At 37.4% G+C, this 288,358-nt stretch overlaps 2 protein-coding genes, 1 long non-coding RNA gene and 1 other non-coding gene across 6 annotated transcripts in view; 2 read left to right on the top strand and 2 right to left on the bottom strand.

Moving 5' to 3' along the window:
- The window catches only part of LOC110841351 (uncharacterized), a 157,450-nt gene extending 62,740 nt beyond the window's left edge, over positions 1 to 94,710 (bottom strand). The window contains exons 1-2 of the long non-coding RNA XR_002547177.2: positions 94,185 to 94,710; positions 73,463 to 73,508 (exon numbers count right to left, since the gene is read on the bottom strand). This is a non-coding gene — a long non-coding RNA (uncharacterized LOC110841351). The remainder of the gene's footprint in view (positions 1 to 73,462; positions 73,509 to 94,184) is intronic.
- Positions 94,711 to 124,522: 29,812 nt separating this feature from the next.
- On the top strand, positions 124,523 to 286,458 carry BTBD9 (BTB (POZ) domain containing 9). Of its 3 annotated transcripts, XM_022086805.2 has the most exons (12): positions 124,523 to 124,729; positions 201,226 to 201,290; positions 219,052 to 219,148; positions 275,646 to 275,869; positions 276,180 to 276,309; positions 277,378 to 277,608; positions 277,821 to 278,085; positions 279,048 to 279,267; positions 279,402 to 279,631; positions 280,402 to 280,591; positions 281,180 to 281,366; positions 281,888 to 286,458. In XM_022086805.2, exons 4-12 carry the CDS (start codon positions 275,685 to 275,687, stop codon positions 282,155 to 282,157), a joined length of 1,908 nt encoding a protein of 635 aa, XP_021942497.1. In that variant the 5' UTR covers positions 124,523 to 124,729; positions 201,226 to 201,290; positions 219,052 to 219,148; positions 275,646 to 275,684; the 3' UTR covers positions 282,158 to 286,458. The 3 variants fall into 3 exon arrangements, with proteins under 3 accessions (XP_021942497.1, XP_087215726.1, XP_021942496.1); XM_087359600.1 differs by lacking the exons at positions 124,523 to 124,729; positions 201,226 to 201,290; positions 219,052 to 219,148 and adding an exon at positions 275,372 to 275,525 and having other exon boundaries at positions 282,018 to 286,458; XM_022086804.2 differs by lacking the exons at positions 124,523 to 124,729; positions 201,226 to 201,290; positions 219,052 to 219,148 and adding an exon at positions 275,372 to 275,525.
- LOC110841343 (sarcotoxin-2A) lies at positions 129,121 to 132,372 on the bottom strand. The gene is made up of 3 exons (XM_022086806.2): positions 132,190 to 132,372; positions 131,653 to 131,908; positions 129,121 to 130,350 (listed from the first exon to the last, which is right to left on the bottom strand). The coding sequence occupies exons 2-3, from the start codon at positions 131,872 to 131,874 to the stop codon at positions 129,946 to 129,948; spliced, it is 627 nt and encodes a 208-aa protein (XP_021942498.2). The 5' UTR covers positions 131,875 to 131,908; positions 132,190 to 132,372; the 3' UTR covers positions 129,121 to 129,945.
- On the top strand, positions 134,700 to 134,771 carry TRNAT-UGU (transfer RNA threonine (anticodon UGU)). The gene has a single exon. It is a non-coding gene; the product is annotated as a tRNA-Thr (tRNA).
- Positions 286,459 to 288,358: the final 1,900 nt, after the last annotated feature.

Genomic DNA, 288,358 nt, shown 5'->3' with positions numbered 1-288,358 from the left:
AACAGGTAAATATTATGGATAATTTTAACAGAAAAATCGGTTGTAATAAAACAAGTAAAATACGATAGTTGAAGCCAGAAAACTACGTCTAATATTGTAAAGTTCGTTATTATATATTTTTTTTCTTGAGATGATATATTATTTGCACTATGCAATTTCAGTCTTATCAGACCTAGTTAAAGAAGAATTTTTCCCCTTCCGATGGAGTAATTATAAGACATACAAGTTATGACGTCTAATATACGAAGAAACAAAAAGACGAACCACTAATAAAGGAAAAGATAATTATCTTTATTCACGACACTTAACAAAGAGAAAATTAAGATCACTGAATGAAACTCTTACTTATTCTATCCAAACAAGAAATGGAGAACAGGATACAGTGACGAATATTTCTGACAAAGAGGAAAGGGGAAGAAGAAAACTTGAACAAAGAGGAACTTAATAAATTGAATCATTCAGAAAAAAATTATTAGTTCGATCGAAGAAAAGTTGGCGAGGTTGACGGGACAGAACTTTGGCAGGAAAACTAGAATGAAAGAGATTGGCATAAATATAATATTAAAACGGATTTAACAAAAAATACGAAGTGAGCGCTCTCTTTAAATAAATTACCACATCACAGGGCCCGGTTTGTAGGTTCTTGTAAAGTCGATAATAAACCTTCGAGTTTTGTAAAAAGTTTGGGAGTTCCTTGATTAATGAAACGAATTAAGACTATTCTCAACGCTTCAGAGAAAGAATTCTAATTCATGGGATCATTATATAATTATTACAAAACATAACCAACTAATTATAATAAATTAGAACCAACGTGAGAAATTAAAGTCTCAAAGTCAAACTAAAAAAAAAGAAAGATTCATTACCGAATAAATCATAATAGATCGTCTTCTACTAACAGTTACTAAAAGTTTATTAACTGTACAGAGTGTCCTACAGCCTTATTACCGTCTTCTAATTGTGGGTTGGATCACGCAGAGCAGCTAATTTCTGCTAAGGCATCGTTTTGTCCTTTCTCTTATTTCATGTCTTCCGGCCATATTGTGTATTTGTTTTTTTTATGGTGTAGTATAACTAGTATGATAATATAAAAGAATGGCCACTGAGACCTTGCATGGCTACCCCAGAGTGGAGGTCAAACTGGGGGGTCACATCACAGTAAAATTCACAACAGGCGGTGCATTCGAACGTCCAGCGGTTTAGACTTTCCAAATCACTAAATCGGCCGTCTAATAGATTTATGTGAACTGTCCCCTGAGGTGTGTACCGCGGGTTTTACACGAGGAATCCATCCAGTTGCCAAGTGGAGTCGGCGGTTTAGTCAGGAATGTTGCTTTACAGTCAAGTCAACACGCTTCGTCATTGACTGGACACCTTCATTTATATATATTAACACTACATTCCATCTACATAACTGCTTATTATCAGGTGTATTACGTTGCTACGTGTTTCGACACGCGTGAGTTATATTTTCAGGTCACCATACTTGTCTGCTTCGGTTGTTAATTTCGCCACTGCAATGTGCATAAAATTATACAGTCATATTATAATTACCATAAGTGGATCTATTATAAAGTGATTCATTATTCTAATTAACCCTTTAACACCTACTGGTAATTTCATGTATGGTAACAATTGCTTTAACAATCATTAACTCTTCATTTTGTATTTATGTGTTCCGTATTATTATCGCTGTAAACAGTATTATTATTTCCTTAAACAGCGTTAACCAATTGATCTAAGTAATGGTGAAGTGTAGTGTTTTCTTCGCGGTACGAGCTGAATTCTTAAGTATAATTTAGCTATGTTTAGTCTTCGAAGGGTTGATTTTATAATCTTACGCTATTCTTTTTAGAAGAATTATGTAAGGGTAAGATCGACATAGTTCTGTGACATCCTCAAAGAATTGTAGCGTTGCAATATTTGTAATTTTAATACAAAAAAAAGTTGTTTAAAACAAAGGTTCTTTATTACATTTATCATGTACCTCTTTTCTAAATTTCAGTATGAATTATATCAAATGCTAAACACAGATTTCGAAGGATCGTCATTCTTTGCCATACAATTAGGTCTACTGTCGGTATCTTATGGGTTCGCACGGTGCCATGTTGGTGTTACTGACAGCATGGAGTTAATAAATTCTAAGTCGTAGTGACCTCCAGTGTCACAAAATTCATACTAAAATTCTCATGATAACTGGTTAACGGATTCTAACGTTATTATGAAGGACAAATACACACACGTGTGAATATAATGATAAATAGGTACAGACCTCATACCCTCCTCGTTATGACGTCCAGACCGGTTCTGGGCCCCATCCAAACTCGTAATACAATGGACATCGGCTTTCTTTCCTGGGGATTAAAGCGACAGTGAATGAAGCTCACAATTCACCTCCACTTGGTGACGATGGTTAAAATGCATGGAACTGTACCTCTACGTCTCCATGGCGCGGTGTTAAATTAAGCATCAATATTACGTGTTTTACCGTCAAACATTACGTACGCACGAAATAGGCGAGTTTTTCATGATATGACATGTAAGAATTTATACATGTCTGACTACTAAATTTCACGTTTCTTCTGTACAATGAAAAGTCAGAGAAATTGACATAAAGAATATCAATGGATAATAACATGTTTTTCTAACTACAATATTATTAACATTTGCAGCACTTCCTACCTAAAGCAACCAACTACGCACCATTTATTACAGCGCTCTGTAAAGATGGGCATATCTGGAAATGTTTTAATTTTGTCAATTAATTTTCCAAATAATACCAAACAAGCCAAGATCTGTTTTTTTGGTTGGCTTAGAAATAATCTTTGGTAATCCTGGGGTCTCGGGTTCGATTCCCGGCGGTGCCCGAATTTATAACTTGTGTTGGGCAAGGCCGTGGTCTAGGCAACACGGAGTTTTCCTCCGGGTCTTCTTCCCCGGTTTCTCCGTGGCATCCCAACAATTACTCCATTCACACACAGAAGAAGGCAACGGCAAACCACTTCTGGATCATCTGCCAAGAACGTATATGAACAGGTCCCAGTCCGAGAAAAGGATGGAAGGATCCTGTTCATATGGACCTGTCGTCACACAGAACACTAAATAAATAATAAATAATCCACTAACAAATAATTTATTGACCAAGTGAAAATGTTTTGAGATCCCTGTTTTAAACGATTCAGAGGTCGAGTTATTTAAACATTTTGTGTTGTACTTTGAAGACTATTCCGCCATGTGTAACATTGCCTATGAAGTCCCATGTACAAACGTGTGCACCTCCCATGATCACTACATAAATGTTGTAATGGCTCGTATATAATAAAACCACTGAGGGGAAAAAATTAATAAATATAGTCTTACTAAAAATAATTTGATTGATGAAACAAAACGTCGCATGTTTTATATTCTATGCGGTGTGTCATGTACGTATGGGTTACGTAGGACTTTGATGAGTTCTTTGTTCTATGTCAAGCAGGAGATCAACCGAAGACTGCATCTATTTTGAACTACAGAGTGTTGCAAAAATTGCTATCAATTTCGTAGTTATTCTACAATCTACTATTAGGTGTCTGGGCAGGCTTTCTGACAAATTTAGGTATCCATCCACTACATTTCCGTCCATCGTTAAGTAAACTCTGCAGGTTAAACATCGTCGTTAAATGATCAAAGAATCAATCAATAAATAGGTCTATCATAGAGTAATTCAAACACGCAAAGTGATTTTCTAAAATATGCGTGACCCAATGTAACATCTCCCCATCCTTGTTAGGCGAAGCAAACCCAAAGTCCATTTCCCTGTTAGGTAGGATTTGAGGTTTTAATGGCGGTGGGTCCCAAGATGTCCGTCTTCTGGGTCGCAGCGCAGTGTAGTCAGGTAGAGGGTGATATTGCCCTGATGATGGAGGCAGCAACGCCCTCCGAAACGTCGGTAAACTTCTACCATACTAACGGCGCTATAACCCAGAAGACAACCATCTTCATTTCATAGTTGTTAAACATGCAACAACCGGAAATAAAAAAAACAAAGGATCAAAGTGCGTAGATTACTTTAATCGCCGCAGTGATTGTCGCCATGGCAACACACAACAAAAGACAGACCAAGGAACGGCGTTGCATAGTGATGTATTCCCGCTTCACCGTAAATTCATGCTGCCTAATATCAATGCGATAAAGAACTTTGCGAACTTCCTCCGTAAGAGCAGATGGGATCTTTCTGGAATTTGATAATTCATGAAAATTTAAAAAAAAACTTCCAAAAAAATTGTCTAGATTTTTATTAAAGTACTTGTTTCAAAGTGACATTAAATCACTAAATTGCGAGATTTCAGTTCCTCACGGCGACGAATAAAGATGTCTTCTGATTTGTTGCGCCGTGTAATCTGGTATAAATTTAAGGAATTTTAGAGGACTCACTACTTCCATCATCAGGGCGAATATGGGCGCAGTAAACACCTCTAAAACGTCGGTCATTTTCACGAGATGACACGGCGCAACGTCTTAGAAGACAGTCATCTTTTAAATAAAGATGTTAGTAAAAAAAAAATCAGGATTATTTCGTAATTTTTATTAATCTTGTTATTATCATTTAAATCTCTGTATTAAGGAAATCACACCTTCACGAAACTTAACAAGCCAACGGTGAAATTTGCATCTTAGGCAGCTAGCGTGAACCAACTTGATATGTGTGTTTTTGAGTGTTCAGAGAGACACAATTACAGGGTCCTGACTGAATCCATACAAGGCGCGGCCCATGCCAGTCGGTCAAGTCTATTGTTATTTGATGCCAAGTGTCTTGTAATTAGCGACCAATCAGAGCGGGTTTCAGGAATGTTCTTGTCTCTGCTATTGTACTCTTAACGGAGTGGTCTTTGGCCTGACCCGTGAACACAATATGGGAGTTGCCACCCATCGACATGATTTACATCACCGTGATATAACTGGTGGCCCGCGGGCCATATTCGGCTCGAGACTACTTGTAAAAATGCAGCAAAATTATTTGTTATCATTTGCTACCGGATCATCTGTCCTCCTTATTCTGAAGGATTTAAAAATCGTGGTTTTATCTCGTCTGCTGCATTACGTATAAGTGCCACACATGTTTTCGTTGATTTAAAATCCCTGTCTTAAAATATAAGTTTTCCAGGTAAGAAAAAATGTATCAGATTCAAACAGTTGCTGGTATATGTAATAAAATAAATGCGAATGGTTATGTGCTGATAACAGAAGCTGGCGACCTCCAAATGTTTATTTTTTAGTTGGAAACCAACAGCTGGAGAATGTGGAGCATTTCAAGTACTTGGGAAGCAAAATCACGACGGACGCCCTATGCACCAAGGAGGTAAAAGCAAGGATAGCCATGGCCAAGGCAGCTTTCGTCAAGAAGAGGATACTTCTCACTAGCAAGTTGGGCTTGGAGATGAAGACGAAACTAGTGAAGTGTTACGTATGGAGTGTCGCGCTGTATGGAGCAGAGACTTGGACACTCAGGAAGAAGGAACAGAAATACCTGGAGAGTTTTGAAATGTGGTGTTGGAGAAGAATAGAGAAGATCAGGTGGACGGATCGAGTGACCAACGAAGAAGTATTGAGGAGAGTCAACGAGCAAAGAAGCATTCTGCAGGCGATTACACGAAGGAAAGCTAACTGGCTGGGACATATTATGAGAAGGAATGGGTTAATGAGTGATATCATCGAAGGCCAGGTTGAAGGAAAGAGAGGACTGGGAAGAAGACTGATACAGCTAACCGACGACCTTAAACAAGGAAAGAAGATGACGTTCCAGGAATTAAAACGAGAAGCCGAGAATAGGGACAACTGGAGAGCTCTTTTTGGGCAGAGCAATGGACCTGTCATAAGACAGAACACTTAATAATAATAATAATAACACAGACATTAGCTGTCTCAGCCTTTGTCGTAATATACCTAAAAGTCCGCAATGCGTTACTACCCGGAAGATCAACACCGACGCCACCTAGAGCCATCTACCAGTCTTGCGTCACGAGGAAACGCGTACATCATCGGCACATGGGCAGAAGGCAGATGTGCCGTGTGGCCAATTGTTTCGCCCACAGCACACGCGCACACACACGTCAACAACACGTGACGCACGTCTGTGTGTTCAGCAGTTGAGCATCTGTGTTGCGCACTTGTTTGTCTCATTGTCTATTTTTGTTTTAACATTTCTGTGTAATAACAGGTAAGAGGCCGGTCTTTATTGACTGATAACCTCCGCACGTCACGCGATTCGATGAACACACTTGTGCACAATTATACCTCCAGCCTCTTGCTTTCATTTTACGTCCAGGTCACATTCTTCACCGTCCACATCACTTGGCATCGCCTATTACATTTTTATTTTAAGACAACATACATAGGCACATTTAAAATTCATTCGGATATCTGAAAATTCCTGCCTTAGATCTCTTAAGAAAATCTTAAAATGCAGGAATTTCAAGTTATCGAAGCGGTTTGTCTAAAGATGGCTTCTGGGTTGATGCACCGTGTAATCTGTTAAACGCTTACCAACATTTCAGAGGTTCCTGCTGCCTCCTTCACCAGTGCCTCAGAGTCAGCAAACATCGCCCTGATGATGGAGGCAGCAAGCAAGCACTTCTGAAACGTCGATAAACTTCTACACGGCGCAACAACTCAGAAGACAGTCATTTTATTATACATCTGTTATTCGAATTCATGGAGCAGTGTCCGTTTTGAGAAGCTGATAGTCGTTTAAATGGTCAAGAGGTTCTTTGTCTCCTATGGAACCCAAAGGTTCTTCACCGTGTTCATAGGAGCCCGCCATTGAGCTAGATAAATCTAGTTAATGCCGCAGAACGTCATGTTTCGCCTGGATAGACTAAGGAAAACCATGGAAAACTTCAGTCGATAAACGGTCTCCAGACCTGGGAAATCAGGAATGTAATCCTGGAGTGCTAACCACTCAACAGCGACTTACGGCACGATGATAATTATGCGGAAGTAGCAGAATTTGCGGGGATCGACTCCTCAGTTCCCAAAGCGAAACCGAACGTGCGGTGGTAAGGTACGTCCTTCAAAAATCGTGATGTGTCAGAAGCCCATCTTGAGTTCTGGTCACATAACACGTAAAAGGTGGAGAATAGCTTGTTGGAGGTCAGCACCACAGCATCACAATTAAATGAATGCAAGAGATGACTGAGATAAGACGTGATGCTGATACTGAGATGCTCCTATGTAGCCCTATCAGTGGCGTGAAGACACTTTATTGCACTTTGGATTTACTGACGAACAATACGACTGATAATCGACTACCCACTATGTACAGAATGACAGGTAATATACAAGTTGTGGTAACTGATAGACGTAAGAAGTGCCGAAACGTCGCTAGTAAATACCCAAAAATGTCGGGAATTGATTTGAATAAAATGTTTTAAGGTTGGATCGTAAACAAAGTTCAACTGTTTGTTGTTTATTTTAACCGTCTAATCACAATAAAATGTTTTATTAAATATTAAAATAGTATTACTATAATTAACATTTAATATTTAAAATATTTAAAATATATTAAAATATATATTAAAATGATGTTCTTTTAATCGAAATGTTCGATTTACAATTACAGCATCATCATCATCGAACATTTCGATAAAAATAACGTCATTTTAATATATATTTTAATATATTTTAAATATTAAATGTTAATTATAGTAATAATATTTTAATATTTAATAAAACATTTTATTGTGATTAGACGGTTAAAATAAACAATTATAATCATCACAATATGACGCAACAATATCACCTCAAAGTTCAACTGATTAATGCTGTTTAAGGAAATGTACTCTGTTTGTACTGAGAATCATATGAGATACAAAAATACATAGCGAAGAGTTATTAATTATTTAAGAAGGTGGGTAATATAGTTACCACTTTGTTTTAAATGATTAATAGAATCACAGAATTATTACTACTCAAAAATTAAAGAAAATTTCAAATTTTAGAAAACTCGAATTATATCCACAAGCTTTTCAGTGTTGCAAACTAACTTTCCAGGTAAAATATAAAACTGCCTTCGTACAACAATCATAAACGTTCTTTTTCAAAAGGAGATTAGCTAAATTTCTCCGAAGAAGAGGGAAAGGTGACTCCTTCAATAACTGAACACGACTGAAAAGCTTTTTTTATATATTTTTTTAAAATTACAACTGAGAATAGTTTGAGTTCAAAACAAATAAATCATCAATAATCACGCCACTGTTCACGTTACTATACCGGATATGTTAATTCTGAATGACTAGCATTTTTCTCTCTGAACAAGTCCGGGGCGTACTCTCGTAAGGGACACCTACCATCAGAGTGTCTTCGCAACAACTGTTTGGGGTCTGCATTATTTTCCACCTCCCATTATTAAAAAGGCGAGCTGGTGTAGTATGTGGGGGCCTACGTTCAGTCCATTAAATTAATGGTTAAATCTTGTCATTGTTTATATGTTATTCTCAGTGTTAAAACTGCCCACAGGCTGAACGGTCGATCACCTCCTTACTACATACCAGTATTTCAAGGCGGATAGAGAATGAGTAGCCCTTAATGACATTCATTCAAAGTTTGAATAAAAGCCAGTCAACTTACCGTGATTTTTCATTGTACTGTACATACATTCAAAGCAAACTTTCTCACTTGCATAGACCACATGCGGTAACTACGAAACTGACTGTAAATGGGTATTGTATTCACGTCATGTCTGTCTGAGGAATGAATTAAGTTGCATTACGTTCGAGGAAGTGTGAGAGATAATTAAAGTTTACAAAATGTTTCCCAAGTGGTATAATTTCGTTACAGATGCTTGCAAATTATCTAAACTCTAACTATTTATTCAAGACGAAATTCTTGTTACGTATCTTATTTCCATCAACGAAATGCAAATCTTCCAGAGGATGAAATATGACCCAAGTAATATTCGGAAGACCTAAACATTGATGGGTAGATAATATTAAAATGAATCTTAGAGAAATTGAGAATGGATTATGGACTTTTAAAAACATGGTAAACATTATTTGGCTTCACAAAAGGCAGGGAAATTGAAGCGTACCATCGTATTCTCAAGAAGGACGCTGATCCATGTAATTAGCACGCTTTGCAAATACTGACAGTTTTAAGCAGAACGCACCAAACTTTTATACCATCGTCTCTGTCTCTTTTAAGTGTCGTACTGTCAACAGTCTTTGTGTTCCGGATTCCAGAGCCAAGAGCGTGGATTCGATTTATTCTTTCGACAATCTAATAGACTTAAAATTGTTCCTGTCACGATTACAATTACAAAATAAATGTAAATGAGAGACGTGAACAAAAAATCTTTATAAAGCTAATAGCCTAGCAGTTTCCACCTCAGAAGTTGGGCTGTAGTGAACTTCTGACACTTTAGGGAAGAAACGATTCATGTAAGTGCTGGTTTGATCCTCTGGGTTGTAACGCCTTGTGGTCTTGTAAGTATATAACAGTGTTTTGTACCCACAAGGCGTTACAACTCAGAAGATTAACATCGACGTTTCCAAGGACATAAAACCCTACATCTCACTATTAATGTAATTGTTGCCGGTACTCTGGACCGACATTTGTCTCTCAGAACAGCACACATCTTGATACACGCACCACGTTTAGCCTAATTTTCTTTTTTTTATAGTATTCTACGAACGTATCCGTTCTTCGCAATGATTCCTCTCAAAATAAACTGTGTATTAAAATAATTCAATCATTTATTTCGTACATCACACAAACTTAATAATCATACTTAATTATTGTGACCACTAGATTATTTTTTTATCTTAATCTTAAATAAATTTAATGAATTATACAATGATCTACGAGATGTAGCATTAAAAAATAAACACATTTGGAATATGTTTACTCCAAAGAGTTCACTCTTCCAATCTCGTTTCTACTAATCATTCAGTTGAGTTTTCTAAAGAAAGGCCATGACACATAGTCCCAATTATATACCGCCGTGTCACTGCGTGTTAATTATTCTAAATACGGCAAATAGACAGACTGTTTCAAACATATAGTTTATGAGATTTTAGTTTCTTACGGCGGTGAAGTTATCGATATTGTTCTTGTGGCAGTAATATCAGGTGGGCATGTGGTTATAAAACAACTTTTCGGAAGAACATACTGTCTCCATCTTCAACCATGAATATCAACAACTACAATCAATCGTTAAGAATGGCTGTTTCGGGTCGTGATCTTCAACAAAGTTTCGAAGTACTGACACAGATAGTTTCAAAAACTGAATGCGGAAGTCTTTTCGAATAAAGAAACGCGCGGGATCTGAGACACGAGAGACAAGGCTGAGCTATCTGTTACTTGAGCTGACTATACGTCACGAAGCGGGAGGCTGCGGGAGATGAGTCGAGCAGATGTTACGTAAGGCGATCTTCTTCCTCATATCTGACCCAACTAGGGCGGTAATTGATTGTGCATCTCCACAAAAGGCACGTATAAGGCAACACAGGTGAAATCCCCAATAAATCGACTTGTTTTCGCAATCTGAACTCCGGAAAGATTGCACAGCCCGCACGCACACTTGTACTGTTCTGCTAAGTGATGTAGAACATCCGTACGATAATACAGGGATTAGTAAACAGGATCCCGTCTTCACTCGCCTTCACAGTTAGAATGTTACAAAACCGGACAGAAGTCATTTGAGTTTGTCTTAAAAATCTCCATGTTTGAAGCAGTTGTATCAAAATTTTGGTTATAATGTAGGAGCAGCTTCTGACTTACGCTTATTACAGTGCAGTTTACCAACACAATTAAACCTCTAAAGCCGAGAGAGAGAGAGAGAAAGAGGAAATTGGTGGGGGAGAAGTGAGAGACACTTCGATATCTGGGGGGGGGGAGAAAGAGCATCTTATAGCTAGAAGGTCCCCAGGCAATGCCCGCTCGTCCTTCTGTTAAGGATAAAGTAAGAGTGAAGGCGTTAGTGTGATGATTGGCATCAAAGACGGAATTTTGAAATTTTGTATTAGCGAAAGCTGAGGCTATTAATTTGGAAGTTTAATACATAATTTAGAAGTTCCTACTGAGGGGAGGGGGTAAATTTTGACGGCGTTAAGGGGTGGTAAATTTTGATTAATTTAAATCGGGAGGGCTGCATGAGAAGCTTTCAGTGGCAACTTGGAACTTGGGAACCATCTCAGAATTTGCTTGAAGACAGAGCAAATGCTGAGATGGTTCCCAAGTTCCAAGTTGCCACTGCATGCTTCTCATGCAGCCCTCCCGATTTAAATTAATCAAAATTTACCACCCCTTAACTTATTTACGAATTCAGTCCGTACCGCAAAGAAAACACCACACTTCACCATTACAAAGATCGACTGGTTAAACCTCTGAAGCCGAAGCCCGTCTAAATTATTTTTAAGAATCAGTCCGTACCGCGAAGAAAACACTTCACTTCACCATTATAAAGATCGACTGGTTAAACCTCTGAAGCCGAAGCCCGTCTAAATTATTTTTAAGAATCAGTCCGTACCGCAAAGAAAACACTTCACTTCACCATTACTCAGTTTTATTGGTTAACGCTGTTTAAGAAAATAATCGCTGTTTGCAGTGAAAATACGAATCTTAAAAATCGTATACAAAACAAAGAATTACTGATTCCTGAAGCAGATGGAACAAAATCTGTTGTTAGCACCGGGCTTTAAAATGTTTAATGTGCTAACTCTAAACTCTATGGAGCACAATTCATCTAGCTCATTGGCGGGGCTTGGTATTAAGCTTCATACAATACTACGTAAAACACTCTACTGAGCAAGATCCTGGCCACCTTTTATCTCCCCAACGTTATCTTTTTCTAGTTCTTCCAAGTCGACATTATATACCAAACTTAATGAGATACATAAGGAGGACAGGTAGTAACTCGACGGGGCATCGAATCGAGTACCTCTTCAACAAAAAAAACAGAAGCATTAAAGCTAACCTAACCCACTGGGATAATAAAGTGGAAAGAAACAAATAAAATGATAATTTTGTAATAAATACACAGAAGCAATGTACAAAGATACGAATCATTGTAATGACACGTGGTCCAGCATAGTTTTGAAACAGTCGAAATGCAATAAGAGAGAGGCAAAATTCAATTAAACTCCCCGCTGAGATGGTTTGCAATCTCAGGTGTTCATGACATTTGGGTCTGGGCAGTTAGCCCATACACGCAGTGACATGAAGACTGTTCTGAACGTGTTAAAGGGAGTATATTGCGTTTATCTGTGATATGACCCGTCCTCTAACCACGAATAAACGACGCCCTCTCTGTTGTCGGCTATCTACCGCATGCAAAACGGGCATGAGGTGTACATCATTTGCGAGACTTTGTCAACATTTAACACATTCACAGATTTTATGTTCCGAAGTCCGGAGACGCATTTTTTAGACAAGCAGAGGAACAGAGAAATAACTCTAATCAGTCTTAATCTCTTCAATATTTCGGGGTGAATGGTCAGTTCACGTCCCGGGTAAAGAGTCCTCGTACCCAAAACCCTCTATTTTGGTCTATGACAATTCTGTTACAATAATCTTTCTACACCAAAACACATTTTAACCCTTTGAAGTCGAAGTTCGTCTAAATTATATTTAAGAATTCAGTTCGTACCGCGAAGAAAACACAACACCTCACCATTACAAAGATCAACTGGTTAACGCTGTTTAAGGAAATAATCGCTGTTTATTGTGGGAATCACACGAAAGCCATAATATAATACATAGGAAAAACACAGAGTTAATGGCTGTTAAAGCTAGTGGTACACATAGTTACCGCTATGCCTTATAGAGTTAAACATAGAATAAGAGTTCGTTAATTATCAATTTACATAAAATTCTTTTGCAATCCTCTTAGAAGGGGTGGGGGTGATATATCAAGTTCTCACGGCTGTGAAGATTACGATGATAATCACACTTCTTCTTCAACCCTGAAGATAAAAACAGCATGTTTCTCCGAAACGTTGGAATCCACCTACCAGTGTACACAGAGTCACTAACCATAACAGCTACATCTTACATTATGGATCATCCGTGAATAAGAAATCTGCTGCTGTTTAAATTATCGTAAAAAGTAATTTCTCAGTTGATATCTATACGTGAATCTCCCATAACTACGTATTTCTAATTTCCTCCCTGTGGGGTACTCCACCTTACTCTCGGAGAAAAATACATCCATTGGTATTCCACCGAAATTGCAACAGCGAATCATAAGCATTTAAAAAAAAAAGTCTCCCTGAAAATGGAGGCAGTAATGTCCTCTGAAACGACGGTTAATTTCTACGAGGCTGCAAGAGGCAACATCTCAGAAGTCAGTCATCTTTGAATAAAAGTTTTTTATATATAAAAAAGATAATAAATATTATAAGAATACGAAATAAATAACACTGTCGATGTTGCTACGAAAGGCGTCGTTAGATACACGCGGTGTCGTGACGTGACGGTCTAACACTTGCTTGCGCCATCCTGACCTGACCCGGTGATGACTCGACCCCTGACTGTACTACACTATCCCGCCCTGACCACGATCCCGTCCTGATGGGAGGAATTGCAATTCTTCGGCGTTAAGAATCTCCTCCCACATTCGATCGTGAACAATTGGAATGTACAAGCAGTACGCTAGCATTAGGTGTGAGTTCCCAGGTCATTTAGTGGTAATTCACTCATTTCTACCACAACAGAGAGCAAATATACCAAGTATGTTTATCGTTTGACGATGAAATTCCCTACAAAAACGTGTTAGCATATAATACTGACAAGAATATTTGAGCCTAAGAGGGACACGGTGACAGAAATGGGTGCATAATAATAATAATAATAATAAAATAATATAATATAATACATATTAAAAACAAAATGTATCCCGGAAATAGCTGCTGCCCTATGTACCTTAGGGACAAGGTCTGTCTCGGGTACATAGAAGTACATACCCCATAAAGTGGTGAAGAGATGGGATAATAATAATAATAATAATAATAATAAATTAAAATTCACAAAATTTTTGTGATCAAAACAATTTCTACGTCATGACATGTAAGGGCTTAATTTAATTAACTGAATGAGCTTAGTTCACTGATTATATTTATCCATATTTTTTAACTTCAGAAATTTTATAAATTACCATAAAATAAAGCCGAATGAAGAGTGTGAATTGGCCTGCCGGTGGTGTAGTAACATAACGCAGTGTGAATGTAGCTGTTTGCTGACGTTACGTGAGGTATATCGGAACGTCACACATATCCGGGGTAAGAAAGAGAGGTTTTCGCTGTGTGTTGGATGATGAGAACTGAAAGAGGTCACTGTACTTTAAAAAAGAATATATTCATATGTGTGGCAGTTGTGGTTTTGTGGTCTGTAAAATGACATTGGGGCGGGTTGGATGTAGAACGGGAAACAAAACTCTAGAAACAGTTCTAATTTATATATCGTCCATTTTCTGAAAGTAAAGGGTTACGTATTGCACATGCCATATATCATAAACTCTCTCTTCTTGCGTTGTACAATGACGAAGGAAAAATACATATTATTTATATCGACTGCATTCTAGAAACAGCAAAATGATACGTGGTGATTTATATCCAGAAGTTTCTCAACTCCGTGAAGACTTCTTCTATCTTTCACAGTCTATTCTGAATGTAGGATAACTTGATAAGTTATGGGATAGAGCCGACTTCGATTCCCGAGAGGGCAAACACTTTATTTTATCTCTGTGGGACATACAGTCCCCCACCCAATAAATTATATTCCTAAGATCAAACCGGTGGGATTTCAATTTTACCTTTATACAGAGCCTAGTTTAAGAATGCATCGAGCTGCATCTCCACACCCCAATACGTATTATGGCGTAGTGCTTAATTAATAAAAGTGATAACTTTGAATATAACTTTACGTCACACTATTATTTTAAACATAAAATACGAAATAAAATATTTCTACATAGTTTTATTAGAATATTTTATCATAAGAACTTCGAACTTACATCAGAGGCGACATCGTGGCGTTTTTCGTCTTTTTAACATCTACCATCCATGCCTATAGGTCTCTATCCCTATCAGCAATCCGAGAAAGGCCTATGGCATGGTGATAACGGAACAATTTAGCATCATAATTTTTTTTTTCAGAAATGGGCTAGAAATATAATGAAGAAGCTATGTCTCCAAGTGATAAGCATCCATAACGCGGAATGTGGTCCGGGTTGTGACAATCTGTTGTCTTATAGATGGTTTACATAGTTTCGGAGGGAAAATTCGCCTCCGTCTTGAGGGCATAAGTTGATGATCGAAGGGATATATTTTTTTCCTAAATGTTGCTGAAGTATACGTAAGATAAAATGGCGTTACAACCCCAGAATATCATATCTACATCATCACCGCCGTGAAAATCTAAAATTGTCAGGTATCTATATTATTTGAATAAGACTGTACTTGCTATTAGATGTAAGTCAAATAAAGAAGGGTCTATGCTGTTGGTTCCCATACTTTTATCATTCATAAACACAAAACCACGAAATAAAACAAATGTCGTGAGTGATTGCTGTGGAGGAGTTAGTGACCCACAAACAGTCAGAAGGTGTGTGTGTGTGTTTGTGGGGGGGAGGGGGGGTTGCCCGCATGTGTAACGCAGCGCACAACAGGTGGATCTCTGTTCCACGCTGCACGCGCCAACTTCGAGGAAAGATTCCCTGCCTCCGTTTCGCAGAAGCAGGTTAGCTCAGCAGGGCCGGGACTGTATCACACATTACGCCTCTGAAACCTCAATGCCTAATCACACCAGAAAACAGTTCTTTCGATATTAAGGTTCCCAGACAGTGTTCGTTCGTCCTTTTAAAGTTAGATTAAAGATACGATATATTGGAAGCGGAGTAGGATAAGAAGTTGAGCAGTGTCTTAATGTAAAGAATCACAACGAAGGGTTACTTACTGTTAAAGCATGTGGTACATATAGTTACCACTCGGCTTTAAGAAGTTAAACTACTATACAAGAAAAGAAATAAGGCTATAAATAAGGTTTAGAATTAGAGATTGAAACAAAATATGCAATTGTAATCCTTAAGAATATAAATTATTTTTATTAAATGTTATAAATCATTAAAGCTTTGACATACAACACTCAACCAAATAATATTTAAATATGGAGTTCCTGCTTTAAAAAAAATAGAATGCGTCTCCACTAGAAAGGTAAATATTTTAATGTTTTTTTAAGAAGGCGAAGAACATCTTCTCGATGATGGAGGCAGTAGGAACCTCTGAAATGTCGGTCAGTTTTTACGAGACCACACGGCTCAAAATTCCGGAAGATAGTTTTATCCATCTTGACGTTTGCCGCTAAATCACAGAGGATAAGACGGGGAAATAAGACGTGCGTATAAAATTTTGATTGGTAAGACTGAAGGGAACAAGATTACTCGGAAGACCTCGGAGTAGAAGGGATGATGATAGTAAAATTGATTTTAGTAAAACAGGTCTCGAAGCTGTGGATTGGAATCGTGTGGCTAAGGATATGAACCAGGTTACGGGCTGTCTAAAATGCGATACTGTACTTTCAAATTACATAAATGAAGGGAATTTCTGAACTAGGATATTAGCTATCAGTCTCCAGAAGGACTCTTCTCCACGGAGTTACTAATATGCATATTGCCTCAGTACCTGCGTATATTACTATGTAAACCAGAGCGAAAATGCTTACAGGACCGAAAATCTAAGGCGTAAATGGTTACTATTTTATTACAATTTTTGGAACATTTTACCGTGTCCATATTTCTTCATGAAAAAGAAAGGAACTCCCATAATTAGGATGGGTCATCAACTGTCTGGTACGGAAAGTGAAAAAGTAGTTTGCAGTCGTGACATCTATCGTCCTGTTGTGGTCAAGTCGCCGCTGACCACGAACCGGGACGCTGAGTCACTGACCCTCGAGGTATAAACCACGCGTCACGAGGTAGGGGCGCTGGAGGGCAGAGCCTCCATCCTAAGCGGGTCGTGGGAACTCGGCTAGAGAAACTGCCGAGTTACAAACCCGATCACAGGAGAAATCGCATTCAGTTTTCGGTGCCTGTAGGTCGCATCCCGATGGGAGTGATACACAGTCAGTTCAAGTTCAATTAGCCAACAGGTCCTGCTGTACCATCACCGGGTTAGTTCAGTCAGTACAGTGACCAGGCCACGGACTGGATGACCGGGGTTTGATTCCGAGCAGGTGAGGTTCTGTCTCTACGCCACAACGTGCAGACCAGCCTCCTATCCAATGCATACCAGGGGATAAAGCAGCCGTAGCGTAAAGCTAACAGTTAATCCTCACCCGGTGCCAAGGTTAAAAAGTATATGGAGCTATACCTCCACCATTTTAATGTACGTAACTAACTCCAAGAACAAGAAACCTTATTGAAAAGCTGATAGTGGATCAGCTGACCAAGAATTCCTCGCTTTGTATGGAACCCGTAGGTTCACTGTCGTTAACACAAGACTCCACCATCCGACCTTTACCTCAGGCAGATTAATCTAGTCCTCATTCTCACAACCTATTTATTCAAAATTAATTAAAATATTATTCTCTCATGTACGTTTATGTGTGGAAAACATCTCTATTCCGTTCAGATTTTCGGGCTAAAACCTTGCATTCATTTATTATTTCCAGTTCGTACCACATGCCCCGCTGATCAAATCATTCTATTAGCTTTTGGTAAACAGTAAAATTTATTTATCTCTCCATAACGTAATTTTCTCCAATCCCCCTGTCGCGCTACAAATATTAATGAAGACACACAGGTAAATTAAGGTTTTAACATGAGATGACTACCAGGTATATTATGTTGATATCAGGTTTTTATACAGACCAGTCATTTATTATCTGTGAAAAATTTCGGTACTTTAATTGAGCGACGGACAGACAGACACAAGTATCGAAGGTAAAACATTTATGTCTGAGGAACCTCTAAACTAAGTTACACTTAACTAAAGATCGTCGTTAAATATCCATTAGTTCCGGTTATCTGAATGACTTAGTATAAGGCTAGACGACTTAAATGAGATTATTTTGTAAGGAACACCCTGTCATCGCCGCAACTTTTACCACACGTCGTCACGACCTACAACAATACAGTACCGTTAAACAGCACACCTTCGCGTGTGCATCTAGAGAAGATTCACAATAATAAATCGGTCAGGTATCTAAAACTCGGGTAATAAACTGCATCTACTTTGATATCCTACCGCCGCGCAGAATTCATCCGACTCTAAATGCAAAGTGCATTCAGTATACATCAGGGATGCCCAAAATATCGGTTCTTCCCCATTTAAAACTCAACAACAATTACGTCACGAGGCAAGAACAAAAATAAAACCAGAAATAGGTCCAGCCCCTCGCAATAAATAGACTTTCCCAATGCCCCCCCCCCACGGGACACTCGACTCAAAGTCACCTTCGTTGCTAGGCCGCTGCGCACGTGAGCTTTAATTGAGGCTACCAAATCTGTACAGCCCTGTTGAAAAATCTCTCCGCGTGATATGGAGTGTAAAAACGAACAACATTCGACAGGCTTGTGGTAAGCTTTCTCTAGAACTGACAGGTAAATCTATGTACCACGTGACGTGCTGGCGACATATCACGCCTCTACATGATAGGAGGTAACTGTCACAGCGGGGGGGGGGGGGGTCGATATTGCTAGTAGCGTATGTCAGCGCCAGCTCCTCGTGCAGAAATTCAATTGCATTATGTCAACACTTGAATTATTATTATTATTATTAGTGTTCTGTCTGACGACAGGTCCATATGAACAGGATCATTCCATCCTTTTCTCGGACTGGGACCTGTTCATATACGTTCTTGGCAGATGATCCAGAAGTGGTTTGCCATTGCCTTCTTCTGTGTGTGAATGGAGTAATTGTTGGGATGCCACGGAGGAAAACTCCGTGTTGCCTAGACCACGGCCTTGCCCAACACAAGTTATAAATTCGGGCACCGCCGGGAATCGAACCCGAGACCCCAGGATTACAATAATTCAAAAGAATTGCAACTTATTTCTGCAGACTACGGTAATTTAATCAAACAACAAATTCGTGTTCGTTCACTGGCACTAATGAGTTCAATCCATTTTACATTTCTGTATTCTACTTCTCTAACAGAAAAAGACCACTTTCAGGACCTTAGTTTAGGTGGGAGGGTAATATTAAAATGGATCTTAAAATCAGAGTGCCAGATGTAAATTGGGTTCATAATCCCTGGACTGTGTCCAATAACGAGCTTTTGTGAACACGTAAATGAACATTCTGATTCCATGAAAGGTAGTAAATTTATATATTGGTACAGAGACGTACTCTGTTTCATGGAGTCTATTAATTTGTTATAACGCTGTTACAGAAATGAAGATGGCTACCAAAGGAAGAACATTCTGCTTCCATCTTCAGGGAAAATAATGAATATGAAAGCAATATGTAACGTTTTTAATCGCCTGTAGAACTACGCAGTGAGACAACACAGAAGATGTCCGTTTGAAATCTCGTAGAGATGAAGAATTCAAATCAAATTTAACGTCATAATTCTTACAAATTTTCAGTTTATTACCTCATGAAGTTCAGTATTAGAAAATAAGTTCAAAATAAAAAGCTATTATGCCAATTTCCTTTCCAAAAATTTGTTTTTATTAAAAACGTGTTTATTTTTTCCTTGTTAACGTAGAATATCAAATCGTAATTAATAAATATATCATAGTAACACAAAAAAAATTCTGCATTACGAGATTCGTCAGTGTAAACCACGCATTTTTATCTTAAGAATCACCATGTAAACTACCGATACCCACGAGCTGATGACTCTAAGTAATCAGCACCACAAAAAACAACAAAAACATTTTGCTGCTAGAAAAATTTAATAACCAGTGGGTAAATCGAGAGGTTTCGCAGGTTCTAGTCACGTGGTACAAGGAAAGGCTTGGGATCGAAGCGACTCCGTTAGGGGAACACATTCCTCTTCGCCCACGGTAACTCCAGGAGTTCACAAGCCGTCTGGCCACGAGACAAATGCCGCATGCAAAGCGCTGTATCAAGACAGCAACCGATTAATCTCACACTCCATAAAGCAAAACACAGCAAAATGAGAAGTGCTTATTTTTTCGTTTCCATGGTGATAACAATCTGCCGGCCAAACTACATTGTCAGTTGTCGCATCTGTATCGCATTCATTTCGGCGATATACGATATTAACTTATAACACAATACTTAATTTCCCGTGAATAACGACGGGAAAATCAAAAGTAGTAAAACATTGTCATAAATACGAGGCGCGTCCTCAAAGTAAGTTTCTCTGGGGCCGTTTACAGAAACAAAACACAATTTCATGGAAATATTTATTGCAACAGATACAGCAAGTGTCCAGCTATTTTTCAACATATTCGCCACCGGAATTGAGACATTTGTCATACCGTGGGACTAACTTTTGAATACCTGTGTCGTAGAAGTCTGCCGCCTGGGATTGGAACCACTGTGTGACAACCATCTCCGCCTCTCTGTCATTCTCAAAACGCTGACGCTGACCGGACAGGAATTTCTTGAGGTGTAGGAAAAGATGGAAATCACTGGGAGCGAGGTCCGGGCTGTAGGGTGGATGATTAAACACCTCCCAGCTGAACTCCTGCAGGAGACTTGCTGTCCGTCGAGCCGTGTGCGGCCTAGCGTTATCACTGACCGCACTTCACAGTCGGCGGGAGCTGGAATAAGAACCTCCATCTTCAACAGCTGCAACGATGCTACTGTGAGAACGCGGGAAGTACCGTTAGTGCATGCGCCATGCTACGTCATTGCTCTATCACGTACGCACAGTCGCTTCGCGCAATATAAGGTTTGCTAGCTGTGGGACGAGTGGGAAACTTACTTTGAGGACGCGCCTCGTACTATCCCACGAGGCCAAAAACCACTTAATAGCATTGCCATGGTAATGGTTACGACAAACATATTCATAAATTATCTGATAATCGCTCGGCTAGTCCAGAAATTGGTAGACTTTTATAAAACCAGAATGTTCATCAACGTATTAACAAAATTCCGTCACCGGACCCTGCCGTGGATCAATTTAATGCATTTCACACATCAAAATCCTATTTCCTTTATGATAATTACTATGCACTGTCTACTTAAATTGATTTCATAGTGATTTTAATTATTAATAAAATCTGAACAGAAGAGTGACAACCCAGAAGCTGCCTCATCATTAATTCCACCAATAAAATTATACGTGAAGGTACTGGAAACCTAAAGGCTAACCTTCTCGTTATTTGCACCGTTTTAAAAATATTAGTCGTCTTTTATGGATTGATTAGAATGCCACAACCGAACAATGCTATTAGGCTTGAATATTTCCTCGAGAATTATCAGTTAAGATAAATTTTCATTCATGATTTTCAGAGTCTTGGCGACCATTTCGGACATGCTGCCTCCATCTTCCTCCTTAACGTTAGTATCTACCCACAAGTCCACACGGCGTCAGAACCCATAAGATCAACAACGACGTCCTCACAGCCATGAAAGCCTCAAATCTAATACAGAAAATGTTTTCATGAACTTGCACGTGTCTAGGAGAGGCATTAGTTAGAACAAATGTCGCGTTATTTCATGGAGTCTTCTAACTGCAGTTCGGAATTAGCCGCGGGGTTTAGCTATGATTCTACTGAGAGTTATGAGGGAACCTCCACAATTGAACCAGGCAATTCATTAAACTCTCCACTGTGTAGTCCGACATGTCAAAGCGAAGACAACACACAAAGTACATTGACCGACCCTGCTCAAAACAACGTACAAGAAAGAAAACAACAATAAAGTATAGATGGAATTGTGGAGCCCCCTTTTTTATAAGCACACAGTACCCAACACAAAGACACACCAAAGGTTTCGCCGTTTCTGCGTTTAATTTAATATGAGTAGAAATTTTTATGAATTGACTGTAAATTAAATATAGATTCCTTTAAGAACATGGCCGTCTTTTGGGTTGTAGCGTCGAAGAGTGTGATAGAAGTTCAGCAACGTTTCGGTGGTTTTTGCTGCCTCTATCATCAGGGCGATGATAATAGCCCTGATGATAAAGACAGCAAGGCACGATGCAAGTGTAACAATACGAGATTTTAGATAAGTAAAATATAAAAAAATATATTCTGGCAGTCAATTATCAATTTTCAGTTTTTGCTACTCTCCCTTCTGTATTTTTCCGAGTCTATTTCCGTGACTAACTCGGCAACTATCAACTTCACAAGGACTCTGCTTACCAAAGTTTCAGAGGTCGTTGCTGCCTCCATCATCAGGGTGATAAGTGACTACCAGACTACATCGTTGTGTTATTCACATCGTCAAACATTTTGTTCCCGTTACGAAAACCAAGATATAAGATCCCTCTGAGATAACGTTTCTGTAAGTAATCGTGAAGTCGATGCCAACACCAGGACAAGAAACGAGAGACAGTCGAATGTATTTCTGCGACCTTACCAAGAGACTGAGTCACATAGTCAATAAATACGAGCTCATCATTGGCGGTGATGATGTCCAGTTACTCTCCTGCTGCTACATTTCTCACGATCATGGTGTTCCAGTCGTGATGCTGTGGCACATGTGAAAGCATCCGACGAGTAGAGGGAGACTCAAAGATCCTCGCGCCCACGTCATGAGACACAGCATGAATGCCATTAATGTACAGCATAAGCGTTAGTTCCTGAAAAATAACTTTTGAGTATCTCTTAAAAATAACGTGGGAAAGGTGGTACAGTCGAGACCTTGAAACGAGGAAGACAACTTAGGAAGGTTAAAACTCAGGTAAAAATATCCCGAGTTCGTTTCCAGGCGAGGGCGATTCCTGTAGAATGGAAACTAAGCACAATAAAAAATGGCAGAAGGACCAAATTGTTTTGTCCTGAAGAAGAGATAAAAGAAGCAAAGGCGACGAAAATGTGTCCTGAGTTTGAACCTTGGTAAAGGCCAAATGCCCTACTTCTAATAACGGATTTCCAGCTCCTTTCCTAGGAGGATTTGAAGGGGAAGGGGGTAGAAATATGAATAAGTTTCTTTTTTCCATACTCTCATATAAAACACTTTTAAACCATAACCAACCCCTGCACACAATGAGTTACGTAAATCGTTGACAGTTTCCTTATAATTCCCAGGTTGCCTGCATTCGGCCTGAATGTGTGTTGCTTCTGGGAGCAGTTAGAAAGTAGCAACATGAGCGTTTCATGGCAACTGTTCTTTTCATTCACGACTCAAAGAAAGGTCGAGAGTGAGGCGGTACAGGATAACACTTCAGTATCATCTCCGCATGAAGCAGATCTACATTTCTTAGGGTATAAGTAGGCTGCGAGCCACCTCTGTTCGTAACTTCCGCCTACCTGAGAATAAAGTTCAGCTGATATCTGTAGCACACGATGAACGTTTTAAATCCAAAACTCTTCTAAATAACATTTAAGAATTCAGTCCGTACCGCGAAGAAAACACCACACTTCACCATTACGTAGATCAACTGGTTAATCCTTTGAAGCCAAAGCTCGTCTAAATAACATTTAAGAATTCAGTCCGTACCGCGAAGAAAACACCACACTTCACCATTACGTAGATCAACTGGTTAATCCTTTGAAGCCGAAGCTCGTATAAATATTACGTAAGAACTCAGTCCGAACCGCGAAGAAAACACTACACTTCACCATTACAAAGATCAACTGGTTAACGCTGTTTAAGGAAGTAATCGCTGTTTATTCTGAGAATCATAGTTCGTATGATTAATATTTAAGAATTCAGTCCGTACCGCGAAGAAAACACCACACTTCACCATTACGTAGATCAACTGGTTAACGCTGTTGTAATTATAAACCACTGAGAAACTCACAAAGTGGGATATTTTATATCCACTGAGAAACTGACATTCGCTTAGCTGAAGTAAAATGGATTCATCTGACTTAGGATAGGGACCTGTCTATTCACGAAAGCTATACGTCAAATTAGGGCGAACGCGCCAGAATTTTCACATTATACCTGCATTTTATAACGTGTTAGAAGATTATTGTCTCTCGTCTAGTAAATAACATCCTCCCTTCAATTTTACACAACCCGACAGTGCTTTGCCGTGTTCAGTGGACCTCATCAGACGAATTAAGTTTTTGCCTACTTCACTAAGTTGCAGGGGAAAGAAACCAAAGACATTACCGATTTAAGAACTGTGACAGCGAGCTACAAAGCACTGTGCCTGGAAAATATGTTTTCATTGTGGACTGTACATCCTTCCTTATCTGTTGGCCCTCCCAAACCTCTCGGCCCTTCGTCACCAACATCTAACGCACGCTGAACACACAGATTTCTCCCGACTACTGTAAATTTTTAGATCATCTGAAACATTTTGCCCTCCCATATTCTACTCGCGGAGTCAGCGTGCGGTCACTGTTGCACTGGCTGCATAAGTTTCTTTAGTGTTCTGAAGGACTAGCACAGAAGATGACTCTTCTCCACAAAGAATTGCACGAAGCCACGTTTGGACGTAAATATATGAATCCAGTCTTATCCATTTCGATCTGTTTCCTGGTTAAATTCTATGACTATTGCATAAGGACAACTCGCAGCTAGATCACCTGATGACCGTCTCATTGGTATTCCAGTCGTATTAAATGCAACAAATGTTTCCTAGAAATGTGAGCAAAAGGAACTTTATAATGTATTGAATTAATAAGCAATGCAGTGGACATATTTTGTTAATAAAATGCTCGAAACAATCCCCGTCTTGCCCCATCCATAATAATTACTTCTCGATGCAAATCCAAAGCAGTTACTGTAACTGAGATGCTCATATACTTTACATCAGTGACCGATTTCCTATCAACTTTGCATTCACAGATAAATTCCGACTTCAATACGAAACGTTCGGTTTCAAGGTCGTTTTTCTTTGTTCTCAACAGCTGATTTTATTTTCTGGGTTGTAACACCGTGTACTCTGGTAGAAGCTTACCTATGTACCTGCTGCCTGCATCATCAGGGTGGTGAGTTGATGACGGTAAACTTCTACCGGACTATACGCGGCGCCACAACCCAGAAGACAGAAATCTTCATACTCACGGCCGTGAGAACCTCAACTCCTAAAGAGGAATTCTGATTGTAATCTCAACTCCAACCATGCTATATGTCCAACCTACTTCGCCCTCATTTATTCGATTTTCCTAATACTGTTTGGTGGAGGGTAAAAATTATGGAGCTCCTCATTATGTAATTTTATCCGGCCACCTGTTGGTCTTCCTAACTCTGTGTTCTTCACTTGATGTGAAGAAAACAGGTAAAATTTCTGGAAAAATTAAAGATTTGACAAATAAATTCTTTATCGTCACGAATTACTTGTCATGGTCTGATGATTGTTTTTTACTGGGTTCCGGCGCGATGTGGACTGTAACGTTTCGGAGACGTCTACTGTCTCCATCTTCAGAGCTTAAGTTGTGAAGTCCTCCAAAATGTTGATATCTACCGACCATCTACATGGAGCTACAACCCAGAAAAAAAATCATCGCTTCCCTTGTCTTGTGAAAATCTAAAAAAAAAAAAAAAAAAAGGGGGGGGGGGAAAGAGGTCTGTCCTGTTTCCTGGAAAACCAACAGAGAAAAAAGTAAAACAGACGAACGAGAAGAGGATGAACGCTGTGCGGCCACAGAAGGAGGAGAAATAATCTCTTCCAGTAACCTATGATAACTGGTCTCTGGATTCAAGTCACGGGAACCCAACTACGAGACGATAAGTGACGAGTTTCTACAAGATTAGGTAGATTGCCGAATGAGGAGATATCAAAGAAGCAGATCCCAGGGTTCTGATGGGAAGAATCGTGCATCAAGTGGCGACGTGCTCAGAAAACACACATTTGCGAAAGAAGGGGGTGACCCCGTCGTGTGACGTCACACCTGCAGCATAAACGTGCAACAGTGTCTCAAGTCAACACACATCTTCTCCATTGACATTTCTCTCAACAGATCTCGCTCAAAACAGTAAAATTACGGGGTTTTGTGGCGACGGTGATGAACATTCAGGTTCTGTACAAATAAGATTAATTATTACTCAATTGCTCAGAAAAATCATGCTCCTGTTCCATTCCTTTTTAATAATAACCTTTATTACGTAAGATTAACATAATTTTCATTGCTGGCAACCCACAAACAGCTTTAAATGCTGACAGATGACAGAAAATCATTACTTGGTTCCAATAAATGACACTAATTTCTGTCCTACGAATACCGTATCCTCGTCTGACATGAAGATTACTCTGAAAGATAAAATCCACTGCTGAGATTTCAAGTTCTAAAGGCGTCGAGTATGAAGAACACTGTCTCTAGGACGTTACGCATTGTAGTCTGCTAGAAACTGAACGATGTTTCGCAGGTTCTTACAGCCTCCGTCGTCAGGGCATCATCGTCGTTTTTAGACTTTCTAACGAAACATCCCAGAAGACAGCCATCTTCAAGATCTTCTGCATTTCACAACTATAAAGTTGTTCTTGAAAAATTACTTTCTTCGCATTGGAACTTCTACACATTTCTTAATCACGCTGGACAATTTGAAGTACATTATGACATTCATGCATACAGAACATTCAAATATATATATATATATATATATATATATATATGTGTGCATAAGAGAAAGAAGGTAGTAAATAAATATCTGCGAAACCAAAAGACGGGAGATTTTCAAACACGACAAAAATATGAGAAAAAAAAACATGAACAAGTATTGAAGATGTTACGGTGTATCAATGTTTGTAGTTTATGAATAGCAAAGTCGTTCTTTAACCCACACTAGAGTTCGTCTTTAAGGAAATCACAGAGATAAAACTCTGCTTGCACAATGGTAGTTGCTACCAGTGGTTAGAGCCTCAGTGAAATTGTTCTGCTCCAGACACGACAGTCACAAGATAAAATCCAGCTATATAGACAGCGTGAAGTAGGCTACTAGAAGCGTTTGCAGGCTTCAGACTTCCCTCGAATCAATATTAAGGTTACTAAAACACAGCGTCACGCAAAACAGAAGACGGTTGGATACAGGCCTATAGGAAGTTTTGCTGAACGGATTTTCACGAAATTTGACACAAGCAAATTTGACTATAACCTGTCGACACACTCAAATTTGGTCAGAATCTGACAAGAAATACTGGCATTTTACATGAATATACACGTGCGAAATGGGGAATCCCCAGGCTACCTTGGTTGCTATGGTCACCTGGGGAATCTCTGAAAGGGGACCTAAAAATTCATTATCGTGTTAAGAAAAATTTTGCCACTGGCTTCTATACTGAGCCAGTTGAATTCATTCCACACTCTCATATCACATTTATTTGAATACATTTTAATATTATCGACCACAGCAACAGTAGAATAATACGAGAACAGATGGACCAAGGACAATGTTAATAAATATGTAAGTATATAAAAGTTTAACTGTTCACTTTCTAAAGCTGTCACACATTTATTTACGGATTTCCTCAGGCACATATAGGAACAGCACACCACCACCACTTCCTTTCATCACATTCCCAGATCATCGTTCACATTTATTCTCTCAAACGGCGTTGTACTTAAGAAACGTCATTAAATAAATTCACAAAATAAATAGAAAAGCAAATTATATGGAGAGTAAAAATTCAGGTTCTCAAGCAGCAAGTATGAAAATAGCTGTCCTTTGAGATGTTGCGCCGTGTATTCTGGTATAACTTTACCGATGTTTCAGAAGTGTTTTCTTCCTCCATCATCAGGGCTTGCTGCTTAAATAATCGGTCTGATGATTGAGGCAACAAACGCCTCTGAAACATCGGTAAATAAAAACCAGAATACACGGCGCGACATCTCAGAGGACAGTAATTTCAAATCTGTACGAATAATAAAATAATATTTCTCGTGCGTCGCGTGCTTTTTAATGCCTAAAATGTTTAAACATCTCTGCTATGTAAAAAACGTCAAGTGATCAAGTCTCATGTTTAACATGAACTTGGTCGCAAGTAGATTTCAAACATACGTAAGACAGTAATGTATTTCCTTTGTTTTAACTACACGTCTTTGCGTTCTGCAGTTTCGACTGGTTTTTGTGAACTAACAGCTTGACCGGCCGGCACATACAAGTGACTTTAACGAAGAGTACAAGGACAATTTATCTCCCTATTATACAGCAAAATAAAATATTAGGAATTTTAATAATTTTAACCTGAGATGAACAAAGATACCGTTGTTAATGTGTCGAGTCGGCAGACCAGATGGAACAATTTGCCATGCTATCCAAAGGCATTTAGCGACAAAACATCAGATCACTGATAATTGTATACTAATGAAAACAAAAATATTAATAGAATAATACATCTTAAACTATATCAAATATAGAGTGCGTACAATGGAGCAGGGTACATTTTTGAGAAGCTTCTAGTCGCCAAAGCAGTCAACAAATCGCCGCCTCTTATGGAACCAAAACACTAATGACCTTCTTGATGAAAGTAGTCAGATGGATCGTATCACAAGCTTGCCTAATCCCATTTACAACCACCACATCCTGTACCTTTAACAAACTTTTTAATATTATATCCCATCTTCTGCTAGGTCTCGAGAGTTCTCTCTTTTCTTCAGGTTTTATGATCAAAATCTTGCACGAAACCCGCAACATGTCACGACCATCTCATAGTCCTTGACTTGATGATCCTAGCAACAGTAAATAATAAAACTGTACACGACCACTTCTAATATCCCTGATTACTTACTTCTGTAATGCTACTGAGGCCCTCACGTTGCCAAGTTGTGTACAGGGTCCTAGACATTACGAAGTAGACCCAACCCTTTGAGGTCAGAGAGGTCCACAGGGCTGAAGAGAGTTACTAAAATACACTGTACTTCAAAGGAATAACTAATATGCGTTCCTTTCGTATTAGGATATATTTAAATATGGGAAAATCTGCTAAGTAAAGTATTTTATGACACTTTAAGACATTATTTACGTCGGAAAACAGGAGGCTGATAACAGCTGATTTCATGAAAATTTATACAAACACGCCGCCGTTCACGTGGAATTCTATCTCAGCTCACAATTCAAGCCTTCGTTCCTTAAAGGTTAATATTAGCTTGGTATTTCGTTATTTATTTTTGGTCAATGAAGAAAATAAAGGACGAAGAATAATGTGAGGAACAGAGTGAGACGGAAGTCAAGAAAAAGAGAAAACAAAGAAAATAGAAGGAATAAAAGAAGGAAAAAATTCCGAAGAACGACAACTGAATGGAATGAGGAGAGAACAGTTGGCAGGAGCAGAATTAAACGGAAGCAATAATTCCCCTTCCCATGCGAGATCCCATCCCAGCGCAGGGAACAGGGCAGAAGGGGGATCGCTTCCTGTATTAGCACCACTCAATCCAGCAGTCGGGAAACCGGACACCCACCCCCCCTCTCCTCCACACAGCAAACCGCCTGGCGTCCAGTAGCTGTAATGGACCAAGCAAAGTCGGCCGTTCAAGCCATTTGACCTATCTACTTATCATCAAAGAGACAGATAATTCTCGTGACGAGTGGAAAAAATTGTCTGAACGAACGAAAAGCATCTTATTTCGTTATTAAATCTTTGAAGAGAGAGAGAGAGATAGAGGGGGGGAATTGGTGGGGGGAGAAGTGAGAGACACTTCGATATCTGGGGGGAGAAAGAGCATCTTATAGCTAGAAGGTCCCCAGGCAATGCCCGCTCGTCCTTCTGTTAAGGATAAAGTAAGAGTGAAGGCGTTAGTGTGATGATTGGCAGAAAAGACGGAATTTTGAAATTTTTTATTAGAGAAAGCTGAGACTATTAATTTGGAAGTTTAGTACATAATTTATAAGTTCCTACTGAGGGGAGGGGGGTAAATTTTGACGGCGTTAAGGGGTGGTAAATTTTGATTAATTTACATCGGGAGGGCTGCATGAGAAGCTTGCAGTGGCAACTTGGAACTTGGGAACCATTGAAGCTTGCCTAAATAATATTTAAGAATTCAGCCCGTACCGCGAAGAAAACACCACATTTTACCATTACAAAGACCAACTCATAAACACAAAATGCAGAATTAGTGGTTCTTAGAGTAGATGGAACATGTAGTTACTACTGGGCTTTGGAAGGTTAAACACAACATACAACAATCTCGGGGAGCCAGCGATCCACCTCCTTCCTCCACATTAATCTCTTCTTATCTCCTTCTTGTATCTTCCCAGACTCTTCCTCTACTTCTTCCCCACACGCGTTCTTCTTGCTTCACTGATTCCATAGTCTCCGTCGCAAAATCCCTCCCCCCCCCAATTCGCCAATACGGCTATCAGACATCACGAACAAACGTACCGTTTCCTTACATTACAAGTTGACTGTGCGTACGCCTAATTTTCAGGAGCTCTCATCGCGTGACCCAAGTCTCAGAGTACTTCGTGGTTTTCCTCAGTTTCTCTCAGCGAAATAAAAAAAAATCCTCTTCATTCCATAATTATGGTACAGTCTTTCTTGAAACAATGGTCGTTACTCTACACCTGGTAAAAGAAATCCGTAATTTTTGCGTGACCTTGAAGTCCAAAACGTTTTCCACGGAAATACTCGATCGTAAACGACGTTGGATCAGCTCAGACCAGTGCATGGTTTCAATTTACATTTATAAGATTCCTCTTCCTTTGAGGGTTTTCGTTCAAAATGTTTAGTACGCTTTTCTTATTTACCCCTGCTTCTTATACATCCTGTCCATCTCATCCTTTTTCATTTCAATATCTTATTTATTGAAAAATGCAAATTATAAAGTCCCTCATTAAGCAGTTTTTTTTCCTATATTCCTGTTACTAAGTTTTAAAACTTGAGATGAATCTGCAAGTATATCACTGGTGGTCAGTCGAAGAGATAATATTAAAAAAAATAGACATGTCACTTTACACATTGCCACATCGATCGACCACATTTTTCATATAAGGAACTGAACATTTTTTTGTCTTTTAAAGTTGGGATTACCTTATATGTGTTGTGGAAACAACCACTGCAACATGATCTCTGGCCTCCGGGTCTTTGTAAAGTCAAATACATCAACTTCAACATAGGAACCACAAATAAATTATAGGATGCGGTTAGCTTTACAAGTACGTAATTCACAATGTCAAGAGAGATCGTACTTAGCTGGGTCACGTAACTGTCCAGTAAGATGGTATCATCAAACTATGAACCACACAACTCCGAACGGCAAACCCAAAACTCCTCAAATAAAGAATTTAAACAACTGCCGAATTTGGACACAGGCAGTCAAATCTGTAAGACCTTTCGTATCCAGAATTACAAATTTAAGATTACCTACTTACAATATAAGCCTGCAAATTGGTTTCAAGTTTAAAGACATTTTTGCAATTGTACAAGAATCAAATTATTCAACATATAATTCATAATATAGAAATTTTAAGAAGTTATATAGTTTAATTGATTTATTTTTTTCAAATTTTACAGAAATTAAATATTACTTCATTCTGTTTTTAAAATGTTCAGTGAAAGGCAGACACTTCTCTGAAGATACGCGCACGAAATTAGTTTTCTCAAAGTTAACCGTGTAATATTTGCACACATATTACAACAGAATTTTGTTTTGTAACGCACTGTAGCGGATTTAGTAATGTTATCAGAGATGTGAATCATTAGGCCAACTTCTCTCTGCATAAAATACTCGCCTAAGTACAAACTACTCTATCGGTTTCGGAGTCACAGAAATCTATGTCGAAAGCCATTTTTTAAATCAGTGACAGGGCCTATAGTAGAGTTGAAGCCTGTTTGTATATTGTCTCCTTAAACATTTATTTAACTAACTATAAAACTTCAATAACTAACTACGTGTGGAAAATTTCATCTTGAGAATTTAGCCCAACAGTCGTTCAGGTCGACAAAAAATTCCCCGCATTTTACTGAACCCCACTGTTCATTACCCTATTCACAAAAGCCCTCTGGTCCTATCTAAAACTAGATGAATCCAGACCACAACCTTCAACCGAATTTAAGATACATTTTAATATTATCATCTCTCACTTATGCATAAGTCTTCCAAGTGGTGTCATAAGTGCACATCGAATCTCTTCCATGCATGCTACATGTTTTGCGCATCTCAACCTAGGGTATATACGTCTCTGTACAAAAACAATATGATTTTTCTATAAGTTAAAACACTTCGAAAAAATCATTGTGTATAAATTTACATAAACCACAAAGTTCAATAATAAAATCGTATACATTAGAAAGGATGGAAATTGTCAGGTAAGACTGAATTAAGTCTCCTTTTCTGTGCAACTGTCACTATTATCTATTTAAATATCTAATATTTTAATACTTTGTCACGAAATATTACCAGTTCTCGTTTTTCATCACATGTGCACAGAATTCACTGCTACCACAAAATCTGAAATCTTACTTAGGTCATTTTTATAACTCGATATTAAATTTCAACCACTTGGAAGAAGTCCTGAGTGGATAACCTCTGTAATTACATCCATCCTGGCTACAGGTTTCAGAGGGCAGAGCTGTTATGCGCTGGTAATGATTACGCTCTCAAGAGATGGGAAGGAAACGGACAGCTAGATTCTTTTGTTTTCATATGTGGCATTATTATAGCTCTCTTTCGGCCGTCTTGCCTAGCCACCGCTATTCAACGCTGTATGCTTAGGCTGTTTTCACGCCAGTAACCATTGCATTGTTTGCACTTGTGAAAAAGAAATTCTACCTTGTCGTAGAAAGGTGAGTTCGCGGTCAGTGCTCCTTAGGATCGTGGGGACGAATGCATTTCGTTCATGGGTGCCATGAACTGGAGCTTCCAAGTTTCCCAGGGAAACGACAATGTGATGAGTAGAAGCGTATCCTAACTTCATGAAACAGAATTTTTCGTGAGAATACAACAAGGCAGGCCTTTCAGAAATAATAAAATATAAACATATTTTTTTTTTAAAAAAACAAATTCATGAATTAATTATATCATGTATGAGCCGGGATAGCTCAGTCAGTATAGTGACTAGCTACGGGCTGGACGACAGGGGTTCGATCCCCGATGGGGGCAGAGGATTTTTCCTCTAGCCTCTGCGTCCAGACCGGCTCTGGGCCCCACCCAGCCTCCTCTACAATGGGTACCGGGGTCCTTTCCCGGGGGTAAAGCCGGCCGGGGCGTGATGCTGACCACTCACCCCCATCTAGTGCCGAGGTCAAGGAAGAGAGGAGCTATACCTCCACTCTCCCCAAACGCCTACATGGCGTATAGTGGGACAAACTAACTTAAATCATATCATGTAAAAGTCCACTGTAGTCGGAAAACATAAAAGAAAGAGACCATTTGCTTAACCTAGACGCAGAAGACAAAATATTTAATATGGATATTGTGAAAATAGCGTTCTTATGGATCCTGTAATGAACATTCGAGTATCACAAACAGCTACGAAGTTCTTTACCAGTCGGACAACTAGTAGCTTCTCAAGAGAGACTTAGCATGTAGGTTGTTATGTGTACTCCCACACCACAGCTGATCTGTGTAAGGATGAAAGAACATCGTTGTGAATCGTGAACACGTAAAGTTTTGGAAGCAGAAATCCTCAAGTACTTCAAGTTATTAACTCGACATTTAATCAGGAAAAGTGAGAAACTAACTAATAAATTAACTCCGCGGGGCAAAATCCTTCTTGAGAAGCCAATATTACGCCCAGCTAGTCAATAAATACCACGCCTATCATAGAAAAGAAATGTTTTAAGCGTTATCTTAAAAAGCTTCAAAAAATTAGAGCCGACACAAACAATTTGAGTCGCTGAATTCTGCATCGATAACCCGATGTCGATACGTACAGAGATTCGCCATATCGACACCGTTTTACATCTTTATTATCTGTGTAGGCTGGGACAACAGTCGAAGGTGAACGGCCGAATACCTTCTCTCCGGTGTTACTTCACACCTGCACCTCTCAATTTCTCTCAATAGCGACTCTCAATAATACCACCCATCATTACTATCTACGTATAATAGCAGACGGGATTTGCCTCATCTTTGTTACAGCACATAATAATTTAAGAGACGTCGGTTACCATAGTTACACACCGGTATTTTAAAATCAAGAGGGATGAGAAAATGACAACGGTTACAAGCAATTCTGAAACGTCGGTTTTAGCTAAATGTTTACTAAAAGAATTGATGACGCGATATATAGATAGCCTACAGGTAAAACAGGAAATTATTAAGTAAAGCTGTCCCACTACACGCCAGGTAGGCATTTGGGGGGGGGGAAATTAAAATCCAGTGATACCAATATACACTACTAGCTTTAATAATTAGTAACTGCGAATTTCCCCACAGAATGTATTAAAAGTTTGTACAATTCTCACAAAAAAGTCTATTTCTTTAAACAACGTTAACCATCTGATCTTTGCAACGGTGAAGAGTTGTGTTTTCTTTGCGGTACGGACTAATTCCTTAATTATGTTTTAAGTGGGCTTCGGCTTCAAAAGGCTTTAATAGATTAAACAAACTGACTCCCATGTGTTATCGCTCGAAATGGCGTATGTGGGACGAAATAGAAACAGACCGACTGACAAGCATTAAGAGTACTTGCTATAAACATAATTCATCAGGTGACCACACTCGAGCGTAAGATTTATTGTTTGTGGCCAATAGATTAATGGCTTTTTTTCTAAAGATAAATAAGTCCTGACATTTCATAAATGTTATGAAGTAATGGCTAACGACGTAAATCTAAGCAGAAAGTTTATAATGCAAGAGTAACTTAAATTACGTTTAATTTATAGTCTAAGTACTATACGTTCAGGCTTTACATCAAAACTTTAATAGCATTTTACACTTTCACATTTATACATATCGTTAAAGATGTCAGACAATATGACGTAGAAATCACTTAACATATTAGCAAAAAAAAAAACTGACGTAGAACAAATCAGGTAATCTTAGTGTCCAGAAAATATGTCACAAACAACAAAATTGTTCGTCATAAAAATAAATAAAATAATTTCGGATAGCATTCGCTATTATTCACTTAAAATATTAGTTATTTAATCCGCTTTGTTTCCCAAACCACTATTTAAGAAAATATTTTCACATAATTATAGCTATCTTCTTAGATAGTTTTATATGTACACCGAAGTACGTTTCAAAGGAAATTGCTGTCTTCATCATCAAAATAATGACTGAAGTGAGCTTGGAAAAACACTAAAAAATATACATACATATATTCTTTAATAGTAAGGTAGAAACTATGGTAAATTAATTATAATGAAAGGAATTCAAACTTTGAAGTTCGTAACATTGAAATCTATTTATTCTGGTAGAGTATATTGTTTACATTTTCAAGCCATGTGAATCTTAACAAACCAATATAAATATTACTGTGTTATTAACAACTGAAATTTCATACAATTAACCACTACTTGAAATCAAAAGAGTTTGTTTCAATGTTATCCAGCAATGTCTTTTCAAAAAATTCTTTAATTAGAAATACAGCTATTGTCTGTTTTAAAATAAACATCAACTGTAATACACTTAAAATCTGGTTCAAAGACGTAATGATTTGATTCCGAATGTAGTAAAAACAATTGCTAGTGACAGATTAAATTTCCAGAAATAAATACGAATTAGGTCTAAATTCACGTAAATCACATAGACTTAACACTGATAATCATTGCCCTTCCTGCAAGGATACTGTTTAAAGAAGTATTTACTCAGCAACTTGTACAAGACGCGACGTGGCAAATCACAGTCACATGGTGTCAAGCTGGTTTTACGCGGACGATAAACAAACAAGAAAACACTGATTTTAACTTCACATATTCATCATGATTTCACCACTTTATAAAATGCCCATATTTGCATACTTTACCACCATAGATAGTAGTTGATACTCCTGTTGGCATAATGCTTAAAGACTACACTTTTTTCCCCATTGCATTGCTCACAAGTGCCTAACTCAGGATTCAATCCACACATTCACAACCTGTGTTTTTAAGATTCATTTTAATATTATACTTCAATTTTTACATATTTTATTTATAGATATAGTCCGACGCAAATACAGAATGACAGACAATATCATCTCACCATCTTTCTTCGTTGTGAGAAAGAAGGTTAAGGAAGGTATTAGCTAAAGAATTAACGAAAATATAAATTACTTCTTACCTACAAACGCTTTAATAACCGACTTCTTAAGAGGTTTAAGAAGACAACAAAGCTTTTAAGACGAATATCTCTCCGTAACAAGAAAAGAAAAAAATGGCTGCAGTGTTAAAGTTTCCTCTGAGATCGAAATGAGCTGGACAGAAACCCACAAGTTAACATTTCGGATCGTCAGTAAGAGAGCGCCCTCTTGTGTCCATATCCTGATTGTATCAGAGGGCACTGAGCCGCTTTCTGTATGGGAAGTCATGAAAACTGCAGGACTTGCCCTGTTAATCCCAAACATTCCTGCTAAAACCCACGGGGCATAGTGACCACTGAGCCCAAACACAAACCATCATTTGATTGCTTCTTGTATCGAGTTCCTCTTAGAGATGTTCTGAACCGGTGTTCTTTATATGAGACTTATACTTTGTTATTCTTTTCATGGACACAGTTTGTAAAACATACAGACTACATAAAGTAAGCTAGGGACTGTGAGGAAAATACCTCTTAGTTCTCATGGAGATAAATATGTCGATGTGGGTTCTGTGGTTTGTTAGTGTGGATTTGTCAGTAGATACAAACGTTTCCGGGGAACACAATGCCTCCATCTTCAGGCCCACATGCCCCAACGGTCTCATTATCCTTCATCATAATTATAATGTTTGATGAAGTTATCCTTATACAATATTTTATACCATTGACAATTTCTCCCTTTTTAGTATAACTATTCTCCTCTGCACCCTGTCCTTAACCACCGTTAACCAAATAATAAAAAAAAATTCGTATATTAACATTTAGACCTACTGTCGACAGCCAGTACCAAATTTAATCGAAATCAGTTTAGTAAATTCAGAAAATAAACATGCTAACGAATATCAAATCTAAAACTTCTTGACGATGGTGAAGAGTCAATTGAATAAAAATTTCCTTGGATATTATCCATCGTCTAGTAAATATAAAACGTAAAACGACGTTTCGGAAATGGGACTCTATCTCCGTCTTCAGGTGCCTACACAGTTGGGCCCACTAGATAGAGCTAATCCCTATCTCCGGACGAATAATACCTCCTTGTAAAAGTTACGTTAATATTTCTATTAATCTACCATGTCAAATAGCAGAATAAAAGTAATACAGATCAATGAACATTCAAACTCGAACACTGGTGAGGCGAGACAAGTTTAAAACATGGTTGCTTTTTGCTACAAAGCCCAGGGTCATTCAATCCCACTAACACGCGGTCAAAATGGAACAGCGCAAGTCAGTGTGTGATCCAACCACATCAATATCGTGGACTGACCAATTAAGCTGGGCTGCTGGTGCCTGGACAGTGGTCAGAACAACGGACTCTCCTCCCTGGTCCATCATGACCCCACCCTCATACACATCTGCAGCAATCCCTTGCCCAATAGGCGCAAACATTTCCAGATCAGAACTGCGATCATCCACTATGACGTACAGCTCCTCACATCAACGACGTGGAGGAGTTGCCTTAAGGACCAATTTCGCAGTGTTATCCTCGGTTCAGAAGCTGATCGCAGGCTCTTCAACACTTCGAAAGCCCAGTGGTAAACATATGTATGAATTTTGTATTTATGGGTTAGTATGATTCTCAGTGTAAACTGCTATTATTCCCTTAAAAGCGTTAACCAGTTGATCTATGTAATGGTGAAGTGTTGTGTTTTCTTTGCGGTACGGACTGAAGTCTTAATTGCCATAATAGACATCAGAATTTCATGCAGCCCTCCCGATTTAAATTAATCAACATTTACCACCCCTTAAAGCCGTCAAAATTTACCCCCCCCCCCCCCCTTAGTAGGAACTTCTAAATTATGTACTAAACTTCCAAATTAATAGCCTCAGCCTTCTCTAATACAAAATTCAAAATTCCGTCTTTTCTGCCAGAATTTCAAGTACTTTTACTATCCCATATCATTACTTACATCGCTTGTTGTTGGCGTTGTCTGTCTGTATCGATTGGAGGGTCAACACTTTACCTGGTCTTCTCCTACCCGTTTCGTATTCGTGTTGGGGTAGGCACGGAATTAGGGTTGTGTGATAATCAATAGTGTAATTATGTGAGTGTCTATCAGCAGGAGAGCAAACAAGCAACCCGCTCTGCTAAAGGCCGAGGACTTTAATCGATTTTAAGACACAACGATTCTCCGTGCCTTTACAATTCTCATAATACGTAGGTCACCCCATCTTGATTCAAAATCACAGGTCAATGATTTTAAAGGAGTGGAGGCGTTGTAACGTACAAGAATATAATCTGAAAGGTCTTATAGAATCGATGTAGACTGTTTCCGAGACTTTGTGCGTTGTGTTGTGATCTGTAGGTCCCCCGTTCCATGAACCCTACAAAATGTCTAATCGATAAGATCTTTACGCCATGTAGATTAATACAGGATATCATAATAATTGCAATTTAACAAAATTTAAATTTTGTTTAAATAAATGGTGAAATCATGAAGATTTGGAAGGAGGTGGGCCATAGCCTATTCAATGGTAGAATCTCGAAATTTGGTCATAACTGGAACCAAGTTGTAAGAATAGTCTTTCACGAATTTTTTAATAGTACGTAAGCTACAATAGTCGTATAATACCTTAGGGTCTATTAGTTTCACTCTGTTTTATAAATGCAGCTCCGTCAACTTGTGGTCTAGACTAACCTCTAGAAACTCAATTAGTTAAGCAACTAGAAAGATAAATTGATTACGCCTTGGACGTTTTATTCAAAAAGAGACTGTTTATTGGTGCATTTCACTCAGTATGTCCACGGATTCGCTTGACATCACCTGCGCTATTTTAAAGCAAATATTCTAAACAGAATTTTAAACTAGATGGTAGTTCCTACATCAACTACTTAAGGAGTAAAAATTTCTGGTTTGTGCAAAAAGAATCACGTATAGACGGAATTTATACAACACTGGAGTTTCAAGTATCGTGTATACCACAAAAAAAAACAACAGAATAAGCACATCATACTTTAAATACAACTGCATTTAAGGCCTAGACTTCTTATTACGAATCGGAGACTTAATGGTTGTCTACTTTAGCCTAGATATTCGTAAAGAATTCAGTTCTTACCTCAAAGAAAACACAGTACTTCACCTTTACAAAGACAATGTTAAGGATGTAATCGCTATTCACAGTCGTACGAAACCCATAAATGCTCTCCGTGCAAAAACTAAAGAATTTGGTGCATATAGTTACCATCAATCTTTTAAATTGTTAACGTACGTCCCTTTCCCACCACAAAATAATTCAGAGCTCAATTTGCCAGAAACAAGCAACCTCAACTACGGACGTATTTTCACTGTGACGCTGACTGTACAATTCCAGATTCCTTAATTTTAATTAGAATCATGTAAAACGTTAAGACCCTGGTTCTGAAATAACGAGGAATTCGGACAATGCAGTAACTCCAAGAACTCAAAAACTCATAATAACACCAAGTTTTCAGGAGAAGAAATAAATCTCAAAAGAAACGTGAAAGACTGATTTTTTTTTGAATTTATAACTACACTGCGAAGAATCTCGATTGGTCACTGACTTTTCTAAACGGTCTTTATTTCCTTGCCAATTAAAGAAGTAATTCCGACTAATTTAAGACTTCAAATCCCAGGGCAAACTGCGTGTACCACCTGCTTTAACAATCACCGAATATGCATTTTGTCCTCAGAGTGTATTTATGAGTTTCATACGATTCTCAGAATAAACAGCGATTATTTCCTTAAACAGCGTTAACCAGTTGTTCTATGTAATGGTGAAGTGTGGTGTTTTCTTCGCGGTACGGCCTGGATTCTTAAATAATATGTTCGCAGCGCGTGTCTCATTATAAACAGCGATTATTTCCTTAAACAGCGTTAACCAGCTGCTCTTTGTAATGGTGAAGTGTTGTGTTTTCTCCGCGGTACGGGCTGAATACTTAAATATAATTCAGACGAGTTTGTACACATTAAATGTTTAAAAACATTCTGAGTACAAATACTCTGAATTCGCGGGTCTTTAGAATTCAAAGCCAAAATGAGAAGGAGTTATACCTGAGAAGCTTACTGTAGGAAATAAGCTTCAGGCTGGACGGCCAGTGTTCGATTATCGGCCCATTCATTTATTCCCTCTGTTCCATCCTTTCCTCTTTATCTCTCTTTTATTCATATTTTCGCTTGAAGTAATATGCAAACCCGCCTGAAAATGAGTTAGGATCTCGTACCGGTGTTAACGATATTAGATTCAGCTTTTCGATAGGTTTTGAGCAGCTGAAAAATGACTACTGCATTCACTGCGTAGTGCAAAGTGTGGGTAGCTGCAGCCTGAAGGTCAGTAATCTACGCAACGCAGCATGCCTAATCACAATTTATTATTTTCCGCAGAATAAAGCGTGATCTGCTACTTTTCATCATTATCATCATCTTCCAAGCACGAAAATGGGGAAAAATTACAAAATGTCTGTGGAAATATTTATTTTAGCGGAAGAGTGTCCTTTTATCGGGAGATGCCTTGGTACAAAACAACGAGTTACGTGCCAGATTATTTTGTCTCGTCTTATTTTTTCGTTACTCCTTCCAGGCAACGATGTTCTGCTAACAAATAAATTTCCCTTCCTTTTACGCAAAACAAAGGTTTATTACTGTGTTCACACGAGTCCACGCCTTCCAAACTCGATTTCCTTAAACCCCATTAAAATCAAATCTACCCATACTTTTCCCGAGTGGTGTCTAATCAAAATTTTTCTACGCATTTCTTATTTCTCCTGCCAGCAGCATCGTCCTTCGTTGATCATCCTAACCATATTCTGTGAAACGTACAAATCGTGCAGACCCTCACTAAATTTTCTTGAGTCGCCTGAAACTTCAACACTCATAAATCCTAATTATATCCACTGAATTCAACGTTCTCACGGTGGTCAAAATGTTGTCATTAATCTTCTGGTTCGTATCGCCGTATATACATAGATATCAACGTTTCGAAGGGAAACTTTACTTCCATCTTCAGGACTGAAGGACACTATGTTCCTCCGATACGTAGGATATACCTACAAGTCCACACAGTATTAAAATCCAGAAGATGTACGGTAATCTAAAATTGCATTTAATTTCTCAAGTTTTACAATTTTTTCCTCGAGTTCAATGGTTCATGGCCCACTAAACGAGAATCACAGGATTAGACAACGTTGTGCTACACGAATTACGAGTTCGTACAGAGGGAGTTGCGATGACGGACGGACCGACCGTAGGTTGAAACAGGAAGCTGACCAATAATCTGCTCCCTACTTCCTGCATCGCTTGATATATCATCTTCTTCCTTCACACTTCATCCAGAATTTAACGCACTATCCCCCATCAACGCAATCTCACGGCTTGCCCTATAATATGGGTTAATATCACTCCGGCAGAAATATGGTTGCTTCCTTTCCAATAGCCATCTCATACGACTGACACTGTTAACAGCAGGCAATGCCAGGGGACTGCAGAGATGAAGGGGGAGGGGGTCGCTTTGCTACCATTATCTCACTGAACTGCACATGAGCCCTTTATTAACACGACCGAATATTTCTCCTACTCCAGAGGCTGCCTGCTCTCACAGAATTTATATATGATAAATTAAAAATAAAATATTGTCACACATCCCACAGCTCACTTGAAAAGGATGTCATAAAACAAATATCAGTTCATGTAATTAAATCTTTACGATTTAGGTCATCTGATGACGAAATTCTTCTTGGAATTTAGTAATTGTTTTCCTCTCTGAAGGAGATAGAAGATATTGTGAGGGGGGGGGGCAGGGAATAGTAGTGAGAGATACTACATCTTACATAGCTTTACCTTCTCCACTTAAACTTCAGAAAAAAATTAACTTCTCTTTAACCAATCTTTACCAGACGGACGAGCGGGCACTGCATGGAAACCTTCGTAACCGTAAATGTATCCGTATCCCCCCTCCCCTGGTTGCACAAAAATTTCAAAAATTTACTTCTTTCCTCAAAGATAATACAACGCCTGACTATTGAAAAATCAATTGCTTATCTAATGCTGTTCATTCAGAAACATACGAAACTCACACACAATCTTCGAGTAAAATTTAGAGTTGCTGACGATTAATTAAGATTGAAAACACACAGATTCATCACTTCCTATTAATATATTAAAGCATCATCGTTTCATATCTGATAAGTGACTTAAGTAAAGGTAAAGTAATTATTAAGTACCACTCCATGAAGATCTGTGGCAATCGAGATACATCTCCACGCATTCCTAGTCTTGGCATTGGTTGAAAATGACTAGTCAGCATCAAGCTCTGGCCACATTATCCCCGTCGTATACGAACAAGAGATTGGGTTACTAACATCAAGTATAAATCTTGTTACAAGAAAAATAATTCCCTGTTCCTACCGGGACTCGAATCACGATGGTCCAATACTTTACTGACATGTCCCTGCAAACATTTCTCTCTCCATATTCTTCTAAAAGGATTCTTGAAAGAAAAAGAAACTGCAAATCCCTGTAAAGACGTAGAACGTCGGTTGGAAGTTAACCCAGAACTCGCTCACTTGTTGCTCATTCCGTGAATAGTCGCTTATAAATCACTTGAACCAACCATGAATGAAACAACATTTCAGCACCTAAGACTCTGCTGTACTCAATTAGCATAAGGAAACTGAAGAATGCGCCACCAGTCTCAGGAACAAACATTAGTCGAAACCTCGTCCTACTGTGATGAAAAGAAAACCTTCCACTTCAAAAGATTCACTGTGGGATTCCTAATTCAACGGAGACTAATCACCGTTGAATAGGTTTATAAATTCGTCTTAAGCTTCTCCGGAGGGTTTGTCATATCTTTCTCCATCAGTAAACATGTGAGCAGGTTAGGTTTTTTTTAATGTCTAATCCAGTTCTAAAAAGTAACTTCGCAACATGAATATGAAACCGAGGTACTTGGAACTACACAGTGGTATTACATTTCTAATTAACTGGAAACCACAGAAATTTCAATAACTCTTAGAGTGATAAAATCGAGGATGATGAGATGGGCTGAGCATTAGAAAGCATATTTAAAGTACGAAAAAAAATATACAGGTCGGAAAACCAGAAGGAAAAAGCGCAATTGCGAGATCTAGGAGTAGATGGAAGGCTTATACGATGGAAATTTCATCTATTGAGACGAATTCCTGAGCAATACGTGAAAACACGTTAACACTGCCTCCTTTAAATACTGTTACCCGCCATTCATAATCATCTTCCCACCTCGTAATAAAGTAAATAACATTCCTTCTTGAGAATATGATGACTGATCAAGAAATTGTCTGTATTTATAGGAACCGAATGACCATTAACGTCTTCACAAAATTCCGCCACTGGAACCCATCCTGAGCCACCTCAATCCAATCAAAACCTCCAGTCCTTAATTCTTTCTTCTCGTGTTCCAATTAAAATTCTGTATGTATTTCTCATATCCCGTAAATCTGTTCACCCGTTATTTCATAACCTTAATAAAACAAGAGAAATGTGAATTTTGAAACTTCTCACTACAAAAAATTTCTCCGTAATTCTGTTAACTTCTGTATCTTAGGTCGAATTATTCTCTTTAGCATCCAAATCTTATTAAAATATATTAAAAATTGTCCGTCAATCACAATAAAGTATATAAGATAATTAGATGGTTAAAATATTATCTTTTGTTCCGTATCGAGTACTCGATACGGAACAAAAGATAATATTTTAACCATCTAATTATCTTATATACTTTATTGTGATTGACGGACAATTTTTAATATATTTTAATACTATTTTAAATAAAATCACAATATGACGCACCTACAATATCTTACATCCATATCTTAAATACGAAATTGCACTTAAAGATATATCTTGCATATTTCAGAGACGCTATCACAACTTTTACAAACAGCGTCGTCGGTAAGCAACTTATGAATCACTCTGTCCATCAAGAAACATTCAAAGTGACGTTGATTTCTAATTCTGCGCGAGTGGTGTCTGCTTTGCGAAGTAGTTTATTTTCTCAACCCAATACAAACACCACCACAGCTTCCGATTGACGAAAAATACGTCAGTAAGTGTTAACTAGAAATGTGTACCGATCGGTCATTGAATCCCAGGTTAAAGTTGCAGCAGAGTTGAGGTTGCATTTAGATGTTTTTATGACTGCAAAACAAGACAATAAAGTCACAGCGGTCTACAGTACCTCCCCCTTTCTGCTCGCATGTCCTAATGGGGAGACATGTTCTTGGGTAGCTCATGCACACAACTCTTTTTTTTATAATTTTTTACAATGACTTCGTAGGAACAATTTTTTCTTGTAAGTATTTAAGCACAGTTTTTTTTATGACATGCCACGGTTATGGGTTTTTTTTTTAATGTGCAGTGTTTGACTGAACGTGTGCTGATAGGAATATTAATGTTTCTCATACAACTGGCTATTCATTTACAACAAACACTGAGCTACTGTCTTTTTATTACAATTGTTTCAAATATACTTTTGTATTCGAGATTTGTATGCTCCTGCACACGCAAAAATAATTTAAATCTGTTCAGCATGAAGTTTCATACAATCAATAAGACAAAATTATGCTATACATTCTTCTTTAACTGCATCTGCATTAGTAGCAAGCCATAAATATTAACTATTCATCATCATCATTATCCCCAAGGCTTAGACGTAGTATAATCAGCCTATTATAATTTAATTACATTCATAAAATTGTGGCAGTTTCATTAAAATCATATAAGGAAATGCAGTTCACTCTGTGATATCTGAGCTTACATTTCAAAAAGAAATTTAATCTTATCACTGCGTTGTAAAATTCGACCCACGTCCTGTTATAAAACAACTGTCTGGAGCAACTGAAAATGAATATTGTATTCTTTTAAATATTTTATTTCGTTAAAAGATTAAAAATAACAAATTAAATTCACATTATAAAATAAGTTATTATGTCGTTAATAATTTCATATTATCATTGTCATTGTTTCCTGTTGCCAGGTATTTACTTTCGGCAAACCAGATTTAATCTGTATTACATCTGACGTAAATCTGAGTTCGTAATGTTGTTATTTAAGCCAGTATTCCATTAGGTTGCCCGATTTATACTCTGTCATGATTTTTATTTTCTAACATACGTGCTTTGCCAATATGTCGATAATTATAACCACGCGTTTATGTTCTTATAAACAAAACTGGTAATTTATCTGTATTAACAGAAATATTGACCACGCTCCTTAATTGTGACGACATCTTCACTTCTAATTTTACCTTTCCATGTCATTCCATACAATGGCCCCAAAAATCTCGTATGAGCTACCTCTAAAGTTTTCCTATTTTTTGGAAAAGCGAACACAATTCAAGAAACTAACAAAGCATCACGTACCAAGAATACCTTGTAATCTCGTAGAAATTGACAGACGTTTCAGAGGTGCTTACTGCCTCCTTCATCAGGGCGATGATGCAGTAATCAAGGAACGAGAAGTGAATATTTTTATAATTTACAAATCAATATTTAGAAAAAATTCATATACGTGGTAGAAATTAATTATTACACACGTCTGATCTGAAGGTAAGAAACTAAATTTCTCCCAACTACGTCTAGATTTCATCTTTTCCCCCATGTTTTCCGTCTCTGCCAAAAGAGCTGCTAAATAATATCAGCAATGCGAAAATATATTTAGAAATACAGATGAAGTACCCAAAATTAAATGATCTGTTATTTAAAAAGGCCATATATTTGTGTAACCTTGTTATTAATACAATTATTTATTTTAATCCGTCTTATCACAATATTTAAAATTTCTTATAATTAAGATAATAAAATATCATTGATGTTCCATATCGATTGATCGATTTACATTTTGGAACATCTTTTACACAACATGTTTCAGTTTTTATAAAACCATCATCAGGTGTAAATTATTTACGAACTTAAAACTCAAATATGATTCCATTTGGTGATGTTTCATGCCATTTGTTTTTCAATTTTGGGCGAGGTGTTGTCTTTTCTTAAATTTTCTTAAATTTTTTTTCTTAAATTTTTTCTTAAATATTGTGATAAGACGGATTAAAATAAATAATTGTTAGAATATTCACAATATGACGCAATTATACTATCTTGTTATTAATAGTAAAATTGAATCCGGCGAGACAGAATCTCGAAAAAAAAAAACAGATGGCTAGCCAAAAAAATGAACGAACCCCAGTCCAAGTCAACGTTTGTTAAAAAATCATGTACAAATAACAAAAACAAACTAAAAGCGCAGGGCAGTTGCTATATTTATCATTCACAGATGTTGGAACAGCAATCTTATCTAGCAAGCACTTCGTGGAAGCACCTGGATTTCTCTGGCAGATTTCTGTCTGCACATTGCTCTACCTTGTACCCTGTTTTTTCCGTCGGTCATACGGCAGACCTATGACAAAAATACGTTGTGTGCAAAGCAAAGGCCAGTACGTTTTCACCCCTTCATCTGCTTTTACATTGTAAAGAAAGGGTAAGTTAAACTATTCATAAAAAAATCAAAGCCAAGGGCAAAAAAATGACCCCCCCCCCTACCTTTTTTGTGCGTCAGATAGGAGGTACTTTTTAACATGCCAATTCTATTTTTTTTTTTTTGTTAATGAAAAAACAGTTTGTGTAGCCTATATTATAAATAAGTGTAGGTCCATATGCATATTAAAACTCGTCCCATTCTCGTTCGTCTAAGATATGTCGGTAAAGGTGGGCTAGTCCGCATCTAATGGTGACCTATGCCATCCCCAGAGGCAAGGATTTAGAAAGAGGAGAGCTATCCTCAGATACCTGGGCGTCATTTTTTAACGCTGTTATTCCCCCTCGAAAGTTTTTTCTTCTTTTATCATGCCATTTGTCCTCACGAAGGGGGGGAAAAAAACATTAAAAAACATGAACATTTCTGTTACAATCCTCGGCCTATAAAACTGAATACTCTGAGTAATGTTATCATCCATTTCGTGTCCTGAAACTGTTAATATATGCCATCCTTATCCCTGAGTCCAGCTGTGAACTGAATATGTGACTAAAAAATTTTCTCTACTTTAATTATTTTCACTCCAACTTAAACTTCTACATCTCGAAATTACCAAAAAAAAATATGTGTACTTAAGTTAGTAACCACATATACAAAAACCATAATTTTACGTCTCGTTTTGTACGGGAATTACAATGACGAAGGACCTTCCAAAGCAAAGGATCAGGAAGATTGTTTATGCCAAAGAGTAAGGAAGTAATAATAAATTTTTTATATATATATAAATAAAGTTGAAAAACATGAAAGAAACAGACAACTTGGGAGAAGTAGCAGTAGATGGGAATATAATATTAAAATCGACCATAGGGAGTAAGAATATGGATCGGATCAGGAAATTTTCACGTTGCGGTTTCTTGTGAACACGGCAATAAACATCCAGATTCCATAAAAGCTGAGACATTTTTATAGACCGGTTGAGCAATTATCAGCTTTATGCTCCATGGAATAGGTATTTCTAGCTAAACTTCGTATCTGTGCGCAAATAATTATATTGTAGAATGTACTGTGCATTGATAATAATGCTACAAGGAAACAGTTTTATAAACTCTGATTATACTTCGTTGACATCCATAAGTAATTCATCTTGTAAGGTCTTTGGATATTTATAGAATAAAAAAATTGGAAAAGAAATGGCAATACGATACAGCAACGGTCTATAACGAACATCTTTTTTTTTTTAACTGGAATAAAAAGGTGTTGGCACAAACAACCAATCAGAGACCGAGAAGCAGGAGTATAATTTTCAAGGAAGTAGAGTCTATTCCAGTAATACGATGTCCGCGGAAAATGAGTTTTTGATTAATGTAGAGACCCCCATTTCCCGCATTCATCATTTTCCTGAACAATCCAGGCACACTTTTTAATGATTTTAATTATCATAATTTATTTTATTGCATTTTCATTTAGCGGAACATTTAAATAAAACTAGTTCGCAAAAACTTTTCTAGACATAGATGACGGTTCCCCGGAAGAATGCTAAGCAATTTAAAGAAACATAAAGTTAAGTCTTTTAAACCCATGTAACAAGGACCTTTGTGTTTTGGTGACCAAGCGCGTCACTATTGCATTTACGTATAAATATGAGTGTAAGAAGTTTGTAACTGTGTGCGCATATGGTAGCCATATCTTATCCACTAGTCATGCCACATGCAAGAATGTAATCTATGCATAAACTTCTGTCATGTCCCTGACGACGGAAATTTTATTTTTTTATTATTATTATTATTATTTTATTTTATTTTTACCTTTCACTGGCGGGTTATTTACTACAGAAAAGAGTGTTGTGGAATTTACTTTTCACATTCTTAAATAATCTGAATACTTAGACGCAAATATTGAAGTCACACAAAACCTATTTATGGATTTACTCACAACATTAAACACATTTATTGACATGCGAGATTTGAGGTTCTCAAGGCGGTGAAGATGTAGATGTCTTTAGGTCCGAAACTTTGGAATCTACCTACACGCGACGTCACTAACCAGAAGACCAAATACTCACGAATTTATTAATAACTTATTTATAAGGAAAGATAAATCTTATATGTCTTTATCCGTCTGTCCACGTCTATTCCTGAGTTTTAATTAAACTTGGTATGAACGTCTTGTCATTAGACGATTCTAACTTTGTACTTGTCATATTGTTCAATTCTTCAGTTGTGTTAAATTCAATGACAATTTTTATCATCGCAGCTTATAAAGTATAGAAATAAAAAAAAAAATACACGATGAAGTATGATGTCGTGGCCTGCTTTAATCTACTGTTCCAGATTTTTCTGCGGGACTGGGGAAAATTACAAAGGAATCAGGATATCCGGTCTTGCCTGTATTCAAATCCAAGTCCTCCCCCCCCCCCCGAACAGGGGGAAATGATTTACTGAACACACGATGTCTGAAGATTTATGACGTACATACACTTATTCAACTGGGTCTATTTACAGCTGGTTGAATGGAATAAAAGAAACACTTAAAAATTTATAAATTTCATGCTCTGATCACGGCCTAAGCATTAGCTTGTAAAAACCTACCTATTACCAAAGATCTGAGAACGATACTTTCTGTTTCCTCCAAAATTCACTGGTAATTAAAAGTAAATAATTTCTCTGCGTCGGTTCAAAAACATTTTACGTTCCGTAACTTTGTTACCCTTGGAATTCTCGTTTCTAAAAGACGCCTAGATTTCCGGATTATAGCGTTGAATTACTTTTACTTCTGAACGCTGCCTGCAGAGTATTCATATGCCTTATTACTGTTTGTTTAAGAACGTTGATGATAAAAGGCAAGAGATGCAGAAGATGATTTCATGTTACGGGTCATCACAGTCAAAGTTCGCCACATTACATATTCGACACCACAAAGTCCACATCTGGCTAGAATCCACTTAATGTTTACAACAAAAATGAAAACGTCCTTGCGTTTATCTGGCTTCGAAGTCAAGATCTTGAATACCAAGAATACAGCCACCACGATACTATGACAACTCAAGCACGTATTCACAGATGGTAAGCTAAGAAACCAGTCTGAGGCATGACTGAGATACCTGTCTTCCTAACTAACACACACACACATATATATATATATATATTTGTTTATTTATTTATTTATATATATATTTGACGTCTACATACAAAATTTTAATCGGTATTGAATATTAGTTCTAGGGCAGTGTTTCTCAATCAGGGGTCTGCAAGTTGTGCCTAAGGGGTTCACGAGACAAGTAGATTCTGTTATCCTGCACTGTCTTTTATTTCCGCATTGTAGGAAATTCCATAACTGCTCCTTGTGTTGTTACATGTGGAATACATCCTCGTTATAAAACTGACTCAAAATAACAGAACGTAGAGATAAAACTACTGTGAGCTAAAGAGAATTATAAACTTGCCGAGCAAAACATATCTTGTTAATGTACTCAATTCCGCTCTTAAAAAAAAAGAAACATTTTTTTTAGTGAACTTTGTTAAATGTACTGAGAATGTTTTGCAATCAGATCGCGGTAAAACAAACTCTTCGTGTATAAAATTTAAATTATAGGTGCGTATTTTACCTCAGGAGTTTAATTTGTTACTTATGAAATAGTTATGAACAAGATTTTCTCAGTCACGAAACATCATGTCGTCTTAACACATTATGTCCACCTGGAGGTATAAAATGGAACTAAAAAAGTAGGGGACAATATCTGGTCTGCACATCTACTGTGTGTAGAAGGAGAAGCAGAGGGACTTCGTTCTATTGGACGTCTGATGGGTCACAAAGGTGGACCGCTTTGAGTGCTTATCTTCATTTCCATGGGAAACTCCTTCATTCCGCCTACACAGACGTGTCCATCTGCGCATGTGCAAAAAACATTTATCGCCAAGTTCTGATCAGTAAAATTTCGTCATACATTCTTATGAAGCATAAACGAACGGCATATGAAAATGACATTCCACTGTAAAGTCAGGCTTGCCAGTCAACAGATATGCTGCTTCGGGGTCTTAAAACTGCAATTTAACTCTCGAATCTTCCGTGCGTTACGCATGGGGAATCTATGTTCATAATTCAATGACACGTAGGACACATCCTTTGCTTTATACGTAACATTTAAGTTCTCATGAGACCCAATGTAGTAGCATACAATAACATTTGAGCCATCAAACAATAAAAACGAACTTGTACAACAAATTCACTGTCCGAATCCATGATCATTTAACAATCATATCCAAAACGTTTCTAATCCAGTGACTCGTAGATAGATATCAACGCTTCGGAGGTATATATTGCCTCCATCTTTAGGGCCAAATTTGAACATATGTTCCTCCGAAATAGTATTGCCTCTCTAAAATACCACATGGCATTACAACTCATAAAAATCTTTGCAAATATTACAGCTCGTAGAATATGTAATCACTGTCAGTTGCCTTCTGTACGAATAAAAAAAAAAGACTCAATGCTATTGTAAAATAGCAATCTCGTCTCGTCTTGTGTGATGGCGTTATTAACAAAAACAAATCATGCTATAAAACCCACACGAGAACAGAAATTGTTTATAAATTTCTGACTGTAATGACTTCTTAGAATATAATAAATTTGATGGTTACAACATTTATAATGACGTATCCGTGTGCGTAATCCACAAGGCTAATTGTGGCCATAAACAAGTATTTTACTGATTAAGTTCTATATCGACGTTATGAGAAAAGTACGCGTTTAATTTTAAACATCCGTCCTTCCATTAACGCAAGGCTTGAGACATGTGCATGTCAGCTGCTTTAATCTCACGCAGACGTAAAAAAATCGGTAGGAAGGAAACCTTAAACAGCGTACATATTTTATCCTCATTATCAATATTATTAGTGTTACTTAGTGTTATAAATAAATAGACCTTGCATTCATGACATGTTTTAATGACGTCTTTGTCGCTGGAAAGCGAAACTGTCCACTCACCTCTACATAATGACAACGCAAAGGATGAATAGTGTCGTGTTTAAGAAAGCTAAGGGACAATTTTACTTTTGACACTTTCTTATGCATATAAAATATCACGTGTCATAAGCTTCTGTAATAGTATTCTACATTTCGATAACCGTTATCAGTTGAAGAAGAAATATGCATTCTTACTCAACGCATTCTCAAAATCGATAAATGTTTTGATTCTACAATCCATGTTCTGTTCTGCGAAGATTTTGTTGAGATTTGACAACGTCTATAGCAGTGGTATTCAACCTGGGGTACGCGAAGACATCTTAGGGGGTACGTGAAATTTAAAATATATATATTATTTTATGATAAACACTGAATAATCAGTAATGTAATTTATTTAATTTATTATAGATGTAGATTATATATTATGTATAACTTGAATTATACACCAACAACTTTGGGGGTATAAAGTTGAAGAGAAATTATATCTGGGGGTACGCGAACAAAAAAGATTGAATACCACTGGTCCATAGGATTAAGAGAAGTAATTTGTTTAGGTTAGGTTAAACGTTGAGAGCTCTCCCTTCAGAGGGATTTTTATTTTCGTCTTAACTATACTGCAAATAAGCTTCTGATTTTAATTATTAATTCGTTATCAATTTTCGCGTCACTGTGTTGTTGTCTCACTATGAGTCTTATTTTTGCTCACAAATTCTGTGATAATCGACAGAGGTAAACCTATCCCAGCAACTGAACTAACAAATGTTATTTATAAATTCAGATGACGTCCAGCGTTAAGATGTGAACGAATTTCTCGCACTTTGTAAATTCTTCGTATTCAATTGCAAATAAGGCAGAAACATTACACGAGGCAGAGAAGGCGAGCTGCAGCATTCCGTGACAAAATTCCAGTACACGTCTTTTAATTCCAATATGGAAAGCTGTCAGTGGCTTCTATTGATATACACGACTATTATCTGTTTTACACCGTAAAATAATTGCCACAAAATGCACTTAATTTACCGTGACATTTCGTAATCTTGGTTTACATGCTTCAGTTATTACACTGTCCGTCCTTAATACAGGTAAGCTATTCGTTGCTTTACACAAATCCCCCATGACAATGTCTGAATAAATTAGAGTAAAACGAAGACTACCAACAGATTTGACAATCGACAACAGCTATATGAGACTATTCCCTGATGCGATTTACGCTACGATTCTAAATACTACGCCTTTGTATCCTACAATGTAGTCTAAAAATACTTCGATATTCATCAGTAACATTAGTGTACACTTCTGCCAACCGAATCAGTGACGAATAATGTTCCCGATGCCTGGTGGCCCACTGCCTGCCAGACCGGGGCATCCGCCACTGACAAGCCTTCACTAGAAACGCTTACAATAAAAAATCAAGAAACACTAACAGACTAAAACATTTTCTAAGTCCTCCTATTAGTATTGTATTCATCAATTAAGAAACGATTGAATAGAGAAGGCATCCACATAAGAAGGATAGAGATTATACAACCAACCGCCGATAGCCGATAAGGGGGTAACCCTGCAGCTGTGCTCCTGGGCAGGAGATGGGGAAAACCCCCCACAGTAAAATACCCTATCTTCGGGAAAACGGATTTGGAAGTTCAGGATTGGATTCATCAGGATAAGTATGGGGACCAGTGGTGAGCTCTGGTGAGCACGGTAATAAACAATGAAACTTCGGGACCCATAAAGGGGGGGGGGCAATTTCTTGCCTAGCTGAGGGTGCTGTTAACTTCCTAAAGACTCTGCTCCAATAAGTTAGTCAATTCAGGAAAGCATTATCGCAACAGAACTCAGAAAAGCGCAGAATCCCACACTCACCCAAACGAGCGGCCACTTCACAAGATGAGTCTTTTGAACTCACCGTTTGACGGTGTAGAACTGCTGACTTCATGAACGTCCATAAGAAATCACTACCGTACGGTGGAGCGTCCTTACAGAGAGAGCTTTTACTGGGACGCAGTCACGTTATTTCATGGCATATATTAACTAAGGTCTTCACGTACGACAATAAAATAAGGCTTTTTCTATTTACAAAAAAATAAATAAAATAAAATTGTTCACGAATAACCATTCACCTTACTCGCACTAAACCATCCTGCGCTACTAGGAAGTTAAATCTGCAAGTACTCCCACATGTCCAAAATTACGTCGCAATGCTCAGTGGTTTACTTTACACAAAGTCTCATTTAACCTCTTTAAAACATTCATCATACACTTTGGATTGACTAAATTATGGGACTCGATTATCGACAGGTGCAAACACACATATTCGATAATATTCTACATAACATCTTGATTGCCCTGGGGTCCATCCAGCCTCGCATCCAACGGGTAAACAGATGAGGGGTAAAACTAACAACTCATCTCCAGATAGTATCGAGGTTAAGAATAAGTGGAGCTATACCTCCACTCCCCCATACTCCACAGCACGGTACTTATTAAGCTCTAGGTATAACTTTACTTTTCTAGTCTTAAGAACAAGTTTCCTCAGAGCTGTAAGAGATTCACGAATTGGATAAACAATCCATTTCTTCATTCTTCAGTGATGGATATAAAAGAACATGATACTTCAGTTAGTCCGAGAGAAATTGGGTATTTCCAATATCACCAATTCCTGCCCTATGTCCTCCGATCTCAGGTGCCTTGATCTGATCACGCTAATAATATCTGACAAACAACACATTAAAGTGCTTCATACTAACATACTTAGTCCAATCTCTTGTTACTTCCTTCCTGGTAGGTACACAGGACAAAAAGTTGTCAGTGGAACCACGGTTCCGGAGAATTTGACGTAAATACGTCTATACGGAAAGGAAGTTTATATATTGGCTTTATTCTAAATATTTCCTTTATACATGCTTTACGATTGAGATAAGTTTGATTAAGACATTGCTTATTTAACTTGAATTAGTTACGCTTAAGATGGCTCTGTGGTAGCTGAATGTAATGTAAAGTAATGTAATGTAATATAATGAAATGTAATGTAATGAAATGTAATGTCATGTAATGTAACGTTTCCTAGGTAACAATTCTGAGTAAACACGACGTTCCCTAGGTACACTTGTTACACTTTTTCGTTTCCCTTTTTCGTTCCACTTTTTTGCCGAATGACCCTTCCTTATAGACGTATTTACGTCAAAAAAAACAACAACATACAAGCACTCCGACATACATACATGCCAGGAGCGGAATTTGAACCCTAAAACCCAGAATTCAAGAGACCCTTTAAAACCCTGTTGTCAACCTAAGAAGGCATATACTTAATTCGTATATTTCACTACGTATCTATTAATGCAGAATAGAAAATGGTAAAATATTCCTTGTAAGCCTAACCACGAGCAATATGAGTTAAAATTCTAAGAATCCAGCAGTAAGAATAGACATAAACTCAAGATGGCTGTCTTCTGGGTTATTGCTTCGTGTAGTCTGGTAGAAGTTTACCGATCGCCCTGAAAATGGAGGCAGCAATGACCTCTGAAACGTCGGTAAACTTCTATCACACTGCACGGCGCAACAACCCAGAAGACAGCTTTCTTCAGACTCACCGACGAAAAAACCTCAAATCCTACAGACACAACCTCAACGAGCTAAGCTCTGGTGTCTTATCTGTAGCACAGAGTTTTTCAGGCCGTTCAGTGGTTCACATTGACTGACCTGGGAAGGTAAACGTTATCCTGCCTCGAAACGTGTGATAATTCTCAAGAAACGCTACTCCATTTGTGTACACAAACTTGGTATAAAGAAGTAATGACACGCTGGTATCAGTGGCGGAACATTTTACCTGCCGTAAAACCTGGAGATAACAGATCACTTGGCAGACCTAAGAGTAGAAGGGACGATAATATTAAAATGGGAGTTTAAAGAAATAGGTTGTGAGCCAAGTTGCTGGTTTTCAAAACACTAGTGAATCTTCTGGTCCCAAAGCGACAGGGAACTTAGCCAGTTGAGCGATAATTATTTAAGAATATAACTACCACACCTACAAACATTTGAACTTCTTTATATGAGTGTTAACGTAACGTGGTACTGATTTGAATTTCAGAACTACGTTCAAAGATAAAGATAAAATCCACACATGTAATTGATTAAGCACCGAGTTATGAAGACTGATTAATTAAGCACCATGCATTATTAACTTTGGCTCTGTATGGAAGATATTCGACAGTCTTCTGATCAGGGCGATTTTTTGTGAAATTTTAAGTTTCATAACGTGAATTAACACAGTGAAATCAATTTTTTGTGGGAGTTAATAACTTATCCTAGGATTGAGCTTAAACAGTTATCTCTTTTCTTTAGAACTGGTTTGAAATATTCCTGATGGTCACATTCCCTCAATGTACCTTTAAATTTTAACCTAGCCCATCATGACGTCTGCTCTGTAAGTAAATTTATAATTTTCCTGAAGTAATTAATCTGGTTTTTGAGTATAAAATTGTTTATACACACAGAAGAAAATTATTTAATTTGTAGATAAATTATTTTCCAAAAGAATATAAGCTGATTAGTGCATAAAATGATATATTTTACAGAATAAATTAATCTGATTTCTGTATAACCTTCAACTTGTTTATGTAAGATCGGTTTCAGTATTGCTTTCCCGAGGCTCCTAAACAAATAAGTCACACATTTTGTTGTCTTGTCACTTCTGGTTTATCATCTAAAACTTTTTGTGATGTGCAAACCACCCAAGAGACAAAATCACGTACAATTTACGCATATTCTACTCAATTTCCTCGTACCGAAATAAAAATTTGTGTAATCGTATTGTTACTTTCTCACGTATTTTAAGCGCTCTAGTTTTTACTCGAACCTTCTGACAATAGGGCACCAAGCCCTTCGCCGACTGCACCCAAGTCCATCTGTATCTTGTGTATACTTGAGGTGGGAACTGTATGCTCACCTTGCCAGGGCTGATAACAGCCAGTCCAGATATGGCCACATCCTGTGTGTGAGTGGGGGCTGGACACACAGGCATGCCCTTGTCTGACCCAGCTTCCTTGTTTCCGCACCTCTGAAGCTCAGTGGCGGATTTTTAATACAATCTCGTAAGTCGCGTAAAATTAAAGAAATCGAATTTTAATTTCTGCTTGTTCTGAGACAATCAAGTAAATGCTAACTCTGTAAAGGAGAGTAATTCTTAAAGTCACTCATTACCCTGATAAAGGATGCAGCAATCACCTCTGAAACGTCTGCAAACACGACAAAAAGAATTCCAGGAAACCTCATCTTCATAAACGCTGCTCTGAGAACGTGGATCTCAAATATACTTTTTTAATTCTGTATTTGATAGTCTGCGTCTAGCGAGGATGGGAGAGATGAGAAATGTGTACAAAGTTTTTGATAAAAGACTGAGGAAAAGAGCCCACTATGAAGACATAGGCATAGATGGAATGAAAATATTGGCTGTTACAAAAGTGCTTTGAGTGGGTGCGGTGTGGATTCACCTGGCTTGGGACAAAAACCTTTCGCAGGGTTTTTGTGACTACGATAATGAACTTTTGGGCTCCATAAACCGTGCAAAGTTTCTTGGCTATCGGAGCGATTACAAGCTACTCAAAGAGGACTCTGTTCTGTACAGAGAAATTGTCATTCTCAGTATGGCGGAAGCAGATGTTTGAAACTGAAGCTTTAGAATTAAAAATTACGCGTCGTTCCGTCGGTGCCATCCTGGTTTTACCGCGACTTAGAACAGAATCCTGTACTATTCACCCTTAGACAAGACGGTCCACTGTTACTGGCCTCAGACTGCAGGAAACTTGCAAAGGAAGTTCTGGGCGTTGGTACGAGATAGCTAATACCTCACCTTGGTTACACATGGTGTTTGTACTTTGCAGGACCCCCACCGGAATATGGTCTGCAGGCACTAGAGGTGATTACACACAAAGCTCTTGGCAAATATCATAAAACATCTCTCTTACAGATTATACACGTATGACGACAACTGCTAATGTTACATATACCACCATAGTCCCTGCTTTTGTTTCTACCATTTAGATAAAAATGGTTATCGGTTGTCGTTTGTGTTACAATAATTTATCTCTGTAGTAAGCATAGTTTTTTTTTTTATTTGTAGTGTTCTGTCTGAGGACAGGTCCATATAAACAGGATCCTTCCATCCTTTTCTCGGACTGGGACCTGTTCATATACGTTCTTGGCAGATGATCCAGAAGTGGTTTGCCATTGCCTTCTTCTGTGTGTGAATGGAGTAATTGTTAGGATGCCACGGAGAAACCGGGGAAGCCCCCGGAGGAAAACTCCGTGACGCCTAGACCACGGCCTTGCCCAACACAAGTTATAAATTCGGGCACCGCCGGAAATCGAACCCGACACCCCAGGATTACAAGGCCTGCGTTCTAACCGCTAGACCACCGTGGCGGTGTATAACGGCGTATAATTTTGTGATGTTCGTGAACATAAGTCAGTAAAATGTGTTTATCAGCAGAATGCTTTGGATGGTGTTCAGTGTGAATATGACCCCAAGAAAAGTGTACACATTGGCGCTCCAAAAAATGTTTTTGACGCTAGGTCACGTTCGTCATTGTTGAGCTGTCTTCCGAGGTCATTGTGAGAAACGTGCTCCAACAATGTCCTTGAGGGGGGGGCCTTGCTGTATCATGTGTTCCGAGGTCACTCTTGGACAATAATGTGTTCCAACAAAGACCTCGATTCACACAGGTGCTCAAATAAGACCGATTGCAATGCGGGTTGCCAACCTCCTAGTAAAATCGCGACTGACAAACGCGGACTGACCCATAAATTACACTTCGCTCACGCTAGAGTTTGTATTTTTGTGGTGTATTAAACGACGCTGTCAGTAGATCACGTTCGCGCGTGTGGGAGACACGAGAAAACATTCATTACACAAGATTGAAATAAGAGGTACACAAGAATGATTATTCTTGGCTTCGTGAGGAGAGAGACGGTAGCTGTCTAGGGAAGTCCATTACCACTGCTGACTGCGTTAGAAGGAACGGGGGGGGGGGGGGGGGAGGGAGAGTCCAGAGTAGTGATCTCAGGTCTGGACCATGCGCAAGGAGAGGAGAGAACTTAAGATTAATGATTTGTCTCTCCAAACAGCATTTTTCACGTCTTGAGATGCAGCAGTTAAAAAACGATCCGAGGTGGTGACTGATTCTCGGAGTAGGCCATGAAAGTTGTAATTGAATGGATGTCTCTTTATATTACCTTCGATTTTGTCGTAAACTACTTAGATAACCAGATTCTTATTAAGAGCATTTAAAAACAGGAACACGTCACGTTAAATACCACAAGCGTCTGTGAACTTGGTTTGTGTGTGGGGGTCGGGGGATACGTTCGTCTTGCCCCCGATGTCCGATGGGTTACACTGTAAAAGTTACAGACTTCTGAATTAGATAATCACTCTCAGAAAAATCCCCTTGAGGGTGTGACGTGATGTTGCACAAAGCACGAATTTTACTAGACAGCTGGTGTTGCTGCTTCCCACTTCGTGTGTTTCTTATGAGACTAAGAAGCGTGCTCATGAAGAAATCCACCAGATTATATTTTGGGGTAGATAATTTATTAGTTTCCCAGAAGACATGAAGTGCGATGATACAATAAGTAGCAAAAGAATGGCCAGGGGGTCAAATAAGGGTCTGTACTGGCAACGTTGATACTCCAAAGAGCAGAGTCCTTTTGGAGATGTTAATAAAACTCTCAGGTAGTCAAGAAATTTCCTGCTCTAGATTAAACCCTAAGGTTCATTACCGTGTTCAATAATGCCCGCCAACCGTCTCTATCCTGAGCCAGATTAATTCAATGCACACACTTCAAAACTATTTTCCTAAGATCAATTTTAATATTATCCTCCCCGAGAGAAAGACAGAAATAAAGAAAAAAGGAAAATTAATCTGGAACAACAAAATTGAATGCTTTAATTCGAATTGGGGGGAGAGGGCATTTTCGAAAATTACTCAGTACAGATCACCAACCTGTACCTACTTCTTCGTACCGCTGACATAACCCGAAGTAGTTTTAAAATAGGCATACATAGCGCTAAAAGCGAACGTCGATCCACTGTACACTGTTAACATGGTGGTCACATAATTACCCTTGATGTCATTGCGGCCTTCCCCCCTTCCCCCCTTCGTCGCATTGTATTTTGCGCACGAGAATGGCTGAGGTTAATCTGTAAAAATCCCCCGTACGTACAAACTACCCCATCCGCCCACCCCCAGTGACATTTGCGAGGGCTACATGGCAATGTTCTAGCTAACAGTCAATCTGGGAAATGCACCTTCTAGCCCCAAGCGATAAAAAATTTCGCTAACAGAGGGCAAAAAACACTCTTCTATCAGCTAATTGACTTTGATACCAGTTTTTTTCCATGAAAATTGTTTATAAAAGAACTGGTGACACAGTCACACAAGAGACTAATTCAATTACATGGTGAAAAATATGTTTGTTACTTAATATTGGGCTAAACAAATGTTCATGAAATGAAATGAATGTAAAATCTGCGAGCCTCTCTATGATCTAAAACTCTTTGGATAAATCACGCTGTGTGGACAGCAGAAAGAGAATTCAGAATAATTTACTGCATTTATAATTTGAATTATATGGTAAAAATATCGTAAAAATCAAATAAATATAATTTTCAATTTCTTACAGAAAAAAAAAAGTCAATATGATTTTCATAATAATACGTTATTAGAGTGATCAAACGAAGGAGGATTAGATATACTGGTCAGTCCTGAAGATGGAAACAGCATATTACACCGAAACGCTGGTGTCATCCTGCCAGACTGCGCGGCATTACAACATAGAAGACCGATTTGGTCAATTTCACCGCCGAGAGAACGCGATTACACTCCGTAAAACATAATATAATCATTATAAATTCTATGTCAAAATTTCTGTATAATACGTCTTTTCCATGTGACCGGAGCAAGTAGCCTAGCGAAGACGAGGTACATGGCTAGATGAGAGATAAGATGTGTACCATTTTCTCTACTGCAGCTTTGTATAGAGTTACCATCACGTTTTCCAAGTAGTTGTTCGTGGGCATGCGCTGTTGTATTCTGTGTGGAATCGGGATCGCGGACACAAAAACGGGTTCACATGGGAAATGACCAAACGATAAGGAAAGTCTGTTCTTATAGGTAGCGTGTTCAAATGTGCGTACTTGAGTGATATTTCATTCAGACATATAGGTTACTAAATAATCTAAACAATTTATAATTGAACCTTCAACTATATTATTCATGTCAGCATTAAATTACAGTAAAATTTCATCTCACAAGTTCACACAGTCATAATGTTGGTATTACTGATGTCAGGAAATTATAAATCACGAATGTTTACAGGCCTCTACTGGTGTCATGAACATTCCAAGTTTTATTAAAACAGTTATTTTGTTTAAATTTCATTAGAAAAAAATATATGAATCAGGCATAATGATACCATAAGCCTATCGTTTCTTATAAATACATAAATTAACTCTGGAGTTTATTAAAAATTATACGTCTTACTGGCAGTAGAGAGATGACAGGTTTTTTTAAATAGTTTTACAGACAAAATGCTGCGATAGTATATTAAAACAAGCCATGAACTTTTCCTTCCCTATCTATAAATTATAATCAACCCACAATTTAATTCTACATAAACTATCTAGTTAAAAATTCCACGATACGAGTTTCTGCGCACATTAGAACTCGGCCACGGCGTCCACTCGTCCCGCAGACTAATTAAAAGGTATACAAACCTCAGGACGCAATTGTGAGCATTGCCGATTCTGCACGAGTACCAAGGTGCATGCTCAAACCTAAATGCAACTAACTACGACATTCTGATTGCATCTTTCTATTCCTAGCATTGTACGTACAAAATCTGCAAAAAAAAAAAAAAGGAAAAGAGATTCCGAAGTGGCTGAGATGGAAAAAGAAGATATTGCTTAGTATGTAGTTTACTATTACTAGAATTTTACTAAAATTATCTCTCACGTCTAACGTAATTACCTGCAGAGTTAACAAGTTCCCTGTTCGATCTATAGACCTATCGAAATGTTGCGGATTCTTTAAAAGTCGATTTATATCTATATCTACTTCAGACTATCGTATTTGTTTAACGATGTTGATTACCGTATTCACAAGGCCCCAGCCATCTGTCCCTATCCTGAGCCAGATAAATCCAATCCACCTCCCCCCAATGAGATTTTAGGCGACTGTCTTCTGGGATTTTACGTCGTGTAGTCTGGTACAAATTTATCGACGTTTCAGAGGTGCTTGCTGCGTCTAAATTCACGGCGACGACGCAATAACCCAGAAGACAGCCATCTTCAAGATATTCTGAACTGCGTGGCAGAATTAGTGTAATTTAATGCGCTCTTAATATCTTGATTATTACAGGAGCTCAAAATAATTTGTATATTGAGACGAAACAAGATGTCTGATTCAAAGTTCAAAGTTCGAGACCCATATGTCGCCCTCACGGACGACGGTTGGAAAGTATATTCTAAGTTTGTTTGTCAAAAGAAAGGAAAAAAAAAAAAGACGTATGGAAAGAAGGTCCACAGATGGCCATCACTTGCAAGGAAGGAAGGCGACAAAGATGGACAAACCAGCTAAAAGGACGTAAGGAAAAAACTAACAGACAAAAAGAAAAGAAGTTATATATTTATAAAGAACGTTTAGGGCGTAAGACTAATAAAAAGTTTAACTGCAGCGGCAGGAGACAACTGCAGCGATGCGGGGGTCTACCAGTTACGTCATCGGGCGGACACAGGGCCCATGACAGGGTGTACATGTGGCCTGCAGTAGTTTTTATCCCTGCGCTCAACATGCGATAGCGAATCGCGAGTTGACGCAACCATAAGAAGGATTCGTTTCCTCTCTTGAGTTAAGCGATTCAGGAACGCGGTTACATGCAGCTGCATGACTTAACTATCCAATGTACGTGGGTTTCATGTATCCTTTGAAATTTCACAAGGCATTCCGGAGGTACCCTGTTCAAATCCCCCCCATCTGGTTACAGGATACCCTGACTGAGAATCGATACAGGCGAACATCACGACAGCGTCTTGAAATAAACCGCGACTGTTTCCTTCCAGATCCTTACCCGTTAAACATTCATGGTCGATTTTCAATCTAGTCTAGCGTTATATGACCCACGTAGTAGGAACAAGTTTGTAAAGTTTTTACTTGCAATTTTAAATCTCACTTCCCCCGCCCAAAATTTTTTAATGAATATTTTGTAATTATTTCATTCCATTAAGCAGAATATTTCTTGATAAGCTAATAGTTGTCCAACTAGTCAAGAAATTCTACGCCCACCACCGAACCCAAGCCTGATTCAGATAAATCACTTCCCCTGTACTTTTTTCTCCCGGTCAGGTTTTATAACACAAATTTTGTACACATTTTTAATTTCTCCTATTGTGTAGTCTAGTGTTATCAAGGATAAACATTAAAAGAGAAATGATGACAGTTCATGAGTACAAACAAGTACCTTAAAGTCGTGTATATTAAATATACAACAGGAAATGAACAATAACGTCACGAAACTATAATAAATTATAAAATTTTGTGTGTTCCGTAAGTAAATTTGTAGTCTATATAATGAAATGGACAATTATGCCTTAACTTTAAACACTCGCTGCAAATAACATACCGTAACAGACGAGAGAGATATTTTAGACCAGACTCCTTTTGACGGAGCACACCGCAGACACATGTAAGCCAGGTCTGTGGGTGACAGGACCCTCTCCAGTGACAGACACAAAGCTTCTGGAACATACTAGCGCGTCCTGTAACAACCGTCTCGTGATAGTTACTGGATTCAATATTATTTGCCTCGGAGTTCATCGGCGTAACCAGCAAATTAAAATTTTCTCACTGCGAGAAACAGACACTTGATTACTCTTACAAAATAAATCCAGGTTCTAAAGACGAAAAGATATAACACATATAATAATATTATTTAAAACCGTAGCCCCGCGTAGTGATTAAGATTGTAATTACTCAACACTTTGTGCATTAAAACTTTCATAGCCTAATAGTAACCACCATTATGACAGAACGGTAAAAATAGAGAGAAGGAATAATTTATATTAAAGAACAAATTCCCTTATATTAACTAACTATTAAGACGCTAGACGTTTGAACTACTAAAACTATATCTTGTTATTGTTTTTTTTATTTTTATTATTGAAAATGACATATTATAGTAGGAAGCATGTTGACGTAAGTTCTAGACGTCTATTTTAGGTAGAATTTCAACGCTGTCCTGGGGGGGAATTTATAAGAACTCAGCAAAGTCAACCAGGAGGTCTTCAGGCCAGAACCGAACACGAGATCTCTCGACTCCAAAGCAGGAAATTTATTCTTATTATAATTATCATTGTAATGTGAGTCGTTAAACGTCAGAGTAGTCTGAAGAACACTTGCGTCACCTTACAATGCCTCAGTTTCAACCAAGTACTATTTGTCCCAGCAGAATTGAACGAATTTAGCATAGAACGTTCCTCCTAAGAATGGACCAAAAAAAAGTTGACCCCTCTGTCCGCGGGACCCTCACAAATGGCGGATGTCTGCTCATGAATGACCACTACAGTATCTTATGAAAAATGACACCTATACGAAATGGCAGATAACAAAGATTATCATCACAAATAGGGACACGTTTTGTGCGTAAAAGTTCGTTTTACTCAGGGAGGGGTTAACCCCTCAATCCCCCTTCCTTTCTGATGGTCTTCGATTCATTTTATAGATTCATATTCCCCCTAGTACCACATATGAAAAAGGCATGGGTTGGGACGAAAATATAGGGTAGAATTTGAGATATTTAGTAGACATGGCAACCAAATATATTTATTGCAGTTAGTATTGCTTAGAATTACAACTTCTCTATTAACCATTTATTCATATATTTTCAGTTTCAGTTAATCTGCTACTTGAAAGACCTGGATTTGTAACTATTAAAGATGATATAATTGGACGTGCTTACGACACACAAATTTTTAATTAACGTTTGTATTAAATTTTTCATTCGAGAACAGAGTTAAAATTTCACCACCAAGTTTGCGGAATAACTTATAGACACAATTTCCTATACATATTTTACATTGGAATGTGTTTTATGACAAACTACCTGCTTTAACAAACAACAATTCTGCATTTTACCCACAGAGATTTTTATGTGGTAATTATCATTCTCACTGTAAACAGCGATTATTTTCTCAAACAGTATTAATCACTTGATCTTTGTAATGGTAAAGTGTTGTGTTTTCTTCGCGGTACGGACCGAATTATTAAGTATTACATAGATGAGCTTCGGTTTTAAAAGGTGAGAATTTCTTATCGCAATTACATCCTCTCTCACAAGTTCAAGTATTATTTTCAAAATCCCATCCTGAAAGAAACTGAATCTATATTTTTAAGTTTAAGGCGAGGGACAAACGTTACACAAATTGTACCTAGTTTTTAAACTGTATATACGATTTTAGAACACACTATGATCAAGACTCATCTTAACATTCACGCAAGTACATATTTGTAGCAACCTTTTTCAACAGTTTTTAAGTTATGTCCATAAACCCGCCATTGTGGGGATTTTAAAATTTTCCAAACCAAGGGAAATAAATAAAAATCAAAGGACTGACCAATACCAACAGGTTGGGAATCTGCCTCAAAGACTTTTATCATAATATTCTGAAAAACCCTCAACAGACTTCGGTCAGTCAAACCACGAAGTTATCCGCAATACACATACATTTTGCAGCTCGTGTATACACATCTATTTCATTGCATGACAAGGCAAAAAAAAGGGAGATAGAAATATGGAATACGAAAATAGCAAAAGAGGGAAGTATTCTTTTGAGATCTGAAAAGGCACTGGTTCCATTCTTCTGTTATTCACCCCTCGTGGTTCGCCTTTCATTCAGCATCTCTGTTCAGATTCATAACGTTTGCCTCTTCCTGTCTCTCTCAAAACGGTGCTTGCTATGAGCCCAGATGTTTTCAACGATTGGGTTGTGTTCGGTCCATTGGGTAAACGGTCAGTTCTTTAGCGGGTCAAGGCCTGTGATGCCGCTCTTTTGAGATCGGCTGACGGCTGATACGAGCACAATATGAAGCCCTACACACACATAAATGATTGACGTAACATCTGTGCTCGATCGACTGTCTAATTGCTCTTACAGTTTAAGTATAATTCTAACAAATAATTACCCGCAAGGAATGTGGACAGATTTGAGAATTTTTGAGAATATTTTATTCTAACAGACAGGAAGTAAGATGAGGTTGGAGGGAGAAGAATTATTAATCGTACTATAAACTAACATGTTAAGATCATTGAGCCTGATGACGGAAGATAGTGTTTCTCCGAAACGACTTTTAATTTGAAATTGACACGGCCGAACGTCCGAGAGGATTTTATAACATTTATTCGTCGTGAAATTTTAAATATTATATTACAATTTATACTAAGATAGCTGTCACCAGGGTTATAGCGCCGTGCACTCATCGTCCTCATGATGGAGACAGCAAGGACCTCTGAAACGTCGGTAACCTTCTACCAGACTACACGGCGCTACAACCCAGAAGACAGACATCTTCGGACTCACGGCCGTGAATACCTCAAATCCTACAAAATTTGTACTGTTTAGAAAATTTTAATGTCGTCGTTAAAACAATAACGATGATATTGGTGAAGCATGTAGCAGGCGTGATGAACAAGAAAAATGCCCAAAACGTGTAGTCAGGAAAACTGAAGGGAAGATACGGTAACTAAGAGGAACTGAGACACAGGTGGAAGGTTACATTTGAATCGATTATGATGGTTTTGGTAGACTGAGTTCAATCGCTAGAATATGATCTAGCAGTAGATTTTTGTAAACACGATTATAAACGGCCGAATTTCACCATGAATGTACAAGTTTTCGACTAGCTAAGCGATTACTACTGTCTAAAAAAAGACTCTAATTCACAGATGTTGGTGTATTGAATATATGATTTATTTATTCGTTCTCTGATCAACTTGTAGGGATATTTAGAGTACGGAGAAGCTAGTGTGAACTATCACTTGTAAAGAGCCTTGTTTTAGAATAAATTTGAGCGTCCTATAGAACGGAACACTGCAAAATAAAGTTTGTCCCACTAAACGCCATGTAGGCGTTTGGGGTGAGTGGAGGTATAGCTCCTCTTTTCCTTGACCTCGGCACTAGATGGGGGTGAGTGGTCAGCATCACGCCCCGGCAGGCTTTACCCCCGGGAAAGGACCCCGATACCCATTGTAGAGGAGGCTGGGTGGGCCCCAGAGCCGGTCTGGACGCAGAGGCTAGAGGAAAAATCCTCTGCCCACGTCGGGGATCGAACCCCGGCCGTCCAGCCCGTAGCTAGTCACTATACTGACTGAGCTATCCCGGCTCATAACACTGTAAAATATTCCAGTAAATTGTAAGTGAATTGGGCTACTTCGTGTCAAAAGTAGTTTAGAAACAAAAAAGAGTCCTTTGTTGATACAGCGGGGGGGGGGGGGAGCTGGCTGTAACAAATGGTTTTTTATCGGTACTCCATTCGTGTTCATGTCGGGGTATCTATCTGATTGTTTTCTGAAAGAGAAGGCCGGGCTGAATGGACGAGTTCAGCAGACCGCGATTGAAGAATGGTTCACAGATTTGTCCAAGTCAATCTCTGACGTAGAGAGAACAGTGTAAATCTACGAGCAGTCTTCGGGGATGACTGGGAGCAGTGGTCAATGCCTCCTATGGACAGAAATGTATGTAAACAGAAAGGGAAAAAGTTTTAACCCTTAAAAGCCTTAAAAAAAAGAGAGAGAGATACGAGAAATTGGGGGCAGAATAGCGATAGTATTACTGTTTTAAAAAGGGGAGGCATACATTTTTGATTTGCTGCTACGAAGGTTCCCATGTAGTGCCCGATCGTCTTTGTGGTAGACCTAGGTTTAGTAAAGTTAAGACATTTGGAAGTATAAAATGTGGGAGTAGGATTTAAGAATTAAGTCCGTACCGCGAAGAAAACACAACTCTTTACCATTAGGAAGATCAACTGGTTAACGCTGTTTAAGGAAATAATCGCTGTTTATTCTGAGAATCATACGAAACACATAAAAATAACCTGTGGTAAAATTTGCAGAGTTACTGACAATTAAAATCAAGCGACACATACTTTTACCATACTGGTTTAAAGGGTTATTCCGAATGTAATGTTTTCTGAAACGCAAACATTTGCAATTAATTTAATTTCACCTAAATGATTAGGTAATGGAGTCCGTCACGAAATGGTAATAGAAACTCATTCAATCAATAAATTCGCCACTTTTTATGCAGCTCGGAGGTCCATTGTCACGTTCACACAATAATCAATCATTGGTCTCCGTATCATGGACAAGATTAATCCACCCCACCTATTACGACCCTGTTTTTTTTAATAATATCTTTCCTTATTATACTTTCTTTTGACTTTTCTTTATCCACATCCTGTGGGTATATTTGGGCAGTGTCCCTTTCTACTTTATTTAATTTTATTTAATTATCTTGTACGTAATTTATAGATTTAATTGTAGTATTTAATATTATGCAGTTTATTTTTGTTATATTTAAACTTGTTTGGATCTCGAAAATCTCATTAATGAAACAAACGAATTTAATTCAATTACTATTATTCACATAAAAAAGTCTGAAACAACGCAGGAAAAGTTATCTTCACACATCTGAAGACATTACGTAAATTTATCAGAATTGTTTGAAATTAGTATTGAGAGGAAGGTTAAGTTCAGAATGTGTGACCTCTAAGTGACCTCCAGTCGTAGTTTCCACCCCACCAGGGTCTCCAGTCTCCTAGGTTTATCCCAGGAGTCAGGGAGAGCAGGGGACGCGAGTTAGGGAGAGTCTTTTTCTTCCTGTGTAAATGTCCTAAATATAGACGCGGCTGGTTAAGATGTCCCGACGTTGCTGTTTCAGATTTAGGTAGAACCAGCTTGGAGGACAGCTTTCAAGCACAGTTCACTCCTCATTACCAATAACTGACCTCTGCCTGTCCATGAAGCTAAATTAATACAATTTTTATGAAAAACTTGAGGCTATGAATTAATTTAAAAATCGAATAAGTCAGATTACGTCACATATTACAGAAGACCTTTAGGTACAAGAACTCAAAAAAAAAAACAGTTACGTATTTTATCCTGTATAGATCCTGAATCTAATTTCTTAAAAAAGAAATTCAAAATGCAATCTTTATACTAGTTTTATTGTAGGGTTCCGTGCTGCATAGATCGACAGTAACAAATTAAAATTTGCTTTCACGAAGAGATTAAAGTCAGATAAATTTGGGAAATGCTTGAAACTATTCAATTCAAAATCTTTTGGTTGCCCCTTTGTGTCTAAAAACATAGATATTAAATTTTTTATATCTTAATTGCGTCATGTTTGTGTTTTATTGATACAATATTTTTATTTTCCGTCTATACACAAACTTAAAATAATGTTGTTTAAAATTATTTAAAATTATAACATTCTCAGTAGACACTGCATCTTGTTACAAGATGTAACAAGATGCAGTGTCTACTGAGAATGTTATAATTTTAAATAATTTTAAACAAAATTATTTTAAGTTTGTGTATAGACGGAAAATAAAAATATTGTATAGATATTAGAATATATAAATTACAACAGGTCTTAGAAATAGGATTTCGGGGGTTGTGAACTGGATACAACGTTTCAGAGATGCTTACTTACTACGCCAATCATTATCGTCCTGTTGACGGAGACAACAATCAACTCTGAAACGTCGGAAAATTTCTACCAGACTACACGGCGCAAAATCCAAGTAGACAGTCATCTTCGTAAGTCACACATGTTTCCTAGAAAAACTGAACCTCATATGCATTATAACAGAATATTTTTAAAAAGCGGGATTATGTATGAACTGGTCAGTAGTGATAACCCTCACGGAAAAAGGTGTATTTAATAATACAAAAGAAAAACGTTTCAGACAAACAAAAAGCACTTCTTTCTACACTGGACCAGTGGAGGCGATGCATAATCTGATCGCTCATCCTTTCAGCCATTGGTCCAGCATGTACAACATCCACTCACCCACTCAGAGTTTACAATTATACTGATCTAATCTTTACGTTTTAAAGCATTCTTTAAAAAGCGACATATTTGAGTCCACGAACATTTTAATTCTGAAGGAAATATCATTCTGAATAAACAATCTTCTTTCGCCGTCGGATAACAGACTTCATTTGTTTTGTTTAAGTTCTTTTTTTTTTTTTAAAAAAAAGGGTCTATTATGCGTTCTTTACATGAGGTAAATGCATATCTGAACAGTTCGCATCTGTCCGGCTACATCCTTATTACTTGAAAGGAAATTTTTTGGAATCTAAACTAAAAGCTGTCTGCGAAAATTAACTTTCGTTCATATTAATTTAATATGAACACCATCAAGGTAGTGATTAACAAAAACCTGCTTCGTACACGAAATGTCAAGACTGGAGAGAAATACGCAATGAGTAACTCTCTCAAATATTACGATAATCAAATCAAGGAAACGATGTGGGTTGGAAGGGGGGAGGAGTAGCGCGTATTAAGGAGACTAGAAATGCGTACTAAATTTTGTTTGGAAAGCGTAAAGTGAAGAGGCTACTCGGGACGTAGATCGAAGGATAATATTAAAATAAATCATAAGAAAATAGGTTTGGAGGGTGTGGATTGGATTAATCTGGGTCAGGATAAGAACCGATGGCGGGATTTTGTGAACACGGTAATGGACCTTTGGGTTCCATAAAAGGTGGGAAATTTAGTGACTCGCTTAGCCTGCTGTTGGCTTCTCAAGCAAGAATCTGCTCCATGGAATCAGTTCATAGTTGCATCCGTTGAACATAATATTCACCTCACAATAAACTCAAATCATATCTGCAAACGAGTAATAGCCACGCCTACTTAATATTCGGTAGGTCACGAGTTCAGATCTCGACCCTCTGACAAGCATTCCTAACATGTTTTTCATTATTTACAATCCCTTCAGAAAAATTCTGAGAGATTGTGCATTAAATTTTGATAGAGTTCGATTTCTTCATTCATCATTCAATTACCATCCAATATTTCTATCTGGTATAGTCTAAGATGCTGACTGCATCTTCAGATAAACCACATACAAATAGACAAGAAACCCAATTCATTCTCACACGGAAACAGCACAGTGTTCCCAAGTCGCTGGTCTAATCCTTTAGAAGGTGAACTAGCGAAAACAGACTGTGACAACGAAGCTTTAAGATGTTAAAGATTGGTAAATTTATTCTGAATTCCAATATACCAGTTCCGTATGTGAATGTGGGGACCCACAGTAAACTCTCTGTGGGAGAGGGGGATCTTGTCTTCCGTGAAACTAGTCAACAATCTTGTGTTCTAAGGTAACATCAATACAGATGCGACCTTGGGGGCCTTTCAACAACGGTACCTTGTCTTAACATGGGGGGTCATTATACACATAAATCAATTTTATGTGTTTCATTGTCCGAATGGCTACAACTGTTATGTTTACGGCAGTCAACGCGATAAATGAACAATAAGTAGTGTTCATCTTTTACATGAACAGAGGACAGCTCTGAGTCCAAGTAATTTTGAACATGGAGTAAATAAAATTAATAACATAAGAAATTTACGACCCTATGACTCACATTTAGAAAGAAACCATCTGATTAAACACACAACTTTGGCTTTCGGGGGGGGGGGGGGGAATCCGCGTCGAATGTTCAGTATCACCCAATGTTTCGACAAAAATTCCGGATGCCATCGTCAGGGTAAATCTGTACTACACATAATACAAAACAAAGATTCGTTTCTTTGTAACTGTGTAACACTGCAAGATAACATTATGGAAGTCTCTAACTTGCGTCCCATAAATGATCACTTTATATCTACAGCTTTCCTAAGTGAATACGTTTAAGTAAACACACAATTTCGCCCTACAAGGATCCAAATCTCAATCATCTATCCTTTGGCCAGTCACGTGACTAAGCTAAGTTACTACGCTACTCCGGCAACACAAATCGAGATCTATCAAAGAAAATCTTTACACTTAAGACAAAATAACACAACACAACATCTAAGGTAAGACATTTGAATCACGTAAGTCAATCACGGAGACACGGCAGGTGTAAAAACGAATAAATTCGTGTTTGGCATCGAGGAGTATACATACTGTGTCGATCTTTAAAAAAAACAAAACAATTTCCCTGATTAAATGGTCATGGCCCACGTAACGATGTGTTTTTCTACGTGGCATCCATACCGAATAAGTTTTCTCGCTGTTATAAATATCCATTCAATTGTATTAAGGTCTCTAAGTGACAGGATACCTTTGTTTGCAAAGTATATAAAATAAAATAAAAAAATCTCCAAACACAGAGTCTGTCGACAATATTTCAATATTAATGAGATTTATTTTTTACGTTCTTGCTGACAAGATTCCACTGCCATTTTCTTGGCAGACGCAATTCTCCGGCATTGACAGTTTATATGTGGGCAAACTCTCCAATGACAGTAAATTCTATAGTTAGCGCCACGGATTAAGCCTAAGATAAGTGCCCTTAAGTTACGTTGTCTATTATCAGGCGTCGAAACGGACACACAGACTTCTGCTGTAGAGTTTCTGAACCAGGTAAACGAGTTATCGGTAACAAAATTAAACCAGCTTTAAATTACGAAACATGAGGATATTAGAAAGTTTCGATGAATGAATGTTTATAAATAATCATTTTTCCCCCCAAGGGCATATTAAATAAATTCCGACAGTTAAATAAACATTTCAGAACAATAAATTATACTTAACTCTGTTTATGTAAGTGAAATTTAATTTGTCAAATCACATTGATAAAATTCACAAATGCAAATTGATGCAATTAAAAAGCAAGTTATGTACAAGTTTATTAAACCAATATAATTACGGAGTTAAGAATCATAATCTATTAGCGACACTGAATTTATTCCAAGAGGTAATACATATTTATGTTATTGTTAATTATTGTAAAATTTGCGATTCCTTAGTACAGTATTTGGAATTATAATTAGACGCTTTGAGAAACCTGCAGAATAGAATTCAAAATACAATACATAAAACCTAAAAATAAATCTGTACTGCTCCCCCAGTATTGTCAGAGTGATTAAGTCGAGAAGAATGAGATGGGCTGGGCATGTAGCGCGCATGGATGGGACAAGAGGTGTTCACCGGTTACTGGTTGGGAAACCTGAGGGAAAGAGACCGCTGGGGAGACCTAGATGTAGATAGAGGATAATGTCAGGCGGGATCTATGGGAGATAGGAGTTGAAGGACACTGGATTTTGTTGGCCCAGGACAGGGTCCGATGGAGGGCTTTGGTTAATTCGGTGATGAACCTTCGGGTTCGGTAAGCCATCTAGTTAGTTAGTTAGTTAGTTAGTTAAGATCTAAAAATTCCAAAGGCGTTCTTTGCGCCATACAGCGGGCGATGAAGTCAGCAAGACAGCCAGGGGAATAACAAATGCAACAATACGAAGCCAACAATTGTATCCAAGGTTTTTGTTGCAACAATGCGATCCAAGGTCATTGTTTTAATAATGTGATGAAAACCAAGACAGGCAGAAAGTCAGACAAATATTAACGATTCCGTACGGTATTTTTCGCTTACGTCAAATCGTAAAAAAAGAACACTTTAAAATACATGAAATAATATTTACATTTCAACAAACTCAATCCATACACCTGAAATTAGATGCGTTAAATCAAACATGTCATTCGATTACAATAGTACAAATGCTTACTGAGTATCATTAACGATATATTATAGATATACAGAGCTTGTATCTGACCTTAGATGCGGACGGAAATATCCTGCAGATTCTGTGTCAGTCAGATCTGTAAAAAAAAATAAAAGATTTCAAATCAGTCCAACAAAAATCACGTGATCAAAAACTCGGGATTACTGTGTTAATCCGACGTTTATCAATAAACACTGTGCGCTGTACAAAGACTGCTTTCTCTTTTAAGCATGTTGATTTAAACCGAATTTATCAAACTGGAAAGGAAAGTTAAAAGAAAGTAAACGTAAGAAATAAATTCAAAATTAAAGGTCGAAGAGAGCACAGTAAAGTAATGGAGAACAAAATTAGAGAATAAAATGCGTAAACAACGTGAGATAGAAGGAGGGGACAAAAGGAGAAAAAGAATAAAAATAAAGATAAAGAAATACTTAAAGACAGTATTAATCAACTTAAAACTTATTTCGTTATGTAAGAACTTACAGGGCATTACATTGAATTCATAAGTTAGTTTTAGTCCTTACAGACTTTGCCATGTTTGACCTCCGATCGTACTCAAGTCACGTTTAATTATCACTGACAGCCATCAAAGATTAATATTACAGAACACGCGAATCATCGGTCATTTGGCGCTCCCATAAGGCTACAAGTTGTCCGGCCATCACAGGATTTTTTTTTTACTCCATACTTAAAGAATAAACATTAATTTAATTCTATGGTAAAAATTATAAACATCAATACTATTTTTTTATATATTTAACAATTCATATTATTAAACAGGATAATATTTGTCCGGATAATTTATGTTATATAAAATATGGTGGGAGTCTAACATGAATAAATTAAATTCTGTATAATGTTGGCGCTTTAACTTGACAGTAATTATAAAGTTATGCATTTATGTGTTTAATAAGTTCTGAAAACTTAACTGAAATAACTATTATTATTTTAACGGCGATTATAAATGTTCACGGCTAACTTTCAGTTATAATAGACCCGATAGCACTGAAGTAAGTGTAGAACACTTTCTCTTACATGATATTAATTTAATATTAATGTAAATTGTCCACTGGATTAGGTGGCATTTCTTTTATTCCCAGATATAAATGAGCATTACATCACAGAAATACTTGGCAAGTAATATATATATATATATATATATATATATATATATATATATATATATGAGCCGGGATAGCTCAGTCAGTATAGTGACTAGCTGCGGGCTGGACGACCGGGGTTCGATCCCCGACGGGGGCAGAGGATTTTTCCTCTAGCCTCTGCGTCCAGACCGGCTCTGGGGCCCATCCAGCCTCCTCTACAATGGGTACCGGGATCCTTTCCCGGGGGTAAAGCCGGCCGGGGCGTGATGCTGACCACTCACCCCCATCTAGTGCTGAGGTCAAGGAAGAGAGGAGCTATACCTCCACTCCCCCCAAACGCCTACATGGCGTATAGTGGGACAAACTTTACTTATATATATATATATATATAATTTCTCTCATTTTATTTATTAGATTACATGTTATGAGTCAGCTTCCGTAGTGCAGATACAGAAATACATTAATCAAAATGTAAAGGACTCCAATGTAAAGCCACACTCAAGTTCCGAACATCTTCACTAATTATACAGGCATAAACACGTGTATAAGCTGACGGTGTTTAATTTCTTACTCGTTGCTTGCAGAAAGGGAAACGTGGATGACAAAAAACATACTCTACGATAGCAGTAAATTAACATAGTCAAGATGTAATGCGCGTTTGCATCTTTCGGCAGAAGCTTTTAAACTGTCTGGTTGAGAAATGCTTGCGAAAAAGATACCTAACTTCTCATAAAATCATCGAGATGGCTTACTAGATTTTTTTTTAAATACGATTTGTTTGATAACAAAACGATAGTATTAACTGTTCGGGATCAATAGAGTGACTTAAGTTACAAAATAAGCATTTTCGTTGTGTGATCAAAATTATTGTAAGTTACGTCATTAACCGATGCTATAATCACCAATGAAATCGAAAACCCAGATATCTTTCCATGAAGAATAACGTGTAATCGTATTAAATTTTTACAACTTTTAACTAAAAATTATTAGGACGATCGAACTAAGAATAATACAGGCTGCCATATTTGTTATGCACGAGAAGGTGAAAGATACATACAAAATTTTAATCGTTAAATATAAAACGAAAAGACAATTCTGGAAACCCAGACGTAAAAAATGATAATATTAAAATTTATTTTATTCAAATCGGGAGTGAGGGTGTAGAGTGGATTCAACTGGATTAGCAGAATGGAGTCCTGTAGTAGGCTTTTGTGAGCAAGGTGCTGAACCTTCAGGGTTTATGAAGGAGTAGGAATATATCCCTATTGCGAGTGTTGGTCTTCTAGCTTGTAATATCGGCTGGACTTGTAGGTAGATGTTAATCTTCATTTCCAGGGTAGAATTTAGAAAGACGATAATTTCCAAAAAGTTTACAAGCTGTCACAACGCAGAATAACACTAACCATAACATCGCCGCCTGTTAAATCTTCAAGTCTTATGTAGTAATTACGGATACTTTAAAGTACATAACTGATTCTGAAATACCCTTTACGTAACGTGCGTCAACCTGGTATATTAAGATGTCTACTTGCGATTTCACCATTCACTGGGTCATCTCTGGGTTCAAGGTGTCTACAAACGTAGTCGCTTAAAATATTCACGCATTATTACTTCAATTTTTTTTCGGTCGGTTGGTAATTCCTTCTTCTTTCGTTGCCATAAACAAGGGACCTCAGGGAAGCACAGATGAGAGCCAGTAAGATGACAGACAAAGATCAAATAGGAAGTAGCAGTCCACATTTATTTGGATAAGATACGGGAAAATAAAATATTCTAAACGAAATAAAAGAAAGTATTTCCGAAATTTAATCACCATTTATCTCTACGTAAATTTAATTTTGGTTTCAAATAAAAATAAACTTTGCTGTTTCAAATAAAATAATCCTCACAAAGAAATTACTTTCCTTTCATACTACAACGTAATGTCTAACGCAGAATTATCAGCACATACGTGGTCTTTCGCGTCTTGTCTGGTTGCATATCAACATTTCGGAAGAACATGTTTCCTCCATCTTCATGGCTAAAAGTGAATGCAACATAATCCTCCGAAATGTTGGTACAAAACCAGCGTATTTCATAGAGCAGAAATCCACGGGAACAAATATTCAAACTCACACAACTTTAAAAACCTCAAAACCTACAGCAAATGTGAATATTAAACATGTTAATGAGTATAATTAATTGGGAATTTTTATTAACTTATCGGCAAACAGTGTAATATAGTTCAGTCAAAAATATTATATTACTATCGAAATGTCTACAACATCTGATGAAAAAAGAAGCAGATCTTGGTCGAGACAGCCTGTTACAGCCGGAGCGGTACTACACAACAAGCGTTATTTTCATTCCCGGACCTTCCAACTAGAAAAGCAGATGTATCACAGCTCAGAAATACAACCATACTAATTTAAGATGGACCGGATACGGTTATTTCTAACCTAACATCGCGAACGGAAAACATAACAGTATTCAGACACGTTGAAAAATGTACAGGGGATGTTTCAAGAGAGACATAGGTTAGTTCACCCCTTTGGTTTGTTGCTTTGAGTTGGCTATTTTTACGCCGCGGTCCAGACGCCAGGGAAGCTGGAAAGTGGGAGCAGACAGACGTGAGGGATGCTGAGAGAAATCTGTGTCCCCTGCTTGGTTTGTCAACTACCCCTACCACTTTTAAAGTCTGTCTGGTTTTGTGGACTGACACGCATTGCATTATGGGAAAATGTGCTACTTCACTGAGCTATGGCATAACTAGACTCATCCTAACACTGTTAATATTAAGATGAATTAGCAGTTTTATTCTCTGGGAAAAATATAATTGTTATTTTATAACGTTTCGGAGTACCACTGAGGATAGGCAAAGTATATTCCAATGAAAACCTGGTATCTATCTAAAGGTCTACATGGTTTTACAACCCAGAAGACCAACACCGACATTTTTATTGTCGTAAGAACCTCAGACCTCGTGCAACTGTGGGATTATTGGGTAAATAATTATTTGAGAAGAAAGTGGCAGTGGATTTTTTTAATGTAGTGTCTCAACACATGTCTAATTTTATTTCAAATCATGTGGAGACATTAGATCTAGTAACAAAGCCTTCAATATTACCCTTTTTCGTCTTGAAATAAATTGTAGATACTGAGCACATAAATAAAAATTCAGTCAATCTGTATTCACCACTCAGGATAAAAAAAATATTAAATTGTTTGGAAAAAGTTTTACAGGATTTAAAGTATTATTAACTTCTAATCGCCTAAAGGAATAACTGATCTTTCAGTTCCGAATAAGGCGGTGAATTTCTTAACCAGCTGGGTGACTATTAGCTTCTCAAAAAGCACAACGTTCCATAGATTTACAAAACGTTTTCTCATGTGAGATCTTGGCAAAAGTTGTGAATATTTTGTGATAATAAGCTATTCATTGTCTTCATAACCACTGTCACATCATTGTGTCATGCTTAAGCAATATAATGATACATATGTTTTACGTCATCGTAATTGCATGGTTCGTTCCTATAATCAAGTATGAGAGCATGTTTTAAAGACTCAGAAACACGCCATTGATATTTTCATGGAACTTACTGTATGTAAATTACTTCTGGCGAAACCTAAGCACGTGCTATAAAAAGTATGCATCTCGAAGAGTAGTTTATAAATGCAGGATAAGACGTACTTAGATCACACGCGACCCAACCCTTACGTCTCTAAGCTGAGTAAGTTGAAGACAGAAAAATTGTGCAACGAGAATGACAAATGCGATAATTTTAAAAGCGTGAATTCTTAATTTTTGTAAAACTTCGTAAAATCAAAAGGAAAAAAAAGTAAAGCTTTCCCGCTTTGGGGGGGGGGAGGAGAGAGGTGGTATAGCTCCTACTCATTCTAAACCTCGACGCTTCAAGGGAGTGAGTGGTCAGCGTCACTCCCCGACAGCACTTCACACCCGGGAAAGGACCCAGGAGAACTTGGCCAAGATCAGATATTTGACATGAAACACAAAATTATATTCAAAAATTAATAAGGAACCGATTAAATTTGGGGAATACTTAGCACCATCTTACCACCTGCTAAAATAACCAGGATATGCAACAACTATAATTTTGCCTGTTGTTTTGTATGGATATAAATCGTGGAATCTGCCCATAAGGAAAAAAAACTATTATAAAGTAATAAGTACTTCCAACAAATAATCCTTCTTTAAAAGCATTTCATGAAGTTTCACTATTCTAAGGAACCTTTAAGTGAACCATATGAATGCATTCTACATCAGCATATCCCCTTTATTTTACATCCATTTTAATATTATCCTCCTACCTATATCTAAGTCTCCCAAGTGGTATTTTCCTTTCAGGTTTGCCAATTAAAATGTGTCATCACTTTTATACACTCTACATGTGCAGCCCATCTTCACACATGTTACCGTGAGAACCTGAAATCTCAGCTTTTAAAATTTCATACACAGGCATCAGATCACATGGTTAAAGCAATACACAGTAACTTCACAGATCATTACATAAGTTAACGTGCATTATACACATGTTCTAAAGCTGGGTGATAAACAAAGAAGGAACAATATGAGCCAGCTTTGTAGACGTGGTTAAGTAGACTTACTACTAAGTAAATAGCAGGAACGAATTTTTAAATACGCTTTGTCAAGGTGGGTTATGAGATTACAGTAATCTGAAATTGGTTACGAATGAAACTGGCAGGGAGAATAGTAAAATTTTATAGATGGTCGGCATTTTTATGCAAGAATGTTTTAAGTGAAGCGTCAACTTTGACAGATGCAGACAATAAAGTACAGGTCAAAGGCTAGAAATTTCCCAAACAAGGCAACTACAGCCTCACGGCGTAGAAGCAGAGAACCGTTTGTTTCCTGACATAAGGTCGCAGAGATGTTATTTGGTCAGCAGTCTGACGCGAACACATGAACTCGACATTACTAAAAACAAAAACAATATTATTTCTCTTTTACTAACACCAGGCAGGTTAAAACGGCTGTATTCTGGGTTATTGTGTCGTGTAGTCTGGTAGTTCACCGGCGTACAGAGGTGTTTGCTGCTTCCATCATCAGGGCGATTACTTATAGTCTATCCATGAATATGAATGTCTGTCGCCTCTTCCTTCACACTGTCACACCAATGAACTCGGATTACTTTGTTGCCTTTCATGTTTTATGTCCTTGGTTCTCCTGCTGCCATCATCGGCAGTGTCGTAGAGAACACCTTTGGAAATTTAGTTTACTCCAAAGAGTACACATCTCGAGTCTTGTAATAAAATACGTGATCCTACAAATACAATTTCCATGAGTCTGTCGTCTTAATGTCGTAATACTTTTAATTATTGACGTAGTTTACAAATTTTGTTGAGAAACGAAAATGGGTTATCTTTTAGAACTGAACTCTTTGCACGATGTGAGTCCAAGGGCTAAAAATGGAAGCAGACGAAAGTGGATCCTCAGGACGAGAATTAAAAGAAAAGCGTTAGAGAACGAGAGGCAGAAGGGAGAAGTGCAGTCATGACCCGTCACCAGAGGGCGAGGTCACGGCACGTCTTCTGACTGTTCGAAATTTGCAATCAGTATCGGAAACTAAACACAAAACACGAAACCGACTTTCCGAGCTTTCGTAACCCGAGAAAATTTATCGATCTATATTTGATGCAGATGATTATTTTTTTAAATTTAATTTCTCTCTGGATAAGACTGACTGAACATATAACATGAATAGAACTTGGGAAATTTAAACAAAAATTAAGGTAGAAGACTTGAATCGAAGATATCATTTGAATAGGTGGGAGCACAATAGTAAAATTACATAGAAAAGGAAGTGAGACCGTTGATTGGATTAATCTGGCTCGGGATAGGATCCATTGTCGGGGCTCTTGAGAACCATCAAGTTCCATAAAGTTCGAAGAATTGCTTGGCTACTTAAGCGACTTTCAAGGGAGATTCTACTTCATGGAAATTGTTCATGAACACATTTATATGAACCACAAAACAAATAACAAAATATTGAAAAATTATCAAAACGTTACATATTTTTAAGATAGTATAATTGCGTCATATTGTGAATCAAATATTAAATTAATTATTTGGTTTTGTCCGTCTAATCACAATTATATTTAAAATTTAAAATTTACAAATAATATAATTAAATTATCATTTTATAATTATAATTTAATTATCTTATTTGTAAAATTTTAAAATTTTAAATATATATGTGATTAGACGGACAAAACCAAATAATTAAGTTACGTATTTTTTTAAAAAACATATGTTAAGTGTCGTGCGCGCGTAGTATTTGAAAGTTGGTAAGTAAAATGGTAAAAAGGTTTGGAAATCGTCAATTCAAGCTTACTGGAGCAGTACTCATTCACAGAGCAGGGGTTATTAGTACATTCAGAAGGGGTGGACTTTGGACAGTTGAGGGGGATGATTCGTTCTTTTACTGACCGTTTGTCAGGGTGGGTGGCTCAGCGGGGACAACGCCATTTACTGTTGGCGTCATCAAACACAACAGCCTTGGTATAAAGAAACCAACTAAGGTCATATGCATATTGCACACCAGAGGGACGGCAAATGAGCGCTAGAACGGCACAAAGCCATTTTGCTGTCAAACGGCGAGTTTCACAAACACTTCGGTTACGTTAGAGAACGCCAGAACGGGATAACATGAAAAAACTGAACACAAATAAAACTTTATTAATTTCGAAAAGAATGCAGAAAGGCTTTCAACACGCATAGCAGCAAAAATATAATCCTTCACTTCCTAGGTCTTCCAAATAGTCGTCTTCAAAATTATATTTCCGGTCTTCTGCACACAAGTCCACTATCCAAAAAAAATTCAAGATATTAGATTTATAAAATCAAGATGGACAAGTCTGGCGTAAAACCTGAAGAAATAAAACATTTTGGAGACCTAATAATAGATGGAAATAATGTCAGATGGAAAGAACTAGTGGAACACAGGTCAATGTGGCAAGATGACAACCACAGAGATCTATTAAAGGGTGGGAATTTCTTGACTGACATCGTAGCTTAAAATATACTATCACTTAATTTTTTTTTTTTTTTTAGAAAATAATCGTAAGATAAAATTATTTATTATTCCGTCAAATCACAATGTATTTAAATAAGATAATTAAAATAATTAAAATATCATTCTGCGTTCCATATCGAATAAACAATTGGAACAGTTTACAACATGTTTCGGTTTTATTAAACCATCATCAGTTGTAAAATTATATTAAATTTAAAACTCAATTACAATTTTTTACTACTGGATCACCTCCAGACACAACTGTGTTGTCTACTATTTCATCTCTGACCGATGTAAACATCAAAAGCATCACTTCAAACAATAAAGTTGATCCATTATATGAAAATATCTGGACACAACCTCCAAAAACTACACTACGAAAAATTGTAAAAAATTGTAAATGAGTTTTAAATTTAATATAATTTTACACCTGATGATGGTTTAATAAAACCGAAACATCTTGTAAACTGTTCCAATTGTAAATCGATTATTCGATATGGAACACAGAATGATATTTTAATTATTTTAATTATCTTATTTAAATACATTATGATTTGACGGAATAACCAAATAATTTAATTTTAATTTAATAAATCACAATATGACGCAACTACACTATCTTATAAATAATCGTAAGATAAAATTGTGGCAATGTATTTTTTTATGTTAAAAGTTTAACACTTGGAAGTCGTGCACAACTTTTGAGTTGAAGTCTGACAAGTGTAATGTGATAATCTGTACTACTGTAAACAACATAAAATAAAATATCACATTACATTTCTTGTTTCTCTTTCCACACAGTTCGAATCGCACCTATAGGAAAATAAGCGACAAAATTTGTTTAAATCAATTATATTTAATTTTATTCTAGGTTTTGGCGTCTTGTAGACTTGTAGTTAGATGCTAACATCTCGGACAAACATACCGTCTCCATCTTCAGTCCTGAAGATGGAGACAATAATCCTCCCCGAAACGTTATCTACCTACGAGTCTGCACAGCTTCAAAACCCAGAACAAGATTTTCCTCATCGTCGTGAAAACACCAACTTTCACAAATGCATGTTATTTCATAGCAAGGGATCATTTGTTCTATTAATAATATCACATAAAATTATAACTTTAAACGACATATAAATAAGCAGAATTTCTGATACCCAGAAGTGGCAACACTGATAAGATATCTCTTATAAAATGAGACCGCTTATTTCCACTAGCATTTAAATCTAATCCTCGCGTCCTGTTGTACATAAGCCACTGTTGTGCTACTGATTTGGTTCATTTGTTAGAAAGAAAACGGGCGAAGAACCACATCGCCCCCAGGACAGAGCCTGCTGTTGTTTTGTTCCTACTGAAGCTTTATTGATGAATGAGATCAAATCGGTCTGACGTCCCCAAAAGATCCACTGTCACCCATACAATCTCATGACGGACAGAAAGGCCTGCTGCTTTGTGCGGATTAGAAGTCTCCCTGTGGGCAGACACAAACGAAAATGTCTGTTCAGAAAACAAAGACCGGCCGATTGGTTACTGCAGGTTATTTCGTGTGACATACGCTGGACAGCTCAGATTCTCAGTGCTTACTGCGTATTAAAATCTAAGAATTGTAAAGTTAATATTATAGTTACAAATATTAAATACCGTTTTCAACACAGCCAGATATTTTCAGTGTAGCAAAGCGGCAATGTTTACTGTCTCCATCATCAGGGCGATGAAGCAGTTAGAGCCTTCTGAAACGTCGGGTCAATATCAACCAGACTGCGCGGCGCAATATCCCAGAAGACATTCATCTTCACACTTTGCTCCGTGAGATTCTGCCTGAAATCTCACCATGTTCTTCCTTGACAGTCATTTTTGGTTTTGACTTTGCAAAGACAAGATAAATAAATAACAAACACTGACGTAGGAAAAGCAAATACTAACATTTACAAATGATGGAACTCCCATATGGTAGACAGTCGACCTATATTTTTCCATTCACATCTATTCAAGCAGCTTCGCCCCCAATCGTAGAATCATTTTTGTCATACGTCGCCATAAAGAGATGTAATTTAGCCTGGACCACTGTCCGGAAGCTGGACTACAAAGAAAATGGCCAGCCATACAATCGTTAATCTAGCACTGTTATCCATGCATACGTCACTTTTTTTTTCTATAAGGGGAGACGCAGCTGTCTTACTTTCACTGGACCAGGGGTATAAAATACAACCCCTCCTACCACGTATCCCTTCAACATTTTAACCCATAGTTGGTGAATAATCTTGATTTCTCACTGTTACATAGCAACTTTACCACGCAGCTTACAATTCAATTCACATCACTTCAAAACCGACTAAAATATTCATCTGTGCTATCCTTATCACCTATTCAACTACGTACTGAAATAACGAGGTGGCTGAGTGGTTAGTACACCTGCTAAGTACTTGGAAGCCTTTTGCTCCCATCCCTGAGATCAAAGCTTGTTTCGGAGACCGATGTCTTGATTGGAGTGTTTAAAATGAAGATGGCTGTCATCTGGGTTGTTGCGCTGTGTAGTCTGGCGGAAATTTACAGATATTTTAGAAGTTTTACGTCTGAAGCGTCGATAAACCCAGAGTCTTCACATTAACAGCCGTGAGAACCTAAAATCTCACTGGGGCCTTTCACAGTTTCCCTCAGTATCCCAATGAAAATGTCAAGATAATACCTTAAACTGCGTTTTAAAATCTTCGTTCAATATATTTCACAATTTATTGTGTATTAATCAATTTGATATCGCTCCAATTTTTATTTAAGGGATATAAATATACTGGCTAATAGATACAGCTCTCCCATAATCGCTGTTTTTTTATCTCTTTCAGCAAACAACGCTAATGAGTTTTTACAACTAAACAAACACATCACATAAATATCCACACAAAGCGGTCATGTTTCATGAAATGTAATTGCTCTGACTACTGTAATTTTCAGCAAGGTTCGTTTGAAACTAGAGCTTTGGTCCTGTTGTGATATTTTCGATTCTGCTAATTCCTCTTTTGTCGTCATTTAGAAGAAAAAAAAATGAATCTGCTTATTTTTGCGTCATGATACTAGTTTTGTGACAACAAAAAGGCCACTGTATACAAAACAAAACTTAATCCCAGAAGTAATCTCGTATTACATTAAGAGAATTATATCATGGAGTTTCATCACATTAAATGTGTTAACTGTAGTTAAAAGTCACGGATTACAAACTTTAACCGCAAACCATAATTTCATCAGAGTGCTATATGAAATTTCACATTTTATTTAATTTATTTTTATATGTTTACTAGATTATGTAATAACTTCCAGTTCAGCATTTTTAAACAATTAAAGCTTGATTCTTCTTCCACTAATGTGATAAACATATTTTTACGTATAATATTTCCTAATATTTGTGTCACACACGTTTTAAATTAATCACAATAAAGATGATCCTGGTGATGGAGGCAGAAAGCACCTCCGAAACGTCGCTGAACTTATACCAGACTACACGGCGCTAAAACCCAGAAGACAGCGATCTCCGGACTTCTATGGCAAATTCCAAATATTCTTCAACTGATTTTTACTAACCTCAAGGTGTAACCGAAAGAGGTTTTACTCTCCATAGTTTAAAGAGTTCAATAACTGACAGGTTTTGTTTGACTTCCTCAATTCCAGCCGAAGAATTCCATGGCAATACCCTTTTATCTCGATGACATAATGCCAACGAAAAGCTTCCCTGTTTCAATCGAAGCCACATAACAAATCGAATTGATAAAATGTCATTAAATTAGCTGCTAATAAATTAAGTAATAAGAATTACAGAGATCATACTTCAGCTGTGAATAAAAAAATTACAAATAAGGAAAATTATATTTTGAAAACTGATTTCATTCGATTACACAAAACAATATATTTCTTAGAAATCAAATCGATGTAGTTTCGAAGATCTTCAACTTCGGTTTCGATTAAGCTTAGAAATCATTTTTGTATCGTCCTCTTAACATTGAGTTGTCTTCTGTTTTAATTCTGTATTCACAACACGTGCTCCCTGCTCACCTACCAGGACTGTCAAGTTCTTCCTTGAAACTCTATTAGTTCCAAAGGCGTTAAATTACTATGTCTGAAAGATTAACTGCTTATGTGAAAGTTGGTTCAAATAGTACTGGCTCAAAACATAATCCTAATATCGATTAATTTGAATATGGCTGTCTGGTGGAAGTTTATCGACGTTTCAGAGGTCCCTGCTGCCTTCATCATCATGGCAATGACCCAGAAAACAGCCATCTTCAGACCCACCGCCGTGAAACCTCAAATCCTACACCGATTAATGCATTTTGTATTAAACAACGCATCACAGACAGGTAGATAACAAATGAAAAGCTGTAGATGAGACCTGAGGTTATCACGACGGTAAAAACGTCCATGGCAGTCTTCTGGGTATAACGCCGCGCGGAGTTGTAAATGGGTACCAATATTCCGGAGGAACACAGCCCTGAAGATTGAGACAGTATGTTCCTCCAAAATGTTGGTACGCATTCAGAAGTTCGCACGTCATCACAACCAACAAGTACAAAGCGGACGAAAGGCGGTATAAGTTGTATTCACCACAAAATATTACCAGGATAAGAAATACAAGAAGAATAAGATTGGCTGCTCATGTAGCACGTATTGAAGAGATTACAAAATGCATACAAAATATTAATCGGTAAACGTAAAGGAAAAAATCTAAGTGGGAGACTCGAGTGTTGGTCGGAATAAAATGTTAAAATACATCCTAAGAGTATAAGTTGTGAAGACGTAAATTGGATTCACCTGACTAAACATACCAACCAGTAGACTGTTGATAACAAGGCAACGAACATTAGGATTTCGTAATCGGAGGTAAATTTCTTGGCAATGTGATCGATAATCATTTCCTTAAAGGACTCTAGTCGATGAAATTTAGTTATTATTTTTTTATTTAGTGTTCTGTCTGACGACAGGTCCATATGAACAGGATCCTTCCATCCTTTTCTCGGACTGGGACCTGTTCATATACGTTCTTGGCAGATGATCCAGAAGTGGTTTGCCATTGCCTTCTTCTGTGTGAGTGTGAATGGAGTAATTGTTGGGATGCCACGGAGGAAAACTCCGTGTTGCCTAGACCACGGCCTTGCCCAACACAAGTTATAAATTCGGGCACCGCCGGGAATCGAACCCGAGACCCCAGGATTACAAGGCCACCGTTCTGACCGCTAGACCACAGTGGCTGGAATTTAGTTACATTAAGTAAAATAAAATAAAAATAATGCTCACATTATAAAATACGAATCTCGAGTTTTTACACCCCTGCCAATAATAACAACATGGGGTTGCAAGGGCAAGAACTGAGGAGGGTGGGAGGAAAAAATGTGTGACTGAGCACTAAACAGTGGTACAGACGCGTAATTCTGTTGGTGGAGGACTCTTCATTACATTAGCTGATGTCATGGGATCGCTCTACGTGCACTGCAATGCCTTTGTGGGTCACCCACGCGAAAAGCTCTTTGTTAATAAACAGCATCCATAAACAACTTTCATAATTTATTAACGAAACAGGCCTAAAATGTATGTAAATTTAAGCCCAGCCTTACCGTGGCGAAATTGGTAATACCATTTCAAAGATATACCTAATTCAAAATAAAGTTCATACACACAATCATTCAGACGTCAAAAAATTGTTTAAAAATATCAAAAGTTTCGATATTGACATTTTATTTGTGCTTATGTATACAGGTTTGCTAAACCTACGCGTTTGAACCACGCTGAAAAAACCATTTCCCTCTATTCATCATTATTTTCTTTACCATGGCTCCGAAAATACGTTAAAATACTGCAAGTTAACAGAGACAACTCACATCTGGAAATCATCTTATAATTTATAACATATCAGGTTTCTCCTTTAGAGAATTTTACAAAAAAATCCAGAATCACGTAAAACGTTCACACAAAACCATTATCGCATACAAGTAATTTATACCCTCAGTTAAAAGTCTCGACACCAGAGCTCCCTTTCACTTTAAACGTACAAAGGAATAAGGGCATAAATCTGTAAGATGACCTTTGACCCAGACGACTGATAGAAATGACCGCTACCCTGCAAACTGACCATAGGCTGGTCCAGAGAAACTGTGGGCCCATACCTCACAATCTTTTGTTGACCGTTTCTCTGCAAGGAGGTTTTTTAAACGTGCGATTTACAGTTCACGAGGTAGAGATTCAGCATAATATACAGCGTGTGACGAAATGAATGGACCTTAAATGAAGGAGATTCAAAGTACAAAAATTATTTAATCTTTTAAACCATATATAGAGACGTAAAAGAGATCTGAGGGTAACTCACTCAAGTTTAACAACAAAACCTTTCAATACTGATGCCAAAAATTACAAAATATTGCTAGTTTTCTCTCAAAGCGTAATTTACAATTGACTTAACGAAGACAGAGCTACAGAAAACATTAAAATGAGGCAATTGATAATTTATCCTCATCACCAAACATTATTAGCGCGATGAAAACGACAGTGGGTGACGTGTAATAAGAATGTAGAATGTAGAATTTAGCCAGAGAAGTTACACGTATAGTTAACCACTAGGCTTTAAAGCATTTATCATCTTCAACCTTTTAAAGTGTAGAATTAATAAATCTGCATTTTTAATCTTGCGTTTTATTAAATATTCTCGGAATTAACCATTAGCCTCGTGCTTATACTGAGTGGAACTTATAATCTGATTTCGGATTATAAAACCGAAATCAAACGTTCTTTGAGTCAGTCTTTCCTCAGAGTGCAATGCTGGAATGTGAAGTGACCCCCCCCCCTCCCCACACAGCAAACAGTCTGACACAAAAGTGCATCAGTTAACACGTTTATCTATGCCCGTGTATCCGCTAGCGGACAGCTCGGCCAGTGGACACAGGAAGACATTATCTCTCACCAAGTCACGTGGGCAGCCGTTTCCTGTCATCACACCGGAAGTGAGAAATTATTTTTCTGTTAATATATTACTGCAATCGTCCATCGTAACTAGATTTCTCACTAGGAATGCCCATTCTCCTTGAATACTCGCAACTTGTAGCAAAATTAAACTTAATTAAGCGATGTGTTCTTCTGGGTTTTGGCGACGTGTAGACTCGTAGGTTTCATACCAACGTTTCGGAGATGCATAATGTCTCCATCTTCAAGGCTGAAGCATGCACCTATGGCACCAAAACCCAGAATAACATCATCATCGTCTCCACTGTGAAAACTTCATGTATTTCTTCGCCACAGTTATTGACACTGTAAATTTAATGTAAATAAATTGTAATAAAAATATGCAGAATCTCATTTCAGATGATTCCAGTCAGAATTCCGCAGGAGTACTAACCACTCGACCGAGATACTGGTCAGCGAATACACACACGACTACTCCTTCATAATTCATGTACTTTGGGCAATCCTGGGTTTGTGTTTACAGTTTCCTGGTTTAGCCGCGTGTATACACTACATCTTGGGCAACCCGGACAGGACGGTTGAAGGAACGAGAGGAAACATTCAAGATTACAAATTTACAAACCTTGCAGACGACGTACGTAACTAAGGTACACGACTGATAACGAGTGGGTCTGATATGAAGAGCTGAACACTGAGCATCATGCAAGGTTAATCAGGATTTTACAGACTGTCTTGAGGTCGAAGACAGTCTAATTCTATCCAGACATTCTGCGAATTTGTCTGGTTCAGTGTTGGTAGACACTCATTATTTTGCTTGAAAAATTACGTGGAGAACAGTCCTTTTTGAAAGCCTAACAGTCACGTAATAAAAACGCCCCAGTCTTACATGAAACACGAACGTTTAACCATTTAAAATCCAGTGGTAACTATTTGTACCACATCCTTTAAAAATAACTCTACGTTTTACTTCCATAATGTATTTAATTTCATATAATTCTAAGCCCCCACGGTGGTCTAGCGGTTAGAACGCTGGCCTTGTAATCCTGGGGTCTCGGGTTCGATTTCCGGCGGTGCCCGAATTTATAACTTGTGTTGGGCAAGGCCGTGGTCTAGGCAACACGGAGTTTTCCTCCGTGGCATCCCAACAATTACTCCATTCACACACAGAAGAAGGCAATGGCAAACCACTTCTGGATCATCTGCCAAGAACGTATATGAACAGGTCCCAGTCCGAGAAAAGGATGGAAGGATCCTGTTCATATGGACCTGTCGTCAGACAGAACACTAAATAATAATAATAATTCTAAGAACAAACAATAATTTCTCTAATGACAAGAACAGGCCTATGATATTTGCAACGGTGAAATGTTGTGTTTTCTTTGAGGTAAAAACTGAATTTTAAATTATTAATTGGAAGAACTTGGGCGTCAAAGACTACACACTGTATTTACAAGAGTCCACCACTGGGACCGAAGAAATATCTCTTAGAGCTCCATCTACCAAGTATCTCTCTTCTCTCAAGGTTTTTCCAACTGAAATTTTGTGTTCTTCTGATGTCTCCTATTCGCTATATGTCCCGTCAATACAAGCCACCTTGATTTCCCCACTCGAACAATGTCCGGTGAACAGAACAAATTATGAAGCCCTTCGTTAGAAAACTCCCATTTTACGTCCAATGTATTTAATTCTGTCACGCTCAGAGTAAAGCACGTGTGACATGTGTTCTGTTCGAACCCAGGAGCTGACTTTGACAGACTGGCTAATCCTTCAAAGTCTCTCAAGAAATATCCAATAGCAGTGACCTTGACATTCCTCCAAACCGAAGCTAACCAATTCATTATCCTTATTCAACTTAACAATTCATCATATTCTCCTTAAGCAAAGTAGCAAAAATATGTTAAGACTAATCTATAGGCCATTTCCTGACATTATTATTACGCCTGTGAGCCGGGTAACTCAGATTAGTGACTGGCTATGGATTGGATGGTCGGGGTTCGATCCCCAACGGGGGCAAAAAGTACCTTATCCCTTTAAAGCCAAGTGGTACCACCTGCTTTATCAGTCATAAACTTTGCATTTCGTATTTGTGTGTTTCGTATAATTCTCATTATAAACAGCTGCTATTTCCTTAAACAGCGTTAACCAGTTGATCTACGTAATGGTGAAGTGTAGTGTTTTCTTCGCGGTACGGACTGAGTTTTTACGTAATATTTATACGAGCTTTGGCTTCAAAGGGTTAACCAGTTGATCTACGTAATGGTGAAGTTTAGTGTTTTCTTCGCGGTACGGACTGAATTCTTAAATGTTATTTAGACGAACTTCAGCTTCAAAGAGTTAAAAATGCCGAGACTGTTCTCTTCAGAATTATTTAAATAAAACGGAAATCATCGCATCATCCGACGGTTAAAAAACCTTCTGCAGTTGATATAACATCGTTATATAAAACACAGTCTATCAAATGCCGTCCAGGCATATTTGAGAGAACGCGGATTTTCCATTGTGTTCTCAGCATGTACCAGATATCGTATTCGCATCCCAACCTTCTGTTCAAAGCACTGGCCGTACCTCAAAATGGCCACTCTTAATCCGCTCATATAAAATAGTACACAGGCGGATGCTGTGGGTACGACACCAACAAACAATGAAGTCCGGCTGCTGACAAGCTACAGTGACCTAATGCCCCATTCAAAAACTCGTAACATGCAGTTCCAATTTATATTTTACTTTTCAAATTTCACCCACCCCAATTTCTTGTTATAATGGTACAGTACACACAAACCCCTTACATTATCCTTTTTAAAATCCTCTTAACTGCCTCTTCATACAGTACGCTAGCACACAATTTTCACAGCCACAGGTCATCATCATCATGATGACAGAGGGGGTATGAGGCGAGGGGATGACCGGTAACTCGCCACGAGCCCTAATTTACATACGAAATGGTCGTCAGAGCAATACATCGTCTACTCACTTGTCCGGTCTGAGGTCGTCGGATTATAACAGTGACTAATCTCACCATCCCAGCTGCACATATGACTCAACAAGGGAACAATCTGCAACCGGCAGCTTCTAGGAGCTTTCGCAACAAAAATGAGACCATTATCATCGCCTCGTATGTCTCTCTCTTCATGTGTCAACTCGACAACAGCTGAACGGATTATCATGAAATTTGGTACTGGGAAGTTTTATTAGAATCTGTCCATAAATTCCAATTTCGTTATAAATCGGACAAAAATAAAGAAACCTTTGAAGATCTACTTGCTTCCCGTTAACTAGTTGGGTAATCCCCATGGTATCCCAGTTGCTATGGTTACTCCATTGTTCTTAACAGCTTCTACGTACCGCATACTTTTCGTATTATATTAAAATGTTTCCGAAGAAAGACAATCACTTAATCTACAACTGAAAAATATCCACTCATCTTTTACGAAGTGAAAGAGAATACTTCGTTCCACAGGCATCGGTTTTCAGAAGAACGCCCAAAAAATCGACGTACTCCCAACTAACACTTCATCTAATACTTTACCTTGTTGAGAAGACCGCCTTTATAACCAGTTTGGTGACCAGCCAGGACATTGACTTGTGTTCTCAAATTTGTTACGACACTTAGTGAACGGTCAGAATGAAAGTCAGTCCGCTAAAGAACCTATTGCCCCCCACAGAGACATCTGCGGCCAACCCGCTTTACGTCTCGGCACGTCGCTTCCAGCAAGATCGGCTTATGTCTATCGATTAACTACGCGGAACAGAGTCGTTCTTAAAAAGCTGACAGCCGCCCACACAGTCAAGATATCCTTCGCCTTACAAGACCCTGAGATTCACTGCCGTGTTCACAACAGCCCGTAACACCTAGGTCTCCCGAATGGTCACTTACCTTTAGGCTCTGCAAACAAAAGTGTGCATGAAAATCTCATCTACCCCAAGCGAACTACATGTCCCTCCAGAGATTTCAAACAAAGAAGCTGTACATTTTATTTTTAAAAAATTACAGAAATGCATTTATAGTACTGGCCGAACTGTGAGAAGATACTCTGTTGTCTTTTGTGGATTTTATAACTTGCAGATGCATTACACTGAATGAAAACCACATGCATTATTACCATGCAATTTTGAGGTTATGTAATTATTATTAGTACCACTGTTATAAATTTCAAACAAAATTTTATCCAGAATCCCTCTCAAAGTTAAAATTTTTCAACTTTCCTTTGGAATACGCTATTAGAAAGGTCAAAGGAAACCAGGTGGGACTGAAATTGAATGGGACACATCAGCTTCTGGTCTATGCTGACGTAAATCTATTGGGAGACAGCATAAATACAATTACGAAAAACACAGAAAATCTAATTGATGGATTCATCAGGCACAGGATAGGGACCGGTGGCGGGCTTTTGTGAACATAGTTATGAACCTTCGGGTTCTGTAAAATTGTGAAAATTTCTTGAGTCTCTGAGCGACTGTTGGCTTCTCAGTAAGGACTCGGCTCCATGGTTTAAGTATTAGTGGTATTTTAATAATATAGCAATCCCACGGTATTGCGAAATTCATATACAAAAAACTGAAAAGAATTTAAAGTAGCATCAACCTGTTTTTTTTTAATTCGTAACATCGCATCTTCTACTAGCCAGAAAATTCTTGGTCTCATTGTTGTCATATTTAGCACACAACACAGAAAAACATTTCAAACAAACTCAAGAATCCATAATACATGTACAAGGTACAGATACAATCTTCATGTGCTAAAAATTAAACTCTGAAAATATCAAAAATAATTTTATTACACTGGAATGAAGTTATTCAATAACCTTCTCCCCACTGTAAGAAATCTGAATCACCAAAAGAATGTCTCCTATCCCACTCTTACTCTACAGAAGAATTTACCTCAACCAAAATTCTCAGCTATTATAAAAACATGGAAGCAATAGTGGGTACACTTTGTTGTGTAATTATTTTGTGGTAATACTCTACTTGAATGTAAATTACTGTCAAAACTATATAATTTATAGTAGTAATAGAAATAAGTGTTGTATTTGTAGACTTTCTATACTCTTGGCTTGAGCCTATGAAGGATCTATGGAATGTAAATAAATTGTATTTTAGACCTGACCAAAAAGAACTTAATAGTCTTCAAAAAACACCTACAAAATAAACCAACCTCATGGAGTAGATTTGTTCCTGCAAACTAACATTTGTTCAGCTAGTCAAAAAAATCCCCCACCTTTTATAGAACCTAAAAATTCATTACTGTGTAAAACGTCGCCACTGGACAATACATTGTAAGCCAGAAGAATCCAATCAATATCCTCACAATCTTTCTCCTCAAGACCTAACTTCATTTCATCCTACCATGTACACATATGATATTTGAATTTTGGCTTTTCTGATTAAAATTTTGTACGTATTTCTTATATATTCAACGTGTGCTTCATACATGTATTTGATCTGATTATTCTAATAATACACAGAATATTTAATAACATTATCCAATTCATTATGCTCTTGGGGTTTAAACATGATGGCCTGTTTTTAATAAAACATATTTATATCACATAGAGAATAAGATAAATGTGTACAAAATCAAAATATCTATATATTGATGGGAAAATATTATTAAAATTAATATTAAAAATGTGTTTCTGTATATACGAGATTGGATTCATTTGGCTCAAGGTAGGGACCACATCTGGGAGAAACAAAGAGACCTACCTGATGTAGGAAGACACTGTAGTCCCAGCAAATAAATATTTGAACATAAATATGTCGTCCATTACGATCGCACGGGTTGAACACAGATCTTCGTATTGGAAGCTTGTATGGGCGGCATTGTACAACTACACGTAAAATGATATCCTTCGACGTGGCACACCACACAATTAATTTAAAACAGAACTATACTTTGTCTATAAATTTTAAGGTAGTAACATATCACGTACAATCAGTCATATGATTGTGTGAGAAAAGGTTTCATACGCCCAACAAGAAACCACAATTCCCACGCTACACCATCGAGAAAACAGATACAAGTAAACTTCCCTGTTCTCTTCTGACGAGACTTTAAAGATTATATTGGCACACTACATTACTAAAAATCACTTTCGTATTATTTATTGTAAGAATTATTAACACAAGCATTATTACCGCACTGTAAATTTTCACAAATCACCCCGAAACAAAAGCGATGTTTCGTGTCCACCATTATGAAACCGGAAACTGCTGACCGCCAGGTCGCTGCCAACTGAATTGTCACAGAGCAGCTAACATTCAGACTGTTCACTGCAAATGCCCAGTATAGCCAATACACTCCAAATAATAAATTATTATTTACTGCAGTTACTAAAAGTTAATGATTCTGATAGACAAAATGATATCCAATGTAATACATTACGACGAATATTTATGGATTAAGTAGTCCTTATTGCATGTGTCATATCCCTAATCATTATCACCATCTACTTTCAGGGATTGGGCCATTGACACGCTCCCGGGCAGTTGCTTAAGGCAACTTGTCATTTGTCCTTGAAGAGTGCATTTATGAGTAGTGACAAGCTCACTGCCTCCGCAGCACAATTTCTACTCAATCCTGATTTGTCTGCTAGTGCCATCTAGTCAGGAATCATGAGAGACAAGCGTGGGAAATTTCCGCTAAATTGTGCTCACGAAACATCTCGTTCATGCTAGTCTAGTCCACCGAGAGCTATCATGTCCCTAACGCATCTTAACAAACTTTTTTGTATTCCATTGTGAACTAACGATTAATTCGTTTCTTAACATCAGTAATTTTTTTTTATATAAAACACAAAACTGACCAGTTACATTAAACATTATTTTAAAAGCTTACAGTCGTCAGCTGGTCAATAAATCATTTTCTTTTATGAAATACAGAGGTTCTTTACCCACTATTGAACCCTGTATTGAGCAAGTTGAGTTTAGTCAACGCTTCTTCCATTTAAAAATTTTCCTTCCATCTACCACTAGATCACCCAAGTGTTCTTTTTCATTCAGATTCTCCTACTAAAAACGAATACACAGTTAGTAAAGAGTACAAATTATGAAACCTCTCATGACTTAATTTTATCAATTTTTGTATTTTTCCCTTTCTTACGTCTCATTTTCCTCGTATCTTTGTTATTAGACTCCGTTAAGCTATGGCTATAAATCAGTAACATTAACAGAAAACGAAACCCTTGCATCGCTCATTAAAACGATTAATTTACAATGTAACACAGTCTTGAACATCTCACCTTGAGCTCGTCTGCCTCTTACATTAAGATAGGTTAGTGTTATAAAACAGACCCGGTATAAAAAAAGAACCGGTCATGTTATATTCTAAAACGATGCGTGTTAGTACTGCAACCACAATCTTCTATTATAACCTTTCATGACCTACCCCATGTCACACCAGTTTAAAATACCAGACACCCTGACCAATTGGTCGATGACACATGTGGCAGACACGAAACAGACGAGAAGTACACACAATATTTCTGTCTAAAAACCCTGGAGGAAAGAGACCATTTGGACAGCCTAGACGTAGATGGAAGGTTATTAATATTAAAATAGATTTTAAATAATTGGATTCTTCTGGCTTAAGATAGAGACCATTGGCGGGTTGTTAGAAACACAGTAATTAACTTTCTGATTCCATAAAATTCGGAGAATTCTTCATCCTTTATGATAAAACCGGAAGGTTCATCCTCGTTAGAACTGTTGGCCAACCAGAGATAGACAAAATTTAAAATTGCTTAGATTAAAAGATTGAGTCAAAAGAATTCACGGTTTTTATTACAAGTAAATAATGTTTGATCAAATAAGATCTTTAAGCACTTAGATCTACTTATAATATAACGACACTTTATTCAATGGGTACAGTTATAAATCATCGCGATATTTCGTGAGAGAGAAAAAATCTGCCGAGCTGCCAACTTAATAAAACATTAAGAACGAATAAAATGAGAATGTAAAGTGGAAAGCGTATTGTATAGTACCAACCTCAGCTCAGATAAATCTTAGTTGTCGTACTTAAGTTAAATGAACTTTTAACACCACAAATAAGTAATAAACACACACCACCGATTATTTTGCTTTCTCTAAAATCGTGAAAGTTTAGCTTTGGTTATTCTATGTCTCTGATTACAGATGTTTCAGTAATTATAACTCCAGACAATGGGGAGTCTTGGATTATATAATTTAGACCCGCTCGATAAGAAAGAATTAAATAAATAATCGGTCTTCAAGTTTTGAAGAAAAGCGAGCAGATGTATCTTGCCATAATTATATAGAAACATTATTGAAGAAACAGATTTCATGGTTTATTATGAGATTCAATGCACAAACGTTGTACTGAATTCAATACTTTAAGTAAGAATCCTACGTAAATGTATTTCCGGTTCAATGCCAAGTCCTCAGTGTTCTCTTGGGCTTTGTAATGACGTCATTAACTAACTGCATGGAACAGAGTCCTTCTTGAAAAGCTGATAATCTCTAAGCTAGCCACTAAACTCCCAAATTCTATTAAATCCGAAGTTTTAATATTATACACACAAAAATATTGAGGTTTTTCAATTGGCCTTTATGTTTAAGGTTTATCGATTTAAATTTTGCGTGTATTTCTCGTCTATCATGCGTGCTACATGTTCAGACCATTTCATCCTTTTATTGCAATGCCAAGCACTCGATTAATTCGGGGCACAGATTAAATTTTATCTACTGAATGATCATTTCTGTATTGTAGATTTATATTAGTGCCATCAAACTGGTCATATGAGCGGAGGGGAAGATGTTCATAACTGGATGCATAAATCACGAGGAGAAAAAATAGGCTCTACTTGTCTACAGTAATTTTAACCTACGTTGCTTACAAGCTTCTGTATTATATAAAACATGGTTTTATGCTTTCTTCTACTCAATTTATATAGGAGAGTTCTTAGCGGAAAGAGTTTAAATAACCTAACACGTATTATTTTTACAATGTTGTCCTATACCGCCATGTTTTGTGGTGAAGAAGACGGAGACATGAAAGGGGTATAGGAAATGAATAAGTGAGAGAGAGATGGAGATAGAACACACAAGTAAATGATAGAAATGAGAAAATAAATCGGGAGATACGAGGTGGAGGGGTTTGAGGTACGAAGAGATGAATGGGACAAGAAAAGACTTCGAGGTATGAAAACACGAAAGAACTTATTCTCCGTTGAATTTCAATAGGCTTCTCATGCTATTAGTTTTATGATTTTCTACGATAAACAGTCTCTCTCTTTCCTGGGCGATATCTCGATCTTAAAAGACAAATCCGTATTTTACACCGGACACAGAAGACAGGATTGAATTAATTCAACGTTAAAGTTGTTTACAAGCTTGCTTATTCAACACTTAGAAATATAAATTTTACGCCAACTTTCTAACAAACAGTACTATGAGTTTTCTTAGACACTTAACAACTTGTAATTATATTAGTTTCCAACTGCAGTGAATTAAACATTTGATTCTGCTCCTATAGTAGTGTTGTGAAATCTGGAGTTTCTTTACTGCTAATTTTTATCAACTTTTACACAATTTACTATTCTAATCTTCTGTAACACGTGCTTTAACAACCAGTAACTGTGCATTTAATTAAGTGTCTTGGATGATTTTAAGTGTCAACTGTAATTGTTTTCCTGAACAGCGTCAACTTGTTAATCTTTGTAACGGTGAAGTGTAGTGTTTTCTTTGCGGTACGGACTGAATGATTAAATATTACGTAGATGAGCTTCGGCTTTAAATGGTTGATGGAATTGAGACAGAATTTATTTCTATAAAGCGAGCGATGGATAGTTTGGATAACAGCGTTGTGGAAATAACGATCTGGTCATGTCTGTGTACATCTTCTGGGTTGTAACTCCGTGATGTCTTGTAGGTAAATATACCATCTTTTCGGAGGAACATACTGCCTCGATACGGAGGTACAACCCAGAAGATCACATGAACAAGCGCACAGCCGTGAGAATATCAAGATTCATATCACTGACCATGATCGCTTATTTTTAAGTTATAGCATTCTGATACTTCGTGGGCGACTTACTCAGCTTGATTTTGCAAAAACATGATTAAAGAAAAGACGGGTAAGTGTAAGATAAGAAATCTGGAAGAGTTAAGAAATAGAAGAATGTTTCTGTGGTGCAACACGTAGACGCTTCCAGCGTGTGTGAAGCAGTTCGACATGTCTCCATGTACTAAACACTGTATTTTAAAACGAATGGTGTTTCTGACGGAGGATTCATTATCTTTTTTATAGCCAGTGTTATTATATGGCACTTGGTGAAATCACGAGATACGAGAAGAAGTTCTCCAGACTGCCTAATCTCAGAACACTGTTCGATAATCCTTCGGTTGATTAAATAAAATGTCTTGTTCAATAAAGAGAAAATTTGTAAACGAGACCATTAGTTAGTAAATATTTCGATAACTCATCCTATATTACAAAATGTAACGCTTTATTTAACTTGTTTTGTCATGATATAGCTATTAGATAAGTTTATCGGTTTTTCACTCCAGTTTTGCTGAAATAATAAGTGTGTTAACAAACGTCTTGCGTGTCAGAAACAAGTTCTGCAATATAAAATAATCCCTATCGCCATTTTTTCTGTGTCGTGAAGTTTGTTCTGGGGTTGTTGTCAGTCTTGGTCTGATAAAAACGAGAAACAACTTAACAACTGCTTTTTGGCAATAGCATTGTACAAAAGGCTTTGTCGTAACACATCTGTAAGAGACTACTATTTAATTATTGTAAATAAATCTTTACATTTACATTCCACACTCACGTTTAATAAACTTCGTAAATCATACAAAAATTAACAGAGAATTTTAGTCTCTTGGCAGATGCATGTTATAAGATTGTAAAAAGCAAATAATTATTTGTTGTTATTAGCATATGACATTTATAAAATCAAAATAACTTAACATCCGATATGTTTTTTTTTATATATATAATATTAATCTTCGCAGCGCCTGTCAGTGATGTATGTACGAAACAGATCACAAGATGCAATAAACCATGTATGGTTGCCAAGCAACAGACAGCTGTGGACATATTTCGCCTCGGATATGAAATATGTTTCTGTTAGCAACAAGGAACATATAACATTTTACTCGATAGCAAAGAAAACTTATGAGATCTCAGTGTTAGTGTAATATGTTCAAAAGCGCGAATGGAATTAGACAGTTGAGTTTGACGATTAATTTAGAAGAAATAATCGAAAGCAGAGATAATGGGATAGAGAGAGAGGAACCATAGAGAAACATGTGGCCATATACTTCGGCACTACTCATGTTGCTAACGGTTTCAACACTTTATTGAAGGATTCCGTTTGACTCTTCTGTGATGTGAGTGATTCTTGCTGGAAGTCATCACTATCTTGTGATACCATGTTGTTCTGCCGGTCGTTTCATGTCCCCAACAAGCAGTTGTGTACGAGAAGAAATATTTTATAAGAGGTTACGTGTTAAGTGACAGGAGTTAAAAGCTTCTTCGACTGGTAAACGGAAAATGACCTGCAATTTATCTTGAGTAAGTTGCAAAACAACTGACCGAGCCTCTCCAAGCAATTTGCATATTAAGTTATGTATTGCGTTTTATCTTGTAACTGATATGACAGAAGCGAGGAAAATGACAATGGAGTTTTTACTTAGCTCCTGTATTTCGTTTCAAGATTTATATTTTTATAAAATTTGAATTTGGGATTGTTGAATGTACTTTAAAATCTCTAGCGTAAACGAATATTATCTCATGGACCCTTCTATGTCTGTCTTTCTATCTACATTATTGCTAGAATGACCGTGGATCACGTTTTTATAACAAATATCTTGGATAACGTTTTTGTCGTCCACACAACCGTTACGTTCTTAATTCCTTATGTGCCCTGCTGATGTCTTCAACCGCGTTATGACGAAAAGAAAACTTTCGGAATTTCAGTGTACTCTCTTATCAAAATTGTTTCTCTTTCCAGCTAATAAACCTTCTTGGTGTTATACATTAAATTCAGCTAATTACAGTTTATATTTATTACACATAAACCGAGACTGAGGACTATTTCAAATGTAATATAACTACTGTCAAAACATCGATTCATATTTAAGATATCCCATCCAGCGTAACTATTAATAATGTTATTATCATATTTGTAACATCTTGTATCTATTCTATAAAGTCTGTGAGGGAATTAACATCTAAGCTGAAGTTTAACCCTTTAAAGCCGAAGCTCGCCTAAATAATATTTAAAGAATCAGTCCGTACCTCAAAGAAAACACAGCACTTCACCATTACAGGCATGGAATATTTAAGGCTATTTAATCAAATAATCGCTTAAAATTAAATTATTTGGTTATTCCGTCAAATCACAATGTATTTAAAATAAGATAATTAAAATAATTAAAATATAAAATTGTAAAAAATTGTAATTGAGTTTTAAATTTAATATAATTTTACACCTGATGATGGTTTAATAAAACCGAAACATGTTGTAACTGTTCCAACTGTAAATCGATTATTCGATATGGAACACAGAATGATATTTTAATTATTTTAATTATCTTATTTTAAATACATTGTGATTTGACGGAATAACCAAATAATTTAATTTCAATTTAATAAATCACAATATGACGCAACTACACTATCTTACAAATAATCGCTGTTAATAATTATAACTATACGAGATCCATAAGTACAAAATTTATTTTAAAAAACAACAACAGGGTTTTTGAAGTTTGGAGGGCACCCTATTCTTTTACTAATATTCCCCGCCCACGGAAACATTTAAGTAGCCCCACCTTAAAATAATTTCCCATCCCTATCGTAGCAGGATACGAACCCGTGACCTTGGGATGCACAATCATTTTGATCGGCTATAATTAAGACACGATAATTAATTTTACATCGTCACTATTGTAGATCTTTACTTAACTGTACTGTCCCTGAATGAATCGAAGTGACCAGAGAAATTAATGACGTTCAAACGTCTGTAATTACAGGTATGAGGCACATCAGGCCTGCCATCTGCGGTGTCGAGGCGTGCTATAGAATTATACCAGTATGCTAATTAAGTGTCCACTTTTTTGTTCACATCAAAAACATTACTAAGGCTGTGGTATTTTTTTATAACATTCGCCATCACATCTCTTGAGGATATATACATGAACACATAAACAAAAAAAATTCGTATTCACTGTGACTACGTTAAAAAAACACTCTAGTAAATAAAAAAAATTGTAAAAATTTTCCAAGACATTTAAAGGGCATTATTTAAACATGTTTAATATTCAAATCAGTTAACTTACTTCCTTTTAGGATCATCAAGTAGGATGAGGTGTACTGGGCATGTACTGCACACGGGAGAAATGAGAAATGCATTCAAAATTTTAGTCAGGAAACATAAATGGAAGATACCGCTTGGGAGACCTGTTATTACAGGGTTTATGTACAGTGTTATTAAAATACATCTTAAATACATAGTATATTTGGATGTTGATTGGATTCGTCTGGCTCAGGAGAGGATATAGTAACAGGTTCTTGTGAACACGTTTGTATTAAAACAGATACTATTAAGACACTTAAAATGTGTCTAATGCTCTACTGAGAACCACGCCATGCTGACCTCATTTCTAGGTTGAATTCAGTGACAGCTTCGCGCCCCGGCCGCCTTACCCCTGACATAAATATCTCGTATATAGGGGGCCAAAAACACTTAAACTTCACAGAACATAGCCGGGAGAGTTTATAAAAAAATGTTTTTGTGTGATTTTTTTGTTCAGAAGTTTACAACACAGGTCACGTTTCGAACCTGACAGCAGAGTAGGATCTTCGGATAATAGGCATATTTTCTGGCTACTTCCGCTTGGACAGTCTTTGCGCTGGAATTTTCCAAGCTCCTTGCTCTACAAAGATTGCATTTAATGTTAAGATGGTGTAATGTGAAGGGTATACGATGTCATGTGTTCGGAATCGTATGTCCCTTCCTGTGGCTTTTGTCTCAACCAATACCTCGGTTCTAACACCTTTGTTCTGGTTCCTTTTTTGATTCAACTGTTAGGAGAGAATCGCGTGGAACAGCGACACAAGTACGAGACATCAACTCCATGGAGCACAATCCTGTCTAAGAAACTAATATAAGATTTGAGATTCACGCAGCGGTGAAGGTGTCCATGTTGGTCTTTTGTGAGATGGAACACCGTGCAGATTTTTAGGCAGATACCAGCGTTTCGAAGAAGCATTCCTCCACTCTGAAGATGGAAGCATTAAGATTCCCCGAAATGTTATCTACCTATAAGTTCACACACTGTTACTAATCAATAGACTAACATCGACATGTATTCTCTCACTCGGTCAAAAAAACTTTCCGCCTTTCATGAAACATGAACCAGTTGGATACACTTCATACCGTTACCTTAAGATTTATTTTAATATTGTCCTGTCTTCTACAACTAGGTCTTTCAAATGCTTTATTTCCATCTGGTTTACTCACTAAATTTTAATTTCCGTTCCTCATTTCAAGCATCCTACATGTCCAGCTCCTGTTATCAATCTTTAGCACACCTTATCCTATTCTGATTAGTAAATAAATTAAAATAACATTAAGATACATTAATATATCGAAAAGATGTATTAAATGATGCAAGGATTTTAAGCTTCGCGTATAAATTATCCTGCGAAAATTCTTAATTCCACCCACAAATTGTAACTCTCGTTTTTGCAAACGAGGCTCTGATGACTGAGTCATGACGGTATAAATATTGTATTGACCAAAATACTCATTATCAGGCTAATAGCTTGTCGTGAGAAATGTACTATTACTTGAAAGCCTGAAACAAAATCTTCAGTAGGTTGTGCTTGAATGGACCATAAAAGGAATAAATATTTACAGGAAGTTCCAAAAAGATGTACACATATTATAAACAAGAATATTGAACATATTTTTGAGACGCCTTTTCTATAAGAAAGCAGAATTCATATTTTATAAAATCTAGAAATGTAAAAGGAACTGAATTAAACGTGTTCCCAAGTGCAGACAGACTTCTTAAGCCGTTTCAAATTACTAAGTACGTGTATTAAGAAACAAAAACAGCATCTGAGAAGCTTCGAGACTTCCTACGCCGGAACGGATCAACAAGGGGAATTAATCCTCGTGTTCTAGATTATGAAGCAACATTAGTCTAATTGCTGGGCTCTGATTCCTGAGAGGGACAGGAATTTTTATCGTCACCGCGTTAAGACTCGTTCTAGCGATCGCCTTACCTGAAGCTCTTTCCTCGAGATTGAATCTGGCCACTCACTTCTAGTGCTGAGGTTGAGAATGCGTGGAGCTCAAGTCCACTCCCCCATACATCCTCAGTGATTCATGAAAAATTACACAAACAGACGTGTAGTCTATCACCACTATTTCATGTTCTTGGAAATATCTAAATCTGTATTAAAATTGTAGTTTTTTTAAGATATTGTAAGTGCGTCATATTGTGATTATATTTAAAAATAGTATTAAAATATATTAAAATAACCAACCTCGCTCCGATACGATGTACTTCTGATCTCTCCTCTTACAACTTCGATATTACTTCTCTGGTAAGTTTATACGTTTACTTTCATTTATTTATTTTGTTTTCTATATTAAATTTCATTAATGGTTTTGAATCCTTTAATTCACAGACCAATATACGCAGCATTAACATCACTCCGACAATACGATTGCATCAATGATATATAACACAACAATAAATGTTGATACAATGTGAAAAACGAAGAAATGATAAGAAAATTAAAAATTAGTAATTGAATTAAGAGTTTATAACATACACCTGATGACGGCTCTATGAAAGCCGAAACATGTCGAGAATGTTCAATATGTAAATCGAGTACTCGATACGGAACAAAGGATAATATTTTAACCATTTAATTATCTTATATTACTTTATTGTGATTAACGGACAATTTTAATATATTGTAGTTTTTTAATCATTACGTAAAGCGTAGTTTACCTATAAATATATATTAGTAAATATAGTAACAAATAGTGGACAAGGGTGAATCTTTCCAAATTATACTTCAATCGAGCGTTTTCTGTCATCAAGGTTCAATGTGGCTTAGTAAAATATTACAAATATGGCCACTCAGGTGTCAACCACACACCACAGGAATGAATCAGATTAAAATCGACGTTCACTTCTGTGAAAGATTTTGTTACGAGAATCTAAAGTTCACAGGTGGTATGAAGTTAAGAGGAGCGGAGAGAACGTGTAGCCGCATGATGTAAGTCATTACAGCTGGGAAACAGCATCTTGTAAGACATGAAACCGCAAAACGTGAGCAACGTTTGAGGTGTAATAATTTCGCGATGTTGCATGCCCTCAGTTTCTGACCGAAAACAATCTGACCCCCCCCCCCCCCCCGACTGTCGACAGAACGGTGTTAAAGTAAACATTAAATTTATGTCGGCGGTTACAGTAAGACGTGATCCACGAGAAATAACGTAAGTTACACATCCTGATTTCCTAAAACATAGAATTTATGTTGTATGCATTTAAGTGAAAGTTTTATCAGAGAGACATTCATCTTTCGTGTTATAATACTGTTTCGCAAATCCAATTTTGTCTGGTTTGTCACGAAAATAAATGAATTTTTTTTTGATACAAAAGAATAAGAATGTCTGATTATTATATTTTTCTACGTTATGAAGCTTAGCGGTGTTTTCTACTTTAACAATTTATAAATCTGCATTTTTTTATTTTCGTATTTCGTATGACTCTCACTGCAAACAACGATTATTTCCTTAAACAGCGTTAACCAGTTGATCTTTGTAATGGTGAGGTGTTGTGTTTACTTCGCGGTACGGACTGGATTCTTAAATATTATTTAGACGAGCTTTGGCTTTAAAGATTTAATACTGATTTTAGAAAATAACTTATTTAGCATCCAAACTTCGAGGACGACAATAGTAGCCGTGACTATAGTAATTTTGTTGGACAAGGGAGAAAGCGGATTTGGCCTCTTTCTTTGTACTATTCGGCCATTCGCTTAGCAAGACTAGAACTTACTTCTGTGGCATCACTGATAGCCGACAGTTAAGACCGGGGATAACTGACAGTGTACCACAGAGATAACCAGCTCTGTAAAAGAGAAGATAACGACTTGATTTGCCTTAACTTAAGTCAGTGGTGTGCTGCAAGCGGATCCAAATGGTTCTCGCTAGCTCCTTGTTAATTTATGGCTAATTACCCGAACAGAACTTTTCTTCAGAGACTGACAGAAGCTTATTTGGCTAAGACGTTCTGGGTATTTGATAATTCCCAGTCTTCATTACCATTTTTACAAGAGCCGACCATGAGACTCTGTCCTGAGCCAGACATGTCCAGTCTACAACTTCACTTTAATATTATCACTCCATGTATGGTTAAGTGGTGTCTACCCTTCAGGTTTTCAGACTGTCATGTAAGCGTGTTTCTCATCTCTCCCACTCGTGCTACGTGACAAGTCCATATATTTACGTAATCATGTTAATATTATTCGCTGAAAAGTAAAAATTATTAAGTTACTCACTGTGTAATTTTCTTGATCCTTTCTCAGGTTCAAAAGTTCTTCTTAAGAACTTTCGAAAGTTTAAAATTTACATTCTTCCTTCAGGGTGGCATTACACGTTTTACATAATTTTATATTAAGCTTATTGTTGTTATTAGTATTACTATTGCATTTCTTGTAAGCAACATTTTGTAGTCCAGGAACACTTTTTCTCTTGAATAGTCCTAACATGATCTGCATTCATATATTGATATATTAGCTATAGTATACCCTGAATCATGTTCTATTAAAATACTGTGAAAAGGTGAGAAAAATAATACAGTAAATTTTTGGAGCATAAATTCTAGAACCTTCACCTTCTGTACATTTCTGAAAATTACTTCGTTTAACCTTCCGACATTCCTTATTCTAGATCATCAGCCTTCAAATTAGAAAAGAATTTTGATACTAATCGAGCTGCAGTAAGAAATTTGTTTATATTCTTATTATGACATGTTTAACATCATTGGCTTGGAATGTAAACAATTTATATTCTGTTCTATGGGGCTTGCATTACATTTACAAAAATTTGTTCCTATTTTGATAAATGTTGCGTAATCTCGAGGCTTGACCGTTTAAAACGAATGAAGAACGAATATTTGCAACGTAATTCTATGTGATTGGTATGGCCAAATATAACTAGGCAAGGTTTTTGAAAAATCATTCACCGTAATGAGAGAGCTCAGATATATGAAGGCGATAATTAACTTGTAACCCAACAGCTGTAACCCTTAAATAGCCTATGGCCATCTTTCGGCACGCACAAATTTGTGAGAGTCAGTTTAATTTGATTTTTTCTTAAGCCGCGAGATATTTCCTTTGAAATTGATTTAATAATTTAATCTCATAGTATTGTTAAGGCAAGTTTATCAATTAGAAACACAAAGTCCATCTAATTAATATTTAAGAATCCAGTCCGTACCGCGAAGAAAACACCACACTTTACCATTACTAAGATCAACTGCTTGATACTGTTTAAAGAAATAATATCTGTTTTATCTGAGAATTATAATAAACCCATAAACACCCTCTGTAGTTAAAATATAAGACTTACTGAATATCAAAGCAGGGGGTACATTTATTTACCACTGTGATTTAAAGAGTTAAGCACCACTAGGTAATTAAAAGCGACTAATTTGCAGAAGTATAATATATGTTCGGTCGAAACATAATTATTAGTCTACGTGAAACCATCAATGTATTTGTAAGTGAGTTATATTTTAGTGCTAAATTTTTATGCAATTAATCTGAGATACATAAATGAATAATTTCATTTAATTTTAAATGACGGAGACACTCTAAATTTAAAATCAAAATGATTATTTTTAAATTCTTGATTCACTTTTGCACTTCTTGGAATATATTCAGGAAATAAAAATCACCACCAAAACAAAAAGAAACATAAAAACTGAATCCCTTGACAAAAATCTCTGTTTTTTCTCTTGTTTTTCATAACCCTTAATAACAAAACACAACACAAAAAATGAAATGTGCGTTCAACTTTTTTTTCGCTCAGAGGCCAATGGTAAGAAGTTTTTTAAGATGACATTCAAAACCAACTTTTCTTAATCAAGCTAATAAGAAATTTCTGGTCCCTTCCTTGACACACAGCAGAACCACGATCCAAATATCCGTACAAAGGAATGGTTATAAACGTAGAGAAAAAGATTCACAATGAGACTAACTTTTTTTCTTATAAAAAGATACACAAAAAAGCAACTGTACAAAAACTTCACAAGTATATGAAATACCTACAAAGTTTTTGTATATGTGAAATGAAACATCGAAATCGTTAAAACAAAATATAACATGTATTAAGAAACCCCTAAAAAGGTATGTTTTTTTTATAACAAATAAGAAGTTAGCACACAGTAGATAATTTTTTTTAAGGAAGTTCAAGTTCTTATGGTCCGCATGTCGAGTGCGGAGCAAAACCACTCGATGGTTTACCACGATATATAATTATTGTGCTAATCATTAAAAGCACAGCAAGTCACAGCTTAATAGTCGCTCAGTTACTTACTAAATTTCTCCTAATCTTTTGTAAATCGAATGTTTGTTATCGTGTTCAAAATGTCCCTTATTCTGAACCAGCTGAAGAAATCCATTGTCATTAGAGAGAAGCTGTCAGTTGCTCAGCTAGTCATGTTTATATTTTTCTTCCATCTACTTCAAGGTCTCCCTTGTATTCTTCCATCTTTTCGGATTTTCAAACAAAATTCTGTATTCATATAGAACACGACGTTTAAATTCAAATCCTGTAATTTTAAAGCCAGATCTACGAAACTAGTCTACAACTAGGGGCCGCTAGTAGCTCAGAGAAATGAGTGTCCAGTTCATTTCTGCGAAATTTAATTCACAACTGTCATGAAAATAATGTTGCCTGCTTGCGATGTTCAGTGGAGGAGCTGTCATGTTACTCAGTAAGTGTAAATGTATTAATTCCCTAGCAGATCACTGAGTTATACGTTTGCTTTATGGTCAGAGTCGTTTTATTGTACACACGAAAACTTTTTTTCTGAACAATATGAAAATGTGTTCTGTCATGGCTCATTGGCTGTGTCTGGGGGGGAAGAAATATAGGGGGGGGGGGGGGGTGATGAGTCTGAAAAAAAATGTACAGTTTCGACCACTCTAGTTACTTAGTAAAAAATTCTCCTTTGCACGAAGTTACAAATTGTCCAATTCATCTTACAGAAGAATTTGTCAGAATCTGACATTCTTATCAACAGTTTATGTACTTATATATTTTATATTTCTATCAGCAATGCAGAACTATATCGGAGAGACAAGTTTCGATCATTATCATTATTCTGTGCTAACGCGCGAGTCTCCTCGTAATAGTTCTGGTATTTTAAATTGAACATTCAACAACGACACAAGTCAAAACGTTCAGTTAAAACAATAAATATTTAAAATTCACGCCAGGACATCAGCATAATTCGTGTAAAATATCAGACACTACTTTCTGTAGGTGTCACCACCTTCCCACTTATCATTTGTATCAGGAAAGCGTGTTGTATGATGTTGTTTAATGTCGGATTTGTAGTGGAAACCTGTTTATTGTGGTTGTAACTCTGCGAGATTTATACACTAAGAGATGATGATCTCGCTGTCTAAGAAGTGGGCCTTGATTACGTATATATTGGGTTCGAATCTTGCTTAAGGCATGAATATTCCTCGCCTATGTTTGGCTCACATGCGTAAGCAGAGATCTTGGACCGCAGTGGGATGAATTAAGAGGATGATGGCGAAAGCTGTCTAGCCTTAAAACGTAACGGGAAGGAGACATGAATACCTAGGTGTGGATAATATTAAAACAGATAATGAAGAAATGTTTAGGGGAAGGATAGAATTAAACTGGCTCAGTTCAGAGTCCAGTTGTGGGCCATTCTGGACAAGGAAATGAAACTTTAATTTGCATATATCATGTGGGAATGTCTTCTAGCTAATACGTAAACAAGGATTTTGTTCCATACTGTTAGGAAGATCTTCATCTCGTTTTATGAACTTCTCAAATAGCCTTTATAAATAAGGTCGACGTCTGCGGATCTGTTAGTAATTGAAGTTCTTGAGAGGAGTCCATCTGAGCGTGGGAGGAAGTTAGGGGGAAAGACAGGACCAAAGACTCATGTATAGGCATCATCCCCTTTGACCCACATATTGAGGACAAGGGAGAGGGCGAATGACCTTGGAACGGAGGACTTAAAAAATGGGGAGACGAGAATGAAAAATTTGTTGTCCGTCTGGCCGCAAGTTGGATAAGGGTGGCTGGTCAACTGCCTGGTAAATTCTCTGCAGCTGCTTACAAAAAACACGTAGCACTTACATGGAAAGAGAGCGAGGTGGGGGAACTGAGCTTGCAAGGGGGAGAAAAAACTACCTTGATACGGAGTCCTCTATAAAAACTGAAGTACTACAAGAAGGTATAAAACTTTAATTTGGAATAAAGACAACACATAAATAAAATTATTGCCACAGGAATAAGATGGTTATCCTTTAATTAAACGTTCAAAGTCTAGTTATGTGGAGTAATTGCTGTCATTTGTTTACAAGTTTATATTTCGTTATGATCTAGAAAGAATCCGAAATTTGAAGTTCTTAAGGCGGTGAAAATGTCGACTATTTTCTGCTGGATTGTGATGGCATCTAAACTTTTATATAATCACTAACGTTTTTAAGTATCGCCTCGAACTTTAAGAGATTTAGCTACAAATAAGATTATTTTATAAATTGGTTTCAATAAATTTGTAATTTACATTAATCAATCAAAATAATAACAAAGAGATTAATGCTGAAGCTCTGAAAATTCCAAAAATTATTTAATAAGCATTGAGGTTGTTGCTTTATCAGCCTTGAAGACATGTTCATACGAAACGTACTACACAGCGTCACAGTTCGGAAGACCACAAATGGAAGAATTTTCTGTCTCGAGTAAATTTGAAGAGGCCTGCTTTTTAATTTATTGAAAACGTGTGCCTTTTCACGCTTTCCAGATCCACATGAAAATTCCGGAAGGTATCAACTCATAGAAGTTTACCGACGTTTCAGAGTCAGCAAGGACCTCTGAAACTTTGGTAAACTTCTACCAGACTACAACCCAGAAGACAGCCATCTTAGTTATCTTCACACTCGTCGCCGTCAGAACCTGAAATATCTACTCTTCTATAATTTCCACCACATAATAATAAAAAAAAGGCCAGTAATTTATTTGGAGTGTCGTCGAGTATTTTTGGGCCCAGTGTTCTGCAGACCGCACGCGGGTGTTGGCCCTTCAGCGCCAGTCAATGCTACAAGGGCCCGGCGCATTAAGGTCGGTTACAGCGCACGCCTCACGCTTTACATACCAACCCCTCAGAGCAAAAGCGACCTAATGCACTCTCCATTCAAGCGACAGATGTATTAGAATCCTCGACAAGCTTACGGTCAATTAACCGGTAAAAACAAATGACACGCTTCTTACGAAATACTGAAGCTTATTACCGTAGTCACAAGATAGTGCCACTTAGCTATATTACAAGCCAGTTTAATCCAACCTCAACTATATGTTTATTTTAGACCAAAGTTAATATTAATTCCCATTCGCTTCTAACAATTTTAACAGTATTTTTTCCTTTAGAATCTCCACTTTCCAGTAAAACTGTGTATTGATTGATTTAAAAGATTTCGCAGTTCGTAATAGTGAACCGAAGGTAATAAGGTTTAAGTTCACACGCCAAAGTGATTAATCTCGTGGCCGGAACGTATTCCACTCTTGACCCAAGAACTACTTTTAGGGGCTATTCAGAGAGTCTGGCCAAACCACCCGCTCAAACCCTTTGTCCCTTTGCTAGTTTTTTAAAAGAAAGGGATAAGAGGTCGGACAGAGGGTGAAGTCTGGCAAAAGGGGTGGGTGTGTGTGTGGGGATGAAGAAAAAAAAATGCTGAGCGTTTTATCAGGGGATTGAAATTGACGTTAGTTGAGAACAGCTTCTCACACCGATACAACACTGAGCTACGCGACAAAAATTCACGTCGAAATCTGTTTTATTGTGTTTTGTAATAATTTAAGAGGATGAACTAACTTCGCAAATTTCAACTGGTGGTAATAAGAAAGAGAAATGTTTGTGAAAATATTTTTATCATGGGCTTACATTCAATTAAAACCTTTCACCCGTGACAACCTCACGTTTTTGTTATGAAACAACCCATTTATCTAACAAATTTCATGGAACAAAATTCTTCTTGAGAAACTCTAATTCGTTCACCTAGTCAAGAAACCAGCCGTCTTTTATGGAACAGTAATATCCATTGCAGTTTTTGCAACAGCCCACAACTGGTCCTATACTATAACAAATTAAACCACTCCACACCGTCAAGCAATATTTATTTAATATTCATTTTAATATTATCTACATTTACGACTAGATCGTCCAAGTATTCTCTTTCCTTCAGTTCAAATCTCTCATGTATACAGCCTCACGAATTTTATTATCTTTAATTTTGGTAATAACAACAACACCTGGTAAAGAGAATAAATTATGAAGTTTCTTATTATGAATTTTCTACGCTGTTCTCTTACGTTCATCCTCATAGACCCAAATACCCTCCCCACCACATGTAAAATAGTAATATACATAATATATATTTTAATGTTTTCGTTTCTATACATCAGGTGGGGAGATAGATTCTGATATGAACTACAGCAAACATTATGAGAATATAATCATCTCTTATTTCTTTATAGTGTTACTGTCTTTCAAATACGTAAACATTGCCAGTTTCCGGACGACTCATTCTGTTTTTCAACACGAATAAAAAGTTTCTATGAGAAGCATAATATCATATATTTTAATATTTTCCGTCAAATCACAATTTTAATAAGATAATAAAATATAAAATATTTAAAATATCATTTCACGTTCCGCATCGAATGATCGATTTACAAATTGGAACGTGAAATGATATTTTAAATATTTATATTTTATTATCGTATTAAAATTGTGATTTGACGGAAAATATTAAAATATTAACCTAATTCACAATATGACGCAAATATACTACCTTAAGCATTATATCTAAAAAATTATTAGTTTAACAGAAAGCTGAATGAAAATTTATAACAGACTTAAGTAACTTTATAATTTGTGCTCTTTGCCAAATATTGTTAATTTGGTAACATCAAAGAGGTAGAGGTGGGTAGGGCATGTAGTACGTATGGAACAGATGAGAAATGGTTATAAAGTTCTGGTCACAAAACCTGAGAGAAAAAGACCACATTGAAGACATGACCGTAGATATAAGGATAATATTAAAACGGATATCAAAGTAGGAGAGAATGAGAACTCAGTACAGTACAGGCATTAGTGGCGTTATGCCACGAATGCATTGATGACACTAGTACCTAGATTGGAGGGGTCATACAATAAATTGATTAATTCGACTAAAGAGATCAGTATTCGATTATATATGGCACGGACTCAAATTTAGGACGATAAAATATGTGACTGTACAATGGGCAGGCAATGTGGTTAGAATAAAGAGATGGGGGAATGCATGCAAAATTTTACTGGAGAAACCCCATTAAAGACGTCCACTTGGAAGATTATGAAAGTGTTGTGATTATGTATGGTGGGTGGAACTGATTCCTTGTCGTATTCAGTGGTAAGTTTTTGCATTAACTTTGTTGAGCCTTCAAATTCTGCTACCAAAATTATTTACCGAAAATCAATTTATTTATGAATAAATAAATTAAAGAAACAGTATTCTAATGGGAGACTTTGCACCAAATCACATTTAATTTTTAATCGAATTTTCGTTCAAGTTATATGGATGAAATCAGTTCAAGTTTTATTTATTTTAGCTGTACTTTTAACTGTTGAATAGTCGTCCATTTTCGTATTACAGTGGATTTAATTGAACTTGTATATGAATTTAATTTTGTTTCGTAGCTTCGCTGTACGCTGGTGTGACCCCACTGTTTATTTCTATTGGAACATAAGGCAGACTTAAGAAACGCTGAATAAGACAGCGCAGTGTAGTTTCACCGGTCGCATTCAGCTCGTTCCTTGTCCAACATTTTACGTTTCTCAGCGTCAGAAGACATCACCTTGCTTATCGTGAAGGTATTTTATTTCCTTAAAATTCAGAGGTGACAGGACGGTGGTAAATTCAAAATATATTATTTCTGCAAGAACCATTTCAATATTATCCTATCATTTATAAAGGAAAAAATATATCTTACGTAAATTCCGAGATATTGTGTTTGGATTAAGAGAGAACTCACAGTTTTTATAATGAGAATTGGCATAAATTGATAGTCTTACTAGCCTAATGACATGCAGATATATCGTTGTTGATTTATCGATAGATTAATCAATTTCTCAGATGTTTTATGAAAATATAGAAAAATGTTCAAAGAATTTCCTTCGGCCATTCGGAACATGGTCACTTACCGCATTTTAAAATTATCCTTTACGTAGTTATTAACTTTTTTATTTGTGTTACTGAATTTCAAATTTTAATTTCATCTTAGTTTGTGGACTTGTAATTTTAAATGTACGTGTACCGATAATACCAGTTCATATGACTCTGCATCCCATGTAAAACTGCAAACGACATGTACTCAGATTTCAGTTCTAAAATTCGGAAAGAGCATGTAATAAATTCCCTTCTTCATGAAATGACCCTTTCATAGACCATGGGTCATAGAAAGCTCTTCTGAGACCTTACTCAGAGAAGGACCATAGAAGCGTGAATAGTATAAAAAAATAAAATAAAAAAATTCGAAGTAAAAAGAGAATGACAATGGACCAAACACAACTCAAGTTGGTGTGGACCGCGGGGAGGCAGAAAGATTGATATAGGGTGTATACAAATCCTGAGCTCATATCAGTTTCCTGACGTTAAAAATTTTTATTTCTAGGCATAATTTAAATAATTTTTATTTAATTAATACTGGGCTCATTACATTGTTCTTTTGTGTAAGTTAAGGAAATTGGATTCGATAAAATGGCCGTGTGTGTTTAGTTATTTTTGACAGAAACTATATATTTGTACATATGGTCAGGTCGGTCCAGGTCTAAAGGGTCAGGTTACAGTGTTACGATGGGCGGGAGGGGGGGTTATGACAAACGACAAAAACATGAGAGCCAACAGGAAGAAGGGTAGTTTTTCTAAACACAATCCGAGGAACAAAAATGTCTCTGGAGATGAAAAAAGTGTGGGGCAAATGAGAGATTGAAAAAATGTGATAAAAAGGCGAAACGGGCTATCCGGCCTGTTCTTTTTCAAGAGGAGATTACGTATTTGTGGGGCAAGCGGTCCAGGTGTGTTGTAGGAACAGGGAACTGGGACAGTGGAACAATGCAAGAAGTGAGAAGTTCAGGATGAGAGTGGTGATGATTGTGATGCAAGGATAAAATTACAGTTTCGGTGATGATGATGAAGAAAAAGTGAAGAATGAGGAAAATTATAAGTTGGAATTTAGCGTGAAGAACATCGTGGTGAAAAATATTTAATCAAATATTTTAGATCTCAGTCTACTCACTAATTAACTATAAAAATAATTTCAAAATGTATTGATATTTTTATATGTTAAGACAGTGTTAATTGAATAAAAATTTTTTTGGATATTATCCATCGTCTAGTGAATATAAAACGTAAAACAACGTTTCGGAGATGGGACTCTATCTCCGTCTTCAGGTTCCTACACAGTTGGGCCCACTAGATAGAGCTAATCTCTGTGTAGGAACCTGAAGACGGAGATAGAGTCCCATCTCCGAAACGTCGTTTTACGTTTTATATTTACTAGACGATGGATAATATCCAAGGAAATTTTTATTCAATTGACTCTTCAGAAACTGAAGACGGGGATAGAGTCCCATCTCCGAAACGTCGTTTTACGTTTTATATTTACTAGACGATGGATAATATCCAAGGAAATTTTTATTCAATTGACTCTTCAGAAACTGAAGACGGAGATATAGAGTCCCATCTCCGAAACGTCGTTTTACGTTTTATATTCACTAGACGATGAATAATATCCAAGAAAATTTTTATTCAATTGACTCTTCACCATCGTCAAGAAGTTTTAGATCTGAAAGACAGTGTTAATTTAAAGCCAATCTTCAAGTGCTATCAAAGTACTACAAGTAAACGACATCAAAAATTCAGTATGAACATCACATAAATCAACGCTACCCCATTGCAAAGATCAGGTGGTTTATGTTATTTAGGGAAACAATGAATTTTGATCTATTGATTCTGAGAATTATAGGGATCACATGATTGTAACTACACTTTGCTCAGAATGTACAGAATTATTGAATGTTGAAGTAGGCCGTACAAAGAAGTTCAAACTGTGCTTTTTAAGTTAAGAAGCGTGTCTGTGAATACTTTTATTCAATTTTAATAACAATGTAATGCTTGTGAATAGATTGCAAAACTTATTTCAGTAATGACAAATCTTTATAAAGAGCACAGAAATCCTCAAATAAAGTTAAATGTTATTTTGACGAACATCATGTTTTAAAAGGTCAATGACCGAGGTCTGGTCCCTCTCTTTATCAGAATGTCCAGGTTTCATGTCCTGGGTACAGAGGTAAAGTCATCTTTTACTCTTAAATATTATGTAGGTGATACCCCCTGAGGTTCATACGCCCCTGAACTGTTACAGATAGGTCAACAGAGGCCGATCGTCTTCGTGGTGGACTTATCACTCTTTTCAAATACAAGACAGACCCAATCTTTTGTTAATGATTGTTTTCATCTCAGGTATAGCTGAAAACTTTCCTGTGCCAAGTTCTAAGGCTGAAGTTAGGTGCTGTAGATACAGACTAAATACGTCTCTATGTTATCTGTCGAGAAGGGAGTTTTATATATATATATAGTATGTCTTCTGTTAAGGCCAGTACAGTCTTCAAAAACGTATTCGTCTCTTTTTAAACAAATAATAAAGAAGTTCACTGAAGAAATGTTAAGCCTAACAGGCATTCTTTTCTCTTTAAAAGAGTCTGAAACGAAGTATGACCTCATTGTTTCCTTCTGCATTACGTATTTCTTCTTGGGGTCAATTTTGCTGATCTTTCGAGTGTGAAAAGGATTTTTCACTCTCCAAAGAGAGGATTCTTTTTGTACTTCGATGCACGGCGTAAAAATTTCCTTTGTAAGGACTTATTGTGTATGACCCTTGCCAAGATTTTATCCAATCTACTCTACTTTTACACCGAGAAACCTGTTTTTTTCATAATGGTCTATTTCATTATTTCTGTCCTTTAAAAGTTGCGGATCGATTGTGTAAAGCAATTCTAGTTGAATGGGGCAAGCGTTTAAAATGAAGCCGTTGACAGCATGCCTATTCAGTGTCCGACATTATCGTCTGAGAGACTCAGTGGTGCATTTTGAATCCTGTCTTAGACATCATACCACTTCGGAAACGGAGAAAACTTTCGGGGCCTGTTTAAAATTCCACCTACGCGCGAAAAAAAAAGTACCTCTTTCAAATCAATGCATTCTCATTATCGGAAACTGCTAGGTTAGGTTCAGTCATCCGAGATTGAAGTGAAGAATTTCAACATACATGCTATTTAATCCCCTGTACTTTCAACATTACCAGTAATTACATAAATAATTACAACATAATAAAACAATCTGTTCTCTTACAAATACTTACTCAATTGTCCACACGAAAATATTACATCTAAGTACATGGATCAAATCGTGGGAGAGTTATTTATGGAAGTCTAATTACAACTCGTCATTCCTCCAATTTCATCCTGGGTTTACACCGCATACATAAATAGTCCTAGTAAAGCAATATCCATAACAAATATTACTATTTCAAATTTCCATAAGAGCACTGATTGATTTTCTGACCTCTGCCATTACGACTTGGGGACTTTCCAAATCTCATCGACAATAAACTGATGTGGACGTACGTTTAACAATCCAGTTGTCTTAACTTACCTTCAAGAGCCGCTCAGTATCCACTAGCTGTGAGGTTTGGTTGATCACAAACCATTATCGAAGGAAAACAAGTGAAAGCTGTTGTCTGGTGTCGAGCCACGACCATTCACTTCAACCCTACTAAGCTGAGTCGTAGTTTTACTCACCACCTACTCTAACAACCATTAAAATAAAAATCTATTATTTTCTTAAACTGAATTATACAGTTAATCATTGCAATGGTGAGGAGTTGTGTTTTCTTTGAGGTAAGGACTAAATTCTTAAATAATATTTATAGGAATTCCGGCTTCAAAGAGTTAAAATGGAAGATGTATCTTCTGTTTCAACAACGTCCACGCCTCGCTGTACCTTTACGGAATGTACTTGTGTGGATCCAGGTATAAAAAAAACTGTGATCATTATTACTGCCCTTTTTAGGATTCTGCAAACGCAGTACAGTCATTTAATATCACACGCAACAAATTAATTCCAAGGTTTGTTACTCGATGGATTTTTTTTATTGACGTTGAAAATGTTATAGTGATTCTGGGTGGTTGCATTTCAAATGTTGTCAGTACTGCAACAGGGCTGGAGCAGCAGGGGATTTGAAGTTGTATTACAACCTGTCGTGTGGTTGGTAGAATGACCACTTTGTATATAAATAATTGGTCCCTCGTTCAAACAGATTGGAAGTCTGAAGCAAAGATTCGGAACCTGTCCGACAGGAAGTATAATAACAAGTTCATCTATAAGGCAGGTCCTTTTCAGATGAAGAAAACGTATAAAAACACTTTCTTTAGGGTTCTGAAGTGTTTGATCTTACACGTAAAAAAAACTATTAACCACAACAGACAGCTCTCATACTGTAAAAATTAAAAATATATAATATTTTATGAGATGGTAAAGTTGCGTCATATTGTGATATAATAAATATATATTAAATCTTGTCCGTCTAATCACAATAAATTCTTATTAAATATTAAAATATTATAATAATTAACATTTAAAATATTAAATGATGTTCTTTATCGAAATATTTGTTTTACATTAGACCATTGATTGTCTAATGTAAATCGAATTTATTGTGATTAGACGGACAAGATTTAATATATAATATTTTATGTAAAAGAGTTTATTACCAAACGAAAGGAATTCTTAGTTACAAAATTATTTTCAATTTCTGGTAAAAAAAAAATATATATAGGCCTACATTTAGCTTATGTGTAATGCTAATTATAATTTGTGGACCACTAGTTGAGAAACACCGCTGTAAATGTAAATGTTGTCGGTGTTAAACGCTGCACAAAAAGTCGTTTTTATTTTTATAATATTGGCAATGGACACCATTGCTCAAAATAATTAAAACTGACTTTGTAACAAAATGCATTGGACTATGACTGGAAAACATTACAATTATTTTTCCAACAGATGAAGTTACAGAGAAGAATAAGTGAGATTTGAGGTTTTCACTGCTGTGAGTACGAAGATGGCTGTCTTCGTATATGTTAGTGTACACTGCCTATTGTCATAATTCTCATAGAATAAACTGACGTCCATTTTTTTTTTCCTTATTCTCGAGGCCAGACAGTGTTGACCGCTACGTACCTCATTGGACGAAGTTCGAAGGTCCAAGACCATTGATTCACGACAGAGACAAATTAGTAGTCTCTCAGGGTTAAAAGTCAGCGTCATTCCTACGGTCTGACAACGGATGGTAGCGTCGTAACACTACAACCCCGACAAGAAAGAAAGGCAGAGGTAATCATTCTTTTCGATGTTTCTCCTCGTTTCTTCGAGTCTCCTGTTTTTATACACGTCTGTGTTCGTCAAATTCCATAGGTAAACAAACACCTGCTGTCAGGAAAACAAACCTAGACACCAAAATTCAACTTATCATCGTTCATAAAATCAGCCTTATGTAAACAATGCAAGTATTAGTTGTCAAAGATTAATTACAATGTTTGACGTGGGCGAAAGGACCTTCGTCCACAGGACTTGCAGGTGGTATTTCCGCTTTAAATTACATTTCGATACTTGCATTGCACGTACGAAGTGAACAGACTCTGGTAATACACACACACACACGCCTTTCAGAAACTCTGAAGATCGAATTCCGGTAAGTGGCTTACTCAGTATTCGTCTATCGTTAATGGTGAATTTCAATACAGTGGTTACTGTGGTCATAACCACAGAAATTTTGAATATTTAAAGTATTCGATCGATTTTTTCAGATAGCAACGGATAATTGTTTTAAATTAGCCCATTTTTTTTATTCATCTGAACTCATCAAGAAAGATAAAATTACGAATAAACTATTTTGCCAGTTCGTTAATGTGTGAATGTCCTAAAATCATCAGCAGGGTCCCGTCATATCCGTAGCCATGCCCTTAAATATCAAGGGGCAAGGGCCGGTAAGGGTGGCTGATACAGTATTGTGCACAAAAAATATAGGCTAAAATCCTTTATTGTATCCCGTAACAAAAGACAGTTGGCTGCAGATGTCTGAGAATTGGGCGACACTAACCGTATTGTTCCACAACTGTCATATTTCCGATACGTCAGCCCTTCCATATACACTCGCTCCAACATATTGTACGTCTTCATCCCGTTAACAGGATAAAACAAGAACGCTCTAGTGAATTACAGACGATTATCTGATCATATGTAACGTGTTGGATGCAGTTTCAGAAATTTTTAACAATTTAAACAACAGTGGCACCTGTGTCTACCACTTGATTTAACATTTTATTTATCTAAAATCTCTTCATGTTGATACGCAGTGTAGCTCGACATAATTTCACAGACGTTTCGGAAGCGATTCCTTTCCCTATCATCAGGGCGATATACTACCAAATACATCTGAAACGTCAGTAGACTTCTGCCAGACTACACAGTGTATTTATTGATTTAATATTATCGTAATTGTACACAGGAATTATTTCCTTAAACAGCGTTAACTAGTTGATCTTTGTAATGGTGAAGTGTAGTGTTTTCTTCGCGGTACGGACTGAATATTTATATGTTGCTTAGATGAACTCTCAAAGGGTTAGTGCATGGACCGTACTGAGTCGATTCGGTATTCATTTAGATGCTTCAAGTGTGTTTGACACTACAGAGGGCATGTTGAATATTCAGATGGGCCCGTGGCTTCAAGATATGAACCTGGAAAGGTGAAAGATCACTTACACGGACGTATTTTGCTATCCAGACACGTACAATATCATCGTGGGTGATTTCCTTTTATTAATTGACAACATAACAGTCTGTCATCTGAGTACGCTGAGGCGGGGACAGTGACACGCGGTAAAAATTAGCCCCTTGAAAGCTTCTCTCGAGTTCTGACGTTGATGTTCCTATAGTAGATCTGTAGTAGTCTTTGCACCAGATACATTCGAAGTTTTCTTTTTCTTATAAAAACTAATAAAGGGGAACTCATTCCTTTTGGGACTTACCGATGAAATGAAGTTATATTCAGAGAAGATTAGAATGACAGTGCAGTTATTTTAAATCATATTTTATAGACAGCAATAAAAGTAGTGTGGCATATGGTAGTTCTCGGAATATTAACGATTAAATACGTAGAAAAATAATTTTCTATCCTTTACTCACGCCGTATAATGTACGTACATTGACATTTAAGTCTTTCATGCAATTATGAAAGCGGTCATGTACGACACTAATATATTAGCCTAATAATTCCCAGGATACACTGAGAAGACCTGCGAAATAACCAGTTCTGATATTAGGCCACTAGGTCAAGAGTCGAACCTGAGACAATCCGTAAACTAATTTGTTCTAAAAAACCTCAAAACTACGTTTGTTCATATTTCCAAGATGATACATTCATTGCCTTCATGTATTGCATTTTATCCGATCACATGCTTTACAATACGCGTGTCTATTACGTACATGTACAGTGCAATGATCTCTTCGTGGTCCTATGGGGTCTATTTGATATAAAGTCCTCGGCTTTTTTCTTTTTTATCGTATGGACTGAGCAACGCCCAGCGTTTATAGCGAGTAATTCAAGCATGGTCTGACACAAAGCAGACCGCTTATATATGAAGTGCTCTGCTTTTAAACACACAAAGGAAAAACATAACCTTGGTCCTTAAAAGTGACCAAAGATGGCCACGCCTCGGGACCGGTCTTTTGTGACCACCGGTCAAACGGTCAGTAAGAAGTTTAAACACTCCCTATGACCCTTTAGGATTGGTGGGCTGTACGTCTGTCCATTCCTGTATTATTCCTTTTCAGGGTAACTTCATTCAAGTGGTCAAACCCTTCTGACTACCCTTTCATTTTCTAGCCAGTGACCATTCATATCCAATGGTATGCTTCCATTGTATGACAATAGTGGGGTTATTATGGAGGCTATTGGCCTACTATTTAAAAATCCTCAGAGTGAGGTTAGAAAAAGTTTATTCGGTACTGACGTCAGAAAAAAGAGGGCCTGGACAGCCTGTACTAAAGTCAGTTTTCTAATTTTAGGATGAAAAACCATGTCTGAGTGAGATCTAAAATTTAAGATTACGATCGTTTCGTAGGTGCTTACTGACTCCATCATCAGGGCCTGATTATGGAGGAGAGAATTTTTGATAGTTTAAACGTCACACGAGGAATAATTTTAGCTACAGACTGAATTCAAAAGACAAAAATCCTACGTAGGAAACAATGAAGTGACATCATTGATGATCAGCGGTGAGAATGGAAGAGATATCGAATGTCGTTTCTGGACAAGAGCGATACGCCATGTCATAACCCTGCCAATGCAACATTGAAACAGAAGCAGCATGGATAAGGAGAATTTATCAGCTTCGAGGAAGAGAGATGCTGGCTCTGCACTCTGTCAGCGAGATTAATGACTATTGTGCTATTCATCACTTCTATTCAGTGCTATTGTATTAACTTAACTACGCCTCCTTCTCAATACCATAAAGAAAATTCTATCTGCCAATTCTTATATAATCTTTCAAGCATAACCACCTTGGGGTTAAGTCTACTAGAAGGACCTTATTTTAGTGTTATTGCGATTAGTAGAAGTAATGAATCTTATTTCGAGGAAAAGAAAATTCTATACTAAATTCCAAACGTCTTTGTATCCTTGTTGAGGACTCAAATTGCTAACAAGAACATTTCGACCAATAGCAGTAATTAGCAGAAGAGTTTGAAAATTAATATCAACATAATCGGGGGAAGGGGGGTTATAGTTGGTAGTCTGCAGCTTATCAAATGTTATATTACACGTACTTATGATGTTTTTGTTACATTTCATATCATTTTCATGTACTTAGTTCCGTATATAGTCTCACCTGCACAGTTTTAGCAGAGTTACTGCGGAGAAATTCGACAAATACTCACATTTCTTATCAATATTTATTGTACGAAATCCGAACATGGGTCTGATCATTCGATACGTGTCGTTGAATATCATAAAAATTATTATTATACCTGAACTGAACATCTTCACCGAGACTCGAACCCAGGATTGTTTTTTGTATTGTGACCTCAGTTCCTGTAATCTCCTCGCCAAAAAAAAAAAATTGTTCTTTGCGCCGTTCTTGTATCAAGCATAGTTTTCGAACAACTAAAATCATTTTCGCGGGACTCAAACCCAGAACAGTTTTTCGGGGTTACGGTCTTTGAATTTGTAATCTACTCGTGGAAATAAGCAACTTTGGTCCTTGCGCCTTTCTTCCATTGTGCTTAGTTTCCGAGCTACAAAAAATCATCGTAATCGGGAAACGAACTCAGAACAGCTTTTCTTGATTCTTACCTTTGTTTCTGTTCCTCCATCATGTTTAATTTCCGCGTTACAGGAACCGCTCTCACCGGGAATCGAATTCAGAACACTTTACCAGAGTTTTGACCCCCGTACGTTCTCTTTCTAGTCTGAAGGAATAAACATGCCAAGTCATGCGCAGCAGCAGATGTTAATGTCTCTCTCGATGGTGTTTTGTTTCGTAACTGTGGTGGCAATAAATAAGGTGTATTCTTGCGTAGCTTAATGTGACGTACATTATTATTATCTTCTACAGTGACGTATGAATAAACTCGACAATGCATAAACCCGTTTTAATTAAATCTAATATTGAAGGACTTTAATAAAGAGTGCCAAAACATCTTATTTTTTATTTAGATTTGACAAATTTAATTGAAAATTCTGGAAAAAATAAATTTCTTGACCACTACAAATTGATAAATTAAATTGGAAATTGACATATATTTTAACCGAATGAAATTAAAAATGCTTTGCCACGAGAGTAGTCACATCACTCATGAAAATATATATAGTACTGTATAATTAGTGTTTCCATTCCATCACGCCATATGGAAAATTCAACTAACATAAAAAGTATTTACAGCCCAAAACAAGACTATTAGACGGAACGAAGGAATATCTTGTTAGGAAATTACTATACATCTCCTTGTCAGTGAATTATAAATTTAATTTTGACTATCATTAACAATGATAGGGAAATATTTAAAACAATTTATGACGTATAAAATTTAAATACAAGACAAAAATATGATCTTCACAAGACAAATCCCGAGCTCACTAGTTAGAAATATGTGTACTATGCAGGAGTTTAGTTATTAAGTATTTTTCCAACTAACAATAGAAATTTAAATCATGAAATAGAATTATTTAAGCCAGCAATGAAAGATTGTCTCTTCTCTATATAAATTCAAATTGTTTACTGCTGTTTAAGGAAATAATCGATATTTATTCTAAGAATTACACGAAACCCATAGCTACAAAATGCAACGTAACTGCAAGTGGTACATATAAATACCATTAGGCTTTAAAGGGTTAAACGTAGTATTGTGTCCTTATTATGATATATGTCACATCCTTGTTCTCAGAAAGGAGCTATAAAATGTAAATAAATTATATTCTATTCTGTTTTATTCCATTCCACTACATTACGTTACGTTTATTATTTCTATGTTACGTTACTTACCATATGACGTCAGTTGCAATTTAGTTTCATTTTGACCCTCCCTTGGATACACTTTATTTACTCCCATCAAGCTTTGTAACTACCAGAAAAAGCGAGGCAATTTGTGCGCCAAATATGTGAGCAAATTATTGTGAATGAAACCTATTCAGCATAACTGCTTTGTCACAAAGAATTAATGTAGTTTAAACAAAGTGTAAACGTTAATAGTGGTGTAAATACTGTGTGTGTGTTTTGCATTCAGTGATATTCCTAACCTACAAACACCCACTACAGATCCATCAAAGGTTAGTAACTACAATCAATTTTTTAGGTTATGTTGTTAAAGATGAAAATGTTTCACATTTTTCTGGACAATAATTGTTTACAATGAATCTGAGAAATGGAGTTGTAGGATCTCTTCCTGGGAAGAAGGGTTTCCACAAATAAGTTTGTGTTATTCATGATGCATTTACTTGGAATTAAGTAGAACCACTGACTCAGAATAGAATAGAATTTATTTACATTCCATAGATCCTTCATAGGCCCAAGCCAAGGATGTAGAAAGTCTATAAATACAACACTTATTTCTATTACTACTATAAATTATATAGTTTTGACAGTAATTTACATTCAAGTAGAGTATTACCACAAAATAATTACACAACAAAGTGTACCCACTATTGCTTCCATGTTTTTATAATAGCTAAGAATTTTGGTTGAAGTAAATTCTTCTGTAGAGTAAGAGTGGGATAGGAGACATTCTTTTAGTGATTCAGATTTCTTACAGTGGGGAGAAGGTTATTGAATAACTTCATTCCAGTGTAATAAAATCATTTTTGATATTTTCAGAGTTTAGTTTTTAGCACATGAAGATTGTATCTGTATCTTGTACATTTATTATGGATTCCTGAGTTTGTTTGAAAGTTTTTCTGTGTTGTGTGCTAAATATGACAACAATGAGACCAAGAATTTGCTGGCTAGAATATTAAATTTATTAAATAATTCTCTACATGAGGATTTCCTTCAAGTGCCTACCATTATTATGATTTTCTTTTGAATGTAAAATCTTTTATTTTTTTTGCTGTCTGTTGAGTTTACCCAGAAAATAATTCCATGTGACTTGTTCAGGTGGAAGTCAGCGAAGCAGACTAATTTCAAGTTTCTGTTTTTATGAGTGATGTGAGCATTATTGATTTTTTTTTCAAGTTTGAATAATTTGTTACCACTTTCAAGGCTGATGAATCTGATTTATGCATAATCTAGTCATTTCATACAGAAATTGGCAGTGCTAATTCTGATTGGTTTAGAAGTTTATAAGAATTTTTCAGTATGATAAGATTTAATTTCAATCCATCCAGTGCACTTATTTCTCTACTTAAATGTAGAATATTGTTACCAGAAAATGTAAAAGTTTTGTCTGAATGTAAAATAATGGACAGTTGATTAGTTGTTGAAGTTTCCTGGTTGGAGGTCAGTAATATTGTAAATTTTCAGTTAACAATTCCATATTAAATTATCATATAAATCCCACAATTCTGTGGGTTGTGTTTTAAGTCTTTTATCACGTGGTTCATTTCTGGCTTATAATTCAGTATTCTGTTACGCAATACTTGCATTCAGATCAGTTTCAATTTTATTTTTTGAGAAGTTGTCCACTGTGAACACTTGGATCATTCTTAGACACCAAACAAGGAAAACCGAAGTTATTAAATATTTATCTGAGCGCTGGCCAAATTCCCTATCAGACATTGACACAACGAAGAATTATTAATATCAAGTTCCGATGCATTTGTAAGATTACGATCTATGTGGAAATTTTTTTTCCGTTGTTTTGATAAATGAAACATAATTTTCAACAAAGGTAAATAGAGAGAGAACAGAAAGATATCCGGGCCATAGAGAGAGAGAGAGAAAGAGGAAATTGGGGGGGGGGGGGAGAGAAGTGAGAGACACTTCGATTTCAGGGGGGGGGGGAGAAAGAGCATCTTATAGTTAGAAGGTCCCCAGGCAATGCCCGCTCGTCCTTCTGTTAAGGATAAAGTAAGAGTGAAGACGTTAGTGCTATAATTGGCAGAGAAGACGGAATTTTGAAATTTTGTATCAGAGAAAGCTGAGGCTATTAATTTGGAGGTTTAGTACATAATTTAGAAGTTGTCCGGGCCATAGCTCTCGTCTGAATATATTTATTAATTCAGTCCGTACCGCGAAGAAAACACCGTACTTCACCGTTACTCTGATCAACTGGTTAACGCTGTTTAAGGAAATAATCGCTGTTTATTATGAGAATCATACGAAAGACAGCTAATGAGTATTAAAGTAGGTACTACAGATTTCCCACTGGTATGTAAACGATAGAATGGAAATTAAGAAATTCATAAAAATCATTTTTTTTATAGATTTTATTATAGCTCTGAGTCTCGTTTGTCTGTAGGTCATTTGTTCCTGGAATCATTCCCGAAGTGACCGAGTTCCGTCCTTGTCTCCACGTTCCTTGTCGTGGCAGGCAGTTTGCGAGGGGGGAGGTGTCCACCAGTCGGTCTGTGTGTCAAGTCAGACGGGTTGTGCACGAGGGTGTTCGATTGACGACGCCCGTACCTGGTAGTGCTTAGCTGTGTGACCCTGGAGTCCGTCCAGTGGTCCGCAAATGTCCACCACAACTCACTCTTCTCCTCCAGCTCACATTATCAGGCGAAACCATCGTAAAAAAAAAATACCTGCAATAAGGAGGGCGTACAACCGAGACGTGGTACCATACAGTGGCCGACACCATTCGAACTCCCCGCATCTCATGACCTTTCCTTACCCCTCTCCCTTACTTCGTAGCGAGGACGGTTTCTGGTAATGCAGAAACGCGTACTGCAGAACGTGATGTGATGTTCCGAAGAATAATCCAGTTGCGTTCACGCAGAAAGTCAAGTAAAGCAAAATAATTTTAATAGAACGGTTTCTGTGTCATTAACGTTTCGACCGGGTACCGGTTTTTGTGGTTTTCACGAAGAGAGACCAAATGATGGGTTAGTGATTAAAATAGACCAAAACTGATTTTTCCACTAGTAAAATCTGTATACATGAAGCAGATTTTTTTTTCTGATAGTCGCTGAGCTGGTCAAGATATTCTCCGCCTTTCGTGAAACGGTCTATTGATCCCTATCGTATGCCAGTTGACTCCAGTCCGTATCCTGTTTGATATCCATATTTTATGTCAAGTTCCTTTAGAAGTTATCGTCCATACTGAATTATTTTACTCTGCAAGGTCATTTAGCTTCTCGCCCCGTGCTCTAATCTGAAGGATCACCCCTTGTCGGCTGTCCGAGACTGCGTACTCAGTATTTTCCCAGCTACCTTCCGTATCTGGAGGTTAGCTGTTTTAGACTTCCGCAACCTGTCGTGGAGACAAGGAATCCACTAAGAGTGACGAAATAAAACAATAAATTAAAATTTTCAATATTTATTATTTGTAACTACAATAAATGTGGGGCAGGAAAAGCTCAGTCAGGGACGTGGGTTCGATTCCCGGTATTATCAGGGATTTTCATATTTTTCTCCTCAACCCTTTCAGATTTAGAACTCGTCCACTGCGTTATCCAGTTGGTACGTGGACCAGGAAATTGTCGTGGTTTTCTTAAGTATGTGCAACTTAACAGTATGATCTAGCTGTCTCTAATTGGTCAGTAAACCTACATAACCTTTGTATTTTGTACTAACATTAAGACTAGCTCGACCAGGGGACGAACCAGTAGGGTCTTGCCCTCTTAGCGGTCACCTGAAAAAGGAGGTATAAACAGCTTCCGAAACGTCGTGGTGTCTTTTAAAATACTTAGACGATGATTAAGTTCAGCTGAGTAATTATTTGTATTGTGTGACTCAGTGTCAGGAACTTCAAAATTTCTTCTGAAATAGTGATTTAATGTTTTCGCATAATGCAGTTCTTCAGTGGAAGATAACTAGTGGCTATCGCATGCTGAACATGGCCACACCAACCCTTCTGTTCAAACACTGCTGCTTTGATTACTTCACAACCAGCCCTAATTTTTTTTTTTTGCAGAATTTTCTTGGCTTAATTAATGCTGTGTGGTCAGTTGGTCAGACTGTTGACTACAGCCCTTATTCAGAAGCTAATAGTCGCTCAGCTAGTTACGAAATTAATTTGTAATGGAATCTGATGAATCCAGTTTAAAATCTTCTACCCTATTTTCTTAAGATCCATTCCACGCCTAGACTTATACCACCCGACAGCATTTCCCGTGCCTGCTACATGTTTCGCCCATCTCATATTCCTTGGTTTTAACACTCTTTAATATATCACTAAGTCCAAATATTCCTTATCAATATTCTTATCACAGGGTAAGAACTTTGTTTCACGCCCATACAAAACAACAGATAAAATGAAAGCTCTGTGCATGTAATCTACTTTCTAGATAGAAAACGGGACTTGGTGGATGCTGAGATGACAGCAGCCATGCCTCGAATTTAATCTGATCTTAATTTCGACCCTGATGGTGGAGACAGCGTGTTCCGTAGATCGCATTAGAGAGAGACAAGCGCTTTCGTCGTGTTTTATATTTCAAATATTCTGTGGACTGCAAGGAAATTGGTTGAATTTAATCAGAAATATGACAGAAGGCGCTCCATAGTCAGTAAAAGATGGATGTGTGTTCTTAGGGAATGTAGAGCCAGGATTAAAGAAACAATACTATAAATTATTTGATTTAATTTTATTATTTGAGAAAGGAAAAAAATTGTAATCGTAAACACGTGTAACGCAAATTCATTTATCAGAAACCTTTGTATAGTTAGCTAGCATGTATAAATGACATTGTAAGTATTTTATTACCCGAACACTAGTTATATTTACTATGAACATGAACTGTTCTTATGGCTAACAGTATTTGGCGATGAAGTTCGTATTCACCCAATAATTTATTTTCATATTTTAAACAATTTTCTACTTATATTTCCAGCGATAATAGACACAAATACAGTAATTTGCATTAAAGATTACTAAAAAAAAAATTAGACCATATTTTCATAATCTATTGAGACGTATGAACGTATGATCTCTGTTATCTGAGGAAAAATGCAGCTCGAGCGATCGAAACTAGAAATACTTATGGAATTTTGACGGGGAAAAACTCTAAAAAAATTGAGTTTGAGGAGATAATATTAAAATTATTTATTGATGTATTGTTTGTGAGGAAGGTGTTCAAGATCTTGTCGAATATCGGGTTTAGATATTAATTTTGGGTTCTGCTACCATGTTGACAGTCGAAGAGAAGTTTACAATAGCAGTTAGATGCCTTGATTTATAGTAATGATCTGAACGAGTCGGTAAATTTTATGGGCTTGCCTCCCTTCAGGAGAAAGATCTTTCTAGTTACGAAAATAAAGTCTTAAAGACCTTAAGTTCATTCCCCTGTTATTAAAACAAATGAAACCAATTCTGGTATTACATAAAATACAATCCGCTGCCCTCTGAAAAGTTCTTATTCGTGAATGACGTGCATCTCGACAATACTTTCCTTCAAAACCTGTGTCTGAAGCTAATCCCACCGCCAAAATTTGGTCGGGATGCACCCCAAGGACCACCGAAAGATCTTGACCATCCAGCATTAGCGTCGAGTGTTGAGCGTCCACTGCTGCCCCTCCAGAGATTACCCTGAACTTGGGCTGAAACTTTGGTGCCGGTTGGTCTGTGGTGAGTGACGTCGACCCCGGCACTTACCCTGTTGGATCGAGAGTATGTCAGTCCTCCGCCGTAGGAGGGATGATTTGTCCCTCTTGGACCACCGAACGTTTGCGACCAGTGGACATTCCCGTCCAGTGAGTGGGGACCTCTCCTCCACAAGTTGCCCTGTGCCTGGGCGGACACACTGTCGCGAGACAAATCCACTGTGACCTGTCTCCGAACTCGGGATTTTGGCTCGTCCTGAAAAGAGGAACCAATGTTTCTAAGCTCTGTATTTAATGATGTTGTATCGTATAGTATAGTTCGGCAGCGTAGGATATGTTCACGGTGCCTTCAGACAAATTGGAGAATTCTTAAATCAATTATTAACCATTTAAAGCCTTGTGGTAACTGTATTTACCACATGGTTTAACAATAAAGAATTCTGAGTTTTACCACCGAACTGTGTTATACATGATTCTCGGAGAAAACAGATATTACTTCCTTAAACGACGTTAACCTGTTGATCTTTGTAATGGTGAAGTGCTGTGTTTTCTTTGCGGTACGGACTGAATTCTTAAATATTATTTAGGCGAGCTTCGGCTTCAAAGAGTCAACCAGTTGATATCAGCAATGGTAAAGTGTGGTGTTTTCTTTGCGGTACGGACTGAATTCTTAAATATTATTTAGGCGAGCTTCGGCTTCAAAGAGTCAACCAGTTGATCTTAGCAATGGTGAAGTGTGGTGTTTCCTTTGCGGTACGGACTGAATTATTGAATATTATTAAACAAGCTTCGATTTATGACGGTTAAATTTAATGTAAATTACTGATCTCGTTTAAGATCCGTGAAGTGAGTGGTTTTGAATTGATTCTCAATGTTAGCTGTTACAATTCAGCCAAAACATTTCACACGTTATAAAATGTCGGACTATTTATATGAAGTAATATAACAGATTGCGTTAAAATGAAATTCTGCGTCGTCGAAGTTTGCTTCTTCTCTCGCATCTTATGCTTAAGCCTACATCAAATCGTTTCGCTAGAGAACTGAGTTTTGTTAGTGACAGGATTTAGTATTAATAGAGGAGGCCGGTGTTGCGATATTACTATTCTGAATGTACGTATATAAACTAAATATAAAAATGATGGCACAGAGTATGGCGTTTATGAGGAAATTCAGTCTTGTTTGACCAATTCATGAAGTAGAACTTGATAAAAGGAAAGTGAGATGGACGGAGAATGTAGCACGAATGGGGAAAAATGTACATAATTTTAGTTTCTAAGCTTTAAGGGAAGATACCACTCGGGAGACCTAAAAGTAAATGCGAGGACAATATTAAAATGGATCTTAAGGACACTGGGAGGGACGGTGTGGACTGTATTCATCTGGATTAAGTTACTAACCGGTCGCAGGCGTTTGTTAGCTTGTTTCATAAAACGCGGGAAATTTCTTTGCATTCTGAGCCACTGAGAGACTGCTTCATGAAGTTAGTTTGTTAGTTAGGCCGGACATGGGTTACTAGATTTATGGAACGGTCATATTGGGCCTAAGTTATTTGTCTTACCGCAACGATTACCGGTGTAAGTAAATAATTATTGTCTTCCTCCGGTAATGAAATCTCAACGTCCTCCCCTTGCAGGGTTTTCTCTTTTATTGGCATCACAACGACGTCGTGTCCCCATGGTTCCAGCCCTTTGTGTTTCAGTACATAAGGGACATAAGCCCTTGCCGATGGAGCGAATCCCAGTGCAGCTATCAGAGACGCGATCACCAATGCCAATTTCATTTTCTCTGGTTCTGGAGCAAGTGACAGTATTCTTCTGGAAAATGCAATTATACCACAAAGTTTACGTTGATGTGTGACCTTAGAGGTAGAAATATCGCCTTGAAGATGGAGGCAGCAAGCACCTCCGAAACATCGGCAAACGTCTACAAGACTACGCAACCGAATGACACATAAGACAGTCATCTGTGTGGACCTTACTGAGTGTTCATTATTCCGCTGCCCTGATAGTCTAGTTTGTCTAGTGTGATACCTGTTTTTCTTAAAAGTGATCTCTTTGTATTCGAAATCTTTGGCTTTTGAAAGAATTGTACTTACCGAGTTAGAGGTTAAACAGCTGCAAAGCGTCTCGAGTGTCGAGCTTACAAATGCGTCTGTAAAACGTAGAGCAACTAAGAAGCAACTATGAAATTCGCTGTTAATATACCATCTGAGACTGAGAGGAAACTACATTTGACTTCCATTGAACGTTTCTGGTACTTCACCGCCTGTAACAAAAAAGCTGTAAAGCTCTAATGTTTACAAGAAAATAATATATGATGTAATACATAGGATTTTCCTCTTTAGATTGTAATGAGGAAATGTATGAAGGAATCTGGAGTACGGTACTCCACCGATATAATTGATGTTAAACTGGGGTTATCAAGTCATGCGAGGTCAAAGCTCGTTTATAGCATGTTGCAACTACGACTGAAAGAAAATAACATCAGAACATCTGAAGTTGTTCTTCGAATCTTTTGCTTTCGTTATTTCTACGTGCTCATTCAGAAATAAAATTTTGGGAGGTGTGTAGACTCGATTAGTCTAAATCGGGATTCGACATTTTGGCTGACTCTCGTCGATTCAGTAATCACACTTGGTCTACATAATAGACGGGAATTTTCTTAACTAGCTGAACGACTGTTAGCTTCTCAAGGGTTATTTATTTATGGTTTATTTAAAGACACTGTTAGTAGTTGAAAGTCATTAAATTAATGATAAAGATATTAATTAATGATAAGCGGGAAAATGATATGGCATGATTAAATTTATTATACCCGCATTTTTCTTTAGGAAAAGAGGAAAATCAGGAAAACCCTGTTAGGAAAGACGGTCTCCAGGCCGAGACTTGAATCCGGGATTAATAATTTCAGTAATAATTTGGAAGCGAATGTGTAAAGGATTATTCCATTCCTAGAGATAATCGGAATAAATAAAGATAAAATTATCAGAGAATCATTTATTTATTTGTATTTTTTTTTCAATAAAATCTTCTCGGGCATACAGCCGCGTTAGTTGGTTACCGTAGTAAACCGACGTTTCGGGAACAAACTATGTCTCTATCTTCAGGGTTCTGATGTGACGAGGATCCAGTCACATCAGAACCCTGAAGATGGGGACAGAGTTTACTACGGTATACTACGGTAACCAGCTAACGCGGCTGATTGTCCGAGAAGATTTTTATTGATTGTACTCGCCGCGAAAGTCTCAAAACCTATGTATTTCTTTTATTATACCGGACTGAAGGAATTGGTTAAAAACATTCACAATTTTCTTTTGTACCTAAAAATGAAAATGTATTGGTTACACACGTGTAAGCTTTAGAGAAATCAACGAAGTCTCTGTTTTAAAGCGGCAAGTTATAATTACCAAGGCGACCATATCGAAATTGATGATTTTCATTCTTAACGCTGAGCAGCAAAACTTCCACAAACTCACATTCGTATTTTAAAAAGAGAGTGGAATGTAAAAATGGACACCGTCATCAAGTGTCTCGACGTTTTGTCTTCGTAATTCTAAACGTTTCGTGCTGTTTTAATGAATCGATTTCCAACAAAAAATAATAGTTTATGCTTATAATCTCTTGACAAAACATAATTATGAATGGATAAATATATTTATTTCGAAATATAAATAGAATGAAACGTAGTTTCACTGCACGTACATTATCGTGCTCGTGTGCCTTCGCTGATTCTACAGGATTAGTACACATTGCTTTATTGTTCTTAGAGATAAGATAAGCTTTTGTAGCAGACAGTACCTGCAACAGTGTGCGAGTGTGTGTCTGGGTTTCCAGACAGTTTCGTCTACAGATTGTGGTCGCCAGTATCACAACATTCAAATTCGTCTAAAAATTGAATTTTAGATTAATACAACGGTGAAAATACATTGCATCAACTTTGTCCTGTCAGTTTTGTGTGTCGATAAACAGAAATTCCCCTGTATTCTACAGTTTATTTATTTATTTATTTTAGTTCAGTTTGTTAAATTTTCATATTGACCCAGGATATATAAACGTAATTAATTCAGTATTTTGGTCTTTATGCAAAGTACTCGTAGTTACTGAATGATTAAGCCTACTGACTTATAATAACAACTTCTATATAACATAATAATTTTACCGAAGTAACACTGTGATAGCAGAGCCCGATGTTTCAACACTGCTAATAATAACTCTCGACATTTAAAATAATACTGAGCCCAAAGTCCTTAAATCTATCTTAGTGTTATCCTTCCATCTTTTGTTTGGTCTCTCAAGTAGGAGTTTTACAATATGTAAACCTTTAACAGATTACTCAGCCCATAATACCCTAAGAAAATGTTACTGTCCTAACAATGAAAATCATGGTGAATTGTTGTGTAATATCTGTAATTTATCACGTGCATGTTTCTTCCTGAGTCCGTGTATTTTCCCTCCAAACGTTTATAATTTACGTTCTTCTTGCAAAGTAAGTTCCGAGTGGCAATGATGTAAAAGCACGTAGCATGTCCCAGTGCACGTCTGCTGTATTATATTGTGTTGTGAGTAATGTAGGTACCACAAAATGAGTTAAGCATATTACCTTGTCGCCTTCTTAGCTCAGTGGTAGAGCACTGGTCTTGTAAACCAGGGGTCGTGAGTTCAAACCTCACAGGAGGCAGTGAGAATTTTTGCTGGTGAGAAATTATAACAACGAGAAGACATGTTGAAGAGTTACCTTAAATTAAACATAAGAAACCGAACAGACATCCTGGTATCAGAATTAAATAATTGACTCGTCGTATTATTTTTTATTTGTTGAGAATACGCGTACTGAGAAATACGTTATTATTATTATTATTATTAGTGTTCTGTCTGACGACAGGTCCATATGAACAGGATCCTTCCATCCTTTTCTCGGACTGGGACCTGTTCATATACGTTCTTGGCAGATGATCCAGAAGTGGTTTGCCATTGCCTTCTTCTGTGTGTGAATGGAGTAATTGTTGGGATGCCACGGAGGAAAACTCCGTGTTGCCTAACCACGGCCTTGCCCAACACAAGTTATAAATTCGGGCACCACCGGGAATCGAACCCGAGACCCCAGGATTACAAGGCCAGCGTTCTAACCGCTAGACCACCGTGACGGTCTAAGAGAAATACGTATCGACCTAAAATTTTGCGCGATTTAGAGATCTAATTGCAAACTAAAATGGACGTGTGCTGTTAAATACGCAAGTGACAGTTCATCATTTTTTAGTCTTTTATTTCTTAAGGAAAAAGCGGACATAGGCGATCACCATGGTGATTGTGATCTTCGAGCTTTCAGATTTTTACAAATTTGTAGGTTTTCACGAGCTTTGATGTAAGAGTTACTCCTTTCCAACCTGTTACCTTTTCATTTTTCTACAATTAGGAATGCCAACATGGCTGGCGCACATTCGCTCAACTTAACATACGTATATAAAATTATGCATCTGGTAATAGTACTTTGAAAAGTTTGCAACTTTTATTAAGGTATTTTTTTTTTTAAGTGTTGATCTGCACTCACGGTCGTTGACTCGTAGACTAGGAATTATGGCTGGAACTTCACAGGAATTAAAATAACGTCTCGTGTACACGGTATGAAAATCCTGTAAGGACGAAGACTTTAATAGACATCCTCAGATACTATCGATCCCTTGTCAAGACCGTCTCAGAACACTAAAGACACTGTGAACCACAGGACATGGTATAGAGAACATTCTTTAGCATGTCTGAGTGAAGTATAAATAATTAAACGAACAGAGACTGTAAAATATTGTACACAGCTTCAATACTTATCGAAGTGTTGATACTCAGCAGCTGAGAACAGGTTTTATAAAATAAGGGGTCTTAAGTTCAAATCTCGTATGAGGTAACATTTCGTATACGTGAACTGTGAATAAAAGAAGGTACTAAAGTCATATTAAAAGTATCGTTAATTTAGAAAAGCTACTTTATTTTCATGTATTTTACTCGCTGAGTACACATTATAGTGGCATGCCAAAATGGTTTGCAGAAATATTTTGAATATAAAATTTGGTGACGCGATATATTATATGTATTTTAACGTGAAGTTATAGTTTGTAGGTAGTCTATTAACACGTAACTTCACAGCGAAAACCTATAAGCTGGTGGCTTCTATAGTTCGCGACTGTAATCCAGATGATCTTTGTAATGGTGAGGTATGGTGTTTTCTTTGCGGTACGGACTGAATTCTTAAATATTATTTAGGTAAGTTTCGGCTTCATTGATCTCATTAAATCAATGTGTACCTTCCTTCGTGTCATTAACGCGAAACGCGCGAGGCTTTTAGAATTTTGGGTCACCAAGATGACGTCAGTAATGGTAGTCACGTGCTATGATTTACGCAACACAAGTAAACGAATAGGCATCAGAGGATTGGGGGGGGGGGGGATTGTAAAAAGACACAAACCTATCCTCACAAGAGTTGAACAGGTTCGAAGAAGGGGGTATCATGAAATACAGGCCTCGTCTTATTTTACCTGTTGTTGATTGCACTTTTGTCAACTTCTCCGGCTGGCGGTAGGAAGACCTCGTTATCTGCGACTTGTGTGCAGAAGTGTGGCGAAATTACGACATGGCTATAAACTTTATTCAGATCTCGGCTCAGAAGATAATGGTAGACCTTTGTGCCAACGAAAGTCGGGCTCTATTTATGAGGGATTACAACATGTGGACAGAAGACAAGGAAAGAGTGGATACTCTTTGTATCAAAGGGCTATATTAACGCGGCAAATAACATATGTACACTCCGTGTTTGGACAAGTAAAGACTGGCAATTGCACCAGGAAATTTTGAGGGAAGATTACGTACCAGCTTAGACCACGCTTGTTATGTTACAGTACACAACAGGACCAAGAAATTACATAATCTTATTTTACGAGAGGAACTTTTAGTCTTCTGGGTTACAACGTAGAGTAGATTTGTAGTCGGTTGAATATCGACTTTTAGGAGGAACATACCGCCACCATCTTCAGAACTTCAGTTTTAAGGCGTTGCTACCCAGAAGACCAACATCGGTGTCTTCACCACCAGTGAGAACCGCAGGAAAAAGAATCTAAAAAAATTAATGATTAATAACAAAACAGGAAACTATGGACTTCCGTTGAATATACAAATGAGACCGGAAGGGGGTAGCAAACGTCTTAATTCGCTGGCCGTTTAATCGCGATGATAGTTAAAAGATACTTGTCAATTTCGTGAACTTCCATTTTTTCTTTAATCGCGATTATAGATATTATTTATTTATAGTGTATTTAACGACGTTTTTTAGTAGCTCAGAATCAATAGCGTCGAATGGGAGGATGATAGTGAATTGGAAAGGATGTGGAAGGAAGCGATCGTGGCCTAATTTAAGGTACTATCCCGGCATCTCATGGAGAGACTGAGGAAAACCACGTAAGATCAAGGACAGCCGGTTTCCTCCCGAATGCGAAGCAGGAGTCTTCAGCACTCGACCGCGACTTTCGATTTTTGTTGTTAAACGAAAGGAGTGAATTTATTGGGAGTTTGAAACTTGTCGAAATGCTTATCAACTCGTAAAGTGATTCGTCGCGAATTATTGGTGTTATATTATAAGGATGTGCACATATTCTGTGATTACAAAACCCAAAATAGACCTGAATCGGCGAATGTTACTAAACAAAGAAGTTTTACTTGTGTTCGATAATAGAAATTCGAGTTCTCGTAAACTTTATCGTATCATTATATTTCTGTATTAGTGTCATGGATGTGCTGAAACTGGTTAATAAATTTATTTTACTTTCTCTGTGGTTATTTCAGTTTTGGGATTTGCGTATAAACTTTAAGTTCAGGGATTATGATTTCTGTTATGGCTTTATGGAGGTAGAAACATAAAACAATCTTACATTGACTGCAGCAGTGAAGTCTCCATCCTCAGAGTTTTAATGACCACAGCGTTGGATTTGTAGATGAGAGTCCAAGGACCATGACTCGGTTTTCCTTGTCATCTTATCTACTGGTATAGTTTTCTATGTAGGATTTGCGGTATTCACGGTGATGATTTTGAAGATGGCTGTCTTCTGGGTTGTTGTGCCGTGTAGTCTGAAACGTCGGTAAACTTCTACCAGACTAACCGGCGCAGCAACCCAGAAGGCCGCCATCTTAGGCATAACAATCTGTTAAAGTGGGTGCCTTCTTAATATTACGTTGTTGATGTAAATACTAACTAGAATTTTAAATAAAGCTTTCCGTGTGCTCGCTTTACGTAAAGTGTTTGTGGGTTCTGAAAATAAATCCCTCTCCTTGTAAATTATGGAATGAGCCACGTTGTTGCTTAGTGATCTTCAGGTCCATTTTCTTAATAACAATAAGACTACCTTAATCAGCAAATCACGTAAAAGGAGAGCAGTAAAATTATAAGTAAGAAATATTAGCCTACCGTGACAGTAAAGCGAGTTCGTATTCGTAAGGCTGGTCCTTGATAAGAAGCTAAATGCAAACTTCCACGTGTTTGCAGACGGCACGTGCGGACGTTTCGTAGAGGCGAGGTGGAGGGGGTGAACAACTGCTATTCATGTTGAATACGTAGACTGTGTATGACGTCAGTGAATATTTCTTTGTTATATGCACAAAAGCATTGTATTATTACGTCCCGAAACAAATTTTTCTACAATAATGTTTGTCTTCTTGGTTGTTGTGTCGTGTAGTCAGGTATAAATTTACCAACGGCTCAGAGGTACTTGCTGCCTCCATCATCAGCGCGATGAGTAAGCCTTTGCTTTTGTTTTAATTAATTTCCCTAACAAGATGGAGAAAGTCACCTTTGTATTTGGGGAAATATTAACAGCAGTTTACTCTTCGCCCTGATGATGGAGGCATTCCAGTAGAGGTCCTCGCAACAACCACGTAATATTTAGTGTTCTGATAATGAACTTATTTTCATTACAAATACCGTTTATAGAAGCGTTTCGAAAAATAATTCCAAAACCAACTTTCTATGTCGTAATTTCCCTCCGCTAAACAAAACTTCCTTCCTTTTTACGAATTATTTATGACCAGACATGTCCATCTCAAACGTTTGCCTGGTTTTGTTGTTGATATAAATAACATGGTAATCAGTGACATGAATTTTCATTTCGACTTCTATGATAACCATTCCATAAGTTTGAAACGTTTATAGTCCAATTCAGTCATTTGCTCCATTTTAGGAAATAAACCTTTACTTTTGATTCTCATTTATATAATTAATAGCCATTTTATCTGTTTAATTACATTGGCCTAGAGTCGTATTGCATATACGTGAATCTATTTATTTTCGAACATCCTGTGTTCGTGAATTATCAATGAATAGGTTGGTTCTTAACGCCTTGTCAGCAGAGTGCATTCATTTCCAGTTACGTTGGTTTCTTCAGTATCATTTAGGTAGGAACTAGATACATAATTTTATGTTGAAAAGACAATTTATGCGTATTTGTATATCATGTATCAATACGTAATTGAAATTTATTAGCATTTGTTAACTGGATGGGCACAAGAGGTTGGTACTCATGTTTCGTATCGGCAGGCAAGCGACTTGCAGACTGCCACACGAAGAACTAACTATTCCCCCGCGTTTTCATCCTCCCGTCGCCACACCTCGAAGTGGACGTGGATGAGGTCCATGCAGGTCAGCGCAGTCAGTTACGTGACGGCCTGGGGGTCAAGTCTGACCTCAGGGTCACCTCGCCAGGGAGTGAGCCTGCCATGTGTCTCGTTGCTTTTGTGCATGGTACTGGCTCAAGACTACCCAAGTCATCACTTGCCTTACACGACGTGCAATTTACCTGTTGGGTTACAAATATTGAGCGTAACGTAAGAATTCCCCTAACGTTTTCAGATTTTCTTCAAAGCTGTTTGCAATATTGAACGAGTGATGTCAAAAAATTACTTGTAATATAAGAATTAATCTATAATATCCAATTAAGTCCACCTGTATCACTGAAATTTGGTTATGAATTATAGCATTTCTAGACTCAGTTTTAAGTTAATGATTTTAAATTGCTCAATTTCTGTGTTTCTATCTTTATCTGCTTTTTTTTCTTATCTTCCGTCTTTATTTTTCATTATCTTTCTTTCTAAGAAAATGTCTTCCGTCTGGTTTTCTTGTGGGTTGATGCGCCGTGTACTCCAGTAGATATTTACCGACGTTTTAGAGGTCCTTGCTACTCCATTATCGGTAGCAAATACCTCTACTAAACAATATGGCGCTACAACCCAGAAGACAGCTATCCTCATACTCGCCGCCTTGAGAATCTAAAATGGAAATTGTCTCCTCCACATTCGTTATTATTTTATTTATTATTTTTTTTAGTGTTCTGTCTGACGACAGGTCCATATGAACAGGATCCTTCCATCCTTTTCTCGGACTGGGACCTGTTCATATACGTTCTTGGCAGATGATCCAGAAGTGGTTTGCCATTGCCTTCTTCTGTGTGTGAATGGAGTAATTGTTGGGATGCCACGGAGGAAAACTCCGTGTTACCTAGACCACGGCCTTGCCCAACACAAGTTATAAATTCGGGCACCGCCGGGAATCGAACCCGAGACCCCAGGATTACAAGGCCAGCGTTCTAACCGCTAGACCACCGTGGCTATATTGTTTATATTGAGGTTTTATCGGTTGTACGATTATAACAGTGCTTAGCTTAAAAATATATCTCATTTACGTCATACAGTGTTTCCAAAGGGAATTAATATAGACTGTCAGATTCTTTATTCTGTTTAAGAGTTCCCATGGAAACATTTTTTAAACATATCGTGTAAAACATCCATATTTCATGTTATGGTATGTTCCTGTTTTAACCCAAACAACTCTATCGTACAAAATTTATGCAATGCCATTAGTTACACTGTATGGGATTATGTTTCACTCATTCACAGGAATAGCAAAGTTGTTGAACGTGTATTAAATAAATGCTGGAAAATTTTAGTACAGGGTGTTTCATTTAAAACGGAACCCAAAGTCAATCGCGTACAACCGTACAAAAATAAAATTATAATCGGGCAGCCTCTCACACCAGTTTGGTAAAAGGTACGCATGTTGCGAACATGACGTATTAACGAAGAGAGCGTGTTTGCGACATGAAACATGTCAGGCGTCGGGCATTGTTGACAGGTGAGACGCTACACAATAATAAACAATAAAAAACAAGTCGCTTGTTTCGATACTAAAGCTCGCAAGTACAGCCGTAGTTACAGTCGTGTTTTAAATGAAACACCCTGTACGTGTATGTTAAGATGGCTCTAACATTCTATAACATTATGTTTTTTATGCGCACAGGTTTTTAAATGTAGTTTTTTTTTGTGGTTTTATTACTGTTGTGTTGGGTATGACTTCGCTTTGTCACGCTGTGTATGTGAATTTTTCGTAGCCCGAGGAGTCAAAGGTGATATCAGTCAAAGATCATACTGGTAATCACTTATAAAGGAAAGGAATATGGCGTGTAAGACCGAATGAATAATTTTAAATATTAATGTTGAAATGGTAATTAGGTAACGTGTAATTTGGACAGGCGGAAAGCTGATCAACAGGCTAATTTGATACGTTATGGACAGTCCGTCCGTCAGTCCGGCGGTCGAGTTATGCATTAATGGCGTGTTTAGTCTAATAGGCTGAGAACCCAATCGATTAATTTGCTATTGATAAATTGGACGTCTATATTTATTTATTTTTCTTATTTCAAGAACTGTCTTAGCGAGATTATATTGATGTTTAATGCTAAGGTACATGCCACGTACATCTTCAGTAGGGCTTAGGGCCTAATATTATTTATTAAGAATACAAATTATGATGTTCTCAAAGACCCTTTATGTATGTTCCTTCCTTAGATTAAGAGGCTACATTTCATACCTACTTAAAACAATTGAGATTGTCTTTTATGTATTTATTTTTACATTCTTAGACAGCAGGCAGACGACCCTGAACTTCATGGTAAGAAGCATTTCTAGAATTTTTAATCTACTCATAGTTTCTTTAGTTTATATTTGTCTTTCGTAAATATTTTAGCTTGACGGAATTTTCGAAGGTTTTATTCATCAGCTGTCTTTGTGTTAACAATTTATTCTGAATTCTGGTACGAGACGTGTACGTACACACAGTTAATGGCAGCATTTTTCAGAAAAAAATATTTGTTCTTTTCTGTGATTTAGAATATAATATTCCTTGCGGTTTTGAAAAAGCTTTGAATAATTTAGGTCTCTTGTCCTACGTGTAGTGATGGTAATGGACTATGTCCGTCATGTAGTAACCGAACTTAGTAGTTCTCGTTCCGTCCAACAGATGTCAGCAGGACGCAGGACAATCCCCTAATAAAGACTAGTCTCTTGTCATATTGGGGCTTGTATCTAGTTTTAAGGATAGCATAAAAATGGACTATTAAGGAGCGATTTAAACGCTACATAGCCTGAAATAATCATATGTACCTCTATTTATTTGGCTGACGTAATCGAGAAGAATTGCATGGAAGATGCGTGTAGAATAAGCTGGAACTTTCTGGTACAAAAAGTTTATTTTAAATTTCATGCAATCATGAGACGATAAAAATGAATATATCAGTACTTGCATCATCAGAAATGGAATGAATTTTAAATATTTTTCTACAGTAGACTCCTGGTTGATCCGCAGGCTGATCAACCGGGATTTATCTGCTTTAAACAAGAAATAATGTCTGAAATCTACTTTAAATTTAGAAAGTTTAAAAGGAAATAACTAAGTATAAAAATGATATTATTTAACGTATTAACGCATCCAATTATTGCTAAAACCTGAAGTTTACATCAATAGAGTTGGAATCTTTTTTTTAAAAAAAAAGTATAATTGGTGTGTACTGTATTAAATGTTATATAAAATCCTTTCTGTTATTGGTAAATCTTTTAAAGTTTAAGCAGTGTTTGTATCTGCATAAACTTACGTATTTGTTATATTTTCATGTTTTTCTTTCATTTTTTTCAAATTAGCGGAGGTTTAGATTATCCTAGGAAATATATTTCCCAACGAACCCGGATAATCGGGAGTCCACTGAAACTAATAGCCCATATTCACAGTTTATTCAACGTTTTGTCGTCCTTATGAAGAAAGAAACAGCAATGGCAATAAATCATGCTCATCTTAATTTCTTTCCATGTACGATTTTAAAACAAAGAAGCATTTTAGAGCACAATATTGACAATCCTTTTGGCATAACATTTTTCCGAAGTAAATACTAAAAAGAAAGTACGATAGAAATCCACGCGTATTCCATACGCGTAGACGTCTTAATTACGTCAGTGGTACTTCCGAAATCGGACGCCAGATGGTAGCACTTCCTTGACTACTTGTAGCGGTCGGCACTGTTTGTGATACAAGTAAAATGCAATACGTACATTTATTTTCTCGCCCGGATAAAATCGGTCTATGAAATGGATTTTATGATTGGACTAAATCATGTCATCGGTATTGAAGTATTGGTCTCACAGCAAGGAAGTATAAAGCTTTCGACAGATTTAAGAACTCTTGTTATTTTAAAGGATATCTAAAAGGACGGTAATTTGTTTCTAGTCGTAAATGAGTTAAGTCCTTAAGTCCTTGCTATATAATTTTTATAATTCGCTATTTTTATTGTTTTTGAGTCTTTTATAATAGAATATTAGCCGTATAATCTAACACAGCAAATTATTTAGCGTTGTTGGTTCCTGTATGGGAAATCAGGGTTCAGTTCTGAGACCGAAGATTCTGCATCATGCTAATATTTTTCATGATATTTTTTCGACCCCCCCAGGCAAATACCGATTTATTTATTTAGTGTTCTGTCTGATGACAGGTCCATATGAACAGGATCCTTCCATCCTTTTCTCGGACTGGGACCTGTTCATATACGTTCTTGGCAGATGATCCAGAAGTGGTTTGCCATTGCCTTCTTCTGTGTGTGAATGGAGTAATTGTTGGGATGCCACGGAGGAAAACTCCGTGTTGCCTAGACCACGGCCTTGCCCAACACAAGTTATAAATTCGAACCCGAGACCCCAGGATTACAAGGCCAGCGTTCTAACCGCTAGACCACCTCATCTTATTATTATTTAGTGTTCTGTCTGACGACAGGTCCATATGAACAGGATCCTTCCATCCTTTTCTCGGACTGGGACCTGTTCATATACGTTCTTGGCAGATGATCCAGAAGTGGTTTGCCATTGCCTTCTTCTGTGTGTGAATGGAGTAATTGTTGGGATGCCACGGAGGAAAACTCCGTGTTGCCTAGACCACGGCCTTGCCCAACACATCTTCGACGCTTTAAAGTCTGAACTAATGACGTCACTAAATTAACAGTGTGGTATTTTTTTATATGCATATAATTAAATTGTTACCTGTGTACGAGATTTGAGGTTCTCAAGGCGGTGAATATATCAATGTTGGTATTGTGAATTAACTAACTCCACTTTAAGACCTGACAGCATATTTCTTCTAAAATTTTATATGAATCCAATCTACAAATCTGCACGGCGTCGCAATCCACAAGACCCAGTATCGACAAAGAATTACAGTCAGTTTACTTCGCATATACGTGTTGACATTTTGTTGAACAACGCTGTATTTGAAGCATATTACGTTATATGTTCGTATATCGACTTTTCTATCCGAGAACACATAAAGGCAAGAGAGTAAAGACGAGCTTAATGACAGCTGAAATCAAGTCATTCGAGCATTCAAATGACGTCAGTCACCCCTTTTGTAACGTAAATCCTCCAACCCACGCCACTTTCCATCAATCTCAGGTTCCAGTCAAATGTTGTTTTTTCGTTCCATTTTGCTACTTGTATTTCGTAGGCTAACAATCTGATTAATAGCGAACATTTTCTTCCAGACGGCACAATATAGAACATGGGAGGCGAAAGGTACATTACGTACACGCACGCACAAAACGTAGGAATCACAAACGTGAAAACAATTCCGTAGCTAGCAGCACGGAAGAGTGACTTATGTGTCATCATAATTTGTAGAACATTCCACAGTAGAATTATGACAACAAGCATAACGTTTCATAGAAACAAATCGATTCTTTGTTTATCTAACGAAGTTCTATCGGCTGTGCAGTTTATGTAACATCGATTAGTAGGATTATGTGTTAGTAATCACTTGATTAGCAAGTTTAAGTTAGCGGTACTTCCCTATTTAAAATAATATCCTGGGATTTGGTTGAAGGAACTGGGAACGTCTATGGAAACTCTTGTTCAGGAATAGCCGGGCCCCGAGCCGAGATATAAACCGAGAAACTCCTGTATGGGAAGAGTACTAACCACTCGATCGCGCTGTTCGTTACAGAGGGTATGTCCGTCCTATTCGGAGGCTTCATAGAACAAATATCGTCTAGGACTGGCTAATTCAGTTCTTTGCACGAATACGTACATTATGTATTACGATCAACTCCTCATTCCATGTTATTCTTAGTTTAAAATGCATAATATTGGCATTTGATACATATATCATAATTTTCAATTCAATTATTTATTATTAGTATGCTGTATCAACAGCCAGAAGGCCAATTGCAGATACAGCACGAACAAAATAACAGATACAGAAATATAACAACAAAGGGAATATAAAATACATGAGTGCCCATACACAAAGAAAAAGAAAAATTTCTACTAAATACATTGGTTTATTAGCAGTAATAATTTAGATAAAAAAGTAAGTTAGATTATTAGCGTAAGATGTAATTAAGTGTAACAATTTTCGGCTCGAATATGTCCCAGTCCCTAGAATGCCTTCCCTTACACAGGGTCTTTATTTATCAAAGTGTTTGCCAACAGCGAGGAGCCAATAACAGGCAAACACTGATAATACATACATATAAATAATGAAAAATATTAAACAAACAGATTATCTAAATTTGTACATGTACAATATTAAACATAACAGCCAAATACAGGGAAAAACGAAATAAAAAGAATATTATACACAAAGAAAAATAAATGAAAAAATATAAATTAAAACAAATAAGCTGCTTAGGTAAATACTAATCTAAATGTAAAACGCTAAAAAAGTAAATGAATTGAATTAATTCCATTTATTTATTTCTTAATAAAATTAATAATAATAATAATTTGAACCGGAAAATAGGAAATAGAGAAAATCCACAGAAATTAATTTACGATCCAACTGTGAATTCCCAGATTTCAAACCTGAAAGAAATCATCATAACAAAACGATCATCTAAACCGTGAAATAGATGCATTCCTGATTTACACAGTTTGAATCCTGTCCGTGAACTACTCTTCTAACAAAAGTGTTTCGTGATTTTTTTTCAGTCGATCCAAGAAAAATGTCTTAAAATCGATTACGACACCTGCTGTGTCTCATTTTGCTGACTGTGTAACTAACTTTAGATGTTGATGCATTGTTATAAAATTAATAAACAAATTGAAATTTACTATTATGAGAGTAGACCATGCATTAATTTATCTCTTATTTGGAAGTTCCTTTCCGATACATACACAGTGTTTCATAGATCAGTTTTGCGCTCATCACTTGCCTCCCTGATGGCTATGTTCGCGATCAAGTATTGTAACTGTGCCATCATAGTTTGTATCGCATGTCTGGGGCAAAGTGCCATCGCCTGTATGCAATTTCAAAGCAATCATGATCCATCTTTCTACGTACGTCGGTATTTTTCGTCGGATAATGTTGGTAATCGTACGAAGAATCGGTGAATGCAATCTAGGAAATTGGAGAAAGGGACTTTTTCAAGCGTAACCCATTTATTTTCGAGTGGCATTGGTTTTGGAGCCTCCTTTACCTTGGGACCAAACATTGCCAAAAAAAAATGTCTTACGCCCACTGCGATATGGGGTGTGTAGTGTAGGAGGAATTCGATTTTGCAAGTTCGCCCACCAGTAAACGGCGTTCCTACACAGTTAGCTCTATCTAGTGGGCCCAACTGTGTAGGAACCTGAAGACGGAGATAGAGTCCCATCTCCGAAACGTCGTTTTACGTTTTATATTTACTAGACGATGGATAATATCCAAGAAAATGTTTATTCGATTGACTCTTCAGAAACTGAAGACGGAGATAGAGTCCCATCTCCGAAACGTCGTTTTACGTTTTATATTTACTAGACGATGGATAATATCCAAGAAAATTTTTATTCAATTGACTCTTCACCATCGTCAAGAAGTTTTAGATCTGATATACATATTCAGTCAGTTCACACCCCATCACCCAGATCTATTTATATTAATTTTAATAATTCCTGCATTTACAACTAAATCTCCCAAGGGGTCTGTTTCATTTAGGTTTTTCAGTCAAAACTGAGCATGTTTGCCACATGCCCTGTCATATGCGGTTTTGGACGCAAAAATTCTCATAACTTAAGAAGGAGATTGGAAAGTGTACACTTTAAAATACATTGACACTTTAAAGGTGTTGTTCATGCCACATAAAAAGTCATTATTGTAAAAATGTTACCCGGACCCATTGTTGCTCAACAGTGTGTTCCAACAATGACCTCACTTCATTCTTGTCCGAATTTTTCAATCAGGATGGTGATAGCTCAGGGATGTCCAGGCCAGGTGACACTGGCAGGTTTTGCCCGTGGGGCAAAGCGTCTGGAGTAAAACTAGCTGGGGTTCAGACCCCATCGAAGAAAATTTCTTGTTGGAGGGCCTTGATGGTAAAGCCTCAGGTGTTAAACAATCCTGGTTTTAAGTAGACGTTGGAGGCTTTAACTGGGGAAGACCCGTAGTGGGCTTGCCTACCTCCTAGGAAAACGCGACAGACAGACAGACAGATATGGACAGGCTCGTAAGTCTTTCCTCGTTCACGCTAGGGCGTGAGGAATTTTAACAAGGGCTGGACCAACTAAAACGTTTATAAACAATTAAGCATGTAAGAAAGTCAGGTGATTTTTACTTATACGACGAAGTACGTTCTGGATGAAAACCAGGTAAAAATATAAAAGTAACACTGTTTTGTTCATTTAATGATTACATCGTTATTTGTAAACTAAAGGTACAGCTTAGAATACAGCACGAAATTACGTTATATACATATATTACGTTCTTTAAATAGAGAGAATTAATGTACTTTGCATATGGTTACAAGTAGCCGTAGAAATCGCCTGCAGTATTGTGTTTAGATGACCCGCGAAACAGCGGTGTCGGAGAAGTTGCCGTTACAGAACGGCGAGCCGTTACTGGAGAGTAGATATTGAATGCGAAAAGTGGAACAGATCAACCGCTCAAAATATTACTGAAACGTGAAGAATGTCGTCTTAATGTGTTTTTCTTATACTTTCCGTATAAAACGGCCATGTTTATTATATTTAGTCTGTCCCTTCTTCATGCTATTTATTAGTTTATCAAATCTAAAAGTTCTTGGCGATGGTGAAGAGTCAATTGAATAAAAATTTTCTTGGATATTATCCATCGTCTAGTAAATATAAAACGTAAAACGACGTTTCGGAGATGGGACTCTATCTCCGTCTTCAGTTTCTGAAGAGTCAATTGAATAAAAATTTTCTTGGATATTATCCATCGTCTAGTAAATGTAAAACGTAAAACGACGTTTCGGAGATGGGACTCTATCTCCGTCTTCAGGTTCCTTAGGAATAATATCCAAGAAAATTTCTATTCTATTTATTAGTTTTCGAACTGGTTACAATCTCTGACTGATGTAAACATCTTGTTGAACAACTGCATCGGCTATTGTTATAAATTGCATGAATCGAATAAATTAGTATGTTTCGAGTCCATTCCACATCTGAAAGTTGATCAGTAAAATTGCGCGTGCTTCTGACTTTAAATACTTTTCTTATATTCAATTATTTCATTTGACGTTAACCTAACACAAACTTCCACTATACGTTATTACACTCTGCAGTCTATATATGGGCAGTTCTAACTGCCACGGTGGTGTAGCGGTTAGAACGCTGGCCTTGTAATCCTGGGGTCTCGGGTTCGATTCCCGGCGGTGCCCGAATTTATAACTTGTGTTGGGCAAGGCCGTGGTCTAGGCAACACGGAGTTTTCCTCCGGGGGCTTCCCCGGTTTCTCCGTGGCATCCCAACAATTACTCCATTCACACAGAGAAGAAGGCAATGGCAAACCACTTCTGGATCATCTGCCAAGAACGTATATGAACAGGTCCCAGTCCGAGAAAAGGATGGAAGGATCCTGTTCATATGGACCTGTCCTCAGACAGAACACTAAATAATAATAATAATAATAATAATGGCAGTTCTATGGGTGAACTTCTATGTTCCCGTTGACAAAACAAGTTTTCTTCAACTCTCTTCTATAATATATCTTTGTTTTGCTAACAACAACATTACAGTTTAAGCCTTTTAACCCTCTAAACCTGAATCTCGCCTGAATACTATTTAAGAATTTAGTCCGTACCACAAAGAAAACACCACTCTTCACCATTACAAAGATCAACTGGTTAACACTGTTTAAGGAAATAATCCCCACGTCGTCACAACCCAGAGGTTTAAAATCTACAGCTTTTCAACTTCTGGGACGGGTGATACTGATGACGAACAGAGAGACGCAATAATCAATGAATTGGATGAAACACGTATCATTATTTTTACTTGTTTTATTACGAAGTGTGAAGTAAAGTCTTATTCTGTGTATAAAATAAAATTGGTAACTACCGTTTACTGAGGACCTGACTACATAGAATCAACTTTTTAAGATTCTTTTCCAAGCCATTAATGGCTAAATTAAGTATCAAACGCGGCTGAAAATTAATTTAAGAACATATCAAGATTAAAATCAAGTTCTCGAGGCGTCTCTAAAAACTAAAGCGATTTTTTTTTTTAGAAATATAACAGAGAGGCCTTTGTGTGAGTTTCGTCCACAGCGATTCCTTCTACATCCTTTCAAATTCATTATTCACTATTCTCTCATTTGACGCTACATAGTCTGAGCTGCTGAAAAATTGTCCTTAAGTGAACTATTAATAAATAAATAAATACATACGTTAATATTCTTTATATAATCTTAGGCTTGTTATAATTAGTAGAATTTCAGATAAATGTATTGTGTTATTACCAGTTAAAAGTATTAAAAACCAGCAGTTTTTGGAGTCTTACGAACCTTCATATGGTTCCCTTTAAGAACATCCACTTCATTTTAATGAATCCTGATTCCAAAATAAACGTGAAAGAAGGAAATATAAAAAAATCCTATATTTTCTCTTGTTCAACCCCTTTCAAGACTCCTGGGAGACTTTAACTCTTCAGTTATTGATTTATTGACCCAGTGTGTAACAGACGGAGGTGGGTGGTTGTGATAGAAATGTGGGGGGTAGGGACACTCATAGACAGAGGGATTCTGATGGTGGAGAGTTTGCAATATAGAGCTAAACAAATGACAGTCCATCATAAAAGAGCTTGGCATGCAGACCAAACTATTCGTACGAAGGGGGTTGATATTTTATTTAAATGGGTAGCCTTGAGGACTTGTACGTTTCTGTCCTAATGGCGAAACCACCCTCTGTTCACAGATGGACCTCACAACGGTCCTGTCGCCGCCTTGCGGCATTACTTCCAAGCTGATTACTAAAACCCTTCCCCCCACCCTTTGCAAAATGTTCCCTCCTACATCAGATCCCCCCTCCAACTTTATAAAGGTCCACCGCTATCCATCCCCCCACCCTTGTGTTTGCCCAGCCTAGGACAAAACTACCCCTCTCACCCCTTCTTAAACTGAACAGGGTCGTTCAAAGTGAAACCAAGCTCTCCCTCCTCGCACCCCCTCGCACCCCTTCGCAACGGACTGAACCGTTTTGCGAATCAGAGACCCGCGTTTGTTTGACCACAAGTTTAAGGGGTTTGAGGGGTGGTTGAGATGAGGAAGTGGTGTTCAGGGGTGGAGGGAGGGTAAGTGCGCATGTGCCAGGAGTGTGACCAAACAAGATGCACATATCTGGGGTCGAAACAACATGGCTGACGGTGTGTATATATATGTTTGCTACATACTGTTCCAATCTAGTGTCCAAATCACCTGTTGGGGACTCTGCAATAACATGAACAAGGGCATGTTTATACGTTCTCCTTTTTATTTTACTTTCTTGGTAAGTTTATTCATGCGTTGCAACGTTGGCGATGGTTTTAAGTTGCAAATTTTATAGAAGGACGTGAGTAGAGTGTATATAAACCCACATCCGACACAGTCGCTCTGCGTTACAAATAACAGCGAAACGCTTGTAATGAGAAGCTTCGTAGAAAAAGAAACAAAATAAGAATAGAAAAGATTAGCACATTTATTTCTATGCAATTCACACATTTATAATGTTTTAAATTATATATGGTTTATTTTTTTCTATTTTTAATTCTCACCTCTTTAACTTTACCTAATTTTTCCAGTGGGGTGTAAATTTTTTATGGGTGTCGAGATTGACATTAGTAAGGACAGCCCTAAAACCAGAAGGTATATATAAATTATAGAAACAAATAGAAAATATAATAGCTGCATTAGAAGCGATTAATCTGATTCGTATAGGTAGGCGTAAGATTTTGTTGGGAACAGAGTACAGGAGCACAATATTTTCCTATTTAAATTATTAATTAGTTATTAATTATTATTTTTTCTTCTTTGTACACGATTTCTGCCTTATTTAATTGTATTCTATGATCCCTATAAGACTAGTGTTCCGCTGATGTCGACTTGCCACGGTGGTCTAGCGGTTAGAACGCTGGCCTTGTAATCCTGGGGGTCTTGGGTTCGATTCCCGGCGGTGCCCGAATTTATAACTTGTGTTGGGCAAGGCCGTGGTCTAGGCAACACGGAGTTTCCCTCCGTGGCATCCCAACAATTACTCCATTCACACACAGAAGAAGGCAATGGCAAACCACTTCTGGATCATCTGCCAAGAACGTATATGAACAGGTCCCAGTCCGAAAAAAGGATGGAAGGATCCTGTTCATATGGACCTGTCGTCAGACAGAACACTAAAAAAATAAAATAAAATATGTTTCATATTCTTGTATAGCGTTTTTATTCCTTAATTCCGATGTTTAGTGGTCCACCTGTTTTATCTGTAGCATATTTCTTCCAGGATTTGCATGTGATCATGTAGGTCCATATGCAGTTATTTGTTAATTGGATTAGCCTGATGTATTTTTTATATTTTCCTTAATATATTACTTGTTTTTTTAAAATTAAAATTAAAATAGAAATCTAAACCAAAATATGTTCATTGCACTATTCTAGACCCACGGGCTTTTAACAATAAGCCCCAAAATATCTCACTAAAACAAGCAACAGAGATTCTACAGTTAAAAGTCAGCTCTTGGTTTTACCATAAGAACCCTTGGCAGAAATAGTGTTTGTAATTTTTTCTTAAAACGATGGAGAACAATAAGGGACGTAAGAGTGTAGAACGTGATCGTGAAAGAGAAAATGAAAAGTGAAATTCTAAATGAAAAACTCGTACTTTGCCATTCTTCTATTACGAGGCGCCATGTCTCTTAATCTGTCATTTTATATCGACCGTCTTTTGTCGAGAAGGAACTAACAGGCATTTGGATCGTAAATGAATTATTAATACAAACCTGTTTCAAATATACAAGGAAATTCTATTATCTTAAATTCAAACTTGAAAAGAAATATTACTGAAACTTTATTTCTGAATATGGCGATACAAAGCGTTATCAAAGGGTTTCTTTATATGTTATTTTTCTTAGCTCTTTGTTTAGCATTGTTTTTGTCGTTTCCGTTTTAACTCGATTCTCTCTTCAATGCTTTGATATTAAAAACAGTATCAGCACCACCAACTATTTATAATTCAATTATGGATTTATAGAACACGTGTGTGTGTGTGTGTTTCAGCTTCATAAGGAAAATGTTGACCATCTGGTTTTTTTTAAATTTTAGGCGACGTATATACCTTAATGCCACAAAAATCTAATGAAAGTATGAGAGAAACAAATAATGAAAATAAACAAACGATGCGAAATGTCGCGAATTCTATAATAGGGCGAAATAGGTTCATTTATGTGAAATTTATATATATTCATATTAACACTTTACGAGAAATTATTTAGACGTAACATTACTCTGATTTTATTTATTTTTGCAATTACACAAGAAAATTCGTAATATAATTTTTGTTCCAGCATAATTTATACCGTCTTCTTCTCGAGGACCCACACTTACTGATCAGTTTCAATAGCATAAGTAAATTTTAAGTGGGTTAAACACACAATTCAGGTATAAATAATATTTGATAAATCAGTTCGTACCGCAAAGAAAATACGACACTTCACCGTTACGAAGATCGACTTCCAAATGCGGTTTAAGGAATTGTTCTCTGAAGATTAGCTTCTACTGTTAAGTTGTGTCGTTTACCGACGTTTCAGAGGTATTCAGAAGATACCTAAAACGTCGGTAAATTTCTAGTGGACCACACAGCGCAGCCGTCTTCTTAAATTTGCTTAATTTAATCAGTGCAAAAAACGTGTAGTTAGCAAATTTGTCTTATTTTTTACAAATTATTCTATATTACTTTGCGTTCATGTACTTGTCTTTTACTACTGTGAAATAACTTAAAACATTCTTTAGCGTAACATTACAGATAACGTTTGTGTGTGGATTTTTCTGTCTCTGAAGAATTCTCCCGACTTAAGAATATGGCAGGAAGTCTAAACACGGTCCTGTAGGCGCAGTGATTCAGCGTTACCTGTACAAAATTCATAAAACGTTAATAATTGTAGTATTTAAACTGAAAATTCGCTGTTGGTTATATTCACGGATTCATATCATGATGCCACATTGTATGGGGTTATCTTTAAAGCTGTTTGCATTTAACTAACTAAATCATGTATGCGGATTCCATGTAGAAAAGCAAATAGTAGCTTAGCTCATCAAGAATTTCCCCGTCTCACACGGGACCAACACGTTTATTACAGTGTTTAAAAAACACTGCTACTGGACCATATCCTGAGGCAAATGAGTCGAGTTCACATCTGTTATTTTATTAGGTTCCATTTTAATATTATCTTAACATCTATGGTCTCTCTTTTTAGTTTTTTTTACCGGAAACCTTAATTTAAACGTTGTATTTAATCAATTTATTCGTTATACGTATAACTCGTTCTGTCGTAGTTAAATCATATCTTTCATCAACTTGGCTAAAAAATGTCCATATTGAAGTGATCTGAAACAACAAGTAACTTCATTACGTTCACGAAATTCTTATTATCTAAGAAGTTGAGTAACTAAGTTGAACCTATTTCCTTCATGTGATGTGTTTTCTGATCGAGAATCACCCCCTCGGTCTTATAACCCTTACGCTAATTGGGATATTAATGTTTCGAAAAATGCAGAAAATATTCTGTAATAACCTAGCCGGCGAATCGATGAAATGTTGACGTCATCTCGCGGGTCCTTCCACGAACTTTTACGTACCAACGCATTCCCGTCTCGTCTCTGCTTACCTTGCCTGTGAATTATAAAGCCGTATTTCAATTCCACTAAACAGATTTATCGCCAATTACGTGCCCCTTTCTGCAACCTAACTTTGAAGCCTCTCGACTCATCTCAGCCCCCTAAAGATTTAGTTCGACGTAGACTTTTGACTTGTGCGAAGGGTTTATTTCCTAAATATACGTTGCTCCAAATTGTATACCATGTTTCTCAACAAAATAGAAGCTCGTCTAAATAATATTTAAGAATTCAGTCCGTACCTCAAAGAAAACAATACACTTCACCATTACGTAGATCAATTGGTTAACGTTGTTTAAGGAAATAATCGCTGTTTAAAGTGAGAATCTTACGAAATACATAAATACAAAATGAAAAGTTGATGATTGTTAAGACATCTTCCACTGGGCTAACAGGGTTGATATACTATGTATAAAGAACTCTCGAGGGAATGATAAATAGCATTAGACTGAATCAGGCACTTCTTTGGTGTGATTCCTATAATTTTATGGGAAACTTATGAAAATTATAAACAACAAATTTATTTAAGAGGCAAATAAATAAATTTATCTGTACGCTATAAAACTAACTCCATGAAGTACAGTCCTTTTTGAGAAGCTACTAGTTAATAACTTTGTCCAGAAATTTCCTACCTTTTATGAAACCCGATGATTCTTTGTTGTGTTCACAAGAGCCCGCCACTGGATCCGATCCTGAGCCAGATAAATCCATTCAACACTCTCCCACACTGCTTACATAAGATACAATTTTTAATATTATCATATCTACGCCTAGGTTTTCCGATTGGTATTCTTTTTAAGAATTGTACATTGTAGCGATGAGAAGGGACCAATCCCTGCCTGGAATTGAGTCCAAGGTCTTCTAGACCGCAGGCAGTCTGCTTTATACAAGTTTAATATATCATACCGCATAGTGAGAGAAAGTATTATGTGACTTAGCTGAAATAACATTATGCCAATTTTCAACAGCCGGAAGAGAATTTTTTTCCAATTAAGTAGGCGTTAGCCTGCTTCATTTTTATCTAAATAAAAAAATGTATTATTCAATTAAATGCTAATATTAGTAACTTACAGTTGCTACTTATTGTCCAAAAGCAGTTAAACGCCTCAGTTTCCGTCTCGCACTTAAAAGCCGATTTGATTTTGTATAAGAAGTTATTCAATGGTATTCTTCCTGCTTAACCTAGTAATTAATGCAAATTGTGCTTTAAATATCTGATTCATCTCCCTTCCCCCTCTTCGCTCCATCGCTAATTGTTCTTTATCTGTGGCGCTTGGCAGAAGAAAAGTCAACATAGATAAAAGGTTTGTAAAACTGGGGAGTCAGTTTGCCAGCCCGCAAGAATGCGATACTAGCGATGTCAAGCGGTGAATGAGTTAATTATTCTGCTGCTGCTCAGAGAAGTTCATCTTCCATTCATAGCACGCAGCCGATTTTCTCTTCTTACACTCTCTTTTCCTCTCTTTTAAAGGAGTTCTCAGTCTGGAGGCACGAATTATGGAGTTAAATTTTATAAAAGTTTGCTACAGTTCTTTACATTCTAAGAGCTGCAAGAAATTGTCACCAAGTGCATTTTAACTCCTTTACATTTCTCTCAGAAAGAACTTACCAGCTTATTAGCGTTGTAATAATGTATTTAAATAAGTTTTACAGGAATTGTGATAAGGACGGGTTTAGAAAATCAACTTACATGTTAAAGATGACGAAAATTTATATTTTAACATTGTTTTCCTGTTTCATACACGACTTTCAGATCCTTTCAACAGACATATTTGAGGTTATAATAAATAAAAATATTTATTTTAAAAATTATCACCAACCAACACACATATTTCATCATAGGGTAGATCTTAGACTATGTATTGCATTAATTGATTAGTTTGAATACGAAGTCCAGACCCTCTAAATCTGTGTTGTTCCGTCAACAAACATTTTCCGATGAACATCGAACAGAATCAAAAGGAAACAAAGAAAATTATGTTTAAAACGTTCTGTTCATGTATTCGCCGCAGCGGTAAATATTGGAACGTTAGTTAGCGCGTGTGTGTTGTCATAAATTACCAATTTCTTTATTTCAGTACAATTTATTTTAAAGAAAACCTCGAGAGAAGAACTGGTGTTTTGTTATGTAAAGATATGGACCAATGAGGTTAAGCCACTGGGAAACAACATTCCAAAGTTTCACCAAGGACTTGATCATCTCTCTGAAGGCTTTGATTTTTAAATCGATATCTTCAGAATTAATTACATTAAGCGTTGTCTATTCTAGAATATCCACATGGTGAAGTCCTTTGTTCAGAAAGTGAGGTACGTTAGTAAGTTTATAGACTAGAAATTACCTTGATTACTAGAAAATGAAGTTTGAACAGAACCTACGAAGGTGTATCTTGTAACTTAACCTCCGGGAATTACGCTGAAGATGTATTAACATTTTTACCGATTTACTGGAAATTTCACCTTGTTATAAATGCTCAATTATCTTGCACGCAAATTGAATTCTACTTACATGAGATGGAATATTAAAGTGTTCAGTGAGTAAGGTGGATCTCACCTCAGGCTTTCTGCACCTTATGTGCCATAGCAGTGCAGCAGACAGATTCGTTTGAAGTAAGTAAGCTTACCGTAAAGGTATCGAAAAATTTGATTCTGTTACTTTTCATGTTAATTTTTTTTAAACAGATCATACAATGTATTTCACTGTTATGACGTATGAAGGGTATGTATAAAACGTGTAATGATGAATAACTAAGGAAATGTGTGATGGGAACTTGTGAAAGGAGATGAGTTTCTTGACTGCCTGAGCGACTCTCAGTTTCTCAAAAAAAAATCCGCTCCTTAGAATTATTTATAAAATATATGTGAATTTCTGAATACAGTTTTATTTTGCCTCGTATATGAATAGAAATATTATCAGATTATTCTGAAAGGCCAGCCACAGGACGCTATTATAAGACATGAATCCATTCTACAGTCTCACGCCATTTTTATTTAAAATCCATTTTAATATTCGCCCATCTACATTTGGGTCTATCAAGCAGTTTATTTCCTTTATCTTTCTTAAAAAAATGTAATCGTTTATTTTATTTTTCATATGAATTATATTCTTCATATGTATCTTCATTATTTGAGGTGTAATTTACAAAGCTACTTATTTTATAAATTTCTCCATTATCCTCTTAGTTTCTTCAGTATTATGAACAAAAGACCCAATTTTATACAATATTGTGAAATACGCCAGAAATGTCCCCAGTCTTTAAAAAGGTCCCACTGATGACAATTGACGTGTGTGCTTTGTCTTTAAGTCCAGGCATCTCAAAATACTTTTCTGTGTAAGAATTTTCATGTGAAACGTAGTATAAACAGAAAAAACTTTAATCGTGATAAATACCGGGGTGTGTTACGTATCTGTACACACACGTGTAACCGTGGACCAGCGTGGTACTAACAGGTGTCTTGAGCTTTAATTTTGTCAAGATAGTCTGTAACACACAATAGCTTCAACACTCATTGCCGCATTAGAACCAGAGTAAAAGTTTTTCTTTCTTTTTTTTACGACGCATTCAAAGTAGACCAATTAAAAAATCGATTTTCCCTTCTCCACGCTTATAAGGAAATGAGAAAATAAAAGTCTGTTGAAAGTCGACGGTATTCAGAGTCGGGAGCAGAGATTCTGCAACCAGACCGTTTGATAATCCTCGCGTTAGTCTGAAACAAGTAACAGAGCTGCTGTCTGTTTCAAAGAAGTGTAATAAAGAAATTACATCTTAATTAACACCGAAACAAGTGACATATAGACCTACATATGTTTCGAGAGGAAAACGGAACGTAGGAAGACATAGAATAAGAGAGAACGAGGGCATTTTAACTTCTGAAACTTGAAACAGGCTTCAGAACACGAAATGTTTGTGGAGAATTGTCATTTGTCTGTGTATCTGCAGAACTGTACATAAGAGAATCTTATTACGTTGACGGAAAGACTTTCTTACAAAGTAGCAAATATCGTTCTTCGGATTGCAATCTCTTTCGGTCAGCCCTGTCACTTTATTTGAGGATCTGAGTGTGATTTTTTTTAAATGTGGCGATAAATACGAATTACCTTGGAATGTTTAGAGAACTTGAAGGCTTGGCCTTTTAAAACCCACCTGCTACAACAGTCAGTCAATTTTTGTTACGTATTTATGTGTTCACGTGATTCCCATAATAAACAGCGATTATTTCCTTAAACAAAGTTAAGCAGCTGATCTTTGTAATGGTGAAGTGTGGTGTTTTCTTCGCGGTACGGACTGGATTCTTAAATATTATCCAGACGAACTACGATTATCACTGTAAACAGCGATTATTTCCTTAAACAGCGTCAACAAGTTGATCTTCGTAATGGTGAAGTGCTGTGTTTTCTTCGCGGTACGAACTGAATTCTTAAATATAATTCAGACGAATTTCGGCTTCAAAGGGTTAAATTAAATATTAAAATTAGTCTGATCGATTTTCTTCTGATCGGCAAGTGTGAATCTGTGAATAAAATTGTATAATTTTTTATTTTAATCAAAAAATGTCATATATAACCTGTTATACGAACTCAGGTATTTTTCCTTCTGCAAACGTTTTTTCTACATTGTTAAATGTTTTCTAGTTTGGGAAACATTTCAATGATGCCTTACTTCAGTTTACTAGTTCATGGCAGTACTTTTGATGAGAACGTCAGAACTGAATAAAGAGTTAGAAAGGAGGGGAGGAGGAGGTTTCTAGTAGAAAGATGTTTCCTCCGGCAATTTAGAAGAAGTTGACTTTCTAATTTTGTGACAGTAATTAACAAGGTGAACACAACTATCTCCTTCCCCCCCCCCACACACACTTCCGCAGGGGGGGAAATAACTTCGATACAAGTCTTTTCGTTTTCCGTCGTTAGATGGCTCCAAAGGCGTAAATCACATTCTATTAATACAAGATAAAAAAACAATTTAAGACTAGAGTCTAAACAAAAATGATTATTTATAAATACACTGCAAGGAACTTCATAAATTATTATAATGCTGGGATTTATTGTATTACAGTTTAACACACAGAGGGTTTATTCCCGTCAACTTTCACGTGCTGTTGCTAGTGACTGTTATGGTAGTCTGTCTGGTGAAGAGTTCAAATTATGAAATTGTTCAATGTGAATTGATATCTAGCCTTTTGTTGCTTTCAGCTCTTCTGTCCAATTTATTCTCCTCATCACTGTCAATCTATGTCTTTCTTTAGAATTTAACATTTCATGGAACATATTTCTCGAATAATGCCCCAAACGTCTGTATATTCGGAAGAAAAACTGAATTCATAAATTATTAGAATCTTGGTCTTTATTCGTATTTTTGAGGATATGTCGTATATTGTTACAAATAATATGAGTAAAATATGTAGAGTTTACAATTTTTTTCAGAATTCTGTTAAGCTTACATCAGGAATTTAATATTTACTCGAGGTATTTTATCTACAAAAATATTATTTCCGGAAACTTCTGTACAATATTGTTTATGTAGTGAATATCTGTTAAAATTTATGCTTAACATCCTTCTTTGTGCTGTAAAAAGACGAACACTGGGATACAAAAGAAGTCAATAAATGTATGGTATATTTATACTTATTTATTATTTATTGAAATATAGTGACGTCACAACCCTCTGTTGTCAGGAACTTTAACTGTCAACATCACCTTCTCATCAACCCCATATTTGGTGCTGCCCCCTAGTAAACCATGTCATGAACTGCTTATGGAGAGGTCCAGCCCCTCAATGGCTTCATAGTCATTTCGCCTTTACCTGCGTCTCTCAAACTTGTACGTGGGAAAAAATTAAAATGTGCAGATAGCACGCTTTCGCACACAGTAGATAAAATCACGTCACACGACTCAGAATCGATATGAAAATTCAGATATCGATTGACCAATTACGTATCTGTAAATATCAGGTGGGATTTCATGTTTCTTACGTCGGTGAGTATTAAGATGCCGGTCTTCTGGGATGCTACGTCGTGTAGCCTCGTAGAAGTTAACCGACGTTTCAGAGGTCTTTGCTTCCCTGATGAAGGCAGCAAGGACTACACGACGAAACAACCCAGAACACAGCCATATTCAAACGCACCGCAGCGAAGACCTCAAATCCTACAATAATTAACTCAGTTGGATAAATAGGATTGTGTCTATTTCAGGATTGCTGGTCAGTGTCTGTATTCTAAACCCAGGCCTGCTTAACAAAAAATGAACTTAAGAATTATTTTCACAACGTTTATATATGAACAATCGTATTTTTCAAAGAATATATTGGGCCTTATCAGTCCTATCCTTGTAACAAAACAAAGGACAGGAGGATAATATTAAAATTGATGTTAGGGATATATTCGGAGGTGGACTGAAGTCATCTGGCGTAGAATAGGGAACGTAGCGGGCTTTTGTGAACACTGTAATGAACCTTCGGTTTTTATAATAGGCGGGAAATATATTGACTAGCTGAGCGACAGTTAGTTTCTTCGGAAGGGCTCCGCTTCTTGGATTTAGTAAGTTATTTAGATAGTTAGCTAGGTTTTCAACATAAAGTACAATACAAGTTACAGAGTTATAAAAGAAAGATAACAACCTTTTCACCCACAAGTGAATTCCGAATGACAGAATGACTGATGGTCTGTAATATTCTTCCTTGCGTCTGTTGCCGTGGTAACAAGCCTCTCTGCTTTTCTTTTGCGTTAACTTGATGACATTACATTCTATTTTTCGCGCTTCGTCAATGGTAGGGAGTGCGATAAATCGGTAGGGGAGCTGAAAGGGTTAGAAAATAGTAGCACGTCCTTATTCGCTTGGTTTGCGGGGTACAAGTGCCCCAAATTGGGTCACACCAGCACAACAATTGCCCTTAGATTGAAGATCCTTCAGATGACTCAGATAAGATCGGGCAGGCAGATGGACAGTCAGAACGCTGACAGATGTGCACGTGTTTCTGTTTACCGTAACGTCATCTGCTTCTTGTAAGCGTTTAGGTAAGCCGTTGAACGTCACTCGCAAATATCAAAGATTTCTTAACATCGCTGATGAAAAATTAACCAATGTTTAGAATGTGTGAAGGAACATGGTAGAAGGGTTAATCACTAATATAAAAAAATGTTTTTTTTAGTATTGTTATAAAATTATATTATGAAGTTTAAATTGTGTAAAGTAAAATTCTTTATTGCATTCAGGTTTAATTGATTACAAAAACTAAGATTATTTAATACTGACTTATAAAATCATATTAATATTCAGCAGGTATGTTAGATATTCTAAATTTTTTAATGTAAAATTTAAATTCTTATTCTGTCAATAAAATATGTAGTTACATCATTACTTAATAAGGGCATTAATCAGCTAGGAGATAAAGTTACTAGAATCTACATCCAAAGTTACTATTCGTTTGTAAGAACGTGTTATGAAACATAAGATATCAAAAAATATGTATAATCATTATAATACCTTGTTATGTTTATACATCTTTTGGGACATCCTGTATCTTTATTAAGTATTTCGTGGTCTGTGACAGGTAACTGTAAGATGTTGAAGATTCCACACGCAGTCTGGACCTATGGTTTACACATTTGAAAATCAATCCGTTACGAGCAATTGATATTAAAATTTACCTTTACGCTAAATCTTTGAGAACCGTCATGAATAAATATGACACCAGGTACCGTCATAATTCTGTAACGACACAGTTTCGGCTTTCTATAAGGTTAGAGCCGATGAATTCATTCAATACGTTGCAGGGATCTAAGGGTTTGTTTCCCCGCGCATTCCAGTGCCCTTTTATAAGGGAGTGGCTCTCTTAGGTAGGCTGTGGAGGGTAGCTTAGTTTCAGTTACCACTTTACGACCTGAATAGTAATGTAAAGTAAGATTTGCATAAAAATCTTTGATGCACTTTTGAAAAGAAGAGATTTAAAAGGTCTGATAGATTTTCATTATGTGAGATTTGAATTTCTCACGGCAGAAAGTATGAAGATGGCTGTCTGTCTGGGTTGTTACGCCGTTTAATCTGGCAGAAGGTAACCGACGTTTCGGATGTGCGTTCTGCCTCCAACTATTGCTCTGATGATGGAGGCAGTAAGTACATCTGAAATGTTGGTGTACTTCTACAACAACCCAAGAGAAGCTTGGAAGTGTTATAGGCCTACTCGGTTATCATATTATTATCGTTATTATTATAATTATTATTATTGCTTTATTCAAAATATTTTAGTCACTTGGCCAGTAATCCAAAATTTTATCATATTGGGCACAAGAGCTAAGCCAGACGAATCCACTCCACATCATCCAACAGTATTTAAGTTCCACTTTAATATTATACCTGTCCTCCCATCTAGACTTAGACGTTCCATGTGAGTCTGTTTTCTTCAGGTTTAAGATGACAGTTTTGTATGAACTTCACATTCCTCTCATGTGTGCTAAATTCCTCGCCAATCTTGCACTAGGCCTTATAATATTTGGAGAAAACTGTAAACTGTGAAAATCATAATGCAGTTTTTATCCAGCCTCATGGTTCTCCGTCGTTTTTGGTCCAGATATTATACTGAACACTCTTTCCTTAAATATTCTCAATATGTTTTCTTTCATCATTGTGAGTAATCAAGTTTCACGCCCAGAAATCTAACAGACACAATTAAGTTTCATGTTTGTATGTTTTTAGACGACTGGTAGGAAAAATAAATATTTTAATACGTTTGCTCTGTAAATTCTTTAGTGAAAGTGTTTTTATTCGCAAAGATTCCCGGGAAACTTCTCGAAAATCTTTCCATTTCTGTAAAGTCGCATATCTGGGCCTAGCACGGACTAGAACAATGTATGTGACGTGTGAAATAGAGTCAGTGGTACTTCTCCATCGTCCAAACCGAACCAACCCTTTCCTATGGCTTAACCCTTGTCAATCATGTCAGCCGACCAGAAAACCTCTGACGATCTATTATATATTCAAAAGAATTTTTTTCGTCAGTCTGTTTTCTGTATGATGTAGGTAAATTTTTTTACGTGCTACCAACATACTTCAGATCTGCACCGAATATCCCTGTCTTACATCAAGCAGCGTCTGTCTTTTGTGTTAATTATCTGTGGTCTACGTGATAATAATATTAATTAATAAATCTAACTCATAACTCGGATGAGCCGAGGCCTACTTGAGAAAGTATCGCGTAACTGGTTAAGAAATTCTCTGCATTTTGTGGAACCTGAAGATCCATTACCGTTCTTGCAAGAGCCCACAAATAGCCCATATATTGAGTCAGTTGAATCCAATCCAGAAACTCATACCCTGTTTCTATATGGTTCATTCCAGAAATAATGTTAATTTGTTCGACAAATAATTTTTAATTCTGACTTCTTTAAAGACGGGTAAAAATTTAACAGTGGAATTTTCACACTGTCATTACCTCCTAATTCCTTTACATAAATATTAATGACAAAATTTAACTTGATTTGTGATTTATAAGATTTATTTGTTTTCAAATTTGAGTGATATTATATAATATACGTTTTAATTTCTAAATTGTGATGCTGGTATAAATCCACGCACAATTATATTAAATAAAACTGAGCAAAAACATTGAGAAAATTTATTAAACCTAAGTGTTTTGAATCCAAAAATAAAGCAACGCGGACTTTAAAGAAAAATGTGCTCTGCTCATTTTTTTTATCCGCCTCGTAAACAAGCCATTACAAAACCACCAGCAAGTGTTGAAGATGAAAATAAATATACGTTCAGGGAGGGGGGGGGGGGCTGAAGGTTGGAGGGGCAGATGTTTCTCAATGGAATAATACGCGCAACTCTACCGTCACTTTTTTTAAATTTTTCCCCCACACACACACACTCCTTTCTTTACTATTTTGGACGTCTCGCGTTTTCCATACGTGTCGGCCTGATGAATAGGCATAGAGCAGTCCTAGGTAATATGCAAGAGAGAGAGAGAAACCGAGAGAGAAAGAGAGAGTAAAAGTTCCTTTTTTATTCTGTGCCCTTCTTTCAATGCTTCGAAAAAAAGTTTTAGATGCTCATAGACACGTGAATACGTAAGGAGAGGTTTGTGTATGCATTTTGTATTTTGTAGTACGGACTAGAATGTGGTGTAGGTTCGTTAGGGGCTGAAGACGTGGTGGTACTGCGTTCTAAATCAGCGGGGTAGCTCGCTTCGGTGGCCGGGAAATTGCTGCTGTTCATACGGGATGTTTGTCCAAGGTGTTAACCCAACGGGTTCCGTATTACATGCTGCTCGCTTGTAAGTATTGTAACTTTTGGTATTTATTTAAATATTACAAGCCTGTAATCGTGATCTGAATCTTTGGAGAGAATAAATTATTACAATTATTAAGAGATAATTAAAATATGTTTCTTAATTTATAAGTCATATATATTTTTATTGTTCCTTAAATTGTTGACTAATTTTAGATTACAAATTTTTGTCATTTATAGGCATACGTGTGATTAATATTAGTGGGAACTACTGTTATTTGTCATATAGCTATTAGCCTTCATTTAGTATTTATGGGTTTTGTATGATTCTCGTTGTAAACAAGTATTTTCTTAAACAACGTTAACCAGTTGATATTTTTAATGGTGAAATGTAGTGTTTTCTTCGCGGTACGGACTGAGTTTTTACGTAATATTTATACGAGCTCCGGCTTCAAAGGGTTAACCAGTTGATATTTTTAATGGTGAAATGTAGTGTTTTCTTCGCGGTACGGACTGAGTTTTTACGTAATATTTATACGAGCTCCGGCTTCAAAGGGTTAACCAGTTGATATTTTTAATGGTGAAATGTAGTGTTTTCTTCGCGGTACGGACTGAGTTTTTACGTAATATTTATACGAGCTCCGGCTTCAAAGGGTTAACCAGTTGATATTTTTAATGGTGAAATGTAGTGTTTTCTTAGCGGTACGGACTGAATTATTAAATCTCGTGTACGGTATTTAATTACGTCTATTGATTAATAAGTTAAGAATTGCTTTGATTAAAATTGTCGTATTTATTATAATATATAAAAACAATCCCGGCTGCCTGAAACGAACTTTAATTTAACTTAAAGAAACTAGAGGTTAGTCTATGTTCCTGGGTCAGAAACCAAAAACCTGACCTTCGATCTATGGAATGTCATTCCAATGCCCATTAAGGCAGCAGCAGTGGGAATATTAATAGTCACTTAATCTCATTAACTACCCGGACAATAGTTAGAGCCCAGTGATCAATTTTTGGAAAATATTCTTCTATTCATCGAAGTTCCAAAAAACAGCGACCCATCTGAAGTGAATGTTTAATCGTGCGTATTAAAATTAATGTCAGAACAAAGGAAAAAGTCACGTAACAGTGGTCTACATAACAACACGTTGTTCATTCTAAAACCGTCTCCATCTTCATGACTGACGGTGAAGGTAGTGCGTGCCTCAGAAGCTTTTGTATGTACCTTTTAAGTCCGCATTGCCTTTCTACACACAAAAATAGAATTTATCATGATATAATTTATCTATAAAATCAACACTACGACTCCTTGGATTTTTGATTGGAATTTATAAACTCTGACATCTCAATCACTATGCTGTCTCCCGTTCTAAAATACATAACCTAGGAATTTTATACAATATCGTTTTGTACATTAAGCAGGAAGAAACTAATGAATTTTGCTTTAATATTTGATAGTTTAATTCGATTTGTTTTAAAGATGTATTCGGTGATATCCCTTTAAAGAGCGGAATGTATAGAAAAATAGAATAGAGGTGTTACGTCATGAGGAAAAATGCTTAAGAGTAGAAGTGAGTAGTGGGGAGAGCTGCGAGTTGCACGTGAACAGTGAACAAAACAGAATCGGCCCGCGAGGAAGTGCCTCCCCCTCACTTACAATGGGGAGAAACTTGTATACATCTTTTCTTTTGTAACATCATTTTATTCTTTAACTCTTTTTTTTTCGTATTCATTCGTTCTCTTATCTTTTCCTTTTTTCGTATTCGTGTGTAAAGAAGAAAGATTCTGAACACGTTTTCATGAATGTAACACTTTGTTCGTCGACTGTCTTTAGAATTCATTAAGAAAGCAGTGTGGACGACTTTAAAATTATCCTTTTTATGAACCAAGTGTGGGGTAAAAAAAGTTACATCTATAACAGACCCATTGCAGGCTTAACGATAGGTGGTTACTATACTTACCGCTTGATTAAAAATTTTGTAACTTTGCAGTTTACCCACAGAGTATAATTATTGGTTTTGTTTGTTTACATACGTACTTTGTTTTCTTAAACAGCGTTAACCAGTTGATCTTTGTAATAGTGAAGTGTAGTGTTTTCTTCGCGGTTCGGACTGAGTTCTTACATAATATTTATACGAGCTTCGGCTTCAAAGGGTTAACCAGTTAATCTTTCAAATGGTGAAGTGTAGTGTTTTCTTCGCGGTTCGGACTGAGTTCTTACGTAATATTTATACGAGCTTCGGCTTCAAAGGGTTAACCAGTTGATCTTTGTAATGGTGAAGTGTGGTGTTTTCTTCGCGGTACGGGCTGAATTCTTAAATGTAATTTAAAATAATTTCTAGCTTTTAAAGGGTTAAAAGAATAGTTACGAGTGTTGGTAAATGTGCTTAAAATGTTATTCTTAAATTAGAACAATTACATAACATGTCCTGAGTAACTAACCCAGTACAAGATTGTACTGTCATAGAGTTCTTGAAAGAATTTTAAATTCCTACTTAAAATTTTGCTGGTGTGGCAAAGACTTATAGCCTACATTTAGTGTTTAGAATTTTTCTAACGATTGACTGTCAGTTTAAAAACACATTTTCTTTGATATATACCGAATTCACGTATCGTAACAAAATGTAATAAAAACAGAGGCGAAGTTTTATAAAAAGTTTCTGAGTTAGAAAAGTTTCAAGACACTGATAATTGTATTTTACCTAAACAAACATGTTATTGAAAAGTGTCAAGAATATTTTGGGGCCTGGGGGGGGGTGGGGGGTGAATAGTTTGTTTTTACCGTCATCCATCACGCGGGTTCCCGTTTCCTTACCACTTCGACACTTCTGTGTCTTCACAGGGGCTGTTACTTCTAGAGAAATTTAATAAAAATGAACTATGGTTTTAAATTATGAAAGACACAAGTTGATAAGTTACTTTTTTCAATAAGATACATCACTTATGGATCGATTTAAGAACGAATATAAATCAAACGTAAGTTTATTTATTTAAAAGGGAAACGTACAGTTGCTAATGTAATAAATGCTTAGATTTTATTTCGTAGACTTACTTGTGACGTGGATACAGCTAATCGTGTTTGAAATAATATGGCAGAAGGAGCAGGAAAAATGCCAAAAATGTGACTACAAATTTTCTAAAATTTGAATTTGTCAAAAACGAAGGGAATGAAGAATAAAAAGAATGAAATTTGATATTTTCTGGCGGTGGACTTGTTGGTGTTGTTCTTCTGGGTTGTAGCGCCTTGTAGACTCGTAGTTAGATACCGACGTTTCAGAGAAACATGCTGTCTCCATGCAGCCCTAGGATGGGGGGGGGATATTATTTAAACTATCTCATCTCAGTATTTTACTTTGACATTCGGACGTAGTGTGTTATAGAAGGATTCAATACCAGAAATTTTCTTGTTTGTCCGATGCTAAACACCAGACATGCTATTATGATACATGCTAAATTATTAATAAATATGTTTACGTAAATTGACATAAAGTAGTCAGTGTTACTCAGTCTCAGTTTAACAGGCGTTTCGTGAGGCTAAATCACTCAATAACTATGTTTAAGATGTTTTCGAATAAGAGGAAAATTACATCTGTGCACAAAATAACTTTTTAAATTCAGAAAATTCTGCAATGAGCACCTACTTTTCAGAACACATATAAATTTGTCGCTAGTATTAGTAAGACTATACATCTTATACACTATTTAAATTAGATATTTTTAATACATCAATATTCTTTAATAATTTTACTTGAAATATGAACATCACTTAAAACCTGAAACATCATTAATCCCACTGAGAATTTCTCCCCACATTGTATATAACGTAGTGATCAAGAATGTTAATTTAGTATGCAAGGTCTTTATATGTACCTTCATAAATAATTCGTACGTTTCTGCCGTCCATCGCCACCTGTAGAGTTACCTGCAATTTCTAATAAATTACCTTACGCATATAAATAATGTTTGATAAATGACCATAGGGTTAAATGGTCAATAGATTTATAATACAGTAGCTGGTCAATTTAGTAGCCCCTTGTGCGCACGCGACGTTAAAACCTGCCTCACGTCCCCTCAGAAGCTTCAAGTTTTGACAAATGAGCAGAGACTCGTGTTTTATAAACAGTAGGCGACTTGACTACTGTCAGCGGTTATATAGCCATTCAACTTCTTCTTCTTTCATAATAGCTCGACTGTGGACGTGGTCAGTGTAATTAACCGGTTATGAAGATGAACCAGACTGACCAGTGGTCAGTGCTATGACTCTGGACCTACGGCTTTACCGACGTCTGTACACATATTATGCCAGTGTCACCCTGTTTGAACTAAATCCATGGTGAAGTATGATGTGAGACGAACAGCAGACTGTTCAAGCTGTTTAAATAATCGCATTAGCTTGGATTCTCAAGCGTTTCTTATCGGATGGACTGAATCCTACATTTGGGAGGTGGGAGGATTTGGTTCGGTTCTGACTGTTTTAGCTTTTGACAGAACTGTTATATGCATTTGATATTAAACTAGCATCAGAGACGTTTTGCGACATATGTAACAATTAAGTCAATTTGAAATATTTTTTTTCTTCAAAATTATCTGGGTACGATATAAACAAAATCAAATGAAATTTGAAGTATAATATAACTTATAAATAGTTAATTTCTAAAACTTTTTAAAATTACGCGTACTTCTCAAAATGTTGAAGATCAAGATACAGCCTACAAAACAATTTTATCACTCGTTTTGTATTGGTGTAAAACGTATTATCTTACTTTGAGGAGAAACCATAAATTGCAAGTTATTTAAAACGTGGTTAGGAAGGCATTTTTGGACGATGTGTGAAAGCTACGATTTGGGATAACCTTGAATTTTGCGTAACAAAAAATGTTGTTAGAATAGTAAAATCCAAAGGCAACCTTTGTGACAAAGAAAGTTGCAATTTCGTTTTTTTTTTTTACGAAGCCCTATACTTGTTTCGACGTTAAAATAGATCGTGTTAAAAATGCGTACCTTACCACGAAGAAGATTCTGTGTACATCCCTCTGGATCTACGGCGTCACTGAACGGTCTGCTTACGGCGTAACGGCTGGCGTCGCCTCGCTGTGATGACGCTGAGGTTCCCGACGTCTCCGTCTAACGCGTCCCGTGCAATTCTCGATGTCTCGTGGCAAGTGAGTGACAGCCCGGACTGAGGCATGAGTTGATACCTGTATTGAGGGAACTCTTCATCAAATCACGATGAAGGAAGAAGACATTTATCACAACATAACCTATACAAATTACACCCTCGTTCAGTATTAATTTATGTAAAACGTAAATAAATAAATTTTATTTTACCGATTAATGAAGTTGTTCTGGTATGTTGCGTTCTGTTGAAGTTTACCGACGTATCAGACGTGTTTGCTGCCCCCATTATCAGGGTAGCATCCCAGAAGACAATGATCTTCATCTGTTCTCAGTTTTTTTTTTTACATTAAGTTGTTTTCCTCGAACAAGGACTTGTGGTTAGAAAGCTTGATCGTGTACGTCGCTGACAAAGCTCAGGTACAAAGTACTCAACCGTCCTTGGTTATTGGGTATAGTGTTACGCTTTATTAAAGGTAAAAATGTAGACTGTATTATATCGTTCTGAAGTTACTGAAAGATGCCAAGAAGACAAGATCATGAATAAGGCAAGCACTTTTGTGTTTTGAGCCAAACTCAGCGTTTAACGGTGTAAGCCAGAAAGAGGTGTGAAGGAAGAAAGAAGGAGGCATGCCTCCTCCTTTCCGTTTTTATAAAGTGGGTTACTACACTTCGCTGAAGTGTAAAAGTGTGTCGAGATTAATTCAGCGACCGTCTCCAAGCAGTGTCTGCCTGGTTCTAATGAAAGAGGCGTCCAATCACGGAGATTCCTCCATTTACCACTACGTTCACTTAGCGCCACTGTCGCTCGCTTCTTAAGTGGATTTTCATTCAACATGAACTACGAAAGCTTGTTTTTATCTTCCCCTTGAAACCCCCCCCCCAAGTCATGTAACTTTTTTGTTTTGTATTGTATATTTTTTTATTTAAAGATGCCTATTAAATCCTCAAGGAAAACTTTTTAAGAGGTTCGTTTCTGCTCCATCTTAATTTAATAATGGTATGTTTGTCAGGTAATTCACAAATTCTACACTTCATTACATATGGTCTCTAATTTTCTGCCATATATCGGACTTATTATGGACGTGTTTTATGATTTTTGTCGATGTTGGTCTTTTGGGTTGTAACGTTGTTTGAACTTGAAGATAGATACAAACGTTTCGGAGTAGCATGCTGTCTCCGTCTTCAGGGCTACCCTTTGTTTGATAACTTCATGAACATTGTTTGGAAATTTAATTTATTAAGCTTTATAAATGTAATCTTCTCTGTTTCCATATTAAAAGTTAAGATTAAATGCAGTCTGCAATTTTAAAATGTACTTAAATGTAAATCTGACTTATATATTCATGAATATGAAGATGTCTCCTGAGCGTTGTGCCGTGTAGTCTGAAAGAAGATGGTAGCCCTGATGGTGAAGGCAGCAAGGACCTCTAAAACGCTGGTAAACTTCTACCAGTTTCACGGCGCTACAACCCAGAAGACGGCCATCTTCGTACTCACAGCTGTAAGAACCTCAAATCCTGCCCACATATATTTACATTTTAAAATTATCATATTGATATCTTCCGGGGGTTTCTATTTTAAGTTTGGTATAAGTTTCTTTGAAGCCGTATTTGAAGCCCACCCAGCCTCTATACAGTTTTCACCGTGGGAAAAGCGGCCTGAGCGAGAAGCTAACTCCAGCCACTGCTGAAATTAAGAATGTGTGGAGTTTACCCCCCACCCCCGCTGCCATGTTTACGCATAGTATGATACTTAATTAAGCATAGGGACTTAAGTAACCATGGCATAACTCAGGCGCTTAGTCGCCGGCTTCGTGTCACGGAGACCCGGGTTTGGGCCCTTGAGAGTTTGTGGGATTTCTACTAGCCGGAGTTTTTCTCCGAGTCTTTACCGTGTTTACACATTCCCATCGTTGGCTCCATATTCGCTCGTCAGAGGTCCATTTCCTCATAGACATCGTCCCATCCCATCGCATCTAAACAGTAACATAAGCACCTTTAACTTTGCCTTTGTGTTTTATAATAGAAAGACTCATTTCCTTCAAAATGAATATCTCGTCTAAGAGAATTATGTACTGGTTCGATAGTTAACTTAGTGACAACAGCTAGAAGCCAAAGCGTTTCTGTCTCAGAGTGTCTGCCTTAAATAAAGCAGGCTGTACATCTTCCACCCTTTTTTTAGTATAGTATCCAACCGAGACCACCACGTACATGGAGAGTGTGTTCATAAAGAATTCAAAGTCTTATGCAAGTTATATTCTCTCCTAGCCTTTTGCCTTTAAATCCTTGTTTTAACCACCGTCTCTTCTGCCTCCTCTTAACCCATCTTCATCATCTTTCTGAACGTACACTGTACTCTCGAGTACGTCATAAAACAATAAAGGTGCGTTCATAAACTACGTAGCTTTTGAGGCAGTATGAGAAGATGTTCATAATGTTTGCCCTGAGCCAAATATGGCCCACTAACCTGACAGAGGTGAGCGGTGAAAAATATACGATGTCCCATAAGTTGAAGCAGAACACGTGTAAGAAAGAGACTTTACACTTTTAAACAGAAAATAAAATGTTCTTGTCTGGTTCTCTACGTCACTATAGTGACGATGAAAAAGTTAAGGATGCAGTGAAAATTAAGGTAGGTTTTACGTCTTCTATTAAATACATTGCTATAATATTATCATGTCACATGGTCTGTGTCTGCCGAATATTTCGTCCGAGTGATTAATATTCCTCTTTTGTATTCAAGAGGTCCGGGGTTCGAATATCGGATCGTCGTTTTCCTAATTTCCTCCACTTTAAATTAGACCAGAACCGTTTCCGTTCATACAATTGCTAGATCATTATTTACTGATCATATTTCTATTTGGGGCTATGTAGTCTGAACTATTGACATGTTATGTGAATGTAGAGTGAGATTTCACGTTCTAACGGCGGCGAATATGATAATTGTCTTAAGGGATCTTGCGTCATGTAATCTGGTAGAAATTTATGGCCGTTTCGGAGGTTCTTACTGTCTCCATCACCAGGGCTAAGATCATGTCTTGGCGCCGGTTTAATTCGCAAAGCATTTACTGTGCCTTACCACAGCAGTAACCGCCACGGTGGTCTAGTGGTCAGAACACTAGCCTTGTAATCCTGGGGTCCCGGGTTCAATTCCCGGTGGTGCTCAGATTTATAACTTGTGTTGGGCAAGACCGTGGTCTAGGTATCACGGAGTTTTCCTCCGGGGGCTCCCCGGTTTCTCCGTGGCATCCCAACAATTACTCCATTCACACACACAGAAGAAGGCAATGGCAAACCACTTCTGGATCATCTGCCAAGAACGTATATGAACAGGTCCCAGTCCGAGAAAAGGATGAAGGATCCCGTTCATATGGACCTGTCGTCAGACAGAACACTAAATAAATAATAGGTTAGGTTAGGTTAGAACGCTGGCCTTGTAATCCTGGGGTCTCGGGTTCGATTCCCGGCGGTGCCCGAATTTATAACTTGTGTTGGGCAAGGCCGTGGTCTAGGCAACACGGAGTTTTCCTCCGGGGGCTTCCCCGGTTTCTCCGTGGCATCCCAACAATTACTCCATTCACACACAGAAGAAGGCAATGGCAAACCACTTCTGGATCATCTGCCAAGAACGTATATGAACAGGTCCCAGTCCGAGAAAAGGATGAAGGATCCCGTTCATATGGACCTGTCGTCAGACAGAACACTAATAATAAATAATAATAACCATAGCAGTATCTTAAATAACAGGAGATTGATCAGGGAGAATATATAAAACTTATCTCAAATTCTCAATAATTCATTTAGAAACAAACAAAGTACACATTCTGTGAGCGAAACGGAGTGTTCTCTCTCTATTCTAAACTTTTATAAATCCAAATACTAAGGCCAATTTTAGAAGATGTAATTATTTTGAAGATTTGCCTTAAAAGTATCTTCATAGTTTTAATTTCGTCAAGAGGTTTAAATGTTTTCGTGTTCCTGCTACATTTATGACAACCAGCGACTAGTTACCAAGCGTGTCCCTGCCTGTTGCCTTAGAAACATCGCGTGGAGCTTGGTTATTCTCCCGGCAGATGGGAGAACTCCTCCCGTGGAAATAATCCCAAGTCTAGCGGCAGAAATTCGGTACCTTTGAATTTTACGTGACTAATTCTACTGGACTGGAATTTAAATAAAATTATTTTTGGATTCAGAAGTTGCTATATTAAGCTACGGTAGAAATATTGACGCCCACTTGTTTGTTCGATTTTAAGCTTTCACGGACAGAAGCCTTGCATTTTCATCCCCTTTTCGATTAATTTTAAAGTTATGACTCTTTGGAAATTCGATTGGAATCCTAGGACGGATTTTCTATCAACACAAGTCAACAGAACACATACGTGTGTGTCATTCATACATGGTAGTTGACTTGAAATGAAAATATACTACAGGTATGGCTGTCTTCTGGGTTGTACCGCCGTGTACTTATCGCCCTGATGATGGAGTCAGCAAGGACTGTTGAAACATTGGTAATCGTCTTCAAGATTACACGGCGCAATAACACAGAAGACAGTCATCTACAGCGATTATTTCCTTAAACAGCGTTAAAAAGTTGGTCTTTGTAATGGTGAAGAGCTGAGTTTTCTTTGCGGTGCGGACTGAATTCTTAAATAATATTTAGACACGCCTCGGCGTAACACGAAAAATTTTTCGCATGAAAGTCTCTTTAAATTATCATTGTTTTCCAGCCAATTTAACTTTAATACTTGCCTGTCATGTCGAAGGTGTATCATTCGTGTATTTCTGTAGCTGAAAAACATGTAACTAACCGCACAAAGAGAATAACATGGGTTTAACATCTGATATTAACATCTTCTCAACTTCATATTATCAAGTAAATCCTGCTTCAACCGTCATGATTTATCGCCACGTTGAGAAAATTCAAGGGTTGGTCAATGCGCCCTATTCTACGAATATGGTCAGAGTGATTTATTGACTGTTTATACTGTACACTAAATAAGGGGGAGGGTAACTGGTTGGTCACTGGTCATTCAACATAAGCAAGTAAGCAAATCTGACCCATACAGTCATGTCATTATGCCCCACTGATGTAAATCAGGTGCATGGCTATTTTACTTGTTAAGGGCTCGAAGAGGGGAAGTGACCCTTTCGTAAGGCGCGTGTGGGTTCGTAATGCACTAGTGAGAAGGGATAAAAGACATGTGTGGTCACTGGTAGTCCAGGTCAAGTTGGAGCAGGTATGAAGGACAGAGAAATACGTTCCTACAGGACAGAGGGTCATTTTTTTTTAATTTAAAATAAGACCGGTTTTACAACACATAATTCAGTTTGATTCCAACCCCTAGAATTTCGGTCGTTGAAAAGTTAGCGTGGGTTGAAAGCAAGAGTGTGATATTTGAAGTTCTCACAGCGACGAGTGTGAAGTTGGCTATATTGTGAGATGATGAACCCTGTGCTCTGGTACATATTGATCGACGTTTAAGACGTTATTGCATGTAAAATTGTCCTGAAGATGGAGACAGTAAGCATTTCTAAAATGTCGGTCAAATTCTGTAAGTTTGCCCGTCGCAAGACAACAGGACATTCATGTTTAGTTGTGACTTAATAAAATCGAAAATTTTATGTGCATTACTTCAGAAGAAGTCTTATTTTTAGGAAATGCACGTACGTTAAAATAAATCAGAAGATCTGTCGGAAAAGAAGATAAATTTAAGTAATGTGTTTGTGACTTGGGTCCGTTATGCGCGCAGTGCTCCTCAGAGTACTGAAGTAGGAAGTGAATGCAAACCGGACAACTGACCAATTACCTGAACCCTTAACCCCCTAGAGTCGCGCCCCACATGTTTATGTTCACAACAGGCCAAACCCACCCTGATGATTCTTTCCGCCAACCGTAAGCCGCTGCCCTCCTTTCCACAGGCAGTTGCCCCTCAATGCAGAAGCTACACGGTCAATTGGCAAGCCACCAGGACACTGCCGGTCATTCTGCGAAGTCGGCCCAGTGGCGATTTGTACCTTTCTGTGTTACGACGCCTGTCGAATAATTACTGCTGAAACTGTTATCCCGTTGCATTTCAGTACCATATACCAGCGGTAAACAACCTGGGGTAAGCGTACCCCCGGGGGTACGTGAAATTTAAAAAATATATATATTATTTTATGATAAACACTGGATAATCAGTAATGTAATTTATTTAATTTATTTTAGATGTAGATTATATACTATGTATAACTTGAATTATACACCAACAACTTTGGGGGTACAAAGTTGAAGAGAAATTATATCTGGGGGTACGCGAAGACATCTTAGGGGGTTCGTGAAATTAAAAAATATATATACTATTTTATGATAAACACTGGATAATCAGTAATGTAATTTATTTAATTTATTTTAGATGTAAATTATATACTATGTATAACTTGATTTATACATCAACAACTTTGGGGGTACAAAGTTGAAGAGAAATTATATCTGGGGGTACACAAACAAAAAAGGTTGAATACCACTGCCATATACTAACTAAATTATCGCGCTGATAATGGATGTAGTAAGCACCTCTGAAACGTCGGTAAACTTCTACTGAACTACACGACGCAACGTCCCAGAAGACAGTTGTATTATTTCTCGTCATGAGAATATGAAATCTTAATTAAATCACGTGTTTTCTAGCGTCTTTCCAGTTGCTTGTTTCGCCATTGAATCACTAGTCTTCTGGAATGTTCCCTAATCGCTACAGGCTTTCTACTCCGTAAGTTTCGCGTTAGATTTAAAAAGAAGAGCTGGCAAAAGTGTGCTACATTATTTTGACCGAACTTAGGCTTACTACGTCCTCGTCATTTACGCAACCCTGTTCGCAAGAACCCGCCTTTGGAACTTATTCTGAGCCAGTTCAAGTTCTCAGAACCTGTTTTTTTAAGCTACATTTTAATAAGATATTGTATGTGCGTCATATTGTGATTTATTTAAATAGTATTAAAAATATATTTAAATTGTCCGTCAATCACAATATAAGATAATTAAAAGATTAAAATATCATTTTACGTTCCGTATCGAGTACTCGATTTACATGTGGAACATTTACGACATGTTTCGGCTATATATAGCCATCATCAGGTGTTATGTTATAAACTTTTTAACTGAATTACTGATTTTTACTGATTTTTAAGATTTTTAGTTTTCATTTTTCTTATCATGTTCAGGTCCTTCATATTGTATCTTCATCCGTTGTTGTGTCATATGTCACTAATATGATTGTATTTCGTAGTGATGCCAATGTTGTGTATATTGGACTGTGAAGTAAAGGTTTCAATACTATTAATGAAAATTGAATATAGAAAACAAAATAAATAGCTGAAAGTAATCATGTAAACTTACCCAAGAAGTAATATCGTAGCAGTATTAGGAGAGATTGGAGGTATACTGTATCGGATTGTGGTTGGTGACCGACTGCGGTGCTAGTGGGTGATATCATTTTTGCTTACAAAGCAGTATTTGCTTTAAATTTTGCGGACATCGAAATATTATCATGGTAACTTTAAATTGCTTATGTTATATTTAAAACCCAAATTAACAGGAATGACCTTGTAGGCTTGCAGTAACTGGGTCGCGATGTTAATGTAAACAAGCAAGAAAAGTGTGGACTTCCCCCCCCCACCCCATTGATACCATGTCTGCAGTTTTCTCTCTCCTGTAAGAGTGAGAGAGATGAGATATGCCACCAACACCACTTTTTTTTTTCACTAGAGGCATCTTGAAGCAGCTAATGCCATCATAAATTTTGCAACCACCACAGTCTACGTCTTCGGTCTGCCAGGAAACTTTAACAAGTAACAATCCTTTAAAGTTGAAAATAATAATATCTCCGGTTTAAACACTCTATCCATATATTATTTTGCTATTCCTGCTTTAGCTACAGAGGCTTTTAAATTCTGTACTACACAATTTCTTGTGTATGTACGTACTAGGGTTACAAATTTCAACCGTGATAAATATTGCTTCTGTTATTTTAATTATTACTACGATGACTTTCGAATATAATGTTTTTTGTTTTATTATATGCAAATAGTATACACAGTAGAGCCAATAAAATCTTGTTTATTTTTGTATGAAATCGATACATTAATATCGCTGTATTCTATTATTTCTCATATGAACTGTCTTCAGGCACATAAGAGCATTTCAGAAAGATTTCCCACAGAAATATCTTTAATTTATGATCGAATTCAGCAGCTCCCTGAGTGAAAATATGATATTCTTCAAATTTGTTTTGTATGTTTAAAAATCTTGACCACCTCGGTGACTACTGGCTTGTCAAGAAGGCTTCTGATCCATGCGTTTGTTTAGGTACATAACATAACTTCATCTTTCTTCAATTTTCTGATCTTTCTGTATACTTTCATCTGTTACGCTTTCTTATGTTTCTTTAGGGCTGGAGTCGAAAGCACAATTTTAGCTTATCAGAGTAAGCAGTGCTGCTTGTTGAAATTTATCTACCGTTTCGACAAACATTGCTGCTACCATCTTCAGGTAGGATTCGCGGAAAATGAAAAAATCTTTATGGTCCTTTGCTGCTTATTCGTAGAAGTCGACAGTGTCCATTATTGGTATATTGAGGTAGTTCCTTGTGGATTTTGAATTGAGAGGTTACTGAGTCTTTACGTCATTGAAATTTTACGGATTCTTCTTCATTCCATTTTTGTCAGGTCAACTGTTATTATCCTTGGCTTTATCAATAGTTGTTATTAGGCACTAAATCAATAGTTCTTGCAGTTTATTTGTATGGGTGTGAAACCTGAGTTTTATTTTGAGAAGAAGTATAGTATTTAAAAAAGTGTAGACAGTCGCCTTCCAACGCCAATCATTTATTTTTTATCGTTACTCAAAATAATTTTTTTGCTTGAAATTACTTCCTCGGAACTGGATTATGAAAGACCTTGCGTCTATATTTCACCTCGTATTGGCAGTGTTGAGAGTCTGAGGTAGTCAAAATATTTTTTTTTCCTTTTTACTATTATTAAACTGATAATAAAAATTTAAATATCCAGTTTAATCTGCCTGTCTCATATCTTACGTATAATTGTCATTAACCAGAGCATACGACTTTAAAACAAGAAGTCGTCAATATGAAGAGTGTTTCTCAGGTCACAGGATATTCGGTAAAGAATTTTTTTCTCATTTCGTGGAGGCAGTTTAACTGTTTGAAGCAATATGGCTAGAGACCTGAACGATCTCATTTTATTTCCAAACGGCGCCATCTATGCCTACAAGTATTGAAATTTTTGATAACTCGAAAAAGGCATCTCATAATTTTCCAAAGTGCAACAAAGTCTTGTCTCTCAACTTATACATACAACTGAATTTTTTCAAATTATTCTGGATTAATATGTAGTAATTTTACGATGTTGGTCTCCTGAGTCGTAACACTGTGTGGATTTGTAGACGAATTACAACGTTTCGGAGGAATATATCGCCTCCATTTTCAGGGCTAAATATCGAGGCAGTGTTTTTGTCAGAAATGTTTGTATGTACCTAAAAGTCCTCGCGGTTCCATTGCCCATAACACATCGACATTTTCACCGCAGAGAGGCCCTCAAATCTCATGTACTAACGCATCTTATACCAAAACGTAAATTATACTGTAGGCCGCAAGAAGGTCTGACCAGTTTATAATTTTCTTAGCTGCTTTCCTCTAAACCTTAATTTCAAACTTTGGGTTATAATAAGGCGTTTAACGGTAGTTTGCTTAAACGATTAATAACGCGACATTAACTGCATATACGTTGTTTGGTGTAAAATGTGCGTCATATGTTTACGATAAATGTAGACCGGCAACTTTCTACATGTTTCGCGCGTTCTCTGCGGGCGGCCCCAGAGTCATCTTCATCGGGCGATGCTAAACGGTGTGGCCGTCAACAGGACACTGTCTAACGCGCAGTTCAGCTTCTTTGATTAATTTAATTTCAGTGACATAGCTGATGTATACTCGAAATGAGTTTACTGTCATTTTACTAAGATTCAGATGTGCGCTACTGAAAAATTTTATACATCGCAGTTGAACATATTTTTGTATGGGGAGTAACAAAATTCGACGTTTCCACGGTAGTGACGATGATAATGATTTTGGTTCTGATGCCTGTGAGTCGTCGGTAAAAGCCATCGTTTCGAGGAAATATATTTTCTCATTTTCAGAGATTTAGTCAGCCCTGAAGATCGAGGCGGTGTGTTTATACCGACGAGTCTACACAGCATCAAAACCCAGTAGAATAACATCATTACAAAGTTCTGTAAATGCTTGTCAGGTTTTCTCGAAAAAGGGCTTGGTATTTCATATTTTTGATATGTTATCAGCATATAATATACTTTATGTATAAACGACAGTGTTAATTAAACAGCAAGGCTTGTTATCTCCGGCTAATTAGCCTGAAAACGCTGTTTTTTTAAAACGATATCTAAATCAGTTAGCCTAAATATTATTTAAGAATCCAGTCCGGACCGCGAAGAAAACACCACACTTCACCATTACAAAGATCAGCTGCTTAACGCTGTTTAAGGAAATAATCGCTGTTTGTTTTGAGAATCATACGAAGCACGCAAATATAAAATGTAGAGTTACTGGTTGTTAATAAAGGTGGTTTATATAAGAACCACTATGCTGCAAAATCGGAAGTGTGAATTCTGAACGTCGTGTATTCTAGTCCTTGAAGCTTTGTCGCCTTCGATCTCTCATCTCCAAGTGCTAAAACATAACTTAAGCCTGATTTACCGTCACTTGCCACGATGATTTCTTTTCTGGTATCAAACTCACCATGTGAAGCCTGTCACACCTCGCGATGCGCATCAGGAATATAATATTTTGCCCTTCTAGTCTGAAAGCTTCGTGTGCAACATAAAAAAACACAACTCAATGCAAAAGTGACCTAACTTGTAATCAGTGATTTCGTAAAAACATCTCTCACGTTCAGATACGACTCACGTTTATATGTAGATAGTTGAGGTTCTGAAACAGACTTTTTGTAGTTCAACAATAATGTTACTTTATGTGTTGAGGGTTACTTTTAATTAATGAAAGCTTCATAATCACCAAGTCAAATATTAAGAAAATTATTGCAATAAATTCAGAGTTACCGCCCGAAATTGATTGTGCTATATATGGAGCATATTTATTCTACAATAAATAAAAGCAAGAATTTAAACAGAAAATGTAATAAATACGTCTTTTACTGTGTAACATTAAAATTTGATCCTACATCTTGCAAGTAATGTAACATATCAACAAAAGATTAACAGGTGCGTGTATTGGAATTCAAAATTTAATTTGGGTTTGGTATTTCAGTTCAATTTAATTTTACTATTTTCTGATACTTTAAATTGTTGAATTGATTTAGTATCTGCGATTGTTAGTATTATTTTGTATTTTAATATAAGTTCCATTATCAGGTTTTTAGGATTTATATAGTCTGTCTTGAGAATTCTGTAATGTTTGTCTCCACCCAAGAATTTTCTTTATGTGTTCCTATTTTCCTAATAATATTATATTGTTTATATAGGGCTATAGCAAGTTATAGCTCGTAACTGTTTTCATGAAATATTGTGAACAATAGAATATAATGTTTACAGACAAGCTAAGAATGTATGTTTTATTCAAATAGTGAGATTTTAATTTAGTCAGCCCTAATTTTAAAATCTCAAGTTGTGTTAATGTTGTTTACTACTGGAATGAACACTCAGAATATCAATAACATTAAATTTCATGCAAATATAAATTAATTTCTTAACATAGCTATCTTTTTTACGCAGGTTACTTAAAACTTTTGATAATGTTGTTAAGGAAATCAGTTTATCTTAGAAACCGACGTTATTATATACTAAGACACGTTTTCGAAACACAGCATAATAAGAATATTTGATGAGAGACATCTTCATAATCGCTTTAAATCTCATTAACTGAATTTTTGTATTTAAAACCACTAGCAGTGGTTGGTTTTACAGTTCGTGTAGAATGTACTAAATTATTTGGTCCTTCTATAATAATAAGCAGATATTTCAAGAGTCACCACTACTTTTAAACTGATACTAAAATTTTGTCAGAACTGTCATGATCTTAGTAAGTTAGAGATAGGCCCATTTGATCCCATGACTTGAGAGAAATGTAACCTCAATATTCGTGCTGTCTTGTATATATATATTCAACTTCCACTCGCTGCAGCATCAACTACTACGTATTCTTCCACTACTGGCATCGTCTTCGAGTTTTGACACGATCAGAAATGTTCTGAATGGTGTGTGAGGGAGGGGGGGGTGGGATTTTCTTAGAACAATCGGCGTCTTGACAGACGGTGGTGTGAGGTAGTTGGAAAGACCTGTGGGGGTGGGGTTTAGGGGAGGGTTAGGGTTATATGATGTGACATGACGTAAAAGAGGGTGTGAGGAGGAGGAGGTTTAGGGAATGGGAGTTGGAAGTTCTTATACATGAACTTCGAATGCGTTGTCGGGGCTATGACGAAGACGACTAGAAAGTGGAGTGGTAGGTGTTATGTACGAGTGAGCAGTAGAAACACGAAGCTTTTTTTCAGTCTATATGTTTGGTAGTGCCAAGAGAACGAACTGTAAGGTCAGGGGTTGCGAAACTTCACGGAATTTAATCGTCAAAATTTTTTAAATTTAATAAATTGTGCACGTACGCAGGACTTAAAAGAAAAAAGATCACTTGGAAGACATAGAAGTTAATGGAAGGACGAGATGAATCTTATAAAAATTGAATATTAGGTTGTATAGTGGATTTATCAGACTTAAGATAGGTGATTGTCATTAATGCACTTGTGAGGAGAAATTCGAATTTCAGACAAATTTTTCAAGTCTCTTTATTGAATGTTTTTTATTATTTTCCATATATAGTGCAGCGTTAGCCACGGTGGTCTAGCGGTTAGAACGCTGGCCTTGTAATCCTGGGGTCTCGGGTTCGATTCCCGGCGGTACCCGAATTTATAACTTGTGTTGGGCAAGGCCGTGGTCTAGGCAACACGGAGTTTTCCTCCGTGGCATCCCAACAATTACTCCATTCACACACAGAAGAAGGCAATGGCAAACCACTTCTGGATCATCTGCCAAGAACGTATATGAACAGGTCCCAGTCCGAGAAAAGGATGGAAGGATCCTGTTCATATGGACCTGTCGTCAGACAGAACACTAAATAAATAAATAAAAATATAGTGCAGCAACACACACGACGTTTGATTATTTCTAATCGCGTGCCTTCAGAGCGACCTTTAACAAACAGGCTTAAGTAATTAAAACAAAATGTTATTTGATAAACGAATATCTGATTAACCTCAAAACACTGAGCCAAAAATAACATAACAATTCTATTTCATTCATTGCTGAATAGCTCACAAATTTATTCTCGTCTTCTTTGTAATAAGAACTCATTTGACGCAAGCCTTAGGTTGCTTTGTTTCGTTCTGCATTTGGTTCCCTGTGAGGATTCAAGCGTCAGTTGCCGTAGGAACTGCATCTACTAGAGACGTCATCTTGATCATAACCAACTCCAGCATTGCCGAACGAACTTCAATTCCCTCTGGGAAATAAAGCAATTTTCATAACGTCTTTCCCATAGTTTGTGAGATTCGTAAGATATGTAGTCTCACCCGAAGAAGCTTCAAATGTACGGAAGATACATTAGAATGAATTAACCCTTTAAAGCTTAATGGTAACTATACGTACCACCTGCTTCAAAAATCTATATCTCTTCATTTTGTGTTCGTGGGTTTCGTATTAGTCTCAGAATAAATATCGATTATATCCTTAAACAGCGTTAACCAGTTGATCTTTGTATTGTAATAGTGAAGTGTAGTGTTTTCTTCGCGGTACGGACTGAGATCTAAAATAAAATTTAGACGAGCTTCGTGATTGAAATGTAACTTCAAGATAAAAGGATTAGCAACTACGAATGAATAAAACCTGAGAGAAAAATACAACCATTTTTGAAGATTTCTTTTGGGATAGAAATATAATCTGGTGATAATAATAATAATCTATAAATTTCAATTCAATTTCAATTAATTTATTTACGTGTTTGCCAACAGCAAGAAGCCAATAACAGGCAAACACTGATAATATATACAATAATAGTGAAATAATAATAACATATAATAATAATAATAATAATAATAATAACATAGCTACTATTACTACTAGTGTTGTGTTTGTTATTACAACCACAGAATGATAATTTTACGAAAAGCTGCGACTGTATCATTTGTTCCTTCTTTGTGTCTGTCTCAATTCTGACTGCTCTGAGCAACGAATCCTCTTTGCCATGTTTCCCTTATGTTTCCCTTATCGTTGCTCTTGTTTTGAAATGTTATTTATTTCAATTTTCTTGTACTCGTGTTCTTTTCCTCTTATGTACTACAACTTTAGATATTTTCTCTCTCAAGTGTCGCTGTCATGTGACATTCTGGGAGCGAATGTGTTTCTCGACAATGTATTTTGTATTGTCCTCTTCTGTCACAACGTGTTTAGTTTGCGTGTGAATTGTTTTGTATCCATCTTGAAAGTGCGTCGTTTAGCAAACACATGTTCTGTTGCGAATTCCTACAAACCCTGACGTTTCTCTGTTTATTCTGACCAAGTTATTAATCGAAGAATGATGCAATTAAAATTATGTAGCGGTTAGAACGCTGGCCTTGTAATCCTGGGGGTCTCGGGTTCGATTCCCGGCGGTGCCCGAATTTATAACTTGTTTTGGGCAAGGCCGCGGTCTAGGCAACACGGAGTTTTCCTCCGTGGCATCCCAACAATTACTCCATTCACACACAGAAGAAGGCAATGGCAAACCACTTCTGGATCATCTGCCAAGAACGTATATGAACAGGCCCCAGTCCGAGAAAAGGATGGAAGGATCCTGTTCATATGGACCTGTCGGCAGACAGAACACTAAATAAATAATAAATACGTAATTTATTAATCTTAGAATGTAATAATTACAGACTTTTCTTCTTGTCTCCAAGTTTGTAGCATCTTTGGGGTAAACCCTGTCTCCTGTCTAATGGGTATTGGGGCTCATTTCCTGAGGTAATGCGTTCAGAACTTGAAAGAAAGTGTGGACCGAAACGTCTTCATATTTTGGTGCTAACTTTACGTTACCATGTGATAGTTTGGTGTGAGTGTCTGTACTTTGTGTGAGCGGACTGTACAGCTGCCCCGGAGCTAGCTGCTGTTTCTCTGCGTTGTCCGTTGTCTGCAGAAAGTCTGAGGTCGCGAGGTTTCGCAAGTAGACGGGCGGTGGATAGAGAGAGATGAATAGGGAGACACGACGAAAACATTTCATTTGGTCTCCATTAAAGTCTCACGACGAGAAACTTGCTTCCATTGCCCTTATGTTCCCACCCTCACCTTTACGTCTTCTGCCCTTACAAAATTCTCCAACCCCATTTCCGACTCCTGTCGCTGTTTGCATGCTGTTACATGGCGTCACAGTAACATTGCAACTCTAAGATGTCTGCAGCCTTCATCCGGCGAGTTGTTGACTTAGGGATGAATAAAAGCATAGACTTCCCAATGCAATAAGCAGTAAATGTCTTAAGCACGACGGACATTTCTCCCACAGGAACTCGTGCTCACTCGCTGCTTCATAAACAAATACCTCACTTCGAATGAATGTTCACTGGTGCAAAGTCTTTGAATGTCGGTGATTGTGTGTGACAGGAATTACGTCATTACAAATAAGAAGGGTCCAGAGGAGAACATTTATAATTACATTATAAAACCAGATTATTATAAAGGAAGATAAATAAGTTATTGGAAGAATATGTCGGTCTTTTGTGAACACGGTAATGAACGTTTTGGTTTAATAAACTTCCGGGAATATCTTGGTTATCGGAGCGTAGTTTTAGCTTCTCAGAGACTCAGCTTCGTAAGTCAGTTAATTTTGCCCCTTACGTTCGCGTCACCACACGTAAGAACTCGTGAACAGCTTAGCGAATTTTCGAGGAATTTTATCCTGGGCAGTTTTACAAAAAATTACCAACACATTCCAGTTTTGGTTAACATCGGACAAAAATAACGGACGCTTCACGTAAAGACCTAGACTCGTTTCTGCTCGCGGAAGTGACTGGATGGTGAATCCCCAAGTGGGGAGTCCATTGCTCTGTAATTCCTGAATGAGGAGTCCACATCTAGCCGCGTAACCACGTTCGAGAACTCAGAAACCAGACACCCAGCCCCACTCGTTTGTCATCGACCTAAGAAGAGTCTGATGTCATTTACAAAGCCAAAAATTTTGGCGAAAGCTGCGAAATTTTTAAACTATTCTTACATTTCCGGGCTTCTTTTTTGCGAGAGTTACAAACGTGTGTCACGTTAACGACAATTTAATTATAATTTTTTTTTCCTGTCACAGATTTGTAGCTTATAAATTTAAAAGAAATTGAATTATGAATAACACGGTATCAAGACAACAGTCGATCTGCAGAATATACTTACTATTGTAACATAATGATGCCCTTAATCATGATATGGTTTCTGTCGATAACAGAATGTAACTGTAGTCGATACTGTGCTGGAAGCAAGCGTCTGGCATTCCTTGCGCAGAGCCTGGAATCATACTGCTGTAGTGAAAGAGAGACCTGGATGAAATTAATTTTGACAGCACGCGGGCGTTCTCGGGCTGTACAGAGGAACGAAACAATAAAGGGCCCTTGTTCTTCTTCTTCTTCTTCTTCTTAGTTTTGGTAGCGACAGCAGCGAAATAGGAAACCATCAAAACCTTCTCCTGCTCGCCAAACCGTTGTTCTACCTTTGGATCACGAAGCGAAGGGGGAATGGAAAGGAGAAGGAACTCGTCCTCTGACTCCACGTGGTTTTCACTACGTTGCCTAATATCAAAATAATTTTTTTGAAAATAAGAGCGAAGATTTGGAATCCGACCTCTGTTTTATAACTGAATTCCAGTAGGGAAGACAACTCGTTCTTCTAAATGGTTTTGAGACACGCGTTTCAAATTGAAATTGTAGAAGCAATGACGAGCATTTGCAGTTTCTGGTCTGTGCTGATTATGTTAATTTATTGTACGAAAATATTTTTTTCATGGAGGCGAAAACATAAACTCCTTTGCGAGGTGTCGGTGATTAGATTAGAGAAAACTTTTGAAACGGAGGTTAAATAAATGGGCTGTGGGTGTGCTCATTGGATTTAACTGGCTCAGAGGACGGTCTTATTCCATTAAATGTGAAGAATTTGTTGACCAGCGGAGCAAATCTCAACTTTGCAAAATTACTCAGCCCAAACATCGCGGTTGGTTAGATTATCAGCTTTTTCACTGAGTTTAATCTTACTTTTCTTCAGTACCTCCATTCAAATACTGGCGTTATATTAGGCCACGACCGCTTAATTCCACCTCATTTATAATTTATTATTCGTTAATAATTCTACTGTCATCGTCGTTAAATAAATAATAAATAAATATTACGCTTAATAGATTAGGTACTAATTACAGACCGACGTGGGGTTTTTTGTGGATGTCATGAGTAGCGTTATCTTCAGCATCCTTCGGGGTTAATTAGTTTTATTAATTATTTTTCGATTACTGTTTTCATTGAATCGTTGTTGTACAAATTTTCGACTAATCAGTACCACAATATTCAAGATCGTTAAAATTTTCCAAGTAATTTTAGGCAAGATGGGAGAAATACAGCGAAACACTGGATTAGACAATCCAGTGAGCGAAATTTTTCCTCTAACTTCAGCGTTCGCAAGAAGAGATTGGGAAAATGAAGGAAGCCATATCTGGAGGTACAGGAAGGAACTGTGTTGTGGTGGAAGCACGCCGGTGTGCTAAAGGAACACAGCCCCCGGGAACTGTCGGTTTTGTTGCAAAGGGTGTTAAAGGGACCGTCGAGGAGAACAGAAAAAGGCCAAATCCTCCTTACACCGCTGTGCTGTTCTTTATTGTACAAAGAAGTTTGGCTGTTAGCGGAGTACAAGTAGGTTCGGAGGGCGCAAGGTTTTCCTACGATGCCATCCTGATCAGTAGATATCATTATTAAATAATTCCACGTTATCAATTAAGAAAATAGGTTTAAAAATTGTGCCCGCATTAATATTATTAAAGAGGCTTAGCATAGCGTTTGGCTTTCAGAATACTTCCAAATCCATAAATGGGAGGATAGCATAAAAAAAGTCTCGTAAGAAAATAATTCATGTGAAGTGGTTCAACATAGGTTAAGATGTCTTTCTTCAGATTCCATAGCAGCAGGGGATTTTTTGGACTACTGAAATATCAAGTATGAGCCGGGATAGCTCAGTCAGTATAGTGACTAGCTACGGGCTGGACGACAGGGGTTCGATCCCCGATGGGGGCAGAGGATTTTTCCTCTAGCCTCTGCGTCCAGACCGGCTCTGGGGCCCACCCAGCCTCCTCTACAATGGGTACCGGGGTCCTTTCCCGGGGGTAAAGCCGGCCGGGGCGTGATGCTGACCACTCACCCCCATCTAGTACCAAGGTCAAGGAAGAGAGGAGCTGTACCTCCTCTCACCCCAAGCGCCTACTTGGCGTATAGTGGGACAAACTTTACTTTACTTTTTACTGAAATATCAAGTGGCTAAGCCAGGAAATTACCTTAAAAGTTGGGTAATCAATTATTTGTCATGAAGAAATCAGTGTTGTAAGCTGTGTTTAAAACTCTGAAATTTTCATAATTAAGTTATATTTAGATTTCAATAAAATGTTATGGAAAACAAGCTTTAGATTTGGATTACCGTCTTTGTACTCAGCGGCTGTCAAATTAACAACGAATTCGTTCCACATTATGTAAGTGACTTTTAGCAGAAGCTGAACCCCACATCCTGTGACTTTGTGCCCCTTGTCGTCTGTTGTGATGACGTCATATTTCACGGTGAATGATGTGATTTACGTACCTTCACGCACAGAACTCTCCCGTCTCTACTGGTCAGACCGGTCAGACCACAGGCTGTCCATAGCACCTCTAAATTATCGAGCAATATACTAACAACTGTGTAGTAGGCTTACACACACGCACAATATATATTTTGAAAGGAGGGGAGCTGTTCAGGTTGAACTTAACACGTGCAGCGAAACTGTGAACATTCACCAAAAACACTGATAACAGGCGCAATTATTTATGTTATTGGTGAATGTTCACAGTTTGGTGTAGTGGCTTTAGTTTTGTTATCTTTCTTGATATAATCTTTAGTTTTTGAAGGTATTTATAATATTTATGTTGTAGGTTGTTTCATTATCTATCTTTGACAAAATCAGATCCTACGGGCGTATAAAGTTTACCAATTTCGCTTTTCAGATGACTGAGGTTAGCTCTCTCTAACAAGCTTAATAGAACAGATATTTTCCTTTCCTGAGGACTATAACAGATTTAGTTGACGAAACGTGTTCTTGTCAGAATACCAGACAATGGACAACGTCCAGAAACCCAGTAATAGTATATGGAAGGATCTTGTATATTTTGTAAATAATAATAGAGTAAAAATTCCAATGGTTTTACTCAGTTGCTCTTTTAAACATTGAACCTGAGATGCTGTATTGGGTGGAAATGGCGGCAAATGTTATTTGAACTTTTATTATAGACTTGGGTTCGCATCTTGGCTGTGTTATTTGCAGACGCTGGTATAAAGTCAAGGTAATTTAAGAAACAATTAAGGCTTACAGAATTCTGGCCGTGAAACCTGAATGGAATAAATACTTTAAAAATGTAGGAGTATATGGGAAGCTAATTCTATGATAATCTTAAAAGCTTACCGAAAAATATGAAGGTGTTGATTGGATTCATCTGCTTATCGGAAAGGGCTCTCTTGTGAACACGATAGTGAGCCTTCGTGTATCTCCAAGGAGTCTGTAAAAATATTTCGAAATTCTTACATTTTTAAATTTACACACAACTCAACACAGGGAAGTGTAATATTTAAGGTTACATCAACAGATGTTGAACTCATTCGTGTGAAGCAGGCACAAAGAAGCCTTGAATGAATTCGATCAAAGATCGATACAGAGTAGGATGAGTGGACATTAAAATTGTTCCCGTCGATTTATGAACATGAAGGTAATGTTTTCTAAATAGACCGTAAAAGAATGAAATAAGAGGACAGAGAACTCTCTTTTAAACCTCCGACAATCCTCCGACGCGAAAGAAAAAATGCCGATAAGAAAGGAAGCAGGAATATGTTTCTCTCTTTCTCTCGACTTTCATCATGTACATATCTTCTTTTTGCTCGATTCTTCCATCCGTGTGAAGATGAAAAAATACACAAAACGGAGTGAAAGAATGACTGTTACGACACAAAAGCGTTTGTAGCGTTAGGAGCAGCCCGAACACAAACAAGAAGGCTGTGATGACAACAGCAGAGCACGCGAGTAAGCGGAAGAAAAGGGAACTAGGAGATGTAGTGAGCAGAAATTATTTTCAAACTGTTTTCAAGAAAGAAAAGGGGAGTAGAGAAACTGTCAAGCAATCGAAGTAACAGAAATCACAAAAGAAAAATGTGCAGCTATGAATAAGGAAATGTATTGAAATGGTGTCTGGTTTATTGAAAAGTGATGGTCCTTGCGTTGAAAGGTGCTGCCCATTGCAGACCTGGTTAATAGTATTTAATGCTCCTTATTCAGTGGTTACCAGTGGATAAAACAACCGGATATTTAAGCTGTTAACACAACAGTGTCGAGTTTAAGTGTGCATGGGAATTTACAGGTATTTCTTAGGCTGACATCTTCATGACGTAGCGTTTGGGCACAACGACAAATTGCCAGATTAATAAACTTTACTTTTATTTGCTAAGGTTTTAATGTTAATAGAGAAGAGACTTTAATGCCGACACATAAAATTTTTCTATAATATTTTATCGACTTGATTTGAATGGTTTTGAATATTTTAAAATTGGCCATTCACTTCTGTTTTGCGGTCTCACTGTTATAAATCGACTCTCTTACAATTAATGAGATTTGAGATGTATGAAGGTGAATATCTTTTGGGATGTTGCGTCACGTAGTCTACCTACATCCCAGAAAATACTCATCTTCCATTATACCAGTGATTTTCCGGAGATGCTGGCCACTCCAAATATTCCTTCGAGGGTCGAATACTGTCAGGACCCTACGAGACTGTACGCATACACACGTGTGCATCAGCGAGTTACTCTCTGTCTCCCTGTCCTCTTTCTCAGCATCCCTCCGACGCACAACATCCGGGTCTCTACACCCTCGTACCACCCTGTTCATCCACCTTCATCCCCCGCCATCTCTCAGCCGTCCTCCCCTTCAAGAAGGGCAAAACCGATCGAAGCGTGCTCGGCAGACCAGGGCGTGGCAGTCGATGCCAGAGACAAGACACTTTGCTTCTTCTCAACGTCGCCAGGAAGAAAGAAGGTGTTAGAAAAAACAGGTACAAGAAGGAAGTTCAAATATGAAAGAAATTCTCCGAGAGATCACACCGCCGCTTCCAAAACCCTTTCGGTGTACGCATATCGTAACGTTAAATAGGGAAGACCTAGAGGTGACTCGGTGAAATGTTGCAACCTAAAATAGACCATAGACCGCCGCTATCAGAATTCCCAAAAACTGCATAACTTATGTCTTCTGGCGCGCTCTCTGTATGGAGAAGTTAGGGCTTCAAGAAATAAGGAAACAAAAAGAATGAGCCATTCGTTTGTAATCACTTACTCTCGATGGTGCAGATTATTCTTTGAAAAGTCAGTTGTATACTGGGCTTGTCAAAGAATTGCCCATCTTTATGAAACCCAAAGGTTCATCACCGTGTTCACAGTAGTCAGCCATCGGACTTTGTCATTCTATTTTAATGGAATTTAAATTTGTTAAAGTTCTTTTTCTGTTTATTATTTAAAGATTGTCATAGCTTTTACTTATTTTTTTAGTCAGTTTGTAACTATATCCTCCATTTTTTTTCGAATCTGACGAAAATAACTTACTTAACATAATAATAAAATACTTATTTATTCGTTCGTATTTAGTAAAATACAAACTTCTACTGTCTGTTTATCCCAAAGATTTATCTTAAACTTTTTAAATGTTAACGTTGAAGGAAAATTACATCTTCAGACATTTAGCTGTATCAGATCTTAGTTATGTGCATTAGCTATCTTATAAAACCCTGGGAACCTAATACGAACTGAGTCTCCTTATTACTGAGGCAGCTGATGTATGACCGCGCAAGATAAGTAACATTACGATAACAGGAATGATTTTAAAGTTTCCCTGTTCACTTAGGTTTCAAGATTCCTTTTGAAATTTCCCCCATTCCTAAACAAACGATTAGAAAGGACGACGGAAATGTTTATAATTCTTATTACTTCGCCCCTCCTTTTCGTAATGAACCTTCCTTCATTCCCTGTCTGCATGTTTTGGGTTTCCTAAGTGTATTCGCTGTCGGTCTGTTCCAACCAGTTCAGTTGCTTGTGGGCGGATCAAACTCTGAAATGGTAAACTCTGTCCTATCTCCTCGCAGATATAAATAGCTAGTCTGCCTGTAAGGGTGCAGAGGGTGGGTAAGATGGATGATATTGCCGTCGTCTGGTCCAGAGGGAGTCGTGGACCACAGCACTATTGCTCGGAAGACAGCAGCAAACATCTCCACAAACTCTCATTGACGTTTTTCGGATGATCGCTAAGAGCATAACTGGCACATAGCCATATATAGAGGAAACATAATCTTACACTCTCTTGAGTTCTAGGATCCATTGTGTAAGATCTTCAGGAATTTTAAGTTGTTGTCTTTTTTTTTTTCTTAGTCTTGTCCTCTGTGGATTAAGCTGTGGCCTGTTTGCTTCTGGGATGTTGCGCCGGTAGAAATTTGTCGACATTTCAGAGGTACTTACAGCCTTCAGCATCTTGATAATTGTCATGACGATGGAGGCAGTAAGGGCCTCTGAAACGACGGTCAGTTTCTACCAGACGCCATGAGATTCTGAATTCTTACCTTTGAATAATCTCCCTGTAACCTGTCTCCATAAACTTTTCGTTTGTAGCGACGTGCAAATTTTCAGTCTTTGTCTCTTACTTTGGACTGGATTAACAGTCGTTCTCTGTAATAATATATTCTTCCTTGTGATGATAAATATTTATCTCATTCTGTAGACATTATATCACATTTTTACAAATGAAAGTTGCAGAAATTATAACATGTCTGTCCTTCTGTCTGTCTGCCTGAAATAAGTCTGGAATAAAACTGTTGAAACATTTAATTAACAACAAAAGCTTCCTTCGCCCGTATTCGATTTTCTTGGTAAATATTTGCTTCTTTTGTCATTATAATCAGTCTGCATTTATTCATAATCGCCTGCTCTGCACGACTCTTTGACGTTCAGTTTTTATGGGAAACATCAAAAAGATTAAATACAGCCTCGTAGATTCTCCATGTCAGATGACAGTTAACTTTCAGCTGTGTCACTTAAGTTCCTTCATTAGTTTCAAAAAAATTGAATTTTTTTTTGAATGGATAATATATTTACGAAATTAAGACATAAAACTTCATTTTACAGGCCTGTTTCAGTCATTTTAAAAATATGTGTCTTCGAATGTGACATCATCATGCTATGATTAATAATTTAAAATCTCATAAACAGGTAATGTATAATATAAAACTGCATTATTTAGAAGTTACGACTCATTTATACGTTAGCCTTTAACTTAACATCTTTAAAACCTCTATTAAATTGTATGTGATAAAAAATAAAACTTATGAAGGCAAGGAATGTATTCGGTATTGCAAAGCACGTGCTAAGAACCTTTTCCCAAGACGTTCATTGGAGGTTAATTCGTTCTAAATATTGGGAAAATCGTTTATTTCTTAAGTAGGATATGAGGTCCTTACGGCTGTAAGTGCTAAGATGACTGTCTTCTGGGTTATAGGGCAGTGTAGTCTAGTAGATTTTAACCGACGTTTCGGAAGTCCTTGTCCCCATACCCATCTCCCTGATGATGTAGGCAGAAATGATCTTTGAAACGTTAGCTATCTTCTACCAGATTATTATTATTATTATTATTAGTGTTCTGTCTGACGACAAGTCCATATGAACAGGATCCTTCCATCCTTTTCTCGGACTGGGACCTGTTCATATACGTTCTTGGCAGATGATCCAGAAGTGGTTTGCCATTGCCTTCTTCTGTGTGTGAATGGGATGCCACGGAGAAACCGGGGAAGCCCCCGGAGGAAAACTCCGTGTTGCCTAGACCACGGCCTTGCCCAACACAAGTTATAAATTCGGGCACGGCCCGGCAATCGAACCCGAGACCCCAGGATTACAAGGCCAGATTACGGAGCGATAAAACCCAGTACACAGCCATATTAGATTATTTCTTAGTTAGAAATTAAGAAAACCATGAACCGTTATTTTATTATGCATTTTCACAAAATACGTTCTAGTGGCGATCACTTTCAGAAACGGCAATAATTTTGACTAGCTGAGTAACTAGTAGTTTCTCAAAGACTCTGATCCATTGAATTATGTATAACGTATGCATAAACATGGTAACCAACTTACCATGAGTTAATCGGTTACCATGGTTACCTTGGTTACCATAAAATCACACACACATACGTAACGCAGCCCATAAAATATTACAAAGTTTATGCCCTCCCTAGCTAAAAAATTGGATCAGGTGCCATAATTTTTGGTCTGAAAGAAGAAAACCGCGTAGTTTTTAATCATGTAGTGGTACGCATGAAATTCTTTTGTGTTGGGAGAGAAATTTTTGGCGCCAAATATCCCTTACCTCATCGTCTTTCTCCTTTCCTTATACGTGTATGAAGTTCAGAATCCCTCAGGAGCTGCTTGCACCCTTTACAAGATTATCGCCTTTACACAGTAGCTAGGGTGAGCGTCCACAGAGGCGAGAGACAGAACGGGGGAAAAAATGAGGGTGGCGGAGGAGTTTGGTGAGTCAAGGGAAGAATTAAGGAGATGAAAGGCAGAAAGAGATAAAAAACGGATGTAAGCGAAAAAGAGAGAGAGAGAGAGAGATGAATTTTTCCTTACTTATTCTATCTCTTTTCTTAATGTTGGTATCCTGTCATGCACACACCACACGCCAGTGAGTCTATCTGTCCGTCCGTGTGCAGTAAAGTTTAGTTTCAACCTCCTTCGTCCGAAGGTACCTCCCCTGCGTGGTGGCACAACATTACGGAATAAATCTCCCAAGAATTGAAGACGAAAGAGGGGATAAAATAACGCGAGGGTCCGTCATATACACCGTAAAACAATGGAATTAATTTCATTGTTACAGTATTTGTCTATGGAAGGACCAAGTACTTCAAGCCACCCAGTTTGTAGTAATATTAAACAATTGGAATTATCTAAAGTAATTTAATATAAGATACCAGTAACATTGTACCGGAAATAAAAAAACGCATTTTTTTAGCCCCAGAATAAAAATGAGTTGGATATCTTTACGTATTTGCGAAATTTTGTTAAATCAAGTTTAACTTAATTTTAATACTATTTTCATAAACAAATAGTGCTATGAGTTATTTTACATTTTTAGATTTATCACCCCTTTCAGTACAGTATTGTAACATTTTAACCCTAATAATCGAGGCAGCAATTACCTCTAAAACGTCGATAAAATTATACCAGATCAGATGACGCAAATATCCAGAAGACATTCATGAAATCTCACTTAGTTTTCTATTGGTTATCACGACGTGCTTTAAAAGTATTTCTTTTAACAGTAATTCCGTTTTTGAAATAACAGCGTAGAATTTGTTTCCCTCATGATTCCGCATTTCAATGCTGTGTCCCCTCTATTTCTTGGCGACTCTCCCCAAGGCATGCAAATCTGGTGCTACCCGCCCCTTTCACCTTATAAATGAAGACCCTCGGTCCAATGGACCTCCTCTGCTCTCACATCCAACATGGCCGGTTTAGCGTTAGATAACCTTTGTAATTAGTTTCTTTTTTCGAAACCCAAATATACCCGACATCTTCACAAAACAAAAATATAGTACATTACGCGTATACTTTTACACGCTATAAAATCTATATCATAAAAATTGGAAAAATTCATTCGATGGTAGCAAAGCTTCAAGAAACTCACCATCACTCTTACGGTACAACGAATTTAACAATCTGAACCAAATATATTATTATTATTATTAAATTCAACATTGCAATAATATATTTGAGCAATTACATATTTCATGAACACGTATTGACTGTTCGGGGTGACATCCCGGACAAGGGAGTAAGTTATTTAGTTCGTTGATTTGTTAGTTAGTTACCTGGTCAGTTATTATGAATTTGTTCCTGGTGGTTTGAAGATATGAGCTCCAGGGACTTATGTAAGTTTCTGCTCTCTGAATCATTTGGGGTTCAGAAGAGGCTTTCGGATCTGTCTCGTAGATAAAGGTGTTGCAGGTGTGAAGGATTCCCACGAAGTTGCGGAAGTATTGCAAAAAGGGTCAGTCACTCCTTTCAGATCTCTACCCTCTTGTGACTAGCTCTCTCAGGTGGGTTCTTTTAAGGGTTGCGTTCGTGACACAGAACTGAAAAAGACGCCTGTAAAATAATACGAGCTAAGTCTACATTACTTCTTTTATAGTTGTGATCTTTTCAGACCCCGGAAATGTCTGGGTGTGAATGTTCTTATGTCACGTGATTTTTTCTGGGTGGTGGGACACAACGTTATCATAGGGAAGCCTACATTAAGACTACTCTTGATGTAGAATGTAACAATAAATTCCATGTAATGGAGGCCGTCTTCAGAGTCTAATTGTTAATTGCATAGTCAAGAAATTTTTTATTTTTATTTAGTGTTCTGTCTGACGACAGGTCCATATGAACGGGATCCTTCCATCCTTTTCTCGGACTGGGACCTGTTCATATACGTTCTTGGCAGATGATCCAGAAGTGGTTTGCCATTGCCTTCTTCTGTGTGTGAATGGAGTAATTGTTGGGATGCCACGGAGAAACCGGGGAAGCCCCCGGAGGAATCCTCCGTGTTGCCTAGACCACGGCCTTGCTCAACAAGTTATAAATTCGGGCACCGCCGGGAATCGAACCCGAGACCCCAGGATTACAAGGCCAGCGTTCTGACCGCTAGACCACCATGGCGGTCAGTCAAGAAATTACCCGCTCTTTTTATAACCTGTAGATTCATTAATGTGTTTACAAGAGCCCGCCAATGAGTCTTATCGTGAGGAATTTAAATCTGGTCTTCATTCTCGCGCCATATTTATAAGTTTTAATATTATCCCATATACACTTAAATATCTCAAATTGTATCTTTCCTTCGGGAATTCTGACTAAAATTGTTTTACAGAGTTTAAGAATATTTATGTTTTGAATAAATTTGACTCGGTCGATCGTGTTAAAGGAAGAACAAGGGTTGAATTTTGTGATATGTTATTTTCGGTTCTGGCGCAAATAGTCATCAACCCTGACACGCCTCTGATTCTACAAACGAGCATGCAGTGAACTGAATATAAGAAAAATAATAATGGATTTATTAAAATAAATATCATCTTTCATGAGGAGGGAGTCTGTCAAAGATAAAAGCAAAGCCCGATAGAATCTGTAACTGCATTTGATAATCCGGAATGCAACTGTCACTTCCCGGATCCTTGCAGGAACCACACGACTCATTGATAAGCGCCACAAATTCTTTTCTCGATACGAGCGAAGTTTTGTTATATAAAACAATAAAATCAGCTTATCTGTGGATAAGAGGAGCTGAAATCGATGTCCCTGTTACAGCCGTGCTCTGGTTTGTCAGTGAACGCATTTCAGAACTAACTAAAAAAGTTCTTGGTCCCAATTTGCAGTGTCTTGTTCTCTGCTTATCCAGAACAGCGGAACAGTGCTGCTTCTGAAAAGGTCAAGACCCTCTTGCCTAAGTCTTTTCAATTCCAGGCTGGTGAGGTAACGGTACACACGCCACTGAACTCAGATCTTAGATAACGAATCCTTTCGTATAGATAATATTTTCTATACGGGCTCCCACACCGTTAAGAGTTCCTCCGCACACAAAAAATACAGACACAATGACGATTCTGAAGAAACAGAAGGGGTATGATGCGATCTTCAACAAAACCTTTTCTTGTTTATAATTTTAATTTACTGAAATGTTATTCTTATTCATTGCCACTGGACCGTTTCAAATTTAAAGTAACATCAGATGAAAGTGTTTTATCTCCTTCTGATATCCTGTCGCATTTCATTTTGATAAAAACGAAATTGAAAAAGGAGTTCATCTTTGGACTGCTCAGTGTTTTTTTGCGATGATTGGATCGGAATGTGGCAGATTCGCAAACGAACTGCGTTTTTATCTTGTATCGAATTGTTTCTCTTTTCCAGTTTTATCGGAATCTTCGTCTTTGATCCGATTGCTAGGCGACAGTGACCGATTTTGTAAAATGCATAAAGAGATCTATGACCACCCCTGCTTTTAAACAGATTTGTAAGACATAAACCGGTTTACGGTTTCATGCATAAATCCGACACAAATTTAACTGTGACAAACACTGAAATTCTTATCCAAACATCGGTTTTGCTTCTGTGTATGTGGATCTGAATACTTTTTGTAGGTCTGGGAATATTTTAATAGGCTCTCACGGCCTTGGGTTGTCGGCCTGTTGATGGAAGCAGAAAGGACCTCTGAAACGTCGGTAAACGTCTACCAGACTAGAAAACATTCATGTATATAGGCCTATATACATAATATACACATGGTTTCTTTATAATTTTAAACTTCAACTTCGTTGAACACCGAGCAATAACCAACGGACGGTTTATCCCCTGTTTCTATGCCCCAGTCAGATAATACAAGAAATTCTCATCATTCAGAATTCGCATTCAAACGAACGTTACCCATCATGCAATGCTTCAGACCGTGTCCTCAATCCACCCCAGACGAAAATTCGGTAGAAAAAGTATGCATGATGCAAACATGACATAAAAACTTTGCATATGACACACAATCACTGTAGTTTTCTCACCCTACGGAAGACCATCCCCCAATTTTCCCTATTCAAATACTTCTTTTTATTTTTTTACCCATCTATACCCATCCCCATACATACAACCCTTTCGAACCTTAGTAATTTTTAACCCCTATTTTTTCTCTTTTCTTTTTACTACATACATCATACATGCATAGAGCAACACCCCGGGAAACACAACCTTTCTTTTGCTCTATCTTTCAACCCCTTCCCTTACAGCCTTTCTCTTTACATCCCTTACAGCCAATCCTTTACTTTTTATGTGGGTCTTTTTTGTATATGAATGTCTATGGACGTTAAAGGAAAAAAATTATTTACCCCTTTCTGTCTCCCCGGTGATGTCCTAAAAACCCGACACCAGGGATATTTTTTCTTTCACGAAAGAAAGGGCTAAATGACTACCAAGAGTTTTTTTTTATGCTACGGAAGGCAATTCATTTTTAGTCAATGCGTGTACGTACAGAAAGTGTAGCTACGCTATGGGTGGTGTCAGCTTGTACAACAGAAACTCCGAGTGTTCTGGGCCCGTTACATGCGATTACGAGATGAGGTTTCTCGGCTGAAGAACGTAGACATAAACTATTGGAAATAATGAACACGTATTTTTACATTATTTTATAATACAAGGATTAAAATTAGTATCCAATTCAAAAACAAAGGAATATCAGTACACACAGAGAGGCAAACGTGAAAAAATAATGTCTTAAAAATAGACATAATAGCCTGGACGGTCTAATAAGACCAATCCATAAAGATGATCTATAAAAACCAAAAGTTCCTTATCAGATTTAAAACAATTAATAAATTTAATTTGTTTTGAAACAGAGTAGAAGTGATTGACGTCCATGCTTTAATGTGTTTAAATAGTACGTGATAGGGCTGTGGTTGTGAAGGGTGTAATTATAAAACCCCATGCTTTTTGAGACTCAAAAATATTTTGGGAATTTACCTGACATAAACATACTATGTTATTCTCTATGACAGGAACGTCTCTTACTTCTTCTGTAGAGTTTTTCGTAAGAAGATAAATTTGGGTGGTATGTGTTCTCCTTTGACGTGTTTGTGACTTATTTATTTATTGTTTATTTAGAGATGTTTTTTTCAGTAGCTCAGACTATGGGACGTCAAAATATTTTCTATAATTTTTGAAGAAAAAAATGTTCCATACTTATGAGGACAAAATCCACTGTGCTAACTACTTTGCAAACACTTTAAACTTATTTGCATTATTAATAATATCGATTATCTATGTTGGGATCACAAGAGAGAGTTTTAAGATTAAGAAAAAAATTGGAGATTAAAAAATATGTTATCTGATAATGGTATGAGGTTGTGATAAACCACTTTTTAATAAGGAATAGAGATACTTATAATAACTTTCATGGAATTGGTTTGTTTATTACACATGCTACATTTACTCTAGAATAAAAATTTTAAAGCTAAGAAACAGATGAAACGTATTATTAGAACAGCTGGGTTTCAGAGATATTAACTCATGTTCGCGTAATATTTATTACGTCTAATAACCAACTTATTTAAAAACAAAGATCACAGAAATGTAGGCTGTTTATTCATTACGTCAAAGAATTTTATACAATAAAAAGAGCCATACTATGGAACGTTTTAATGTAAAGATACCACCAGTGCATATGATAACATTTTCATCAATCTGTACAGAGCATAAAACGAATTTAAACGGGAATGTCGGACAGTGAACAAAAGCATGGTTTAGTTAATACAGGGAATCGAACCTCTGTTGTATTGTACGTGATCTAGTTAATATATCGACTGAGCTGTGTCGATCCGGAAGCTGTAAAGATGCCCTGTCCTTGATGGCGAAGAATGGAAGCCAGAAATGTTATTAATTACGCGATCACAATCGCAAACACGAACCATTTGTATGTATAATGACGAAAGCGTTTGAAAAGACACCGAACATTTGGTTCTGGCAACTCGACCGAGTTCTGGATGCCATGAACGAAATGAGAATCTTGCTTGCAGCAGAATCTCAGTACCATCACATGACCTTCACCCCTCCTTCTCTGTCCCTTCCCATAGGGGTGAGTACGTGGGGTAGTAACCCTTTACTTGTGGCATGACGCTGAATAATAATGATACATTCAGAGCGGCTGCTGCATCCTTCACAGATACAAGGAAGAAATAGGCTACCCTGCCACTGTGGTCCTGAAGTAGGGCGCCCCGGTAGGAAATTTTTAACAACAGCAGATTCACCGCTAACCCCCTCCTTCGCTACCCTTTTTACATACTTACAACAGTTTCGCTCCACCCTTTCCTTCCGTTTACCCTGCACCAGTATTTTATCTTATTTCTATGGTCTGTGCTCTCGTTACAGAATCAAGTACTGTGCCGGCAGGAAGCGATCGTGTGAGGCCGTGGACCCGAAAATTTCACAGAATGGTGAGTGTAGTATTTTGTATCTTCTGGGCAGAGAAATTTTTAAACTTTTTTAACCTGTCATACTTTGGTTACTTCAGAAATGAAGTATAAAAATGAAGATATCCGTCTTCTGGGTTATTGCGCTGTGTAGTCTGGTCGATGTTAACCAACGTTTCAGAGGTCATACTGCCTCCGTCATCAGGGCGATTCATCGCCCTGATGACGGAGGCAGTATGACCTCTGAAACGTTGGTTAACATCGACCAGACTACACAGCGCAATAACCCAGAAGACGGATATCTTCATACTCACCGCTGTGAGAACCTCAAGTCTTACATAAGTATAAAAATGTTACTTTAGAAATTCTTTACACAGTTGAAAATCTACGGGAACTACACGTTTAAGCTACATATGGGAACGTGACGTCCAAAATCTCTTAAAAGCATTGCCATGGATACGGCTTTAAAACACGCAACGTTACACTACTAATAATTCTCTTCACCATGGAGGCGCGCCAGATGTTTGTAGTCTGGAAGAAGTTTACCGACGTTTCAGAGGTCATCGCCCTGATAATTGAGACAGCATAAACCTCTAAAACAAGGTAAACTTCTTCCAGAATACACGTCGTAGTATTTCAGATACATACTCCTGAAATTTCGCCAATCATCAGAATTGTTTCCAAATCGATTCAGACTACAGCACATAAACCACGAATGGTTAATAATAATGGTGGTTTTCTGGATTGATGCACTGTCTAGTATTTTGGACTGTGTGTCTACTCTTTGAGCCCTTAAATAGCGGTGTTTTGTAATCGAGAGGTCCCTGGTTTCAATTGTGAGCTTGAATTTCTTGTAGTATTAGACGATGATCCACGTAATTTTTTCCTGATTTCGCCCTACAAACGGTGATATGTACCTTAAAATAAACCGCGTCCTTCAGCATTCGTTCCAATTCATCATTTCCAAATTATCTACGTAAGCGTCTTTAAATGAATCTGTGTAGGATCTGGGTGATTGCGTTAACGTTGTAAATCCATATCACAAATTTCTGACTTCACTTTTGTTGAGAAACTGAAGGAAATTTGAGTTTATAGTCAACACATTTGTAGCAAGTCTGTATGACACTCCCCACCCACCCTTTCAACTTTTATACACTCGTTAAGTACAACTACGGTTCTTTAATTTCGACGTTGGAGCCTCACCCCGCCCCCGCCCCCGACCCAAAATTACATGAAAACTTCCTAGAAATTTCAATAAACTCGTATGAAGTCTCATATCTTCGGATGTTATGAGAAATTCTTCTGTCTCATTTTTTGTTCATTATTCCATATATTTTGAAGCCTTTGAATTCATATTTATTTCTGAATGGCGTACCACAATAACCTTGCCTTGAAGACAACCTTACAGAAAATAAGATATTTTACTCGAATTTATTTTCACTTTTATGTGTTTTGGTCTCTTATTTATTAATTAATGTGATCTTATATGTCCGATAATCCACTCTCGAGACAGCGACACACCCCAAAATTTATTTCAAGGGTGTGGAGAGATTTTGGGACTGTGATGAATAAAGGTACAGAGACTGGATAAAACTGCGTAGTTAAGCTTTCCACAGTTTGTACTCTTCGCAAAATATTATTAGGTTGATCAAATCTAGGAAGATACATGTAACACTCTTGTGGGACATAATGAATATACATACTACGAAATTTTGATTAGAAATACTGAAGGAATATAATGTCATAATGAATCTTATGGGAATAGTGTTGGAGGTTGTAGATTGGATTCATGTGGCTGGTTTTTGTTAACACTGGAATTTTTTTTAATAGCTTCGTGACTGTCTCAAGACGGGCTCTGCTCCGTGGAGTCAGTTCGCGACTAATTCCGCTGATCTAGCCAATAAAAGAAAGACGTTATGGAAGCAATGGCCCTGGGAGAGAATGTTCTTTCCGTTGTTTATATCTGTTGATCTGCCTTCCTTCTTTACACGCAATGACATTATAGACTCGTTCTTTATTTTCAATACGAATATGTTTTAAAAAATTCCATAAAAGTTTAATCTTTCGTCGGGAACAAACATGTTCGTAAACTGAGTTCAAAATATGCATTAAAATAGGAATTTTTGTCATATTCTAAGAAATTATGCGACAGAGAAAAAAATGCTTTTCTTAATAAGACATTCCTTGAATTCCGAACAGCAATATCACACTCTCCTCTAGACGGCGCCATATTTGTCTCCTGCTAGAACTCGAAATTTGGCTATAACTTTAAAGCGAGAAGCCTTGTTAACGTAAACCTAACAATTCCATAATTATAATAATCGAGTTTATGAACTTGTGTACTAACACAACTTTTAAGACTGAAAAGAATTCTTATTTGTATTACATTCTTGTCGTGCTATTCGTCAGTTTCAGCAATTAAAGAATTATAATAGGAATACTTAGTCGCTTATGGCGTCTGATAAACGTAGTCAGTGTGAGACATGAAATGATTTCTTAAATAATATAATATTTGTTATTTTAATAGTCTGATTATTGTACTGCTATCTGATCCATCGCAAATTTCCTGTACCGATGAACCAAAATATCCGGACCTAATTTGTATGCACAAGACACTGAGTTGTAATAAATTATTTTTACATTAAAGTGTGATGGTGAGGAGAGATAAACGTAACAAGATAAAACTGAACAGAAACTGACATTCACATAACAAGGGAATTAATTTCTTTCGTTATTTAAATTTATGCAAATTATATTTAATTGCAACTTGTTGTTAAGGCTGAGTGTTTATTGTTTAGATGTCTTCAGCTTACGTTTTGGGGGAATTTGTGTGATAAGAATCATTCCTTTGAAGCCGAACCAGAATATTTGAACATTTAGTCCGTACCGCAAAGAAAACACAACACTTCACCACTGCAAACGTCAACTGGTTAACGCCGTTTAAGGAAATAACCCCTGTTTACATTGAAATAATACGAAACACATAGACAAGGCTATTTGGACAGAATGTACACTTACTGAATGTTATAGAAGTGGTACCGTTAGGCCTGCTTACAGCCGTGCTTTAAAATAATCGAATTCGCACTGTGCCAAAAATTTTGGACGAATTGTTTTGGTGCAAGCTGAATATTGGGACATTGGCATAACTTCAAAATTCATAGTCTTTCCATGATTCGATCATCTAGGTGTTTAAATCAAGGATGATGAGTTGAACGTGTCATGTAGCACGCGTATGGGAAATTAGAAATGCGCTAAACATTTTAGTAGGGAAATCGTAAAGGAAGGAACGTCTTGGAAAACCTTGGCGTAGATGGAAGGATAATATTAACATTGGTCTTATAATCGATAGTGTATGAAGGTATGGATTGGATTCAGCTGGCTGAGCGACTAGCATCTTCTAACTCCCATTCTTCCATGGGGTTATTTCTCTACTCAGGTCTCATAGGTTGGTACAAATGATACTCACCTGTAAATAACTCACAGCGTTATGTAAATAATATTTCGATTTGCCTTCAGAAATTATTGACACCGGTGATAAAATGCAATCGCTAAGTACTTCTTGCTGATATGAAATGTCAACAGAGCAAAATACATTCGCGAAGCCGTGAACGAACTCTCACTTTTGAGAGTTTGTGCTGTGTAATATTCGCATTTCATTATAAGAATACACGGCAGTCTTATAATGGGGAATCAGACTGGAATCTGGTGTCAACCCTACGGAATATATTGAAGAAGTGTTTGTAGGAATAGAAGTGATATATGAGACGCGGATATTTGGAATAACGTTTAATAAATTGCTCTTATAATTTAATACATAGCGTGGCAGTCACAATTAATATCTTATGGGTTCAAAGCTTATGAATATTTGTAAAAATTTAGAGATAATTAATTCGGGGAACATTTGCTACTATACAGTTAGAAATCTTTTATCTTTCCTAGGTTGAGAGTCCGTCTACACAATAATTTTTATTATAGTTCCAATTTTATTAAGAATTCACTAAATGTTTCGGCCTTAATTCGTCATCTTCAGGTGGTTTTCTTCAAGTGTTCGGAACTAATATTTATGACTGGTAATTTGTACACACATTTTGTGTTGTTAACTTCGCAATGCGTAGGATTGTGTCTTAAGTAGCTCACCACTTTTTGCAGAGTTACCAGTGGATAGCGGAACTACTGAGGTATAACGCTATTTTATATGGGTCTGAAACATGGTTTTTTAAGCTAGAGCATGGGTTGAGGGTTCATGAGAACATGGTTCTTACGGGAATATTTATGTCTAAGCATTTATCCTATAATTTTATTATAATTTAATAATGATTTTAACAGAAAGGCTTGCAAGATTACAAATTTTCTGTTATGTACAAAGTTGTTACTTTTATTACATATCTCATCATTCTTATTGTCACTTCTTTATTAAATGTCGTCTAATTTTATTAGAAGTAAGTCTGTTTTAAGGCCTGTATTTCATACATGTAATTTAAGAAATGTGTCGCTAGCAATCTTAAGGTCATATATAAATTTTAAATCATTCTACGGAAAAAGTCAGCCGCGGTGTTTGGTTATCGGACCAGTAATTTTACAAGTACAGGATTTTTAGCAAATAGGAGAGCAAAATAATTGCCTAAGAAATATTATTTTATTTTGTTGAACAATTGATTAAATTACTAATAAATTTCCCGTTAAAAATGAAGATAAAATCTGAAGTTGTAAATACATAATCATAAGTGGTAACCAGTAAGACCCTAAATTTCTTAACAGTAAATAACCATCAACCAAACGACATTTGTTTATTATATAGATTATTATTATTATTAACATCATCATCATCAGACGCAGTAACTTAGCAATTCATGAAATATTTCAGACAGAATTGATTTCTCTTGTCCGAAGAATCTAATTTTCATCCTGTCGCAGCTTTCGTATGTTTCTTTCGAAGTTACTTGGGCCTGTTTTGCACCTTGGAAAAGCCACATTCAGGTGCAGAGAATTCTTTTTTTATATACAGGATTCATCCCGGTGCAAACAATAATACACTGCCATGAGGCTGTCTTCAAGAGAAGTCTTGAAGAGACAGACAAACGCTGTCAGATTCCCAATACGACGATTAATTTTGTAGGCTTACAAACTGACTCACCCGTGGCTTCTTGAGAAGCTAATAGTTGCTCAAGTAATCATGAAATTATTCTAGTTTTGGTCAGTCCGAAGTTTCAATGTCTAGTTCACATCCAAAGCCAATTCCGGTCCGTAACTCTACACCATTTCTGTAAAATATTTTTTTTGTTAACCTTTCAACTGCACCTAAATCTCTGGACTTTTTTCCTCAAGGGTTTCAAGTTAAAGTTTTGTTTAAAATTCCTTATGCTATTTTGCGCAAGTAATTGACCTTGATATTAATTTATTACGGATACAAATCTTTTATTTCAAACTCGTAATAGTTAAAAACTCCTTTTTCTTTGTCCTTAAATGTCAGATAATTTTAACGGTTTCTATGTTTTATAGTATGTATAAATTTAATTTATTTGGAAGATTTAAGGCTTACTACGTGATCTACTCAACACTAACACCGAAAATAACAGAACGTAAGTTATAAATCACTTATTTAATTAGGGTTTCATGTGATGTAGGGGTTAAAATTAACCTGTAGGGATTACTGACTTTATGGAGCATAGTCCTTATGAGAAAATCCGTCGAATGTTTAACATTTCATTAGCGGAACAGACACACAGGTATATAATACGTTCCTGTTTGCCCATATAAAATAAAAGTGGGCTAATATAATCAGTGTTGTCTTAGATATTACGGGAAAACACTGAATCCGTAGATTTTCCCGTCTGATAGAAACACTGATCACAACATCTGTGCTGTAGAATCTTAGGCAACGACGTGCGAGTTTCAAGTTTGTGAAGTGTCTACCTGCGCTCGCCCTGTGTACGATGGCTCTGTTTCCATAACGACGCTGGACGAGTGGTTCTCGTCTCTTATCTCCTTGGTAACAGCGCCGACACGCATCAGGTTATTTCATGAGACCATCTTGTGCTCTGCAATGCTGTAAGCCCTCGTCTCTGGAGAGCGTCTGGAATTACTCTACGTGTATCTAGAATTCTCTAGAAACCTGTGAAACGTTGGAATCTAAACAGATAGCAGCTTCACCTTGCTTGGACAGAAAATGTCCGCCCGAACATTTATATTAATAATTCTATTAATTTATCTCACAAGGGCTATAATCCTTCTTTAATCTCTGAAAGACGATTTAATTGTAACGTTGTCAGTAGTAGACGATTTGATGTAATTAATGTAAAATTAATTTCAGAAAACCCGATATTTTTTTAATCGCCAGTTTTAAGCATAGGCTTTATGCTCGTGGTTAAAATCCACTTACTTTAGCATGGTTTAAGAATTAAGCTTTGTTTTCTTAGCTCTTCTATATTTCTAACATGTAGCGTCAGTTTCATCATTCTTAATGTGATGCCCTTTTTAATAATATCTGGTGAAGAGCTTAGTTTCTTCACCTTCCTCTCTTCAGGTCCAAGTGCCTTGTTCTTCTCAACGCCTTCTTAAACCCTTAATACATATTTATCCCTCGGAATGAGAAAACGCGTATAATATCTGTCCATTTAAAACAACACGTAAAATTGTCGTTTTGTATATTTTAATCTTTGTGTTTTAGAGAGAAAACCTAATATATATATAAACTGAAGAGTGGTTCCCGACTTTAAAATTATTCTCAAATTGAATGTAATTTTTTATTAATATCTCTCGTTCGTAAATGTCTGAAATTTCCCACTATTTCCAAGCTGCCTGCTACAATTTTATCCCAGCGAGTTTTATATTTTATTCTGTTGAAAGTCTGTGTATATTATAAACTATTTTGTAAGCAAATATTTTGGTTCGGTATTTTAGTAACTGGTTATCCTAATACTTCACTGCCTTATGAAACGGGAATGGTAAAATGCGGAAGTTTTTAAAGTAACTTTGTGTTAAGTTCTTACAAACCTATCCATCAGCCATTTACTCCTCTCACTATTTTTCTCGTCAATGCTTAACGTCACTCAGAATGTTATCTTTGCAGTTGGATTTCAATGCAGCAGCAAACTTAAATAAACCACATTCAAAAAGAGAAAGGAAAAAATGTATTCAATTCTGAGCTGAATGAATCTTCACTGATGCGGAAACATGGACAGGCGGTGCCCCTGTGGGGTATACATGCTTATATACACTGGAATGGAATATCCTCCCGAAATAAAACAGGGAAAAGACGAAGGGTGCTTTTACGTCTTGCTAGTTGCTGGATTGATGGTCGCCATTTTATCCTAACCTCACTTCTGTCTCTCTCTCTCTCTCTCGGTTTGTAACCCCTCTCTCTGAAATTCACATTTGTCATCTCGCTCTATTTCATTCTGATATCTCATTCTCTGTTTCCGTCTGTCTTATTGTCTTGGTTAGTCCTTTCTGCATCAGCCTGGGGTCCCCATTATAATTTCCTCTGTAGTTTGCTTCGCGTCACTTTGTTGGTATGGACTGCATGCAAACTGTGAGTGTAAGCCTATCCTGTAGCCTTCACACAGTGTAACAAGCAGCCGACAATGACAGTAACACTGGTGGTACTGAACCACTCTTTGCGTCTCGGATAAGAGAACAAGGAACTGAAATTACATTCTGAACTTCAGACCACAATATAATTAAGCTAACAAGTTTGGCTTCATGTGTAGGTCTGTCTGGCTTTTTGTTTCGCGATTCGATGTAATAAAATGAAACCATAGCAAGAAAAAACAAATATCTGAGAGTTTTTTTATAACGTAATAATATAAGCTTACAGTATATTTAGTTCTGTGTTGTTTGTTTATGTGATGCTAACTTAAGATACGAAATTAAAATGACAATGCTTTCATAAGAGGTTCAAGAACTCCTCAAAACTTTTGTTTCGAAGTAATTGATCGAAATTAACTTTTTGTGCGCTCGGGAGTCCATATGAATTCCACCCAAACAATGATTTTTTTTATCTGGTTACAAGTTAGTTCCTAGTTGTTTGAATACAAATTGTGTGCAGCTAACCCAATGGAATAGAATCCTCCCCGAAAACTAATTATCATTGGTCTCCTGAAGAAATTTTTCGTCTGTTATTGAGCGGTTCATTTTCATGTTCATAAGAATCCGCCACTGTTCTCCTGTCCTGGGGCACATGAATCCAATCCACAACCCCATACCTTATTTTCATAAGATATATTTAATATTATCCCACCATCTATACTTACGTCTTACGAGTTGTCTCTTCATTTCAGGCTTTACAACCAAAATTTTGTCAGTATCTTTTTTTTCGCTTGTTTACTACGTGACACGCCCACTATATTCTCCTTGACTTGATCATCTTTGTGTAGAAAAAGGGAACTGGAAACAGAGAGCTGAAACATCTGATTCAGTATCGATATTAAATTTGTATGATCCAATTCTCAATATTTTGTGTAAAATATTTGCGACAATTCTGTAAAACTACGTCGCTTTGAGTATTCTTATAATCTGGAACAATCTTTATTTTGGAGATGACTGTGTTGCGTCGTACAACCTGAAAAGACGTATACCGACGTTTCAGAGGTGCCTGCTGCCTCCGTTATCAGAACACTCTTTGCTCTGGTTCTGGGTCTAGTTAAAAATATCCATCGTAATCTTACGCGGTGTACGTTGTATAAGCCACTCCGGGCAAATAATGGGATAGTGACTGCCTTAAAATACTCTACAACCACTTCCTTCCTTTATGATTTATGTTTAACAAACAACGTTTGAAGTTACTGGCATCCTGAGTTAGAAACGCGTTGTTGATTAATGATAGTATGATACATGTAACAAACTTTTTCGCATTTTAAGTTGGTCAGTAGAGAGGAACTTAGAATTGTTTGTAGTGTTCTAGAGATGGAACGTACGTCCACTAAAGGAACACCGTTCAGCACACGACAGGCATACCAACCTGCTCACAGTAATATTTAATACTTGTTACCTGTCATACAAGTTCTCAGCGTTTTGTTACATACTGTATTTTTTCAATTTTTCTGTGAGGGACCTAGGTGAAATTCAAACAGCCAAGGAGAATACCATCGAACGGTAAGGGTGGTAGTATAACTAGAAGGGGAGAAAAAAACTTATCTTTATTCATCCTAGTAACCATGATTCTTCATTCTACACCCTGCATCCTTACACTTTTAGAGGGATGATGGACATAACATGGACTCAGCTCTGCTGAGAATCAATATGAGGGGGTGGTTTAAGCGCGGGGGTGCTGGAGTTGATACATATATATGATACATGTTTCATGGGATCGATACGCGTTGCTATTGGCTCCTGTTGTAACGCTACCCCCTCCCCTTCTGCCCTCATCCATCATCCCTGTTTCTGTTCTGCTGAAGAGGGGGAGGGGGTGGTATGACGTGGGCGTATTCTCATGGTGTTGTCCTCCCTCCCCTGTCCGTCTGTCTATCTGTCTATCCTCATTTACCAAATGCTGAGAAGGGTAGCGTAGTGGTGGTAGTCGTGGTGTTGCTATGTGCAGGCTGTAAGGGCGAAGGGTACAGCCACCCCCAAAAGTTATGACCGTAGCTAATTGCTATGATCTGACGCTTTGAGCTCAAACATGTAGGAACGATATTTAGAACCCTGGGTGCGACCCTTTTAATACCTCCGCTGTACGAAACGTTCCTTCATAACCTGATAGTCGCTCATCTGGTAGAGAGATTTATGAAACCCGAAGACTCCTTAACATTTTGACGAAAAATCATGAACGAACTCTTTTCACATCCAGATGAATCCATTTCAAAAACGTCGCTTTGACATTATTCTCCCATCTACTTCTAAGTCTCCAAATTGTCGTCTTCCCTTGTCCTTTTATCACCTCGCCCATGTGTGATACATGTTTCTCCTATCTGCGGTAATAGATCACAGCTGCAAACAAAAATGTGGGGTTTCTACACACAGGTTTATGACGATAATTATGTTGGACATAGTCCAATTCTGAAATATATATGATATACACGACGTTTCGGGAGTTGTCTCTTCCCGCCTTAACGTGATTGATTTAATTGTCATTAGACTGACGGATTTTTGTTTTGTGATTAGTGGCGATGGTTGGGATCGAACGGGGGATCATTTGGGGATTTTGACATTTTTTTTTGTACTGATAAATTCACTGTTTATATTTGTTTTTATAAATCATTATTATCACTTCGAATATATGCATTTACGAAGGTATGTTTCCAGATTGCGTGTAAGAGTTTAACATTTACCGTTGCTTTCATGTCTAAGAATTGTTTATCTGACGTCATCACCATGAACATCGCGGGATTAGGTTTAATTGTCTGTTCCTAAAGATGCAATTCGTTCTCCATCTTTTCTTCATGCTTTCAGAATCTCTCAATTCCAGTGGTTAGCATTCCAGGTCCTACTGTGTTGTTACATTTGTTTTGTTGGTCCTCGATTTTATTGATAATGTTTGACGCATTGTATTTGTTTCTGTATTTTGTTGGTTATTTGTTATTACAAGATCCAAACAAAGGTTTTTTTCCCGTAATTCATAAAAAGTTATCAATTATTTATTTTAATCCGTCTGATCACAATATAATTTTATTTAAAATTTCTTATAATTAAGATAATAAAATATCATTCATGTTCCAATATCGATTGATCGATTTACATTTCGGAACATTTACACAACATGTTTCGGTTTTTATAAAACCATCATCAGGTGTAAAATATATCTAAGAGCTTAAAACTCAATTATGATTTCTGTAGTAATTGAGTTTTAAGCTCTTAGATATATTTTACACCTGATGATGGTTTTATAAAAACTGAAACATGTTGTGTAAATGTTCCGAAATGTAAATCGATCAATCGATAAGGAACATGAATGATATTTTATTATCTTAATTATAAGAAATTTTAAATAAAATTATATTGTGATCAGACGGATTAAAATAAATAATTGATATAATATTCACAATATGACGCAATTACACTATCTTATAAAAAAGTTAATTTAAATAGACAGCCATATACCGTCGGCTTTGGAATTGACAACTTATTAATAAATTAGATCGGGGCGTCTTGTTTTGATTAATGCACTTTATTTACGTGTGTCTGAAACACAAGACCTTGCTGTGTCTTCTTTCTGTTCTGTTCAGCACCGTTTCTAGTAAGTACCAGCTGTCAAGTAGTTGTTCTGAAAATATGCACAGGGTAGCAGCAAACTTGTTGCCGGCGTGTAGCTAATTAATTAACTCATTAATTTTCTGCTTTTGTACTGGTATATAATAAGACGTGACTCTTGCCAGCACTTCGCGAGTTTAAACTTCCTTAGTACAGTATCACTCTACTCCAATTTTTGTTCTGCCTAGAACTGCTGGTAACGGTGGTGGAAGGATTCTAAAACAAAAGTTTGTTGACACGTAAATGAAAACTTCAGTTAACGTGATGAGTAAACCGTTGTTAGAAGATTTCTCGTATACGTAATGAAAATCTCTCTCTGTTTAGACTTATCATAACCTTAGTAGAAAACCATGCTTTAAAAATGTTGGGAAAATATGTATTTGTACTTAGAAATATATTTCATTGAAAAGTCTATCAAAGTAAACATATAAAAATGAAAGTCTTATCTAAAGTTAAACATATAGTTCCTCGGAAGATAATTTGGAATTTTGTGGTAAACTAGACTAGAATAAATTATATATAGTTTAAAAAAAAGAATACTTTGATTTGAACGAAATTAATCAACATGTAAGAAAGCGCTTGTTGAATCTCGAGTTCCTGGATTTTTATCACCTTAATGCAATAATTTTAAGAAACAAAATCTAAAAATACGTGGATTGAATAAAACATATTTATCCGAAACGTCGATATCTACCTGCAAGTCAAATGTATCACAACCCAGAAGAGAAAAATTTAAATCTTTACCTCCGTGAGAACCTGAAATGTCACAACAATTATAATTGAGTCAGCAAGCACCTCTGAAACGTCGGTACAGTTCTACCAGATTATACGGCGGACCATTCAAGAAGGCATCCACCTTTATAGAAAATGAATGTGTGAGTTGCATGCTAAAATGCATATGATGTTACATGGAATTATTTTTTATAAAATAATGGGTTAGCTGTTGGAGAAACTGACTTCGTTATATCAGACCAAAAATTGGAAGTTCCATGGGCCACAAGGATGTGGTGTTAAGAGGACAGGGACATATGTACTATATCTATCCTGGAAAGAAATTCCGTAAAATATCTGTATATCTATCTTATGAGTACCAACAAAATGTAGAAATTTCAGACAGAACCGAAAATCCAGTTTCCTGCTAAAGCCCTGTAAGGACAGATGGAGAAGCATGTTATATTAAGGGGCCTATGATCAAACTTTATAATTAGCCCAGTGTGAGTTATACGACAGGCTTCGAGCGCAGCCAAGCGGAAGACAAGCTAAGCTACAACGTTACTCTCTTGTTTTGCAAGACTACATGCGAAAAGTACAGTGGGAAAGAGAAGATGATAGGAGGAAAAAGAATTCCTTCTGTATTGCTTGCTCTGGCTTCCTTTGTAACTCCTTAATGATTTATTTATTATACTATGACACCCAGAGAATAGATTCTCTAAGCTTCAAACCCTACCCTTCCCAACACCCTAAAAGCAAGCAGTGTTATGTAGAATTGAGGTTAGGTTTTCCTTTTCACATTACTTTGCTGTCTACACTTCACATTTGCATTTATCCTAGTCTGCTCTTGTTATAAGATACGTATTCATTGTCTTGTATGTGTTTTGTTTACTGTTTGAAATGTATTAGTTTATGGGATAATAAATTCAATTTGAAGACTTTATATAGGAATATTTTGATCTTCTTGTATATAGTCTGTAGTAATACTGTGATATTCTCTCAAGAGAGTGATTTAGGGGGCAGAAATTTATGCGCTATTGCAGTCAAGAACTGAAGACTTTGTGTAATATATACATAAGTGGCCTATAACTCTGGGTGTATGATGCCTTATTGGCTTAAGTAAGACAATATTACTATGGAGCAGTACATACACATTACCTAATTAGAAATAAGTGAGGTTACGAAAAGATAAATTTTCATTAAACGTTTTACAAATAAATGAGAATTGAATGGCTGTGAAAAGTTAAAACACTTATAATTAAGAAGGTGTCTGTCTTCTGGATTGTAGTGTCGTGCACTCTGGTAGAAGTTTAACAACGTTTCCGAGGTCCTTGCTGAGTCCATTATCAGGACGATGAGTGAAACACAAAAGACAGCTGATTTTTGGACTCAACGCCGTGGAAAATTGAAATTATACACTTCTAATTGTTTAGTTATATTGTAAAATTAAACTTTTGAAAAGTATAGTTACTGAAAATATCGATTATTCGTTATATATAGATCTTTTTGGGTTCAGATTTTGCCAAGTATCTAAGACGATGTATATCCAATCTTGAATCCTTGTTGTCAGTTTACGTAAAAAGAAGTTTGTTGTTAGAAAACAGCCGAGTGGTACCAAATATTTTTTCATACCATGTTATAACTATAGTAGTACAAGGAATTATGACTTAATTATTTATTAACATACAGTATTTTGTCACATAAGAAAAATTAAGTCTATTAACCCTAGTTCTAGACTGCGCAAATGAACCGTGTCCTTGGCAAGTTCAGTGAAGTCAATACCAACCTAACAGATGTAATTAATATTAATTTTAATATTACCTTGCGACCTGTGTTTTGGTTTTGCAGAAGATCGTTTATGGATGATTTCAATTCTTAAATTAATAGACTTTTTTAATTATATGACTACCATGTATGAATATCGGATCTACTCCTGACTTACAGATCACAAATTTTTATAAAATATTTACCGCTGAGAAAACATTAGTTTTGCTTGGGTCTAAATATTCTTTTTAAAAATTTTTATATAATAATAGCTGTGAAATAAAATAGAATTGTCCCTGAACATGAGCACCAGGACTTGTCCTGTACGGGAAAAGGAGATAAAGATCCATGAATTCTGAACTTCGATCCTAAATGAGGTGATCTATCCAGGTTCAGTCGTTGTATGCTGTACCTCCTTGGGAAGAGCCCTCGGTTCCAGGGGGTTCCAGATCTGGTCCGGAAGTGTGATGTAGAAAAATATCTCCTACCGGAAATCCACCACACGGATGTTCGGTCAGTAGCGAGTCATTTTTCCGACAGAGCTAAACCGACTTTAAGAACCTACTGCATCGAACAACGAAGGCAGAAGGAACTGTAGTGGGTAGCAGCAAGATTACTGCTTTAATGCTCTTTTTCTTTAATAGTTTCATGAAATTTAGCCAACCTGTACGCGCTTCCTCGTCTAAAAATATTCGTGTTTGCTTCCGTATGTAGGTCTCTGTTTATATAACCCCCCCCCCTTTCCCAAGAGCAATGTTCCACAAAATCTTGTAACGCGCACAAAGGCTTGTGTAATTCTATGTACTTGATAATAAACCCAATTTAATTAAGACGTGACAAAGATATGAAAATAGTTTCCCTCCACAGCTTGTTAAGTACAGTCATGGACGAGATTCCATACCTGCTTTTGCATATATTCATAATTCTATAAGATTCTATCATAGGGTGCAGTGAAAGATGTTACCTGGGAGACCTAGACATAAATGGAAGACAATTTTAAAATTAGTCTTAAAAAATTATGGCTTTGGGTTTTTTTTATGGAGTTTAATTGGTTCGGGAGAGAGACCACTGATAAGGTTGATCAAGAGAGATGAAAAAAGTATACATTTTAGACAGAAAACACGAAATAAAAAGATAGTTTTTAATATCAAGGCGTTGATGGAAAGATAATATTAAAACTGATCTTAAATACGTAAAATCTTAGGATTCCTCCATTTGCGTGGCTTAGGATACAGACAAATGGCGGGTTCTGAATAAACCGATAAAGTCCTTGATCAGCTGAAATCATTTCAGCTTTTCAAAAATGAAACCTGGTGCAGGAGTTAGTTAGCAAAGTAGTACTGGACACGGTAATGAGCTAACGATTAAACGGAAGCTTTTTTTGAGTGCCGCTAAAGCCGTTCAGATCCACAGTTATGTTTGCTTAACATCTGATGACACGTGCTGTGTTTTAAGATCGTTTTATTCCAATTTAACCTGTTAACACCTGGAAAATTTCTTGAACAAACCCTTTGAAATAACGCACGAAATCATTCATATTCTACACAGTCTTTGTTGTAACTCAGCACGAACAAGTCTAAGGATGAAAGAGATAAATAGGTAAGAGAAATAAAGGAATCTCATAGAACATGAAAGCAGAACAAAACACGGAGAAACACAAGTAAACCGGAAAGGGGGACAAAAAGGTACTAAAAACAAAGACAGTGACTAAGAAATCAATAGTTGCTCATAAAAAAAAGTTCTGAAGCTGTCGGCTTAAACTTTGCGTCACATCCGTTGTATTAATAATTGCGCTAATAATCTTTTAAGACAAAAAAAATAAGGCCAAAAGTGGCTTATGGCTCTACTCCGCATACTACAAAATGGTAATCTCTACACGTCATGCTTTTGTAACCTTGAATATCATTAGAGATATCTTCCAAATAGCATACGAAGTAAAATCTTTACTCTTAAACCGCGCGTCACGTAGACATGACAGAGTTCATTTTAGACACTCCGTGTGCATGACACAAACCGGGTAACTCAGTAAAGTAGTATATATCAGCAATGAGTTATGTTTTTTTAAGTCTTTGTTTTACTGTTCCCAGCAGCTACGTAGCTTAATTATTTAAATTGGAGTGGTAATTATATGTATCTCATGCTTTAACACTCTGTAACTCTGAAATTTTGTCCATAGTGAGTTATGGGTTACGTATGAATCCCAGAATAAACCGATTATTTTCATAATCGATTGGTCGTTGTAATAAATACGCTTTGTGTTTGTAGAATTTGAATTAAAAAACTGTTTAGTTGAACTTCTTGAAAGTGTCATTGCCCTACGAATTTGAGCTTATTTAATATACCTTCATGTTTTAGATCGCTAGATCATATCCCCTTGAGGTTCTTTCTTGATATTTTTGCTGTATGTAGATCAGTCATCCATCCAGGAAACCTTACTTAATATCAGTAGTATGTTCCAGAAGTAATTAGAAGTCTAATTCGTGGATACTGAAGTATGAAAAGAGGGGAAATCGTGAAAAATGTTAATATCTAAAGCAATACTTCTATTAAAGAAGGACTTTAATTGTGAATTATATCTGCCACACGCGTTTATTTCTTGCAGTGACTTGATAAATCCTGATTCAGGTTCATCTGAAGCGTCCGTCTTCCAGCGATCCGATCTACAACTCCAGTTGAAGTTTCGTTAACGTGTTTGTAACTCCGTTAATATTTTATTAACCATATAGGATTTGAGACTTTCGCGGCGAGTATACAATCAATAAAATCTTCTCGGGCAATCATCCGCGTTAACTGGTTACCGTAGTAAACCGACGTTTCGGGAACCAACTCTGTCACCATCATCAGGGTTCCCGAAACGTCGGTTTACTACGGTAACTAGTTAACGCGGCTGATTGCCCGAGAAGATTTTATTGATTTTATTATCCAAATGAATTGTTCACCCCCGTTCTTAATTCACAGAGACTTGGCCAGGGATAGAAATATGAATGAGAAGTAGAAAGTACGAGAGACGGAAGGAGGAAGGATGCGGATTGTCACTAAGACAATGAAAAACTACGAAATAGAAGCCGGATGGCAGTGAGCGGAGAAATCATGAAAACAAAAGACGACTGTGAGAAGGAAGAAATATGCGATGAATGGGGGCACGAGGTTTTCAGTTCTTAACAAGTACTTTGGGAGCAGTTGCTTTGAGGTGTTCATGGCGACCGCATGGCTTGTAGATTGTTATAATTACAATAATAATAATAATAGGCCTATGTCAGAAATCGCCTAATTTTGTTCCTTATTTAATGACACTGTATAGACTGTGCGGACATAGATAACACACGGACGTGAATAGAAACAAGAAATGTTATAATAAATTAGGGCACAGTAGAACGAGCCTCAACGTTTAAATATCTGGAATACAGTAGGATTTTAAGTTTTCACGACGGCGATTCTGAAGATGAGCTAGTCGTCGCCCGGATGACGGAGGCAGCAGGGACCTCTTAAGCTTATCAATGTATGAAATGAACGGACGAATAAATATACATAAAGTCCCAAAAATGTATATACACATTTAGTGAATTAAATAGACATTTTAATAAATTAAACCATTACTTACGTCAGCTTTGGCACTTAATGAATTGACAAATATAGTTTAGGTGTCACAGTTGACAGCTGTCAGCAACTGACTGACAAGACGCCGCCAAAGTTGCTACTGTGTATACACGTTTTTGGGGGCCTTCTGCATAGGATAATTTTTATCTGAAATCAAAGGCGGCCAGAACTTAAGGCTAGTCAGTCACCTCAATCTCGAGCTGAGGTTACATTTTTATGGAACTTCGCATTAAAGTATCAAACCCGATTTAGTAGTCTTGTGGGCCTCTTAAGTAGACTTAAATATGTGGACTTACTATTTATGTTCATTATTATTGGATGCAGGTAGCTCAGGATGGAGTCCGGTTGCGGGCTTTTATGTATACGATGATGAACCTTCGGGTTTCACAGAGAAAGTGGGCTGTGCTTTGAGAAGTCGATTATACGACATTTCAAATAATATCCTTCACCAAAGGATTATTATTATTATTGTTATTATTTAACTGATTTATTTCGGATATTTATTGATATGTAATTCGTGTTACAGATAATTATACTACCAACATTACGTGACTTCTTTACCATGCACCCCACGAACGGGACCACGCAAACAAAAATGACGCTGCTTCATCACGCAAGGAAAGGTAAGACATAATCAGATTCTCTACTGTTGGCTGAACTCCCCTGAAAAAACTCCAGTTCCCCCTTCATCCCTGGGGGTAGAATCTACTCGCCAGTCAGTCGACTGCGCAACGCACAAGTGACCAACGAAATTACATGCGGTTTCATTGAATAAATAATTTATTTTGTGTCCGAAAGAGGTAAATTTAATGACAGTTAACTCTTGGCACTAAATGATTCTGAACAGTATTTATAAATTTGGTTCTTACATCAAAATACTACTTGTCATTAGGTAGTATATTTGCGTCATATTGTGAATTAGGTTAATATTTTAATATTTTCCGTCAAATCACAATTTTAATAAGATAATAAAATATATAAAATATTTAAAATATCATTTCGCGTTCCGCATCGAATGATCGATTTACGTTCCAATTTGTAAATCGATCATTCGATGCGGAACGCGAAATGATATTTTAAATATTTTATATATTTTATTATCTTATTAAAATTGTGATTTGACGGAAAATATTGAAATATTAAATACTTGTCATTAGTAATATTAGTTGATTAATGGTGTTAAGGGAAATTATTTCTGTCTGTTGTGTGATCCACGCGTTCCTCGTATGTACCATGGGGCTTTATACACATGGTCTGTTGATCAGAGAATTTTAGTTACGGAGTAATGGAAATGAAAGTTAGTCCACGATACCGTATTTTGTTTAAAAGTCTCCAAAATTTGTTTATTTTTTTTGGTAAAAGGTTCTCTTAAACAGTGCCACTTGCCTTCTCTGGAAAATCTTTTCCCAATAAACATGGTCACCAAAATGTCTTTCCTCACTAGAGTTATTTAAAATTTTTGACACATCTTTCCCTCAACCCCAAACTCTGTAGTCATTGGATCTCAACCTGTTATTCTGTTCCACCAATCAACCCTCACTCACCACATACTGCCTGTTCTATGAACTGCTTCCAAAATCGCCCAAAAACTATACATTCTCCCTGAAGATGGCAGCTGAAATTTTTGCCGAAACGGTGGACAATACTCAACATCCCAGAAAGCTGAAGTTACTCCGTCGCTAAAACCTAACGACATCTTGGTAGAATTTAATTTTTTATTCTGTCTGAGTTGCGTAAAATAAAAATTATTCTATGTTAATTTGCGACATTAGTCGTTGTCGCTCTGAGTGCGCCACTGTGGGCCTCAAAGTACTTCAGCTAGGGGAGTGAGTGTCGTGACATAAGGAAAGGTGGGGGGGGGGGGTCGCAGCAGAAATAAATTCCGAAGCCCCTTGCACTGGACTGAACGAGCAACCAACCACGGTCAGTTCTGTTGTTAGTTCATTATTACGTCTGAGGCACGAGCCCTTCAATTCCACCTCGCCAACTCTTAAGGGCGTCCCTTTTATCTGCAGAGGTAGCGAGCGACCAGCCCTTCCATCAAAAAGCAGATGGTCACATTTTCACTGTTGTGTCCTGCTCATTTTTTTGTTGTTTCAAGGTTTGTTACGGATTGACCATTGAAACGTGAAGATGACGGTCCCCCCAGAGCGTACAAAAACACAAAATGGCCTGGCTGTTCTTATTATTATTATTATTCTTCCGGGTGGCGGTCAGGACTGTCCAATATGGCTGCCGTTTAAAGAATTGAATCATTGATGTCTGTCTTCTGGGTTGTAGCACCGTGTAGTCTGCTACAAATTCTTCTAGCAGACTACACGGCGCTGTAACCCAGAAGACAGCCATCTTTGTACTCACCACCGTGAGAACTACAAATCCTAATTGAAACATAGGTCTACATAATGATCTCTATAATTCATAACCACGTATGTAGATTTACAGGCTTCTTTGTCTCTCAGATAAAATATTCTCAGATGATTTACTTCGTTCTCATTTTCTAATGAGTTGAAGAATTTCTACTCGGTTGTTTAGCTGTGTAGTCTGATAGACGATCGTTCTGATGATGAGGGCGGCAGGTACCTCAGAATTGTCGGTAAGCTTCTACCAGACCATACGTCGCTGCAACCCAGAAGACAGTCATCTTCACATAGAAATAATTTTATGTTTTATGAGAGTTTATGTTTTCAAAGCTGTGAAAATGCGGATTACGACCTTAAGGGTTACGTCATGGTGTCTTGTAGGTGGTCGCGCGGTGTGTACACGGCGCTAAAACCCAGAAGAACATTATCCTCACTATCTTAAAAAAAAAATTAATCTTACGTGTTTTTGAAATGTCAACTGACGTAAATATTTTTCTTTTAACTACATGTTTCGAATAGAAATTAATCATCATCAGGTATGTTATTTGTACCATGGTCACTGCAGTGTTTACGCGTTTATTTTCAGTTATTTTCATTAACTGTTTAGTGACTTTGGTACAAATAATTAACTGGAAGTTATTATTTTCTAATCGAAGCAGAAATATTGACGAAGAAAAGGGACTCAGCCAGTACGCTGTGTGTAGAGGAACCTATGATTGACCATAAAAGAAATTGTTGTTACTTCTGAGTGACGTTGAGTGTTTAGCGACCTCGTATAAAGGGATGGTCAGCGTGAAGGAGTGGCCCCATCTTGGGCAAGCGCCCCTTGAAACCACCTTAGCTACTGTCAGATGAGCGTGTGGCTGGCGGGGGAGACAGAAAGGGGTGCAAACAAGAACCAGTGAGTGGTCAGGGGCGACAAAACCCGCCTCCCTCCCCCCTTCCGTAACATACGAGACCACGCCCCCTCATCCCTTATCTTGAAACACCCCCCCTCTTCTCTTGACAGTGAGTTTGGGACCATAAGCTAAAAGGCGAGGGTGGAAAATGTAATAGTACCGAACAGGGTGCAGTGGGGTGGAGGGTCGGTTAGTAGGACTTAGAGATGGTTGAGGGGTGAGGGGTTTGGTGATGGTGGTGGTAGAAACGCCATTCGTGAAACCCAGACAAATGTGACCGATCGTATTAACATTAGTGAGCAGGGCGGTAACATTCGGTTGGAGGGGGTGGCGTGGAGGTATGCCTGCAGGATTGATACGGTCAGGTGGAGGGAAACGAATTTGTACTGTACTCCGTGAGTAGATCCCATTTAAGGCAAAGTTGATCCGCTCCTGACTGTTTCATCCTGAGGAGATTGTAAAATGACAGGAATTTCTGGTCGGTGTATGAAGTGCTGTATTCGTTAGGGTTGAATTATGCTAAATTTGAAGACAGTGTCAGTCATCAGATACTCCGAATTAATTAATTTTGTTCTTGAATTTGCTAATGAACCATCTGAAACCGAAGTCAGTCTAAATATTATTTAAGAACTCAGTCCGTACCGCGAAGAAAACACGACACTTCAGCGTTACAAAGATTAACTTGTTAACACTGTTTAAGGAAATAGTCGCTTTTTACATTGAGAATCATACGAAAGACACAAATACAAAACAGAGTTGCTGACTTTTTAAAGCAGGTGGCACATATATTTCCAACTGCTAAAAGTTCTAATTAGACTATCTTAATGTAATAGTCCTTTATGTTTACGTCGAGTAGCAAAATTACAAACTTCGTGTTCCTGTTTTCCTTCCACGCAATTTAGGATGTAATTCTTCTCGTCTTTGAGACTTCTTTAGCATTTTGTCAAAATTGTTCAACAGGGTTAATCATGGTTCTTGCACTCGCAAACTATCACGCTGAAGAGAAGAAACCGGAGCGAATTACAAAGAATGCAAGAGAGAGAGAGAGATAGAAAAAGAAAGAGAGACATAACGAAGAAGGAAAGGGAACGAGACAAAAATCTATTAAAAAGAGAAGCTTCCTACATCGAGGAGATTTTATGGCGTCTCATTTACTCTCGTCGCTGCTAAAACAAACTTTCTACACGTCGGAATTTTAAAGAGCAATTTAAGAGTGGAGAAGAAGAGGGAGTTGAGAAGTGGTGTGGGAGGCAAGGGGGGGGGGGGGTTGAAAAAGAAAGGCTTGGCAAAACCATGACCTATCCCTACAACTTCTTCAGTATGCCACCCCCTCCCATTCAATATGATCTTCATGTTGCGACCCTGCTTAAAATTTTTATTGTGCATTTCGTCTCTTAAATTTGTTGTATAATTCCGCCATTATAATATCAACTGTGCTACGACACAAATACATAGACGTATTTAAAGTAACACATTAAATATTTGAGTTAAGTTTGTTTACGAATATAAGTCACTGTCAGCAAAACAACGTTTAACACCTGATTTTTTTATGTGTGATTATATTTCTGTATATAAACTATTATTTTACATTTAATTAAAGCTGGATATTATTATTATTTATTATTATTTTCACAACTTATTTCGCATTTATGTTTATATATTTAGTATATAAGTCTGCACAAAACAAATACATTTCCGTTTGTTTAGTATTTTCTAACAAATAATATTTCAAGCTCAGTACACAATTTGTGAACGTTGAAACTCAAAGTTATCTTAAATAAATAAAGATTGTTTAGTTCTATACTGTACAGTCAGTTCCAGTGAACGTCTTTACAGAAATTCGTATAAGAAATTTTGTAACGTAGTTCTGAAAAAAAAACATGGCTGGAAACAAATTTTACAGATTTGTAAGTCTCCCCATTGCACGTGGGTTTTCTTCTAAAATATCGCTAAAGCTGGTTAAAAATTCGATCACAGTAGTGCATCTCATCTGCATTCGGTATTCACAGAATGACGTCACTAGGACTAATCCCTGTAAAAGTTCTGGAAAGACTGTACTTTTTTTATCGTAGTAATATACAGAGTGAGCCTGAAAGAACTTTACATTTTCAAAGTGATACACGAAATATATTCGTCGTTATGTCGCGTAAAATTGGAAGCTAATGTTGGATCAGTCCTGTAAATATAATATTAGGCCATTTTTTTTATTAAAAACTATCTCAACGAGTGGCTATAGGCCTATTTGACTGAATATTATTACAAACAAGTGTTAAAACATGTGATAGTTGTAACCAAACATTTCATTTGACCTAAGTTGGAGAACATTATGATTTAGATGTCTAACAGAAAATTTCTTTATAGTCAATATTTTGTGTTGTACGTAGTAAATATAAAATGGCTATTGATTGTTAAAGGATGTAGTATGCATATAATTACCACTGGTCTTTAATGGATTAAATAAATGAGAGGAGAAAAATAATGAGAGAGTTTAAAGTGAGGAGTTGAGGTGACGAGAGGGTGAGATGAACTCGGTTCGGAAATGGTCTGTTTAGTAAATGCTAATGAATAAAGCGACGACCCACATAATTTTACACACAGACATTAGAGGGATATAAAAAGGAGGGAAGCAATTAAAACCCCTTTGCTAATAGGAAAAAGTCGTACAATTAACGACAAAGAGAACGAGGAAGAATTTGACTAATTTCATTAGTCAGCTCCAATTAGTCGGAAGGTCGTTTGTTTGTCTGTTACATTATTTTTAAGGCTGTACAGCGTGTAGACCGCTACGGTGGTCTAGCGGTTAGAACGCTGGCCTTGTAATCCTGGGGGTCTCGGGTTCGATTCCCGGCGGTGCCCGAATTTATAACTTGTGTTGGGCAAGGCCGTGGTCTAGGCAACACGGAGTTTTCCTCCGTGGCATCCCAACAATTACTCCATTCACACACAGAAGAAGGCAATGGCAAACCACTTCTGGATCATCTGCCAAGAACGTATATGAACAGGTCCCAGTCCGAGAAAAGGATGGAAGGATCCTGTTCATATGGACCTGTCGTCAGACAGAACACTAAATAAATAAATAAAAATAAATACAGCGTGTAGACGTAGAAATTACATTCATACAGAGTTTGAGGTTTGAGGATCTCATGGCGGTGGAGATGTCGATGTTGGTTTTCTGGGTTGTAATGCTGTGTGGACTTGTAGGTTGATTCCGACGTTTCGGAGAAACATACTACCTCACTTTTATCTATGAAGATGGAGGCAGAATGTTAGTCCACAACGTTAGTATCTATGTCCACACGACACTACTGCTCAGAAGACATTTATTTTCACAGGCGTCATTTTCTGGACTGTCCGTTCAAGTTTACACTGGGTCTGTTTGTAGACTACAAATAAAAGTCCACACGTAAAACTGTTACAGATAAATATGGTAAGTGCAGATGATTATTTCGAACAAATGGCGTGGGCCTGTATTACAGTTTTGTCGAACAAAATGTATAATATAAATCTCTGTTTTCTAATTAAACACATTCTTTTTAAATTAATTTGAATGGTGTAAAGGGAATTTACCCAGCATGACGTAAGTTGCTGGAAGCCGTAAGTGATATTTGATACATAATTCATGAAAGCAGCCCATAAAATTCAACTCGAAATCTACAGACTGCGTATTTCAATTTCCTGTCATGGGACAATGAAACCAATTAATGAACACGTCTAGGTCTTCTCTTAATAAATACCGAATTCCTGTAATTTTGCTTACGAAACATACAAGTCAAAATAAACGCTCCGTCTCATTTCTTGAAATTACGTGGAAACCATTCGTCTGTCCCAAGCCATGATAACCCGGGCATACGCGAAACAATCCTGCTTATTTCGGATACATTTTATTGAAATTTAACAAATTTAGTTTTCTTGTGTCTCTTATCAAACAACGTATTCCTTACTAAATTGTTTATATATTTTTTTTATTACGTATCTTGTTAAATATACGAAAATAAGATGAATTTATCGCTTCCATTAATGAAATGTGGGGTTGTGATGCGGGGGGAGGGGTAATGTTTGGGTTCGCATTTTTTATACTCAGTAGCAGGTTCAGAAGAACCGTTCGAAGCAGGACGTGGCCGCGCGAGAGACATCGTTTTCCGCTCTCTCTCTTATCGTCCTGATGATGGAGGTAGCAAACACCTTCGAAACGTCGGTAAACGTTTATCAGACTATAGAACGCGACATCCCAGAAGACAGTCGTCTTCATTAGGTTGTCCAAAATATTTCTTTATACATTTTTCCTTCCCTCATGCTTCCTACATATATAATTTCTTCGATTTAATCGCCCTAATATCATTTATTGATAGCAGCTAGGCGAGTAGGTCATGAAATATCTCACTATACAATTTCCTCCATTAACCCCAGATTTTATATATATATATTCTTCTCGTCACTTTGTTTACGAACATCCCCAATATAATCCAAGCCCTTCTCTTAGATTAAGACACCAAATTTCACTTACATAAATTATGTTACTGATCCTAACATAAATAGGACATTTAAGTTGATTTTATAGTATTATCTACATGATTTTAAAATATCAAATGATTTTTATCAGGCCGTTTCGGCTGACACTGACTGGGACATGGAATGAGTTTGATTATTTCGATACCTGAATCGATATAGTAATTGATAACATGCGTTTGTAGTCGAACGCACATAAAAATGGTTCCATAACATTTGTATCAGCCTGTACTCGTCCTCAGACTCTAACAACCCTGCTTTCTGCATCTGAATCCCATCACGGCAGTCGCTTATGGGAACTTACAGGTTGTGTTGTGGCTGCACTTCACTGAGGGGACACTCTGTATCTCCACATACAATGATCACTTCGCGTTTTACATTTTATTTAATTTTACCATGGCTAAAGTTAGTTTCCGGGTATTTCCACGAATGAAATATAAAGTCTGTCTGTTGGTACCCAAGGTGGCCCGCAGGTCCCAACGAAAAGCAGAGGAAGTAGGACAATTCTCGTTTCTTACTCCTAGCACATTTATCTCGAGTCATTCTTCACAAGAGCAACATCAGATGAGAACATTTTATTATTGAAGCAAACTTAATATTAAATGTATGCAACTTGAGTTAGTTTCAGCCACTGCAAAACGTAAATGAGGAAAACTGTTTCAAATAAGATAGAAGAGCATTTTATTCTTTTTATAACGTTCTACTTTAAGTATCTTATCTTAAAGAGTGTGTTCTATTTCCATCATCTCGACCCACTTTCAAGAGTCTTTTGTATGTTAATGACCAACCTTGGCTTATTTTTCTGTCTTTATAACAAAATATTGCAGCTGAAACCACATTCCACCAATTGCTGTTTTCCATAAGAATCCGTTTAAGGTTAAGATAGACTTTCGTTTTTCCTAACCATAGTTTCCTGCTGTTAAAATAATACCTCGTCATGAACGTGTGGTTTATGTCAGACGTGGCATTCAGAATTCTAAACCACTACCATTGTGTTAGTTAAACCATTATTGCACGTAGTTAATATATTACAAAGTATGAAGTTCCAGTTTGAAATTACTTTTAGTTCTAAGACATCATAGAATATATTTTTATATATTATTACATATTTGTAGTAGATAGAATTTGAAAGCAGTTTGAATTAGCATTCAATGTTTTTGATTAATTTGTTATGTTGTAAACTCTGTGTTCAACGTAATGTAAATTTTACAGTATGTTATATAGAAACGCTAGATTTCCTTAGCAAGATGTTAAAAAAGTTTTTATCAGATTACACTAAAAGCCTATATCAATTACGAATTTAGTATATAATATATATGTTATCATTCCGGATAAAGCATATATCTTAATTTCCAGAGATAGAAATATAACAAGTTGTACATAGCAATTTTATTCTTAGAAAAAATAATAATTTGCCTCTCTAAAAAAGATAAACTTGTCGACAATTATTTTGGCATGGCTACTTAGGACGCTTTAACACAGATATTTGGTTCTGCATACATAGTAGTCTATATTGAGAGCCTTAGGGGCTAGTTCGCTAAATCCACGAGACTTCATTCTCTGTCACCCACATATAAGATACATTGCAGGCATTTTACCCCGAGCATACATCACTCTATATATCGGCTTGACGTTCACTGGCAGAGCTCAGCCTAACGGAGCGCGCTCTCTAGCCTTGCAAACATCCGCCTTGTCTGTCGAGCGAACCTAGCGAGCGGAAACGCGTAGCCTCGAGCACCACGAGGAAAGCAAGAGAGCAAAGGAACCCAGCTAACGCTTGAGCGCAACAACTCTGTGAGAACAGTATGAGAAGGAAGAATGGAGGACGGACAGAGAAGAAAATAATTCGATAATTTTGAATATTGTTACAGTTTGTGACGTTGGTTGTTTGTTTTGTATTCTGGAAAGGTTTTTGTGTTGCAGTTAAAAGGAATATGTATGAGACATTCGATTTTTACGACGATGATGGTTCAGATTTTGATCTTCTGGGTTGAGACAGGCTATTAATTTGAGTCCGACTATAATAAGTTTTCGATTTGCGATATTTATACTGACGAATATCTGAGAGAGGTGACAACTGCAGTATGAAACCTGTAGGAAAGAAGCCAGTTGCTAGACCTAGTCGTAGATGGGAGGATGGTACTTAAATTTAATTAAACTCAGGGCCGAGATCAGTGACTGGTTTTTGTGAACACCATAATGAAACTTGAACCTCCTAAAAGTCAGTAAATTTTGTTATTATCCAAGAAGGACTATGACATGTGGAGTTGGTTACTTACGTCGTTAAGTAACTCTGAGGGTTGAATTCGATTATTTGTTTTTTTTTACGTTATGTGTGACTTCAGTAAGAAACAATTTTTACACACAGCTTGTGTTCCTTGTGACTAGAATCCAGAGCATATTAATTTTTAAACCATATTTATATGTTACTAATATTTTAACACCACGTTTCTCACTTTTTCCGATCACCCAAGAAAATTTTTGAGATAAATTAAAACAGTCCATAGCCGTTTTACAATTTGTTACTCACAGCGCGCTGTAGATTACACAGTTAAGATGTCATGTAAGTAGGTTGGGATATTCGTATCTTTATTCGACTTTATTTACTTTTTAGATTTGATCTGATTGCAGACAGTTAAAACGTACTGTCCCTTTCTTGTTCCTACCAGTCGTCTCTCAGGTTCTCGCTAGCTTCAGCCATTTTCAGGTTTCGAGGTTTAACAGAAAAACGTTTTGAATCACGCAGAAATAAAATTATTATAATCATCTGCATGAAAGCCCATCAATGCGTTTTATTTCGTTTATGCATATGCGTATAGTGGATGGAAATTAGAGCCACCTGTCGTGGATCCCAGTTACTAATGCTTTGCATGGCCTCCTCTAATGTCTGTTTAGTTTTGTTACTCCTATGTGGTAGCTCAAGAAGCTTGCTCGAGTTACTGACAATATGTACTCTGACTTGAGCCTCGGGGGCACGTATCAGACCTATTCAGTTCATCAAGGTCTGACGCAACAGTAACGAACTTCCCATTGGCTGAATGTAGAGAGATTGAAATGTTGTAGTAGGCTAACAGAATAAAAGGAAACCAGTGACGTTTGAGAAGGTAACAAATACGATTATATTCAATGCACGGGGACGACTTTATTGATATAGATAATAACCAAATCCATGGGACAGACTTTACCTTGAGGATCTGGCAGTCCCTCAGATGGTCAAATGATTCCCAGTAATTTATGGTACCAAAAAGTTCGTGAAAGTTTTCGCCTTATACTCAACCACATGAATCCAGTCCCCGCTCTAACTTTTCCGTAGAGGGTTTTATCTCCCCTATGCCTGCTACATATCCAGCCCATCACTTCCTTCTACACTTGAGGATTACAGAAGCTTATTGGTAAGGAATTTTTGTCCAACCTACTGCTACATTAGATTTGTACAGATTACGTTAGGTTAGGTTGAGTTGAGTAAGGTTAGGTTAGGTTAAGTCTGGTTAGATTGGGTTAGGTTAGGTTGCGTTGGGTTAGGTTGGGTTGGACTGAGTAAGGTTAGGTTAGGTTAAGTCAGGTTAGGTTAGGTTGGGTTAGGTTACGTTACGTTGGGTTAGGTTAGGTTGAGTTGAGTAAGGTTAGATTGAGTTGAGTAAGGTATTGTTTGTTCTCAAACACGTTTAATCTGCTTCCTTCCGTTGCAGTGAAGAACCAAGTTTCACACCCATACAAAACAACGTCTACCTTCTCATACGATTACAGAAAGTTAAACTATCCCCCCCCCCCCCAGAATATAGAATCCAGTAGTTAGAGCCGGCGATGGGCGTCTGGACGTTGATGGTTTTACACACAGACCGTGTTCGTGTGCCTTTTATCGTTTGCCACTTCGGATGGCTTCACGAAGACAAGATACTTTCCTCCAGGGTAGGATGTTCCGTCACTGCTAGTAATGGCGGGCCGCCCCGACATTGTCATATCCTCACCACAGCGCATATTATCACGTGACCCCTGGAGCTCATTTCTCCTCCCTCGATCCCTTTTCTGTGAGAAATACTGCGTCGGTGCCCTATGACCCCGAGGCCTGAAGTCATCATCTCTAAAACGCGGCGTCTTCAAAAAGCATTTTCACTGCCTTACCCTTTTTTCCCTCCAGTTTTATGGTAGATTCGTCTTTTCTTTTCTTTCTTCAACCCTCTTTCTGCATTTGGGTGTTTTGTAGCAAGGAGATGTCTTTATCGGTTCTGTGACCACCTTGATATGGTGCAGGAGCATGGAGACACTTTTATAGGGTGTATAAAAATAAAGTACATGCATAGTCTCGTAGCAGGAAGCCAGCTAGATGGATAGTCTTCATAATTTATTACAGCCCTGAATCTTTCTCACCGAATATTTAGAAACAATTTCACAATTACGAAAGACTGTATTGAAAGCCAGCTCACAGATATGCCATGCCCAGTATAAAGGACTTTTTTGTTTTCCCAGGTTATAAAATACATTTATATTTTAAAGGAAGATATTGTACTTAAGTATATCATACTTCTTTAGTTATACAAGGTATTACAAATTTAATGCAGATTTTCATTTTGTGATATGATCATATTTACGTAAATATATTTAGGGTCTGTATCTACATATAAATTTATTTGCTGGCCTGAAATGTATTGATTTTTCTCTATGTATTGGTTGTTGCATATGATAGTGCACCCCAAAAACGTACACTATCATATGCAACAACCTTGTTTAAGCCATTGAATAAAGTCTTTTCTTGTTATCTTAGACACTTCTTAGTTGAGAAGAGCATTAGAACGAATCTCAAAGTAGTATAGTAGACTATGCGAGTGGGGACTGGATTTAACTGGCTCATTATTAGGTCCTGTGGTAGGTTACCGTGGAAACTGTTCTATCTTTGAGTTCTATAAAAATAGGGGCTGTCTTAGGCAGCTTAGGGATTATAAGTGTCTGGACTTTAGTCAATTAGAGCGTAAGTTGTAAGTGATTCTTATGTCTACTGACAGCCACGAGTAACGAGGGTTCATATGCAGAATAAATAACTACATCAGTCCAGCTTAACACTGTAAAACCCAGTGGTAACAATACGTACCGCCTGATTTAATGATCATTAACTCAGAATTCTTCCCACAGAGTGTGTTTTTTTAGGGTTTTTTACGATTTTCAGAATAAACAGTGATTATTTCCTTAAACAGCGTTAACCAGTTTATCTTTGTAATGGTGAAGTGTGGTGTTTTCTTCGCGGTCCGGACTGAAATCTTAAATGATATTAAGACGAGCTTCGGCTTCAAAGAGTTAAAATATGTTAAAAATAAAAGGAATGCCATGTACTTTTAGACTAGTAGTTGTCTTATTTCAAGATTTCTCCACAAACGAAGACGATGCAAAGTTGCGACATCTTAAAGAACAAGTAGATTGTAACAGAAGATGCAAACACGTGATTCAAGGAAACTAGGAAGGGAACAGACGTTAAATGAAGGAATGGATTGTGAATGAAGAAAAAGAGTTCTGAGGGAGTCAAATGAAAAGTAAGCAACACGACGGAGAGCGGAAGTCAAACTGTTGAGCACACAAACCGTCGGGACTCAGCGCAGAAGTTGTGCAAGCTACCCACGTAGTCGACCTCAGCTTCGATTCCACGAGCGAACTTCAACTTGGTGAAAGGGTGGGGGTTGAGGGGGGGATTTAAGTGAAGAAAAGTGTGCCGAAGTGTTTGGCGTACGTAGTCCTTTCCTACAAACAGCGTATGAGTTTTTTTTTTAACGTTTTAAATTTAAAGTGAAAAATTGTTGTGTGTCGATAACGACATTGTTCATACTATTAATGCCATTTTATCAACTGCAGGTGTTATGTTGTGCTAAATAAAAGTCTGGTTAAACGCAGAAGATGTGGTATGTAGGTTAAAATTTGACGTGATACTTAGAAAGATTGAACACGTTATACTGGAGCGTCATGTTGTGAGATAAAGTTGTTTACAACTTAAAAATAAAACCGAACGATAATTTCGATCTGAGAACCTTGGGAAAATAAACAGGACACACGGTCACGAAATTCTGTCCCAAGATTCTGTCCAACCATCTATCCACACGTTACGAAATAAGTTCACTCCCTTGACTGATCACATTTGTAACAATTTCGTTAAAACTTCCTTGTCCAGTATTTTGAAAGTACGATTTGAATTTTTCACGGCGGCGAATATAAAGATGGCTGTCGTTTGGGACAATGGAGGCAGAAAGGACCTCTGAAACGTCGGTAAACTTCTACTAGACTATACGACGGTAAAACCCAGAAGACAGCCATCTTAAATACCTTTAAGTATTGAACCTTATGGCGTTTTACACATCCTTTCTTCATACGACATAACTAACTAACTAACTAGATGGCTTACCGAACCCGAAGGTTCATCACCGAATTAACCAAAGCCCTACATCGGACCCTGTCCTGGGCCAACAAAATCCAGTCTCCTTCAACTCCTATCTCCCATAGATCCCGCCTGAGATTATCCTCCCATCTACGTCTAGGTCTCCCCAGCGGTCTCACACCTCTTGTCCCATCCATGCGTGCCACATGTCCCACCCATCTCATTCTTCTGGACTTGTTCACACGACATACAGTAGTTAATTTCGCAGAACGCTACCCCGTCTGTGGAAATGGATTCAAAAGCATTTCTTCATTAAATTTCGTACGGTGATTTTACGATAAGCCCCTGAGCCATCGCCCAGTGTTGTCGTTACTGAATCAGGGAGTTGCCAGCCGACGAGCAGACGTGCTGATGAATGTGGCTGGATACTGGTAATGTAAAAAATCAAATTTGTCGACTCTTCCCTCTGAGGAGCACAAAAGGACTGCCATGCTTTTAGGCGGGATCAAGCCTCCTGCGGTCTTTGCATATCATTTGTTTCGAACGTTTTATAATTTCTGCCCTGCGCAAGGCTCGGAGAATAGGGAGAGGAAATCCCATCAAGGGATATATAATGTGTTGCTTGAAGAAGTTTGCCCGCTAAGCACTACGTGTTAATAGAATACCATACTTAACATCGTCAACCTAATGCATAAACACTGTGACACAAATTATCCGCGAAAGATCAAAATTTTGAAAAACATAAATTTTACTTGGATATTAGTAATATACGAATATTTACATTTTCCTATTTCATGACCGTCTTCCTCTTTCTTCTTTGTATTCTTTCTTGTTCCTTTTCTCCGCCCCTTCCTTCATTATTTGTTTCATACATTCTTTATTTGTTCTTTTGCGACTGTATTTCTAATTTATTTCTTCGAGATTCACGCAGTTCCTTTAGGAAAGTTAAGTTTTAAAAGAATGGGAAAAAATGCCTATACAGATAAATATATTCATTCAGCTCGCAAAATTATAAAAAAAATATTTAAAAAATGTATTTCCATTTAATATATTTTTAACATTTTCCAACTTTTTAGTAGTCTCTTATCGGCTGTGCAGTTGTTTAAAGCATATTTACATTTTAACAAGAGAATTTAATGGTGAAATGATTTTGGAAAACAGTCCAATTTATTTCGGCTCCCTTTGAAAACGCCGTAGAATAATCACTAATGGAATATTATTACGTTAGTCTCCTTAACCAAATTTAAAATGATAAACTCAGCAACATTCTTCAGGCGCAACCAATATTTCAAAAAACACCCTGTATAACAGTGAGGACACTCCACATGTTCTTTGACCATTCATATAAAACAGGACAAAAAAATCAGAGGACGGAAGAGACAGTTGCCTGTCGGATTCAGATTAATATTGTTTTCTATAGGCTACGTCCTCTTCCATGAAATATCGTTTTGTGTGCTAGGTAAAATTTATGCATACGGCGTATCCAATGTGGAGGGGTTTGTACCTCCCCCGTACCCCTGTATGATGCACCTGGAGGGGTAGAAATGAGGAAGTGAGGTTTAGGTTTTGGCGTAGGTCGAGAATCCCTGTTACGCCATTAGAGGGACAGCTTACGGCTGAACGGGACTGGTAGGTATATTGAAAATGTGTAGACAGACTCTAAAATTGACGAAGATGGAGACAGTATGTCCCCCTCTAAAACTTTGACATCTAGCTAGAAATCCACTCATAAAACTAACATCGACAGTACTCATCGATTTTACACTAGTCATTTCTCGACACAGATTGGATTAAACTGCCTAAAGATCATGTTTAAGGGCAGACTTTGATATTTTAGATGTTGAATTATATACGATATTTAAAAATAATTTAGCTAATTACTTTAATGAAAGTTTCCTTCTGTGCTGTTCCTTGAACAGCGCTTTCAAATAATAGTTTCGTGGGTTCTTATGTCTTGCGGTTTTCGGGGGTGTATAACAAAGTTTCGATTAAAAATTCTGCCTCCATCTTCAGTGCTGAAGAAACGCTGGTATACAACCAAAAAAACTACATTGCTCAGTAACACAGAAGACCACAATTTAAATTCACATCGCTGTGAAAACTTTAGATCCTAGTGATAAACGAATTAAGTACTAGCCATCTCACTTCACGATCTTTATCAATAAATCACAAAGAGACTTCGCGCTATCACTTCAGCCGATCGTCCACTAGAGTAAGTGATTATATGTGGTCCGTGGGAGGGGTGGGGGGTCGTTTAATCGGGGAAATAAGGTAAGCGAAGTGCTGAAGTGCTTTTGAAGTGACGTAAAACAGGTCTGCACTTCACAATCCTAGCGGCGAGAACACCAGTCCGCATTAATTCGCGTGGCAGTACAATGTACTGAACGTACTTAGTGATGTCATACTTCGTCTGTCGGTTTATTCAAGGCACGGCCTCGCGTGAAGTTCGTTCTGGTTAGTGCTTGTGTCTGTTAAGGGACTGCATTCAGCTGCTTTCGTTGTATGGACAACTAATTGATTCAAAGATAATCTTCTTTGAACGAGTTGGGGCCTTTACGTTATTAACCCAAAGACGACAAAGTAAGAGAGCGATTTTGGATAGGCCTATTACGTACGCCTAACGAGGAATTTGGTTGTTCACGAGAGGAACTTAAGGTAAACAGAATAGGTTATGAGTTTAGTTATAAAACATGAAGAGAACTCCAGAGTCCTTCATGAGAATTTCATAGTTGCTCTATACAGCCAAGAAAGTCCCTTTATGGAGCCACTAAACCCTTTCCCGAGCCGGTTTAAATCAGTCCACATTATTAAATACTGCTTCTTCAAGATCCATTTTAATATTATTCTTTCATCCGTATGTGTGTGTCTCCGTAGTAGCCTTTTTTATCTGTAGATACAAAAATAGTAAGTAAAGCTGTCCCTCTACACGCCATGTAGGCGCTTGAGGGGAGTGGAAGCATAGGTCCTAGTCTTTCTTAACCTCGGCACTAGATGGGGGTGAGTGGTCAGCATCACGCCCCGTCCGTGCTTTACCCCCGGGGGAAAGGACCCCGGTACCCATTGATAGTAGGGTGGGTGGGCCTCAGAACCGGTCTGGACACAGAGACTAGAGGAAAAATAATCCTCTGCCCCCGTCGGGGACCGAACTCCAATCACTATACTGACTGAGATACTCCATATTTAAATACTTCGATTAAAATTTGAGTAACTACATTTTCTTGAGGGTATATTCCTGTGTTTCTGTTTGCTGACTGAACTTTCGTTACGTGATTAATCAACCAATAGCAAATAATTAAAATATTAAAAAAGTGCTAACTACTGTATACTCGTATTGATGTTACTTGCAGATTTAAAAACACGTACAAATGCTTCATCAATGTCAGATATTTGCAGACGCCACCCGGTCCAGCCAAAGACACATACGAGGCTACTCAACACCGTAATTATCTTACTTTCCCGCTGAGAGTCATCATGTGTTGAACTGTGTGGACAGTACGCATGGTCATTCAGAAAACTCAACAACCTGTGGTCTTCATTTCTCATTGTGAATTCCGGCTGAATGCAGCTCCCAACAGCTACATAAAACCGGACCTACCACTTTATAGTAATCGGGATATAAAGTGTCAGAGGTCATGTCCAGTGGTCAAAGCATACGAGGCGCGTGAAGATATAGTAGAGGTCAAGTTTGCAGGTCGCATCGGACAGCGTGCCGGTTTTGTGTCGGAGTCTATTGAGTGTCGTGACCAGGTAATGATGAAAAGCCATGGCGTGAGCTTTGTCGCCGTTCATCGCAGCCCTTGTGTTTGGTGGGAGTACGAGACGTCTTACTTCGGGATTCCTACACCCAGGTAAACTGTGAAGCTTTCAGTTTAACCCATCGCTTCACTGACTCCATGATATTCGTAGTCTCTTAAAGCTGATAGTTACGTAACTGGTCAAATTTATTTCGTTTATTAAACCTGAAATCTGTTATTGTACTCTACCTTGAGCCAGGTCACTTCATGTCTTTACACTAGTTCATTTTAATATTATCGACATATCTAGTTCTACACGTGATCTCTGCCTTTCACGTTTAACCAATTGACTGTGAGATGGTATTATGGATTTCTTTTCCTTCGCCTGAGGCTCTACAGTTCTTGAAATAATTACACAGCCTGATGTGGGAGACGAGAATCAATTTTAAAAATTCGAATTTTTATAATTGATATAAGCCTAATTTAGATAATGGATGGTATTTAGTTACTATGTTGTGATAACAATGTTAAGCTACCTAATACATCATTGTCACAAACGTTCAGACGGAAATGCAAGTCATCCGTGTCTCCTGTAATTTCATCCCAGTTGGCTGTAAATATTCTGCCATCCACCCCGTCCTCAATCCGCGTTCTTCCCTGCTTCTACATGTTAGTCTCCTAATTGGTATTTTCCATTGACGGTTTTTAACTAAAATATTGTACGCATTTATAATTTCCTCCTTTTCATTTTATCACCCTAAAAACGTTAGATGAAAATCACAAAAAAAAAAAAAAAATCGTCGTTAAGTAATTTTCTCTGTCATCGTAACCTTTTAGAGATTTAATTATTTTTGTATTGAAAGTTCTAATTACATTCAAATTCGTTAATTTCCTCACCACGGGGTGATACGGGCACAGCGTCTCCAGTAACCCTCCAGGCTGTGAACTTATTCACGACTTTAATTGCTTGTACGTGGATCAGCTAGTCACTTTATACGAACACCGTCTTCCTCCTTCCTCACTACAAGTTTATCCTCGCCACGCGCACGGCCGGAAATTAGATACTAGACAAACTGGATCCAACTGACCACTGACCCCAGTGACCTAGCTGACCACGAGATCAAAACACCGCTCCGTGTCATGTAAGACTGGACATCGCTGCGAATGGCAATCCTTTTGACATGTTTGTGTTCTGCGATGGGTCGAATGACCGCCGAGCTCGTGTGAAGGCAACGGGGCGTTCTCCTTACGTGTAACTGAACCAGACAGGCGACCGGTGGACAGCTTGCAGACACGTTAAACAACAATACTACGAGCTGGATTTAGCTGACACTGAATACAGAGTCCAAACTAATAATTTAGACCAGCGATCGGCTATCCTAACAGGTTTTTCATAGTTTTCCTCAGTCCCTTTGAATTAGTGCCTTCATAGTACGTAGGTCACTACAGCCTTCTTCCAAATTCTTACCTGTTAGCTTTCACAGCTATATTATTCTTGCATTTGGCGTTTCTAACCAACAATTTTGGAAATATTAATTATTTAATTTGTTTTATTAATAAACAGTTACCACCCGTTATCACATTTATTTCCCGTTGAAGCGTTGTAATGTAGCTGAAATACGAGACTGTTTTAAATACTTAATAAATAAGACTATGTCATCCCAAAGTATTAAAAAGTCGGTTTTCATAAAACACAAGAAATTTATTTAATATCTAAGCAATTACCAGATTCAGAAGAAGTAATCCGCGCTGTTGAGTTTGTATTAGTTAGTAGTTAGTCAGTGGATTTTTCTCTTCAAATGTCATGCCGTTTTTGCGTGTGGATATTATATAGTTCTGTTCGAGATTCAACGCTAAGTCAACTACTGGTAGTGACTGGCTTATGGGCGTGTATATTCATAATTCTACCCAAAGTCCCCTGGTGCTATAGGATTATTAACATTTTTAATGGAAACAAAAATGAAGTTTACATTGCTAATAACACTGGGCGTTATCCACAACACATTGTAGATGATGATGACCTGTGAACTTTTATGGCAGTGACCACCAACAGCGAGATAAATAAAAGTTTCGTATATGAAAGAAATTCTCTGTGAGAAAGAGACATATATACTTATAACGCAAGCCTGGAACAAGATTAATGGAATAAACTGTTGCAAGGAAATTTAAAGACCTCTGACATTTGACTTTTGTAACGTTAAATCACTTCATTGATGATTATCAGAAGATAAAAAAAATTCGTATATGAACGTGAGAATTTTTTAAGCGGTGTCTGACTTAAATGAATGAGAAGTACGAGCACAGAAATTTAAGTAAGCTTATGAAATTGGAGAAAATCTAATAAATGTTTGCTTCAGACAATCTGAAGATCCGTGGTTAGTTATTTCTGGCAGTCAGATGTCCACGTTACATTATTTTGGTCGTATTTATAACAAAATTTGAAATAGGACGTGCTTTACAGCGAATATGATTCAGAAGTGATTTGGTACTTCTCAGCTGCAGGTTAGTTAAGTGGCACCCTGTTTCTGAAAACGATAAAATAAAATGGACGCTAACGTACAAGCGTCCTGAAGAATGAAAACTGTCTAAAGCAAAATGTAGAAGGAGATGCAGAAAATTATGTAATATCTTAAGTGTTTGTAATTCAGTGGTATGTACTTCGATTGCAGATTACCTACACTGGCGACTGTATATAAATATTACTGAATGTAGTCATAAAATATCTCAAAACCTCTATCGGACAAATAGTCGTCAATCCACGTATTATTTGAAGATTTCTGTATTCTGGTTTTTTCCCGCCTTGCAGTCTGGTAAAAGTTCACCGACGTTTCAGAGATTCTTGCTGTATTACATCATCGCTTTATGATGAGATCGCGAGCACCTTTGAAACGTCGGTCTGTTTCTACGAGACTGCAGAGGGTAACATACCAGAAGACAGCCAGCCATCGTTACACTCACCACCATCAACTGCTGTGGTTTTACGATAACAATAAACATGGTTTACTTTAAATTACTAGTTTTAGAGTCTGGCACGACGTGTTAGATTAAATGTGACGCAGGAAACGCATATACATTCAAGATTCATTGGCGTAATAATTGAATAAAAATTTTCTTGGATATCATCCATCGTCTAGTAAATATAAAACGTAAAACGACGTTTTGGAGATGGGACTCTATCTCCGTCCTCAGGTTCCTACACAGTTGGGATTAGCTCTATCTAGTGAGCCCAACTGTGTAGGAACCTGAAGACGGAGATAGAGTCCCATCTCCGAAACGTCGTTTTACGTTTTTTACGTTTTATATTCACCAGACGATGGATAATATCCAAGTAAATTTTTATTCAATTGACTCTTCACCATCGTCAAGAAGTTTTAGGCGTAATATTGTACTATATCATTCAGCCGACTGCGTTTAAGTTATAATATTTTGATTTTTAGTATAGATAAGAGAGAGAAAAATAATACCATAAAATAAACATTAACATAATTATCAAATAATTGTTATATCTGAGCTTATATGAGGATAATTAATAACTGTCTGGCTTCACATTACAGTCTCGCGCCTTATTGTTTACCAGAATCCTTACAAATCTCCAATAAATTACACTTACAAATTCTGTTAGGCACCAATAGGCCCATCGAATTTTCGTAGTATAATTTCTTGTTTTGAGTGCGAAGACGGATAAGTTATGGGCGGAAATGTTACACAGAAGTTTCCTCGACTTTACGTATTCTATTCTGACTTCGTATATAGTGAGAACGAGGTTGTATAACGAGGCACCTTTTTTTGTAAGCGTTAATTGAAATAAGTTACTAGCATGTGTTACGCTACTCTGTCAATGTTTTCCATTATTAATCGTAAGACTTACTGACTAACATGAGAAGCTGTCATTACAAGCTATAACCTTATCTTCATCAGCTTCAAGAGCAGTAGAGGACGTATTATTAGAAGCTTCAACAAACAGCAGTCAAATCAAGAGTAGTTTAAATGTTCACGAAATTGTCAGTGATTCTGCAAGGATGCGACTAAACTATCTCTTCGATAATTGAAATTATTATCAATAAAAGTCTTTTATTTTATTAAACTCACCTCAGTATATTAATAATTTAGAATTTAAATAAAGAAATGACTATTATAGAGGTTATTAAACATCACTTATAATAACCTGAACATACGAACATATGTCATTGTTTCTTAGATGAAACTCAATACAACCACATCAGCGATCAAAAGGCTCTGGAAGGTGGGAGGGGTGAAAAGGGGGGACTTCAATCAGTTCTAACATTGGATTTGGAGGTTGGAAGGCATGGAGGAGTGTGAGGGGAAGAAGTTTGGTTGAAGGAGTTAGCAGGGATGGTGGTGGTACATAGGGATGAGTGAGTTTCTGCACAGATGAAGGGGGAGGGGGGGGTGCTATTCCTTGCAGTCATTACCATCCTACAACGCAGTGCCCGGGCCTTGGAAGTCTTAGGCCCCAATCCTATATAATATCGGTACAGGTTCATGGAACAAGGACGCAAGTCACTAAATATTATTTCCATAACAGATACAAAATTTAGTCAAGCATTAATGCTTAATAACATATTTTTTATGAGGAATTTGTGGCGAATTATGTACGTGAACGTTTTGTTGAGTGTGATAAAATTTGTTTTTTATTTCTTGTGTACTTTAAATTATATTTTCGTGTGATTGGTGAGTGGTAGTTAGTCGATTCTGCTGAATCTGTGATGGTTTGATATGTTCTTACTCATACCCCTCTGCCCTCTCTCGGTCGGGAGTAGCTAAAGCAAAGGCAGGCAGCAGCAGCGTCAAGACTTCCCTCTAGTAACCGCAGAGTTCTGGAGCACTCCGCCCCGTTCTTACAAAGAGCAGCAACTAACTTTGCGATGGTCTTAGCCCTCTCCTTCCTTTGCTTCTTGTGGTTTATTTGACTGCATCGCCGCATGCCACTGTTCGCTGGTCTCTTGTTAACAGTCACTCCTTTTGTCTTGAAAAACATATACATACGTACATACATACGAACAAGCGCAGAGTTCTCTCGTCTTATTCCTCCTCTCCTTCCTTCATCCTTTCTTTACTCTTTCTTGCATGACAAGAAAATAAAATAAGTGATCCCCCCCGAAAGGGTCGTAAAGTTATTTTTTGTGGGGGGGGTAATTGAATAATTGTAATATACATAATTGCTAATAAATTACCACATTAACTTACAAACGTGCAATGAAATGTGGAAAGTACTTTATAGATATCATAAAAATTTCTTAGTAACTATTTTTTAAATTGTTAAATCATATTTCAAGTAATTTTTATATGTGAGGGGAACCTCGAAGTTTTTTTATTCACATAAAAAAGTATCAGCCTAAAAAAGTGTTAAATAACGTATGAATTCAATATCCCACGCACCTGAATGGATCTAATTAAAATTTTAAGCGAACTTTCTCCGATCCTAAATTTTGTCTTAATTTTATTTATAATTCTGCCTATTTAAATAAACCCAGACTATGTAGCGTCGAATGGTAAAATAATTAACAAATAATTACTTAGGAAGGAAGCGGTCGTGGCCTAATTTAAGATGTTATCCGTATATTTTTACCTGGAGTGGCTGAGAAAACCTGGTTAAACTTTGAGCAGGGTAGCTTCTCTTCAGGTAGAGATTGGAACCCAAGACCTCTCGAGTAAAAAACATGGGTGTAACCACTCTGTCCCGACATGTGTCCCCTTGAGATTTCAAAAACAGAATAAAGCCTGTATCACTACATGTCTCAGAGGGTTTTCAAAATAAATCGCGATTTATTTCTCGGATGTCATTTAGTAATTGATCTTCTTATAAATATCTGCTTATTATCCAGAAAGAAAAAACCGACATTTTTAAATATTTACCTTTCATATACTTAAAAATTTTACATAAGTAAAAGATATAAGAGTTAAAGAATAACAGGCAAGTTCACCCTTGGCTGTGGCGCTAAGTTTATATACTCCACGGCCTAATCAGAATCTGCAGTCAGATCTCGCTGTCAAAACCAGAGTGGCGCTGTTACAATTTGAAAACTTTAGTCTATTGCCATACACAGGTCTACAGGACTATTTCTTTCTTTAAAGGAGCTCATCTACTTTACTGATATTCGAAAAGTTACGATACTGGAGACACAGCAGATCGGAAATGTAAAATGACTAAAAAGACCTCTTTGTTTTCTGCCCTAAAACACGGAGCTGTTGAACTTTTTGCGTTAATTCCTTTCATTTCTCTTTCATTCCATCACATATAGGCTACGAGCTAAACATGAAACACACGTGTCCGATGAGAAATGCGTACAAATTTTTAATCGAAGAAGCATGAACGAAATAGACAACTTGAAAGACCCAGACGTTAATGGAAGGATAATAGTCAAACAGCTCTTACAGAAAGAGACCGTGAGGGTGCGACTTAATTCATCTCGTTTAAGGTAAAGACCAGTGGTGAGCTTTTATGAAATTCGGGGTCCTATTTCTTAATTAGTTGTGAGATTATCAGCTTCCGAAAAAGAACTTTGCTCCGTGGAATTTGTTTCATTCCATACATTGTTCTACATCCATTAAATTACCTTCTCCCCTATGTAATCCATTTCAGCAACCCTCTACCCCTCTTCTACACACATTGGCTTATAACAGACTTTACTTTAGTACGTGTACAATTCTGTGAACAAAATGAAACAGTTTCTGTCTTCATAGCTTGCAGTTTCTTCATTAGAATGATCTGCAACGTTTATTATTAAAGATGGAATTGAGAAATTATGACATTCTTTAAGGACATCTTATTTCATCGCTCTGTATATATATAAGGATAGGGTCCCATATTCACTCTTAAAGTCCAATAGACGACTACTAGATCTTACACATTGATACCACTATTATTAGTTTAATGTAGACATTGCTTACAAAGACTTAAAATTAAATTATAATGCCTTTAGGGTATTACTGGTGTCTAAAAAATTTCTCTCAAGAATTTTCTTGCTGAAGATTAATGTTATTTTGTTCTGTTTATTCTTGGTTGATTTAACAACGCCCCGATGATAGTAGCAAGTCTGTTGCTACCAAACTACACGGCCCGTTATCCCAAACTAAAGTCATCATTCTGCTCGCCACCGTGAGAACCTAAAATCTTACTTGATCCATATTGTTTACATCCTTCGTATTTTTTCTTATTATTATTATTTATTTAGTGTTGTGTCTGACGACAGGTCCATATGAACAGGATCCTTCCATCCTTTTCTCGGACTGGGACCTGTTCATATACGTTCTTGGCAGATGATCCAGAAGTGGTTTGCCACTGCCTTCTTCTGTGTGTGAATGGAGTAATCGTTGGGATGCCACGGAGAAACCGGGGAAGAAGCCCCCGGAGGAAAACTCCGTGTTGCCTAGACCACGGCCGTGCCCAACACAAGTTATAAATGCGGGCACCGCCGGGAATCGAATCCGAGACCCCAGGATTACAAGGCCAGCGTTCTAACCGCTAGACCACCTCATCTTATTATTTATTTAGTGTTCTGTCTGACGACAGGTCCATATGAACAGGATCCTTCCATCCTTTTCTCGGACTGGGACCTGTTCATATACGTTCTTGGCAGATGATCCAGAAGTGGTTTGCCATTGCCTTCTTCTGTGTGTGAATGGAGTAATTGTTGGGATGCCACGGAGAAACCGGGGAAGCCCCCGGAGGAAAACTCCGTGTTGCCTAGACCACGGCCTTGCCATAATTCCTTACTCTGCATTCCGGTATATTCTTCCGTCACATATTTTGCTACAGTCAGTCAGTCCGTTAACGACCCAGAGGTCTTATCGACCGACCCAGTTGGTGTATAAAGTGTATTATGCTGTTTTACGTACACGCTTACATATGCAGTCAGTCTCTAAAACTCCGAAAATCGGTACATTTACGGAACGCAGCTGATAATCGTGTGATGCTTAAAACGTTCGTCAGATCCCTCATAACGTTTCAGCAGCAAGACAGAATGTTTTAAATAAGTATATATAAGTTTCTCAGCACAAGATTGCAAAGCAAATTTCCCCGCCTCCCTTAAACCGACGCCACAAGAAGACTTGAAGACGTGACAGGTTTACTTTTGCAAACTAACCATTTCAATTCTTGCGTTGTCTGGTTTAAAACGTGTTCCTCTATCATACAAAACCAAATGATGAACGGCCGATGAAGTGTGGACTGATTTATTAACTGTTCAGTTTTCTGTATTAAACGTTCACTGTGTGCCACACGACTAGGTCTACATGACATCAACTCCATGCAGAAAAGTCTCCTTTAGCGGCTAATAGTCATTAACCTAATCAAGAAATATCTCACCTTATTATGAAATTCGAAGGTTCATTATTATGTTTAACCAACTGAAGTCTTGCTTGATAATATTTAAGAATTCAGTCCGTACCTCAAAGAAAACACCACATTTCACCATTACAGACATCAACTGGTTAACCCTTTGAAGCCGAAGCTCGTCTAAATCAGTGGTATTCAAACTTTTTTTTTTTTTGTTCGCGTACCCCCAGATATAATTTCTCTTCAACTTTGTACCCCCAAATTTGTTGGTTTATAATTGAAGTTATACATAATATATAATCTGCATCTAAAACAAATTAAATAAATTACATTACTGATTATTCAGTGATTATCATAAAATAATATATATATTTTTAAATTTCACGTACCCCCAAAGATGTTTTCGCGTACCCCCGGGGGTACGCTTACCCCAGGTTGAATACCACTGGTCTAAATAATATTTAAAAATTCAGTCCGTACCGCAAAGAAAACACAACACTTCACCATTACAAAGATAAACTGGTAAACGCTGTTTAAGGAAATAATCGCTGTTTGTTGTAAGAATCATACGAAACCCGTAAGCAACGTTGTTCCTGGAGGAGTCAAAAAATTTTATTTCTAGTGAACACAGCTTCACTGACTTTCACCCCCTCCCCCACCATTCATCGTTCGTCATTACCTCACTGCCCTGATCGTTCGCTACCTCTGCTCTTCGATTTGGCTGCATAAACTCATGTCAGCATTCTACTAACGTCACTCGGCTGGTTACCTTCAAGATGGTCTCCGAGGTATTATTTTTTGTTTTCGTTTGTCCCATACAGATTAGGCTTGTCTTCAATCTGACATCTGTTCTACACATTCATATTAAAGATAGGTTTATGTCTGTTTTAAAGACTACAAGAAATTTCTCTTAGAAATTATCAAGAAGTTATCAAACGTAAACAGATCGTAACAATTCTGGGCGATGATATTCCTGATGATGGAAGCAGCAGGTACCTCTGAAACGTCGGTAGGTAAATTTCTACCAGACTACACAGCGCTTCAACTCAGAAGACAGCCATCTTCGGACTGAGGAGACGCCATACCATGATGAAGGAGTTTGTGATGGATTTAAAAATTCTCCGTGATCACCCTGCCGAGTAGTACGCCAGGAAACGTCATCTTAAGTCTCCATCTTGTCTCTGGGGGTCTCCTCGGGCTTTCAACTTCTTCCTCGGCTCTTCCACTCTTGTGCTTTCCAAGTCAAACTTCAGCTTCAAGCACAGAAACTACAAAACTGACACAACTCGAATCCCGTTATTTACTTATACCCGGGATTTACGTAAATTTGCTTTTATCTTTCGAGTCAGGTTTAATACGTCATCAACGCTTGTGATTACTTACCTTCCCTTCTGCAGTAAATTATTTTATAATATGAAATATTATTTAAAATGGAACTAGACGTAAAATTATATTTTACGTATGGTTCCAGACTTCTCGAACACCTTGTAGCATCCAGGTTAATTCAGCACAGGGAGTTTTATATCTAGATAGTTGTAACAGAGAACAGCATATCAGTGCGTCGAAGTTTTAGGCAGGTATTGGGTCTATGTTGATGTAGATATTATTTTATATTTGTATTTTGCTCACAGTGTCAAGGTTTCAAACTCATTTCAGAATACACAGTGATTATTTCCCCCAAAACAGCATAAATGAGTTGATATTTTTAATGGTGAAGTGTTGTGTTTACTTTGCGGTACGGACTGAATTATTAAATATAATTTAGATGAACTTCGGCTTCAAAGGTTTAAATATTATAACTTAAATGCATATTTTGTATATGTTTGTGTACCACCCGAATTTAATCAGATCAGTCTATAATATATTTCTTTGTCAGCTTCAATTGCAAATTTTCTGAGAAAATTTAACAAATAATTCGTAGACTTGCTGTATTGTTTTTATTATCTAATCCTGTGGGCTAATAGGTTGCTATAATAGCCCCTGATTATTTTAATGTTGGTAACTATTTAGTTTTATTGTATTAGATGTGTACTTCTGTAATGCCGTGTAATGGAAATATTTATTACAAATACCCATCCTACATGTATGAACAAAAATCAGCTATCTTCAAGGTATTCATATCATCTGATGGTCATTACAATTTTTACGTTCCTTTTTACCGTCTATGCAGTAGAGGGGAATGAAAAACTGACGTAAATTAGGTCTTGTCCCAAAGTGCCCGAACAGAGATCATCAGTATTATCACCTTCTATGCGTGATTCTACTGAGGCACGTAGGACACTATTGTCCTAAACGTGCAATCTATCTACCTCCGTTGCTGTAGCAAATGGTAATGTGGGGAAAGGGGGGGGGGGTGTTCATGCATCTTGAGATGTTGGAGTTGTGAGGGTGGTTTTCTGCTGCAGGGTTCGGTGGGGGGGGGGGGGGCTGCTGCCATGTCGGAGAAAACGACCAAGGGGAATTTACTTGGGAGAGCAAAACCTCTGGACCAAGCCTATAGGAACAACGATCTAAGTCCGTATGCTTGCTTTACTCTCAACTTGTTTCTAGATTTGAAGTGATGGACGTGAACTGATAAACGCCTTGTATTTAGCTCCATCTAGTGCTGTAGTTTGACACTCCCATATTTTGCTAGGAAGCTTATGGCGACAGTTGGGTCCGCTGACTGATTAACCTCTTGAAGCTTAAGTTTGTCTAAATAATATTTAATAATTCGTTTCGTAAGACCGTGTCCTTAAAAATCTAATAGTCGCTTTGCTAGACAACAAAACTCCCGAATTTTATTACGACCCTAAATATCGTTGCTGTCTTCAAAAGACCATTCTATTAAACTCTACACTGTGCCAGATAAATTCAGTCCAGTCTCTCAAACTTTCGTTTTAAAAATCATTATCCTTCCAGAAACAGTTAAAATCCGAACCGGCCTTCTTCTTTCAGGATTTCCGACTAAAATTTTGTACGCAAATCTCATTTCCTCCATGCGAGCTACTTGTCATATCCATATCATGTTTGTTTATTTGACGATCGTAAAAATATTTTGTGAAGAGTTCGTTATCACCGAATAATATTAACCTGATCAAATCAAGGATTGTGAACGTATTAGGGCCAGTGTATGATCGAAAATATCAAAGATCGATTATACCACAAGTAGCAGATATTTTGTGTTGTCCACAAATATTTAATTAGGTTGCACAGAGAAAGCTACTTGATAACTTCATAACAACTATTCCATAATTAATATTTTATCGCTATGCCACATTAGACACCGTGTATATTTTATTTTAAATACTTTTTATATATGTAAAAATGAGAGAAATTTTTGAGGTCGCAGATTTAGGTGGTACAGCCTTGAATCGTTACTAATTTGTAGATTATTTCTCATTCAACCGCATAATCGTAACCCTCGGGTAAATTATGAATGAAAGTGGCGGCAACTTCTCTGTCACTTTTGTGTGGCAGGTAGTATAAAATTTCGTTTCAGGCGTTTTTCTGTAGCTCTAATACAAACAACAACCGAATACACTGTAAAGTAAAGTTTGTCTCACTACACGCCATGCAGGCGCTTGGGGGGAGTGGAGGTATAGCTCCTCTCTTCCTTGACCTCAGCACTAGATGGGGGTGAGTGGTCAGCATCACGCCCCGGCCGGCTTTACCCCCGGGAAAGGACCCCGGTACCCATTGTAGAGGAGGCTGGGTGGGCCCCAGAGCCGGTCTGGACGTAGAGGCTAGAGGAAAAATCCTCTGCCCCCGTCGGGGATCGAACCCTGGTCGTCCAGCCCGTAGCTAGTCACTATACTGACTGAGCTATCCCGGCTCATAGAAGCTAATAGTATACTTATCTAATATAAAAATGCACCTACTCGTAGAATCAGAAGGTGAACCTGCGAATGTCAAATCGATAAATATCCTGTTCCTCCGCTCTCTTTTTTTTTCCCTCCGTTTAAAATGAGTGTGGTTAGAAAGTTGTTTGCTCGAAATTTTCCGAGCCAATACTTCACCCTGTCGAACTATTGGCATGTTGTAACACTCTCGGACATATTCAGAAAATAACATTTTTCAAGTCTGTCCAATAACTGGTTATCCTGATTGAAGTTTTTGGTGGTTTTCCTCAGTCTCACCGGACGAATTCTGGAAAAAATACTTTATAATAATCCATAGCTTACTTCGTCCACATTCTTACCTAATCGTAGTTCATAACCATCTTCTTATCTTATTCGATTATACGTAATCATTGCAGTGCAGAATCAGTCAGTCAATCAATCAATCAGTTCTTGTCTGGAGCTCGATTTCCACTATTAAGTTTTTCTACGTAGATCTACAAACAAGTAGAGCAACACCAACTCGTAAGAAGTATGTCGAGTCCCTGTTTGATTCTGACTGAACTGACTCCATGTTGCAAGGTCCATCATGTTGTTCACACGAGCATTTGGTCTCCAATCTTAACAGAAACCCAGTCGAGAACATCCCACCTTATTTCTTTTAGATCCATTTTAATATTATCCCCTTATCTACGCGTGTGTTTTTCTAGTGTTCTCTTAAATTTGGGATTTACAATCGAAATTTATTAGCCACTCATTTCTCTTCCTATGCATGCTGCACGGTCCACCCATTTCATCGGCGTTGATTTAATAATGTAGTGTTTCACAGTCTCTTGTTACTGTTGATCGCTCACGCCCAAATATTCTCCCCGGCGCCCTGATCTCATACGCCTCCATCCCACGTAAGATGACAGAAATTCGAACTGAAAGGCTCATTTCTGGAAGCATCAGAAATGGAGTGGAGTCTGTGTGTCTGGAGCAGGCAGCTCGCGTCTCTTTCATTAGGATCAGGATATATTTCGCTTTTACCTTTAACCTGTGTTTTGGCAAGCGGGCAACAGAACGTAAGCTCTCCTGACTAGTACCACGTCGGAGTGTGGTGATGGGGGTGGATGACGGTGGTGGGCGTCAGCAAATATAGGAAGGGGTGGCAAATGGAACCCCAAGACAGCAGGACCCTTATCTTCCTCCCTCGTTGTTCGTCTTATTCTCCAACCCCCAGCATCCATGTCCGTCCGTCCGTCCCCTTTGGTCCTCTTTACCCTCCGTCCGACCGTCTATCTTAACTCTGTTCCCATACTCATAATGGCAGTCCCGCTTATCTTATGCGCATGTGCTGTGAACCATCTGGTACCCCTCTTTCACCTGCAACCCTTCGCAGGTTAGGACACCCCCTCCCCCAGCATACAGAGCGAAGGAACTCTACGGTCAGTATGTATTGAAAGCTCCGTCACCATGTTATGTTAACGTTAAAGGAATATGGAGGCTTTCCTTCACCGGAAACGTTGCATGTTTCTGTATCGACTTCCTTGATCGATGTGTAGAGAAAAAAAAGATTTTTTTTTTTTGCTACGAAAGCCTTAATTCATTTGTCGATTTTGATGGATGATTAGGCGTTCACAACACAAACTACTTGCCTTGAGCCTTATTTTCATACCGAGAAGATGGTAGAATATTGATGAATTGCTACATCCCTTGCAGTTTATAAACAAACTGGAATATATTTCAAAGTTCTGCATCAACACTTGCTACAATAATTCCTTTACAGAATCAATAAAGATGCTGAAATTTTAAAATATTTGAGTGTATTGTGTCAGATATTATTATGGTGATAGAATTGATGATATAATAACATGCTTCATGCCTACAGTGACTTATTAATGAGTTTGGCGTAAATGATTGTGTTTTTTACTGTTTGAATCATACAAGATCACTGTCAGACTATTCTTGAATCTTTTAGGGTAATCCTGTATTACGGTTATGTCTGCATATGTTTCAATTATATCAGCAACTGGTGGCAACTTCAAGGAGTATTACTTTTATGAACCGTATATAAGAGCTAAACGCAGGAAAGAGTTAATCTGCGAAATGTTCTTTCTTTTAATTTGCCTTATATCTCTCTCGCCTTTTCTCTCTTCACTTGTATTTCTTGTTCTCTTTTTTCCGATTGTTTCTTTCTCTCTTTTCGACTTGTGGTGTTTTCTCTGTCTCTCCTCGTTTACGTGTTTATTTCAAAATAAACCAAAATCGGTCACTCGGCCACTCTATTCAAAACACAAGTATCCTATATTCGTTGTTTTCCTCGGAAGATTTCAGTACGAAACAGAGCACAAAACATAAAGGCCTATATGCAGAGTAATTCATGTTTTGTGTCGTTTTTCTTTTAGGCTGTCTAGAGAAAAGGACAGACAAAGAAGAACGTGGTAAGAAACACGAGAGTAATCGGTAGACAAGAAAAGATAATAATTTCCATTTTCTTCGCGGTTTTCTGTATCAAAATCGTTTGCAGTTGACAGAGTTACTACTCGTGCTGCTACATACAAACGGGCCTGTAAATGAACCTCGGCCGGGTTATGCTTCGCCCTTTTCGATGTAGTCTCAATTTACTTTGCCCTGGCGCTAAGTAGCGTATCAGTTACTTTAAATGTGCGATGCAAACTTTGTTTTAATAAGAAGATTTCTGTCTTCTGGGTTGTTGCGCTGTGTAGTCTGGTCGATGTTTACCAACGTTTCAGAGGTCATACTGCCTCCGTCATCAGGGCGATGAGTATGAAGATTCCTGTCTTCTGGGTTGTTGCGCTGTGTAGTCTGGTCGAAGTTAACCAACGTTTCAGAGGTCATACTGCCTCCATCATCAGGGCGATGAATATTTCTGTCTTCTGGGTTGTTGCGCCGTGTAGTCTGGTCGATGTTTACCAACGTTTCGGAGGTCATACTGCCTCCGTCATCAGGGAGATAAGTATGAAGATTCCTGTCTTCTGGGTTGTTGCGCTGTGTAGTCTGGTCGATGTTTACCATCGTTTCAGAGGTCATACTGCCTCCGTCATCAGGGAGATAAGTATGAAGATTCCTGTCTTCTGGGTTGTTGCGCTGTGTAGTCTGGTCGAAGTTAACCAACGTTTCAGAGGTCATACTGCCTCCATCATCAGGGCGATGAATATTTCTGTCTTCTGGGTTGTTGCGCCGTGTACTCTGGTCGATGTTTACCAACGTTTCGGAGGTCATACTGCCTCCGTCATCAGGGAGATAAGTATGAAGATTCCTGTCTTCTGGGTTGTTGCGCTGTGTAGTCTGGTCGATGTTTACCATCGTTTCAGAGGTCATACTGCCTCCGTCATCAGAGTATGAAGATTTCTGTCTTCTGGGTTGTTGCGCTGTGTAGTCTGGTCGATGTTAACCAACGTTTTAGAGGTCATACTGCCTCCATCATCAGAGCGATGAGTATGAAGATTTCTGTCTTCTGGGTTGTTGCGCTGTGTAGTCTGGTCGATGTTTACCAACGTTTCGGAGGTCATACTGCCTCCGTCATCAGGGAGATAAGTATGAAGATTCCTGTCTTCTGGGTTGTTGCGCTGTGTAGTCTGGTCGATGTTTACCAACGTTTCGGAGGTCATACTGCCTCCGTCATCAGGGAGATAAGTATGAAGATTCCTGTCTTCTGGGTTGTTGCGCTGTGTAGTCTGGTCGATGTTTACCATCGTTTCAGAGGTCATACTGCCTCCGTCATCAGAGTATGAAGATTTCTGTCTTCTGGGTTGTTGCGCTGTGTAGTCTGGTCGATGTTAACCAACGTTTCAGAGGTCATACTGCCTCCATCATCAGAGCGATGAGTATGAAGATTTCTGTCTTCTGGGTTGTTGCGCTGTGTAGTCTGGTCGATGTTTACCAACGTTTCAGAGGTCATACTGCCTCCGTCATCAGAGTATGAAGATTTCTGTCTTCTGGGTTGTTGCGCTGTGTAGTCTGGTCGATGTTAACCAACGTTTCAGAGGTCATACTGCCTCCGTCATCAGGGCGATGAGTATGAAGATTTCTGTCTTCTGGGTTGTTACGCTGTGTAGTCTGGTCGATGTTAACCAACGTTTCGGAGGTCATACTGCCTCCATCATCAGAGCGATGAGTATGAAGATTTCTGTCTTCTGGGTTGTTGCGCTGTGTAGTCTGGTCGATGTTAACCAACGTTTCGGAGGTCATACTGCCTCCGTCATCAGGGCGATGAAGATTTCTGTGTCTGGGTTGTTGCGCCGTGTAGTCTGGTCGATGTTTACCAACATTTCAGAGGTCATACTGCCTCCATCATCAGGGCGATGAGTATGAAGATTTCTGTCTTCTGAGTTGTTGCGCTGTGTAGTCTGGTCGATGTTTACCAACGTTTCAGAGGTCATACTGCCTCCGTCATCGCCCTGATGATGGAGGCAGTATGACCTCTGAAACGTTGGTAAACATCGACCAGACTACACAGCGCAAGAACCCAGAAGACGGAAATCTTCATACTCACCGCTGTGAGAACCTCAAGTCTTACATATGTTTTAATACATGAAGTTCTGCTGGAGACTTTTAATTATTCTACGCTGTCCTACGTTAGGTGCAGCTTTCAATATTACATCCAATAGGCTTGTATTTAAATGCTGTCTTTCCATGTCATGATGTCTAGTTGCTTGGAAATACATTATTGTAAATTAAAAAACAAATTGTTGGTCTCAAACCTTAAACAGTGTTGTCATGTGGACATAGGTATCGGAATTATTTTCCTGCCTTCACACTGCCAAACCCGAGTATACTCGTCAGATCGGATATGTTTAATAGTAGAGGAAGGGGGAACTAATTTCATAGCTGCTAATTTGTTGGATGATTAATATAAATGTAAATGTTTCTTATGTCACTGTTCCTGAAAATGCTTTTATTACTGTGTTTTTCGAAGATCACGTATCTAGTTTCTTCGTGAAGAAATTCAGCACATGTCTCCCGTTTTGGAGTTAGAGAATGTGGTGGAAGTAAGGGGGTGAGGGGGCCAATGTTTGAGTCCAACCCTTATATGTCTGTCCCCACGTATTTGTATTCTGCAACGCTCTCGCGACAACCCCCTTCTTCCAAGTGTTGTCATCTCTTGCGGGTGCAAAATATTTTTACCCTTCTACTAACACATCGTTTCAAGTAGAAAGAATTTCAATATCTCTCAGCCTCCGCTCGTGTCCTCAGGTTTTTAAAGTATCGATTCAGATCATCCATTACGGATATAATATATGTCTAGATGTTCTTCACACTCTAGTCTGAGCATAGAACAATGTAAGGACCCGTTCATATCTGTCAGTCGCGTTCTTCCTAGGAGCATGCAAGCCCCGGTTGTCACTGTTACACAAAAATGATTTCAGTTCGCGTCATAACAACAGCGTCCGATGTGATGTAGAGTGAAGATCACCTTTGGAATGTCAGTGAACTCCAGAGAGTAAACCGTTCTAATATTGTTTCTAAATTTAAATTACCTCAGTGATTAACACTCAAATATTCTTGGTTAAAACTTTGAAATATATGAGTGGAAATGGTGCAGTACACGAAGTTTTATCAGAATCTTTAAAAGATACACGTAAGATTTTTTTCAGGCATAAGTAAGTAAAGTTTGAATGAAATAGATTAAGTTGGCTTTCAGATACAGACGGACATGACGTAACTAATTATCGGTTTCTAATTTGTTTAGCGTCATCACTTCGACGAATCTACGTATTATCGAGATTTTTAATTTTATTAACCCATAACTGAAGGAAATTTTATTCATACGTAGACTGAAACGCGTTAACCAGATTATGCAGTGATTTAAAATCTTTCTCTCTTATTTCTTAATTATTTATTTATTTAGTGTTCCGTCTGACGACAGGTCCATATGAACAGGATCCTTCCATCCTTTTCTCGGACTGGGACCTGTTCATATACGTTCTTGGCAGATGATCCAGAAGTGGTTTGCCATTGCCTTCTTCTGTGTGTGAATGGGATGCCACGGAGAAACCGGGGAAACCCCCGGAGGAAAACTCCGTGTTGCCTAGACCACGGCCTTGCCCAACACAAGTTATAAATTCGGGCACCGCCGGGAATCGAACCCGAGACCCCAGGATTACAAGGCCAGCATTCTAACCGCTAGACCACCGTGGCAAGATTTCTTAATACTGTTCCATAATTCGAATTTTATAGACATTGATCAAGAATATCTGCGTCTGGTCTCCTGTTGTATAATATTAAATACGTAGCAAGAGCATATTTATACCTGGAAATCCGACTTCATGGAATCCAATCATTATTGAGAAGCTGATATTCGCTCATCTAGACAATAAATCCCCTTTTCTTTGCAATATGAAGGTTCACTATTGTTATCGAACGATCCAGCTACGGTTTCAAATGATAATCTGTTTTTATAAAGAATACTAATCAAATACAGTATATATTTATTTATTATTTCAGTCTATACACAAACTTAGTTTTTAAAATGTTGTTGTTAAATTTAAAATTTAGCGCTTTTCATCGTTATTTCGATGTTACATTTCAGCGCTTATTATTTTACGACATGTTTCGATGCTATTGCATCATCCTCAGGTTTTTTATTGTTATTTTCATCTTTAAAACTAATATATATTTATTAATGCAACCTTTTATTGATTTATTTGTTTTGTAGATTTCTTTTTGTAGGTATTCCTTTTGATCTTCGTAGTGTTTTGCATATTTTGGTCAGTTGTTCATTATTCTGTGAAACAATTAATTAACATTTGAATTATTAATTATTAATCAAATAGTTTAAACACAGGTGTTTCTTATATAAAAATCTAACATGAATACACGTTTGTTTTCATGTTTTCTGCCGTCACAAGGAAAAACTTAATGTATTCGAGGTTTCAGAGTAGCTCACTACTCTCTTTATAGGCTGAGCACTGGTAAAATGCTGTTCTATACAAAGGAAAAAAAAGAGAGAAGAATTCATAACAATCTCAACTCACGTTCCTTTATCTCTTTCCCTTCAAACTCCTTTCGCCGACACACACACACAACAGAATAAGAAAAACACGTACTTACTGTAGGTTAGGTCTGCATGCAGAACGATTACACAACTTTTGCCCTAAGCTTTGAGGCGTTCTAATTAAAAATTATACGTCCCTGATGAGAAATAATGGCTTGACTTTATAACTGTAAAAGAGGGTGATTCACGGGAGTACGGAGTGGTCGGACTCGGGGTCAGGGGTAAAAAGATGACGAGACCGGAAGAATACGGGTTGAGGGGGAGAAGGTATAAACCGCTGTTGGGGTGAACTTTGTGATTATAAGTATTTAAAAATAGTCGACAACAGATTTTGAAATGCATGCACGTACGTACATCTTACAACTGTTTAATTATATTACTTAAAAACTTGAAATTATGTAAACTTAGTAATTTTACAGTGGCCGCGTGGTCTGAGGCGTGGGCCTTGTGCCGTGGGTTCGAATCCCATTCAAGGCATGGATGTTTGTCGGCGTCTTTCTGTGTTGTGCTGTCCTGTGTAAAGATAGAGGCCTTGCGACGGGCCGATCCCTCGTCCAAGGAGTCCTACCGACTGTCTATATACCAAAGCCAACGAAAAGTTGGGACCCGCAGATGCTCAAAGCACTGAAGAACGGGTCTCCTAAGTAGCGTACGTAAGTAAGTAAGTAGTAATTTTACTAAGGTACAGGGGGCTTAGAGAGATGAGGGTAGGTGGAAAATTACAGACCGAGTTAGAAAAATTAAACTGTTGATATTATTCGTGTTATTATTATTTAGTGTTCTGTCTGACGACAGGTCCATATGAACAGGATCCTTCCATCCTTTTCTCGGACTGGGACCTGTTCATATACGTTCTTGGCAGATGATCCAGAAGTGGTTTGCCATTGCCTTCTTCTGTGTGTGAATGGAGTAATTGTTGGGATGCCACGGAGAAACCGGGGAAGCCCCCGGAGGAAAAATCCGTGTTGCCTAGACCACGGCCTTGCCCAACACAAGTTATAAATTCGGACACCGCCGGGAATCGAACCCGAGACCCCAGGATTACAAGGCCAGCGTTCTAACCGCTAGACCACCGTGTACGTTCATAAAATGTGGGTGTAATTTGCTGTATAAATGAGTAGTTAGCCACGATATTTAACTAATATTGTCTGCACTTTGCAGTCAGGGTTTTAAATGCCACTAAGTCTTAAGTTTGACTTCTCTCCCTTCTTCTTAATTCTCTCATTCCTTAATTATTCGTTTCCAGTTTAACCGTTTTTATGGATTTCGTGTGTAACAGATATTTAATTATGAAATTAATTATTCTTCCCATGCAATCATTATGGTCGTAGAACGAAGTATTATGACAAGAGAGAAGGTATCAAACTGAGGCTGTAATTAAATTTATATCAGTAACTTGACAGATTAGAATTTGTTATAATTGAATGTGTGTAAATATCACTTCATACTGAATAGGCAAATATAACACAAACGTTATAAAGACATTTATACGGTATAAAGTAAGAAATTGGCTATTTTGATATTTTTAACCTGAGAATCATTTAAATAGTCCCATGTATAGGAGAGGTAGAATTTAAAGGCCGATTGTACTTATTATGAAGTTCTTAACAGTTTAATGTGTCTTACATGTTGAAATTAGCGAATCTTTAATGTGAATTGTTTTGTTTTAACGTAGAAGCTTGTTGCCTTAACGCTACAGTTCAGACTAAGGAAAGCAATCACGTAAATTGTACTTTTGTTTGTAAAATAATCTGTGAAAGTTTTTGTATAGATAGAGCACGAAACGTGGTAACACGTACGTAGGCATTTTTCGGAAATCGTCTATGAATATGGAGATAGTGTTTACATAGGATGTAGGTACGGAAGGAACATAAGCTATTCAGATAAGTGTGCGTTTTAGAAAGTACAACAAACATCAGTCGATTCTTTATTAAAATTTGCTCTGCATTTCATGGGTATCAATGATCGGGTTTTTTTATAGTCTACATAGTGTATCTGCTTCATGTTTTCAGTAACCCAAAATTATTATATATATGATATAAACTTTTCATGAGCTCCTAACTAACTTATTTTAAATCAGAGACACGAGCTTTGCAACGCGCGGTTTTTAAATGTTATTTTGTGGTCTTACATCTTTGTTTAAGGACGCTTTTAAGAAAAATGCATATAGGCCTAAACTTAATGACAATCTATTATTAGTAAGCTAATATTATTTGCAGAGTAAAGGAACAGTAGACGTAACGTATTTTGAAAGACAAATTATTTCCTCCTTATGTTAAAATATAGCAAAACGTTGCATATTAAATTTAACAAAGAGGTAGTTATTTTTTAAACTTATATCATGTCGTGTACCATCCTTTCTTACACCTGACCATTTTTGATAGATTGTGTACCACTTTAAAGATCATTGATTACCATACGTACCACCTGCATTAAGATTCTGTACGTCAGTATTTTTTTTTCGTAGATTTCATTTCGTGTTTCTCTTGATTTTCAGAATAAACAACAGTTACTTACTTTAACAGCATGAACTAGTTGATTTTTGTAATGGCGTAATGTTGTGTTTTCTTAGCGGTACGGACTGAATTTGTATATGAATTTTTACTTCAGAATGCTAAAGATTATTATGCTGTTTTAAAGTAGCGAATTATGAAGCTCCCCATGTAAGGAATTGGATTCTACTCAAGTGGTGGTTCCAGACAGCTCTTTTATGTATCATTTAAATGTTCTGTAATTAATGTGAAATTATGGTCTGTTTCCTGTATTGACATGTCTGATTAAAAATTACTTAATTACGTCTAATATAAGTTGTTGTCGCTTTAAATATCTGATGGCGTTGCTTTCTGTTCTAACCCATTCCCTCAATAACTTATTACAGATCCATTTAGACGGGAACTTTGCATGAGAGGTCTATTCTAGGACACAATACCGACATTTCCTTCGAGATAATAACAATTTTCTTCATTCAGTTGTTGTTTATATCCATTAACTATTTTATACTTCTCCTTTCGTACGTAATACGCCATTCACTTAAACTTAAAACTTTTCTGATACAGCGATCAGACAGCTTTATATTCGCTCCAAAGTAGGTAGTTATTAAATAAATTTCATAGGCTTCTGAACGAACAAATTCCAGTTAAATGACTGAACGTTTAGAATGGCCAACATTTCAATAAGTAAGTGTTATAAATCCCATCTGGGGTCTCGGGTTCGATTCCCGGCGGTGCCCGAATTTATAACTTGTGTTGGGCAAGGCCTGTGGTCTAGGCAACACGGAGTTTTCCTCCGTGGCATCCCAACAATTACTCCATTCACACACAGAAGAAGGCAATGGCAAACAACTTCTGGATCATCTGCCAAGAACGTATATGAACAGGTCCCAGTCCGAGAAAAGGATGGAAGGATCCTGTTCATATGGACCTGTCGTCAGACAGAACACTAAATAATAATAAGTGTTATGTGATCCTGCAAAGACCAATGTTGTTTCAATACGATCCGATAAATTAATTAGAATACTTCTTTAAAATACAACTTTTATCTGAGTCTTTGTCTTTTTCAGAGCAGTTTTGCACTTGACTTGTTAATTTTGTTACAACTAATAAAAAAGTTAGTCAAGTCCTAATCCTGGGTTTCTACCCTAATTAGCCTTGAGTCGGTGTTAGTTCATTCCAAACATTTTGAAGTCGTAGGACAGTTAACGTCTATGAGTACGTAATCTTGTGTGTTAAAGAAAGCTTTTACTTCCAAAATAAACTAACAGGGATGTAATTTGGTGAGATTATATACGAAGAATAAAGAGGATAGGAAATGAGATTGGTAGGAGAGGAAGATAAAGAGACTACGAAAGGAGATGAATCTTTTTATTTGACTCTTTCTTGTGTTATGTTTTTCTGTCATTGTCTCTTATACGTACCGATGGTAATATTCCAATAAGTTTTAACGCAAAGGGGAATAACGACTAAAACACAACGGAAGTTGTCAATAAAGTCTTTAGATGTTGGTTTGGGAAAGGAAATTTGTTTCAGATTGAGTTCGTAGCTTGAGAAAACGTTTTTTCTAAAAGTTACGAATTTCGTGGCTGTACTAATAGTGTTAACGACTTCACTTCCTCCTTCCCCCGTTCATTTTCTCAGCTTCTCTCACTCTCTCTTCCTCTACATCTCGTTCTTATTTTATTAGAATCGTCCTCATTACTACTCATTTCGCAAGATTATTTGATTATAACTCACACTTCATTTATTGTTATTGCCTTGCATTATCGACACAATTAATCTCGTAACGATATCAGTTAACTACACGCGAATTTCCATCAAAGCGTGTCACAAAATATACGTAGAATCATCTATCCTGTCCTAATGTCATCATTTAGGCCTAACTCTTTGGAAGCCAAAGCCTGTCTCGACATTTAAGGATTCAGCCCGTACCGCGAAGAAAACACCACGCTTCACCATTACATTGATCAAAAGGTTAGTACCGCTTAAGGAAATGAGGGCTATTTACTCAGAATCTTTTCAAGAACTTGAAAATTAAAGTATACAAAACAATAATTTTTCCTGTTGTTTTGTATGGGTGCGAAACATGGTCTCTCACTCAGAGGGAGGAACACAGATTGCAGGTGTTTGAGAATCGGGTGTTGAGAAGGATATTTGGGCCTAGGAAAGAAGACGATGGTGCATGGAGAAAACTGCATAATGACGAGCTTAAAAATCTATACTCCTCCCCCAGTATTGTCAGGGTAATTAAGTCGAGAAGAATTAGATGGGCGAGGCATGTAGCGGGCATGGATGGGACAAGAGGTGTGCACCGGGTATTGGTTGGGAAGCCTGAGGGGAAGAGACCTCTGGGGAGACCTAGACGTAGATGGGAGGATAACCTCAGACGGGATCTACGGGAGATAGGAGTTGAAGGATACTGGATTTTGTTGGCCCAGGACAGGGTCCGGTGGAGGGCTTTGGTTAATTCGGTGATGAACTTTCGGGTTCCCTAAGCCATCTAGTTAGTTGTTAGTTGATTACTCAGAATCATATATGAACCGGTAAAAACACTTTACGAGCAAAACGTAGAACTATTTATAGTTAAATCATGTGATACTTATAATTACCACTAAACTTTAAACCCATTTAAGAAACGAATAGTATATTAGTTTTAAGTGAAATAACATACTTTGGTTTGTTATTATAGTTGCATTTGTGATAAATGCGGAAGTTTTTCATCCCCTAAAGATCAACTAAAATATTAAGCCATTATCTAAATAACTATATAAAACGTGAAGGGAAAATATATCTTAAGAGGCCTAGCTGTAGACTATAGAATAAAGTTAATTTGAAACTGGTGCTCTAGAATTATAATGTTTGAGGGTATGGGTTAATTTCAGCTGAGGGTCCAGTGAACGAAAGTAGTGACATGAAAATATTTCAGCCCTAAAGACATTTTGTTCCGTTTGTCCAAAAAAGTCGTGATATTATTAAAAATGTTTGCGGGTTCATTTCCGTTTAGAAAGCTGCACTCTTCCTCTTCTTCGGGTAGTTATGTTTATTGCAGCTGCTTGTTGCCAACCACACTTCCTGCTTCCTGGTGTAGGTCCCACTTCTCAACCAGTTTACGGAGGGCGGTCATTATTTTTTCAAGTTTCGCTTGACCCGATCTGACCCAAACTCCAATAGCCTTCTGTCCTTTAATAGACCGGCATTATAACCTTCAGCATGTTTACAACGTGGCAAACACGTTTGATGATTGCATTGTCACAGCTGCGTTCATCCTTTGAATTGGCTCTGGACACTGATGTTGACTTTTATAATGCATAATTCGAAAATTAAAGGGTTTATAATTGACTGAGCCTACCCGTTTGTAGCTTATATAAGCCTAGTTTTGATGACCTCGTCTTGGAAAGAGAAATGAATCATGAACGTTAAAGTAATGCAGGATTTTTAAGGATTTATTAACACATTTCTGAAAATCTTCTTTCCGTTCTTCATTTTTCAGACATTCTTCAGAATGTTGAACACACTTTTATTCCTAATAATGCGTCTGTATTAATTATTTTCTGAGCCCAAGTCAACAGTTCAGAAGCATTTTATAGCAGACTGTACTTCGTTTCGTCGTCATTATTGTGTGGTTAACGTTTTGTTGATGGTGACTGTATCACAGCCTTCCCCGCCACACTGAACTCCCTAAAACATAGTCCCTGCTAAAACCCTCTTGGTAGAATGCTAATTATCTCTAGGAATATACATTAGTTTCCATCTTTCCTAGCCACTCCTCTCCGCCGTGTGTCTGTCTCTCTTCTTCTTCTTCTTCTTCTCCTAGTAAGTATAGTGTCCAGAAACTCAGTCTCGTATCGTAGGTGCCCCAGGGAAGTAGTCTGCGAAACTTGAGGCTGACTGGCTAACTCCGTTGAAATCGAGAAACAGTCAGTCACTATCATAGTCAGTGTTCACAGATTACAGATCGGCAGATATGTGTCTGAAAAAATTAACTTTAATGACATTGACAGATACGTGAACTCAACATACCATTCCCAGATTTATTGCTGATGTTTTTGGCCGCCGTATGTAGAATTAGAATTCTTGTCTTCTTGTATAATTATTTCGCTCTCATTCTTACACGTTGATACCCATATTAATTATCATTGAAATTACCATGAAGTCACCTTTGTTTCCAAATATTTCCCAATCCACGTCGAAATGATACGAACGGGGTGTCACAGAGGTGCTTCTTAAACTACGTACCTCTCTAGAGGAAGGCACAATGGGCCCATGAGTGTATAAACCTCACCCCCTCCTCTGAAACCTGCTAGTTCTAGTCTAACCTTTGAAACACTGATCCCACCGTACTAGCATCAGCCAAGGAAACCTTTTGAGAACTGTGGTCTAGTCTTCACCCCCTCGCAACCCTGCAACCCTCTACATCCCCTGGGCTGTATTCCTGGGATGAATCTTCCCTCTCACATCAGATGCACCTGTATCGTCTCAACATTACAAAACTGGACCTAATGGAATATTCTGATCTGTTTTTGTGAAATGATTTGTAGAGAGACAAATTTAATTAGTCCTTACGAAGTTTATCATTACCTACACACAGACAAAATGCAGTTAATTTCAGAATGAAATTACATTTTGGAATTATATATATTTGTGTACACATGCCTTCATGTGAGAGATTAGTTTTTCCCATAATCAACGGAATTATAATATAAATATTAACTCTCCCAAATAGTTAAAAAATATGGTTGATTTTGAATGATTAGAATATGATTTTTTTTTGTAGTGTTCTGTCTACCGACAGGTCCATATGAACAGGATCCTTCCATCCTTTTCTCGGACTGGGACCTGTTCATATACGTTCTTGGCAGATGATCCAGAAGTGGTTTGCCATTGCCTTCTTCTGTGTGTGAATGGAGTAATTGTTGGGATGCCACGGAGGAAAACTCCGTGTTGCCTAGACCACGGCCTTGCCCAACACAAGTTATAAATTCGGGCACCGCCGGGAATCGAACCCGAGACACCAGGATTACAAGGCCAGCGTTCTAACCGCTAGACCACCGTGGCAGAAATTAAATTAAAACCATTCTTTTTATTTTAATTACAAACATTTGTTTTAAATCACAAATTATGTTCTCAATACATGATTTGTAACATAGATTTTACTTGTACACCTAGGTCCGAAATCTAATGAAAGAAAATATATTACATGTATTATTAATATTGTGTTACCTGCCAGTATAGAAATATAAAGCCGCCATATTTCCAGAATATTATAGTCTGTTTTAAGGTCTGCATGAGCGTACGTATACTTCTAATCCTGCTATATAATTTCCAAAATCACCCTCAATGTTCAGCTTCCACCCTCTTCTTCCTTCAACATCCCTTATTATCTCTTCGCCTGAAGCAAACACCATCAGTGGTACCTCGCTCACTCACCGCAGTTAACCTTCTAGAAAGTACGTAGCAAGTGGAATCAGTCGCTATTTCTTTAAGCACACAACCGTAGAGAGTTTTTTAATCCTGGCAATGGTAGTTAAGAAGAATAATCAGTCATACGGTAAGATGAAAAAGCAATACGTACGGTAAAGTTAGGGTAAGATGTGAAGAAGTTTGTGAACCTGGCGGGATTGGATATTTCACTTTACCGTGTCCAATTAACAAGCAGTTCTCTATATGACCTGAAGAAGCAGATACCTGTGGAGAATCTGTGTCACTTTCTTTAGTCGCGAGTACTGGCAGTAGAAAGAAAATTCTGTGGAAAACGACCCTTCTGTTAATTGCTAATTTTCTGAAGAAAATGTGAGATTTCGAAGAAATAGAATATTTACTAACCTTCATTTGAATCCATTATTTGACAACTCCTGGGTTGGTACGGCCCAAAACTCCACACCCTCTTAAATAGAGCGTTTATTTCATGTCTGTTTTAATATTATTCTGTCACGTATAATTACGTCTTCCAAGCAGGTTTTCTAAATAAAATGTTTTCATTTCACACGCGTGCTACGTGTCTCACCCATGACCTTTCTTAGTCTGGTCACGGCACATGAGATTTCAACATTTATAACTTTTTATTCGTCAAGTTAATAACTTAATAATAAAGTTAGTTAATAATAGTTTTGTGCGAAGTTCACCTTATTAATCTATAAATATACTAATCGACTAGTCACTTAATCAGGCGAGTTTGTATGATTATACCTAATATTTATTAACTTAGAGACTTATTTGACATTCCGTTTTTTATTTGTGTCAAACCTCATAATTTTTTCTGTTTTTCCTTCAGTCCGTTCGAAGTACCTAAACTTAGTTAAAGTCGAAGAGAGAGAGGGAGAGATAAAAAGGCTAGCAGAAGAGTAGAATTTGCAAAGTAAAGCTCGTCTAAATAATATTTCAGAATTCGGTCCGTACCGCGAAGAAAACCCAAAATTTTACCATTACAAAATTAACTGGTTAATTCTAATCAAGAAAATAATCGTAGTTTTCAGCGAGAATCATACAAAACATATAACTACAAAATATGCAATTATTCACTGTTAAAGTAGGTGGTATATATAGTTACCACTGGACTCTTAAAGGTCAAAAATTCGACTTATGAAACCTGCGAATAAAAGTTACCCAAGTGATCTGTAAACTAACCGAAGTTCATCAATCTAAGTGAAAAATAATAGATCAGATTTAGAAAAATATGAGAAAAATTTTATTTTAAAATATATTTATGAATAAATGAATAAACCATTGCACTGAACTGAAACTCATGGCTCGTCACATTTTTGTGACATTAGGTAGATTAATACTTGACCGAAGCTATTAAATTGACAAGTTTCCTGGATAAAATTCCCAAAAAATTTTAACGTCTCCAGGGCGCGAAACCTTGGCGAACGCAATGTGCGTGCCTTCATCGTTACATCTTCGCCCCTGGACACTCCCTTGCCCGCTTTACGTTTCCCGGGCAGTGTCAGTCAACTGGCCCGGCCCGGGAGCAACCATTGATTTATCTTGCCCACCTGCCCCCTGCCATTCGCCCTCCTACAGCCTCTGACATTTTCCCTGGTCCAGACAGCCTCTCTACAGCTGGACCGTGGTAACTTCCTTACTTCTCTGCTTCAGCGGAAAATAATGGCTTCTTCTACACCAGTACGTTGCAACGGTTTAAACATTCTGTGTTTCTCACACGAGATTCCAACCAATATACTAGACGAAATTATTAGTCACTTTTACAGGGTTTTTACGATGTGTTATACTGGAGATTACTGAAATTTTGGACTTTGTTTACTGATTGAGGTTGGACTGTTTCAAACGTTTTCAGCTGTGGACGGATGCAGATCTATTTTCCGAAAACGTTGTGTTTCTTTGAATACCAGACGATGGACAAGGGCTAAGAATTTAGTAATCCCGAAAGTAATTAGTATCTAATGCGATCACAACTACGTCAAAGCAGGCCTACATGAATCATCGTGAAATAACGAAGATCTCTGGACCCAGACATTGGATTAAATCCGTCGTCATAGAAACCAGGGCCTTGAATTTTATCACATTTAACCATTATCATATTTCTTTAAGAACGCCACGGTGGTCTAGCGGTTAGAACGCTGGTCTTATAATCCTGGGGGTCTCGGTTTCGATTCCCGCCGGTGCCCGAATTTATAACTTGTGTTCGGCAAGGCCGTGGTCTAGGCAACACGGAGTTTTCCTCCGGGGGCTTCCCCGGTTTCTCCGTGGCATCCCAACAATTACTCCATTCACACACAGAAGAAGGCAATGGCAAACCACTTCTGGATCATCTGCCAAGAACGTATATGAACAGGTCCCAGTCCGAGAAAAGGATGGAAGGATCCTGTTCATATGGACCTGTCGTCAGACAGAACACTAAATAAAAAAAAAATACATCGCAGTGGTTGGTCTTGTTGGCATTCTGTACTACTGTCACAATAAGAAAGACAGCGAAACTATCCAGAGGTACGTAACTTGAATCTTTGTAACAAAATATGGAAGAACGAACTACGTGGACTGTAAAACTTTTCCTGCTCTGCCCAATTGCATACCCTCACAGGCTCCTAATGCTTCAACCTTACTCACTCTTTCAACTTGTATGCGAGAAAAACTCTTGAGAGACGCGAAATCATTAATATTCAGAATGCCCGTCCGGGGAGGGGTTTCAGCACGGTTATGACAGTTCTGTTTGAGTGAAGGGTGCCATCAACTCCTCCCTTCCCGTATTGTAACAACTGTAACGCCATGAGTAAGACGGAAGACCCGGTGATACGTCGGGGAAGATGCATGGACGGGACGGAAGTGCGGGCAGCTTCCTTCTATAACATCGATCTGTTGGGTTTTAGACTCGCCTTGGCTTCGTCCGATATAGGTTCACTGGCTAGCATAGCCCCTTGCAGCGTGGAACACATACACCCGATACTTTCCCGTAGCTTCGGCCATCTTGTCTAATCTCCATCCAGATCTTCGGTCAAAAACATTTCAGAGTTACGGAGTTTTAAAATGTCAGAATACAGGGTAGAAGGTAATATATGTTAACCGTTGAATGTAAACTGAAATATTTAGGCATACATTACTTCCTGGATAACCCTCTAGAAAGAAAATCTTACGTGCAGTCAGTAACAAGATGTAGGTTTTGTTTCATTCCTCGATACAAAAAAGTAATGGATTTTAAACAGTGGATGCTGTACTTGAAGTTTATTATGATATTGACTGTAGGAAATCTCAAGACTGAGTGTCAGAATAGCATAATTTTATCTCAGTCTTTTATAGATCCTGGTGAGTTTTACAAAAAAATTAATTCAGAATTGGTTGGCTTTGTGGTTTTATTTGCCAATGTTATTGTTACATTTTTGTAACTGAAGCTACTGGAGGCTCTGTTTCAAAACTAGATTTTGCAGAACCAAATTCAGTCCAATTTAATCTCTGCCTGCTTATTCCTTAATTAAAATAATTGCAAATGTGATTTCCACATTCAATTTCTGATACCCGTAGAAAAGTTGCTTCGTATCGATGCATCCAGAACGGTTATCTGGCCCATTCAGTGCAGAGATTAATTAAACACGAGGTTTTACCTCCGTGGTCGCTGTAAAATTGTGATATTTGGACTGACACACGGGAAAATTTATTTATTTGTTTATGGTATATTTAACGACTCTGTTCGTAGCTCAGATTATATAGTGTCGAATGATATGATGAATTGGAAAAGGATGTGGAAGGAAGTGGTCAGACCTTATTTAATGAACCATATCGGCATTTTTCTGGAGGAAAACCACGAAAAATCTCAGTCAAAATAGTCGGTCTCAGAGTACAGTAAAACTAGATATATACCGTTTTATTTCTAAGGGATTTTAAACTGAATAAATCCTGCTAAAAATGGTGTTACTCAGAAAATTTAACTGAAATCGATATACGACAATTTCAACAGTTTCGTAGTGAAATGTTGATCAGAACTGAATACAAATTAAAAATTGCATGCGGCTTGGACAATAAAACTATAAAACTATCAAAACTTTATCAAGAAAATTGAACAGTTCAGCACGCAGTATGATAATCTATTATAAACCTAAAGTATAATTGAAATGTTAAGTTTGTCTGCCCGTACATTAGCTTAAGATGTCGGTTTCCATATGACGTGATGTTTTTAAAAAATAAATCAAATTGCTTGTATGTGTCATATTTATTCGACGGGTGTGAGGATGGTTGTCTTTCGAGTTATTTGCTCTATGTTTGATAGAAATTGACCCTAGATGCATTGCCCTGATAATGGAAGCAATAACCACCCCCGAAACGTCGAAAAATTTCTACGCGCAACTTCTCAGAAAACAATAATCTTCTTGTGTTCTTAAATTTTTGGGAAATGTAAATCCATGGTGACGTAACATAATGTACAAGCAAGTATCAACGTAAGGGAATTCCAGACATATCAACACATTATTATTATTTGTGTAAAGAGTCAGAACGTTTCAATGGTTGTGTTTCTATTTTTGTGTAGACGTCATCGTCCTCTTTTGTTTTCTTACCATCTCTTTTACGAACCGAATATAACACACAGCCTTCTTTCCTTTTCCGTCAAACTCATTAAATCGAGTCTGTTACGACAGCAACCACTTTGGTCTAATTTGTCACTCCATAAAGTGTTTTAAAACAAGTCTTCAAGACTTCACTAATCTATTTAAAGGAAAGCATTCGTTAGCTCCAAGATTTTTTTTCTTACTTTCTCTCTCTCTCTCTCTCTCTCTCTCTTCTGCTACTTCTCATTCTCCTTAATGAGGCATCAAATAAGATTCTTTTTCTCCCCCCCTGGGGGCTGGGAAGGAGGAGTAGGAGGATGGGGGTTTGGTACAGGAGAGAGACTGCTTGGCAACTCTTTAAGTCTAAAATATAATTCAGTCCAGATGTCGATTACGCTATGCCCTATCTCAACTTTCATTCACACGCAATTTCCGATACGCTAATTTATATTACTTCTCGTCTCTCTTACGTGCAAAGGAACGGAGAAAAACTGAATGAACAGAAAAGAAGATTTAATTGGGTTATTTTGTTTTTTATAATTAAAACTGATGCCCCATAGAGGGATGAAATTGTCAGAATGAATAGTTTTTGTGCTCAATTTATAATGCAACGTTAGAGCTTCTTAAACTCCTAACTACCTCCACGGAGCATAATTCTTCTTGAGAAGCTACTAGTCACTCAGCTGTCCAACAAAAATTTCTCCATTTGTTCATTAACATGTTCACAAGAGACCGCCACCGGTCAATAAACAGATTAATCCAGTCCTCAGTATTCGTTTCCCGTTGTTTATGCCATGCCAAAGGATTGCCTACTTCCGGGGGACCCTCTGTGACATTTTGTAGGTTATTTATTATTGAAAACATACTAGCCTTCGCAGAACCCTTGTCGGATGTCTGCTACCATCTACGGAACTGGAGGTGTAGAGAAGCTGAGGGCGCTCCTTGCCATGGTAACAAGTGACCCATTTCTGTTACTATGATATTGCAGTCCATTTTTTATTTTATTTCTAGGTAAGTTATCAATTTTCTGTCTTCGAGTAAATATTTTGCTGATATTGAGTAAAATCTGCGTAAGTTTTCCTGTTTCTCGCTAAATAGCTATACAATACCTTTTAAACTTTTTGAAATACGGAACAATTCCCATATCTAGTTCTCAGTAAGTGTACACATTATTTGGTTAGTAATCCGAACACCTCAACTATTATAGTATGTTGCTGAAAGGAACATACTATTTTTAAAATGAATCCTGTAACAATGAGAATAGTAACTTTCGAATATATTAATATTCACAAGGCATTTCCAGTGTGAACGATCGGATACATTATACAATATGCAATTTAGTGAATTCATTTTATCTTCTGTGATAATTTATTGTACGCAACGTGATTCTTTTTTATTTTCCCCCCTCCTTCCCCCCAGCCAACCCAGGGCCAGCTGTTGAGTAGACAGAGTGAGCGCGCGACATCTCTGTGTCATGTTGTTGAACTATGTTCAGTTCTCTCGATTATTTAGCAGAATGTCGATTAGATGCTAAAAGGTTGAAATGAACGCATCCAACCCCCTTCTCCCCTAACCAGAACACCAGTGTGCATTTTACTATACTTCTTAGAAATTAATAAATGAATATTTAATTTATGTAATGGAAAGGATGAGAAGTAACGTAATTATTCAGTGTTTCTTCGTCAACGGAATGAAAGCAGAGTTAAAGTAGATGGACGATGAAGTTTTTAACGTCGCCTCAATTGAAAGACGTACTGCCAAAGATAAATCCTTCTGCCTTCAAAGATAAATAACAGTTATTAAAATGGAAATTGTTATTATCTTAAAGTATCCATTTTGTTGAAACCGAGAGGGTTTAGCAAATCGGTAAAGCGCTCGACACGTAATCGGCCAGTGTCTAGTTCGAATCTTGGCCGAGTGTAATTGTAGGAGAATAAAATTATTTTTATTAAGACAAGATTTTCATTTTCTGAAAATCGTACGATACTCAAATTTTGTTTGCTGGCCAGGAAGATGGCTACCTTGCCAGAATATTTTGTATTAGCGGCTTTCAGATTTTCTGTTATTCGAGTGTTCGTTAATTAATTGTTTCGTTTGCTTATTATTTTAGTTTATGATGCTAGCAGATTTACTAGAGACGCCAAAACTTACTTTCTTCCAGTGAAAAGTGAGAGATGTGTATGTGTTCATAGGTTATACGAATAGATCCATGTCGTAATATATGAACTGTTTCTCTGATATTTCATCTGTCGTAGTTTTTTTTTTATTTGTAGTGTTCTGTCTGACGACAGGTCCATATGAACAGGATCCATCCATCCTTTTCTCGGACTGGGACCTGTTCATATACGTTCTTGGCAGATGATCCAGAAGTGGTTTGCCATTGCCTTCTTCTGTGTGTGAATGGAGTAATTGTTGGGATGCCACGGAGGAAAACTCCGTGTTGCCTAGACCACGGCCTTGCCCAACACAAGTTATAAATTCGGGCACCGCCGGGAATCGAACCCGAGACCCCAGGATTACAAGGCCAGCGTTCTAACCTCTAGACCACCTCATCTTATTATTATTTAGTGTTCTGTCTGACGACAGGTCCATATGAACAGGATCCTTCCATCCTTTTCTCGGACTGGGACCTGTTCATATACGTTCTTGGCAGATGATCCAGAAGTGGTTTGCCATTGCCTTCTTCTGTGTGTGAATGGAGTAATTGTTGGGATGCCACGGAGGAAAACTCCGTGTTGCCTAGACCACGGCCTTGCCCAACACAAGTTATAAATTCGGGCACCGCCGGGAATCGAACCCGAGACCCCAGGATTACAAGGCCAGCCTTCTAACCGCTAGACCACCGTGGCACCACCGAGAGTTATTAAGTTTTATTTAATTTTTCTGGAGTTCAGATGCAGGTCTGGTTGTAAATTTCATAGTTTTAGTTGTTAAATTATTCCCGCATACTGGAGTAGTTGAAGTAAAGGTGAATCACCAACATATATTCTAGCCATGGGAAGTTTCTGATAAGTGCAATGTTTCCATACCCGATTGATTCCCTTTCACGACGGGAAGCACACACACATTTATCACTAATAACGATGTAGATCCTGCGTCAAAAATTGACTGTGCGCCGCGTCTGACAAATGCTCCCTTGTCAAATAACTATTTATCTTGTCATCCCTTCTATTCATTTCGTGAAATAAAACTTGCATTGAAATCGCCTACTTTTTCAGTGACTTCGTCTCATAGACTCTGTGTGATAAGTAGTGGTCTACAGAGGTTAGCCAATGGAATTGCATTTACATTAATTTATAGTGACAAACCGCAGAAGAAGATTTATTTTATTTATTTAGTGTTCTGTCTGACTACAGGTCCATATGAACAGGATCCTTCAATCCTTTTCTCGGACTGGGACCTGTTCATATACGTTCTTGGCAGATGATCCAGAAGTGGTTTGCCATTGCCTTCTTCTGTGTGTGAAGGGAGTAATTGTTGGGATGCCACGGAGGAAAACTCCGTGTTGCCTAGACCACGGCCTTGCCCAACACAAGTTATAAATTCGGGCACCGCCGGGAATCGAACCCGAGATAACTTAAATTATTGTAATCAGAAATGCTTAAATTAATTTTATTACAGTACTTCAGAGGTTTTCGATTAAGCGTGTTAGCAAGTTGTTGTGTCGATCGTGGTCTTTTTGGTTGTGACGTCTTGTAGTCTTGTAAGAGGATACCAACGTTACGGAGGAACGTATCGCCTCCATGTTTTGTCTGAAGATGCAAGAGATAATATAGAAATTTCTATGACGAAAGTGGTTTACGTCTTATTTCTTACAGTTCTTCGGTAGAAATAAAAAAAATCATTGTTACTGAACTGTTTCTTAAATTGTTTAATCCTTTAGAGCCGAGTTCCAGCTAATTTAACATTCAGTAATTTTTTGTAAGACTTGAGGTTCTCACAGCGGTGAGTATGAAGATTTCTGTCTTCTGGGTTGTTGCGCTGTGTAGACTGGTCGATGTTTACCAACGTTTCAGAGGTCATACTGCCTCCATCATCAGGGCCCAGAAGACAGAAATCTTCATAGCGTAAATAACTTAGAAAGAATCGCCCTGATGACGGAGGCAGTATGACCTCTGAAACGTCGGTAAATATCGACCAGACTACACAGCGCAACAACCCAGAAGACAGAAATCTTCATAGCGTAGATAACTTAGAAAGAATCGCCCTGATGACGGAGGCAGTATGACCTCTGAAACGTCGGTAAATATCGACCAGACTACACAGCGCAACAACCCAGAAGACAGAAATCTTCATAGCGTAGATAACTTAGAAAGATTCGCCCTGATGACGGAGGCAGTATGACCTCTGAAACGTCGGTAAATATCGACCAGACTACACAGCGCAACAACCCAGAAGACAGAAATCTTCATAGCGTAGATAACTTAGAAAGATTCGCCCTGATGACGGAGGCAGTATGACCTCTGAAACGTTGGTAAACATCGACCAGACTACACGGCGCAACAACCCAGAAGACAGAAATCTTCAGTAATTTTTTGTTTTGTGATTATGGATTTCGTATGAGTCTTACTGTAAACAGCGATTATTTGCTTAAACGATATTAACCAAGCGATATTTGTAATGGTGAAGTGTTTTCTTTGCGGTACGGACTAAATTATAAATACAAATTGGACGAGCTTTTGCTTCAAAGGGTTAGGAAACTGAACCTGTGTGTCTGAACACCAAGTGGGCTGCACTTTTTAGGTTTCCATTAACACTCTTGTTTTATGTAAAGTGTAAAACGTTATTACGTACCGACCAGCCAATGTCCTGATAGTTGAATTTAGCGATTAGATACGATCTAACGGTTACTAAAGACATTATAAGATGTTTAATCATATCTCGCGATCCATTTGAATTGAAAAGGGATTATACGTGTCAAACAGAAGTAGCTGTCACATCGATGAATTTGACTCGTTCACTCGTTTTAAACACACAGTGATCCAAAATACAAAGCTCTGAAAAGAATAATGGTTTTCAATTGAAAAATGAGAGACGCTCTAAAATCGGGTGGAGCTTTGACCGCGCACAAAGGTGTGTAAATTGGACAACCCTCCTCCTCAACACTCATACTAAGGACTGACTCGATGGGGGTACATTTTTTGTGTATGTGCGTGGTTTGTAAAGGCTGAGTAAAAAAAAATGAATAGGCAAGCCACTGAGAAAAAGTGCCTTTTAATATTTCGGAATACTGAATTGTGCTTGGAGGTGATGAGCATAATTCGGCAACATGATTTATTTTGTTGTGATGTAACAGCGTAGACTTTTACGTGTTTAACAAATTAGCAGCCTTTTACAGTATTAAAATTTTACCTGTTTGAGGTTAATAGATGAATAAATGATAATGTATAAGACTTGAGGTTCTCACAGCGATGAGTATGAAGATTTCCGTCTTCTGGGTTGTTGCGCTGTGTAGTCTGGTCGATGTTAACCAACGTTTCAGAGGTCATACTGCCTCCGTCATCATTGCGATTCTTAGTATGAAGATTTCTGTCTTCTGGGTTGTTGCGCTGTGTAGTCTGGTCGATGTTAACCAACGTTTCAGAGGTCATACTGCCTCCGTCATCATTGCGATTCTTAGTATGAAGATATCCGTCTTCTGGGTTGTTGCGCTGTGTAGTCTGGTCGATGTTAACCAACGTTTCAGAGGTCATACTGCCTCCGTCATCATTGCGATTCTTAGTATGAAGATTTCTGTCTTCTGGGTTGTTGCGCTGTGTAGTCTGGTCGATGTTAACCAACGTTTCAGAGGTCATACTGCCTCCATCATCAGGGCGGTGAGTATGAAGATTTCTGTCTTCTGGGTTGTTGCGCTGTATAGTTTGGTCGATGTTAACCAACGTTTCAGAGGTCATACTGCCTCCGTCATCAGAGTATGAAGATATCCGTCTTCTGGGTTATTGCGCTGTGTAGTCTGGTCGATGTTAACCAACGTTTCAGAGGTCATACTGCCTCCGTCATCAGGGCGATGAGTATGAAGATTTCTGTCTTCTGGGTTGCTGCGCTGTGTAGTCTGGTCGATGTTAACCAACGTTACTGCGTCCGTCATCAGGGCGATGAATTCACAGCGCAAGAACCCAGAAGACAGAAATCTTCATACTCAATCGCCCTGATGATGGAGGTAGTATGACCTCTGAAACGTTGGTTAACATCGACCAGACTACACAGCGCAATAACCCAGAAGACGGATATCTTCAAATGATAATGTACATTAATCGCGACAAATCCGTAGGTTTTAATATACTTTAACGCCATTGAAATTACATTTAACTCAAATTGACGTCTCTGTGAAGAATCAAAAAGCTCTCTTTTCACCACGTCCAGTCCATTAATAGGGCTTACCCAGCATCCTACCCAATGGGTCCCGTACTTTCTAAAGACTTGGTGTTTAATTAAATAGTAATTAATCTTTTTAAGTGCATTTCATCTATTATTTTAAATCACGAATTTAGAAACACGTTGAAAATCTCTTACAGCACTTTCAGCTCGGATTAACATCCTCCACCCTTTTCTGTGTTTATATTATTTATAAACATATACATAGGCCTGTGTTCTGTTCTTATTTGAGGTTTAATAATCTTAGTGTGAATCTTTAAAACGTGTTACGTGAGGACTGAAGGGAAAAGCGTACATGTAAGAAAGCAAGTGTGGAATTGTAAGTGAGTGTTCCGTGGGTTAAGGGTAAGTCTTTCTGGGTGCATCTTCTTTCTGATAGTATGGAGCTAATACATAGGATGAAATGTGTGTTCTATCTCGTCATCTCAAAGCCTTATCTGCCAGAGCTCGATTCAATTTGCGTGCTGTAGGAGAGAAGATTTGACGGGAGGAGCTGTGGAAACTAGTTAAGAACCCATGAACAAAATCCATGACCGTACATTTCCATTAGCGATGTTCAGACAACCGCTAACCAAGCAAACAAGGATGCTTATAGGCCTGTAGGATGAAAGGAAACTCATTCAAAAACCCATCATGACTTCCTGTGGAGTTCTACGTTTGTTTTAAAGAAATTAATTATGTTTGCCTTTTTTACATATGATTCTGTATAATAAAACTTCATGAATATTTTTACCGAGGCAAAAAAGGTTTTGTGAATTTATGTAATCTGCGAGATGAAATTATTTCACATTTATTTTCCATCCAACTATCCAGATAAACGTCTGGATGCATACGTATTTTAAAATAATCTCATGCACAGGTGGACATTTTCAATCTTTCTCAATTAGTATGCAAAGTCTCCAAAAGATGTCTCATTCAATAGTCCTTCAGTACATCTAGCGGTAGGAAAAGGAAGTTGCCTTGCGTTCGTTCTCTTTGCCCGACTCCTGTTTACTTTGCTTTCTAGTTACTAATATCGTAGCTGTGCGCCTTCTTCTCCACGGTTGCGTCTGTTTTCATTCTCTTTGAAGAATTTGCCGTTTATAAAAATGTCGGTGTATGTGTTGTGTTTGTATCTGTCACGGCGTTGACGGTTGTCTGTGTGTTATATGTACAGATTTCATTTTATCGGTTAGTACAATCGTCAGCTCGTGCTTTAATGTAGTTATTAATGTGATAGAATTATTATAATTAAAGTGATTTTTAGTAGTGGTAATCTCATTCATACTATTTTTTTTTTGCATTGCACAGTTGATTAGAAGAATTCAAATTCTGTATTTCACCGTCACAATGAGCAGCCATCATCACCTTGGTCCTAATGCACCTACAGGCGAAGTAGAACACATTAACTATTTGTCGGAACATATTGGTGCCCTGTTTCTGAATGATGAATACAGCGACGTGATTCTTACTGTAGATGGACAACGTTTCCATGGCCACAAAGTCATATTGGCAGCTCGTAGTGAATACTTCAGGTAACTTGTCAGCTGTGCAACATTTAAAATTATATGCAAAATTTGAACTAATTTTAATTACATGATACAACTGTACTGGTAAACTTTGACAAAAATATATATATTCAGTACCTTTGGCGTGGTTTGCTGGAGAAACCTCACAGTAAGTTTGTTGTGGATGAGCAGAAAGACATTTTCTTAAAGTAGTAGAACACAGTCTCAAAGTGTGTGCATGCCCTTATAGTATCTGTAATCACCATATGGTTTCTTCTAAGATACATGATTTGTAAAGTGCATATTATCAAGCACTGTTACAACAATGATATTACAGGGCTCTGCTGTATGGAGGCATGAGAGAATCTCAGCAGTCAGAAATTGAATTGAAAGGAACATCATTAGGAGCCTTCAAAGGATTGCTGAAATATATTTATACAGGACATATGTCACTTGCAAATCAAAAGGTATGTTATTAAAATATTGTAAGTTCTGGAGTGTATTTATTAACGTTTTTCCTGTTTGTTGTAATTATAAATAATGTATTTCACTGCAGTTTTATATCTTATCTCTGGACTGAGTTCCTGTTTCTGTTTGCTTGGAAACAGTTTAAACATAGTTTGCCACTTTTCTTATCTCCCACAATTCTTGTAATGTTGTAACCTCTCCTACCCAACTCTTTTTGCCTTACCATTCACCACCCCTCCAGCTACATTCAAACAAGAAATGTTACCAACTCTGGGTTAATGTCTTGACCCACAGAGACAAGCTGTCCTGACTGAGGTTTTTTTGTGATTTTGCTCAGTCCCTTCAGGCAAATGCCAGGAAAGAACCTTGAATTAGATTGTGATTGCTTCATTCCAAATGCATTATGATGTCTATAGGCATGTAGGCATTGCTAGTGTTTCAAAGGAATGTCAGTAACCATCTGTGAGTCTATATCAGGGGTGCCAACCCGCGGTCCGCATGTGGCCCACCTTGAACATTTTTCCGGCCCGCGAGATTCATCACACTTTTACAAAATATATTTATTTTATAATGGCCAAAGTAGTGAAAACCAATGTATTAAAAAAATACATTATTTGTGCATCCATATATTCAAAAATTATCTGTCGAAATTATGAGAAAAAATTAACTTTGATTTTAAAATAATATTCTTGCGAATATATGACAGATATTGCCTGTTTTATTCATTATTATTATATTATCTATGTTTACATTTAAGAATAATAGTAAACACAATAATAATAACTCATTATGTTTCAATTTTTCACTCCAAAAAAATGTCTATAGTGTATCTAAATCTAATATGGGGATATATAATTTTATATGTGGCCCGCGGAGTTACGATGCATTTCCAAAGTGGCCCGAAAGATCATTTGGGGTGGCCACCCCTGGTCTATATGGTGTCATAACCCTACGGACCACACTCCTCATTTTCATTGCTGTGAAAGTCCCATTTCTCATAAGCCAAATATCTTTCTGTGAAAATATGTGCTTTTCCTTTCACTGGGTTTTTGTTTCTGCCATGACAGGAAGATGTTATCTTAGATATCTTAGGTCTGGCTCACCAGTACGGATTTGTGGATTTGGAAGCTTCCATCTCAGACTACCTGCGAGAAATTCTTCAGATTCGCAATGTGTGCATCATCTTTGATGCCTCCCGACTTTACCAACTTCAGTTCCTTACTCGAGTCTGCTCTTCCTTTATGGATCGGCATGCTTCGGACATCATTCATCACGAAACATTTTTGCAACTATCTGCTGTAAGAAAATATTTTAACTCAAGTAACATAATAGAACTGGAAACAAGTATGAAAATTAAATCGATCAATTAATGCTGTTTTTAAGAAGGGAGTGACATTATACAAGCATTTAAATGGTGATTAACATTAAATCTGTCTGATGTGTATTGTATTTAATTATCTACTTTTACGTTATATTTTAAATGTGACTGCATATTATTCTCATTTTTCAGAGTGCCGTTAAAGAATTAATTCTCCGTGACTCTTTCTATGCACCTGAGGTGGAAATCTTTCGTGCTGTCTGTGAATGGGTTCAAGCCAATCCAGATGAAGATGCAAATGACATTTTGAGTGTTGTTCGACTCCCACTTATGTCATTGTCGGAGTTGCTTGGAGTTGTGAGACCAGCTGGTTTGGTCAGTCCTGATACGATATTAGATGCTATCCAAGCAAGGACGCAGGCACGAGATTCTGATCTTAACTACAGAGGATGTTTGAGTAAGTATTGGAAAGTACAGTGGTCATTATGTTGGAATTTTCTTTTGTGCGTGCTGAGAGTTTCAATTAAAAATTGTTTCTAGTAATGAACAATCTGTTGACAGGTGGTATTTTGTATGGTGTTTATGTTTGACGGTTTGTGCGGTCACAGAAACTGGAAGTCCAGTACCGCTAAAGCGGTCCATCCACGTACGAGTCTGGCTCGGCTCGGGTTCCATCGAGCCAGACTCGCCTATGGGTGGGGTGTCACGAGCCGAGTCTGCTACGCATGTGTGGTGAAATATATCTGAGCCCGGCTCACGAGTCAAGCTCGCCGAGCCTGACTCGTACGTGGATGGGCCGCTTAATACAGAAGACTGTCATTGAACGTGATGCAGAACCAATTCTGATCCCATCCTTACTACCCTCCTTCCCGAGAACCATATTAATGTTCTCGTCCTCTGTCGTTCCGAGAGTTTTCCCACAAAAAATCTGGACGTATTCTTTGTCTAGCCATACGTATAGTTCTTTGTGGTGCTCTACATTTAATTATCCCAGATAAGTCATGAATTTCTCATAGATGTTATGTCCTTAATTAATCTTTTATTTCATCCTTCTTATGTCCAAATATTTCTCTGTTCTTCCCTTAGAGTAAGAGATGACATAGAAAAGAACCAATAAAATTAATTATTTGTATATCCTGATTTTTGGCAATTTTGAAATAAGACAATATAACAGTTTTTGAAGTGAAAGCAGAGAGGGTTTTTCAAGGATGGAAAGGAGGAAAAAGTATGAATAAATATAGAATAAATAATAAGTGACAAGGAAAGAAGATACAGGGGAGAAAACTGAAGAGGATATGGAGTTGCATTAAAATTATGTTGAAATTGTCAAGTGTGAAAGTTCAAGTAACTCCGACATCAAAAGACAATTTAATTTTTGTAATTATATCTCTGTATTTATTACTATTTGTCTTGATGCAGTGCCAGATAAGAATGTGGCACATCCAAGACATGGAACCCAGGTGTTGCAAGGTGAGATGCGGTCAGCTCTGCTGGACGGAGACAGCCACAATTATGACATGGAGCGAGGCTACACCAGACACACGATCAACGAGTCGGGGGACCATGGCATTTTGATCAAGTTAGGAATGCAAGCCATTATCAATCACATCAAAATGTTACTATGGGATAGGGATCTGAGGTACTGAAAGTCATTACTTTTGCTCAGGCATTATTTTTTGAAGCCAACTGTGTTAGGGCGTTGTGCCGTATCGTGTGCTGCAGGTCCGAACGTAGAATTGACAGACTGTACATGTTGCTATTTTTCTGTTACAGATCCTACTCATATTACATTGAAGTCTCAGTGGACCAAAAGGATTGGGTTCGTGTAATTGAGCATACCCGTTTTTACTGTCGCTCTTGGCAGTACTTGTATTTTGAGCCTCGTGTCGTCCGATACATTCGCATCGTTGGAACGAATAACACTGTGAACAAGGTGTTTCATGTTGTGTCCTTTGAAGCCATGTTTACACACAACAGTGTTGAACTTCAGAATGGTCTTGTTGGTAAGTTCGTGTCACGTGCTTAATGCTTGTAGCGCAGTTTTCGTTCAGGAAAAAATGTATCAGTTCTGTCACTTTTATAAATAATCCGTGGCGTAACAGCCCTCTGAGAGCCAAAGCCGACTATCTTGACTGCTGGCCTCACGTTCATGCCTAAGAAGAGGTGAACAATCATCCAACCAGATACAGGGTGACGTGTGGTCAGCACGACGAACCCCCAGCCATTGCTAGCTTTCATGACCGGATTACGCTACCCATTGTAGCTCCCCAATTTCCTCACGATGCTGGGTTGGCACCGGTCCCATACACAGGTCGTAAAACTCATGAGAAATTTCTTTCCCCGAGACTCAAACCAGCACGCATTCCGTATCACCGGTCCAAAGCATGATGCCGCAGACCGCGCTGCTACGGCGCGGGACCGTCACCTTTATAGTGTGGTATTATGTTTGGGTTTTGTTGATTCAGGAATTTTCCATTGTGCACAAATAGAAGATGCTGTTGATGATGATATTACTGTTATTGTTTTAACAACAGCCAAATGGCCACTTACAGATACAGCACAAAAAACAAAACATTGCTAATAATATAACAACAGCATCACCGTCACTACGAACCTGATTGGCTGTGTTTTCACACTCACGTTTAAAAAGATATTGGGAATAAAGAGAAGTTTATTAAAATTAATTTAAATCATTGATAGTTACTCTGTGAAAATTATGGGGTTTTGTGTTGTATTTTTTCTGTACTTATTGAGCATCTTTGCTATGTTTCAGTACCAAAGGAAAATGTGGCTACCATCAGTAAGAGTGCATTTGTGATTGAAGGGGTGAGTCGCAGTCGAAATATGTTGTTAAATGGAGAAACGAAAAACTATGATTGGGATTCAGGATACACATGCCATCAGCTGGGCAGTGGAGCCATTTTGGTCCAGCTAGGACAGCCTTACATGATTGGTTCCATAAGGTAAAATGTAAATAATATAAATATTGTAATCTTTTGACGATGTGTATGCAGGATGGCTGCTAACTGCCAGGACATCTTGTAAACCGTGTATTCATATTGTACTATTAACATTTGTAAATAATTAATTAGTGTTAGGGAGAGTATGGGGTCCGCAGTGGCCGCACGGTCTGAGGCGTGAGCCTTGTGCCGCTTGGTCGCTGGGACCGTGGGTTCGAATCCCACTCAAGCCATGGATGTTTGTCCGCGTTTTTCTGTGTAGTGCTGTCCTGTGTACAGGTAGAGGCCTTGCGACGGGCCGATCCCTCGTCCAAGGAGTCATACCGAATGTCTAAAGATCAAGCCAACAAAACGTTGGGACCTGCAGTGCTCAGGCACTTGAAGAACGGGTCGTTGCCAGTATCCCAGTAAGGAGAGTATGAAGTGCGTTGTTTGCTTATTGACAGACCAAAGTTAGAAAGTTCACAGAGGTTGTAAAATCACAAAGAATGTATTTGGAAAATGTGTTTTTTCTGTTGCACTTGTCCTTTGAAGTATGAGGACTTCATTGTTCATTTTCTCTGATACTTTTATTTTGTTGTAACATTCTAGATTGCTGCTGTGGGATTGCGATGATCGCAGTTACAGCTACTTTGTAGAGGTCTCTGTCAACATGTGGGAGTGGGAACTGGTGGTCGATAAAACGCACGAAATCTGCAGATCTTGGCAGACGTTGAAGTTTGAACCAAGGCCAGTTGTCTTTATTCGCATTGTGGGAACGCACAACACAGCGAATGAGGTACCATTTACAGAATTTCTGAAGGAGATTGACAGAATACTATACATGACTTGTGCAATTATTAGGTGAATTTAGATAAATAGATACAAATTTTTGAGCTATGTGAAACTTTATCACATCTTTTATGGGTGATAAGCTGCGTGAAAATCGTCGTATTTTATCGTGCCATGTAACCTCTTGCTGCAAGTGGTCACTTTCTTTCAGGTTTTCCTACTAAAATGTTGAATGAATTTCCTATTTCCCTGTTGTATGTTTAATGTTCCAGCCATGTTATTGTCCTTCATTTTATTATCCTAGTAATACTTGGTGAAGAATAAAAATTATGAAGTTCCTCATTACACAGTTTTGTCCATCTGCTCGTTATTTCGTGCATCTGTTGGATCCATTTATTCACCTCAGCAAACAAGGGTTAAGAATAATATACAGCCAGGTTTTCAAAGCAGAAATTTCTGGAGAAAGGAGTGTGACAGCTAGGTTTCTTTGGTACTCGTATATAGAAGTGTGCTTGAAATATTTTCCAGGTTTTCCACTGTGTTCACTTTGAGTGTCCGGCACAGTCAGAAGAAACAAGCGTAATTGTGGCAGCACCAGTTCAGGATGGTTCTGGTGATGTATCGCACTCTAAAACCATCGTTCTCTCCAACTCTCCAGGTATTAGTCACGCCGCGGAGATAAGAGAGGAAATTAAAACGGCAGAGGACGAAGCCGACGGAAACGAACATCGTGAAGAAAACCAGTTGACAATTCAAGAACAGGACAAATCTGAAGACGCTGCTGTTCCTCAACCCTGATTGCTAAAAAAAACAGTAACAGCCACTCCGTCTGTGATCACTCTTCCATATTATTTTGTGAAGAGCCATGGACATTCCTGTGTCCTCTTAGGTTGTGTTTCGTTCAACAGCTGGTTCACTAAATATTGTTCATCCTGTATTTTTTCGCCTTTCTGTTTTGGATAAATTTTGTGAGAATAAATATTTTTGTTGCTGAAAAGTTAGGGGCAATGAAGCGGTCCTTTTCGGTACAGTGTATGGAAAATATAATTTTAATTTCTTTTGTATTTGAGAATTATTATTATTATAATACTATCAAAACACAACATTTATAAGTAATTTGAGATGTTAAATAATAGCGTAACAAATTTCATTAGCTCATAATTTTGATTATTTGAATGCAGTTAAATTAATGCAAGAAAAACAGATACTAAGATGCTGATCAGATGACAAAAATATATAAAATATTGTTACTAGTTGAAATTAAAGTACACCTATTGCAGTCATTATTGAGGTCATAAATTATATTAATTTACCATTGTGGTCATTGGGGGCCCGCAGTGGCCGCGCAGTCTGAGGCGTGGGCCTTCTGCCGCTCAGTCGCTGGGACCGTGGGTTCGAATCCCACTCAAGCCATGGATGTTTGTCCGCTTTTTTCTGTGTTGTGCTGTCCTGCGTACAGGTAGAGGCAAGACAGCCTGAAAAGTGTTCTGCACAGATTTAATCTAGAATAAATTGTTTTCGTGTATGTAACTCTACGTTTAAATATTTAATTTCACATGAATATTTTAAAATCATGTAGCCTCGCTTGCATTAGTTCATTTGCTTTAAATTGTCATGAAATACTTTAAGAGCGAAGAAAATTTTAATTAAAAACGAATTTACAATACTTCTTGGTAACACACGTTTATAAAAGCCTTGTTTTAACTCCCCCCCCCCCCCCCTAATTGTGCTCATCAAGTAATATTTATTCAAATCCAAATTGCCATCAGAAAGACATACAATTTTAATGATGTATGATTTGAGGTTTTCACAGCGGTGAGCCTGAACATTGCCGTCTTCTGGGTTATTGCGCTGTGCAGTCAGGTAGATTTCCACCAGTGTTTCACAGGTCATACTGCGTCTATCATCAGGGTGATGACGGAGGCAGTGTGACCTCTGAAAGGTTGGTGGAAATCTATCTGACTGCACGGCGCAATAACCCAGAAGACGGCAATCTTCAATTTTAATGATATTTCAAGAGCAGTTTCTGAATTATACATAACTTAATTAAAGCTTGTTCTAAAATAGGTTGGTATTGTCCTTGCATCACAAACCTTTGTTATAATCCAGAGCAGCCATGAAGATGGCTTTTTATACCACATTCCAGTTTAGGAATAGATAAATATGCCTTCTGTTGTTCTTTCTCATAAAAAATCTAAGCTGCTTCAATATTTGATTTCTCTGCCATAATGAAATTAATTTATTTTTGGGTGCCAGCACTCAAAAGTAGAATCAGCATTAACTGAATGATTGTGAAGGCTTAAAGTCAGTTCGAAAAATTATTCTGAAAAACTGATTTGGAACTACTTGACTGCAGTCAGTAACTTTCATTCATGACATTTGATTTGAACAAAATACATTTATTCTTATAAATTCAACGGTATCAGCTAAATTATAACATACTTCGAGACCGTACCGAATTTATTCAAGTTCTGGAATTTTAAGAAATGAAAGCTATGTTTTCCATAAAGCTCCCGTATAAAGCCTTAAAGACCATGTATACAAATATTCATGATTGTAGGCTGTGTAATTTTTTTAAAATAATTTTAAGTATCTCAGACAAACTACTAGAATTATACTCATTATATGTATGATGGAAATGTGAGGGAAAGTCAGTGAGTAAGTAACCGAGTTGCGAATTCAATGGAAAATATACTTTTGTGCAGATGGGTGGAAACTTAACTCTTTAGGTGATCCAGCGTGGGTAAAGAACGCTTTATGGGCTCATCTGTGTTAGTTTCTGTCACATTTTTTTCTAAGAGGTAGGCATCCCACATGATCAGTGTCAGTGTTTCACAACAGTGGGTACCGACGTTGTTGGGACTCACTGTCGCATGTCAGCGACATCGAAACACGTTAGCACAACGAGGACTGAAGGACGTTGTTGGAACAGGTTTAATACATTCGGAATGTCAGTGTACGCCTTCCCAGTCTTGTTATTTATCTACATAAAAAGCATTTACTGCAGTTTAAAGCAGCTGTCCCATATTTCGTCTGGGGCATGAAACCCTGGTGTATAGAAAGTCTTTGTCTGCCATCAGATCTATCATCCTGGAGCAGTTTTCATTTTTGTGTTGCAAACAAAGCATTTGTTATCAAGATAATTGATTGTTTAACAGGCCAAAAGGGGGGAAATTGCTTGGGAAAATGTCAGGATTACTCTCCCCATGCCTGTAAACATTTCAGGGGTACATCACAAACCATCTCTGTAGGCTGTAACCATCACTTTCCCAGTTGACGGTACAGCTTTTGAACATGAATGATCTAATATCTTTATGTTGCACTGACACATTTGAATTCATGAAGATTTCTGTCTTCTGGGTTATTGCGCTGTGTAGTGTGGTTGATGTTAACGAATGTTTCAGAGGTCATACTGCCTCCGTCATCAGGGCGATTTATCATCATCTGAAACATTGGTTAACATCGATCAGACTACACAGCGCAACAACCCAGAAGACAGAAATCTTCATACTCACCGCTGTGAAAACCTCAAATCTTACATTTGAATTCATGTTGAAAGTGATAAATCCAGGTCTCATTAGCTGTAGTGGTTCTGTGCAGCTCGTCATGGGAAGTTTCAAAGCTACTATGATACTTTGTAATTTGTGAGTGCACACTTTGTGAAATTGGAGTCGCTCATAGCAAACACTATAAGGACAAGCCATGAGAATGTAAAACATTTTTCAATGTATTATAAAATGCCAGTCAGTCTGCTCAATCCAGTACTTCCAATTTCAATTGTGTTGGTATTACTGTTCTTGCATTATTTTTTACCAACTTGTGAGCATGAGAAAAGTTTGTGCATCATTTGTGGATAACTGCATTCAGTAAATACGTCTCGCCTTATACGGGTAATATTTCCTTGTACGTGTGTTTGCGGCATAGTTGTCGGTCCTTGAAAGAATATTTTTCTTCGTGGCTTGTTTTGTGAACAAATTTGAGTCTGCGGTTAGAGCCTTGGAAGGTGACGCCAGCTAGTACTAACAAATGATCGCATATTGCGGGAAATCTGTGTGTGGTTTTACTTTCGGCTTACTTACTGACTTACCATGTTTGTTAATTTATTTCTCTTATTTGATTCTTTCATTTGTGTTTACAGTATTTTATGTCACTCGTTGCTGTTAAAAATTCGTATTAATGGTTCATGATAATTAAATATAATAATACAAATTTAAACAGAACTTCATAGCAATTTTTAATTATTAAAAAATAGATTAACTGGATGGACTATTTCTATTAACTTTTTCATCTGTGAGATATCACCAACTGATGTTGTGTTGTAGCCGATGCACAAATTGAAAGGCAAGCTGTATTTTTAATAATGTAAATAACACATCTTTATGTTTATATTATCTGAGAGATATAGGCTAATGTTGATGGTGCTACTTGACATGTGCTAATTATAAGGTTTACATAAGTTTGTAAAATTAATATGTAAAGAAATATTCTTTTTCTAGTCGGATGTTACTATTAATTTTGCATGGGGAATATAGCATTTTCTTTGCTATATGTAATATGAATCTTTTATATAAGAATGTAAGTCTTTGGCCTTCAAAGATAAGCAAAGTTGTCTCTTAAAGTTTATCTAATGTTTTGATGATTGCTGGTACTCCATTTTGGTGTCTGTAATATACACTAGCTGGTCCTCCAGGTTAGGGATTGGTCGCAAGGCTAACAACCTTGCACCATAAAAAGGAAGATGTTTCGAAACCTCAATCAAAGCCTCGGACAGACAGACCTAACAGAGGACCGAATGGAAGAGGAAAATTGAGGAGGCCATGGACCGAATACGGACCGGAGATTCATAGAAGAAGAAGAGATGTATGTTGAATGTCAGGTGGGATTCCAGTTTGTTAAATGGTTTCTGGAAACCGTCGGCAGTCAACGTAGCTTATCCTTGAAAGCCAGAGGTATACATTAACTCCAGCTGCAAAGAATAAGGACTGGAATTTTCATATAAGAAATTGATTTTATTGTAAATTTAATGTAGTGGACTCTTAATATATTGTGGTCAGGATATTCATATAAGTGAAAAGTGACAGTAAATACATTTAATAATTTCTGGTTATTTTATTAATTCAGTGATGAGAACTGCACCCATTTGTTTTCCATAAAAGGATGATGGTTTATCAAATTTAAATTTTCCATGTTCCTTTTATTCTGAATGTTATGTAGTTTGTACTTTTAGTATACAAAACTGTGCATATTGCACAATCAAAAGTGGACAAGTGAAATTTATTTGCCTTACATGTTTAGTTGTTGACTTTCCTTTACGTTGCAATTTTTATGAACATCGGCGACCATTCATTATACCCTTTAATTAAAATTTGGTACAAGAATTAGATATTGGTATATGATGATTAAAAATGTTTATGGGATATTGGTAAATGGGTATCAGAATCAGGAGGAGAAATTGTTAACTGATAACACTTTATTTGAAACTCATGTGTTATTCTTGATCTCTATTCCGGTTCCAACAAATTTTGTAGCACATTCGGGTAAGTAGTTGCATTCAGCGTTATGTAACATGATGCTAGTGGATCTACTAGCAGGCAAGATCCAGAAAACATAATGCTCACACTAGCTTATACAGCATTTATTATTTTCATGTACTTCTGTCTGGGAAAATATATTGGGAGTAACAAAATCATGTTCGTAAATATGTAAATCATACCATCTCATTAGTTCCAAATGAAAATTGGTTCCTTTTTTAGCTAGTGCCTACATTTTAAATTTAAACGTGGTGGACCATTTTCTGCGTTGATTCGAGGCTTCAACTTTCAATCCAGGTTACACATGAGCTGTGTGGAGAAGATTTTTGAAAATGAGGAGAATAAACAGTTTAAACCTGAAATTGCTATCAGGTGATACTTTTTCTGAATGATGAAGCTGGCTGTAGCATCAAATTGATCCGTTGAGTGCATGGATCTTCTACCTTCATGTCTTGATAATATTGTGGTAAATCTGTGTAGTTCTGTATTAACATTGTATGTATTTCATGAATTGAAAACGGTCGTGAACTTCGTTAGTATAAGTTTGTTTAAAGGAAAAGGGGAAATTTGAGGGAGTATTTTTCTGCGGGAAAATATGCGTTCTGTGAACTGTCACTGAACTGAAAATAATGTTTTGCAAGGGAGATGTGACCAGTAATTTTCCAGAGGATTCTTGATCGTTGTGATTGTGCATCCCTGCCAGCCCCTTCCTCATTCATCCATTTTTCCTTCTCTGTACACACTACTCATTCAGTGAAACAAGGTTGGCATCATGTAAAAATATAAAGAATATACCAAAAGCTCCCAGTAACATGAAGATCAGTTCCACTTTCTTGTTCAGTTTGAATTGATGAGGCATTTACTGTATTTGCTTATGACATTGTATCACTTCAGAACATAGTGTAGTATAATAAAGATGATTTATGATTTTGTCTAATGTAGTAAAATGGTTTGGGAAATTGTAAAATCCATTATATCAAGTGACCACAGTTTAGAAATTTCATCATGACAATAATCAGGTAGTCTTTGAAAATACTCCTTTGAATTAAATTCATAGCTAGATTTACATTTATATGGAACACACAGGGGAAGAAAATATCACGAACTATTTTAATTAGATTTGTAACTGAGATTATCATGGTATATAACTGAATTAGCAAGATGAACCTTTATAACTTTTAATAGCAATAATTGTGTCTTAATTGTGTGTGACTTGATTTGTCAGTGAAGATGGCCAAAAATTATAGCTGCAGGTTTCCAGAACTTTCCTCATTAGCAGCTGCAAACATTTTTAAATTAATGTTTGTTGGCATTAATTTATTTTAGTAGGAATGTGTTGCCTGAATTTTTCCCAGCAATCAGTATTTTGAGTAATATAAAAGAGGTTTCATAACAGACATTTAGAAAACAAGTAATTTATTTAAATATGGTATTCTGAGGTTTTACAGTGGATTGTGGTCTTCTGAAT

The sequence above is a fragment of the Zootermopsis nevadensis genome, unplaced genomic scaffold (genome assembly GCF_977971745.1).
Source record: "Zootermopsis nevadensis isolate Lab colony 2312 unplaced genomic scaffold, Znev_1.0 Znev_ptg000032l, whole genome shotgun sequence".
In the NCBI taxonomy this organism is placed as follows: Eukaryota; Metazoa; Arthropoda; class Insecta; order Blattodea; family Termopsidae; genus Zootermopsis; species Zootermopsis nevadensis.
This window is presented reverse-complemented; position numbering and strand designations above follow the sequence as displayed.

Excerpts from the sequence above, each read along its gene's own strand:
- BTBD9 (XM_022086804.2), top strand. The coding sequence starts at position 275,454 with ATGTGTTGTGTTTGTATCTGTCACGGCGTTGACGGTTGTCTGTGTGTT. Across the intron at positions 276,310-277,377 it reads TGTCACTTGCAAATCAAAAG|GAAGATGTTATCTTAGATAT; the intron begins GTATGTTATTAA and ends CTGCCATGACAG. Across the intron at positions 279,632-280,401 it reads ACTTCAGAATGGTCTTGTTG|TACCAAAGGAAAATGTGGCT; the intron begins GTAAGTTCGTGT and ends GCTATGTTTCAG.
- LOC110841343 (XM_022086806.2), bottom strand. The coding sequence starts at position 131,874 with ATGAAATTGGCATTGGTGATCGCGTCTCTGATAGCTGCACTGGGATTC. Across the intron at positions 130,351-131,652 it reads TTACACCGGTAATCGTTGCG|GACGAGCCAAAATCCCGAGT; the intron begins GTAAGACAAATA and ends TCCTCTTTTCAG.